We start from the raw sequence: 251,988 nt of genomic DNA, 5'->3' as shown, positions 1-251,988 counted from the left end.
CGTGGACCCTTGCAGTGGTGGTCCACGCGACCCGAGCCGCGCTGCGCGGAGCACAGCGAGAGCGGCCCCCGGGCGGCCACGGCTCCTGGTCGCCGGCCACGGCTCCTGGTCGCCGGCCACGGCTCCTGGTCGCCGGCCACGGCTCCTGGTCGCCCGCCACGGCTCCTGGTCGCCGGCCACGGCTCCTGGTCGCCCGCCACGGCTCCTGGTCGCCGGCCACGGCTCCTGGTCGCCGGCCACGGCTCCTGGTCGCCCGCCACGGCTCCTGGTCGCCGGCCACGGCTCCTGGTCGCCCGCCACGGCTCCTGGTCGCCGGCCACGCTTCTCCAGACAGGCGGGGCCTCGCGTGCGCCGCCCGCCGCATCACACGCAGTGGGGCGCCCCAGTCGCGGGCCTGCCCGGCGGGGACCCCTGGGTGGGCGGGAGCTCCCCGCGGCCTCGCGGGGCCCTGCGCGTGGACGCTTCTGCGCGCCCCTGGTGACAGCCTCTGCTGAGCCCCCGGGCGGACTCGGCGTTCTCGGGGCGCCCCCGCGCCGCCCCCCCGCGAGGGTTGCGCGCGAGAAAGGGCAGCGTCTGCGGGGACTCGGCGGAAACGTGGGTCGTTGGCGCCTCCCCCGCTGTGGGCCTGGAATGAGCTGCTTGTCCCGAAGCCTACAGACAGGTGATTCTGCGGTTGTCACCAAAAACGCCTGAAAACAAAACACAACTTCCTGCAAAAAGCTGAAGAGAGGTTCCTGGAGATGATCCCGTCTCACCCTGTTTTCAGGCAAAAGGAAATGATGTTTTCACAGTAAATCATTTAACCTCGGCCACTGGCCAGCGACCAGCCGCCCGCCACGAAGCCGAGGCCCGGAGAGCTGGTCACCCCCTGCTCCTGGCTCGGCTCTGTGAGAAAACCGCGTTGGAGGATAGAAACTGGCCAGAAAGCTAAAAGTTGTGCTTCATCTACTTTTATTGCAAAGTTATTTTGTGAGACGAGCAAATCATTTTTCAGTTTAGGAAGTGAAAAATCCAGACGACAATCACTTTCCTCATCTCCAAAATGCACACGTTTTATTCCAGACTCTTATTAACACCCTTCAAGGATTTCTAAAGTAAATGGTCATATTCACCGCCCCGAGGGGGGGCAGAGAGTGGGGCTCAGCCCTTCCACGGGACCCAGAGGCAGCGCAAGCCCCGCCCACCCCCTGCAGCCCACCGTGGCCCCCTCAGAGTGCAGGGGTGTAAACCCGCCTGCAGCCATCGCTGGGAGGCTGGAGACCGTCTGGAGCCTGCTGCAGCCACACTATGTGCTGGTGCCGGCCCTGGCAGCTGAGGGTGGGACTGAGACGTGTGGGGCTGCTGAGAGCACCTCGCCCACAGCAGGGCCCACGCGGGCACCCCCAGTTCTCTCAGGACCTGTGGCTGCGTCGTGGACTCTGTTGTATTCTAAGTTTGGGGCCGTTTCAGCAATGTAGCGGCGCTTTGCAAGGGCGGGCTCTGTCTCAAGACGCCCTCTCTCTGCTCGCCGGCGAGAAGCCCCTCGTCTGTGCAAGCTCCACTCTGGGTTCGGGCAACTTGGTCCCATGTTCAGGCCCCTCTGGCTCCACGACCCTTGCCATCCACGCGCCATCTGCAGCGCTGGCCTCCAGCCAAGCCAGCAGCCGCTCAGCCGGCCCCACCGCCCCACACTCCGTGGCAGGACCCCTCAGCTGCATGGCCTGCGGTGTCTGGCCAGCCTCAGAGGCCCAGGCTGGCCTCCCTCAGCAAGAGCCTTCAGAGCAGGTCCCCAGTGAGGATGCACGTGTCAGGCGCCCTCCACCGGCTGCAGAGGGGTCACATTCACCCGGCAGGCAACACCCCCTCCTGGCTCAGTCGCTTTGGGGGCAGCAGGCTCTCTCTCCTGCACAGGGCAGGGGTTCCCATGAGGACGACACCCATTAACCTGCGTGGGCAGACGTGCAGCCACCGGCCTTGTCGCTCCAGCGGCAGCCAGCCCGGGCCTGGGACAGCACCGTGGCCTCAAGCTCTGCCTTCACCTGGTTGAGGCTGCCACAGTCGCTCAGCGTGCAGGGCCGTTTCGGGACATGGGGGCCCCGCGGCCTCGCTTCTCGCTCTGCTTCTCCCACTTTGACCCCCTGCAGCCACGTGGCCACCTTCACCCCCATCTCATAGGACCTCCTAGATAATGGCTGTAGTTTCTCCTCCGTCTGCTGCACCTGGCACTTTGATGGGTCAAGAGGGCATGTTTCTGGACCTCAGGAGCCAGCCTCTGTGGCCTCAGAGGGTGCCCCCCTCCCAGCCTGTGCGGGACGAGGACACCAGCCTCTCTCGGGATCAGGCAGGGCCTGGTGGCCATGGGGTCGGCTGAGCTTCCTCTGGATCACCGTGCGCTCTCCAGATCAGCCGAGGCCCTTTGGTGCCCTTGTCCTGGGGGCCCACGGGAGCAGCACTGGCTGTCCCTCTAGGACTGGCCTTGGCCTTCACCACCTGGCCAATGCCAGGCACTCATGCCTGGCCCCTACCCGTCTCCTGCCAGCCTGCCCCACCGCGAGCTCCCCATCTCCAGCTTTTGGCCTCAAGCGAGACATGTGGTTCCTCCTCCTCCTGGGCGCTGGCCTTTGCAGAGCTGAGAACCGACCCGGTCTCAGCGTTGCCGTGTCTGGGGACACGGTGGCCCAGGGGAGGCAGGGCAGGTGGGCACACAGCGCTGAATGGTCAACTTTGTCCTTGATGGGTGTGGTTCATGGTCCCCAAGAATCACCATGGCAATGTCAGAGACCACTGCCACAGATGGCCACTGCTGGCCTGACCACAGGCAGAGTCCATGTCTCAGAGGCTGTGGGAGGGTGGGTCTTGGTCAGCAGAGGCGCCCAGTGGGGGCCAGGCCGCCCGCTCCACTGCCCGGCATCTCCGTCCCTCTGCCTCTGGGTCTGGTTGGGCGCTGAGCCAGAGCTGGCACTGCGGTGAGTAGGGGGGCAGGTGTCCTCCCAACCCGTCCTTGTTTCCTTTAGTTAAATACCCAAAATGGAATCGCTGGACCTAGTTTTAATATCAGTGTCTCCAATGGCATCCATGACTGTTCCCAGGACGCGTCATACATGTGCCCCAGGCCCCGCCCGGGGCTTGCTCGGCGCCCAGCTCTCTGTTCTGAGTTCATGTGGTACACGAGCTTTTCCCAGTTTTGACTCTTATTTGAACCCTGATGATTAGCAGGCTTGTGAAGGACAGTCCCATATGTGGGGCTTGGTAATTATAATCTCCTCCATATTTTGAAATGCACTTGGCTTTGAGAAATTGATATCTTTTGTGGCAATGTCTATATACAAATGGCAAGAATATTCAGATGAAAAATGAAAAATGGATTCAATCATTCAGATGCTTCCAAATGTTTGGCATATGTAGAAATTCCATTGGAATGACTGGCTCAATTTGTCACAAAGCATTTTTGCAGAGTTGACCCTGAGAATGTGCTTGTAATTACCTGCATGTATCCCTGAGAACATGGGTGAAATTTAACTTGAAGTGAATCTTAAATGTGTTAAGGATGTTTGTTATTTAAAGACTCTGTGGTTAATTTATTTTTAAAGCAAATAAGCACTTCATAGGAAGACTTGCTCTCTCCATTTCTCTAAGTCCTGATTCCACTGTGTACACGAGGCAGCGCTCCCGAGGGCAATGCCCCACCTCTGGCCCCTGCAGAAAAGTGGGTCTTTAAGGCATTTGTGTGTGTTTTGGGGTCATTGTGATTGTTCCTGCACAGCGGCCATTGTGACATCAGCACCTGCCGCTGCGCACACATTTGCAGGGGGCACTGATGCCATGTTCACCTGGGGTCTCTGCATTTCCAGACTTCTCCGCCCCAGAGCTGATGCCAGCTGAGGTTGAGGTTTGTGAAAGTGCATAGATGTTTGCTGAGAGTCTTTTTGTCACTTAAGCCCGACGTGCCATCACTATCATCATCACCGTCACCTTCCGCAGACGCTGCGGGTCAGGACCGGCTGCCGTCTCTGCACTTTTTGCTTACACCGCCCTCTTCAGAGCACGTCACTCCAGCCAGAGCTGCCGCACCACAAACACAGGCGAGGCTCTCGCCCCCTTTAATGTTCCCGGAGGACTCGGAGGTTGTCCTGATCTGAGACTCTGTTCCTATTACTCCGTGTTGACCCCCAGCCGCTGGCAAGGCTGTTCAGGACCTGGCTCCGAGGCCCTGGGCTGGCACTGGGGTTTGGGGAGCACAGCCCGACACCCCAGGACAGAGTCTGAGCTGCGAGTGAGTTAAGATCACTGAGTGGTCCTCCTGCACTAAAATTAGGAGCCCTGATCTACATGGTGATTTTACATAATTTCTGGCTATGAGAGAGATTCAGCCCCCTGCACCCTCCCTCTGTCCAACACCAGACATGGTTCTCTCTCAGCTGCTGCTTTTTCATTGGCTCCACTGCAAATTGCACCACCCCCCATCTCACGTGTTGCAGGTAAACTCTCCTGGCCATTCAGGTTCCCGCACCTCTGCACCTGCCTGGGCCGTCATGGTGGCGGCTCATGTCTGTCCAACCACGGATCAGCTGAGTCGCGCTCTGGCTGTGGCTGACGCAGACACTGAGAGCAACGACTTAGTGACAGGTTGAGTTATAAGAAGCAACGCTCAGGGCCTCCCCTGGTGCTGCAGCGGTTGAGCGCTAGGCTGTGAAGCTGCCCACAGCCTCTGCAGCACCAGTTCCATCCCTGGCCGCTGGCGAGGTTCAATCCCACATGGTGCACAGACCTCTCCTGCTGCACCCGCTGCTCCCCTCAGCAGTGTATTTTGTCAGTCTGCCTGTTCTGTTCCCCGCTCTGGCTCTGGTGAATTCTCTCACCCTCCAGTGCTTCTGACTGTACCCAGTGCTTGTATAAATAAATAAAAAAAAAAGAAGCAACACTCAAAGGTTGTAAACACACACACTCGTACAGAGATTGTGCACACTTCGCACACACATGCCTATCATGCACACGCATGCAGGCAGGCGGTCAGGGCGGCCTCTGGGCTGAGTTAGCCACAGGGCAAGGCTGGGTACAGCTGCTCTTCCCTGCTGGATGTCTACCCCAGGCCCAGGTGGCTGCTTTGGGCTGAGGGTTCTGAGTTTCCTCCTCCGGCAGAGACCCCACCTCTGCTCAGGCAGCGCCTGGTGTGTTGCCAGATCTTTCTTTCTGGCCGGGGGCTTGCAGGGGACTCAGCGTCCGGTCCCCACCTCTGTGTGTGGCCATGGCGACGGGCAGCCAGCACATCTCTCCAGCTTCGGGGCTGGTGCGGGCGGCGCAGGTCTGGTCCTTACCCACCGCCTGAGGCCCCGGGTGTCGAAGTGAAAGTGAGGCTCAGACCAGGACGGTGCACACGCCCTCCCCATTCACAGCCCCTGGAGGCCTCCACTCCTGGCCAGCGCCCCCAACCCCTGTCCGCTTTGAGCAAAACGACATCTAGTGAAAACAGGCCATTCTGCCTACTCCAGCACTGGCTGGGTTTTCCCGCAGTGCTGTGATGAAAGGCTGGGTGCTGGGCTGCGGTGGCTCAGGCCCTGAGGCGCGGCACTGGGAACCACAGAGGCAAAGGTCAGGCCGGGGCCTGAGGGCAGGACACTCACCAGACGACGGGCCTTGTCCCACTTGACCTACGCAAGGAAGAGTTCTCTGTCTGGTCACGTCACTGCCGGGGCCTCCCGGTCACTGTGGCCCCACTGGCCACTGCACAGCCTCCCATGGGCCAGCCACCGAAGGGTCAGGCTTCCCACATGGGCACTGCCTCAACAACCTCCCCTACCTCCCACAGAGCCAGCCTGTTGCAGGCCTCGTGCCGGCCACATCTGTGCATGAGTTTGGGAGCCCCGTGGCCTGGCCAGGCTGGGACGGCCCTGCTGCTGCTGCTCCAGCTGCTCTGCTGGACACCACACACTCAGCCAGCTTCTCTGCTGAGTCACAGCTGGATGCTGAGCCCTGTGTGACTCTCCCCTGCCGGGCCCAGAGCGCTTGGCCACTGCAGTGACCTCCAGCCCCCTGCCCAGTTTCCTATGCTGACCGGCCAAGCAGGTATAAGCCAAGCAGCCTCATGGCACACCTGGCACCTGACTGGGTGGCAGTGTTCTTGGGAGGACTTGCGGAAGGAGCATGAGGAGGAGGGAGCACCAGGGTCCATGGGCCAAGGCCCAGGGCCACAATGGCCAGTCACCCAGGACGGCTGAGGCCACCCACTGGACCTCAGCGTGTACAGGTGGGGGAGTGGACTGTCCAGACTGTCCAGGAACCTTGGTGCCTGCCAGCGATGAAGCTGACCTGCCCGTCCAAGGTTTCCATGACTCCCGACGCTGCGGCCGGAGCCACGTCCCCAGGAGCTGGGAGGCCGCTCTGGTGCCTGGGACTCCCTGCGTTGCCATGGAAACCCCTCTGCTAATTCTTCCTTCCTCTTAAATGAAACTTTAATTAGCATTAGATTTTAGTCTTTCTGCTGAACATGGGCTTGGATCTGGGGATGTTATAGCCAGCAGGTCCTCTGCTTTGTGTGGCATGAGCTTCCGCAGCTGTCTTCACACGGGCAGTCACTCGCTGCCAGGGTCGGGCCGGCCCCACAAGCAGGTGCCCATGGGTGCATGACCCCGCTGACCTGCATTTGGTTAACGGACACTAGTAACTCGAAGACGTTTCACTGTGCAGGAAACAGCGTCTGTTCTCAGGGGGCCTCAGTCAGGGCCACATCCCCCAGAGCTTCCCATAGTGCCCGGCACGCTATCCCCACATGGGCCAGCTCTCTCTGCCTGTCTGTGTCGCCGTCTCTGTCTGTGTCTCTATCTCTCTCTGTCTCTCTGACACTTTAAAGGCCGTCAAATGCTTCTACACAGATCGCAGCTCACTTACGCTGCCCGTGGCGCCCCAGGATGAGTGTCCCAGTGCAGTGACGGGCTCTGGGTGGATGCTGGCATGCAGGGGTACTGCCCATTTCATTGAATGTGTCCTCCCCGGGCGAGGCTTTCCGTCACTGGAGACTGAGACGCTCCTAAATGAGTCCATAGAAAGTCCCAAACAATAACGTGGAAACAGCATGGACCCGCCTCCCCCACCGCAAGCTGGCAGACCCGGGACTGACCAGCAAGCCGGCTCCTGGCCAGCACCCTGTCAGTCAGGAGGAGGCATCCCTGCGAGCAGAACGCCAGGACTCATGCCCTCGGCAGGGCTCGCTCTCCCCAGACGCAGGGCGTGGACTCGCCGTTGCCACTGCTGGCCTTGGCGCCACACAGGCACGTAGGCCCTGCCGTGACCAGAGCCTCAGCAGGTGCCCCGTGGAGGGCGGGGCCGAGAGAAAACCCTGACCCCGAGCAGCTGACCCCAGGGCGGCTGGTTCTACCCATTCTGGTGCCCATGCCCGGCTCCCGGGTAAGCTGGGGGTGGGGGGCTCCAGCCCTGCCCTGTCTCAGTCCACCCTGTCTCGGCCAGGCTGGGTCTCAGCCACGGACCTCACCTTAGTGGGGCCTGGGGAATCTGCTTGCCGTTAGCTGAAAGGTGGACACGCTCAGCTCCCCCAGCCCCATGGGTGTGAGCCTGGGCTGCCGGCGTCACAAGCCTGCTTGTGAGAGTCAGGGCGCTGTCCCAGCCACGCGCTGGTGATGTTGGCGCCACACGTGGGAATCTCCAGGCTCCTTCAGCGGCGGGTGCTCGGTGCTTCCCTGGAGGCCTCTCTGCGTGCTGGGGCCTGCGGGGCCCCAGGGCTTGGTGGGTAGGCCTTGCCTGCTGCTGAGGCTCGTGGCAGCGCCCCACCCTTGGCTGCCCACCCTGTTGCCCTGGATGGGCAGGGTGCTGTGGGCCGGACCGGGTCCTGTGCTGGGAGTGAGAGTCCTGGGCGTGGACTCGGGAACTAGGTGTGGTTGGGCAAATGCCAGCTCACGGTGTAGGGCGAAGTGTTTCCCATCTGTCCTGCTGCCCACAGGCACATGCGTCCATCCAGCTGACAGCTGCTGCACCCTAAATGTGAGGAGGAAAAGGAGGAAGGGGGAGCTCGGGGCTGGGGGGACAGGGGCAGAACCTGGCGGGACGCAGCCTCTCCAGCCCACCCCCAAGCCCTGCACTGAGGCTGCTTGCTTCGTGCTGCCCGCTGGCTGGCCACGGTCCCCACGCTGCCGGGGACCCGCCGCTGAAGGAGCCTGGAGATTCCCACGTGTGGCGCCAACATCACCAGCGCGTGGCTGGGACAGCGCCCTGACTCTCACAAGCAGGCTTGTGACGCCGGCAGCCCAGGCTCACACCCATGGGGCTGGGGGAGCTGAGCGTGTCCACCTTTCAGCTAACGGCAAGCAGATTCTCCACGAGTGTGCGCGCCCCACGCCTCTGCGCCCCTCGTTCCCAGGGGGCCTCGAACCGGAACTTCACAGACCCCCAGAGTGCGAGCACAGCTCAGCCCCTGGCTCGCGGCCCAGCGCCGCCCGCTCTCAGGAGTGGGGGATGGACAGTCGGCGGGGCCGGGCAGGGGGAGACTGCTGCTCACCCCCGCCCCTCCAAGGCGCAGCTCGACATTTCCAGATGTTCCGAGTTTCATGGTTTGGAGACTCAGGACCTCGAAGCCAGAGCTCTAATTTCTCATGCCCCTGGGACGTCTCCCGCCGGGCCTGGAAGGGGCTCTCGCGGGCCAGGCCGGACCCAGCCGTGGTGAGGGGGGGCGCCGCAGGCCATGTAGCAGACCCAGGAGGACATTGATCCTTGGGAGTTTGAGCTCTCGTGACTCAAGGCTAACCAGATTGTTTGTTTTTATTCAATTTCCCAGGTTTTATATAGAGTTCCCATAAATAAAAATCGTGCTTTGAGAATGTGAGGGCATGAAAACAGAGCGTAGCCAACAGCAACACCTCGCGGCCCAGCCTGGTGTGTGACGAGGGCCCTGGTCTTATTTGGGAAAGTGATGGCGGCTCCCAAATGCTACTTAACTGGAAATTTCATTTTTTTTAGTGCCTGAAGTTGAAAAATATTTGTGTGCAAAATCTTGCCCTTCACCATAGTCCGCGGGGGGCTCGGGCAGGCACCTGGCGCAACCCGGCCGGTCCGGCAGCAGCAGGCAGGTGTCAGGGCTGGGCCGGGCCAGGGCCACCCCAGCCTGGCCTGTGGACGCGGTGCTGTCCGGAGCCTGTCCCGCTCGGCCCCAGCGACTCGGGGCAGGAATCTCACTGACGGCTCCGTGGATGCGGCTTCCTAGCACCGCTCGCGTCTGCTGGGGTGCAGCCTCCCATACCCCACAAGCACCCATGAGGGTGCGTATCCGCGCCCCGGAAACAGCGAGGCCCAGCAAGACGCCCTGCGATGAGGCTGGCCCTCAAGTGGACGTGTCCTCCCTCTATCAGCCCTGGAGCTGGGCGCGGCAGCCAGGAGGACGGGAGGCAGCGCTTGTGGCCACGGGGCGCCGGGAGCCCCTTTGGGGAGGGGCAAGCCAGGCAGGGGTGCCCGGGGCCCCCTCGCTGCGCCCCCCGCTGCGGGCCCAGCCAGTCGCGGGTCTGTGCCTGCAGCACCCGCCGGGGAGGCAGTGAAGGCGCCTGTGAGAATTAGCTGTTGCGGGAACTACCATAAATGCTCCATGTGGTTAGTCATAAAGCTCGAGCAAATGTGGCCCCTCACGCCGAAGTGAAGGCTCTGATGTGGGGGCTTGCAGAGACGGCGAGTGTGCCGCGCTGAATCAGACGCGCGAGCGAAACCGCCCGCGTGGAGGAGTGGTCGCCTTCCTTGGCCAGAGAGGGGCTTGGGGAAAGCGTCCAGCAGAGGAACTGCGGGTCTAAGCAGAGGCTGGGCCGGCGGCTTCCGAACAGCAGCCTGGGGGCAGCTACTCTGCGGCCAGCGGCCTCGAAGGTCAGCAGCTGAACTGATGGCCGCTTTGCCAGACTCTGAGCTCTGGGTCAGCTGGGGCCTGGGGCTGCTCTGTGGTGGCCGCTCGTGGCCAGTCTGTGCCAGCTGGGGTGGCTGGTTATCGACTGGAGAGCTTTTGCCTGGCTTTTCACCTGTCGCGACACCTTAACCTCAGCAGCCCAGTGACCAGGGTCCAAGAAGCCCGCCCGGCTGCGTCAGCGACTGAGCTGGAGGTTAAGGAGCCAGACACCCCCATTCAGTGCAGGCCCTGGGGGCTCAGCACCGTGCCAGGGAGACACTCAGGTGCTGATGTGGGTGTGACAAATAGCCTCGGACACACCCAAGATTGAAGGAAGGAAAGGGCAGATGGACAAATCCAAAGTCATACTTGGAAATTTTTAGCTCCCCTTTCTTGGTAACTCATACAAAAACTGGACAACAAACCGATGAGGAAATGGGAAATCTGAACAGACTCCACTGAAAAGCTGGACGCCACGGCTGGAGAGCCCTGCGCTGCCCGGGGTGCGGGGCCACTCCCCTGGAGGGGTATGCTGGGGCACTCTTGGGTGGTTGCCAGGGCCACTCACGGGGGCCTCCTCAGGGCAGGGCACGTTTGCCCACAGCCTGACACAAAACATGACAAACACCCCAGAAGGAGGCCCGTGAGCCGGGCTTCCCAAGGAACGCAGCGCAAAGGAGAGTGAAAGGGTGACGAAGCCCCCCAGGCAGGACACGGTCCAGAAACACAAGACTGATTTAACGTTTGAAACCTGTAAATACAGACCAGCAGGTTAACAAAATAAAGAGGAAAAGTCAAAAGATTATGTTCACCTGCCTAAGCCCTCAGTCATGGTGAAAGCACTTAGTAAATTCAAACATAATGTGAAAAAGAACCGTCTCAGTCTGATAGAGAGCCTTGACAAAGAACTCACCGCTCACTTAAAGGTGACCATGGGAGGGTCCCCCAAATCAGGAACAGGAGCAGGTGCCTATCCCGCCTACCTGCTTCGGTGCTGCATGGCACCTGGGCCTGCCCTGGGGGAGAGGCCCCGCCGGGGACAGGAGAGGACGGTCCCCACGCCCACACGGCCACTGTGTGCACAGAGAATCCTCGGGAGCAGAAAATACCACTGGAAAAAAATGAATGAATTTAGCAAGGCTGTAAGATAGAAAGAAGCATAAAAGCTAATCGTGTTTACTGGCCACGAGCAAATATAAAATAAGGAAACTTTATAACAGAATGAAGAAGGAATATAAAATATTCAGGAGCATATTTTATAAAAATGTGCAAAAATTGCACAGTGAAATTAAAGACCTAAGGAAATGAGAAGACATACTACTTTCATTAATTTAGAGACTCAATTGCATTAATAATTCAAATCCTCACAAATTGACTTTCAGATTCTACACAGCCCCAACCAACATGCTGTTTCCACATGCTGACAGGTTTTCTGCAGTGTGTACGGAAAACACATGGAGCTGGAATAGCCGGAGACTTTTGATAAGAAAACATGAAGACGGGGCCACCCCACCGGGGACCAGGCAAGCAGAGGCCTGTGGAGGCTGGACACGTGGGACAGAGGACTTGTAACGGCTTCGTCGTGGATGACCTGAGCACAAGTGCCCTCTCGGTGCAGACATTCTGCTGAAGGCCTGCAGAGACAGCCCCTAACACAGGCCTGGGGCAGGAGCCAAGTCCCTGCACTACAGTCACACCCGGCACCACAGCCCAGGTGTGGGGACGCTGGCCTCCATGCTGGCAGGGGGTGCCCGAAGGTGATCCCCACAACCTGTCCACAAAAGGCTGCACAGCTGGCTCGCAAACCCCAAGCCCACACTGGGGAAGCGGGTGCTCGGCTGGTGGCGCTGCAGGAGTGCACGCAGAGTCGGGGAGCTTGTGCTGCAGCCAGGGAAGCAACAGGGTCCTCGGCGGCCAACCCCACGGCCACCCCCACAATGGCGGCACTGTCTGGATTGCTCGCCTCGCCTGTGGAGGCTGGTCCATGGCCCCAGGACAACTCTTCCCGGAACCATGGCAGCTGCTCCATGGCAGGGGGGTGCGGGCAGTGGGCATCAGTGGGCAGCCCCAGTGACCTGGGCCGCAGGGGGGGAGCAGCAGTCTCTCGAGGACCAGGGCCTCCTGCCAGCCTCCACCAGGGCAGCCGGAGCTAGGTCATTTGTCACAGGAGGGAGCCCGCGCTCCTGGCTCTGGCTGGATCAAAACCACAGAGACAAGCACATGGTCAGGGCTGGGGTGGACTGGAGGAGAGAGGGCCCTGGGGGAGAGTGCAGGAGGTGGGGACCGCCCTGGAACGAGGCCTCTGGGGGCAGGGTGGGGTCTCTGGGGTCACCTTGCTCTCCACCCAAATTTGTGGTGAACCTAAAACTGCTCTAAAAATATTTAAAAATCTGCCTCCAAGATCCGTGGCTTTGACACTATGGAAACCTCAAAACAACAAAGTAGCAAGGAGAAAACCCTTAAACACACCCGTGTATGTTGTGCACAAACGCATGGACGCACCTGACTGGCCCTCGCCAGCGTGCACTCTCCCAAGCAGACAGAACCGAGTTCTCAGGTGCCAAGGGAAAATCCTCCAGGCTCAGGTCGAGTCCTGTGATCCCAGGGCGGAGTGAGACCCGCCGCCACCCCTCCAGCCCCGCCAGCCACCTGCCCGCCCCTCGGCCAGCCTCCCTGCACTGGGGCGCCCTGCGCCTGCCTGCCTGCGCCCCTCCGGCTGAGGGAGGCAGAGGGGCAGGAGATTGGGGAGCAGGGAGACCCAGGGGATGGATGACATGGGGGGTGCGGTCCTTGGGGACACCCCTGCATCTGGCTGAGCAGGGCACGGCGGGCTGGGCAGGCAGGGCCCCCCTCCAGTGTGCGCAGGTAGATGCGCCAGCACCTGCCCACTCAGGTGTGCCCTCACCTCTGGCCCTTCCTGCTGAGGTGGGCTCTTGTGAACTCATTCACAATTTGCAGCTAAGTGCCCTTGTCTGCGTTTTCAATTTTAATGAAGAAAGAAAAGGTTTGAATAGTCCCTGAAGAGTGAAAACCAGAAAGGACAATCAGAGGCTAAAAATAACTCGAACAAATTTAAAAATATAATTGCTTTGGATACACAATCTGCAGCTCTCAGCTGGCCGGGCAGGCCCTACTGGCTCTGGCTGGCTCCTGCCCGGCCTCCCCCGGAGCCGGGTGGGGCTCAGGCCTCTCCTGGGTCCGAGGGGCAGAGCTGGCACCCCGAGGGCCACCGGACTGGCCTGCTCTGAGCCTCCTTGTCGGTAGAGCTCCATCCTGACTCAGGCGGGTCCCGCGGTACTGCCTGGGGTAGCCTGAGCACCCTGAGCACTCTTTGGCAGAATCTCCCCGGGCCTCATGGGTAGGGATGAGGGGTGGGGTGGCGGCTCCCCAGCCTACAGGCCCTCCTGGCAGGGTTCTGAACAGTCCCCTCGCTCTCCCATCACCCAGTTCTCTTTCTGAGGCTGGACTTACCGGTTCCTCCTTCAGTGGAAGGTCTGAGCCACCGCCACAGCCGGGCCGCAAGGGCCTGGCCAGAGGGGAGCTTGGGGCGTGGCCGCCAGGCTGCCTGCCCGGCAGTCACCAAGAGGGGCTAAGTTCACAGCTGCCAAGAGAGGAAGGCCCTGAATGGGGCCCTCGCAGCACAGAGCAGGGCCTGGCTCTGCCTGGAGTGACCCATGGGGCTCTGGCCTGGCTGGCAGGTGGTAGCTGCCACTGTCCAACTATGAAAGGACAGCAGTAGTCACAGCGCGGAGACTCTGCGGAGGACAGACGCCTCATCTGACGCTCTGCAGCGAGGAGGGCCAGGTGAGGGCAGTCATGGGCAGGGCGGCATGGGAAGCACAGGTGTTACTGATAGAACAACCCCTGGGTGATGAAGAGGTGCGATTTGGCCAGACTGCAGGAAAGCTGGAGAGCATCTTTTGGAAGCTAAAGCTAAAAAATGAAATTGTGGAAAATAAGAAAAGAAATCGGGAACTTAGAAAGATGGGTCCTGGAGGCCTACGTTGGTCACTGAGCTGGATTCCCATGAGGGCCTGGGGCCTGGGGCGGGGGGAGGCGGAGATCACCGAAAAGGCTGGGACTTTGCAGAGCTAAGGGGTAGGCTCCGGAGGGGCGGCCATCTCTCCACCTCTCTGGTCTCTGTGCCTGTCAGCCCAGCGTGTGGCTCCTGGCGCGGCTGCCACTTCCGGGCTAAATGTCTTCCCAGGTGTCTGACTCTTTTGGGCACTGTCATAAAGGGTCCTGGGTCCCCCAGGTCTGGCTCCGCATTTGAGGGGCTGCCCCTGTGAGGGGTGTTCCCGGGTCTGCCGCACCATGGTGCCTGCCGTCCCGTCTCTTCCTGTCCATCCCCGGGCCCGTGCTGGATGCTGTGCGGACACCTGTTTGCCCTTTATATTGGGGAAAGTTTGCGGTCTTTCACGATTTCAGTATGACGGTGGCTGTGGGGTCCTCCACGGCCCTTCACGCCAAAGTCCCCCCACTAGCTCCTGACCGTCTGTCCTGAGGGTACTGGCATCTGTCTGCTGAGATGATGTTTCCTTTGTTCTGGCAAAGGCCGTGGCACATGCTGAGCTGCCCTTGCCCTCCTGGGACAACCTGCTTTGCACCTCCTTCAGGTGTGGACCCTTCATCCACTGCTGAATTCTGATCTGGGGAGCCCTGGGAGCTCAGCCAGTGGCGCGGGCAGACCCCACGCCAGAGTAGGTGCTGCCAGCGGGCACCTGGTGTGCGCGCCACACAGACGGGGGCCAGGCATGCCCCGCAGGTGTCGGTCTGGCCGGCCAGCATGGCCACATGTCCAGACCCAGGCGAGGCGCCTGCCCCCTCCAACCTCAAGGCGGACGTGTGGGCTTGAAACGCTGAGTTAGTGCAGCTCAGAGTCGCTGTCCTTGTTACCAGGGGAATTGTGGTCAGTCAGCTGCAAAATACTCCCTCTGGCCCGCCACGTCTCCTCATGCTGCCACCGGGCAAGCGCGGGGCTCCTGGCCCTGCTTCTCTGAGCTGCCCCAGCGATCGGCCAGGTCATCTTCCTTGTTACTTGCGTGCTTCTCTTTTCCCCCTTTAGAACGTTTTATTTGTTTATTTATTTAAATTTCTCACTGACATACCTGTTTTGTTTCTGGTTTCCATGCAGACTCTGACCCTGCAGCTATATCTTGGTCAATAATTGATATCATTCTTGGAATAGTTTTATATTTCCAATATGTTTTTTTAACAGCTGTGGTCGTGCATGAGCTTGTGTCTACTTCCTTGAAGTCACGCCTCTTCTCTCCTGCTTCTGAAGATAGTCATGGCAAAATGCTCATTTCACATTTAACAAGTGTTTCTTCCAAGAAAAGATGAAAATCCAGACAGCTTAAATGTCCTTTCATTTCAGATGATTTTTTTGTAACCTAGAAGGGCTCAGGGCAACTCACCTGGGGCCCACAGCATTGGATGGGTCACTCAGGCCATAGAGCAAGGTGCCCGAGGTGGCTCAGGCCATAGAGCAAGGTGCCCGAGGTGGCTCAGGCCACAGAGCAAGGTGCCTGAGGTCGTGCGGCCAGGGGTGCTGAGCCATGTCCCCGTCACAGGGAGCACTGCATCCAGAACACAGCGGCCCCAGGGCTACTCGACATTTGTGGCCCATCAATACTTTAGTCATTGTAACAAGCATCATCTGAGCCCTGATCAATGAGACTCCAATCTTAATGAGCTGTGGAGACGGGCTACAAATAGAACGAGGGCGGTCCTCTCCCGGAGAGAGATGGGGTCAGAGATGGGAGCTTGCCTCTCGGCTCCAGAGATGATGAATCTGAAGACATCTGGAAACTTCCAGGCTTTGCGGGGCTGCCCTGGATCAGAGGCAGGAGGAGTGCCCGTGCAGACCCCGCACAGCAGCCGCAGGCCCAGGCCCTCTTCACTTGGGCACTCATCACGAAGCAGAAAACCCAAGGCCACGGTGACTGGGGCCAGGGCCCTTCCTGGCAGGGGAAATCGGCGGTGGCGGTTGAGGGCAGGCACAAGCCTGATGAGGGCGTTGCTGCTTCTCTGCCCAGTTCTCAGGGTTCCAGCCTCGAGGTCATGGCTAGGCTGCCAGACACCTGCTCTGTCAGAAGATGGTGTGTCGGCTTCGGGCAGCTTCTGGCTGCCCTTTGGAGGGGCCCTCCCAGCACCACACCCGCTGATGCCCACTCGCAGCCTCTGGCCTAGGCGCCAAGGTACACCCACAGAGGAGGAGGGACGGGTGTCCTGACGCTGGCCGAGGGCCGTGTCGGGAGAGCTATCTCCACCGCTGGCATCTTCCTGGCCAGGTACACGCCACCTTTTCTCTGTCTGCCGTGTCCTGCCGATTCTCCTTGGTCTTTGTGAGTGGCCCTGGCCAAGGCACGAACGCAGGGGAGCTCCGGGGCTGGCCAGGCCTGTGGGGTCTGATGGACAGTGGCGCAGGCGCAAAGCCACCAGACTGGGTCACTTCAGCGCAAGAGTTAACTTGGTGAATCCAGGGTAGAAACATGACTTTTTTTTTTTTTTTAATAGAGGCATGTTTTATTTATTTATTTATTTATTGTTTGTTTTTGTTTATACGTCCAGGGTCTGGCCTGCGGAAGGGTCACTCTGACTCAGGGCGTGGCTGCCCAGGGCTGGCCACACCCTGGCCGGCCTCTGCCTCGCAGCAGCACCCACCTGTGGGGCACGGACTCAGGCATCGCTTTGGGCAGGCGTTTGAGGGGGCGAGTGGGATCCGAATGGGGGCAAGTGAGGCATGTGACCCGTTGCCAGAGGGATGGAGCAGCTGTCTGCCCACAGCCTGGGGGCAGGGCCGCCCCACATGGAGGGAGTTTGGGGGGTCCTCAGAGCCTGCCCTGTGCCTGGAGACACTGCGATGGAAGAGGGCGGGACCCCACAGCAGAAACAGGAGTAGGACCTGTGTGTTCTCCAGAGCACGGTGGCCTGACTGTGCAGTCACGGGCAGGGCAGGGAGGGTACCTGGCCAAAGACCACCCCCACCCCTGTGTAGGCCTGAGGCTTCAACAAAACCCTCTGTTGCAGGGGCCCACCCTCACTCCACCGGCCCTCACCCTTCAGGAAGTGGGAAGGGGGCTCGGCCCTGCCCCCTGGGAGAAGGGGTGCAGCACTGGGGTCGCCCCTTGGGAGAAGGGGCGCAGCGCGGGGGTCTCACCCCCCACCCCAGAAGGGGTGCGGCACGGGGTCTTGGCCCCCCACGAGAAGGGGCGGGTGCTGGCCCTCCTGCCTGGCGTGGCTGCAGCGCTGGGTTCCCGGACCCGCAGCCGTAAGTGCCCTGGAGGAAAGGCAATTACTGCCCTAATAGAGGCTCCAGGAAACACGCTGCTTCCCTCTGGCTGATGGAGGACGGAGGAAGCCGCGGGCCGGGGCTGCTCTTGAGCAAAATCCCCAAGCCCCAGCCCCAGGGGGCCTGCGTGTGATGAGAGGTAGAAAGGAGAGCCAGGCCGGGCCTCTGGGCCTAGCTGGCCTGCGGGGAGGGGCGGCCCCCGCAGCGGCCGGAGCCCTTCCTGTTCCCGGGCCTCTCCTCTCTCCTCCAGTCAGCCCTGACCTCAGAGCATGTTCAGGAAGGCGTCCCAGCCAGAGCACTTTCCTGTGTGGGGTCTTGTCTGGAGGCCCCAGCCCAGGCACAGCAGCTCTGTGGGGGCCTGGCCTCTCCAGCCCCCTTCCCTGGTGGTCCCGCTGCTCTGTGGGGGCCTCGGTGGGTGCAGGTCCCGGCTCCGCCTGCTGAGCTGAGTGGCCCCTTCCCGGCACAGCACCCAGGTGGCTGCCAGGGCTGGGCTGGGCCTCCCTTCTGGTTCTGTGAGGCTCACAAGTATTGTCCCCAAGTTCCGATTTAGCTCATTGTCTCCGAGGTGGGGACCCCAAAAGCCCAAGCCCTGGCCCCCTCTCCCGCGCCCTCATTCAAGCTCACCACGCGGTGCTTCCGCGGCCACCTCCTCCCAACAGCAATTTTGAAACCACTGATTCCACGGAGGCGGGACCGACGCTGTCACTTTGCCAGAGTCCTCGGTTCCTTATAAACGCGGGGCTCGGGGTGGACGCGGCTCCCTGTCGTGAGCATGTCATTTCTGACTTTGTAGTCAGATGACTTAAGCTTTATCTCCTCAACCTTGAGGCAACTGCTCGCAGTTCTTCCAACCTGCAGTGAAAAGCAAAAGGGGGAAGCCCCGCCTCTGGCTGTCGGCTCGCGAGCCCGCGCCAGGCACAGGCCTCGCCCTGGCGGCACCGGCAGGGAGGCCCTCGCGGGCCGGCCGCGGCGCTGAGCCCGCCCTGCGGGAGGGCGGACCCGGCCAGTCGCCCGCAGAGGCCCGTGGCCGGCCGGCCGTGCGCGGAGCGCGGGAAGAGCCGTCTCGGCGGGTCTCGGCCGCGTCCGCACGTCGGCTCCGAGCACCCCGAGGCCACGGCTGCTCAGTCCGGGGGGGAGGAAGGGCCGGAATTTCCCCCTCTCCCTCCACTTCCCGAGGGTGTTCGGTTCTGTTCGGCTCGTCTTCGCCTCCCGCGGGGCCTGGGTTCGGGGGTGTGGGCCCACCCTGCGGGAACCTCTGGGCGTCGGACGTTGCTTCTCTGCCGACTCTCCTGCCCGGCGCGCGCCTGAGGAGGCTCCCCGGGCGGGGCGGGGCGCACAGGCCCGGCGGGCGGGGCCCACGGCGGCGCGCCCCGCGTCCCGCAGAGCCCCGGCCGGGGACCCCGGAGTCCGCGTGTTCGACCCCTCCCGCCAGGCCCCGCCGCCCCGCCCCGTGCGCCCCGTGCGAGGAGGCCCGCCCGGCAGCTCGCGCCCTCGGGGGCCCGGGGGGCGCAGGGGCCTCCGCGGCCGCAGAGACCCGAGGGCCGGCCGCGCCGTCAGGCGCCCGCGGAGGCTCGCTGGGGCTGCATGAGGGGGCGCGGGCTGTGGGGAGCCCGCCGCGTGCAGGGAGCCCGGGGCTTCGGGCCTGAGCGCGGGGCGGCCCGGCAAGGGCGGCGAGGGCGGGGCGGCCGCCACCTCAGAGCGGCCCCGCCCTTTTATGCGGACGTCCTGGATCGCGGATGGGCCAATCAGATGCAAGCTCTGAGCTGATTGGTGCCAAATGGCCCAATCAGCCACAGGGTTGACAAATGGCCCAATCAGACGTGTGGGCGGGGACCCTGCGGAGGATATAAGCGGGGTCCCGCGCTGAGGACGGGCGGGCGGGGCCCCGGAGGTTGGGCCCCGGAGGTGGGGCCCCGGAGGTTGGGGGCCCCGGGGTTGGGGGCCCGGGAGACGAGCCGACACCCACCGTGCGGGCGTCCCGGCCCGCGTGGCGTCAGCGACCCCGGAGGCGGCCGGAGCCCCGCGACGCCCGCCGCCCGCCGGGAGGGGACCGGCGGCCGCCCCGCGGCCCTGCAGTCGGGGCGGCGCGGGCGTCCCCGGCCGGGCGCTGTCGCCGGCGCGGGCCCCGCGGGTGCTGGCCCTGGCGGGTGCTGGGCTTCGGCCTCCCGGAGCCTCCCGGCGGCCGCGTCACTCAGCCGGGCGCGTGGGCGGCCGCTCTGGCCCGGCCCGGCCCTCTGCCCCGGCCGCCCCGCTGCCCCAGGCCCTGTCCCGGGGCGGCCCCCGCCCCCTCCGCCCGGCGTCAGCAGAAGGTGCGGCCCTGCCGCGCGGATGCCGAGCACACGGCGGCCGCGCCGGGGAGCTGCGGCATCGCAGCCGGCCCACGTCGGGGCCTCGCCCCCGCCCCCCGCGGCGAGCGGGCTTGGGGTGAGCCTGGCGCCGGCGCTCCCGCCAGCTCCCGGTGGGCGCCCGGTCCCGCCCCGGGGCCGCCCCGCTTAGCGCCCAGGGCAGCGCAGGGCCGGGCCGCACCGGGAGCTCCGGGCGGTGTCCGCGGGGAGGGACCCCGTGGCCGGGGAGGGGCTGCCGCGAGAGGCGGCGCGCAGGAGCGACCCAGCCAGGAGGCCGACGGCCCTGCGGCTGCCGGCGCCCGCGCGTCCCCGCCGCGCTGTCCAGGGAGGGCGGACGCCGCGAGGCGCAGCCCGCGTGACCTCGGGCCCGGCCACCCCACAGCGCAGCGCGCTGGGTGCGGAGCCGGGGACAGGCCAGCGGGCGCTGCAGGCCCGTGGCCCGAGCCAGCGGGGCCCGGTGCTCCGCTGTTGTAGGCTCTGAGCGAGGCTCTGGGGCCAGACCGGTGAGGGGCCCAGCCACCTCTCCCGCCACACTCCCTGCAGCCCTGCTGGCTCAGCCACACAGATGTTTGCATCTGGACGGGACTTTGCAGGCCCCACGTCCCGGTTGGGTGCTCAGGACCGTCCCCTCTCGTGGCGGGCTGCCGCAGGGTTCTGCTGCCCAGCAGGCTGAGCCGGGTGCACCAGGCTGCTCGTGCTCCTGTTTCATCCGGGCAGACAGTGCAGGCCTGTGTGGCTGGGAAAGTTGTGTCAGTCATGAATTTGAAGGACAAAACTGAGCTTGGAAAATGTTAAATGCAGATTTTGCAAAAATCAAAACCTACTCACTGATGAAGTGCCACGTTGTCATGATCACAAGCTTTGGATGGAGCGCAGCTGCGTCTCAGCCTCGCTGCCGGCGCTGCCACTCGTGTAATGGACAGCAATCGCATTATATGTTGGACCCGATTGCTTCCAAAGGAAATAGTTTTCTAATTATTGAAGCCATCTTTTGATGCTACTGGAAATTAAATCTTTTCAATTTCTTGTAAATGAGAGTTTTTTAAAAATAGAATTCTTGCTGAGTTTATGGAATCTTGCTTCCCCCCCGCCCCCCCCCCCCCCGTGACATGCTTTTTTTAAAATTTCTTTTTAAATCCCCTTAGTTTTGAAGAGGGGGCAGGGCATTTATTGTGGGGTGACCCAGCTGGTGAAGGAGGCTCTGGCTTGGTGGGGGTGGGCAGGCTTGTCGAACGTCTTGATTTGGGATCACTCTCGATTCAGGAGGCTGGACGTCCTGACCACGTGAAGGAGACTCAGGTCTGGCATCAGGCGCCACCACTCCCCTGGAGCTGGCCCCACGTCACCTCCTGCGTTTCTCCCAGGGAACAGGCTCACCTAACATTCTCATCTGCCCCGAACGTCTGGTCGATTCCCCCAACAAAACCGGCCTCCAATGGTCAGTCCTCTGTAAAAGGGCAGCGTTTCCTCATTTAGGTGAAGTGCCAGCTCCCTCCAGAGACCCTCCACCTGGCCAGCTCCCCTCACCTGCCTGGTAGCATGGCCACATGGCAGCAGCGTTCTTAGCGTGAGCGAATGCACCAATCTCACGTTTATTTCCTTTCTGCCATATTCTTTAAGTTTAGAGGATTTTTCAAGCTGATTAATATGAAGAAAGGCAGTTCCTTCCGCGTCTGTTTCGGTCTTGCTTCGCCCTCAGCTCTTCAGGCCTCGGCTCCCGTCCCCAGGGTGCTACGAGGTGCAAAGCTAAATTGGCTTGCCTGCTGCATCCTTTATAATCCCTGTAACCAATCTGCAAAGCTTTCCTCAATTTCTCAGGAAGAGCAACTGGAGGCTGACACTGGAAGCTACCACGTGTGCTTTTCCAGTTTTATCTGAGAAGAGTCAGCTCTGTGTGGTCCCTGTGTGTGGTGTCTGTGTGTGTGTGTGTGTGTGCGTGTGCACGCGCGCTGTGAGGGCTGTCTGTGTGTGGGTATGTCCCAGTCCCCTGTGCCCCGCCCTCGGCTTCACAGGCACCTGAGTCCACTGCCCCTGCAATTTGCAGTCCTTGTGTTACTGTTTTCTACCTTTTTGATTTTGAACAGGTTGCTTTTACCTCTCTGACTTCAGACCGGTGTTTGTAAATGAGTATACAAGCATCACCAGATCCTCTTTGGTGAGGAATGAAAACTCTCTTACTGCGCCTAAGGCCTGGAGTGATGCCCCATAAACACCCCCTTGCTCTTCTTTGTAAAAGCCCAACATGCCCCTTGGGCCCCACTGCTTGCTGGAGCATCTGGGGGGAGGAGGGGCTGGCCGGGGCTCCAGGCCATCAGCTCTGCTTCCTTACACCGTGTTCGTGGACACAGGACATTCACAGCAGTCGACACCTCACTCCAGGGACCCGGAGGGGGGGGCTCCCCAGTGCTCCCTAAGTGGGGAGGTCTGCAGGGCCTCCCGCCACACTCACGGCCTGGCCGGACACACGCAGTCCCCAGGCTGGGCTTGTGCGTCTGCAGGGCCAGGCAGCGAGTGGGCCGTGCCAGCTCCAGCTGGAAAGATGCGCTGTGGTAAGCTCGAGGCCATGGGTCAGTCACCTCAGCCAGCCCTGGAGATTCCCCCCGGAGGGGCCGCTCCCCCCAGGCCCCTGACCAGGCGGCCCCACCACACGCGGCCTTGCCAGGCACACAGGAGCCCTTAGCCAGAAGCGTGCAGACTGGCCCAGCTGTGCTGACTGGCCTGGAAGCCGGCCTGGCTCCCCAGCTCTGGAAGAAGCCGCAGAAAAGGGGGTGCTAAGTCCTCTCACTGGGTTTGGTCCCAGAGAGGAGAGGGCCATGCCCCCTTTTCCAGGAGCCAGCAATATCTTGAGGGAAGATGGGACCAGCACACATGCCGCCCGACAGCACAGCCACAGGCCCCCCGCATCCGCCTCACACCCCTGTCCTATGCCGCATGAGCGGGCTTGAAGAGCAGAGCTGAAGCTGCCAGGCCCCCTCGGAGGGTGTGCCTGCAGCCAGAGGCACTCAGGCCGCAGCCCCTGGGTCCAGGCAGAGACGCCAGGGACGGGCAGCTTTCCTGCAGGGTGGCTCCCGCTCAGCACAGCCGGGGCCAGGACCACCCGTAGCCCAGGAGACCTGTTCCAGCTGACAGGGTGCCTGGTGGCCGTGGGCAGGGGCAACGTCTCCCTCCCGTGCCCCAAGCTGTGCTCTGTGGGAATCGGTCTCTTTTCCAGCCCTGAAAGTCATTTGTTCCCTGACTTCACGTTGTGACCATGCCCCACGCTGAGGGGCACCCTGGCTGCAGGTGCCCCTCCACGCAGAGGCCAGCATCTCCCCACCACTGTCTCATCTTTTCTGCGGGGCGTGGGAGCAGCACGCCCCTCAGCGAGGGCGGGGAGACCCTGCAGGAGCAGGGAACATGCGGCGGGAGGGTACGTGGTCCACGCGAGCCACCTTGCCTGAGCACCACCAACTAGGGGAAAGAAAGGACGTCGGGGCCAAAGCAGAGTGACCGTCAGGTAAGCTTGGCGGAGGGGCAGCCAGCAGCGCACAGAGCTGGCCATGGAGGGTCAGCCCGGGCCACAATCTACGAAGCGGGTGGGTCTGAGTCAACAGGAAGCTGGGGGACGCCGAGGGGCCCAAGGACGGACGTCAGCAGAGGCCTCGCTTCCCCACCTGCCCCCGCCTTCGAGGGGCGCCGCCCGCAGAAAGGAACATCTTGTCTCCCGGCCGCGTCCATCTCTGTGGAGTGCGGCCCAGGGCCAGCCTCAGCACAGGCCGGATGAGCTATAGGAGTAATGAGTTCTAGGAAAAACAACACTCAACATTCGAGCCGGTGTTTTGGTTTTGATTGGTGCAATTTTTGTCCTTTTCTTCAGAGGACTGCGGAGGAAGGCGAGCGTGTCACAGCTGTTTGTTCCCCGGCCGCGTGCTCGCCATGCAGAGCAGCCCCGCGCCCCCGCCGGAGCACCTGCCTGCAGTGACGTCTGTGACTGGGCACACGCGCGGGGTGGCGGGCCCCGAGGGAGGACTGGGGGCTTTACACCCCCTGACCCAGACCTGTGGCCAGCAGGAACCGGTGGAACTGTGGGCCTGGGGCCTCACCCCACCCAGGGGCCGTGGCTCTCATCGCCACAGAGGGCAGGGCCCAGACGGGCCCCAGATGGACCTCAGGGGACCCGGGGGGAGGCACCAATGTGAAGAGACTGGCCCCTGTGACTCAGGAGCCACCGCGGGTTCCTGTTCCTCACCTGGAATTATTCCTAAGGACCCGAGATGATGGAAACATCACATGAAAATTATGAGACTTCTGAAACCTCAAGACACACAACAATCTTTATGAACGAAGTGACATGAGCTAATCTGAGAGCGATGCCAATAAGTGTGGCATTTGTGCAGTTCCCGGGTGGCTACAGGCCTGCTCACCCTGACAGATACTCCTGCTGCCCCTCCTCAGGTCTCCGCACTGGCGCCAGAGCCTGGACACCACCTCGCTTGGAAACAGGGCTCTGCTGGTGTGCTCAGGCCAAGATGACGCCATCAGGGTGTCCTAACATCGGGGCTGGTGTCCTTGTGAGGAGGAGACCCAAAGGTGGGCATGGCCCGAGGAGCACCAGGCCTGGGGGGCAGGCGCGGCCTCCAGAGGGCTCTGACCCAGGTAACCCAAGCCAGGGCCCGGCATAGCCTCCTTGTTTTCAGTCACAGAGTCAGCAGGAGGCGACTCGGGCTGGCTGTCCTGAGTGGGGTGGAGGAGGCCACCTTCTTCATCTTGGAATAAAGGCATGCAGCAGGCAGGGCGCCGGCGCGATGGCTGCCACCACAGCCACCTCAGGGAGCTAACGTGCCAATGATCAAGAAAACACATCAGAAAGAAAGTACCTGCACATCATTCAATTTGTAATTTTATTTTATTGTTTAAAACTAACTGTGCCCAATATATGTTTCATTTCATATGTTGATGGTAGATATTAAAATTATTGTGAACTTGCTGCAAAACAAGTTGGAAACAACACTCAAAACCCTTGACAGTTCACCACTGAACTTGGAAATTATACCTTCAGGAAATACACCTTCCAGAAATAATCAGAGTAGAAAATAAAGGACAAAACTACAACACGTAGGTGGATATCAGATCAACATTTAAAAACCTAATTTTGTTGCAATGAAGAAAAAACATTAAAAATGCTGCCATTTACAATCGCAAATTGGGAATGAATTTTTCATTTTACTTATGGAAAAAAATTTAAGATCTTACTAAAATTAGTAAAGATCTAAAACAACAATGAAACACCACATCACGTTCATGGGAACAGCCCTGCCACACGTGCACAGACGGCCTCCCCGGCGGAGGAGCCAGCCCTGCCAGCAGCGGTCGCCCCGAGAGCCGGGGAGGGAAGCCCTTGGGGAAAGGGCCCCTGGATCCCTACCATCCGGGCAGGCGCTCATGCTGGCCCTGAAAGTAAAATATGAATTATATTTCGCACCATTCCATAAAATAGATCTGAATAAAGCATAACTACAAATATAACCCTTGACGTTTTTGAAATAAGACGTTTTATGACTCAGGTCGAGAAGTGCACTTCAACAGCAGCGCTGGAACTAGAACAACTGGCGAGCTGAGCTGCATCACCGTTAGGAACCTCGGACCCAGAAGCGCACGAAGGAGACGAGAATGCCAGCAGAGGCGGACCAGCCGCCGCGCGCACTAGACTCGTGTCTTGAACACGCAGAGACCGCCACAGAGGGGATGAAGGACACAGACCACGGAACAGCACATGAGAGGGTGGAGGGGACGCTGGCGAGGAGGCGCAGGGGCAGCACTGGGGTGCAAGGGGGCACTGCAGTGCAGAGGGAGCAGGGGGCGCAGATCAAGTCTTCACACTTGCCGCAGGCAGGGAAGGGGCGTGTCCAGCCATGTCCGCGGGCGCAGGGAACCAGCCCTGTGAGTTCACGGGCAAAGAGGTGCACAATGAAACAGGCTAACTTGACGTCTACATGCATTATTAAAACTTGATAGCAACCTAAGTATTATTTAGAATTTCCATTAACAAAAACCTTTTTTTGGGAAGGAGTGTTTTTTTTTTTAAAGATTTATTTATTTTTATACAAGAACCAGGGTACAGGCCAGAGGCGCGGGAGGGTGAGAGGATTCACCAGAGCCAGAGCGGGGAGCAGAACAGGCAGACGGACGAAATACACTGCTGAGGGGAGCGGCGGGCGAGACAGGAGAGGTCTGCTGCGCCATGTGGGATTCTCGCTGGCTGGCCAGGATCGAACTCGTGCTGCAGAGGCTGCGGACAGCCTCACAGCGCTGTGCTCAACCGCCTGCACCACCAGGGAGGCCTGGAGTGTTTTATTTTTTGACATTTAAAATTCCATCACAAAGTGATCAGACAAACCAACTGCTTTTTGTTGGTTCGATTTTTTTCCAAAATTGTGTGCAGTGTGGGGCCTGCCGGCCCCAGCCCAGGGTTTGCCCGCAACACAGATCTCAGGGTGGTGCAGCCTGCAGGGTTCTCCCAGGAAAGGGTCTGGAAGTTACAAGTCACCGACTCCTGTCGTCTGTGCTCGGAGTGAAGCAGGTGCGAGGGACACACACTTGTATGCACTTGACAGAGCTGCTCTTCCTGACTCCCTGCCAACACAGTTCGCAGCCTAGTTCATTCATTTCACCTGCTTTCTTGCTTTTTGGCTTTGTTTGTATCACTGACCTTGGCTTTTCAGGGACAGTCTTTCCCTGCACCTGAGAAGGCTTTCGCCCTGACAGGCCAAAGTGGGCTCCCAAGGCCTCCTGGTGCCTCCAGGGCCTCCAGTCTGGGCCTACTGGGCCCCCGCACGGCCCCGCAGCCACCCGCAGCAGCCGAGGTGACTCATCTTTGATAGGAAGTGCGACTCTATTATGTGTCTCCTTTGACAATAATGTGATTTCTGCTCTGTAATTTCCTCCCCTTGTTATTCTTTCAGACCACTTAGTAGTTCATATTGGTAATTAGCAAATTCTTGTTACTTACTGCTAATTTTAAACATTCCATCTATTTTTGTAAGGCCATTTTTCGGTAAATAAGGAATCACATTTCATCTAAGTGTGGACCATCTCCCCTGCCTTTTCAGACCCCCCCATCCCCCACCTGTCACGCCTACCCCCACCCCCACCCCCATTCTGGCAAACCCTGACTTCCTGCCCCAGGTCCTGAGGCTCTCGTGTCCCTGTGGCCTGGGGACTCTGGGAGGGGTGAGGGCGGCCCCATCCCGCGCAGGGGCCTGACCGTCAGTCTCGTGGGAGGCGACCCCCCCCCCCCGCCCCTTGCTTGTCCGTGGCGGGCAGGCCTTCCCCAGGTTTTCACACATCTGTCCTTCCTGCATGGATGCCCTCCCTGGACACACAGGGACTCAGCACAGGCGTGCTCGTGTCACAGACCCCTCCCTCTCCCTCTGTGGGCAGCACGTCCCAGGACCTGAGGGGCCACAACAGAGGCCATCTAGATGGTGGCCAGGTGGCGGCTGTGCAGGGGTGCCTGCCAGCGGCAGGTGCAGGTGCGGGAGCAACCCACGGACCCCCCTTGCTGCGGGTGCACCCCGGCTGCACCCGTGCATCAACTGGGACGTGGGCTGGCCAGGAACCCTCGCAGACCCTGCCCAACTGTGCAAGGAGGCCCGGGTGGCGCTGAGGACGGGCCCTCGCCAGCAAGCTCCATCCCCCTGCAACAAAGAAACGTGTCTTAAACGTCTTTCCTCAAGACTGTAAATACTCAGGATTTTGGTTTCAGCACCTACATAAGCAGTGGAAACAGAGATACAGGGCAGGGTGCCTGGCAGGGCAGGGCTGTGGAGGCGGCTGGGCAGCTCAGTCTTCTCCCTGTGACACTGACACCATGGGCTCGAGGCTGCACAGGGGGTAGCTGAGGCCTGCGGAACCCATGGGCACCCCTGCACCTTCTGATCCCGGCCTGCGGCCAGCGCCCAAAGTGGAGAGGCCCCGGAAGGCCCCATGTGGCTGTGCGCCTGGACAGCTGAGGAGCCTGTACCCCCAGACACCCTGGCTCCCCATCCTGAGGGCCGCGCCCTTCCTGCCCAGGCCCTGGCCATTGGGGCGGCTCCCGTTTCCTTGGCTCAGACCCCGGGTGTGGCTGGGCTGGCCCTGCGGAGCCCCGTGACCCGCTGCCCGCCATGCCCTGGAGCCCCGTGTCAGCCACACTTGCCCCCGCAGTGGCGGATGCCCCATCCTCCAGTGGCACAGGGAAACTGCGCGGAAACCAGGCTGGTGCTCGGGGTCTTTCGGGGCTCCCCGGGCCGGCTCCGGGGCTGCTGGCACTGGCCGCCAGCGCGGGACGTCTGAGCGCTGCTGCCGCCACAGAGCGCTTCTGCACGCAGGCTGGCCCTCACGCTTCCACAGATGCGGGGGCAGCCACTCTACAGCCGCTCCGGGCACAGGGGGGCATGGGGGCACAAAGGTATGGGGGTGTTCAGGGGTATGTGGGGGTACAGGGGTATAAGGATTCAGGGGGTATGGGATATATGGACATACAGGGTTATGGGGTATATGGAGGTCCAGGGCCATGTGGGAGTCCAGGGGCGCATGGAGGTCCAGGGGCACATGAGGGGGCCCGGGGGCCCTGGAGATGCAGGAGCCTCAGGGGTTCAGGAGCCTTCAAAGCAGCAGGGCAGCGTGTCTGCTGGCCAGGCCCTGTGCAGCGCGCCAATGCCATCAGAGCAGCTAACGCGGGGCTGCTGTGCACCCCAAGAAGACGGGTCCTTCGAGTCAGGCAGAGGCTGGTGACCTGACCCAGGGCCCTGGTCAGGGCAGGCGGGCGGATCCAGGCAGCAGGCACCCCAGAGTGGAGTGGCGGAGCCCACACTGCCTCCCTAGCCTTGGCCCCAGGGCCGGGCCCCCCATGTCAGAGCTGCAGAGTCAAGGTGGAGTCTGACTCTGAGACGGTCACTCCCTTCTGTCGCGGCGCAGCGCTGACCAGGACAAACTGTCCAATGCCCCACATCACCCGCTGCCGCCGGGGCGGGTCCCGTGGCTGGCCCTGTGGACGTGTCCTGGGCCTTCCTCCGCTAAAGCCACCCAGCTGAGGAGGGGCTCTGCAGGCAGCCTCGGCAGGGGCAGGTGGGGTGCAGGGCAGGCTGGGCGTGCCCACTGGGCATAGGCCCTCCGGATGAGTCTTGCCGGAGCCAGTTCCTCACAGGTGGGGCGGCGGCCAGAGCCCAGATGCTGCAGAAGAGACGCCCCGGGTGCAGCCCCACTGACCCGCACGCGTGTGTGCCCGTCGTCACCCTGGGGTCACCGCCGTTTCCAAAGGAGGAGGTTGATTTATTGGTGGATAGGATTTTTTTTTTTAAGATTTATTTATTTATACAAGCACTAGGTATAGTCAGAAGCGCGGGAGGGTGAGGGAATTCACCAGAGCCAGAGCGGGGAGCAGAGCAGGCAGAAGGACCGAGGTACACTGCTGAGGGGAGCAGCGGGCGGCAGGAGAGGTCTGCGCGCCATGCGGGAGGGACCCTTACCCGGCGGCCGGGGATCGAACCGGCGCTGCAGAGGCTGCGGGCAGCTTCGCAGACCAGCGTTCAACGGCTGCACCACCGGGGAGGCCGGATAGGAATTTTTTAACATAATTTTGACTTGGCCCAAATCCATGGCTACCCAAGGGGGAACGTTCACCCGACGAAGGCCTCGGGCTTCACAGACCCGGGCAGCCAGTGGGGGTCCCGCGGGGCCTGGCTCCTGCCTGGCTCCTGCCCACCCTGTCCCTCCTGGCCCCACACATCAGAGCTGGCACCAAAACCAGGAGGTGCCAGGAGTCTGTCACTTTCATCTGATTAAAACTGTCTGTGGCTGCGGCCACACAGCAGGCCGGCGCGTGGGAGGTCTCGGGCCCTCACGGTCCTATGGGCCAGTGGCGTTTATCTCTGGCAAGTAGAGGTCGTGCCTTCACGTTGGGCAGCCCTACCCACCGGCACCCTCCTGGGAGGAGTCAGGGTCTGCAGCCCTCCCTCCTTCCCTGGCAGCCCAGCCTTTGCTCATATTGCCCTCAGTGGACGGGGGACACACCAGTGCCCACAACCGGGGGGCTTGCTCAAGGGGCCCAGTGACCCTGAAATCCTGGGACTCACTGCAGCTGTAGAGGCTGGGCTCTGATGCGGGTATTTCAGGTTCACCTGTTTTAAAGACCCTGAGTGCAGCCGCCCCCTGCCTCATCCTCCCTGCCTGGCCATGTCCCAGCCTCTCCCGCCCGGGTCTCCACGGCCTGCAGCCCTGTCCCTCCTGCGGGAGCCAGGCCCAGCGCGTGGCCTGGAGCTTTCTTCAGCTCACAGGAGAGTGGGCTCGGCTGATGCACTGCATGGACACGGGGCCAGCTGAACTGGCCAGCCACTCCGCTTCTTGGCCCACTGGTTTTGTCCTGTTATTTTCCCCATAGAACATGGTGGCGATGTCTGGTGTTTAAGACACCATTTACTTAGTTCTGCTTATTCCGATGTTAAGATTGACTTTAATGGGAAATTTAACAATAACAATGTCCAAAAATTACTACTCATGTATTTAAGGACCTACAGGACGAATGCCTACATGCTCAGTGACTTCTTAAAACTAGCTAAGTGAGATGTCACCTGAGTTTTAGCAGTTTTACAGCGACCTGCTGATCTGGGTCTGGATCCGTGTTTTCATCTACGAATTCACTCCCTTCCTGTCTCACTTGGAAGCTCTTCCTGTGAGTGGAGTTCGAGCATCCACACTCCCAGCACTGACCTTGGGCAGAGGCTTGTGCAGCGCTGGGGCCTAAGAGGCCTGGCCAGCAGATGTGCCCTCCGAGCTCAGGTGCATGTGGGAGGCTGGGGGGCTGGAATCCAAGCCCCTCCTCCCCCATGGCATCACGCATTGCCATTCACGTTGGATGGCATGTGTCCACTTGTTTCTAGTTTCATGGGGTAAAAGCTTCTTCGATTCCAACATTTTAATGAATGAATGATTTTTTTTACAAGCCAAAGCTGTCAGCACCCAATACTTTCTCCAAAATGTGTTCAAGTCACTTCCAAAGGCTGTAAAGGTGATAATGAAAGCCCTGGTTTATGGTCTCAAAGAGGCGCCCTCCTGTGCCGGCCCTCACAGCACAGTGACCCCACAGCAGCACCCATAGCTCCCAGTCCTGGGCCCAGGACGGGCGACTCACCAAACGGACAGAAACCTGCACTTGTCCCAAGAAGAGCTGGCGATTTTAGAGGACAAGCAGGAACACCTCCTAGTGAGAATGACAGATGAAGAGGGGAAAAGCAGAAAAGCCTCTGCCCAGCAGTAGCCCCTCAGAGGACAATAAAACCCAAAACTGTGACTTGTGCAGAAAGACACTCAGGAAGCTGGGCCTGGGGGCGGGCCTGGGGGCGCCCCGCTCCCGGCAGCTGTGGGGGAGGGAGACCCATCGTGGCCTCACTGTCATGAGCCTTGTGGAGAGGATTTTCTTCAACCTGCAGGGCACTGAGCACACAGGCCTGGGCAGCAGCTGCACCCTCAAGGGGCAGTCTATGCACTCATGGGGTGGCCTGGCCCCTCACGTGGGGGTTGGGCCCACCCCTCATGAGGAGGTTTCTGTGTTTGGGTGCTGTGGAGAGGTGCTGGGGCCGCACCAGGGGGGCAGGTCCACACCTGTCTGTGTTATGAGTTCGCCTGCCTGTGCATTCTCCAAGTCTGAGGCGTAACTGAGCTGCTAGTTCTCATCTTACCGGTCACTTCCTTCCCTATCGGTGAACCCTGTGGAGAGTCCATCTTGAAAGAACACAAGCCTAAACCACAGTGATACTGTCAGCCTTGCTCCTACCGTTCTCAGTAAATCAGTTCAGGAATTCATGTTTCTGTTGCTGGTGCCCTCGGCCATGAGGATGGAGACTCCCACTGTGTTGACCGGGGCTCCAGGACAGACACGCCACCCACATCTGCTCCCCAAGTGTAAACAGCACATGGACCAGACGCTGGAAGGTTGGGTTGCTGCTGCCGAGCACCCCTCTCCCACTGCTGTACCCCACCCAGCTGATGGGGACCTCAGGCCCATGCGGAGCCCTGGTCCGGGCCTCCCAGGGGCAGCACCCCCATAACAGGCATCCCATGTTATCTGCCCAAGCCCAGGGCAGGGGTTAGAAGAAGCAACTAATCCCGAGACGGTAAGGGTGTGGGAGGCTGTGGTCAGGGGACGACCCTGCTGGATGACAGTGCCCAGACAAGCTCCTGCTGCCTAATGGTCAGGATGGCTTGTGGGGCATGGCTAGTGGACGTCAGCAGGCAGGGGCAGAAGGGAGAGCCCCTCTGCCCAGGCTGAAAGGTGGGCTTTGGAGCCAGCATCACAACCCGCTGGCGCTGGCCCCCCCCTCCTCCCCTCCCTCCCCCCTCTCCCCTACTCCCCTCCCGCCCCAACAGAAGACAGGAGGTGATGCGGTCCAGCCAGTCTATGTGGGTTCTCTCGCGTGGAAAGAGCCACCCCAGCGCCCTGAAGTGACAGTGGGGCGCCCTGGTGGCTGATGTCAGGGAAGGGAGGGCGGGACACGGAAGTGCCAGGGGCTGAGGGGCCTCGGGCTACCCAAGCCCCCTCTGCCTGACCCCTGTGAGGAGCTGGTGGGCGGCAGCTCGCCCGCTGAATCCGGTGACCCCCTCAGCTGTAGCTTGGAGGGAGGTGAAGCAGGGCAAGGGGGGGCGGCCCCAAACAGGCTCCCAGACCTGGAGCGACTGACCACGGACAGGCCCTGCGGCAGACCCAGGGCTGGAGCCAAGCGAGGGAATAACCCAGATGATGGGGGGGCAGTGGGGGAGCCAGGACAGGGGGGTGCACTCACTTCTGGCAGCTGTGGGGTTGGTGTGGCCCTCGCAGCGGCCCTGCCAGCTGCACCTGGAGTCCCCGCCAAGGGCCAGGCCCCCACGGCCTGGGCTCGAACCCCCACCCCCACCCCAGTGCGCAGCAGGGTCTCGGCGGGTGCTGGGAGAGGGGACTGGAGCACACTCGCCACCCCTCGCCCCGGCCTGGCCAGGAGGCCTGGGGCCTGCGGTCTGGAAATCCAGTTTCCAGGGAAGCGCACACAGGTCTCGTTCCCTCAGAACTGCTCCAACAGCAACGGGTCTCCTGGGCACGCGGGAGGACCACCCGTGAGCACCGAGCAGCCGGGAGCTTCCCGGCCTCGCTGCAGGGTCCCTGGGCTGCCCAGCCGTGCCCCCCTCGGGCGCAAACTGGCCAGGTGTGTGGCCCTGAGGCCCCTGGGCTGCCGACTCATGTCCCCCCCAAGGCGCAAACTGGCCAGGTGTGTGGCCGTAGCTGAGCTGTCCCAGATCTCGGGGTCGCCCATGTGGACCCCTGCCGGGTCTCAGCTCCTTCCAGCGGGAGGGGGCGGAGGGCAGCCCGGGAGCGGAAAGACCGGCTCTGGGTCCAGCCATGTGCTTTACCGCATGGTCAGCTCATGGATCAGTGAAAGATTAACCAGGCAACTGCTTTTAATTTGAAAGTTATCCCTTCCACGACAGCCACACAGTATCTGGAATATCAACAGCAACTGCACAAGGTTGACGATTTTGCAGACATTTTGAAGCCTGAGGCCGTTGGCTCAGAGCTGCTGAGGAAACCCCACGGAGCAGGAAATGCTGCGTCCAGCAGTCATTTCCCAAGACCACCTGTGGAACTGTTTCTGGGGGAATGTCACCTCCAGTAGGATTTTTTGCAGGACCGAAAAGACTAGCTCTGAATCCATCTGAGTTCTGTCCAGAGGGGCAGCTGATGGCACTTCCAGCTCAGCGGAGTTGCAGTCGCACCTCCCAAGACCTCCCAGGCACGTGTCCTCTGTCCTTGCCTCCCGCAGGGGCTGGTGGTCACCCACGTGGTGACCAGGTCAGCCGGCACTGACAGGGCCCCTCCTCAGTCACTGCTGGGCTTCTGCAGAACCAGAACACACCGTCCTTGAGTCGTCTGGCCGGGCTGGGCCCGGCTGGTCGAATGGCCCGTCGCCAAGGCCGGGGAGGACCTGCCGGCCACCAGGACTCCGCTCCCTGCCACCTTTGTGTGGTCCTCCTAGGACTTTAAACCAGCTTGCCTGTCCTGGCATGCCCCGTAACGCTGCCTCCTGTCGGAAGGTCACTACGACTGTCCCCAAAAGTAAGACACGAGACTCAGTGCCTCAGCTACCATGAGCTAAAGCGTCGGCCCCCAGAGTAAGCAACATAAATTTAGTGTAGGAAAACTGTTTCATGGAGAAAGGGGGTGCAGCTGGACTGATAGCCAGCACAGCGCTTGTGGCCAGGGGCCCTTACCCTGTCCAGGGCAGAGCCCTCCCGGAATAGTTTTCTTGCTTAATATATAAAGTGTGCTCTTCGAAAGATTTAAGACTTGCATGAAACTTTAGGAACATTAATCAAGAAAAAACAGGAATCATCTACATTTTCATATTAAATTTGTAATAATCATTTGTTTATAATAATTGAATATGAAAATGTAAATCTAATAAACAATGTTCTAGGAAACAATAGCTCACCCAAATTGATTCAAGAAGAAATAGAAAACGGACTAGACTTGTGTCCACCCAGTAAATGGAATTAGTCCATGGCAAAAATCTAGTTTGAAAAAGGAGAACTGGCAGGAATGGGCTTTGTTAGACTCGGGGAACAGGCTGACACTAACTTCACAATCTCGTGTGGTAGTGACTCTGCTCAGGCTGCTGCGTGGGCTCCGGGGCACAGCACCGCGCCCCACCTCCTGAGACAGCGTCCCCCGCCCCGCCAGTCCCCTAGCACAGCCATACACCGAAGCCTTTCTGGATTCTCCAAGTCACACCCCTTCGTCCCATCCCCAGCTCACCTGGACAGTTACTCCCTCATTTTTCCTGGACCATGTTTACCCTGTTTTCCTGCTGGGTTAGTTACACTCCTAGTTTCATCACCACTATTCTCACGCCCTCATCCACCTGGGTTAGTAACAACCACTCTTTCCTTCCCTTTTGCTGGGTCACATCTGGCCCATGGGTTTGGGCCGAGGCCTCTTGGACCCCGTCTGTTAGGTGGGCTGTTCTCAACAGCCCATTTTCTGCGGCGCTCCAGTGGCACCTGCCTTCCCTGCCCCAAGGTGCACACGCACAGGTGAGCCCTGGGCCAGCACGATGGGCTGGACGTTGTAGCAGGGGAGGCAACTCAAGGTTTGTCTAGTCAGTGCCAACATGAGGCATTTTCATTTGCAAGACGTGAAATATGTGATGAAAGACAGATGCTTTTTTCCCTTTGAGAGACTATTAGTCTGTGATTTCATCAAGTAACTCAAAGCAATATTCTTTATATGTTATAACTCAATTAGGTATGAGGTCACTCTAATAACTAAACCAGCTCATGCTTCTTCATCATTCTCCAAATGTTGCCATGATGAGATTGCAGCTGGGCTTCCTTGCCTGGATGGGACAGTCCTGGGGTCTCCGTGATGAGCGTCCAGGCGGACCCTCTTGCTCGCCTGCACCACAGGAGCCGCCAGAGGAGACTCAGCGTGGAGGGAGCCACAGGAGCCTGTCTACTCAGCTGGAGAGCTGAGCGAGTGCACCCTGAGTCTCACCTTTCCTTCCAGGCAGCCAGCGTCCAGAGGGCCATCAGGGCTTGAATGTTAGCTCTGGGCCATCTCCAGCCTCTGGGTCCCCGCGAAGTCCCCACCGCCCCCCACACGGGATTAACTGAGGCCAGGAGAGCGCGGTCTCCACCACACCAAGTTGGGGTCTGGTGTGCATTTAGCATGATTTCAGCACGCCCCAAGCACATTCATAGCTGTTGTCTAACCCTGAGCAAAAACAAAACAGCGTCATGGAGCAGTGTGTGTGTGTGTGTGCGTGTACGGGAGAGAAAGTATATGTGAGCGTGTGCGCGAGTGTGTGCATGAGTGTGAGGTGTGCATGTGTATAGTGTTCCGGGTGTGTATATGTATGTGGTTCACTGGAAATCGCCATGACAGCAGGACAGAGAACCGAGCAGCCCCTCAAGGTGGTGAGGCACCTGCTGCTGCCTCTGAGGCCCGGGTGCCGCTCCCCAGCCCGCTGCAGGCTGCCGGCCCCCCACGGCCTCCCCGCCCCTCTGCGCAGGCAGCTCTCCCCAGCTGCGCACCCGGGGCCTGGCCGGGCCCTGCTGCCAAGGCCGGAGCCGAGCTGCCCCAGCGGCAGGGGCTGGGCAGTGAGGGGCCTTCCCCCCGCTGACCGCGAGGCCACTCGGCGGCTCCTCCCAGCCCAGCAACCTCCCTTCCCAAGCACTTCCTGGCTCGCGGACTGGGCGGATCAGGTGCGAGCTGTGAGCTGATTGGTGCTAAATGGTCCAATCAACCACAGGATTGAAATTGGCCCAATCAGACTTGTGGGCGGGGCATCCTGAAGAGAATATAAGGTCCCCCCCCACCCCCCCCCCACCGCATCATTCCTCCTGGGGGAGAGGAGGGGCGCGCCCGGGCTCTGGGGAAGCAGGAAGCTCTGGGAAGCAGGAAGCGGGGTCAAGCGGCCGCCTTCTGAGGCGGGAGCCGGGGACCCTGCGGGGCGGGGCCTCGTCCTGCCTCAGACGTCGCCTGCCGGGAGCCCGAGGCCGGCGGCCTGGTGCCCGGAGCGGCCGGTGCGGCGTCGCGCGGCCTCCCCCGGCAGCCGTGACGCGGGCGTCCCCGACCCGCCTCGGGGCCCGGAGGCGGCCGTCGCGACTGGCCAAGCCGGCTGGACTCCGGGGCCCACGTGGCCGTCAGCGACGCTCCCGGAGGCGGCCCGGCGAGGCCCCGCGAGCGTCCGCCCCGCCCGGGAGGGGGACCCGGCGGCCGCCCGGGGCGGGCCCTGCAGTCGGGGGGCGGCGGGCGGGGCTGTCCCCGGCCTGGCCGCTGTCGCCGGCTGTCCCCGGGGCCTGGCCACGGGCGCGGGCGGGTGCTGAGCTGCGCGGGTGGTGAGGCACCTGCTGCCGCTGCTTTGGCGTGTGGCCTCTCCGCGGGCGCCCGCCCCCAAGCAGGCCTGTCTCGCCGCTCCCCGCGGCCGAGTCCTCACCGCGCGTCCACCGGCCCCTCCAGGCGGGTCCCTCTGCCCGGGCGGGGGCGCCCACGGCTCCCCTCACAGAGCGTCTGAGGCCAGCGGTGCTGACCGCGCGGCGGACTGAGCTCCCGCCAGCCGGGCGCGGGCGGCGGCCGGGCCCATCGTGCCGCGCACAGGCAGCCCGGGCCGCGCGGCGGCGAGGCGGTGCGTGGACGCGCGGCCTGGGCGAGGGGCGTCGCCCGGGCCCCCTGGGCGCCCCGCCCGGGGCCCTCGCCCGCAAGCGCAAGCGGCGGGTGCAGCGACTGGGCGCGCACGGACCGCAGTGGGCGTGAGCCGCCCGGAGGACAAGCGGGGCCGGCCAGGCTGCCCACCCGGGTCAGCGGTCCTGGCGGGAGTCCAGGCTGGCGGCCGCTCCCGCTGCCCCAGCCCCGGCGCCTTCCAGGGGGCCTCGCCAGGCCGGTGGGGAGGGGTCCGGAGCCCACACTGGCGAGCGTCCCCGTGTGCGCAGCCGAGCCGCGGCTCCGCGAAGTCCAGAGCGGGAGGCCCGGGCGGTGACTCCCAGAGCGCCCGGCCAGCGCGGGACTGCAGCGCCCCGCTCTCCCGGAGCTGGTTCCTGCTCCAAGAGCGGTTAAACTCGCGGGGGAGCTTCTGGCCCAGGACAGGGAGGGCGTCACCTCCCCCAGGCCCTCACGCCTGAGCCCCTCATGCCCCTCGCCCACCCCCTCAGCCCCGGGACCCTCACGCCCGCGGCTCCTCGCGCCCGCGTCTCCTCACGCCCGCGGCTCCTCACGCCCGCGGCTCCTCACGCCCGGGGCTCCTCACGCCCGCGGCTCCTCACATCCGCGTCTCCTCACGCCCGGGGCTCCTCACGCCCGCGTCTCCTCACGCCCGCGTCTCCTCACGCCCGCGGCTCCTCACGCCCGCGTCTCCTCACGCCCGGGGCTCCTCACGCCCGCGTCTCCTCACGCCCGGGGCTCCTCACGCCCGCGTCTCCTCACGCCCGGGGCTCCTCACGCCCGCGTCTCCTCACGCCCGCGGCTCCTCACGCCCGCGGCTCCTCACGCCCGCGCTCCTCACGCCCGGGGCTCCTCACGCCCGCGTCTCCTCACGCCCAGGGCTCCTCACGCCCGCGTCTCCTCACGCCCGCGTCTCCTCACACCCGCGGCTCCTCACGCCCGCGTCTCCTCACGCCCGCGTCTCCTCACGCCCGCATCTCCTCACGCCCGCGTCTCCTCACGCCCGGGGCTCCTCACATCCGCATCTCTTCACGCCCGGGGCTCCTCACGCCCGCGGCTCCTCACATCCGCATCTCTTCACGCCCGGGGCTCCTCACGCCCGCGTCTCCTCACGCCCGTGTCTCCTCAAGCCCGGGGCTCCTCACGCCCGCGGCTCCTCACGCCCGTGTCTCCTCAAGCCCGGGGCTCCTCACGCCCGCGGCTCCTCACGCCCGGGCTCCCCGCGGCTCCTCACGTCCGCGTCTCCTCACGCCCAGGGCTCCTCACGCCCGCGGCTCCTCACGCCCGCGGCTCCTCACATCCGCGTCTCCTCACGCCCGGGGCTCCTCACGCCCGGGGCTCCTCACGCCCGCGTCTCCTCACGCCCAAGTCTCCTCACGCCCAAGTCTCCTCACGCCCAAGTCTCCTCACGCCCGGGGCTCCTCACGCCCGCGTCTCCTCACGCCCGCGTCTCCTCAAGCCCGGGGCTCCTCACGCCCGCGGCTCCTCACGCCCGGGGCTCCTCACGCCCGCGGCTCCTCACGCCCGCGGCTCCTCACGCCCGCGGCTCCTCACATTCGCGTCTCCTCACGCCCATACCTCCTCACGCCCGGGGCTCCTCACTCCCGCGTCTCCTCACGCCCGCGGCTCCTCACATCCGCGTCTCCTCACGCCCATACCTCCTCACGCCTGGGGCTCCTCACGCCCGCGGCTCCTCACGCCCCGCGGCTCCTCACGCCCGCGGCTCCTCACATCCGCGTCTCCTCACGCCCGCGGCTCCTCACGCCCGAGCCCATCGTGGCCCCACCACTTCCGCCCCCGCCCGTCACACCCGGGCGCTCCCGCCCGCCAGCCGTGACCTGCGTCCCGCCCCGTCCTGCCCGCCTCCCGAGCCGTGCGCGGGTCCAGAGGGCACGGGTCGCTCCGCCCGCGGCGGCCTTCTCGGAGCACGCTTCGGCCTGAGCATTTGCGCGGTGAAGTCCCTGGAAAACGCCGGGGAGGCGTCCTGGCTGGGCCGGGTCCGGGCCCCAGGGGGGTTGGCAGGGGTGGGGGGTGGGGGGGTGGGGGGTGGGTGGGGGGTGGGGGGGTGGGGGGCGGGCGGGGCTTGGGGAGCCCAGACTTCGGCGCCGCAGCGGTGCCCACGGGTGGCGCCCAGAAGCGGAGCGGCCTCCGGGAAGAGCCCTGAGGAAACCCGGTTGTTGGTCTGGGGAGGCCGGTGGGAAGGAAGGGCCCCTGCCCGCCTGCCCGCCTCCCCCTTCCCCGCCCCCAGGCCCGCGCGGCGGCTCCGCTCGGATCCCTCAGGCCCGACCCTCCCGGCGGGTGCTGGGCAGGCGGCGCAGGGGCCCTCGGGCAGGTGAGGCCCCGCAGAAGCAGCGTCTTGGCACAAGAGCCCCAAACACGAAGCCCAGGATTCCTCGTGAACTGTGAGCCCCCCGGGAGACCCGCCCCAGCAAGAAGGGCCCCGCTCCCTGCCTGAGGCTCCATGCGACGGCCTGTCTTGTGCTTTAATGGGACGTTTTCCTCACAGGCTTTCTTCTGGGTTTTTTTCTTTGAAAATAGAAAATAGAAAAATAGCCAAACATGTGGCCACCAAATGCCCAGAGTCTCTGGGAAGGTTTGCAGGGCGGCCGTGCTGCCTGTCAGCCAGGGCCCCCTCCTGGCGGAGCTCCAGAGCCTGCCCCCCCAGAGCCTGGAGCCCCGCTCTGCTGCCCACCCTCCTGGAGCCCCAGGGCCTGGGCGCCCCTGCCCTGCCCGAGCCTGGAGAGGGTGCCCATTTGCTCTTTCACAGAGTCTTTGGCGCATGCACGCCCCCCCAGACTGCTCAGGGGCCAGTCAAGGTTGCCCGTGATCCCCACTCCTCCAGGCTCCATGTCAAAGCCCACGGTGGGACGTCGGTGCCGTCGTCGCCACACAAGCCGGGCTCCGGCCTCGCCAAGTCCACAAGCATCGGCGCACAACTCGCGACCCAGCCTTTCCTGCCACCACGTGACCCCAGGACAGTGAGGGCGCCATGGCCAAGAGCAGGCAGTCTAAACAGCCAGCTGGTTTTCAGTAATCTCCACTGGCTAGACTTAATCTTGTTCTCTCAAAGTATTTTGGTTACTATATTTTGAGCAGAAAGTGAGTTTGAAAAAAATCTACAAGTTAAAACCAGATGTGCTGGTGTGGGGCATGAGGAAGGGGGGGGGGCTGAGAAACAGACTCTGTGCTCCGCGTCTCCAGGGAGGAGGCAGCCTCGGGCCACTGGACATGGGCATGTTTGCAAGTGCCTTTGCTCTGTGGTTCCCACGTTGTCTGAAATTGATGGCTGGCGAGGAGAGATTGGTGACAGGACTGAATAACAGAGCAGCAGCCCTGGGGCATGGGCCACGGGCCTTCAGAACAAGGTGACGGGGTCTTGCCAGCAGCTCCACACCACGTCCCCACGCTGCCCCTTTGGACGGCACAGGCTGTCCGCAGCAACTGGACTGATGACACTCTTGACAAGAACCCAGGTGCTTGGGATCATTCTTGATGGCTCCCCAAGCATTTGCCTGGGGGTTCTGGAAGCTTCTCTGATCTGGCTGAATAGTGACAGCCTGCAACTCATATCTTGAATGTATTAATATTTATGAGTAAGTCATTTCCGGTCTTGGCAGCCCAGGTGTTGTGTGCCATACCCGGGGTGCCCTGTTCATGGGTGTTCGGCTGGGCATGGCCTGCCTGGAGGTGGCTCATCGCATGCCAGACAGTCATGGAGCAGAGCCAGGTCACCCATGCGCCTGTGTCTGCCATGCCCATCCTCCAGAGCGGGGTCAGCTCCTTCTCGCTGAGCACATGGATACAGAAATCTGCTGGGTCGTGGCCCCAATCCTGATCCTCAGCTGGCCGCACGGGTGAGGCTCTCCAGGAGCCAAGTGCGAGGGGAGTGGCCAGAGCCCGGGGCCCTGGACACTCCGGCGATGGGTCTCGCTTGGAAGAGGGAACAGCTGGGGTCAGTCAGTGATTAAAATAAACTAACAAGCACAGAATCACAAGGAGAGACGTTTGCCACGCAGACACGGGCGCCACAGGGGAGGCTGGGCTGCAGGTCCCAGAGGCTGACCCTCGCTGCTGCTCCCACCTCATGGTCTTGCTTCTCTCCTGCATCAGAACTTCCACCAGACTCCTGGGCTTGACGGCAGAACGTGACGATGTGGGACAAAGGAGGGGGCAGAGGTCAGAGCCTCAGCTGCCAGCCACACTGATCTGCCACCTCTACTCCCCAAGTGTCCGTGAGGGGCCTCTGACCTGGAGGCACCTGGCTGATGTTCCGCTGCGGGGCTGGAGAAGAGAGGTGTTACAAAGAGGCTTTGTGCATCCAGTTCTTCCTTCCTCACGTCAGGGGTTTGCCTCGACGTCTGAAAGACCCCAGCCCAGATTTCCTCATCCCCCAGAGAGAGAATGCTGATTTCAGCACCCTGCCCTCTAGGGACGAAGCAGCTTGGGCCCTTCTGTGTGCACATTTATGTGTTACGCTCCTAGAGGCAATTTTGAAGGTTATAGAATTAAAGTGTAGCAGTAGCACAATGTGGAAGCAAGGGTGTGTGTGTGAGAGCCCCATCTGTCATCTCAGCACGCCATGAGGCCAAATTTATCGTTTACTTTCTGAAGTCTAATAATCACCAAATGTTCAACCAGACCCCCTGGCTAGCTCCTTGCAGCACATACATGTAAATGCAGCTCGAGAGAGAAAGACGAAGGCTTTTCACTATCATGACAAAATCGGTCCCGCAGGCTTTGTTTTCCAGAAAGATCACTCTGAGATATTACACGATTCACTTTCTCCAAGATTCAGAATCTACAGCAAACAAGCACCTGTGGGTGTGTACATGCAGACACACACATGCGCGCGCATACACACACACACACACACACAGGCTGGAGGGAAGTAGGGTGCTGGCAGACAGTTTCTCCTGCAGATTTAACCCAACCAGTATCATCTGGTACCTGATGAATCCAATGTAAATCAGTCTGCTAGACAGTTGTGATGCCTCTTATTTGTTGCCATTTAAATTTTCTTAATTAATAAACTTTTTTAGAGCACCTTTTGCTACAAAAAAAATGGAGCAGAGAGCAATGCCAGCCCACCCAGGCCTCCCTCCCTGCCCACAGCCCCATACTCCAGGACTGACCATTACTGCTGACATGTTTTTATTAACTGAAGTCATAGTTTGTATTAGGTTGCTCTCTCAGTGTTATGGGTTTCATGCCCATCACCACAACACCACACAGCGCAATTTCATGCCCCAGAAGCCCCGTCTGCCCGCCCCCCTCTCTCCCCTGCCTCCCTCCCAGCTTGAGTACAGGGTTGCACATGCTGCTTCTTCCCATGTGGCAGCCCTTCAGGCCCTGGATCCATCGGTTGTGTTTGTCTGGGAAATTCTTGCTCCTTCACTTTTGAGGGTGATTTTGCAGGATACAAAATTCCTGGCTGGTGGTGTTTTCTTTCTTTCAACACTTTAAATACCGTACCCCATTCTCTTCTTGCTTGCTGAGCTGGTGACGGGAGCTACTGTTCTTCTCTAAACAAAGTGGATTCTTTTCTCTGACTGCTTTCAAGAGTTTTCCTTGTCTTTGATTTTCTGAAGTTTGAACATGATGCGATCAGGTGCAGGTATTTTTGTTCTTACCCTGTTTGGTATTCCTATGAGGTCCCATCATAAATTCTGGAAAATTCTCAGCCTAACATTATCACTCACTTCAAATTATTTTTGTTCCTTTCTCTTCTTCTTCCCCTCCTCCTCCTGCTATTCCCATGAGATCATTGTGATTGTCTGACAGTTCTTGGACATTCTGTTCTTTCATTTCTCATTCCATTTTAGCCTGAGACATTCCTGCTGCTGTGTCTTCAAGCTCACTTGTCTTTAGTGCCGTGTCCTGTCAGCTGAGTCCACTGATGACGTTCTTCATTTCTGTGACAGTGATTCTGACTCGCGTTTCCTTTTGATTTTTAGACTCTCCTATCTCTGCTTACATCACCCATATTTTCTTGCATGCTGTTGCTTTTTTCCAAGAGTCCTTGGCATATGAATCATAATTGTTTTAAATTCATAATCTGGGGGGAGAGGAAAAGAATTAAATCAAATAAATCCCCGGTCTGATGATTTCAAAATCTGTCAGCCCTGAGTCTTTTCTGATGCTTGATTTGTTCCTTTACATGGCTATTGGCCTCACAGCGCATCCCGCAATTTCTTGTGGAAAGGCAGCTGTGGGCTCCTGGATCAGAGTGATGGGGGTGGGGCCTGGGGTACAAGGCTGGAATGTCCACCTGGCCAGCGGCTGAGCTGTGCTTCCTGTTTGCCGTGAGTCGCTAGATCTTCTCCAGGTCCTTGTTTTTGTCTCTGTTGCTGTCTTTGGACCTAGAGTCTGAGATGTGCTTCTCTGCAGGTGCACCCCCTTGCATTAAAGGGGCCCTGGTAAGGTGGGGGCAGTTCCTGCACCCTTACAGCCATGTGGGAAGGCTGCAGCCACCTTGGGTGTCCCCCGTCCTCCCCGCTTGGTTCTGGAGGTTCCCTGGTCAAACCATCCCCTGATCAGCAGGACCGAGCTCTGGGCATCTTCACAGCCTGTGCCCCTGCCCCCCTGCCAGGACAGGAGCAGTTTCCTCCGGGCCTCACACCAGAGCTGGGTGGAGCTCCAGGAGGTAAAGTTCAAGAGAATAAGGGTCCCCCCACCACCACCCAGCCGGCCCCAGGTCTGCCCCTGGAGTGTTCCCAGAACATCGCCTGAGCCTGACCCAGCTCTGCTGCCACCTGGGCTTCTGGGCCTTCACCCCTGTTGGGGAGCTGCTTCTGTTCGCCTGCTCAGGGAGGGTGCACCAGGCAGCAACCAAGGCACAGAGGAGAGGAAGGGAGGAGGGCCATTGCAATAATTCATGACCAGTTGGGTTAAAACTACTCGCTTTCATGTCAATCATGATGGTCAATTTTATGTGTCAGCTGACTGGTCTTGGGGTACCCGACAAGATGCTGGTGTGTGCGAGTCTGGAGGGGCCCTAGAGTAAAGCGGTCTCCAGCAGGGCACCCACTCTTTCTCCTGGAGGCCTGGTTAGGACAGAAGGAGGAGGAATCATTCTCTGCCTGATGCCTAGTGGTCTTCATGTGAGGACTGGGGTCTCCTCTGGCTTGGCTCCAAGCCAGCTCCCTGTCACATGGTCCAGGCCACCTTATGGGTCCATGTCATGATTTCATGTCCTGTCACTAGGCACGTCCATCGTGACACTGAATCTGCAACAACAGACGCTTGAGCACAGACAAGTGAGTCTTCTGGGGCAGATGCCGTGATTCCTAGGTTTCTGAGTCCTCTTCCTCCTTGCTCTTCAGCCACATTTTTGCTCATTTATATACTTTGCACGGGTGCTGCGGGCATCCAGGTGTGTGGCCCAGCAGTTAACGAGGCATAGCATTTGCACTCCAGTGCTGTCCCAGCGCAGCCACTGAGTCCTGAGCAGGGGTCGCTCGCCTGCCCCCATCTCTGAAAGAGCACCATCTGTCACCCAGGACAGGCTTCTACAGCTCAGATTTCCCTTTTTATATACAAAGTATTAATAGATTCCAAAACTTTCATGAACTTAAAACTATGAGAAGTGCAGTGTTCACTCTCAGCCTGTAAGTGTCTGGTAAACTGGGTTTGCCTCCCAGCGTTTGGCTTGTTAATGAGCAGGATGAGTTTTCCAGCCTTAATGTAAATTCATCCAAACACCAAGGCCGCTACTGGGCAGCGTCCCCACGCTCGCCTGCGTCAGCACAGGGGAGGGCGCGCGGACAGCTGCATGTCTGACTCGGCTGCTGTTCCTCGGCGCCGCTTCTGGGCCCAGGAGCTCAATCAAAGGCTCTAAATAGAGACCTGACGAACTGGGACTTCCTGCATCAAGTGATTTTGTTTAAAGTTGTTTTGCTTCTACCCCGCCTTCTTAATCAAGTGGAAACTGTGGGTATTTTGGGTGATTGATGTGGACATGTGAATATGAATAGACCAAAATCTCTCAGTTCCCGCGATTTCGTGCAGACCAGCATGGCTATCACCATGGCACTGCAACGGGGCCACTTGCTTGGCAGAACCAAGTGCCCCCCATCCCACGAGGACCCCCAGGTCAGCGTGTCCAGAGGCCTGATGGTCCTGTTGGACAAAGCGTTTCTGGTGAGTGAGACTGTCAAAGAATTGCAATTCTCTTAAACACGATCAACTTCTGGCATTAGACACTTCCTTAACAAAAATCTTCTGAAATGATTGGGCTCATTTTCTTACTTTAGGAAAGACTGTTTTGACCAAAGTTGGAGTGTTTCTGAGCACCTGCCGTTCCAGTCACTGACATACACGGTGCGTCCTGCTGGCCAGGCAAGTCCTCCGCGGGCTCCCGGTCCCGCGCAGCTCCCGCGCCGCAGACGGTCTCGCTGGCTAGAGGAAGAGCAGCCCCTCTGCTCTCGGCCCCACTGTATTTAGGGCCCGTGGGGTCGATGGACTCACAGGAGGCCTTCACTTGACCACGTCACATTTTGAATACTACATTTTTATGCAAACACAAGGCCTTTCTGCACCCAAACGCAGTTTTACGGAACATAAAAACGCCTGCTTTCCTGGTCTGCCTGAAAGTTTGCTGATACTGCTTCACGGGAAATAAGTTCGGCATTTACTAAATGTAAGCGTCGTTTAGTTACAGACATTTAATCCAACGAAAATGAACGAGAGTAAGAACGAAGGGAAATGCGTGGGAGGAACCGGCCCCGGAGCGCGACGGCCGAGACGCGCCGGGCGGCCCAGGCCTCGGCGCCTGCGCTGGGCTGTGCGGGCCGCGGGGCGCGGAGCCGGCGGGCTGGAGGCGCCGCCACCCCGGGCTGCTCCTCAGCGAGCTGAGCGCCGCGGAGCCGCCGCCCGCCAGCCGGACCTCCGCGGACACGGCCGTGGCCACGCGCGGCCTCCGCCCCGGGCGCCTCCCGCACGGCCAGACCCTCGCGAGCCAGAGGGACCCCGCGCCGGAGCCCACGGCCCTTTGCTCGCCGAGGCCCCCGCGCCTCACGCTCGCGCCCCGCGCCCGACTCTCCCCTGGCCCCACGGCCCGGACCCTGGACGGCGCCCCCGGGCCCTGGACGGCGCCCCCACGGGCGCGGGGCCTCCCAGCCAGCCGGCCGCGGACGCCGGTCCTGACTCGCGCGGCGGGAGGCGCTGCCCGGGGTCCGCCTCCTGTCCAGCGCGGCCTCTTCTGCCCAGCAGGCGCGACACGGCGCTGACCCTCCTAGCAGAGTGACCGAGCGCGAGACCCCCCACCTGCCACGGGGGCTGCAGAGACCCTGCAGCCGCTGCCAGGGGGGCTGCAGAGACGGGGGCTGCAGAGACGGGGGCTCAGAGACGGGGGGGCTGCCGGGACGGGGGGCCTGCAGAGACGGGGGGCTGCCACGGGGGGGCTGCAGAGACGGGGGGCTGCAGAGACGGGGGCTGCAGAGACGGGGGCTGCGGGACGGGGGGGCTGCAGGACGGGGGGCTGCAGAGACGGGGGCTGCAGAGATGGGGCTGCAGAGACGGGGGTGCAGAGACGGGGGGCTGCGGGACGGGGGGGCTGCAGAGACGGGGGCTGCAGAGACGGGAACTGCAGAGATGGGGGGGCTGCAGAGATGGGGGCTGCAGAGATGGGGGCCTGCAGAGACGGGGGCTGCAGAGATGGGGGGCTGCAGAGACGGGGGGCTGCCGGACGGGGGGCTGCAGAGACGGGGGGCTGCAGAGACGGGGGCTGCAGAGACGGGGGGCTGCGGAGATGGGGGCTGCGGAGACAGGGGAATGCAGGTGCCTCCAACGCAGCGGGGTTCTCGGGGTACAGCGTCTCTCAGGGGAACTCGCGACCAACCTCGGGGAACAACCCGTGGCCCCGCCAGGGGCAGCAGAAACGACCCCGCGCAGCGCCCAGGGCCCGCGCCGCCCCCACGACGCCCGCAGGACCCGCGCCCGAGGGGCGCCCCCCCTCGCGCGCCGAGGACCGCAGCCCCGCGCGGCGGCCGCTCTCCCCCGGGCAGCAGCGCCCGGCTGCTGGGCAGGCCCCACGCGGGCGCCTTCCCGCCCCGCCCACGGCGCCGGCCTCCGGGACAGGCGCGTCCACGCGGGCGCCGGGCAGGGCAGCGGCCACCCCCGTCCGGAGACGCGGCGCTGCGGAGCCCTTTATATAACCGCGGCCGCCCGGGCCGTGCAATGGACCAATCACGTGCGAGCGATGAGCTGATTGGTACTAAATGGCCCAATCAGCCACAGGATTGAAAAATGGTCCAATCAGACGCGTGGGCGGGGCCCCTGAGCGCGGGCATTAGCCGGGGCCGGGGGCGCCGCGAGCCAGACCCGGCCGCCGCCGCAGGGAGAAGCGGGGCCCTGCGGGAAGCGGGGAAGAAGCGCCCAGGGCCCCCGGGGGGGGAGGAGCGGAGCCTTGCAGGGGCCGGGCCTCGTCCCGCTGGGCCGGGCTCCCCAAGCCTCTCCCGGCCCCAGACGGGGCCCGCACGCCCGGCCCGGCGCCCCAAGGAGCTGCCGTCCAGCCTCCCCGGGGGCCGTGGCGCTGGCATCGCCATCGGCCAGTGCGGGGCAGAGCCCTGGCGGCCGAGGCGGCCGTCGCTGCTGACGCCCCGGGTGAGGCGGCCCCGGCGAGGCCGCGTGCGCTCCTCCCCGTCCGCAAGATGGGCCCGCGCGGCCGCCCCAGCCGCGTCCCCTGCAGTCGGGGTGAGGCCCGCGGGCGGCGGCTGTCCCCGTGGCCTGGCCGCTGTCGCCGGCGCAGGCCCGCCCGTGGGTGCTGTGCGGCCGCGGCCCTCGGGTGGGTGTCGGGCCTTTTGGCAGCTCTTGTCTCGGAGCCCGGCGGGTGGGCGGCGGGTCCTCCCATCTGGCGCCGGCCCTGTTGCCCCCTCCCCCGGCTCCAGGTGTGTTCTGCCCTGAGGGGAGCTGACCATCCCCACGCTTATTCTCCCTGCTGCGACCAGCTTATCGGCAGCCCCCAAATTCTTGCATTATTAAGTGGGCTTGGCCCATTAGCCTTTGGGTGGCATCTTAGTCACGGCACCCGGAGCAGGCAGGGTACCCACAGGCGGGCGCAGGCCCCAGGCCACCCGGCTGGAGCTCACGGTGGCCACGCCTCTTCCCAGTGTCAGCTCCGACCCGCTGGACCAGGCGTATCCGGGGCTGCACCCTGGGCAGGACCACCTGCAGCAGCACCAACTCTGCTGACTGCCGCCTGCCCGCACCCCACGACAGTCGGGGTTTCCACAGGGAGACCTTAGGCTGCAGAGGGGCTGCCGGGGGTGCAGAGTCGGGTCTTCTCAGCCACTAACTAGAGTGCAAAAGTCAAAATCCTGTTCATCTTCAAAGGAGGCCCGAAGAGCCCACATCCTTCCACGGAGAGAATGAAAATTCCCGGTGGAGCTTAAGGAGGGTGGAGGGAGGGACCCGGGAGCGTGCGGTCGGCCTGCAGAGGAGGCGGCCCAGGGTCCCCAGCCTCTTCTCGAGCTGGGCAGGCAGGTCGCTGCCCCCCTCCTCAGCATGGCTGTGTCCACTCTCGGTCCCAGGCTGGCTGTGCCGGGTCTCCAGGCTCCTCCCACTGCGGCTCCCACACTTTGCACCTTCCCCCCCCCCGGCGTGGGGACCTGGGAGTGTGGCTGTGCTGCCTGAGTGCTGAAGGGAAGGGGGCTGCCCTGGAGGCCTCGAGTGCCTACCTGCCCACGCAGGGGGCAGCAGGCCTCAGGCCCAGGGCAATGTTTGATATCGGCCAAACAATGTTTGATATCGGCCTGGAAATAGCAGAGACAGCAAGAGAGCCGGGAAACTGAGTCCCGCATGCTAGGGTCTCAGAGGACTCAAGGAAAGAACACAGCAACAGCGCCTGCACCCCAACTCTGGTGTGGGCGCCTGGCCCTAGTGTTGGGGCCCCTGCTGAGCAGCTTCCCTGTAGCCCTGGCCCTGCCCACACTTCCCTGAGGGGAGGCAGCTGCTGTGAAGGGGTCACCAGCACTGCCAGCGACACTGGACCACACGTCACCCTGCCTGCCCACTCCCACCCAGCCGTGACCCAGTGCCCACCTCAGGGTCTTGGCAGGTACCCTGGGGGGCAGTGGCCCTGCTGGGTGTCCACCTGGCCTGCTATATCCCAGCAGGTGGAGGCAGGTGGGCAGGGGTGCCAGTGGCGCACGGAGGCGCGCATTGCTTCCTGTCATCCATTTAGTGGACGTCCACTTGCCATGGGCTGGGCCACCTTTCCTGGAAGCATCGGCCAGGCCGGAGAGCTCCCGAGGAGGAGGCGGAAACGCTCTCTGCTGGGAAGAGGTCCAGAACAGCGTTTTCTGGAAACAACCCGCCCTTGCTCCTATTTTTGAAGCAGACACAGCTCTTCAGAGAGACCAGTGCTGAGGGTCGGAGTGAGTGGGTGGCCCTGGGGGCTCCGACATATCCTCTCCCGCTCCTTCCCCCTTCTCCCCTGCCCCTCCTGGATTCAGGAAAGCAGAGGAGTAAGCTCAGACCCTTGGCGAGGAGGACGCCCTCCACACCTGGGCCAAGCAAAGTGTCCCGGCGGGCTTGCTTTGAGACCTGCCCCCCATGTCCCACCGCTGGGGACAGTGGGCGGGGCTGTCAGCACCGAGGCCCTGCAGGTGGGCTTGGCCCAGCACCGGGAGGCCGTGAGGTCTCGCCCACCGAGAGGCCGTGGGGTCTCGCCCCTGGACACTTGGGCACCCTCTCCACTGCATTTGCCTTGATGCTGCCGCACACACAGCACCCGCGGGGAAACTCTTGTGATGCTCAGGAAAGGCGTGACACACTAAAAAGCCATCGACTGCACCGCGCCAGGAGACAGTGCTCATCTAAGACACAGGAGACGGGTGTGTGCACTGCCGCCCAGTTAGCACAAGGGATGGCTGAGAGACCTGCGAGGGAGGAAGGAGGCAGGGGGGAGGGGAGGGGACGCCTGGTGGGGGAGGGACGTGTCCAGGCCTTTGTCTCCTGGGCCTTGCTGTCCCTGAGTCCTGATAGTCCTGGCGGCCTGTGCACCGCCTGCTCGCCGCAGCTCTGAGCAGACCCTCCTCACTCTCACCCCAGGGTGCCTCCTTCTGCAGGATGGGTCTCTGCCTGGCAGGCGCCTGGCCAAGGCTAGGCCAGGTACCTGATGGCAGCTCCCACCCTCGGATGGATGGCGTGGGCAGTGGCCAGTCTTAATCAGCCCCACTTGCTCCAAAGAACAGATGCGTAAAACACTAATATGTCAACCATTTCAAGACAGTTAAATAGAACTTTTGGGGGCAGATAATCAGCAACATCCAGCACTTGGTGGTGGCATGCTGGGGTTTGCCTCCCCAGACCCCTCACCCACTGTGGATGTGAGCCGCGGCCCCAGTTTTGGGGGCCAGAAATGTGGGCTTCTATGCTGGAGCCTCAAGAGCCCCCCTCAGTGGGCATGCTGTTGGGTTGCACCCCCAACCCACCGTTCCCTGGGCTCCCAGTGGCCCCAGTACCTGGCTGACATGTCTGCTGTGTCTGGCCCAACTATGCTCCCCAGAAGATCCTGAGCACTAGGGTCAAGTAAGCAGGCGGCGTGTGGACGGGCCAGCCCCCTGTCCGGTGGCTCCCAGGCACCCTCAGTGGGGGAGCAGCCCCGGGCTCATGCCCCACGCACTCACCCAGCACACGGCCACACCAGCACACACCCTCAACTGACAAGACATATGCATGTACTAGTTACATGAAGAAAAAAACAGTCTGGCCTGCTCTGAGTGACCGGTGACATGCAGGATGGGGCGGAGACCCAGGGCCCTGGGAGAGGACACGCCCTGACCCATCCCGACGCGTGCAGGAGCCCTATGCACCGTCACACAAGATGCCCCTTCATGTTTCCTGAGATCACCAAGGGCACCATCTTACGTGGCTCGGATTTTCTCCAGAATCACACGGCCCTCGGGACGGTGACTTAGAGGAGACACGGCCTCTTCACCGTGTGCCTGCTGGGCTCCCCCAGGTGGGCCCCCCCCCAGGCTCTGCTTGCAGCATGTTCAGAGGAATGAATTATTTATACAGCTGGTTGCTGAAAATGAAACACCCTTCAGAATTCAAACTGGAAAATGTGGCTCTGAAGAGCAAGAGGGAGTCATGCCCGGTGCAATCATCCTCTCTCCAGAGACCATGGCCCCGCGTGTCCGGGTTATTACGCTGGAAAGACAGGGCTCCCAGGCCGGCATCACACACCCAGACACGCTCTCAACTGACCAGGCCACATCAAGCTCCTTGGGTTAAAAAGTACAGCCGCAGAGGGACTGGGGGTGGGGGGCGGGAGGGCGAGCACAGGGGACTGAGGTGAGGGTGCAGGGGGCACTGGGGAAGGAAATTCTATGGGGGCGGGAGCAAACATTGTTTACAAGTGAACAATGATGTAAAATATATATAAATTTTAAAAATCTTTAGTCCCGTTTTAACTTGAAAAGTTCATTTCCCCACGTTAATCTCATTACATGGGCTGCCTTTGAAAACAGACTCTTAAGCTAAGAAACAAATCAGCTTATTTGCCAAGTTCCTGGGGTAGCATCTTGCCACGCAGGCTCCTGCGCCTGATCTCCAGCCCCGGGCACCTGCTCGCCCATGCCCACCCGGCAAGTTGCCAGGGCCCAGGCCCGCGGCTCACGGCCCCGCGGTCACCCCCCTGCCGCCCCGGGCCGGCCACGCGGCCCGCACCAGCGCTCGTCCCTCCTGCTCCGAGAGGTCACGGCTGGGCCTGGCCGCTCCCTGCCTGGCCAGCCCGGGCAGGGCGAGCGCGCAGGGGCTCCTGAGGGAGAGGGGCTCCCGGGCCGCCCTGGCGGAGTCTGGAGGAGCCCAGCGCCCGCCCCAGGGGAGTGCGCCCGGCTGCTCCCGCCCGGAGGGCCCGAGGCCAGGTCTCCGGAGGGGCCTGCGGGGCGAGCGCTGCGGCCTCTGCCGTCTGGGAGGCACAGCACGAAGCAGGGCCGGGGCGGCAGCCAGAGAACCCCGAGAGGCTGCGCCCCTCGCCCGGGGAGGCGGCACGAGGGGTGCCTGGGGGCCATGACCGCGGGCACCCGCCGACCCCGTGACCCGCCCCCAGGCCTGCCCGGCGCCCGCGGTTGCCCCCAGGGTTGCGGGGCCTCCGCTCGGCTCTGCGGGTCGGGAGCAGCGCCCCGCGCAGGTCGCCCCAGCCCTGGCGGGGGGGGGGGCGGGGGGGGCGCGTTCTCCGGCCCCCAGGCCCGCCCCGCCCGCGCCCCCCCCCCCCGCCCGCCCGCGGGAAGCTGCGCCCTCCGGCCCGGCGGCGCTGCTGGACTTTAAAGGCGGAACCGGGCGGGACGAGGAGCGACCCCGCGCCGGACCCTGGACGCGCCCGCCCGGGGCCCCGCTCACCTCCGGCCCGGAGCAGGACACGCCCCGGCCAGGGCGCGACGGCCCGGGAGACGCAGGCGCCGAGGCCCGGCCGGGTGGACGCTCGGGCTGTGCCTCGGCCCGGGACGCGGCGCGCTGAGGCGCCCACCTCGCCTGTGCCCACCTCGCCTGTGCCCACCGACGCGGCCTCAGCCCCGGTGCCCGCTGAGCCGGCAGCCCGGCCTCCCCTCCGGCCCCTGCTGCCCACGTGGCCCTCGGGCCCCCACGCGCCCGCCTGCAGGGCGGGGAGCTCGCAGGGCCTCGGGCGTCCGCCCACCAGGGCAGGCGTCCTGGGCACGTGCGAGGAGTGGGGTATCACTTCAGGTTCCTTTGTTCACGCCCCCACAGGTGGACGCCGACCCCTCTGTGAGGCCCTTTGCCTTCCGGAGCTGCTCAGACTCCAGGGCGCGGGGCCCCAGGCTGCCCCACGCAGCGCCTGCCCCCCTCCGCCTCCGTGCCTGTGTGCAGGTGCGTCCACCGCAGTCAAGGCGCTTTCGCCACAAAACCAGTCTCAGGTGGAGCCTGAGGGAGGCAGACCCCGTGCAGGGAGAGGGGAGCGTGGAAGAGCGGGGCCCCCAGTGCCGGGCAGTGGGGGCGCCTGGCCGCTGGGTAGACTGTGGGCTCTCAGACGCTTCAGGCAAGAAATGACATTTAAATAATCTGGGAGAAGCAGCCGTGTTGCCCCCCGGCCACAGCTGAGTGCAACAGGCAGAGCCACTCAAGGCTGAGACAAAGGCTGGGGCTGCGCCGGGCGCCACGGTGGGCGCGTTTCATTTCTGCCCTTATCAAGGGCCTGACTCATGCCTGCGAGCAGCTCGGGCATGGCCACAGAAAAGCAGCCTTTCCTGACCCTGGATGCCCAGGGCCGGCCCCACATGGCCACCACTGAGTCACCGCAGCCCTGCCGGCCGGGCTGCTCTCGGGAGGGGTGCGGGGGCACAGGCCTGCGGCCCTCTCCTGAGCGGAGCCTGGGCGGGCGCTGAGCGTGCCCTGAGTGTGCCCCTCACCAATATTGCATTAAGACGCAATTTCCCGCTTTTGCTTGGAGCCGACAGTGAGTCAGCGGTCGATTCCCCGCCTGCCCGCCCCTGCCGGTTCCTCCAGGCCCTGGGAGAACCTCACTCCAGCACTGGCAGGAACCTGTGAGCTCTGAGATGTTCTTTTCTAAAATAAGGCTGTTTCCTTCCTTCAAATGCTTGACCTTGACCTGCAAAGTCTCTGCTGAGAACCTGTGGCAAAGCACAGGTGACCATAGGGGGCTGGGCATCACTTTGGGAGCGGCGGGAAGGTGGCCCCCCTCAGGGATCTGGCTCGAGCGTTCTGGCCCCGTGGCCTCAGCCTGTGGGGGCGTGTCTGTTGCCCTCAATGCCCCCGACCTCAGCCCGCGCCGCCCCGGACGCACGAGTCCAAACCCAGCACAGCAGGGAAATAGGAATGGTTTGTTCAGGGAGATAAACCTGCCACGGCAGCCGCACCCCCAAGTCTGCCTGTGATTCCAGCCCCTGGACTTGGAGGGTGAGCCCGCCCCGTGGCCCTGGGGGGGTCTCTGGCTCCTCTCAGTGGGTGCTGGCTCTCCCCTGCGCCGCTGATGGGGAGCACCTCGGGAATGGAAGTGATTTCAGAAGCGGCATCACCAGCGGGGTGAGCTTCCGCCTTCCCACAGGACTGCCGTGTCTGCCTGTGTAACCCCCAGAGCGGCACCGCTCACACCGGGTCTCCATGGTCGGGTCAGCCCAGCACGATGCTGGGATGGCTGCTGGGGATACACATGGAGCCCAGGAGAAGACAGGCCAGCGGTGCCCACACAGCTGGACACGCGCCTGCGTTGGGTCCAACACACAGCTGGACACGCGCCTGCGTCCAACACAGCACCACACCCGGGGCCGGAGCTGACACCACTGCTCGCAGGCGCGGATTCATGTCACCCACACCCGCGAGCAGCCGGGCACGTCCAGTGGCAGGAGGGTGAGTGCACGTGATCCGCGCAGCCGCCAGGGACACGCGGAAGGTGCCCGGGGGTGCAGGGGGAGCAGGGGGACATGCGGAGGGTGCCCGAAAGGCCACAGCGTGACGGGCTCGCCGGCTGTTGGGCAAGGCTGGGGTGGCGCCGTCAGAGACCGCGGTTCCCAGGAGGGCGCAGTGAGAGATGGGCACGGGGCGGCCAGGGCATCCGTCTACACCGCAGGCGGCTCTGCTGGTGCAGCTCTGGGTCTGGGGCCCATGGCGGGGTCTCCTGGCCCCGAGTCACCTGCTCCGAGAGCCTCGGCCCAGACGGCGGCCGCTGCCAGAACAGGAGGGGACCCGGAGCCCCATCTTGAAAGGCGGTCTCAGTTCTTCTCACGGGTGGGGGGTGTGAGGGGAACCTCGGAGGCGGAATCGTGTGTGTCCCCCCCAACCCCCCATGTCTGCAGCTCTCGGCACTGCCCGCTCTCGGGGCTTCCTGGCCAGGAAGGCTTCGGGGTCATGGCATCCCAGTGAGCACAGGCGTCCTGGCCGAGCCTGGACCCCGAGTCTAGACAACAGGGGGCCAAGACAAGGCACCCACGTCTGGCAGAAGCAGATTCCATCCTGGGGTCTCCGTCCTCCTGCAGCTGTGGGTGCCGCTCTGGGGTCTTCTTGACTGTTCCTTCATGTTGACATCTGAAAACTGGCCCCGCCTCAGCACACACGAGCTTTTGAGCCTGTTTTTTTTTTTTTTTTTTAAAGATTGATTTGTGCATCCAAGAGCCGGGGTACAGGCCAGAGGTGTGGGGGTGAGAGGACTCCCCAGAGACAGAGTGGGGAGCAGAGCAGGCGGATCTACTGAAATCCACTGCTGAGGGGAGCAGCGGGGAGACAGGAGAGGTCTGCTGTGCCCTGTGGGTAGCTCCCTGGCTGGGGATCGAACTCATGCAGCAGAGGCTGCGGACAGCTTTATAGCGTGGTGCTTAACCCCTTGCGCCAGCAGGGAGGCCCCTGTTTGTCACTTTCGCGTTTATCCTGACCTCTCTGCTGACCGGCGCGGTGGCCACGTGGGTGGTCTCAGCCACGAGCTCCCTCCTCTCCACAGCTCGGGCGGCCCCAGCCCTCAGCGCCTGGGCGGGCTGTGTCCACCCAAGGCAAGAACCACATCACGGCCGGCCCGGCCTCCTCACAAGGATGCAAGGGCCCAGCTGCAGATGGGCCGACTCCACCCGCCCCAATTCTTTCTTTTTCCAATTTCTTTATTGTGACAAAGGACACATGACAAGATCTACTATTTTGATCATTTTTAGGCACGTACTTCAGTCGGTGAGAAGGTAATTGGTGCAGCCACTATGGAAAACAGAATGGAAGCTTCTCAAACACCTAAAAATAGGCCGCCATATGCTCCCGCAAGCCTGCTCCGGGCGCTCATCCGGGAGTGGGGCGCGGCCTCCGGGGCTGTGACCCGCGCTCGTGCCGGCGTCCTCGCAGCAGCGAAACGGGGGCCGCCTCGGGGAGGGTGTGAAGGTGCAACGGGGGTTCCGGGGGGAGGGGAGGTGCCAGGTTCCGGGGCCCCCCAGGGAGGGTGAGCTGAGCAGGGAGAGAAGCTGGAGAGGAGCCTGAGGAGGGAGGAGGAGGGGCGGGGCAGGAGGACCTGGAGGACGGGGAGCAGAGGCGCGTGGACGGGTGCGCTGGGCCGTGGCTCCTGGCCTGGCTGGGACAGACGCCGTGAGCCCGGGGGAGGGGACGGCGGCAGCGTTGATCCTGGTTTTGCTCCTTTTGTCCCAGAGGCGCCGCTGGCCCTTCTGCCCCTTTCCTATGGGTCCCCCAGGAGGGGCCTTTGACTGGGGCAGTTCTCGGGGCTCAGAGGCTCTGCTTTGGGCCACCCCGTTTGGCTGGATGTTTCGCCATGAGGGGACGGGCGGCTGCGGGTGCTGGTGTGGAGACCGCCCCTCCTCCGCATCGGCACTGACTGTCGAAGGTCCTTTCCACTCAGGGTCTCACGCCGGACAGGAAGCCTTGTCTTGAGCAACGACGGCAGACCCACTTAGGGGGGGCAGGGCTGGGGATTCTGGGGTGCCCCTCCCCTGCCCTGCCACAAAGGAAGTGCGGCCTATGTGCCCACCACACACGCGCACACCGGCTGTCACTCATGGGGAGCCGCCCGGCAGACCCCACCACCCTCCCAGGGGCAACTCTGGGCAGGTGGAGCAGGCAGGGTCAGGCAGCAGCCTCGGGGCCCCTGGTCTGTGCCGTCCTTGGGCTCCAGACGCCCGCACGTCCTGTGAGCCGCCCGGCAGAGGGTCCGAGGGCCCCAGCTGCAGACTCTCTCGCCAGGGGGCGTCTCCAGGGTCCCCAGAAGCCTGTCAACACACATGCGTGCTGTCCAGTGACAGGTCCTCACCTCCAGTGTCTGAGGGCCCTGCCCCAGGGTCCCAGCTGGGCCCCAATCCAGGCCCTACGTGAGACTAGCCGCGTGGATCTCAGGAATCACGGACCAGGGACAGGCTTCACAGCGGGAGGAGCCCGGAGACGGGGGAGCCCGGGGATGGGGGAGCCACCAAAGACTTCCGGCAGGACGGTTAAGCTCGCACTGGCCGCACAGTGAAGAGCTGTCTGCGCAGGGCCTAGGCTCGGGGGTCTGGCTCCGGGGCCTCCTCTCAGGTGCGAGTCTGGGCTGCCCCGCCCATGCCAGCCGCTGGTCTCCGGGCTCCCTCCGTGGGTGCCGGCCACCCCCTGCTCGTCAGGCTCACTAAGCGCGTGGCTGGCCCCGGCACGAACCCCGCGGCCCCAGGCCCCTGCCCCCGCGGTGGTGGGCCTGAGCGCCCCCGGAGCAGATGCGGGGCCCAGGGCCTGGGCCACACGTCCCTCTGTTCATCCCGGGGGGCAGGCCATGCTCCGGCGCTGGCCTCCTCTCAGCTGATTTTCCTTGTTTCAGACAAAACCAACCGGGCGCCTGGGAAGTGCATCATGGCACCGAGCAACGTCATGTAACGAGATAAGTCTCGGGTCAGTTTGACTCATTTATCCAGAAGTGAGTCAGCTGTCTGCAAAGGTCAGACGCACCCCGGGGACGGAGGGCGCAGCTGACAGGCCAGGGGACACGCGGCGTCCCTGCTCCTGCCCATCCTGACTCCCTGGGTCTGCATTAGGGGCTCCCAGCCAGTCACCCACACGGAGCTGCAGGAAGGAGCCTCTGGGCTGCAGCTCCTGCGGGGGGGGGGGGGGGGTCATGCCCTGAGGAGCCAAAACCCAAACTTCCCCTGCCCTTCCCCCTGGAGTGGTCACACAGCTGCCCCATGGCCCCTCTCTGTGGAAGCCCCCCGCACCCCCGAGTCCCCCAGGGAAGCTGTGCAGGGCAGGGCCTGCCCAGGACATAGCCAGGGGGACTGTGTGCTTTCTGGGGCCCAGGGCCCCTACTGAGAACCCAGCTGAGAACAGGCTTCCTCGGGCTCACTGCTGACCCACAGGAGCACGAGGGGCTGCTGGTCGCTGGGGGCCCTGAGGCCCAAGAGCCGCCCTTCCTCAGGTGCCACAGTGGTGCGCACTGGGGGGACAGGAGCTGGGGGGTGGGGTGCGCCGTGGTGGTGGAGGGCAGGAGCTGAGGGCAGGGGCAGCTGGCTGATGCTTGCTGGGGGTGCACCAGGGAGGCGGGGGTGCAAGGCAGAGGGTGGGGGGCAGTCTGGGCGTGCACGCATGCGGTGAAGGGCAGGCAGGACAGACGGCAGCTGGGCGCTCCAGACCACCTCTGCTGGGGGCCGCAGGGGCGAGTGTCCACCACAGTGTTCGCCGGCCTGGGCTCCAAGGGTTCAGGCAGCAAATCCCACGTGAGCTGTGGATGATTCGTTTTAGTTGTTTATTTTCATTTCTGCTGGTGTCTTTACATCGGCTCTGGAGCACAGGAGATGGAACGGTATGTGTGCAAAGGCATGAGAACAGTGGAAAAATTCAGTTTTCCCGGAATGCTGGTGAGTTCATTGAATTTAGTCACTTACCAGCTAAATATGAAGGTGTGTGGGCCATTGGGGAGACTGGACGGGCCGTCAGAGGCCGGTGCCGAGGGTGGGCGGCTCGTGAGCCCTGGCGGGAGGCAGAGCCCTGGCTGAGGAGCCGCCCTTCCCCCCAGGCCCAGGCACTCCGTCCTGCCCAGATGTCCTGCCCCCATGTGCTCCGTGGGGTGCGAGGCTCCAGGACGCACCGTCCACTCTGAGCTCCCAACCCCACCCCCCAAACTTTCCTTCCAGAAACTGCTTTGTTTGCTCCATGATTCTCACACCTCGACCCGCAGCCTAGACCCAAGCTCCTCTCACACCCACGCCGGCCACCCGACCCTCTGAGGGGGGTGCACCCCTGCCCAGGGCTGAGGCCCCACAGCCTGACCCTGCACTGGCCTGAGTCGCCTCCCCAGTCCGGGCACCTCACTCTCCAGTGCTGGGTCCCAGTTCTCCAGGAACTAGGAAGAAAGGAGGGTGCCCCAGGTCTCGCTGTCCTCCCTCCACCCCTATCTCTGCTGCCCTCCGTCCTGGGCCTCGGCCGCTGCAGCTGCTCCACTCTAGCCCCTGCAGGGGTTCGGGGCTCTTGTCCCCAGGGTGCCCCCGCAAAGGGCAACCCTGCGCTCTCTGGCCCGTCTTGCCACCCACAGGCCACTTCACCGTGGGACCCAGGTCACAGGTCCTGGCGAGACCCCGTCTGCCCTCCACGTTCTTAGTCCCCAGGGGCTGAGTCGGCTCCACGGACATCGTCCAGGACAGGTGCCAGGCAGGGATAGGCACTGGCTGCGGCAGCCGCAGTCCCCTGCCTCCCCTGGCCCTCCCCTGGGTGCAAACTTTGTCTCACCCAGGAACCGGCCTGTCCCTGATCTCGCTGGGATAAGAGAGTGTCGTTTCTTTGGCTTTCAGCCCGAACGGCCCCGAGGGGGCATCCTGTCCTATTCTTGGCGCCCCTGTGGGGCCGGGAGCTTCATTCTGCCAGGGAGAGGAGTCGGCCAGAGGGCACGGGGCCTGGGGGGGGCGACGTTCCTGGAGGGGCGTCTTGTGAAACCTCAGGTTTTTAAATTCGCCCATTTGTATTAACGGCACTTGACGCTTCCACATAAAGAGCAGCCCCGCCCAGAACGGCCCCGCTCCTCACCCCGCCGTGAGCGAAGGGCGTGCGGAGCAGCCGGGCGGGCAGGTGGAGGAAACACCGCGGTGAGCGTCTGGATTATTAACGAGCAATGCAGGCTCCATTCCCGGCGCTCACATCCCAATGAAAGGTCACCTGCCGGCCCCGCGGCTCGTCATGGCTCAAGGAAAGGCCTGGAGCCCCCGGGCAGAGCCCCCAGATCTGGGGTGCGGAGCGGCCGCGGCGGCAGGAGGGCACCGGGCAGGCTCTCCGCGCCGAGCAGCCGGGCACAGGGGCGTCCCGGAGGCCTCGGCGGCTTTTCCAGGCCTTTACTGCCCCCCCGCCCGCGAATCTCACTCTCCCTGGGCCCGGCGCTGACCCGTCCGTCCGGCGGCCACCCACAGGAACGCCGCCGCCGCGCGCGCGAGCGCTCTCCGCTCCCGCCCTGGACACGCGTCTGCGCTCCGCGCTCGCCGGCGCGCGCCCTCCGCGAACGGGGGCGAGCTCCGGGGCACCCCCGCGCCGTCCCAGGGCCGGCAGCCCCCGCAGGCGCAGCGAGGGCGCCCCAAGGCCCTCCCGGGCGGAGCCGGCCGCCAAGAGTCCCGGCCGCCTTGGCCAGCTCCTCGGTCGTCGGTTGCCGCAACAGCACCCGCCGTTCTGAGCGGACAGGGCGCCGCGACCCCGACTCCCCGTGACTCCGGACGGGCGGGACGCCAGGTCACGCCAGCCACGTCAGCCTCTCCAGACCACGCCGGTCACGCCAGGTCACGTTAGTCACGTCAGCTACGCCAGTCACGTCAACTACGCCAGGTCACGCCAGTCACGTCAGCTACAACAGTCATGCCAGGTCACGCCAGTCACGCCAGGCCACGCCAGCCACGTCAGCCACGCCAGGTCACGCCAGGTCACGCCAGGTCACGCCAGTCACGTCAGGTCACGCCAGCCACGGCAGGTCATGCCAGTCACGTAAGCTACGCCAGGTCACATCAGGTCACGCCAGTCACGTCACTATGCCAGGTCACGTCAGGTCACGTCAACTACGCCAGGTCACGCCAGTCCACGCCAGACACGTCAACTACGCGCCAGGTCACGTCAGTCATGTCAGGTCACGCCAGTCACGTCAGGTCACGTCAGCTACGCCAGGTCACGCCATCCAGTCAGGTCACTCCAGTCACGTCACTACGCCAGGTCACGTCAGGTCTCGTCCACTACGCCAGGTCACGCCAGTCCACGCCAGTCACGTCAACTACGCGCCAGGTCACGTCAGTCACGTCAGGTCACGCCAGTCACGTGCCAGGTCACGCCAGCCACGTCAGGTACGCCAGATCACGCCAGGTCACGTCAGTCACGCCAGGTCACGTCAGCCACATGAGCTACGCCTGGTCACGCCAGGCCATGCCAGCCACACCAACCACGCCAGCCACACCAACCTCGCCAGGTCACGCCAGGTCACGCCAGATCACGCCAGGTCACACCAGTCACGTCACTACGCCAGGTCACGCCAGATCACGCCAGTCACGTAAGCTACGCCAGTCACGTTAACTACGCGCCAGGTCACATCAGTCACGTCAGGTCACGCTAGTCACGTCAACTATGCCAAGTCACGTCAGCTACGCCAGGTCACACCAGTCCAGCCAGGTCACGCCAGTCACGTCAGTTACGCCAGGTCCGCCAGATCACGCCAGTCACGTAAGCTATGCTAGTCACGTCAACTACGCGCCAGGTCACGTCAGTCACGTCAACTACGCGCCAGGTCACGTCAGTCACGTCAGGTCACGCCAGGTCACGCCAGTCACGCTAGGTCACGCCAGGCCACGCCAGCCACACCGACCACGCCAGTCACGCCAGGTCACGTCGGCCACAACAGGCCTGCGCACTTTCAATGCCCGGGAGACACGTCAGCTGAGACGCCATGAGGCCCTGTCATGGATGGGTGCTGCGGCCACTCCCGGGAGCTGAGGGCCCCACCCACTGAGGATGTGTGAAGCCCCGCCCCAAGGGAGCCCCGCCCCGCGCAGCAGGAAACCCCGCCCCGCCGGAGCCCCGCCCCACGCCGCAGGAAGCCCCGCCCCACCAGAGCCCCGCCCTGCGCCGCAGGAATCCCCGCCCCTCCGGGAGCCCCGCCCGCCCCTTCGGAAGCCCCGCCCCACGCCACATGAAGCCCCGCCCCGCGCCGCAGGAAGCCCGCCCCCCGGAGCCCCGCCCCCTGCGGATCCGCACAGGTGAGGGCGGAAACTCGGGTTGGTCTGGACTGAGGCGGCCCGGGGGCTCCGCCCGGTCGCTTTGTGAGTTCAGAGGGTGTGCGCGGCGTGTGACAGACGGAGACACACAGAGACAGACAGAGGGACACAGAGACAGACACAGAGACAGACGGAGAGACACAGAGACAGAGACAGACACAGGGACAGACGGAGAGACACAGAGACAGACACAGAGACAGACGGAGAGACACAGAGACAGACACAGATGGAGAGACACAGACATACGGAGAGACAGAGACAGCAGGAGAGACACAGAGACAGACGGAGAGACACAGGAAAGGAACAGATTTAAGAGGAAAGTGCTTGAGGCAGTTTGACAAGGGACAGAATTTTGAATTTTAGCAGTTTGCGAGCTTTGAGCCATGAAGAGCACCCTTGGGGTGACTCCGCCACCGCCTGGCAACCAGGGCCTCCTGCTCCCGGACGGTGCAGCCAGCGGAGCTCCTGGGTCAGCTCTCCCAGGCCCTGGGGCAGCCGGGTGCCCCACCTGCCCTGTGGGTTGGCGCTTGCTCACCTGCCCTGGTGGCCGCCACGTCCTGCGTTTTCCAGCCAGTGAGCATCCCGGTCGCCGGCTCCCTGGTCCCTGCAGGCCGCCTCCTCTCCACCCACCACGGCCCCCCGGGAGCTAGCAGAAGCCACCTTGCCACGAGTCCTTCACAGCTTCTCGTTCACATGAACGTTTAAATAACACGAAGCCCTGGGGAAACCTGCCAGGCTCTCCTTAGAGCCACAGAGCCTGTGTCGCTCGTGGGCCGGTGGGGCTCCCAGGGTCCCCCATGGTGGGAGGGGTGTGGCCAGCGCTCCCGGCTTTTCTGGACAAGCAGCAGGGCCTTCCAACAGCGGGGGCTCCTCGTTGAGTCTTCGGGGCTTGCACTCATGTCTGGGCTGAGAGGGCGGCCCTGGGGATGGGGCAGTGCTGCGGGGTGCTGGCGGCCCGTCCGGCCCCCACAGGTGAGCTCTGCAGCCGTCTGCAATGGCTGGTCCTTTCGGTCTCCCAGGGGTCATTGGGGGCTCAGGGGGGATTTCTCCAGCTCTGTTAGGAAACTGTAGCCTTGTTCTTTAGCTTGACGGCAGTTTTCATCAAATCAATACCTTTACACCGTCTGACCCATCCAGACGTCACCATAAGTGCTCATGGTGTCGATGTAACAGTGGGTGGCCATGGTGGCCTCAGGGAGATGCATCCCACCCACTGCAGAGACCGGACTGGCCACAGCCCCACATGGCTCCTCACCCACGCCCAAACTCTGAGGCCTTGCCCATGTCCTGCAGGCCTCATGGGCGACAGCCCCGCGGGCGCCCCGGCCAGCGCAGGTCCCGGGTGAGCATGTCGAGGTGACCCAGGTGGGGCCTCCGCTGACTGAGGCTGGGGCCAGGTCCACTGCACCCAGGACAGGAGCAAGGCCCCAAGTGACCAAGAAGGACTGCCACGAAGCTGGGTGCTAGACCCGGCTATGGACGCTGCACGCCAGTGGCCCGCAGGCGAGGGCGCCTCGGAGGGCCAGTGCAGCCCGGGTTCCTTGCCGTCACTGTGGCCCTGCCGTGCCGGGAGGGCCTCTCTGTGAACACAGCGTCTCAGCCTGCTCTGGAGCATGTGCTCGCTCGCATGTTGGAAGCGAGACTTTGCACTGTGGGTGAAAAGGTGCTTGTGTCACGAAGTTAGGGACGCAGAGGCAGGCCTTCTCCCCCACCCCCACGGTGCCGGGCCCTGCTGGCTTGTGGCTGAAGCACGTCAGGGGAGCGTGGGAAGCAGGTGAGACCCCTGACGGGAGACGGGCGTCTTGGGGGCAGCCTCGGAGGGATCTCAGGTGCTGGAGAGGGTGCTGGCAGCCCAGGCCCAGTGGCCAATTCTCTGTGGGCCCTGTGCCATGTGGGCTGCGGTGGCGGATGGAGGCAGGCCTGGCCGCCCTGTCCACGTCCACACATGACCAGGCTGGGCCCAGGCGGCATCCCTGGGGGCAGCCCTCGTGCCCATCTGCTGGGCAGACGCCTCGGGAGGGCGGGGCCGGCTGGGCTGCATGACCGTGACAGGAGCCGGCCTGTGTCGGTCCCAGCAGGAGGCGGGAAGCTGGGGCTTGTCACGCCTGAGACCTTGGGCGACTGCCAGGCCCATGGGCTTTGCCCAGGCGGGGGCGGGACACCTGGCGGGATGGGGCAGTGAGACAGGTGGAGCCAGGAAGGCAGAGACCCTGTTCTGGCCCGCGGCCGCCGGGGGGTGGCAGGAGCCCCGGATGCTCTCTAGTGCTCAGAGCTGGCTGCTGGGCTCCCAGGGGAGGGGGTCCCACGGAAAAGGAAGGCAAAGGCCAGGAAGCAGCTGCCTCCGAGGCCACCCAGCAAGGGGACGGCAGCAGGGAGGAGGGACAGGCAGGTCTCGGGGCAAGGGTTGCGGATGTGGCAGCTGCCGAGGAACCAGTCGAGTGAGGGGACGGGCCGGGCCGAGTCCTGGGAGATGGCTCGGCAGGCAGGCCCCGCGGTGGGAGGGCAAGCCGGGGCTCAGTGCTCGCTCTGCCAAGGGCCTCTTCTCCCCAGTCTCACAGGCTGCCCTGAGTCCCAGAAAACGCAGCTCTGGTTCTCCCTCCCGGGAGCTGAGCCAGCAGCGCCCCCCATCCCCCGCTCTCCCGAGGGCCCCCAGGGTGACGCGGGAGCGAGAGGGTGGGTGCAGCCCGCCAGCCTCACTGCAGCCCCTGGCCACGAGACCGTGATGGCCGGGGCTTGAGTGTCGTGTATCGGTCGCCATATGTCTGCAAGCAGGGTGTGGGGGGCGCGTGGGGGGCAGGTGGGCAGATAATCACAAGAAGAGATGTGTGGTTGGAGAGCAGCTCTCAGCTGACGGGCTCTGAAGCCCTTCGCCATGACCGACACGCGGCCATGAGCCCAGCATCATCCAGGGCTGCTCGCTGCGCCCCCTCCTCGGGGTGCAGCCTGGCTCCACCACCGGCGCCTTTGCCGAGAATGAACCCGAGCCAGTGGGGGCCAGACCGTGCCCCTGCCCTGAGCAGCCGGGGCCCCTGGGACCAGGCGGCTGGGCCGGGTCGGTCAGCTCCACACACCTCACCCGGGAGCGTCCGGGCCGTGGCCGCAGCGCTCGCTTGGGCTCGAAGCGCCGCGCAGAGGGCCTTGAGGGCCTTTCCTGCTGTGGCGGACCCGGGCTGCGCTGGTGGAGGGGGAGCGGCTGGCCTGCGCCCCAGGGAGCTGGTGGACACGCGGTGACAGCGTCTGCAGAGACGGCGCGTTCGTTGGTTTCTCAGAACAATCGTTCTTTATCTCTGCGAAGACGCCTCTGCAAGCCCGGGTCAGTCTCACGAAAGAGTCAGGGCTGCCTGCCAATTCCGCCCTTAGAAATTCCAGAACAAATTCAGTTGAAGCGTTTGGGGTGTTGTCCGCAGGAACGCGCGGGAGTGGAACCCCCGTGGGGTACGCGAGCATCACTGACCTCGGGTCCTGCGGCGCGGATCTGGCAAACGCCTGTTTACAAAGCCGGGTCGGAGCCGGCGGGGTGAGGCTGCAGCAAATGGGCTGCGAGGAGCGGGCTGGACCTGCCCCGCCCTGCTGCCCCGGTGGCGACACTTCCAGGGCGGCCGAGAGGGTCCCGGCCCCGCCGCAGGCCCCAGGACCAGGCCGCGCCGGCCACCGCTCGTCCGCCCGCCGCCGTCGCGTGGGGCCGCGGGCGGCTCAGGGCAGCTCCGGGCCGTGCTCAGGGCCTCACGCTCCCGCGGAGGCCGCCGGGGGCCTCCCCTCTGCGGACACTCGCCGCCCCGCCGGGGGCTCGCCCGGGCGGGCCAGAGCGGGCAGCGCGGGGGACACGCTCCAGGGGTGGCGCCGCCCGCTGGGCCGAGGGCAGGGTCCCGGCCGCGTGCCCCCCCCCCCCCCCGGCCTGCGCGCGCCCCGGCGCCCCTCGGGCTGCGGGTCCAGAGCGCGCGGCCGGCGGCAGCGGCGGGTCCCCGGCGGCCCAGGCGCTGCTCTGGCGCCCCCTGGCGGCGGCCGCGCGCAGGCCGGACCGCTCTGCCGCCGCAGCGGCCTCGGGGCCGCCGTCCAGGTCGCGGACAGCGCCGGGGGCGCCGGCCCTCGAGCTCGCGGCTCTCTGCAGGCGCCGCCCCTCCTGTGCCGTGGCCGAGGGCAGGCCCCTGGCAGGCGGGGCCACAGCCTGACTCGAGGTCCTGCTTCCCAGGAAAGGGGTCTCGTGTCCTTGTCACCGCCCTGAGCACGCCTGCAAGGTCCTCCTGCCAGGGAGAGTGGGTGGCCATCGCCCACCCCACAGCAAGGCCACCACCCTGAGCACCCACCTCACGTGGGCGGGGGCACCCTCAGCACCCACAGACACAGCGGCCCGACCAGCACCCTCCCGGGGTCGCTGTGGCGGGGTCTCCTCAGCCCCGCTGGGGACAGCCGGGCCTGACTCGCTTAGTGGATCAGACAAGCGCTGTGCCCTGCCTCGGGAAACAGCCCCCACAACGTGGCTGCCCAGCAGAAGCACCGCGTTGCAGTGTGGACTTGATGGCACCCTGACGAACACTTGATTGAAAATGGATTTTCAGAGATAAAAGAGGGACAGTGAATTGACATGTTCTGTGTCCCCAGCCCACCCCAGTGATGCACAATAGAACAGAGGCAGGCAGCCCCGAGGGGGCCAGCAGGGCATGGGGGGCTGTGCTGCCACCCCCCGTTCTCCGCAGCAAGACCAGGCCCCAGGGCCGCCTGATGCTGGGCAGGACCAGCTCTGACACCCGGGCCCACCAGGAGGGCCAGACAGGCACAGGGACCCGCCTCGCAGCCAACACTTTTGAAGCCGAACACTACCGCGGGTCCTGAACCGGTCATGTTCAGAAAAGAACAGTGGGGACGGCCAGATGGACACTGGAGCAGACCGGCCACTCCGAGTTCTGCTCATGCTCCACCCAGGAGTTGGACGTTGGAGGGCAGGCGTTCCCAGGTTACAGCAAATTCGCCAGGGGCTACAGCTCCCTTCTGAAGCGAATGCCGGGATTCAGGAAACTGTTTCTGCAACTGTCTATGAAAACATTACACATACCTGGTTTCAAAACTTGTCAAAGTGCTACCTTTTTAGCTGCTAAATATACTTTCTCGTGAACCAGTTTTTCTTTTTGAAATCTAAACAATGTATTTTTCTTCGGGAAAATCACCTTGTTAAAATTCAGACAAGGAACTATCTTCTCGAACCAAAGTGCGGAGTCAGAGGCCCCCTCTGCTGAACGACCTGAAGGTGCAGGCCTCTTGCAGCCACCCCTCTGGCAGGGGCACGCAGGGGCACGCACTGCTTGGCAACAGCCCACTGACCGGATGCGGCCACGGGTCAGGCTGCGGGACGTGCACTGCAGACACAAGGCAACCCAGGAGGGTGCGAGGGCTCTGGGTCTGTCACAACCTCACTGGCGGTTTCCACGCGTGCCTCTGTGGTCTGAGGGCAAATTCACAGGACCACAGGATGCAAACCCCTTCCTCGGAGCCCCAGGTGTGGCCTGCATCACCTGCAGCCTCCCTGACTGCCGTGGCCTCAACTCTGTCCCACGGGGAGCCAGGGGCGTGCAGGGGGGCCCACGGACCTGGGGGGCCTGGCCTGGCCTCTGGCAGCCCCACACAAGTGGGGCTAGGTCACCCTGGTTGGGACCGTCCCCCACTGTGGGCCGTTTGGCAGCAGCTGGGTCCTACCTGCAGGGACAACCCCATCACCACTGTGCAGGCCGGAGGACACACCTGACTGGTGGGGCCGTCACTTGCCCCAGCGCCGCACGAAGGGTGCTTGGGAACCGGCACTGCCGCGGGACAAGCGGGCACACGGGAGACTGAGCACCGGGCGTTTATTACCCGTTGGCCTAAAGGCCCCGCCCTTGCCAGGGCACGCACACTGCGGAGGGATGTACGGGGACCACCCGGGGGCCCGTGACACTGGACCCGCCCAGGGGGGTGGGGAGGTAGCCACGCCACAGGTCACTCTTCTTTCCTCCTGCTGCGCCCCTCTCTCCTCTTCGCCTGTAAGCGCTTCAGGTCAGCCATGACCGCCAGTGTCTTATGCACCCACATGACCTGGAACAAGAGCAGCAGGCGCGGTGAGGGGGCAAGGGCTTGCGGGGAGGGAGCCGTGCACGACGAAGGCCGGGGAGGGTGCCGGGGGCTGGGCACGCACCACGATGGCCAGGGGTTGAGCAGTAGTGGCGCCGAGAACACGGTGGAGATGAACATGCCCCTGGAATCGAAGTACTGGTACTTGGAAAACAACCTGTAGGAGAGAAAACCAGGGTCCACCAGCTGATATCTCAGAGCCCTCCCCATACTGGCTGGCCATGCTAATGGTCCGGGGCCTGCCAAGGTCTCCCATCAGCCTGTGTTCCTGGGTGTGGCCCGGGAGAGACCTGGGGTAGTAGGAATGCACGGACCCTGGCGCATGCACTTCTGGCTCCCGCGGACACTGACCATGGACAAGTGGCCCTGCAGGTCTGCCCAGGTGGGCCCGGGTCACTCCAGGGGCATGGGGAGGCCCATGCTCAGCCCCACTCACAGGGCCCTAGGGCAATGGCCTCATGGGGCTGGCTCAGGGACAGTGAGTCCACGTAAGGGACAACTGCACCAGCGACACACGGCAGGGCCCACCCTATCGCCAGGTTCCTTATACCTCCAGTTCATGGCCGCCACCTCGTTGATGTACTCAGCACAATAGACCAGGATCACTGGGAGAGACAGAGACTGTTAGAAATCAGGTGACTGGCCCGCGGTCTTTCTAGAATAAAACTGCACTGTGTTTACCCGGGAACGCTGATACAAATATGGTGGACGGGCTCCCGAGAGCATCGCTGGATCAGCGCCCTCCAGCGCCCCAGGGGCCCAAGCAGCCCCGGGCTGCAGGCTGTCCGCAGCACTGTGGCCTTCAGCCTCTCCTCCCTCTGCACTGCCCAGGCCCCTGCACGTGGCTGTCCGGCCGTGGAGGCGCCTGGGCTGGCAGGTAAGGAGTGGCCACAGGCTGGGGGCATCAGCACATCCTCAGCGCACACAGTAAGGGCAGCCCCTGCCAGCGGGCAGCCTCCTGGTCTCCTCGCTGCACACACGTGCCACTGCAGGCCACAGCTCCCCGCCAGCGTGGCCTTTCCCAACCTCCCCAGGGGCTCCGAATCCTAAGCCCGGCCGTGGAAGGACCGGTTCTGCACAGCATCCTCTCCCGTCTGCACTCCCGCCAGGCCTCAGAGGAAAGCAACTTGTCTGTGAAGCTCCTTCCTGGGTCACAGCAGGGCCCAAGGTGCACCCAGATCGGTACCCCAGCCACTCTCATCGGTACCCCAGCCACTCTCGTCATAGCTGCCAAGTGTGGGAGGTGGGCAGGAAAGTGAAGGCAGCACGGGGGCCGGAAGGCAGGCGGGCTCACAGACACGTCTACTGCCGAGGGCGCCTGGTTGCAGAGGGGGCACTCCACTCACCAAGACACAGGAAGTGCCCGACCTGCAGTTTATACCTCTGGGAGGAGAGCCAGGTGAGTAGCAGGCAGAGCAGGTGGAAGGCAGCCAGTCCCAAGAGCCACGGCTCAGTCCAGTCCGTCTGCTGCAGGACACAAGATGCAGGTCAGGACCCACGCTTCAGCCCACACGATTCCTACCTTCCAGGCCAGGGGTTGAGACCCTGCACCACTGAGGCTTCCAAGTGGGTGCGGGGCATAGGCCCCTCCCTATGACATGCCCCGGCGCTGCAGGGGCTAAGTAAGACCTTGAGAGCTCTGCTTACACACACAGGGTGCTGCAGACGCGCCTCCTGAGCCCTGCCCAGGGCGATGAGAAGTCAGGCCCCTCTGCGGTTACTCCAGAGTCCCCCAGAAGTGAGGTGAGAACCTGTTTCCAGCTCTCTCTCTCTCTTTTAAGATTTTATTTTTATTTATTCATTTATTTATTTTTGTGTAGAAGAGCTGGGTGCAGCTCTTTGCATAGAAGGCCAAAGGGGCCTTGGGGGAGGGGGTGGGAGGACCCCTTGGGGGGTGGGGGGAGGACTCCCCAGAGAGAGCAGGGAGCAGAACAGGTGGATCGGCTGAAACCCACTGCTGAGGGGAGCAGCGGGGAGACAGGGAGGTCTGCTGCGCCCTGTGGGCAGCTCCCTGGCCGGAGATGGACTCGGTCCGCAGCGGTGAGAGCCTGAGACTCAAGCCCTGGGCCACCAGGGGGCCGTTTCCAGCTCTTTAGGGTGGAACTTGTGGCCTTGGAAATCTGAGTGACCTCAACCTGCAAGAACTGACTTCCCCGAGTTTCCGCCCGACCCCCACACGGTGCTGTACTCGCTACCTTATGGCCGCACACCTGCGCCCCAAGCGCTGACCCCCCTTGCACACACCCCAGCCAATCTCCCCACCGGCGACCCCATGCCTAGACCCCGCCCTGCCCTGCCCGGCAGGACTCGAGTGTCCACCCCGCTGGGTACAGGCCCCGGCCTGGGGGGGGCTGCAGCCGGCCACCCCGCCCACCCTCAGGCGCGCGCGGCGCAGCCGGCCCGTCCTCGGCCCCGCCCGCTTCCTCGGCCGCGCCCGCAGCCCCGCCCCGCCCCCGGGCTTCCGCGTCCCCGGCGCCCCGCCCCCCGGGCTTCCGCGTCCCCGGCGCCCCGCCCCCCGGGCTTCCGCGTCCCGGCGCCCCGCCCCCCGCCCCGGGCTTCCGCGTCCCGACGCCCCGCCCCCGGGCTTCCGCGTCCCCGACGCCCCGCCCCCCGGCTTCCGCGTCCCGACGCCCCGCCCCCGCCCCGGCCCCGGGCTTCCGCGTCCCCGGCGCCCGCCCCGCCCCGGGCTTCCGCGTCCTCGGCGCCCCGCCCCGCCTGCCCCGGGCTTCCGCGTCCCCGGCGCCCCGCCCCCCGCCCCGCCCCCGGGCTTCCGCGTCCTCTCGGCGCCCCGCCCCGCCCCGCCCCCGGGCTTCCGCGTCCTCTCGGCGCCCCGCCCCGCCCCCGGGCTTCCGCGTCCCCGGCGGGGCGGCAGCGCTGTGGGTTTTGCGCGCGCGTCGCCGCGGCCGAGTCGGCGGCCCCGCGGCAGTTACCGTGATCACGGCGGGGATGCTGACGGGGAAGGAGCGGGCCGAGAAGGCGGACGGCATCTTCCCGCAGGACCCGCCCCGCCGCCGGCTGCCTCGCCGCGCCCCAGGCCTCTCGCGCGGCCGCTGCTCTCGCGAGACCCGCCCCTTCTCGCGAGGCGCCGCCGCCGGCGGCGCGACGTCACCGCCAGGGGCCGCCCGCGCCCGCTCCTCGCGTCGGGCAGGCCGCGGGGCGCTGCAGGGCTGGGCGGGCGGGCGCTCGCGGGGCCCGCGCTGTGGGACGGGGACGTGGCCTTCCCGATCGTGGGCGTGTTCCGGTCGCTTCCCTCGGCTGAGCGCGGCGTCTGCCGCGCGTTGCCCCAGGTCACGGGCACAGCGCCCACGCCCGCGCGCCGAGACCGCGCGGGGCGCCCCTTCCCGTGGCCGTGCCGCCCACACTCGCCTCACCGGCGTGTTTCGAGTCCTTGACCCTGGTCCTTTGTCCCGCGCCCCTGCGCGTCCGAGGTTACCTCGCGCGCCCGTCCCCGCGGGCCCTGGCGGCCTTTCCCGCAGCCCATCACGTCTGCGCTCGCGGTGGAATCCCGATGGTTTGTGTCAAACAGTGTGTCCCGTGCGTCTTAAAATACCTACGCAGACGCGAGCTGGGGTGCAGGCCAGAGGGCTGCGAGGACTCCCCAGAGAAGTGAGGGGCCAGGCAGGCTGACTGAAGCACACCGCTGAGGGACAGCGGGGGGCAGGAGGGTCTCCTGCGCCCTGTGGGCAGCTCCCCGGCGGGGATCGGGCTCTGCAGCTGCGGCTGCGGCCAGCCTCGTGGTTGAGACTGACCCCTGCGCCCCCAGGGAGGCCCTGCTTTCTGCTCTGTTCGCGAACTTGCTTTCCACTGAGGAGGGTAAGCGGATCTGGGGTTTTGAAATAGGGGCAATCGGATGGATCCGCCGCCCACCTGCCCGGGCTCTGAGACAAGAGCTGCCAAAAGGCCCGACACCCACCCGAGGGCCGCGGCCGCACAGCACCCACGGGAGGGCCTGCGCCGGCGACAGAGGCCAGGCCGGGGACAGCCGCCGCCCGCCGACTGCAGGGCCCGGCCCGGGGCGGCCGCCGGGTCCCCCTCCCGGGCGGGGGCGGGCGCTCGCGGGGCCTCGCCAAGCCGCCTCCGCGGGGAGCGTCGCTGACGGCTGCCGCGGGCCCCGAGGCGGGTCGGGGACGCCCGTGTCACGGCTGCAGGGAGAGGCCGCGCGACGCCGCACCGGCCGCTCCAGGGCGCCAGGCTGGGCCTCTGGCTCCCCTGAGGTGACTTCTGAGGCAGAACGAGGCCCCGCCCCGCAGAGTCCTTGGCCGCCTCCCCTCCTCCGGCGGCAGCTGTCCGGCGCGGCGCTCCCTCTCTCTTAAGAGGCTGGACCCGTCCGCTGCTTTTCAAGGGCCGGTGTCCTCTCTGCCTTTGGCACCTTCCGCCCTGGCTTATATCCTCCCTCAGGGTGCCCGCCCCCACGTCTGATTGGACCACTTTTCAATCCTGTGGCTGATTGGACCGTTTACCCATCAGCCCATAGCTCCTGATTGGTCCATTCCACAATCCAGGAAGTGCGCCTCACATAAAAGGGCTCTGAGGAGCCACTGCCACCACTGACTTGTGGGAGGCGGGTCCTGGTAACAAAAGTCTGATTGGGCCATTTAGCACCAATCAGCTCATGGCTCACAGCTGATTGGTCCACGCCATGATCCAGGAAGTCCACAGTTGCCTAAAAGGGCTCTGAGGCGCAACTGCCACCACTGATAAAAAGGCTTATGGTGGAGGCCCAGGGAGAGAGAACAGCACTGCTGTTCATCTAGTTTAAATCTGCTCTGGCATCAATGAGCACATCAATTTGGAATTCTGACGGACATTAGGATTGGATCTGCCCTGGTGCCAGGCCCAACTTTCTAATTGGTTACCATGTTCCATGTTGAAAATCTAAAACACATTGACCCGAATTTTTAAAGTTTCTTTGTATTTGGCATTTTCATTTTTAAATCTCACAGAAGTGAAGGGTCAGAAATTTGAGTTTGAGGTGTAATGTGAGAGGGGTGATAACGTGAGGCCCAGAGCAGGTGAGCAAGAGGGGAGCCCTCAAGATGGGACTCCTCTCACCCACCGCCTACCTCACCCCCATCTCCTGCCCGAATCAGGAAACCCCTCTGGGGCCGCCGTTAGGAAGCAATGCTCTTGAAGGCCACTCCCCACCCCCACCCCCAGTCTTCAGCAGCCCAAGGTGCAGGGGTGGGCTCCTTCATGGTTGGGGAGACACCCCAGGCTTGGCCCCAGCTCCCCAGCTCCCCACGGCTGCAGACGGCCTTTGGCCTCCCTCCCCTTCAGAAATGCCTCCCACAGCCTGTTCCTCCTGTGAGTCTGATGTGTCCACCGTCGCCTATAAGTAAGGCCTGTTGGGTCAGGGTCACCCTACTGCCGTGTGGCCTCCACTAATTTCATCTTCTAACACCCCACTCCCAAATAAAGGCACTTTCTGAGGTCTGGGACCTGGACTTCAGAAGGTGGACTCTCTATCACTTATGTGTGAACCCCATGACTGCAGGAGCTTTGATGCATCTGTCCTCTGTAGTGGATGCTGGGCAGGCACTGATGAGTCAGTGGACGCAGGAAGGATGGCTTCCTGTTGAACGAGTGGCAGAACAGGCTTCAGCTCCGCTAGTCCCAGGGCTTCAGCACCAGGGACAGCGCCCGCCCTGCCCGCAGCCCTGCAGGGCCCCCTCCCACCTGCCCTCTGCTGAGGCACAGGCCCTGGTCTAGGCAACAAGCAGCCCTGGATGCCTCCCCAGGATGCTCTGCCTATGCGATTCTGATTTTCTCTGGGGAAAGTTCTGACCTCATTTCCAGCTTCACCTTCAGGGCAGTAGATGTGGCTCCGTCATTTAAAAATTAAGATCATTTTCCATGCAGAAAATCTGAATTCTCTTAAATTTTCCTTGTCATAGTTTTTAGCTGAGGTCTTCCCTGCCTCCCTGCTGCATTTCACCTCTTCCTCACATGGATAGACGGGATTGGGAAGGTAAGAGAAAATGCAAGTGTTTGTGTTGATTTCACTTGTTTCCACAGGAAAACCACACTTTTCCTTTCTCCCCTGGGCTCAAGGTGTGACTTGGACTGAATGAGAACCCTCCCACACACACCCCCACCCAGTGTCCATTGAGCCGGCTCCCCCAGGACGGAGCCACATCTACTGCCCTGGAGTGGGCAACGGAGCGTGGCCGGGACAGGATGTCTGCCCTCTAGTGGGCACTGGAGCATGGGCGGGACAGGACGTCCGCCCTGGAGTGGGCGCTGGAGCATGGCTGGGCTGGGTGGCTGGGCCAGGGCAAGGCTGAGGCTCACATTGGAGGAGGTGGCCGCAGAGGTGCTCCATCCCGCCAGCTCCTGGAGGCTGAGGAGAGAAGGTGGGTCACCCACTTCTGACTGCGTTTCCCAAGGGGAGCCGGGCTGAAGGCTGTCCAGGGTGCTGGGGCAGCGTGGCCAGCACACTGGCCTGGTGGTGCCCTCCCAGCAAGGACAGACATGACATGGTCACAGGGCCCTGCCCGGTGGCCACTGCTGAGCCTCTGTCCCCCTCACAGCTGAGTAGCCCTGAGTAGCTGAGATGAGAGGGGGCGGCACGGGCAGAGTCTGCTGTGTCAGCTCTAACTCAGGGCTGTTTTGTGAGCAGAGAAAATAACTGGTTGACAAACCGCCACACGCAGGGGGAGCTTCACTTCCCACAGGCGCAAGTCGCATTCCCACCATCCTCTCCGTGGGCCTGTTATGGGACTGGGTTTATTTCCGACCCTGTGTTGATGAATGGAGGTGGCAGTGCCGGACCAGCTGGGGGCCATGACGCCAGCGGGAGGGCCTGCCATCCAGTAGCCGGCCTAGGAGCCATGGGAGGTGCAGGGGTCTGGGGTGGCGCACTCCTTGGCCTGGAGGCACTCCTTGGCAGCTGGGGGCACGTCCCCATATGGGGCCGCCTGATGCTGCCCTCTGTCCCCCAGGATGCGGGTGCCGGTGGCCCTGGCGATCGTGCTGGCTGTCGCCGGAGTCCTCAGCTGCTTCTCGTCCTCCTGGACAGGTCGGGGCCTCCACTGGGGTAAGTGGCCTCGTGTCTTGTCCACGCACAGCGAGCCTGTGGCCACCACAGCAGGGGCAAGCCCCACGGGTGTGTTCTGTTACCATTTACAAGAAAAGGATAATTCTTGAGTTCAGAGGGTGAAAATACAACTCTCTCTGGAAAGAACTGAACTTTCTCTGCTCACACACTACAACATTCTGATTTCACTTGCTCATATTTATGAAGGCAAATTTTAGGGAGAACGTTTGCTTCGTCTTTTACTACAAAACCATTTCATGGTAACTTCTGTGATGTGTTTTCTGGAGTTGGGGTCACAGATTCAGGTGAGAAAGTCACATACGCATGTTGGAGTGATGGTGCACTGCTCCTGTGCTGGTAAGATAGCACTCCGACATCCCGGGCTTTACTGAAGCCGAAGTGGACACCTCCCGGGGTCACGGCCTCCCAGGGTCACACTGGGGTGGGAGCAGGCAGGAGTGTGAGCAGACAGGACCCCCACAGTGACCGTGGGGAGCCCCGTCGTCCTGAGGACATGCCAGAGGGGCCCAACATCCCCACAAACTCCTAGCCCTGACCAAACACGCTCGCTCCCACTGGCCCATGAGCTGCACTGCCCTGGAGCCTGGTGCAGGACACTACTTCCCTCCCCCTCTGGCAAGTGGAGACACCGGGAGAGTGTGCAGGTGGCACAAGTGACACGATTTAAAGCCGGTTGGGCCGGGCCTGGTCACTCACAGATGCGGCACCTGTCTGCATAGGCAGGAGCCAGTCACTCCACCCAAGAAGGTCAGCAGCCTGTAGGGCCACTCTCCCCTCCCCTGTGACCACAGGAGGTGACCTCCCAGAGGGCACCCCCAGGGCTCGGGTGGTGGCAGGGCCTCTGGGCTAGAGGCTGGGTGGCTGACACTCTGGAAGTCAGTTTGCAGACCTGAAGGAGGGGCTGGTTTGAAAGCACCAGGGTCCCTGGCCTCTGCACTGGCTTGTGGCTGCCCCCCCATCCCCCCACAGCCACCTGGGGGCATTTGCAGATAAGGACAGAGGAGCCAGGCTGAGGGGGGGGGCACGCCATAGGGGGTCCTGGCCTCCTCGGAGGCTGGGGGAGCAGCCGAGGGGGTGGAGGTGGCGGCTGGCCCAGGCCCCACAGCCACCTGCACAGCCCATGAGCCTCTCCACGTGGGCTGCGCCGACAGCACAGAGTGGCTGGACGCCGCGGCAGCCTGTGTCCACTTCGTTCTGCAGGGAGCACAGACGAATCGCAGGTGGCCCGCATCGTGGAGGAGAGCAGGCTGCTTGTGGACAGTGCCATCCACAGGACCATGCAGAGGTAGGGGCAGTGGACTCTGGGGCGGGTGGGGAGGCTCCGGTCTCGTCTCTGAGACGCGCCTCAGGCCATCTCTGCTGGGGCCACATGGGCCTCCAGCAGGCTAAGCAAGAAGGTCATCAAAGGTCACACCTGGCAGTTCCTGCGCTCTGCGTGGACAGAATCTGCACATCTCCTGGTCAGCCCCAGGGTCATCTCGGGCCTATACCCACCCTGCCCCACCAGGCACCACTGGCCGCCCCGGGTCTGTAAGCACTTGCCGCAGCAGCCGGAAGACACACCTTACTCCTCTTCCCGCCACAGGAACATCCAGAGAAGGGCGGTCACATCTCCGTCCCAGCTCCTGGCCTTCGCCAAGAGCCCTGAGCCCGCAAGCTGGGCTGCCTCCCGCGTGGCAGAGATCATGCAGGCGGCGCTGCAGGCCCTGAGGGGGCGCATCCCCCGGGGCTGGGGCAGCCCGGGGCCCCCACAGGTGAGCTCCCTCCCCCCCCCCCCGCCCCACAGCCCTGCGGGGACAGAATCTACCCCTCCCGCTGGCCCGGAGGACGGGGGCAGCCTTCTACTCTGCCTGTTTTCTTTAAAGTTTTCAAATATGTCTGCTGTGCTGCTTTCATGGGGGCTGCGGGGCTCTACAACGCCGTGTGTCTGAGGGGCTCAGGCTCACACCCCTCCAGGCCAGCACCCTCCACGCAGCCCGGCCCGTGCTCCCCACCCACCACCTCCAGGCCCAGCTCCGCAGTCAGATTGCAGGCTTGTCTGGCCTGGTCTGCGTGTCCCTGTTGCCCCCGCTCGGCCCTGAGGGAGGCCACAGGCCCTGCCCCCTCCCCTGCCCACACCGGCCTCTCGCCCGCTCCAGCCAGGAGGAGACCTCACCTTCTCCCAAAAATAAATAGTCACAGAGTTTTGTTACTCTGGGAAATAGCTGTTCCTCTGCGCTTCAAAACCAGCTCGCCCCGGCGCAGCCTTTGGGTACAGTGACAGAGACGCAGCCCCAGCGCCTGGCTGACCTCTGGGCATCACCCACAAACGCAGACGGGGCCACGCACAGCCCCCACCGCTCACCGAGGTGTCGCCACCACCCTCGGGGCCTCGCTCAAGTTGGGCGTGAGGGGTGTGGGCCCAGGGCGGGCTGCAGCGGAGAGCCAGGGCGAGGCCGGCAGGCACCAGGGGTCTGCACTGCGGTGGGCCCAGGGATGCCCTCTCAGGCGAGCTGCCTAGTGTGGCGCCTCAAGACCCCGGCCTCCGAGCCCTCCGCTCGGTGCACTACCTTGATTCCAGTTACACAGCCTGAGAAAGACAGACTGGGCTGGGCCAGAGTGGTGGGTGTGCGGGCCTGAATGCACACCACCGCTTCACACAACCGGAGACGCGTCAGAAGTGAGTTTTCTTTCAGAGCCTGTGGCCACGCCACCAAAACGTGTCTGAGGATGGGTCCCGGGTCTGCTGGGGCCAGGCTCAGTGCCATGGCCTGGGCCCTGGGGGCGGTAGCACTTGGGGCCAGGCCAAGAGGCCAAATTAAGAGCCGTCCCCTAGGATGTTTCCTGTTCTTGGCAGCAGCACAGCCCGAGGGCACGTTCAGGCATCAGGAAGGCAGTGTGGCCGGTGACCCACCCCGTCCCCAGCACAGATCAGTGGCCCTTTGGGAGCCTGCTGTGTGCAGAAAGGCCGGGGCCACTGCTGTCCCTCGGGGCTGCCCGCACAGGTAGCTGGGTGTGGCCCTGCGGGCCTGAGCAAAACATTGCCCACCCGCCCGCCCAGCAGTGTCCGGCTACTCGCTCGCAGCTTTGAGATGTAAGGGCCATCTCAGGGCAGAAATGTCGCCCTGCTGAGAGACAAGAGCATCCTGCTGTGGCTGCTGAGCAGGGAGTGAGCCCCTCTTCCCAGCAGGGAGGAGCTGGCAGTCAGGAGAAAGAGGGCCTCTTCAGGAGGACGTGTCCCAGCCAGACCACTGGCCGCTGGCTCTGGCAGCCTGGCCTGGCCTGGCCTGGCCGCTGCACGTGTGACTGACGGCCCAAGCCGTGGCCTGGGGCCCCCAGCCCTCCCCGCAACCCTCGGGCGCAAGATCACAAAGCAAAACTGAGGCTAGCTACACACCCTGGAGCTCCGGACATGGGAGCTGGGCTTCCAGAAGCTTCCAGAAGGCAGAGCTTCTTGCCGCCAGCTCACACTGTGAGAAGCAAAGTAACAGTGTGTGGTTTGGGCTTTTTCCAGACACTTGGTCAGAAGATATGCTGACCATGATCGCAAATCTGTCAGGGTGCCTGCCGTACATGCGCCCCCCAAAATGCCCAGACACCTGCCTGGCAGACAAGTACCGGCTGATCACAGGGGCCTGCAACAACAGGTGAGGACCAGCCCCACCCAACCCTGGGCTCCCCACCCCTACACCCTTCTGGCGGGGAGATGGGGGGATCCCACCCCTGGTGGCCTAACTCCGTCACCTGCCTGATACCCTGGGCCCGTGTCCAGTCAGGAGCACAGGGTCTCTCTGCACATGGGCATTCCATCTCCTTCCGCTTTGCCCCAGGCAAGCTCCCGCGTGGACGCCCCTGAGCCTCCCAAGCGCCTGCTTCTCTGAGGGGCCTCTCCCCTGGGTCTGCAGCCCAGCCCCACAACCCCTGGCCTCTCACTCTGGCCCCAGGTTTTAGTGACAGGTCAGGACTAGGCCAGCACCTGCCTCTCTCCCAAGCAGGGATGCACTTCACGGAAGCACCCCACTGAGGCTGACTGGTGTCGCAGCCACGGCTCTGGGCTGAGCCTGACCGCCAGCCCTCCATCCTCTCAGCCCAGAGGGGTGGGCGGGGAGGGGTGGGGCCACACGGGACAGACACACCCTCAACGGGACCCAGGTGCGGGTCATCTGCAAGGACAGGGAGAAGGTGGGTCAGCCTCATGGTGTGCAGGGCGGCCCGCCATGGCCCCAAATGGCAGCTCTGGTCCCTGAGATTCCACACTGAGCCCCTTTCTTGGGGAGGCACAATCTTCCTATGTGACCTCAAGCTTGTCCTATGTGACCCCAAAACGTGCCAATGTGTAGTTTGAAACACTGGAAGAGCAGAGAAGCATTTTGATCTCTAAACTCCCCACTGACCCACTGGGGCTCTCCTGCCTGGGCCAGAAACCTGGTGGCTTCAGGTCAGGCCTGTGGGTGGGGGGAGGGCAGGGAGGGGCCTGGAGTGGGGGCGACAGGGTCACGGGAAATCAGGGCTGTCCCCTGACCACAGCTCGCCTGGGGGTCAGCAGGTTGGCCATTTCCCAAGAGCCGGCCGCCCACAGACAGGCAGCCGCAGAGCAGGCAGGCCAGGGGGGCTGGGCGCAGCGCGGGCTCCCACCCTCCAGGGTCAGCGGCCACCCTGGGCCCTTGAAGGAGTGGAGACCCCGCGCCCTGCCTGCGCAGCTGGTGCAGCTGCCGCGGGCTTGGTGGTGTCCGGAGCCGGGGGCAGTGGAAGGCAGGCCCACGAGGCTGGAGGGCCACAGGCCACAGGAGGCCTCTGGGCACCGCAGGCTGCGCGCCCCGCGGGAGACCCCACCCTAAGCGAGGCCGAGGGAGCCCCGCGTGCAGCCCGCCCCTCCTCCCGCCTCACGCGGCGCTCCTCCCGCCCAGAGCCCACCCCAGGTGGGGAGCCGCCAACACCGCCCTGGCCAGGTGGCTTCCTCCCGCCTACGAGGACGCCGTCGGCGAGCCCCGAGGCTGGAACCCCGGCTTCCTGCACAACGGCTTCCCGCTGCCCCCGGTCAGCACCTCGCAGCGCAGCCACTGGAGTTGGGCCCTGTGCCGACGCAGCCGGCCCCGGCGGGCACTGGCCCCGGCTCAGAGGCCTCGGTCCCACCCTCGGGGCTGATTCTGTCCCCTGGGGGAGGCTGCGCCCCTGGACCCGGGTACCACCCCCTGGGCCTTGGCCCCGCCCCTGAGCCCGGCCCCGCCCCGAGCCCGCCCCCCCGCCCGAGCCCCCGCCCGCCCCGAGCCCGCCCCGCCCCAGCCCGGCCCCGCCCCCGAGCCCGCCCCCGAGCCCCCCGCCCCCTCCGCCATGGCCTACCTGGTACTAAACTGATGTTTTCTGAGTGTCTCCATTTAGTTCACACTGTAGCTCTGAAAAATCACCTTCAGCATCCCTTACAGCTGAGGAGGCTGAGTTGCGGGCCAAGGCACCCGGTCACTGCGCCCCGGTCGGCGGTGGGCCCCCGCTGCCTCCGGGGCGCCCGCCCGCCCGCCCGCCCGCGCCCGCCGCAAGCCGCGCTGCTCTCCCCGCAGGTCCGCCGCGTGAGCCGGGAGCTCGTCCAGGTCCCCAACGAGGCGGTGACCGAGGACGGCCAGTACGCCGACCTGCTGACCGCGTGGGGCCAGTACATCAGCCACGACGTCGCCTTCACGCCGCAGAGCGCCAGCGCCGCGGCCTTCGGGGGCGGGCCCGGCTGCCGGCGCACCTGCGCCCACAGGAGCCCCTGCTTCCCCATCCAGGTGGGCGGCCGGCTGCCGGCGCACCTGCGCCCACGGGAGCCCCTGCTTCCCCATCCAGGCGGGCGGCCGGCTGCCGGCGCACCTGCGCCCACGGGAGCCCCTGCTTCCCCATCCAGGCGGGCGGCCGGCTGCCGGCGCACCTGCGCCCACGGGAGCCCCTGCTTCCCCATCCAGGCGGGCGGCCCGGCTGCCGGCGCACCTGCGCCCACGGGAGCCCCTGCTTCCCCATCCAGGCGGGCGGCCGGCTGCCGGCGCACCTGCGCCCACGGGAGCCCCTGCTTCCCATCCAGGCGGGCGGCCGGCTGCCGGCGCACCTGCGCCCACGGGAGCCCCTGCTTCCCCATCCAGGCGGGCGGCCGGCTGCCGGCGCACCTGCGCCCACGGGAGCCCCTGCTTCCCCATCCAGGAGGGCGGCTGGACGCCGGCCACCGACCCAGCGGGCCGTGCCCGGGCCCTGCCGGCAGCCCTGGCTCGCACGTGCGCGGCGTCCCGGGGGCTGGGGCGCGCCGGGGTGGGGGGGGGGTGCTGGGGCCGCGCTGGGGAGGCCTGGGGGCCTCGCGCCTCCCCACGCCAGTCCAGCGCCCGTGGAGCCGCCGCCCAGCCCGGCTCGTGCTCGGAGCCCCCAGGTCGCCGGCTCCGCGGCCCCGTCCCGTCCGCGCAAACTGAGGCCCGAAACACTCTGAGGCCGACTGCTCCGCGCGCAGGCTGGGGGGCGGGTGGGGGTGGGGGGCGTCCCCAGAGCCCCGAGACTCCGCGCTCGCGGCTCCATGGGCGCGGCCCTCACCCTGCAGGGGACGTGACTCCTTCTCTTTAGAAGAGGAAGAACACGAAAAGCTGGTCAGCGCCGCTGCCCCCCAGGGGGTCCCCTAACAGCGCAGCAGCATTTTCCTTGCCTCCAAAGGTTTTTTTCTGATTTTAAAGTAAATTAGGCACTTTGTGAGCCTACCCATTTTTTATCTTTCATATGTATTTATTTTTGTTTTTATGTTTCTTTTTCACATGACTGCTCGGCCGGGCCCTCCTGCACAGCGGCCAGCGCCTCCCTTCATCCAGTTTGACGTAAAACGGTGGCTCTTCTCATTCCGTGGCTGGCCAGCCGTTTCAGCCTTCTTTTCTAATTTAAATAACACTTTTCACAAATCAGTGGGGCCCAGTTCTGGGCCCCCCACTTCCATCACCCACCTATTTCTCTGTCCTGGGATGAAAACTCTAGATCCAAGGCCCAGGCGGCAGGCTGCTCCGCTGCCCGTTGGGGTCACCTGGCATCACTGTGCTTCTCCGACATAACTTACAAAGGAGGAGTAAAGTGATGGAATTTATTCAGGTAAACCCTAAGCTGAATGTAAGCGTTTCAAAAAGGAAAAGTACTAGTTGTTTCTAACTGGAATCGCATTTAATGGATACACATGCATTCATTTGAAGAGAACTGACCTTTTTTTTTTTTTTTTCCAGATTTTCCTGTGTTTTTTTAGTGATGTTTTATAATTTCTTCTGTAGCTCATATAATCTTTTTTGCTAAATTTATACAGGTAATCTTGTTAAAGTTGTTGCTGTTGTAAAAGGAATTTTTCTCTATTGCCATTTTGGCTACTTCACTAGGGAAGAAAGAAAAAACCGGGGCGGGGGGGCTTATGCACTTTTCCAGGATTGTGAAGATTCTTTGCCAGTAATTTTATTAATTTTCCAGGATTTGTAGCTATTTGTAGGCATCTAACTTATCAGGTACAAGAGATGATTATATGACTCTAAAATTTGACTTTCTCTTCTAATAATTTTACCAGTTCTTGTTTTAGTTTCTGGCCCTTCGTCTAACCAAAGTTTTTTCAATTCTGTAGGTAGTGTTAAGTGATAATGGTGGGTGTGACCCCCATTTCGTGGAGCGGGGCTTATCACATCCCGCGGAGTGTTTGCGGCCCCCTGTTCCAATGCTGGCGCCTGGGGATGGCCGAGAGTGCGTGGCGTCCTCCGTGTCAGGCGCCGACACAGCGTGTGACCGCGTGGGGAGGGTCCTCCAGCCTGCGGGGTCCCTGCGACCTCGCCTGCCACCCCTTCCCTGCGGGCTGTGCCCCCACCCTCAGGTCTCTGAGCTCTCAGGCGATGTCCAGAAGAACCCACTGCCCGGCGGGCATGCCAGCACCGCCCCTGCCCCGCGGCCCTCTTGGCCACCACCCCTGGCACAGCCTCCTCTGCCTGCCAGAGGCCGGGCGCCCTTCTCAAGCAGGTCTCCAGAGTGTGGGCAGTGGCTGCTCTCCTGTCCCACTGGCCCCGCCACCCCCACATTTGTTTCGAGTCAATCTCCTTTGTCCAGGCTTGTGAAATGTAGGTTGGTGGGTTCCCTTCCATCACATCTTTCCTCTTTAGTGATTTTTGTCTTGCCTTTTTAAAATTTGTTTTCTTTTGGCTTATTTCATTGTCCTTTCACTGAATCCGGAAGCTCCCTACTTTGCTCCTTTTCTCTGTCTCATGAAAGTGATTTAGAGACTGGATTTTCAGAGGAAAGCCTTTGCTGCTTAGACTTTGCTGAATGCAAGATAATCTTCCCCTGATTTCCGAAAAGCGGCTGGGGCCAGCATGGTTCTGCCTGGTCCATTCAGTGCCTGTGGCCGCCCCCTTGGCGCGCCCCTCCCGACTGGCTGAGGGCCAGCGTCCAGGCCCCAGGGACACACGGCCCCAGCCTGTTCACTGGACCTGTCCAGCTGCAGCGCCCTCCCCCCTGCAGCTGCAGGCCACTGGCCGGCCGGTGTGCAGGGCCAGGTGTGGGCTGTGATTGGGGACCCGCCCGCCCACCTGTGTCTCCTCCTGCCCCACTGGAGCCTCCCCAGCGGCCCCTCTTGCTCGGGGGCTCCTCTATTCTCCAGGCCCACAGAGGTGCCTGGAGCAGGCAGCTGCTCACTCTCAGGATGCATCAGCTTGGGGCTCCCCTGAGGCCCCTCTCTGGGTCTCTGCAGCCCTGACGGGAGGCTCTGGGTGGGGCCACGTGTGCCCCTGCACTCGCCTGGTCCCTCTCCAGCACCTGCAGGTGTAGCCCAACCAGGGATTGGGGCTGTCATGCGGGAGGCCCTGGGGGAGCTGACTGAGCCACAGCCAGGACCTCACCTGGAGGGTGAAGCCCAGGCCCCCCAGCCCCCGCCCCTCCTGCTCTTGAGGGAGCCCTGTGTCTCCAGAGAGAGGGGGTCAGCTCTTCCAAAGTCAGAGGCTGCCAGACAGTGGGGGGTCCAGGGGAGGCAGGAGGGGGGACTTTGCAAGTCCAGGAGCCACAGGGGCAGGGGTCTGCCTCTGGCCAGCAGGTGACCCATGGGGGAGGGTGGCCCAGACTAGCCCAGAGAGGACTGGGCAGCAGACACTGGTGCTCAGGCGATGGGGAGCCTAGAGCTCCTAGTGTCTCTCAACAGGGCGTCCAGAACCTTCTAACGGCCATCTCCCTTCTGCAGCTCCCCAGCAACGCCTCTCCCGGCGGGGGTCCGGGGTGTCTGCCCTTCTACCGCTCTGCCGCCTGCCTGCGTACGCGGGAGCCAAGGCGCCTTGCTGGGCAACCTGTCCCGGGCGAGCCCGCGCCAGCAGATGAACGGCCTGACCTCCTTCCTGGACGCGTCCACCGTGTACGGCAGCTCGCCGGCCTCCGAGGAGCGGCTGCGGGACTGGACGAGCGCCGCGGGGCTGCTCCGGGTCAACGCGCACCACCAGGACGCCGGCCGCGCTTACCTGCCCTTCGCGCCGCCCGGCGCGCCCGCCGCCTGCGCGCCCCCGCCCGGCGCCCCCGCGGGGGCCCGCGGCCCCTGCTTCCTGGCGGGGGACGGCCGCGCCACCGAGGTCCCGTCGCTGGCCGCGCTGCACACGCTCTGGCTGCGCGAGCACAACCGCCTGGCCGCGGCGCTCAAGGCCCTCAACGCGCACTGGAGCGCGGACACCACCTACCAGGAGGCGCGCAAGCTCGTGGGCGCCCTGCACCAGGTGCGCGTGCCGCGCGGGGCTGGGCGTGCGGATGCCCCGGGCCCACGGGCCTGGGCCCACCGGAGCTGACCTGCAGCCGCTGAGCCCTGGTCCTGGCTCCTGGGTCCCAGCGACTGCTCCCACCCCCGGGCTGGGGTGACTTTCCCCAGAGCCCCCACTTCCCCAGCCCAACAGCAGGCCCAGGCCACTGTGGGCTCCACAGGCCGGCCAGTCCTCAAGCTGCCTCCCAGATGGGTCGGCTGCCATGCTGGTGAGTCCATGTTTTGGAGCCAAGGAGAGCCCCAGACCTCCTGCATGATGTTCTAGAGCGAGCGGGTTCAGCAGACCGGAAGGGGTCTGGCCGCGCCCGAGGACTTGGGGCACCGGGTGGTGGCTGGTGCTTCTGTGGCGCTGCATCCGGTGGGGTTGGGCGAGCTCTTCCATCTGGAGACGTGCTGCTCCCTCACTGCTGGGGCACACTAGCTGGCCCTGGGCAGCCGCTGCCCTCCACCCTCCGTCGCCCTTTAGTCCCCGTGTCCACATTGGCTCGGGAGCCCCGAGGGTGGCTGTCCCAGGCAGGCTCTTGTCCCGACCTCCGTGGCCAACCCCAGCGCCAGGCTCCAGCCAGCTCAGCAGCCCTGGGTCCCCAGGGCGGGTCCCCCTCTGTGCTGGTGGGGGGCCCCCAGGGCAGGTGCTTCTTGCACCGAGGCAGGCCCAAGGGCTCACGTGTCTTCTCCACCCTCCAGATCATCACTCTGCGGGACTATATCCCCAAAATCCTGGGCCCTGAGGCCTTTGGGCAGCACGTGGGCCGCTACCAGGGGTACGACCCCACCGTGGACCCCACCGTGTCCAACGTGTTCTCCACTGCCGCCTTCCGCTTTGGCCATGCCACGGTCCACCCATTGGTCAGGAGGCTGGACGCCCGCTTCCAGGAGCACCCCGACCTGCCGGGGCTGCCTCTGCGCGATGCCTTCTTCAGCCCTTGGAGGCTCATCGCGGAAGGTGTGTGGGCAGCAGTGGTGGGCGGCCTTGGCTCTGGGTGGAGCTGCCCCTCCTCTCTCCCTCCCCCCGCCCTGCCTTTGGCGCCCATGGGGTGGACACCTTTGGGAAATAAATGCACCCGAACCCTTTCAAGGCGAAATGGCTCCTCAGGTGGGCATGGGGCAGGTCTCTGCAGCTTGGCACAGGCCCCTGCCAGAGCAGAGGCAGCACCCCCCCTCACACACACACACGGCTCATGCCCCCATCACTTCTGTGCCCCCCACCTCTGTCTGGACACGCTAGAGCCTCAGAAGGTGGCCTCTCCAGGAGTCATGTAATTGGTGGGCTGCTCCATGAAACGGGGCTGAGAAGCAGCTTGGTCTGCTTACAGGGGGGCTGGGGCTGGCCTGGGGGTGGGGCATCCCTGGCTGGCCACTGCCTCCTGAGCTGAGCCGTCTTACTTTTCCTGTTCTCAACCTCGGGCTTGGCAAACCTTTCTTTGTGGCATTTCTGCTGCTGGAAAGGGGACAGGGGCGCACCTGTGTGTCCCCAGCAGCCCCCAAGCCTGGTGGCCTGGAGCCAGCCCCTCGGAGTCCGACTGGCCACTCTGGGAGCCAGGAACCATGGGCAGGAGCTGAGGGGCTGCTCCAGCCTGCCCCCTGATTCCCCAGGAGGACTGGACCCCCTGGTGCGGGGCCTTCTCGCCAGGCCCGCCAAGCGGCAGCTGCAGGACCAGCTGGTGAGCGAGGAGCTGACCGAGCACCTCTTCGTGCTGCCCGGCCCGGACACCTTGGACCTGGCATCCCTCAACCTCCAGAGGGGCCGGGACCATGGCCTGCCAGGTGGGCTGACCTCAGCCCCTCCTGAAACGTGCCGGGGCCTTTGCTCCCCAGAGCGTGTGCCCAGCCTCGGCCTGGGCCAGAGCAGCCGCCCCTTTTCTCCCTCCCTGAGCTCCGGCCCCTGCCCATATCCCCCTGACATTCCGTCCCTCCCTTCCCCCGCAGCAGGAGCCAGTGAGCAAGCTTCCCCCCAGCCCAGGGCGCCAGGCCCCTCCTTCCCCCTGGCCCTCCAGACTCCGGGCTGGGGTCTCCCCCACTCTGCAGCACAGCTGGTCCTCTCTGCAGTGGACACAGCACCCCTCAGCTCAGCTCTCGGTTCAGTTCATACCTGGAGTTTTGACTCCCCTGAACACGAGGGCGTCCTTTCAGTGAATATTCCCAGAAGTAGCGTCCAGACCCCACACCCCAGACCCCCAGAAACCACGCTCCAGAACGCCAGACCCCCGGGCCCCACACCCCATGCTACGGGCCCCGGGGGGTCAGTGAATCCGGCGGCTGTGCTCTCAGACGCTGGGTCTTGTCTGTGATGTGACTGAGTGGGGACAACTCTGTGAAGTTGAAACTCCCCTGGCCAACATGGGGGCCCGGGGCGCCCCCCGCCTGGGCGGCCCCTCCCTGCTGGGCTACAGGGCCCCGGGGCTGGGTTGGTGGGGCTGGGCAGCCGCGGGGCCCACAGTGGGGGTGCTGGCCTCCAATGATGCAGGCAAGAGGAAAGACGCGGAGGGCTCTTCCAGTTTAACTGTCCCAACAGGCTTGCCAGGAGAGCCCCTAGAAATATCCACTGTCAAGGCCTCCCCCCCGCTCCCCCCCCGCTGAGGCCATGTCCCTGCCTGAGGGGGAAGGAGCACCTGTTGGGGGGAGCCCCCGACCAAGAGGGGGGCCACAGGGAGGCCCACAGCAGGGAGCTGGGACAGTGCAGGAGCCAGGCTGGTACCGCTCGGGAGGACAGGCCGACAAGGCTCAAGGGCCAGGCGTGAGGAGCCCCAGCCGGTGGGGAGGGGAGAAGCCACTGGCCAGGCGGGTAGGACGCTTTCATGCCCTTCTCCATGTGCACGCATGCGTGTGTGGGGGTATCCCTCTGCTTGCCTCATGCATGGCGGCATGACAGGGCCCCAGCTGGACGCAGTGTCTCTGAGCAAGCTCACGATGAGGCCCCAGTCTGCAGGGAGCAGGCTGAGCTCCAGGGGCAGGGGGTGGCCGATCGCACTGGCCCTCGCTGGACTGTCCCCGGGGATGGTGGCCGGGACCAGGCCATCAGACCGCGAAGGTGCCTGTCCCGCAGGGTACAACGCGTGGAGGGAGTTCTGCGGCCTGCCCAGACTGCGGAGCCTGGCCGCCCTGCAGGCCGCCATGGGCAGCGGACGCATGGCTGCCCGCATGCTCGCCCTGTATGGGGACCCTGACAACGTGGACGTATGGCTGGGCGGCCTGGCCGAGCGTGCCCTCCCCGGAGCCCGGACGGGGCCCCTGTTTGCCTGCATCATTGGAAGGCAGATGAAGGCACTGAGGGACGGGGACCGGTAGGTGGCTAGCACCCCCACTGTGGGCCCCGCGGCTGCCCGGCCCCACCACACCCAGCCCCGGGGCCCTGTGGCCCAGCAGTTGGTTCTTCTCACCACAGTCTCTGCAGCTGCGACGTGGCGGCTTCCAGTCACTCGCACAACAGGCAGAGCAGCCAGACGCACCCACTCACGGGGGGCTGAGGCCCAGCCAAGCCGCACCAAGTGGGGCTCCTGGCCATGCTGCAGGGTGTGGGCCGGAGGGCTCCCCAGCAGCCAGGCTCCTGGACCCTGAGCCAACGGTGACATGTGATGCCTTAGGCTGGGGACCAGATGGCCCTGGGGCTGCCCCTCAGTGGCTGATCCCAGATACCAACTCCCCCAGACACCAGCAGCCCCCCTGACACCAGCAGCCCCCAGACACCAGCAGTACCCCCTGACACTGACAGCCCCCCAGACACTGGCAGCCCTCCAGACACTGGCAGCCCCCCCAGACACCGGCCCCTCCCACCCCGCAGTCGCCCTGGCTAACAAGACAGGGCGGGGCGGGGGCTACGATCTCCTGGGAGGCGTTCGCCCTCCTGGGACAGCACCCATGGCCACCCCAGGGTGGGACACACCAGGGGTCCTGTGCTGTCCCGCCTACGGCCAGGAGCAGCAGTGGGAGCCCAGTCCCTCCTGCTCAGGCCTGGTGACACCGCCCACCGCGGGGTCTGGGCACCGGGCCTGGAGGGACGCCTGGGCCTGCAGAGGGCAGCGGGCCTGACCCGGCTGCCCACAGGTTTTGGTGGGAGAAGGACGGCGTGTTCACGGAGGCCCAGAGGCGGGCTCTGCGGCGCTACTCCCTGTCCAGGCTCATCTGCGACAACACGGGGCTGCCCCACGTGCCCGTGGACGCCTTCCGTGTCGGGCGGTTCCCCGAGGACTTCACGCCCTGTGAGCGCATCCCAGGCCTGGACCTAGAGGCCTGGAAGGAGGCCCTGCCTGCAGGTACCGCAGTTTCCTGCCCGGGCCCACCCCGGGTGCCGAGAGGAGGGGCGTAGGGCGCTGACCGCACCTGGCCTTCGCCCCTGCAGAGGACGCCTGTGGCCTCCCCGGTGGCGTGGACGATGGGGACATCATGCTCTGCCAGGAGCAGGGCCAGCGGGCGCTGGTGTGCTCCTGCCGCCCCGGCTTTGAGCTGCAGAGCCCCGAGCAGGTGGCCTGCACCCCCCACGGATGGGCGCCCCAGTGCCCCGTGTGCAAAGGTCAGTCACTGCACTTGCTTAAATGGCTGCCCCCACGTCCTCAACCCCCCCATGTCCTCACATCCCCCCACTGGCCCACCCCCCCACCCCACCCCACCGCCGGCCGCCCGCTCTCTGCAGACGGGGACCAGTGCAGAGATGCAGCCTGCGTGCCCCGCCCCCCGTCGGTGCGCTGCCCGAACATCCAGGGCGGCTTCCGCTGCATGTGCTCGGACCCCAGCGCACCGGGCGAGGACGGGAGGACCTGTGTGGGTGAGCCGGGCCGGACGCTGGGGTGAGGGCCATGGGCAAGGGCGCAGGCCTCTGCTGCCCCCTCTCACGCCCCAACTGCCCAGTCTGCGTGCACATGCAGCTCGGGCTGGGAGGGGCCAGGGCCGCAGCCCGCTGACTGCTGCTCTCTGCTCCAGACTCCAGGCGGCTCCCCAAGGCGGCCCTGGTCTCCCTGGTGCTGGGCACCCTGCTGGTCTGCGGCCTGGCGGCTGCCACCTGGATAACCCTCTGCAGGCGGTGAGTGCCCTGCCCTCTGCCCCCACCCCGCTGCCTGGACTTCGGGCTGCCCTGCCCGCACCCAAGGCTGGTCGCATGCGCTTCCTTTCTCTGAAGAGGTTATTCGCACCCAAAGCCAAGGTCTCCAGAGCTGCCCCATCAGGGAGCTCCCTGTGTTGCCTGCTGAGTGGAGGGCAGGAGGTGCTGGGCGGGGGTCAGCGGGCGCGGAGCAGCCCTGGGTCCTGCGCTTGGCACCAGGGAGGCTGCTCAGAGGGCATCTCAGAGAGGAGGGCATCACCCACTCCTCACCCTCCCTCAGGGCAGACTGGGCGGGCGACCCTCGTGGGCTGGGAGGATGGAGGGAGGCCTGACTCTGCCAGGATGGCTGCCCCGCGGGGCCCGCCCCACACCCCACAACGGCTCTGTCTGTGCAGTGTCCCCACTGGAGTGCTGGGCAGGGCGCCCAGCCCGCAGCTCCCTACGGGGTCCAGCGCCAGCCTGCGGCTCGCTCTGTGAGGGCAGCTCACCCATCCCAGTCCCGACCCGTGTGGGGCTGGTCTCGGGCCACGAGCGTGCGCTCTGCACGCGGACCTGCCAGCCTCCCGACGGCCTGCAGTGGCCTCCGTGCCCGCGAGGAGGAGCAGGGCGCCGGCCTGGGGCCCAGCTGGCAGCTGCGGCAGGCGGTGGGCAGGGCCCTGTCCAGAGGGCCTCCTCACGCGGCTCCTTGAACCCACAGGCGCTCTGATGGAGCAGCCGCACTGCTGGCCTTGGAGACCGGGGGACAGGCGCTGACCCTGGGGGGTGCAGACGACGCCAAGAGGGCCGAGCCGCCCACCGGGGGTCCCGTCCAGAGCCCCCGGCAGGCAGGTGTGTCCCTCCTCCTCGCCGCCCCGCGGCACTTGGTGTGCAGCTGAGCCTGAGGGGGGTGGGAGGGTGGGGGGGGATTGGGAGGGGCTGGGAGGTGGAGCACAGCAGGGCCTGGAGGGCAGGGGTTGTGGGGGGCTGGGGCGGCAGGGGCAGGGAAACACCTTGCCTTTGGCAGTCACGTCCTGGCGTCTTCCTGCTCCTTCCCCCACGAATGGTGTTTATGGGGCTGACGACCCAGGTCTGCCCACCTGGCGGAAAGCACAGAAGAGTGGACAGGAAGGTGCAGCCAGGCCCCCTGTGGAGGGGCTCAGAGCCGGGGCAGCCCCCGGGCCCGGCCCCTCTGCGCGCAGCTGAAGACCGAGGGGCAGTAGCGGGAGGCATGAAGAAAATGTCAGCCTTCACGATGAGATTAAAAAGCACGGGAGGCTGCAGGGGGTGTAGCGCCAGCAGGAAGGCGCAGAGCAGGGTCTCCGCGATCCCAGCAGATGGTTAAAGGAGGGTCCTGGAGCCTTTGGTGGCTTTTCAGGCTTTTCTTGCCATTTTACCAGGTACCCGGCAGGCAGGGGGCTGGGGGCCGGGGCTGGCGGGCTCCCAGTCCCCAGGGAGTCTTCCTGTCTCTGGGTTCTCCGGCGTCTCTCATGTCTCCTTCTCTCCCCTGCTTCTCTTTCCTTCTGCTGTTGTCTCTTCTGGCTCCGTTCTCTGCCCTTTCGCTTGTTCCTGGTTCTTGGTTCCGTGGCGCCGCCCTTGTAAGCCCCGTCTCAGCCCAGGTGCGCCCACCAACGCATGCCCACACCCCGCTCCAGGGGCCGCCCTCAGGCCCGCGTGCAGGACCGCAGGGATCCCTCATCAGTGCTGATGGCGGGAGGGCGGGGAAGCCTGATACTTTTTCACTTACCCTACATTTGCTCTCCGGCATCTCTCGTGGCCTCGTTCTCTCTCTCCTGCTCTGCTGGCACCCCTGTGATGCCGCCCTTATAAAACCAGTCTCAGCCCAGGTGCGCCCACCTACACATGCCCACACCCCACTCCAGGTCTCGCCGTCAGGCTTGCGTGCAGGACCGCAGGGATCCACCATCGATCCTGCTGGCAGGAGGGCGGGAAAGCCTGACACTCATTTACCCCACAGGGGAGGAGCCCTCCATCTAGACTCGGCACGCCTAGCCCCGGTGTGTGACACTGGGCCCTTCTCTGCCCTGGGCCTTGATGTTTGATGTCCCACTGCTCAGAGCTGCCGGGCCGTCCTGGGGCCCTGGGTGGAGGTGGGTGTTGGGGAGCAGGGCAGGGAAGCCTGGCCAGGGTCCCATCAGCGCTTTCTGTCCTGCAGGACCAGCCTGAGGGTCTCCAGCCCCACTCTGCTCCGGCGTCCCCGCTGGCATTCCCAGCCGCCTCAGGCCGCTGCCATCCTGTCCCCGGAAGGCTGCCCAGACACGGGGGGCGGGAGCCCACGGATCACAGTGTCCCACCCACCAGGACCCTGTGCATGCGCTCCAGCAAGTCCTCAGCCTGAGACTTTAACAAATAAAGGCCCAGCTGTGTCCCTTCTTGTCTCTGATGGCCGCCACTGGCTGAGCCAGAAGACGCGGTCAGCTCCCGGAGCCTGGTGCCAGCGCCACCGGGGCCGGGTCAGCACCCCACCTACCGCGAGAGTTCAGGGCCTCAGGGCGGTGGAGGCGGGAGAGCAGGCTCGTGCGGGCGTGCACACTGGCTGAGCGCGTGTGCCGGCAGGACGCTTGGAGAACTGGCCATCGACCTGTGGCCAGGGGCGCCTGGGCAGGCGGGGTCCATGGATGCGCATTCCTGCTCCCTGGGCACAGCCCAGCCCGCAGGGACCTCCCAGGACAGCCCCTCAGCCTGACGTGCCTTTAAGCGACCGTGGAGGGAGACAGCAAAGGACAGGCCTCCAGGGCAGCCAGCTTTGGCCGCGCTGGCCAGCAGTTGGACGGTGGCTGGCTGGCCCTGGTGCCTGCCAGCACCTCAAGGATCTGCCCCCAGGGGGCGCTAGTGCTGCAGGGAACAGGCAGGCCTGCAGACCACCCCACAGGAGAACGGCTCCCTTGGATTTTCTCCCAATTCCGGTTTCCCTTGGATCTTCCTCCGGGGGTGGGGGGAGGGAGGAGCGGGCTGGCCAGGTCCAGCTCGGGACAGGATCTCGGCCATCAGGAGCTGACCGGGCGGCTTATTTCTCCTCCCCCTCCCAACCCCCAGCCTGCAGCAGGAGCAGGACAGCAGTGCATCTCGGGGGCCCGCTGGCTCCCACCCCGATGGTGACCCACGTTGTGTGCAAGGCTCCTTCCTGAAGAGATTTGGCTTGGATGGAGTGGGGGGCTGTCATGCCAGTGGGCTCCCCAAGCCTGGCCTCGCCCGCCTGTGGGTTAAGGGCTGAGGTGGATCCCGGGTGTGTGTGGACAAGTCTGGACCCTCTGGCTCCCTCCTGTGCGGGCTGAGCCCGCAGCCCGCCCTGCACCAGCTGCCCCTGCCCACACCAGAGGGCAAACCCTCTTCCCAGGACCACACTGCCTGGCGGCCACCCCAGGGCCAACCACAGGTGCGTCCCTGGAGGCCAGGGCATCGGCCGCCTGTGTGTGTCTTGCCTGTGGCACCTCCTGGAGCTGGGGTTGCTTCCTGTCTCCTTCCTCTGCCCTCCCTGGTCCTCTTCTTGGGTCCACACCCAAGAAAGAAGAGGGCTCCCCGTTCCCGCCCGGCCTCAGCCCTGCCCTCTGCATGTGGTGAGACCCTTGCCCTGGAGTATTTTGGGGTGCCGCCAGTCACTCAGTCACCCCGCTGCCCAACAGGACACTCTGCCCCAGGTCCAAAGCCCTTTCTAGCAGCCTCGGCACTCGGTTTCGGGGGAGGGGCCTGCACCCGCGGGCTCCGGTGCAGCCAGCTCAGCCCTGACGGTCCGTGTTGGGAGTCTCTGGACACGGTGACCCCTCATGCCCTGGTCCCTTCCTGTGCCCCACCCTGGTGCTGCCCTGAGCTGCACCATGAGGAGGTCCACAGACGGGGTTTTGACAGAGGCAGCGTGAGCAAAGACGGTTGGGCTCGTCAGTTCTGCTCTCAACTGTGAGAAGGGCCGGCACAGAGCAGGCCTCTCAGCTCCTGCTCCCAGAACATGCCACGTGCGGGCATCTGGGGCCGGGAGGGGCTGCACGGTGCAGCTGGGAGAGAGCCTGCCCCAGCACTGCAGTGGGCGATGTGGAGCACTGGGAGCATTTGGAAGGCCAAGGTGAGGGCAAACTCCCCCAGGCCAGCGTTGGAGGAGGCTCCAGGTGGAACCTTTCTGATCACTGGTCACTTCTTGCTGAGTCTGAGTCCTCTTTGGGGTCAGCTGCCCCTCCATGGGCCTGAAGCTACTCAATAGTCAGCAAGAGATTTTAGTTACAATGGTGGAGGTGGTGATGGTGGAGGTGGTGATGGTGTTGGAGGTGGAGATGGTGATTTAACAACCACCACAGCCTCCCGGGCTCTGATGCTCCTTGCCCGGGCCCAGGGAGCCACATTCTGGCAGTTCCGGGGCCCTGTCCGTCTTCGTGTGGCAGAAGCCTGGCAGTGGAGGACAAGCTTCTCCCCTCCCCCTGCAGCAGCAGGCTCGGACGGCAGGGACCCGTGCTGGGAAGAGTCTTCTCGGGCCGTCATGTGAAAGTTTTGCGTGGGCGGCTTGAACCGCTTCCCTCCAACCCAAGCTGGAAAAATACTTTTCTTTGGCCTTGGCCAACAGCGATGTGCAGCCTCCCTCGGCCGTGGTCCCCTGTGGGGAGCTTCCAGATGTGCCGGAGCCTCCGCCAGAAACACGTGCCTTCTGCCGGGCTGGGGCCGCGGAAACAGGGCCGCAGGGGACACCCGCCCACGCCGGCTTCTCCAGAAGAAAAGGGAGTGGGGGCCACTGGCCCAGAAGGGCTGGCGTGGACGTCAGAGGAAGCCCCTCAGGGACCTCGGCCCACCCGTTCCGCCAGGCGTCGGCAGGCACAGGCCACCCCTGTGCCGTCTCCTGCATCTGGCGCCTCCAGCTGGGGCAGCCACGGTGGGTCCTGGCAGAGGCCATGGTCAGAGGTGCCCACCAGCGTGGGGGAGAGACCCACTTGCTTGGGGCAGTCTGGAGCCAGCCACCCCCTGCACCCCCCCACCCTCTGTGCCGATTCTACGTCTGGGCCTGAAACAGCTGGTCTCTAGGTCTCGGTGACCCAGGCCATCCTCACAGTGCCGCCCAGTCAGGATGCCGGCCCAGGACTGGCGCTGCCTGCGCAGCAAAGACCCTCCCCACTCCAACCCGCGCTCTGGGTGGGTTCTCTGCTGGCAGTGGCCAGCACAGGCTGAGGTGTGGGCTGGGACCTGGGGCCTCCAGCAGACACGTCTCCTCTGAATGACAGGAGCTGAGAATGACCCCTGCTGACCTGTGGCCTCGCCTAGCCAGCAGGCACGGATGGCAGAGGGGGCATGCTGGAGTCCTGCTGTGCAGAGGCCACGCATTTGACATCCTCACAACGCACGTGACAGACACGCTGCCAGGAGGACAAGACAGACGGGTCAGGGGACACGGGGCACCACAGGGCTCACGGGCCACAGGTGTAAACACTGACTCCCAATGCAAGGCTCAGTTTTCTGTTTGTAGGTTTAAACAAGGATAGAGATAATCCCGTAACTAAGCTATGCTTCCATGGCGTGGCCTGGTCAGGAGGTCATGAGGCCTCCCGGAGGACGGCAAGCGGGTGGGGCAGGGAGTCTGGACGGCGGCCAGAAGCTGCTCTCTGAACGGAGGCACAGGGCAGGGCCCGGCGGGGCAGGGCCAGGTGGGGAGGCAGGGCCTGGGGTCAGGCTGGGCTGGGCCAGGCCTGGAGCGCGGTGGGGTGCGCTGGGCTGCTTGGCCTAGATGTCCACTCTCCCTGCGGTCACCTTGCTTATGGCCAGCAGCCCTTGCGAGGGAGGCGATTTTACCCGGTGAGAGGGCCACGCACTCCATCAGAGAAGAGATGCTTGCCCGCATACGCATCCCTGGCCAGTGGCCAGTTGTGAGGAGCGCTGGACAGGCAGTGGGCAGGGGGCCTGCAGCTGCCGTGGCAGGAAGAGAAGGGTTGCCCACAGCACAGAGACGCCCCGGCTGGGCGCTGTGCACCCAGGGAGGGAGGGTGGACGCATGGGAGACGTGGGCACCCGGGGGGGGGAGTGGGCACAGGCCAGGAAGGTGTGTGGGAGACTAGGGCGTTCAGTCCACAGGAAGGTGGCCGGCCGAGTGCCAGGATCTGAAAAGTTCCTTCCGGCAGGTGCTCAGTGTCTTGTAAACACCCGGAGCCCCACAATCAAGATGTCCTGGGTCATCAGGACCCAATGGCCTTTGCCCAGGGGCGTGTGGAACAAGATGAAGCCAGCACAGCGCCTTCTTTCCTGTTTGTGCAGCAGCATCCGGCCGGGCATTGTTTGTCGGGGATAATTAAGGACGGCGGGGGGGGGGGGTGTTCTGAGCCTGACCTCCCCGAAGGCGGCCAGATGTGTGAGTGACCACAGCAGGACACCGAGCCAGGGGCCTGCCGGGCCTGTTCCTGGCCGGGCCATGATGGATGGCCTAGGGAGCCATTTTCAGCTGGTCCTGTTTCAGCTGGGGCCAGCCCTGGTGGGGGTCCTGCATGGGAGGGACGCGGGGAGCAGCTGCAGAGCCAGGCAGACTGCCAGCCAGCTAACGTGTGGCCTCAGAGGGAGCCCCGCCCACCCAAGCGTGAGCCTTGGCTGCCAGTCAGCGCCTGGTGTCAGCAGTGGGCGGGGGTGCCGGGGTATGTGAGAGAGGGGGGTGGGAAGCACATCCCCAATGTCCAACACGTTCGTGGCACACTTGGGGAGTTCACTGGTCACTCACGTGATCTTCTGGGGACGTGACCCTGATGGAGGACAAGAATAGAAAAAAAAACGAAAAGCAGGCGCCACAAGACCAGAAACCCGGCTCACACAAGAAGGCAGGGGTGGAAGGGATTAGCACAGCCATCGATACGGCTACGGACACCGAGGTCCTTAGGCGCAGACGACACAGTTGCGGAAACTAGCATCCTTAGCGCGGACGCCTGGATCACAAAGCATAACACCCAAGCAGGTATCGGGGGCGCATCCAAGGGAAAGACATGGAGATGGAGCCCATCCTGGAATCTCTGGTCCCTTCAGATTCTGCAGAGTTTTCCAAACTCAGCAACCAACTGAGGCTCACAAGGAGTGACCCCTCCCAAACAGGAGACTCTATCAGTGCAGTCTCTGCCCTGGCTCGGGGCAGCCGTCCTTCCACCCACCTGTGCCTATGCAGGTGCCTCTTTTCACCCACTCTCTTCTCCGCAGGGCGGCAGCCTCCTCCCTGCCTGTGAGCTGCACCTGCCGGGACTTCTCCTCACTGCCCCTCAGGGCCACCCGCCTGTGACCATGCAGGCCTCTCTCAGCAAACCTGTCCCTTCGGGGCAGCTCTTCCTGCCCGCTGGTGTCTATGCAAGTGTCCTTTACTCTTCTGGCCCTGTCCCTAATAAACCTGCCCTTTAAATATAACCAACGTCTCTGTCTCGTGGAGAAACTCGCCTGGGAACTCGCTGGTGCCGCTGAAACGGGAGCTCTGGTGACACCATCCCCAGAGTGAACCTGAGGACCCCACTCTCCAAACCCACAGACTCCAAAAACCACAACCCCCCAGAGCAGAGGCCGTGTGCTGGCCCAGGCCCCGCACAGGACCTGGGGTGAGCGCTGTGACAAGAGCACGGGTGTGTGGTGCGCGGCCCTTGCGCCTCCTACAGCTGCGGGAAACCGCACATCAGGCGCTCGGTCCCTGCCTCCAGCCACAGCGTTTGTTTGGGGCAGCTGCAGCACAGCCCCATGCTCCCTGGCCTCCGGGGAGGGCAGATGCCCACGCCACTTCCGGCCGGAGCCTGGCTAGAGGGACTCCCACCCCCCAGTGCAGTCCCCCTTGGTCCTTCCAAGGTCAGGGGCTTGTGAGCGGCTGTGGGGCCATCTCAGGTCACTGGCGGGGGTGGGGGGCCGCACACGGGCGGTGGGGCGCATGCAGACAGGTGGGGTCTGCTCAAGGTACAGGGCAGCACCGCTTGTCGGCTTGGAGTGGCGGGAGCTGCCCAGGCTCCGTCCACACCCACCCGCCAGGAGGGGGAGCACCTCCAGGAAGCAGACACCACGGGGGACGCAACAAGGCAGCCAGCCCCGCTGGAGACCTTCCTGAGGGCCCATTTTAATTCTCTCAGTTTGGTTAGGTAGGGCCAGATACCCCCAGGCCCCAGGCGGCTCTCCTCTCCCAGCCCCCAGCGGCACCCATGCGGGGTGGCCGCGGGCTGCGTAAAGCAGATCACGGAGGCCGCTCTGCATCTGAGGACATGCCCACGTAGTGACCTGCAAGGCAGGGATGTCCTGATGACAGCTCTGGTGGCGCACTGACATGCGCGCAAGCGCTGCTGTGGCAACAGTGAGAAGAGTGACCTCTGGGCTGTGGCCCACCACGCCCTGCCGACCCTCCCCCAGAAGCCAGATCCTCGGCCAGGGCCTGTGCCTCCTTCCTAGTCCCAGGTCCTGCAGGGCGGGGTACGCCCCCCAACCCGCAGTCCCAGCCCCCAAGGCGGCCACTTCCCAGCTCCGGAGGGTCATCCCCTGACCACACCAGCGCAAAGTCCATGTGTCCAGGAGTCGGGGCGGCCGGTTCGTCCAGACCCACATCTGTGGCCTGAACCTTTATGTCCAGGAGACACTTCTTAGACCTCGGATTCTACTTTATACTTCGGGTAAAATGGCAGGTTTTGGTCAACTGGGAAAACAGGGGGTGAGGTATGACCGTCCTGCAGGCCTTGCAGCGGACGCTGCCCTCGCCATCACACACCTGGTCACGGCAGGGTTTCAGGACCTCGCACCAGAGGGCAAGCAAGGGCGCGGCTGTGGCCTGGCCACGCACAGCCCCAAGCTGCAGGAGCCCGCGCGGACCCCTGAGGCCAGAGCCTAGGGCGGCAGCAGAAGGTCTGAGCTCGGCCCCAAGAAGGCGGGAGGGTGCGGGGCGGGGCCTGGCACGGGTCGGGCGCGGGGCAGGGCGGGAGGCGGGCCTAACCCTAACCCCAGCAGATGCCTGCCCGGCCGGACCCACCCACCCCAGGCCCTGCTCCTGGGCACGCTCCCCCATGGGGAACGCGGCGAAGCAATGGAGGAGCAGGTGTGGCTTAACTGTGCGATTTAATAGAAGCACCAGTTTTTCATTAGAAAATTAAATAAACCTGAGAAATCTAACGTGAGTTAGGACACGTGTCTGCCCACCCCACCCCACCCCCGCGCAGTCTTGCCCGGCCCCACGGCAGCCCCCACGGCTCCGGCCAGGCCAGAGGGCCAGTTCGTGGTGGTTCCTTGTCCCACTCCGGTGCGGCCTCCCACTCCGGTCCTGGACGGCGGGACCGACGGGCCAGCAGCTCCTGGCGCCTAGGGCTGCTGCTCGGAACTGGACGGCAAGCAGACCGGGCAGCACTCTCCCTCCAGCCTCACAGGTGTTGGGCAGTCCGCCGGCCGGCAGGCCTCCACGAAGCAGGTGATGTGCCCGTCCTGGGGGCAGCGCAGCGGTCAGGCTGGGGGACGGCGCCCCGTGCCCACCGCCTCGGCCGGATTTGTGACACAGGAGTGGGGTTAGGCTGGAGTGGGGTCTGGGGCTCCGGGCTCCACTGTCCTTTTCCCTGGTCCCCTCGCTCTGTGACCCCAGGACCTCAGGCACCTGCCCGCCTTGCCTTGACCCTGGGGCCCCAAATGAGGAAGATGGGCTCCGGAGCAGCTGGAGGAGACGATGACCCTGCTTGGCTGGGTCCTTCCCAAGCCAGACCAGCACAAGAGACACTGGGGTCCCTCCCTGTGCCTAGGCCAGGGGCAGAGCCCGCCCCACACTGCAGGAAGCTCTCCATAGTGGCCGGTCCTCCCTCTTCCTCACCTTCTACCCTGAGCTTCCCACCTGGCGGGGGTGCAGCTGGACCCCAGCCACTGGCCCACTTCTCCCCCAACACTCCTCCCTGGCGGGTACAAATGCCCTGGGGCTGACGGGGTGGGGGGTTGTGGATGATTTCAGTTGGTTTCTCGGGGAGACCACGCAAGCAGGAGCCTGGGGGGCATGGGAGTGGGGAGTTGGGTGGGGCTTGGGTCCAGTGGGGAGCTGGGGTGGGTGCAGGGCACAGCTGGGCGTGGCCAGTGGAGAAGAGGGTGTGGCCTGTGGCTGGGCATGGCCAGTGGCCAGGGGCGTGGCCAGTGGCTGGGGTGGGCTGAACTCACGTGGCACTCGCAGGCAGTGCACGCGTCCTTCTTCCACGAGGAGCCCTCGGCGTGGGGCTCGCCATCTGCATCGGCACACTCAGAAGTGCTGAGCCGGGACTCGAGCTTCTTGATCTGCATCCGGGGAGACATGCCAGGTCAGCGCAGAGGAGCCGCTGGCTGAGCGCAGCCAGCTGTCCCTCCCCGCACCCAAGGGGCCGCCCTCCACACCCTCCCAGGAGCACGGCCTGAGGCTGGAGCTTCCCCGCGGCCCTTTGTCCGTTCCCAGCTGGATCTTGGCGAGGACTCCAGGCAGCATCCTGGGCCGAGCAGCCCTGGGCCCCCTCACCGCACGGCTGCAGCCTGAGCATCCCGTCCCGACACCCGGGAGCAGCTCGTGAGGCCCCGAAAAGCAGGGGCACCAGGTGGACGAGGGCGCCCGTGGAAGCGGGACAGGGGTGCCAGGGAAGCCGAGGGGGAGCCCTGGCAGGGCACCTGTCTTCTCAGGTCCGTGATGGTCTTCTGCATCTCCAGAACGAACTCCTTGAAGTCGCTGGTCCCTGGGGCCTTCAGGTGCTCGAGGGCGGGGTCCGTGGCATTGCTGGGGCGCTCGCGGTGCTTCCCCATGTGGCTGCGGGAGCAGAAGGGTGCTCAGCCCTCAGGGGCCGGGGGCAGCAGGCTGGACTGTGGAGCCAGAGGGCCCGCCTCTCCACGCCCCAGATGCCCTACCTGCTCGCGCGTGGGCCCCGCTGGTCCCCGGCTCCCTCGATCGGCCTGTCGTCCTGGTAGCTGACGTCCAGAGACCGTCTGCCTCGGAAGTGGTATGAGAAGGCGTTGAACTGCCCCCGGGTCCTGCAGTCTGACAACGGAGCATGAAGAGCTGAGTCAGGGCAGGCGGAGGAGCCCCCAACAGCAGCGCAGCCCGGCAGGTCCTCAGGGTGCCCCATGATGCTCTGCGGCGCTGCCTGCCTTCCCTCTACATGCCAGCGGGCCCTGGACCCGGCGCCCTGGCCTTCTCCCTACTACCCTGCCTTGCAGCCCCCTTCGGGGCCTCCCGTCCCCCTCCCCGGGACAGCTGCCCTCAGGGTGCCTTCCTGGACTCTGCACTGGGTCCCTGACGCGTCCTCAGGCCCCGTGTCTGCCCAGAAGTCAAGGAGCCCACCTCCTGGCCGTGGGGCCCCCTGGGTCACCCCACCGCAGGAGACACCATTCCTGCGACAGGCCACAATCTGGCGTCTCGCAGGCCTGAGAGGAAGCCCACAGAGGAGAGATCACAGAGTGGACGGAAGGGCTGGGTCAAGACCTAAAGGCCACTTGGCTGCAGGATAGCCCCCAGACATCCCGACTCGGCTCCCAGCCGTGTACACCAGCCGGGGGTGGGGGGGGCAGACCGGAGTGGTTTCTCCAGCGGCTCCTGGGGATCCAGTGGCGCCCACGGCTCTCCTACCCGTCCGCAGCCAGCCCCTGGCCGCACCTTGGCCACCAGCGCTTCACTGGCTCCACCGCCCCACCTCAGGTGTGCAGGGTGGGGCAGACAGCAGCCCCGTGGAGAGAGCAGGCACTGGACTCTGCTGTCTGGCAGGCTGTGCCCTCGGGCAGTGACGTGGTGCGTGGCTAGAGGGCCGGGCCATTTGTCCAGGGGGCTGTGACCCGCGCCGCCTGGGCGGCAAAGGGGGGGCCACCCCCGCAGCAAGCCTCTCTGTGTCGTGGGCAGGATGGAACCCCAGCGGGCTCTGGCCCCAGCGTGTGGGCACCCAGGGTCACCCCAGTGCCTCCAGCCATTGACCCTGCAGGGAGCTCCCAGGCGCTGGTCATGGGCAACCCTGACGGCTAGTGGGGAATGGTGGCCAGGAGCCTGGCCGAGCAGGTGGGACCCACCATTCTCGGGGTGGAACAGGAGATAATGGGATGCCTGGAGGGGAGGCCGTGCGGCCGCGACTCAGCATCCCCACATGGTCCTGGACGGCCTAGGCGCCCCACGCACGCAGGGACCCACCGAGGGGAAGACACGGCCTGCGCCCAGCAGGCGGGCGGGCAGAGCAGCAGACGCCTGGGTGCGCACAGGGAGGGGCTGAGGGCGGGGCTGTGGCCCGCTGGCCTGGGCTGGAGCAGAACAGCACCACGTGCCGCGCATCAAGTGCCATCCTGGGCGCACACGGGTGTACATGGGTGCACACGCTCTCATGTGTGCTGTGGATGGCAGATCGTCACCGCCGGGAGGCTCAGCGAAGTGCCGGGTGGCCAGTAGCGCAGCAGCGCCCCCCTGCAGGCCCCTCAGGAGTGTGCGCCCAGCCCTGCTGTGTTCCCCAAACACCCCAGCTCCCTGGAGAAGCCAGATTCACAGTTTGAGGGGAGGAGCAGGAGCCACATCCGCCCAGGAGCCCCGTCGGGCCATGCTGGCCTCAGACTCAGGTTGAAACAATGTCTGCTCTGGGGGGGGGGCTGGGCTCTGGGGGTGATACGCAGTTAAGAGGGGAGACCCTGCACCCTGAGTCACAGCCTGTGCTGTAAACCACCGTCACCGCAACAAAAATGTAACGCAATACAAAATGTTTGCTTTAAATACCTCACATTTTAAAACTGAAAAATAGCGACAGGTTTTTGGGCCTGTCAAACCTCAGCTCTTCTGTTATTTCAGATGTGACTTTTAGGCTAAAATAAAAATATAGCGAGAGCTGTACACCCATTTTTACGCCTCAACTTAGGGCGACCTCTGCTGCTCTGAGGGGATGTGGAAATCGCTTTATGAGACTCGATTCCCCACCAGTGCATGGCAGAGGGGCGGTGGGGAGACACCAGGCTGTGAGTGGAGGACAGGAGGCCTGGCCCACCCTCCTGGCTGCTGGAAGCCTGGCAGCCCCCCGCCCGCGGCGAGGCTTAGTCTCTGGGATGAAGGACGCGCGATCCACAAGGGTTCCCTGAGGCGCTTTCCTATGAACATGGGAATCAGACTTGCTGCAACCCTTGGGGACCAGAGTCTGGGCTGAGGAAACTAGGGAATGCCCTTTAAAGGTGCAGCAGAAACGACACGCGTTTCCAGCAGGTGTGGCAATGGGAATGCAAGCTGGTGGAAAAATTGGGTCTGGAGGCTCAGGAGGGCGTGGTGGGGGGTGTCCGGACAAAGGGGAGGTAGGTCCAGAGTCGGACCCACAGAAGCAGCTCTTAAAGCACCTGAGCCATCGGCCCGGGTCCAGCCCCTGCTGGTGAGACAGCTGGTTCAGCTGCCCCCAGCAAGGCCCGCACCCGGCCAGGCAGCTTCCACAAGGCTGCGGAGGTGGGGCGAGCCCTGCTGTGCCCCTCTCTGCCTCCCCGGCCACGTGGCCCCTTCTCATGACCACAGAGCAGGTGTGCTGAGGCCTGAACACCCCAGCCCCACCGCCCAGCGGTTCCCATCAGAGCTCAAATAAAAACAGGGTGACAAGCAATTTAGAAGCTCAGCTGCCTACGAAGGGATTTCAGGACAGCAGCCACGAGAGCAGGCGACCAGGCACCTGCAGAGACCATCCCCCCGCCGAGCCAGGCACCCACAGAGATACCCCCACCCCGTCCGGGGAGGCAGCTGCTGCACCTGCCTCTGGTTCTGTTTGTTAAAACAGACATTAAAAACCAGGACCGGGACTCCCTGGTGGCGCAAGGGGTTACGCACAGCGCTGTGAAGCTGTCTCTAGCCGCTGCGGCCCGAGTTCAATTCCCGGCCAGGGAGGTACCCACAGGGCGTGGCGCACCTCTCCTGTCTCCCCGCTGCTCCCCTCAGCAGTGGATTTCAGTGGCTCTGCCTGTTCTGTTTCTGGTGAGTCCTCTCACCCCCACACCTCTGGTCTGCGCCCCAGTTCTGGTATGCATAAATAAATAAATCTTAAAAATAAATAAATAAAATCAGGATCTCAGATTTTAAAGACCAAGTCTGATGCTTGGTGCCCACCGGCGGGGAGGCTCACAGGCAGTCCCAGCACTCAAGTGGACACGGGCTGAGTCGCAAAGAGAAGCTGGGAGCGTCTTGTGACAGTTCCGACTCCTGCCCTTTACTGAGTGCTCCAGTAGGCACGAGACTGCACAGCGCACGGGTCGCAGGGTCCCAGGGCCCTCACGATCAAGGCCTGAACATCCTGAAGTTCTGAGGTACCTTAATATGCCATGATTTAGCAACCCCTCAGAGCTATTCTGCTTCCATTCTCCCTTTACCAAGACACCTTCAAGTGCTTTAGCGTTTACCAAATCTGGCAGTGAGCCAGGAGGGCAAAGCCCAGTGAGGGGGGCCGAGCGGGGGCCGAGGGCGGGGAGGGGGCCGAGCGGCACCTGGCGCGGGGCGCACCTTCACAGCAGTCCTGCCACACCCGCAGGTCCACACGGGGGATCTCATCGCAGCTGCTGTAGCCGTGGGGGAACTCGGCCACGCGGAAGACGTCGCGCTGCACCCGCGTGATGTTGTCCGAGTTGTCGCACAGGATGCGGGCCAGGGACGCCTGCCGGATCTGCGTCAGCTGGGCCGGGGAGAAGACCCCTGGGTTCTCATACCACAGCCTGCCACAGAGTGGAGAGAGAGAGGGGGTGGCTTCAGAGGCCTAAGCCCGGGCCCTGGTACCATGGTGTGGGGGATCCCTGCTGCCCCAGTTTGGGGGTGACTGCTGACCCGGTCTGGGGGCCCCACTGCCGTGGTCTGAGGCCTGCCAAGGGGCTCCGACACTGGGCTGCGGCGGGGCGGCCTGGTCATGGCTGGTCCAGTACCTCAGGCCAGAAGGAAGGTCCCACTAAGCTAAGCACCCTGAGAGGGTCCAGCTGCTCCACCGCCTCGGGCTGACTGCTCCGCTTGGAGGCAGAACGCACCCTCAAACCCTCCCATCAGGCAGGGGTCAGAGCTGACAGCACCGACAGCAGGTGGCTCAGCCAGGACATCCTGGGGCCCTGGGGACTCTGGGGACCAGGCTGTTTTCAAGCAACTGTGGACACACAGCCCCCACTGCTCCTGCCCCTCAAGTGCCCAGGGCCAGCTCAATGACAGCTCCTTTCCCGGTACCTCCAGCTCACCTGTCCCCCGGCGCCCCCAGCTCTCCTGTCCCCCCCGCGCCCCCAGGTCACCTGCCCTCCGATGTCCCAGCCCTCCCTCACCTGCCCCGCCCCCCCCCAGCAGCCCCAACGCTTATGAGCGCACCTGCCCCTCTGTGGCCCCCTGACGCCCGCACTCCTGTGCTCGCCGGTCCCCAGGGCCCTGGGCTCACCTGTCCCCGTCGCGCAGACGCCTGAACTGGGTGCTCAGCAGACACATCAAGGTGGGCCCCAGGCGGCTGCCGGGAACCAGATCTTCCACGATGAGGGCGGGGAACAAGTCGATGTTCAGGGGGGAGCCGTACAGCCTGCGTGAGACAGGCCGCATCACGGGGCGCCCGTGGGCATGCGGGGTGCGTCACCCCGCACGGTCTAGACTCTCACTGCGGAGATGGCCCGGCGTTGTTTAAAGTGCCTGTTCATTGTTTTAGGGATGTTTTCCTGACTTTGTGTACACGCACGTGCACAAAACACGCACCCACCTGGTGACTCTGAGTCCAGCCGGGTGGGGGCTGCAGGGGGAGCCGCAAAGGTTGCATGGCCCCGGGGAAGAGGGGAGCAGAGGGGGGCAGGGGCTCAAGCCTTGGCCTGGAGCTACCTTCTGCCAGCGCCACTTCCCAGCTGGGCCCCCACACCCAGCCTCCCGCACACCCCGCCCGCCCATGCGCCAGGGCCCTCGTCTCGCCCTGCCCGCCCCCACTCACCGCCTCAGTTTCTCCCGGATCTCGGGGTCCTTGATCTCGTTCTTGAGGTCTTCAAAGGAGTGGGCAGTGGACAGGTTGCAATAGACGCGGAAGTCGTGGTAGGGCGGGATGCCGTGGTCCCGGCCGCGCTGGATGTTGATGGCCGCCAGGTCTAGGGCCACGGCGTGCGCCATGGAGAAGAGGCGCTCGGTCAGCTCGGTGTTGAGCAGCTGCGAGGGCACCCGCATCTTGCCCGCCACGCCGAATAGGCCACGCAGCAGCGGGTCGATGCCACCCTCGCCCACCAGGCGGAAGGGTGAGAAGAAGGCCTTGTGCAGCGGCACGTGGCCCTGCGGGATGGGCCGGAAGTTCTCGTCCAGCCGCTGCAGCACGGGGTTGATGAGTGTGTGGCCGAAGCGGAAGGCGGCCGTGGCGAAGGCATTGAAGATGCCGGCGTTCACGCCGGGCTGGTAACCACGGTAGGCGCCCAGCATGCGCATGCCCGCCTCGCCCAGCACCTTGGGCAGCCAGTGTGTGTAGGTGATGTGCTGCATCTGGGCGCCCACCACCTTGCGGGCCTCATGGTACAACGTGTCGCCATCCCAGTGGGGGTTCAGCGCCAGCAGCTCGGCCGCCACGCGGTTGTGCTCGCGGAACCACAGCGTGTGCATGCTGGTGAGCGCCAGCTGCTCGTTGGCCCGGTGGTCACCGGCCAGGAAGCAGGGGATGGGGCTCTCATTCTCGTCCCGCATGCACTCGGTGGGCGGCCCCGCAGCGAAGGGCAGCAGTGGCTTGCCGGACCGCTGCACGACGCCCTGGCGCAGCAGCCCGCGCTGGCCGGCCAGGTCCCGCAGCAGGCGGGCCTCGTGCTCCGAGCTACCATACACATTGGAGGCGTCGATGTAGGAGGTGAGCTGGTTGATCTGCTCGCGGGGCAGCACAGCATTCATGAGCAGTGAGGTCATGCCGCTGCCACACACAGGACTGGAGCGCACGAAGAACATGCAGCGGGCGCCGCCCCGCACGCGTGGGTCATTGGGTGGGATGGCCAGTGAGAAGCAGGGCGGCTCGTTGCCGCACACGGAGCTGCAGTGCTGGCCGTCAGAGAAGCGGGCCTGGCTCAGGGCAGCCACCGTGGAGTCCAGGTCGTGGTCCAGGAACTGGCCCCACTGCATCAGCATGTGTGTGAACTGGGCGTCGGGGGTCACGGCCTCGGTGCCAATGAGCGCAGTGGAGACCAGGCGCGGCATGGGCAGCGGGTGCCCATGGTAGCGCCGCTCGGGGCTGACGCCGCGCGGCGTGTTGAAGCCGTTCTCGTACACGGCGGTGAGCAGACGCTCGAAGGCGGTGAGCGAGGCGCCCCACATAGGGTGCTGCAGGTTGTTGCAGGTGCCGTCGTGCGTGCGGTACTTCTGGTGGAAGCACATGTCTGAGCAGTTGTTGACACGCCGGTGGGCCGTGCAGCCTGACAGGTTGGCGATCAGGCCTATGTACTGCGGGGACACCAGGTCGTTGTAGTGGTAGCCTGCAAGACAGGGCGTGGCTGGGACGGGCTGGGGCTTCTCAGGGGCTGGGGTGAGCGGGGTCCCTTGACCCATCTGCCTCATCTCCAGTCCCCACGCCCAGCGCCGACCACAGAGGCTGGCGGCAGCTCCTCCGAGACTGGGGTCTGCACACCGGCCTCTTGCGGCCCCGGGACCCCCCCCCCGCCGCCACACCATCCGGGGGCACAGGGGAGAGTGGGCGCTCGGGCGGGACAGCTGGAGCAGGGGCGGCCACTCAGCCCCCCACCACGACCTCCCGCCTGCCTCTGCTCCTCACACCCAGGATCTGAGAGCAAGACTCAATGACAACTGCGTCCTGACGGGAGACGCTCGAGCCAGAAAACAGACCAGATGCTGAAACCCGGCGGGGGCTCATCCTGCACCTGGCAGCCACGCCAGGTGTGTGTGCACAGGTGTGTGCCGTGTGCAACACCTTGAATAAAGAGCCCTGTGGGGCCTCCCTGGTGATGCAAGGGGTTGAGCACAGCACTGTGTAGCTACCCACAGGGCGCAGCAGACCTCTCCTGTCTCCCCGCTGCTCCCCTCAGCAGTGGATTTCAGTGGATCCACCTGTTCTGCTCCCCACTCTGTCTCTGGGGAGTCCTCTCACCCCCCACACCTCTGACCTGCACGCCAACTCTTGTATGCATAAATAAATATTTCAAAAAATTAAAAATAAAGAGCCCTGTTAAGAAGGAGCTTTCACACAGTCAGCAGGACCCCCACTGTGCACCTAGTACCCCCAGGGCCAGCCTGCACCCTGGGAGTCCCAGCCGGCATAGCAGGGCAGGGCCACCCACACCCAACAGCGCCCCTGCACGGATGCTCGCTGCTTCCCAGATGGGGCCCCCACGACCTCCCCCTGGGGGCACAGAGCAGGGCCACCGCCCACAGGGAGTGGCAGCATCAGGGAACAGGGTGGCCCTGCCCCACTGGGCCCCCAGGTGATGGCAGGTACTGACCGGTTCCGTTCAGGTCCACCATGAGGCCATGCCGCACGTGCTCCTGGATCAGCTGCAGCGTCCTCTCAAAGATCTCGCCGGCACGTGCCTGCTCCACGGTGTAGGGGTCCCGCGGGTACCGGAACAGGGCCAAGAGGTCATTGGGGCTGCGTGGCCGGCTGCGGGGGCACAAGGGGGCAGCGCTGAGCACGGGCACCCCCCCGAGGGCGTGGTCACGCATCAGGCGCTGCTGCTACTGAATCCGGGCGGGCAGTACTGTACCTGGCTCCTCCGTGCGGCAGGCAACACGCAAGCGAGAGCAAAGACACTAAACACAGACGGTTAGTCAGCCCCGGACACCGTCGCGTCAGCGGGGACTTGAGACCGGGCAGGGTACCGCTGCCGAGCCGCGCGGCAACAAGCGCAGGCCCGCATGTGAGCAGCCACACGCCGCGGGCGGGGAGCCTCCTCACCACCCCAGGAAACTGGACCCGGTTGTCAGGGATTTTAGTTAAAGGTTTTCTTCAGCCGCGCTGGGTCAAGACTACGAGACGGGGGCTCGCCCAGGTGGGTCCCCTCACCTTACCTGTCAAACAGGTGCGAGCGGGTCGAGTTGATAGCTCTGTCCACAGTCGCGATGGCCTCCACGATGGACGTGGCCACAAAGGGGTCCCCGTTCCGACTGACATCAGGGACTAGGAGACAAGGAGCCCCGGTCACCCTCAGGGCCCAGGAGCAGGGACACAGGTGGGGCCGGCAGACCCTGCCCACGCTGCTGCTGCCTTGAGCCGGCGCTTCAGACCCGCGCCAGATCTGCAGGAAGCTGGTCTCAGCGGCTTCAGCCTGGGAATCAGCCATGCGTTTGTTTGGAGGCCCCTGACACCCCAAGAGGAGCAGGAAACGCTGACGTTGTCCTGGCCGAGGACGGCCCCGAGGCCCGGGCAGCAGCCGCCTGCGGACAGAGCTGCAGGGCCTCACGCCCAGGCCTTGCTACAGTTGCCCTCGGATGCCCAGGACCATCATGCCTACCCGCGGCCTGACCCTCCGCTGTCTGCACGTGTGAGGCTCACACACCCTCGTGTGCAGGCTCCCAGTACAAGGTACCCTTGTGCACACTCACTTGCGCAGTGATGCACACGCACGCATGCACCCTCACCCGTGCCCCGGAGCCTCTGTCCCCCTCCTAGGGCCCCTCTGACCCGCATGCCACGCCCCAAGCACACGCTACGGCCACGTCGAGTGGCCTCACCCTTCCCAGCCTGTGAGCTCCCGACGCAGCTCAGCCGGGCCACCAGCATCACCGGTCACCCCCCAAGGGCAGGGAACGGCTTCCTCTTCAACACTGATCTTTCCGTGGGCCTGACACTGCAGTGGCCTCAGTGGGGGACCCCCTCGGCCTGGGCCCCTGCCCCCACCAGGGACACACATGCCATAGCTCAGACACGGCCGGAGTGGCCAGCGGTGCCAGCCTCGTGATTTGTGCCACAGAGGTGGCAAATGACGCCGCTGTTCACAAGACTTCACGATGCCCAGATTTCATCACCATCAACGCTCTAAGTTAGATTTACTTTGCTCTAAGCAGCAGCCGCAGGAAACGTATCTGTGTACGTTAAAAAACAAACGAGAGCCTCTAATCCGGCCAAGTGGCTACTTCAGGGCTGAGGCTGCGGGCTGGACGCGACTCCCAGCCTCACACACAACTCATCACGCTGCAGCAGCGCTACTCCTCAAGCATGGAATCAAGTATCGAGCAGGCAGCGTGCTCACGCCCCAGGGCCGGTCATCAGCACGTGCGTGGTGCCGGCTGTGGCCAGGTGGCGCCCGAGTGCCAGGCTCACGAGGGCCCCGGGGTCACCGGCTGGGCAGGCAGACTGGGCGGGAAGGCCAGAGGTGGCATCCCGCATGACGCCTAGGCGGGGCTGCGGGCTGGGCACGGAGTTGGGGTGCGGGTCGTGCCCGGGAGACGGGGGCAGCCTCGGGTCTACCGCAGAGGGGCATGCCAAGGGCAGGGGCTCCAGGCTGGTGCAGGCAGTGCAGGGCCGTCGGCAGGCCTGGGACTGCTGAGGTGGGGGACGGCTTGCCGGGGAGGGCTTGGACGTTCAACCGCAGCCAGGCCTGAGCACCCCAGAACACATGGGCGGAGAGCACAGCTGGGCAGACCGTGCAGCAACGGCCATGCCTCCCACAGCGGCCAAATCACAGCTAGGGGGTCGAATGGGGGACCCCAAAGCAGCCAGCGATCGCCGGCGGAGGGCGCCCCCAGAGAGAACAACACGCAGGTGCGTCCTAGGAACATGAGGCGGCAGCGCAGGCTGAGCGTCTTTGCAAGGGCCCTGCCTCCGCGCCCGGTGCCCCCCACCCCACCCCGGGCTCTCTGGCCTGCAGGCCCTGCTGCTGCCCTGGGCGGGCAGCTCCGGCAGCTCACCGTTCACACTGAGGACCACGCTGACCGCCGCCTGCCCGATGGTGCTCCGGGCCACGCACTCGTAGCGGCCGGCATCCGCCGTCCCCACGTCATTGATGGTCAGAAACCCCTCGGGGCTGACGTGAAACTTCCCGCTTTCTGTCACCTGGACCCCGTCCTGGAGCAAAACAGAGAGAAGTGCAGGGGGAGCCCCACTGTGTGCAGAATGGGGTGTGGGGGGGCACACTGAGCAGTGGACGCCAGGCCCAGCAGAGGCCTGGGCGGCTGGAGCCACGGCAGGCAGGCCGGCAGCGTGGCTCCTTGGCCGGGCGGGGGCGAGCTGGGCTGTGCGCAGGCTCCTCCTGGCCCCTGCCGCGTGGCCACCCGGCCAGCAGCCGCCCGCAGGGAAGAGCGTGGCAGAGGCCAAGCAGGGCCTGCTCCGGGACCATCCTGTGTGTCCACATCCCCTTTGTCAGCACAGCCCAAGACCGCCGGGACCCGCCGGCTGTTGCTGGCTGCGACAGGACACCGCAGCACCACCGCGTACCTTGTTCCAGGTGATGGCCGGCTCAGGCTCGCCCTGTGCGCTGCAGGGCAGCTGCGTGTTGGAGCCCACCTCCACCGTCACGTCGCTCGGGGTGCTGGTGAACACCGGGGTGACTGGAAGGCAGGAGTGCGGCCCGTCAACGTGGGGCCCCGCAAGCCCGGAGCTGCGCCAGAGCTCAGAGCAGGGAGCCCCGTCTGGGCAGCCCCAGGGCCCGGGGCCCTTGGGCACGGTCAGCCAGGGACCCCCATGGGGTACACGGGGCAAGGGAGCAGGGACACTGCCCCCCGGGCTCCGCCATCCACAGCCTGATGCACCGGCAGCCCTGCGAACCCATCGGCGCAGGGGCCGGCACCCGGGCCCGGCTCAGGGCCAGCACGCCAGTCAGCACGCCGGATGGACGAGCCTTCCTCTCGCCACCCTCAGCGCTCGCCCTCCCCGCTGGGCCGGGAGGGTCAGGGGCCATGGGGCGCTTTGTCAGAGCCGCCAGGAAAGCCGCGGCAGAAGCTTCAGCAGCCAGGCTGCTCGGGCACGTCGGCCAGAGCAGAGCAGGCTCAGCGCTGCCAACAGTAAGTGACATCACGTACGGGGGGCCGAGGAGCTGCACTGCCAACACATGGGATGTGGACACAGGTGGGCACCGACTGGCATGGACTGGCACAGACTGGTATGTCCTGGCACAGGTGGGCACTGACTAACATAGGTGGGCACCGACGGGCATAGGTGGGCACAGAAGGCATCAACTGGCACAGCCTGGCACAGATAGGCATGGAGTGGCACGGGTAGGCACAGACTGGCACAGCCTAGCAATGACTGGCATGGACTGACAAAGCTTGGCATGGACGGCTCAGATGGGCACAACCTAGGATGGCCTGGCACAGCCCAGCACAGACTGGCATGGCACAGCCTGCGTGGACTGGCAGATGGGCATGGACTGGCACCACCTGGCATGGCCTGGCAGAGTGGCACAGAGTGGCACTGCCTGGCATGGACTGGCACAGGTAGGCACAACCTTGTATGGCCTAGCACAGCCCAGCACAGACTGGCACACTTGGGCACAGGTGGACATGGAGTGGTACAGGTGGGCACAGCCTGTATGTCATGGCACAGCCTGCATGTACTGGCAGATGGGTACACTCTGGCATGGAGTGGTATGGCCTGGCAATACTGGCACTGCCTGGCACAGGTGGCACCTACTGACACAGCCTGGCATGGACTGGCACAGGTGGGCATAGCCTGGCACATGTGGGCACAACCTAGTATGGCCTGGCGAGCCTGGCACTGAGTGGCACAGGCTGGCTCAACCTGGCACAGAAGGCACATGTGGCCTTAGGTGGGCACAGAGTGGCACAGGTGGGCACACTGCCACAGACTGGCACACATGGGCACAGGTGGCACATACTAGCACAGGTGGGCACAGACAGCACCGGTGAACAGTCCCAGCCCAGGAAGCAAGCAGGGCACACGGGGGTCGTGGGACGCAGAAGCCTGTCCTGGATCGGCCAGGCCAGGAAGGGCCAGCATAGCTCACCCGCCGCCCCCTGCCGCCCCCTGCTGCCCCGCGGGCCGCCAGTCCCCACCTCTGGGCTGCACCGTCAGGTGGGCCACGACCCTCTGGGAGCCGATGATATTGACGGCCTGGCACTCGTATTGGCCCTGGTCGTGCAGACGGACGTCCGAGATCCGCAGCGTCCCGGACGACAGCACCAGGTGGCGTCTGTCCACGGAGAGCTGGCTCCCTGCAAGGCGGCCCATTAAGGCTGGGCAGCGCTGCCCTCGGCCAGCAAACACTCGTCACAGGGACGCCCTCGATGCCATCCTGCTCAATGGCCTGCAGCCACCCCGGCCCCTCCTCTAGCTGGTGTCTGGGGAGCAGCGTCCTGGATGGGACGGCGGGCTGGGCTCCGACCTGGAGTGCAGGTAGCCATCTCGATGCCCCATCCCTCAGGCCTTGCCCAGAGTTTCTGAGCTTTCGGAAGTGCCCAGTGCTTGGGTGGGGGCCCCCTGGGACGCGTTTGTGCCCTGCTGGGCATTGCCGCCTCCAGGTGGCCTGTGGTGGCCACCGCCTGCCCGGGCCTGCCCTCCTGCAGCCTCGCCCAGGCCTGGCCCTGACAGCCCTGAGTCCCCATGGCGGCGAGCCTGGCCTCTCACCTCCTTTGGTCCAGGCGATGACCGGCTGTGGGTAGCCCTTGGCCTCACATTGGAAGTCAACCGTCTGCCCCTCGATGACAACTCTGTCCTGGGGGGTCACGGTGAACTGAGGAAGTGCTTTGAGAGAGAAACAGGAGCCGCTGAAGACAGCGCTGGGAGCCATGCAGCCGGGGTCGACGAGAGCCGGCCGGGCAGGGACGGGCGAGACTCGCACTCCAGGGCCAGCATGGCCAGGCCTGGTGGCCTCACCTTGCACGATGATGAGGGCGGAGGCCTGCACCCGGTCCACGCTGTTGGTGGCGAAGCAGGTGTACTCGCCGCTGTCCTCCTGCACCACCTCCTGGATGTACAGCCCACCAGACGGTGTGATACTGACCCGCGGGTCCTCGGGCAGCGGTGTGCGGTCACCCCTCGTCCAGCTGATGTGCGGCGGGGGGTGGCCGGTGGCGCTGCACTCCAGTGTGACGCTCTCCCCCACCAGCACTTCCGTGTTCTGGGGCTGGATCACAAAGGCTGGCCGAGCTGCGCCGGAGCAGGTGGGTGAGCCCCAGCCCATCTGGTGGGGCCTCCTGCCCGCACACCCTCACACACACTCACACACACACACACACTCTCTCTTTCTCTCTCTCTCTCTCTCTCTCTCTCCAGGGCCTCCTACCCGCACACTCTCACACCCTCTAGGGCTTCCTGCCCGCACACCCTCACACACACTCCAGGGCCTCCTGCCCGCACACCCTCACACACACTCACACATACACACACACACACACACACACTCTCTCTCTCTCTCTCTCTCTCTCTCTCCAGGGCCTCCTACCCGCACACCCTCACACCCTCTAGGGCTTCCTGCCCGCATACCGTCACACACACTCCAGGGCCTCCTGCCCACACACCCTCACACTTTCTAGGGCCTCCTGCTCTCACATCCTCACACACACGCACGCACATACACACTTCCAGGGGCCACCTGCCCACAAACCGTCACACACACACCCTCCAGGAGCCTCCTGCCCACACACCCTCACACACACCCTCCAGGGGCCTCCTGCCCACACACCCTCACACACACCCTCCAGGGGCCTCCTGCCCGCACACCCTCACACACACACCCCCTCCAGGGGCTTCCTGCCTGCACACCCTCACACACACCCTCCAGGGGCTTCCTGCCCATACACCCTCACACACACACACCCTCCAGGGGCTTCCTGCCTGCACACGCTCACATACACACTACCCATAGGGTCCTTCCAAGGACAGAGGCCCATGGGGCTCGGGATAAAGCCAAACGGGCCTGTGATGGCCAATACCCCAGAGTCACACAGCTGATGCCTCCTGTGGACAGCGGATTCTGAGCCGCATCAAAGAAGGAAAACCCTCGAGGGGTGACGAGAGAGAAGTGACCAGCGAGAGGCCACGGCCGCCATCTGCTGGGCGGAAGAGGGAAAAATGCCGAGTGATTCGGGACGGAGGGAACGAAACGGGGTATGTGGGAGAGGAAGACTCAGAGACCCCGCCACGTCTCTGTGCCTGCTGAGCTCAAGCCTGGTAGTCAGCACGTCACGGCCGCTCATGGGAGACCGGGTGGGGGGGTGTCTTGGGCCGTGCGGTCAGAGAGCAATGTAGGCCGCACCCCGGGGCTTTCACCCGCTCCCTGGGAGACACTGAAGCGTGGGGCCACCCACGGGGTCTGGACAAAAACCGCGCTGGGCGGAAGGGAAGCAGGGTGGTGGGCAGAGGCCCGCAGCCAGCCCTGCCCGCCCCGCCCAAGTGTCCGGCTGAGAGGGGAGGGTCAGTCTCATTTTAGGCCTCATTTGGCACAGGTGAGGCTGAAGGAAATCGAGAGCAGAGCCGACAGCCCCGGGGGGTGGGGATGCAGGCCGCTGGGAGGCCGAGACAGGGCGGTCAGCTTTATGGTGGGAGGGGTGCCCGTGGCAGGAGAGGAGGCGCCGTCTACTAGGGGGCGGGCAGGCGATGGCACACGGGGGCCTGCGGACGAGCCACAGCACCTAGGACCGCCACTGGGGAGTAAGCATAGGTGCACCTTGCGAGACAGGCCACAACTGCAAGAATGGTTACTCCAAAACCAGGCCAAAACCACAAAAAGCAGGATAAACAGCCCTAAATAAGTCCGAGGCCTCTCGTGCAAGTGGCGGCTAACTAGGACAAGGGAATGAACTTACTCTACAGTACACAGGAAGCCTCAGAGCAAAATGGCAGAAAACAAGGAGCACCGGCTGAGTCTGCCAAGCCCAGGGCGGGAGCGCTGGCAGCCAGAGCAGTGTTAACTACCGAGAAGGGAATTCGCGAGCGTTGCGGGCTGGGTGCCCTGGCGAGGGCTGTGAAGGCCAAAGCTGCCTGACCCAAAGTACCTGAGGGTCACTTCCTGCATCTTGGCCTCCCTGGCCGCATTCTTGGCCATGCACGGCAGGTGTGCAGCCAGCGGGGCCAGCCCGCGGGGAGGGCCGAGTGCGTGCAAGGAGGCTCAGCCCCGCTGCTGCAGAACGAGGGCCACAGGCAGGGGAAGCCGACCCCGTGTCCAGATGCTGTCCCTGGGTCCTGTGGCCGCACCAAGCCCCAGCCTGGCCCTCCTGGATCCATGGTCCCCAGCAGGGAGAGCCACCAGCTCATGGGACAGAGGTCTGGGCCCCAGAGGGTAGGATTCCAACTGCTTGCCCACAAGGGCTGCGGCAGGGCCTGTGCCCTGGGGCAACCAGCCGAGGCTCGGTGCAGCCTGTGCCTCCTGCTTGGCCCGGACGTGTGGTCGCTCCAGAGACAGAGCCGACAGTGCCCGGGCAGGGATAAGCCGGCACCCTGCGCCCATCCACACAGCCAGGGGCCGGGGGAGATGCTAAGGGAGGGTGGGGCCCTGGGGCGGTGCCGGGCCCCCCCCCAGGAAAGTGCGGGGCACCCCGGCGCAGAGCGGGCTCCATAGCTTCTGGCTGGGAGGACGTGTCCTATGGATGCAGGATCCGGATCCCCCCCATAGAGCCCCTGGCAGGCCAGACCGCATCCCCACATAGCCGGCAGCTGCTGAGCAGACCGGCCCTCTGGACACTGAGTGCCCAGCATGCCCGCCGGGACTGCCTCTCTGGGTGTCCATCCTGGGTGAGCGGCTGACCGTGCCAGCGCCTGGCCAGGAAACAGCACGATTCTGGCAGCGCAGGCCGCCGGCTCTGGGCCTGCCCAGGGGACCTGGAGGGGGCGGGGGAGGAGCGCAGGGAGACACTGGCCACCTACCTGGGGACCCAAAGTACCTGAGGGTCACTTCCTGCGTCTTGGCCTCCCCGGCCGCGTTCTTGGCCATGCACTGGTACACGCCCTGGTCAGTCTCCCGCGTGTTCTGGATCATCAGGGTGCCATCGCCCAGCAGGTTGAGGCGTGAGTCCGAGCGCATGCTCAGCTCATTGCTGCGGGGACAGTGTGTGCTGGTCACCGGCTGGCCCGCCCTCCCTGGCACCCCAACCCCCGCGTCCGCGGAGGGCTGGGGCCGCACCCACCCGGGCAGGCGCTCAGCTCCACGCCGGCTGTGCGGGTTTTAAAGTCCCATCCTGATTCCAAGGGGAAAATGAACAGTGGAAAATATTCCAAGGAAACATATTCCACTGATTTTGGCAAATTAACTCCAGATAATGGGGGAGAAACGCATCTCCCCAGCGACACCGCCCCCACACTGCTGGCGCTAAAGGCCAGGGAGGCCCCTGGGGGTGAGGCCGGCCCGCTGGGACCTGGCACGGTGTGGGGGAAATGGGTGCAGTGTGGGCCCGCGGGGGCAGGGGGGCGAGATAGGGGGTGGGGACAGGCGCAGGGGAGTGGCGCAGGCAAGGGACGCAGGGCCAAGCGCACTCACTTGTTCCGGAGCCAGATGATCTCAGGCTTGGGGTTGCCCTCGGCCCTGCAGGTGAAGAACACGGTGTTTCCCAAGGTGACGTCTGCGTCCTGGGGCTCCGAGGTGATCCGGGGTCTTTCTGTGCCAGCAAGAGAAGGAAAAGTTCTGGGTCTCAGGCTTCGAGCAAAGCAAAGACCCAAACCAAACCCTGGGCCCAGGAAAAATCCGCGCAAGCCTGGCCCGAGGAAGCCAGGCCCCGGGGCACCTCCTGGAACCCAGCAGCTGGCTGCCGCTGACGAGGCTGGCCTGGCCGTCCACCCAGGAGGAGGGGCGGGTCAGCAGAACAGTGACCCTAGCTCTGGCCTCCCTGACAGCAGCACCCCTGTGTCCCCGTCCTGGGTCAGGGAGGGCCTCCCAGCCTGGGTCCATCCCCTGCTGCCTTTCGCTAGCAGCTTCATCCGCACAACCACGGGTGCTGTCCAGGTGTGCGTATCCACAGGGGCCGGAGCACTCCAGGTGACCAGTGAGCCCTGGGGACAGCCAGGTCACTGTCCAAAAACTCTGATCACGAGGACCTAGTCACTAATTGGACCTCTGAGGAGTGGAACAGAAAGGGCCATATCCACAGGAGCCCCGCCCTGCCGGCCCCGCCCCCACGGGAGGGTTTCAGCCCCCGAAACAGAGGGGCTTGGGGGCCGGGAGAGGTGGGGGTCCTGCTTTCAGGGACCCTGAAGCCCAGCAGCAGCTTCCTAGACGCTCCAGGGCTAACGGTGTGGCCGGGGCGCCCACTCACCACAGTCCAGCTCTTCGGGGGTAATGGTGGCCACGGAGCGGCCCTGGATGCGGCGGGGGTGCTCGCAGGTGGCGGCGGCCTGCGCGTTCCCGACTGCGCGTAGGCCTTGAGCAGGTCGGCCAGCCACAGGATCTCGCAATCGCAGCGGAGCGCGTTGGAGTCCAGGCGCCTGCGGGGCAACCAGTGAGAAGCCGGCCAGGGCGTAGGGGGCCAGGGCGTAGGGGGCCCGGGGGTGGGACGGCTGGGGTGGGGCGCCGGGGTGGGACCCCAGTAGGAGGGGCCCCCAAGGAAGCTCTAATGTGGGTCTGCTCCACACCCCGGGGTGCAGGTGGGCGGGCCCTCTGTACCCCTCACGCGACCCGGGGAGACTCACAATCTTTTCATCGACTCCAAGTGACTGAACGTCCCGGGGGCCAAGTGTGTGATCCGGTTGTTATGCAGGAACCTGGGGGAGCACAATGGGCCTTGGAGACTCTGGGGCCCCAAACGGGCCACGCCACCCGCATGGCCACTGCTCCACGCGTCTCCGCGCCGTGGTCTGAGCACAAGGTGACGGAGCAGCAAAGTGCTGGATTCGGCCTCCTTCTGCCCCATGTCCACAGTAAGAGGAGACCCCTCTGTGCTGAGCGGCTGCCCTGGGGGGAAGGGGGTACCCTTGGAGGGGGACAAAGAGGGAGGGGAGGGGCACCCTGGGGTGGGAGGCAGGGGCTGGCGCCCCACTGGGGGCAGGCGGGGCCACTTACAGCCTCTCCAGCTTAGGCAGGTGCTGGAAGGACTCGGGATCCAAGGTCTCTATCTGGTTGAAGTGCAGGTACCTAGAGAATTTCAAACAGAGGAAAAGCAACACAAGCTGGACCCGGCCACTGCCCACGTGCCCAGGCTCCTGGCAATGTGTCTCTACGTCACTTCAACATGTATGGAGAGAGCCGGAGTCTCCTCCCTCATGGAGGAAACACAGGTGCGCAAGAGGTGGCACTGGCGAGTGGTGGTGCCAGCGGCGAGGGCCACACCCACCCGTCTCCTCACACTGGGAGACCCACGTGGGCCTTCCCTGAGACACGGGGCCTGGCCAGGCACACATGTCGGCACCGGACCCCCAGCCACTGCCCTTTGATGTGTGCAGCTGGGGACCCACAGGGGGCCGGGACATGGTCTGGGTGCCCTGGGTGCTGTGCAGCCCCAGACTTCCTGCCCTCCCGGTTAGGGGTCGCCTTCCTTCCTGTCTTCACTCGTTGCGGCTCAACTTTCCTCTCGTCTTCCCAATTGCTGCGTCCCTCCCTTCGGAAACCAGCGTTTGCCCTTTGAGCCGAGCTCAGTCACCTTCCAGCCGGCCGCCCCGACAGCCCCCGCGTCAGGTCCTGGAGGACGCTGGGGACGAGAGCTTGCCCAGGCCCGGCTTGGGGGCACCAGGGCCCCCCCAGGAACCCACACGGGACTCACTGTCCACTCAGAGACTCGCACTGGCTCCCAGACGCCAAGAGTCTGCTGCCCCGGCCAGTGCGGCCCCGGGGCGCCAGGAGACCGGCCTCAACAACTCAGCAGGTGAGTGGAGCAGGGCCAGCGGATACCACGCAGCGATGCCGAGGACAGGGGCACAGTGCCAAGACCGCGGGCCCCCAAAGGCCACCACAGAGCAGATTGCAGACAGACACGCAGGGCCAGGCGGGCCGTGCAACTCCGAGACCCATGGGTGGGCAGGGAGAGGGGCGTGGCCCCACTCGGAGGCCCTCGCTGGACACTGCAGTGCTGCAGGGTACACGGGGTGGCGGGACTGGGCCCTGAGCCTGAGATCTGGCCGCCTGCAGTACCTCCACCCTCCTTAGGGCAGACGGAGGCCAGGAAGGTCCCCTCATCCAGTGTGGCACCCTGGTACTGGTGTGTTTGTGGGCGTTCAGGGGCCCCCATCCTGAGCTCGGGGTGCTCCAGGCCAGCCCACCCAGGCGCCCCTCCTGACCCCATGTCAGCGTCTGCAGGCGCCAACTGAGCCCTGCCCAGCCCACAGGCCAGCACCACCAGGGCTCAGCTGCCAGAGGGTGGGGCACTGTCCCCACTGCCACCACCCACATTCACAGAGCTGCGGCCCGAAGCCCCTCGCCTGGCCGGGACCCGCTCACCGTGGGGCAGCGCCGGAGATGCCAGGCCCATCAGGCTCAGCCTCCTCCTCCCTGCACACACCCCGTGCCCGCTGCAGCTGGCCCCATGCTGCTCACACCCCATGACCACGAGTGGGGCACTCCGCTCGCCGCCCCTTCACGAGTGCAGGACGCCAGTGCTCCCTCCTCCTGCAGGCTCTCAGGCCCTGGGCATCCAAGGGACCCTCAGACTGCACCTATGGCCTGCCCAGGGCCGCCCTCCTTGGCCATGGCCACGCCGCCCCCAGCTCTGCCCGCCTCTGTGGGCAGGTCCCAGCCAGTGGCAGTACGGGGCCTGGGCAGCTGCAGCAGGGGGCCCGGGGCCCTACCTGAGGGAACCGCTGGCTCCTCCGTGAAAGGAGGAACAAGCCAGGGAAACCCTCTTCCGGGGAATCCTGCTTAAGACGGACGCGCCGACCTCAGCGGAGGACGTAGCGGGAACCACGTCTCATGATGCCTGGAAATGCGTGAGGAGGCCGCATTCCCTCCAAGTACGGATGTCAGTGTGGAGAGAGCACTCTGGGGGCACGGGGGTTCTGGCGGGCAGCCCGGCCCATCGGCCCCCCAGGCCCAGCCCAGGCCTGCGAGCTTGCGTCCCCCGGCAGGCCGAGGCTCCTGGTCTGTGCGTGGCAAGGGTGGGGCGGCCGGAGCCCAGGCGGCCGAGCCCCCATGCACACCCGGCGCCCGCAGCTCGCGCACCATGCATGCCCGGCGGCCGCGGAGGCGGAGCGGCCAAGACCCCGAGGCAGAGAGCAGAGAAGGGCACTTACAGTTGTTCTAGGGAGGCAAGTCCCTTAAACGCTTGCCTGTCAACTGACTGGATCTCATTCTTGTACAAATAGCTGAAAACAAGAAACAGGGGGTTAGTGCACGAGCAACACGGAGAGAACAGCCAACGTGCGGTGGCTCTGACCTCACGCGCCTGGCACGGGCCACTGCCCAGACGCCCCGCCGGTCGCGTGCGCCAGCGTCTGCCCGAGCAGGAGGAAACAGCCCTCTCCCCAGCAAGTGCTGGCGGCAGGCAGGGCTGCAAGGACACACTCAGGGCCGGGGTGGGGCCGTGGCGGGTGGGGTACGCCTGGGGGCCGCCCTCAGAACCCCGCTCCTACGTTTCAGATGACAATTTCAAAGGAAATTACGTGAAAATTACATGAAATGCCAGTTTCAGTGTCCACAGCTGGTTGGGTGGCACTCGGCCACGGCCAGCACCGGTGGGCTCTGCAGCAGCTGGGCCTGGGCGCGGCTCTGGATCAGGGGCTTCCAGCCCAGATGGGAGACATGGGGACGGGCGGCGCCCTGATTGCAGCCAGCACTCACGCCCCGCAGCTCCCGCCAAACGCACCCTGTCCATGGCGCTGCACGAGGGAGCTGGGTCCCTGCCCCCTCCCCATTGCTCCCCCTCCCTGCAGGCGGGTTTCTGTGCCCTCCTGGGGGCCCAGCTGCCCAAGATGAGCCAGAAGAGACGTCCTCAGCGGAGCCTCCCCGCGTCAGTGACCCGGCCGCCCACTCGCCGCCTGGCTGTCTCGGAGGAGCCGGATGAAGCTCTCCCTGCAGGGCACAGAGCGCCCAGGGGCCGTCAGGCGCCTGCAGCCCAGAGGACGTGGCCAGAGGGGGCTGCGCAGCGGGTGCCCACTGACTGCACCAGCAGGCCCTTATCTTGGAAGCCTGAGCAGCAGCGGGCCAGCACAGGCTCTGTGCAGGGAGGTCCGTGCGGCCACAGCCCCGCCCCGGGCCCGGACTGGGAGACCCGCGCCCTAGCGCCTGAGGCACCGCAGGGACGGCCTCTGCTGCCAGGACAGGAGCCTGGACCGCGCCGAGCTGGCCGTCGGAGCACACGCTCCGGCCAGCACAGGAGTCAGGGCATCGTCAGGAGCGCCCAGCCGAGGCTCAGCAGGGGCAGCTGCGTCACCGCAGCTCCGGCCGGCCCGCGGCTGGGGCGAGCGCAAGGCTCCGCGTGGGAGTGGGGTGTCTGGGGGGCCGCATCAGTGGCTGGGGCCAGGGCGCCGCCGCGACCCACGTCCTCCCAGCTGCCGCCCACCCCCAGGCAGCAGGATGGGCTTTGGCGGAGGAGGCAGCCAACTTGGACTCTCGCAGCCTGACCCAGCAGAGACCCCCCCCTAGGAGCACCCAAAGCCCTCCCTGCCAGCCGTGTGCTGAGTCACGGGTAAGTCGCCCCTCAGCCACCGAGCCTGCCCCCAGGCCCCGCTCCGGAACGCGCGGACTCCAGGAAAAAGAGGAAAGGAACAGCAGCCCAAAGGGTATGTGGACGACCCGCGTCTCATTTCCAAAATGAGCGATGACAGAATCAGCGCTCAGCCACGCGGAAATCGCGGAGAAGTTACGGTCACGCCTCGAATGTCTCCACTGGGGAGACGGAGCTTCGTAACCGGGTTGAAGTCACTGCGGTGAGAAGCTCGGGCCCGACATCGGCTGTCACGGGAGCCTTGACATCAGCCCCAGCACGGCGGCGGGGATGGGGCAGAGAGGGGTCCAGGCGACGCGACCCCTACCCCTTGGGGTCCCGGCCTCGGGCGGGCGAGCTGAGCGCCGGACACCCCGCAGCACGGCCGTTTCCTAAGCTGCAGAGCTGACTTCAACAAGCAGGGGTTTGAACGGCGACGGCCCCACCGAAAACCATTTTTAAAGGTAAGAAAATCACACGCACATGCGCGCGGGAGACGGGGTCAGCAGCCAGGCGCCCACACGCCCCTCCGGGCTCGGACGTCTGCTGCGCCGGCCAGCTCCCAGCCTCCTCACTCACCCTGGGAAAGCGAACGGCCACTGGGGAACTCAGGGCGTGGTCGGGGCCAGCCAGACAACATGAGCTTTGGGGTGCAAGGCGGGTCGTGAACTTACAGGTATTTCAGGTTCTCTAAGTCCTCGAAGGCCCCGCTGGGTATGCTCTTGATCTGGTTGTTGTTGAGAAGCCTGCGGGCGAAGGTCCAGGCGGTGAGCTAGGGGGCAAGACTGCGGCCCTAGTGGGGGCGCCATAGGCCTCACAGCTGGTTCTGGGTTTGTGCCCAAGGGGGTCTCCCCACCCCACAGTGCTATCCTGGGGGTGCCGGGGAAGCCGCAGGCCCGAGTCCAGCAGAGGCCAGCGCAGGCACCAGGACACTCGCAGCCTAACAGAAGGGACAGGCTGGGTGCCCGGGAAGCAGAGGGCCACGTGGCTGCTGGCTGGCCTGACCCGAGGGGTGAGGGGTCAGGGGCTAAGCCAGCAGCTAGGACACTCCTGATGGACCTGCCCGCCCAGCCAGGCCCTGGCCACAGGCCGCACCCTCGGGCTGGGCCCCGCCCACGATGTGCTCTCTGCGCTGCCCTCAACGACCGACTCACAGCGTGTTCAGGCTCCTCAGCTTCTGGAAGGCCCCGGGATGGAGCTCTCGGATCCTGTTGAAGCGAAGATCCCTGCAGAGAAGAAGGCACAGGTCAGCCGGCCAGGCGGGGACAAGCCAGGGAGCAGGCGGGGGGTGGGGCAGACGGATGGATGACGCACAGACAGACGGTCAACAGGACACGGAGACAGACACAGAGACCCCCGCGACGGTGCAAGTGTGTGTGTCTGCATGTGCACGTGTCCGTGTGTCTGTGTGTGTCTGCACATGCGCGAGTGTGTGTCACACGCTAACGGTTTCCTGGAGTGCTTGGGAAATGCGTCATTTGTTTTGTTATGTCTATCTGTGTTTTCACATTTTTCTTGCGTGCACATGTACGACTGGCATAAAAACTATTTTTAATGCTGTAAAACAAAAACAGGGAGGCTGGCGTAAGGCTGTGGGGGCAGCGGCTGTTCCGGCCGGCCGACTCCCGCAGCTGTGCTTCTGGCCGCGCCCACACAGGGCCCCCAGGCAGAGGTGGATTTCCAAAGACCTTGCAGGCGGCCCTGCGGGCCCCCCGCCTGGAGACCCAGGAAGGCAGGTCGGGCAGGCGCGGCACAGGCGGGCAGGCCGCAGGGCCGTCCAGGCCGGGCGTCAGAAGTGCCAATTCCCAGTTTCCAGGAACCGACCGTCCAACCAGCAGTAAGGGCCCCTCCTCCCTCCCCCCAATCCCCCACGCACCCTTTCTCCCCAGGGTCACCAGGACCCTGTGATACCAGTCGCGCTGGGACGGCTCCTGACCTGCCACTGCAGACGCCTGCCCAGCCGCCCGTGGAGGGCGCCCCGACAGCCCGCCAGGACACTCCAACCTCCTCGTGGCCACAGCGGGTGTTTCCGCGTAACCGGGGCCCGTGGCCCAGGCACATGCCGCCAACTCGGTGGACGGCTAGTGTGAGCGGGGCGGGGTGCCGAGCCAGGGGGAGGCTGGGGGGCACAGCACCCAGGGGGGAGCAGGCTGCTGCTGCCGTCACATCCCCTTCTGGGCACCTGGACGACACTCGCCAGGCCCCTGCAGCCAGGTGGAGTGTGGGACCAGCATCCACCCAGCAATGACCTGTGCAGCGGCCGGAGCAAAGAGCTTGGTGGGCAGGGCTGGACGCAGGGCAGCTCGCAGCGTGGCCAGAGCTGAGGGGCGAGGAAGACACCCATAGTCCCCTCTACTGGCCGGGCCCTGTGCCAGGCCGGACCCGACACCCTGGCAGCCCTGGCCCGAGCTGGGCGATGCCCCCCATCGGGGTGCGTGGCTGTCAGCACCTCACTCTCGTCTTGCTACTTTCACCACACTTTGTTGACAAGAACCTAAAGAACGTCTTAAAATGACCGAAAGAAGGAGTAGATGCTTGGACAAGTAGGAAGAGAGACCAGACCTGCTCCCCCAGGAAGCTGCTGGAGTCCAGAGACAACTGTTTACAAAATACGCGGCCAGGCAGCAGCCTGAGACCAGAGGACGCTGGGGTCTGCGGACTCGACGGCCCTAAGGCACCAGGGAAAAGAGAATCCTGGCTGCGGGCACTCGGCCTGGCCATGCTCAGACTGACCACGCTCAGACTGGCCACACCAGCCTGGTCACCGCCCATGGGCAGCAGGCCAGCAGAGGAAATGAAATGCGAAGGGGAGGAAGGGGAGCAGGCGCAGAGCAGAAACCCACAGTGCAGAGGGCAATGGAGGGGAAGTCATGGACGTGGGGGGCAGTGTCGACAGGGACGGGCCAGCCAGCCAACCCTACAGGCAGGCTGAGGACACGCACCTCAGTGCCAGCGACACAGGGGGTTGGGCCACACAGACCCGAGGCTGAGAGCGGGGCGGTGCTCAGGGAGCACCCCCAGCTGCCTTGGCGGTCGCAGCACCAACAAAGGGGACACAGGCCCAGGCCAGCCAGGCGCCTGACCAGGAAGCACCACCAACCGCACGGAGAACTCGAGCCATACCCGCCCACCCTCCAGAGCCCAGCGGCGAGTGCTCCTCCATCCCGCCCAGCACCCAGACCACAGCACAGGGAGCAGGCCCGGGAGCCCTCTGGACACAGGCCCTCACCTGCACGGGGGCCAGCAGGAGGGAGGACACCAGGGAGGGAGGACCACCAGGAGCATCGCCAGGGAGGGGGGACCTCCAGGAGCCTCACCAGGGAGGGGGACCTCCAGGAGCATCACCGGGGAAGGGGGACCTCCAGGAGCATCACCAGGGAGGGGGGACCTCCAGGAGCATCACCGGGAAGGGGGACCTCCAGGAGCCTCACCAGGGAGGGGGATGTCCAGGAGCATCACCAGGGAGGGGGACCTCCAGGAGCCTCACCAGGGAGGGGGACGTCCAGGAGCATCACCAGGGAGGGGGACCTCCAGGAGCATCACCAGGGAGGGGGACCTCCAGGAGCATCACCAGGGAGGACCGCCAGGGAGGAGATCACAGGGGAGGGTCATACCCTGAGGGTGGAGGTGGTGTCACGGGGTGGGCAAATTGTCGGCTTTACCAAAGCGGACGTGTTACGTGCAAGCATCTTTTCAAGGCCAGCCGTGTCTCGAGAAGGTTTTTCTCGTAAGTGGAAATTCCTGGGACAAAGGTCAGCGGGGAGAGCTTGTGCGCTGAGGGCTGCTCAGACGGCACTGCTGGACTCAGGCCCAGCTCTTCAGGTGGACGCAAACAGGCAGTGACTCAGCAGGCCCACGCTTGGCGGCGGGTGAGGGGGGGTTGCTGCTGGGGATCCTGAGCCCTCAGAGCAGAACAAGATGCCCCCGTCCGGGGCCAGGCCAGGCAGGAGGGGCTTATCCTCAGCCGGGCGAGGTCCTCTGGGGCCCCTGCACCCTTTCTCTGGGTGCCAAGGAGGCGGGGGTGGGCAGCAGCCCTGGGCAGTGGGGCTGACCGTGTCTGTCCCGAGGGGTGGGGCTCCAGAGTGGCTGAACCCCAGACCGTCCTCACCAGAAGGTCCTGTGGCGGCCACCGTTTGATGGAGGCCCCCTCAGCACAACTCCCAGAGCACACGCCGCCGCCGAGAGGCCCTCCCTGCTCCCCTCCTGCTCGACAGGGAGCTGCAGCCACCACCCAGCAGGAAAACTGAGTCAGGGCGTGGCATCAGACCACGAGGCGCTTGGGCCTGGTCAGAGCCGGCAGGAGGGAGCCACTCTCTGGGGGGGGGGGGCGGGCTGCAGGGGCCAGCGCCCAATCCCAGAGGTTGGCTGAGTCCTTGGCCAGTCTAGCTGCCAGGAGCCCTCACCATCCCTGCAGAAGGAGGCTGCGGGGAAAGGGGGTGCCGCTGGGCCCCTCTGAGGGCTTTGGGGGAAGCTGTGAGTGAGCGGGAGGCTGTGGTGGGCAGTGGTGCCCAGGAAGCCTGGAAGCTGTGACCTGACACTGGCCCTGCCGTTTCAGGGTGCCCAGTGGGGTGGTGGGGCACAGGAAGGGGGTCTGGCCCATCAGCCCAGTGCCGGGGCAGGCGCGCTCCACGGGCTCGAATGCCCAGACCGCAGAGGCACCCAGGACAGGACGAGCCGTCCACGGGGCACCGGAGCCTGGGCCGGTCCACACTCAGGGCAGGGGAGGGGGACGGCTGTCGGCGGCTAGGCCTGCCCCTCGGAGTGAGCAGGGCCTCGGAGACACACTGCCCCTCCCCCCAGGCCACGTGACCTGGGCTCCAGGGCCGGACCAACGTGGAGTGGCCGGACTGCGGCCGCCAAGTCCACACCCTGAGGTGGGGCCACAGGGAAGGGGGCTGGGAGGGAAGGGGCGTGGGGGCAGCGCGAAGGCTCAGGGGCAAACCCAGAACGGCCCCTCTCCAACTGCAGGCTCAGGTCAGGGCCTGAAGGTCACAGAGGCCTGAAGGTCACACGAGCCCGTCAGAGGCGCGGGCGCTGGGAGGCGCTGGGAGGTGCTGGCGGGAGTGGAGTGCACCCTGATGCCCGGGACCCGCGCCCAGGCCAGGCGTGGCAGCACCAGGCTCTGCTGCAGAGGCCGCCTCGGATGGGCTGGGGCCTCGCCCGCCCCCTACCCCAGGGCTCGTGTGGGTGGGGGGCTGCGTGCCCAGCGTCCCTGGATCTGGGGGAGGCTCGGGAAACCAAGCGCTGAGGTGTCGGTTGGCTGCTGACCTTGGGGTCAGGTCCTCATGCCTGTGTGTCCCCAACTTCTACCAAACACTTCCCTTTAAAAATCAGAAAACAGCGGGACAAGAGCGCCGAGGCCTGGAGCAAAGCCAAAAGCGAGAGGCAGCCGCACGCGGGTTCATGAAGTGACTTCATCTCCCGAGCAGCCCCAGCAGCCGCGCCCCGGCCTTCAGGGGCGGGGGACCCCAGCGGCCGCTGGCCTGAGGGCCGCCGGCGTGTCCCCCCTTTCTCCCGTGCTGCCCACCAGCCCCTCCGGCTGCCAAGGCCCCAGGGAAGGGCCTGGGGCTTGCGAGGGCCGCGGCCCGGGGGGCGCAGGCGCTGGTCCGCGCGGAGTCGGCGTCGGCGGTGGCCCGCGGCGTCCACCTGCCCTCGCCCCTCGCCCCGGCCAGCAGGGCCCCGCAGACGCGTCCTCCCGGGCCGCGGGCCCTCCTGGCACCGGCAGAGGCGCCTCCTGCTCGGGGTCGCGCCCCACGCAGGCCCCGCACCCAGACGCCGGCGGCCTCAGGGGCCACGAGGAACGCGGGGACCCCGTCCGGAGGCCCCGGCTCTGCTGACGGGGTCCCTGGCCCGGGGCGGGCGCAGGGGCGGGGCGGGCCCCGCGCGCCCCGACGCCCGCCCGGGGGGGTCGCGCCGCGCTTTGTCTCGGCCGCCGCCCACTTCCTGCGCGGCCGCCGGCCACGGCCACGGCGCCGGCCAAGGGGGTGAAGCTCCTGGGGCGTCCCGGAGCGCCCGCGCGCGCAGGGGCCGGGCCGCCCGAGCCTCGGGTGCCCCGGCCGGAGGAGCGCGCGCCCCGCGCCGGGCTGGGGCGCAGAGGCGGGGAGGCCCGGGGGCGCCGCTAGGCCGCGGCCGCGCCGCCCCGAAGTGGAGACCCGCGCCAGAGCCCGCCCGCAGGCCCGCCCCGGCGGAGAGGGCCGGCAGCCGCGCGCCCCCGACGCCCCCGCGGCTGCTGGACGCGGGCCCCGGGGGGCCGCGGGGGGCGGGGGAGGGGGAGGGCGGGGCGCGCCGCAGGGGCAGCCCCAGGGCGCGCGGGGCTCCCGCCGCTCCCGACGTCCCGGCCGGGCCGAACAAAGGCGGCTCGAGGCGGCGCAGCGCGCGGTCCGCCCCCGCCCGGCGAGGACAAAGGGCCCGCGCGCGGCCCGGCCCGCCCCGCCCGGCCCCGGCCCCCCGCGCCCCGGCCCCCCGGCCCGGCCCCGCCGCCCCGCCCCCCGCGCCCCCGGCCGGCCGGCCCGCGCTCACAGGATGGACGTGGGCGGCGCCACGGCGGGCACGGCCTCCAGCAGCAGATGCATGCAGCGCACCGTCGTGCGGAAGCACAGGCAGCGGCTCGGGCAGCCGGGGCCCGCGCGCGGGGTCGCCGCGGCCAGCGCCCCCCACGCGCAGCACAGCGCGAGCGCCAGCAGCCCGCGGGCCGGGCGGGCCGGGCGGGCGGGGCGCGCGGCCATGGCCGGGCGGCGGCGGACGAGCGGGCGGCGCGTCCCTGGCGGCTCCCGACTGCGCGGCCCGCGGCCCGGCCGGCCCAGCTGTGCGCGGGGGGCGGGGCGGGCGCCAGCTGTGCACATGCGCGCGGCCCCGCCCCGCGGCCCTCGCGGCGGGCGCCCCAGGCGCCGGGGAGGGGAGGCGGGCGCCGGCTCCGCCCGCGGGCCGGGGGTCTGGGCGCCCGCCCGGCCCGCCGCGGTGTGACGGGCTCGCGGGCCGTGAAACGCTTCGGGCCGCCGCCGGCCCGCGCAGCTCTGGGCGCGACCGACCGTGGAGCGGGACGCCCGCCCGAACCCCGAGGCCTGCCGGCCCCCCGCCCGCAGGGTCTGCCGGCCCCGCCCTGCCGTGAGCCCCAAGGAGGCCTCGCCCGCCCCTCGCCCGGCGGCGGGACTCGCCAGAGCCAGCTGTGAAGCCGGAGGGGCGCCCTGGGCACGAGGAGACCAGGCGCCAGGACGCGCCCCCTGGGGTTCCCTCCTGAGGCGCGAAGGCAGGAGCCCGCTGGTCCTCACTGCCCGCGTTTCATGGCGGCCCCAGTCCTGTTTGTCGCCCCAGGTGACCACTGAGTGCCAGCTTCAGACACAGCCCCGTCTGTCCAGACCCTCGCGTGTCCACCGTGTGTCCAGGCATGTGCAGAGCGGGCACCTGGAGGGGCCCAGGGCGGCTCCACCGGGGTGCCAGGCCCTTGCCTTGCCAGGGCAGCCCGCACGCACCCCGCACCTCTCGAGGGTCAGCCCCCACAGCCGGGCCTGCTCGGAGACCGCCACAGCCCAGGTGGCCACGTGGAGCCCGCAGAGCCCCCGGGGCCACCGCTCCCCCTCACGGCCCACACCCGGCAGTGCCCCGCAGAGCCCCAAACAGCCCTCTGCCCGAGCACCCTCTTCCTCTTGGAATCGCACATGCGAGTCTCCACACGGCACCACCCACGTGGGCAGGACGGCTGCTGGAAACTGGCCCGTCCTCACCCCAAACCTCCTGTGATTCAGGCCTTTTGATCCTCGCTCCCATCAACCCTGGCCGGGCTGCCCCAGCCCTTCCTCCGGGGACCCCAGCGAGGGCCACCTCTCGCCCAGCACCTGCCACCTCCCGTCCAGCACCTGCCACCGCCACCCCAGAGGGGCGCCCTGAGCGTCGGACACTGCTCTTCAGACCCTGGGGTTCCATTGCAGCCGCTCAGCACACGTGGGGTGGTGCCGGGCACAGCAGAGTCCAGCAAAGGGTTGGTCACTGAGTCCAGCGGAGGGATGGCTGCCCCAAGATGCACCTCACCCCTCAGCTTAAGGGCAAAGGTGAAACCGAGCCTCTCCTGAGAGGGTCACCCCCTCCAGACAAGGGCACCTGCTCCTGCTGCCACCCCCGCGTGCACCGCGCTCTGGAGGCCCTGAAGCCCAGCCTGGTGAGTCCTCGCTGGCCGCGCCCTCGGATGACAGAGTCCAGATTCCTGCTGCCGGCCTGCGGGGCAGCCTCTCCCGGGGATTCCCCTCATCTAACCACTTGCCCAGACCCTCCCTCTGTCCCGCCAACCCCCTGCAGCGGGACTGTGCTGGCCGGTGTCCTGCACCCGCCTGCTCACCGCACAAAGGGCTTGCAGGTCAGTGAACGCTGGGTGGCCTCGGCCATCCTCCGGGGCTCTCCCGCCCGGCCTTCTCAGAGACCGCCACTGCCCAGGTGGCCACGTGGAACCCACAGAGTTCCACGGGGAACCCTCACTGCCCACGCCTGGCAGTGCCCCCGCGGAGCCCCAAACAGGCCTCTGCCCGAGAGTCCTCTTCCTTCCCGGGCTCCACCCCCGCGGCTGCTGGCCTCCGGCACAGGCCTCTGCTTTCCTCTCGCATGCTGTGGAGGCTGCTCGGGTTCCGTCCGTGTCTCAGGTCTCAGCTGTCCTTCCACCATGCCCGCGCCCGGCCCCAGGAGGCCACTTCCTGCCCGCGCTCGCTGGGGCCGGTTCCGCCCCCTTCCGCCGCCTGTTGGTCGCCATTTTGTTCTTAGAGTCTACGAGTTTGTTGGTTTTATTTCTTTATCTTCCGCGTCTGAGTGAAACACGGAGGGTCCCTCTCTGGTATCTCCCGCAGCAGAACCTCTCCAGGTCAGGCATGCTGTGGCTGGAGGGACCCGCTGCCCCCGGCGTCGGCACACACCGCACCCCCCTCCACGCCGAAGGGGTCTCGGCCAAGGGCTACACCCCACACGCCAAGCCTGGCCCTGAGCGGGGCCCCCAGAGGGAGTGGGGGACGCACGGGGTGGTGGTTCTGCTGGGAGGGCACCTGGAGGAGACCGGCGGGGGGCAGGCGAGGAGGCAGCGGCAATGACACCTGGAAGGGGCATAGGGGAGGGGGCCGCGTCTGGTCGTTGGGCGGCCACTTCCTGGAGGCAGGACCCGCCTCCCCCGTCCTGCAGAGCTGTAGGGTAAAGAAAATATCAGGCTTTTCTGCCCTCCCGCCATCAGGATAGATGACGGATCCTTGTCCTGAATGCATGCCTGATGGCGGCACCTGGAGTAGGGTGTGGGCATAGGTAGATGGGATTCAGCTGAGCTAAGACTGTGCTTTTAAGGGCGGCGTCACGGGGACGCCAGCAGCAGCAGTAGAAGCTGAGAAAGAAGCCGAAGAGAAGCAAAGCAGCAGTAGCACAGAACGTCAGAGAGCCCAGATAAAGTGAGGACTTGCTGGGGGCTGGGAGGCCTGCCAGCCTCCCAGCCCCCAGCCAGCACCCCTGCCTGCCATATGCCTGGTGAACCCCAATAAAAAACCTGCAAAACCACTGAGGACTCTGACTCCTCCTTTACCCGGTCTGCATGGGATCAGAAAACCTGCACTGTGGCCAGTCCTGCCCTTACAAGAGCCAAGCCAGCAGGCGCCTAGATCTGTGGCCACCTTTCGGGCCTCAGTGGCCCACTTTGGCCAGCCCCGTTGGGTCGGGCATTGCCCGAAGGGGAGGGATGATTTGGGGAATTTTGTTGGGAAACTATCATTAGAAGCTCGGCTCCCTCTCTCTGCACGCCCAGTCTGGCAGAGCCTTCACCCCGCGTCTACCTCGCTGTGTTCATGGTGGCTGAGCCCCTCAGAGTGCGCGCCCCTGAGCAGGTCGGGCCAGCCCCGGGCCATGCACTAAGGCTTTTGCAGGTGACATGACTCGTTCTTTTCACAGCCGAGTGGTACTCTACTGTGTGCACCCCACTCCACCACCAGCACCACGGCCTCTCGGGCTGCCCCAGCTGGGCTACATGAACTGTGTGTGCAGATATTACGTTTCTGGTCCCCAGAAGACCCAACGGAGGGGTCAGCATCCTTGTTTTGCAGATGAAAACATGAGCAAATGCTTAGAAGTTTCAAGTAACTTGCCCAAAGACTTGTAGCTAGTGGGGGGGGGGTGTGTGGGAGAAATGAAAACCTGTGGGGAGTGCTCTCCGTGTGCTAGGCGGCCGCGGGCCTGGGCCTCAGCCTCTGGGGTCTGCCTCGTGGGCTGCCACCCCGCAGGAGACTCTCTGGGGCCCAGGCGCCCTGTGCTTGGGGCTCTGCCCCTGAGCTCAAAGGTTCAGGGCTTAGGCCGCAGACCACGCTGGATCCTGGGGCCAGCTTCTCCCCCACTGCTGTGCCTACTCCCCAGGGGCCCCCGGCCATCAGTGCCCTGCTTTGGGGACCCGGCTGAAAAATGGACTGTCCTGAGAGCTCGCGAGCTCCCCGAGGTTGCCCAGCGGAGTCCACCCTGCGGCACCTCCTTGGCTCAGCGGCTCTGCCTGCCCTTCAGCCCTCACTTGCCGCCAGCCCCGGGGAAGGGGTGGCAGCCCCTCAGCCCTGCAGCCAGAGACCCTCTCCCTCTTCTGGGCCTCAGTTTCCAGTTCCCAACACGAGGGGGCCGGCCCCACTCAAGATGGCTGGGTGAGTGAGGGTGTGGGGCGCCCCACGCCAACTGGTGGACGTGTGAAACGTAAGCCTGGCTGCGCCTGCCGCCCCCACTAGCAGCAAGAGAGCGGCGGCCCTGGCACACCTGCCGCCCGCCAGCAGACTCGGCCCTACCATGGGGAAGCGGCCTCGGCTGGGAGCCACACAGGCTTTGACCAGCGTTGGCCTGGGGCGCTGCAGCCTAGGGCGCTGCAGGGCCTTCTCCAGAGGCATGAGGTGGCAGCTGCCAGCCTCCCACAGCGCCGGCGTCTCTGGGTCCAGACGGCTCAGAGCTGCCTCTGCAGTGGAGAGGGGCCTGGGCAGACCTCGGGGCTGCGGAGGAAGAGGCCCCAGTGCCAGCAGCTGTCGGCCTGCCCGTGCGAGCAAACCCAGACTCGTCTTCAATGAGACTCCACACAGGACGCGCCAGGCCGCTCCGGTGGGATCCCCGCGGGGCCCGTGGAGGGCTGCCTGCACCCCGAGACATTCCCAATGAGCAGGGAAGCTCCATAGGCCATTCCTAGACAATGAGTCAGTCCCTGGAGTCTGGCTGCATCTGGGTAGCCTCAGGCACAGCTCATCCTGAGCCCTCCCGGACAGCGGCAGGGCCCTCAGCCCCCCTGGAGCGAAGACTGGGCAGCTAGGCAGCACTGGGCAGGACAGGGCCCTCCGGGTACCGTTCCTGGGGTGGCTGCAGCAGAGCCATGACCAGGTGGCCTAAAGCCAGGAGCCACCCTCGGGTTCCGGACTGAGTCTGAGACTGCCTTGCGGGCTTCTTGGGGGCCAGCAGGACTGCCCGGCCATCTCCCGCCAGGGCCGTGGGCCTGCCAGTCCTCAGCTCGCTGCCCGCGCGGGCCTTCCTCCTCACAAGGCCAGGCTGGCCCAGACCCATCCCTGGACTGCCCCTGCCCCGCCAGGGACGTGCCTTGGCCCTTGGCCCAAGCAGGCTGTCCTGAGCTGGTGGGCACAGAGGCCTCGGCAGGACCTGCTCGCGCTGCAGGGAGAGGGGCTGCCTAAAGGCTGCCCCTGGCCAGTGCCTGTGTGGCAGGCTGGAACCAAAGCTCATCCCAGCCTCCATCGGGTCCGGTCTGGCTGCAGTTTCTCCGCGTGAACGTGGGATCCTAGACTCCGAGGCCTCTCACCCACTGAGCCCTGGGCCTGAGCCTGTGGCCAGCGAGAGGAGCAGTGTGGAGTTCCTCACTCTGGGCCTGTCCCTTGGGTGCTGGCCGGCTTGTTTACCGCAGGCATCTCAGCTCAGCCCGGGCGGCTTCCAGGATAGCTTCAAGGGCCCTCGCTGGGCGGTGAGTGCTGGGGTGCGGGGACAGCTCCAGCCAGCGGCCACTCCATGGTGCAGGCGCAGCCGCGCCCTGGCACGCAGACCCACCCGCTCAGGCTGCGCAGCTGGCACCAGCGCCGCTCGGCTTCCGAGGCTTCCCAGCCGGGCTCTCAGCCACGGACCTGTGGCCGGCAGGGCCTGGGGCTCGGCCCCCGCCGCCTTCAAGCTACCCTGCAGACCGGGCTTCGGGGCCACGTCCTCAGCAGGCTCCGGGCTGAGGTCAGAGTCCCGTCCACGTGTCACCCTGCACCAGGCGGGCGCACCCCAGCACACCCCAGACCGCCGCGGCCAGTCCCAGCTCCCAGTGGCAGCCCTGCCCTGCCATGTCTCCAGCCTAAGAGACCTCAGGGAAGGGGCACACGCGGGCCAGGGCCCTCTGCGCCGTCTCCTAAAGACCCGCCCCAGCGTGCTGGCACCCTCCACCCTGGCACCCTCCGTCCCCAGCTCACAGCCCACGGGGCCCTGCCACGGCAGACAAACTCCCTCCACCTGTTCGTCCTGGCCAGAGCTCCGGGCTCAGACCCACCTTCTGGCTCAGACCCACCCTCTGGATTCAGACTCACCCTCTGAGGCCTCCTTCCGGGTCCTCGCCCGCCCCCCAGCACCTGACCTGGGTCACATCCGAACACGGGAGCCGGGGACCACTCCTGCTGGACATTTGGGGACAGGGAGGGCGAGACCGAAGGAGATCAAGCAGTGGGCTGCACCCAGGACCCCAGGAAACGCCCCCACCCCACCTGCAGGTGGCGATAACGCCGAAGGAGACAGGGAGCATGCAGGGGCAGGAGTTGCCTGTCTCTGGACCGCAAGGAGGTTCCCTAGACTGACAAGCAGAACTGCCCCCAAGCGCTCACCCCTCCAGGCTGGGGAGGGCGGGCGGAGGGCAGGGTGGGTCCTGCAGCCTCTGCTGGGCTCTGCTGCTCGCAGGGCTGGCAGTGGGGGGTGGATGAGGGGCCCCCCAGGCCCAGCCAGCACTGGGTGATTAACCACCCGGTTCCCTTGACTTGAAACTCTCCTTTGAGCTGAGTCCTGCCCAGGAGCACCTGCGGGTCGTGGGACGAGACGCTGGAGACGCGGGATGTCCAGGCCATGGTGGGGGCCGAGGCGGCCACAGACTCGCACTTGAGGAGGCCGGGGCGCCCATGGCTGCGGCTGACCGTGCTTCGCTCGCTGGAAAAGGCCGGTCTGAGACATCGGGGGTTTTGGGCAAGATCCCCCTTCTCTCAGAAGGTGGCTTTGAGGCACCCCTGGTTCCATCCCCGCTCCCGCCCAGGGGCTCGGCCTCTGAGGCAGCTTGTCCACTCCTGGGGCCGCCCCAGAGCACAGTGAAAAGGGCGCTCTTGGGACCTGCTGCTCCCCCCATTCCCCGCAGGCCTGGGCAGAGCCCCCAGGTCCCCTCAGCCGTCTCACCCAGGACCCTGCCGCCTGGGCCTCTCCCAGGGCCGCTCATTCTGTCTCTAAATCAGCTTTGCTTCTGCTTCTGCTAAAGACGTGAATTCTTACACCGCATAGGAATGGAGGAACACCTAAGTCCAGGGTCAACCCGACAACACCCCCTAAAGGACTCTGCCACCCACTAAAGGACTCTGAGCTTCCGCCCACACAGCTGGGGGAAGCTCGTCTCCCTGGAGGCTCCGCATTCCTCCCTGCTGGAGTCAGCCCAGGAATGCCCCAGAGGAATGAGGAGCCTGGCGTGGGGGAGGGCAGGTGGAGGGTGTTGGAGGGCCTGGGGGCTGGACCAGGGCTGGCGGGGGTTGGGAGCCTGAGGACTGCAGACGCCCCAGTTCTCTCCAGCTGGCTGACCACCCCCCCCCATGCCCCTGGGTCTGTGATGCTCTGATGGGAGCCGGGGCCTGGGGTTCCCTCTGAGCAGCAGCACCAGAGCTCCCCTCTCGGGCGCGGGAGACAAGATATTTGCACAGACGCAGGCGGGCAAGGGCCACATTCCTAAGAGCACAGGTTATCAGGAAGGGGAGAGGCACCCCGCAGAAAGACAGCTGCTCGCTGGGGCGGGGCTGCCTGGACAGTGAAGTTCTTGGGGAAGGAACTGCTGTCTGTCTGTCCTTATCTACTACCAATGGCTTCCTTCCAGGGTGTGACTGGGTTGATTGGTGAGGACAGGGCGTCTCCCCAGGCCATCTCCACATCCACCTCTGGCCCAGACACTCGTGCAGCCTCTGCCCTCGCTCCGGCAGCTGCCCTAATCCAAGGGCTTGGTCCACAGCAGACTGTGCCCCTCTTTTCTGCCCTGCCTCTGGCCTCTGGTCTGTGATGCCTCCTTCCCACGTGTTCTCCTCTTAGCCTCCATCACCCCCTTCCCCCACACACACCCCTCAACCATATTGGGTTCAAAATCTTCTGGGGAGTAGAGGAGGGACGGGAGGGGAGGTTCGTCTCCTTCCGTGTGCAGCCTCGCCTGGGTAGGCTGTGGCGTCCCTGCTGCGGGCCTGGGTGGGGTCTCCCGCCGCAGCCCCAGCTAACTCCTGCCGCTGGCTCAAGAAATGTAACGGGGTCCCCAGGAAAAGGGGAGGTGCCAGGTTCCCGCGCCCCCCCCCCCAAAGAGTGAGCTGAGCAGGGAGAGAAGCTGGAGAGGAGCCTGAGGAGGGAGGAGGAGGAGCGGGGCAGGAGGACCTGGAGGATGGAGAGCAGAGACGCGTGGACAGGTGCGCTGGGTCCTGGGTCCTGGCCTGGCTGGGACAGACGCGGTGAGCCCCGGGGGAGGGGACAGCAACAGCTTTTATCTTGATTTTGATTTAGCTCTTTCCTCCCAGACTTGTCTGCTTCTGACCCTTTCCTGCGGGTCCCCGCCGGAAGGGGCTCTGGGCCGTGGCAGCTCTCGGGCCTTGCTCTGGGCCGAGCCTGTTTGGCTGGATATTTACTCACGAGGACATGGGACTGTGGGTGCCGGGCTTGGAAACTATTGTCTTGCCTGTGCCGCACAGCTCGCGGTCTGTTCAGGTGTAGGGTCAGCCTCCCGAGTGTCCTCATCGGGGACTAGTGGTCAGTAGCCTCCGAAGGGGCAGGGCCTTGAAGTGCTCCTCAGAGCCCGAGTCCAGGGCAACAGGCAGGGTCCTGTGCCGCGCACCAGACCGCCGGGGTGGGCTGCGGGACACGCTCCCCCCGCCCCTGGGTTCTCCTGCTCTCAGGCTGAGGACGGAGCCACTGTTTCTCCCGCAGCTGCTTCCCAGACAGTTTTGAGAAACCCACATTGGCCCAGTTTTCAAGAGCAGATCTATGTTTTTAACAAGGCTCAGCAACGCCAGGAGGACCAGACTTTTTGAGTTAACTGAAGCCGCAGTGGGGCCCGAGACACCTGGCCACGGCCTGCCGCCTGGCCGGGCTGGACGCTTCAGTGCTTTTTTGCAGGTGGACATGGGAGGTTTGGTTCTGGCGGGTCAGAGCTTATCTTACCTTTACAGCAAGCCCTGGGGCTCAGTCATCAGGCCTGGTAGGGCTCTCTGCGCAGCCCCTCTGCAGCCCCACCTCTGCCATGCTGATGGGGAACACCGGCCTCGGTTCCCTCGGCCAATGAAAGGAAGCAGAGTTTGAGGAGAGGGAAAGTAGTTTAATTTGTTGACAAACTGAGGAAAGCAGCGGACTCGCAACCCAAAGACTCCGCCTGCTCCTGGGCAGAGGGCAGGGGTGCTCACATAAAGGAGTAGAACCACAGGGAGAAGACGCTGGTCGGCCTGACCCCCGGATGCGGGCAACAGAGATCCAGGTGGCTCCTGCCTGCTTTGCCAACACCTGACGGTCACCTTCCTGGGAATGCTTAACCCCTATCCTGTCCTCCTGGGGCCCTTGGTCACTAGGCCCCGCAAGAAGACAAGCCTGTCGCAGGCAGTAGGTAGGGATGCTGTCTAATGGGGCAGGACGAGGGACCGTCCCATCTCACTGCACCCTGCGCCTTAGACGTGTGGCAAGATTTTGGGCCTCAGTGGCCCCGCTTTGGACCAGCCCTGGCTCGCTGGGCATTTACCCACGAGGGAACAGGCGACTTTGGGTGCTTCCTGGGAAACGAGTCTTCCTCTCTGTTGACTCTGACTAACAGGCCTTCCTAGTCAAGGTTTTACGCGCTGAGTATGTTTTGTCTTGATGTGGCAAATGGCATTTTGAGCAGGCAGGTTTGGGGGTCCTGGGGCACCCCCCAGTCTGCCTACATCGGCCTCCAGCCCTGGCCCTGGGGCCTCCTGCCGTGGAAGGCGGCGTCCTCTGGCAGGAGGGCTGCCTGCCGGCTGGGCTGTCCCTGTGCGGCCCGGGAAGGAGGTGTTAGGGGGAAAAGGATGTCCCAAAGCTAATTCCATACAGGCTTTGTGGACTCCACCCCCACCCCAGGTCAAAGCCAAAGACACTGGGAACTCCAAATCCCATCCCCACGAGGGACGTCTGAGCGAGGCCGGGCCGGCGCGTGTGGTCGATGGGCCGTGGTATCGAGGGCACCTGAGTCACTTCCCTGGACTCGGGCACTGTCTTTGGTGCTGGGTCAGCGCGGGCTGGGTCTGCACGGGCGCCCCAACCGCGGGGCCCTGCTCGCCGGCGCAGGAGTGTGTCTCAGCCAGGCCCGGGGCAGGCGCTGGACCCGGGCAGCGGGCGGGCGGGCGGCGAGGAGTGGGCGGGCGGCCACAGAGCCCACAGGCGCCAGGAGGCGCCGAGGTGGCCGGGGCCGGGGCCAGGTGCCCGGCCCGCCCGCGGGAAGCGGCAGGCGGCGGCCTCGGCCCCGGCGCGGGGACCGGGACAGGCACTGCCCGCTGCGGCCCGGCCGGGCCGGCCTCCACCCTCGGCCTGGCCCTGGGGAGCACGAGGGCGGCGGGGCTTGGACCCCGATGCAGCTGGGATGGGGCTGCGGGCCCCGGTCTCCACAGGGTCCTGCTCAGCGGGCGGCGCCGGCCGTGGTCCCTGGGGAGGGGGTGGGGGGCGGGGCGGTGCCGGAGCCGGGGCGGGCGCACGGTGGCCCCTCGGCGGGGGCGGGGAAGGCTCTGGGGCGCAGCTCCGCAGCTAGGGGGCCCCCCGCCCCGTCTTCTGTGCCTGGGAGATGCTGTCTCCATCCCGGGAGAGGCGGGAGCAGGGCGGGCTGGGGCGCTCCTGGGGCACAGCTGAGCCCATGGCTTCCGACGTGATGGCCCGGCCCTGCTCCGGAATGTCTGCTCTTCCCGCCCCTGCCCGCCGGGAAGGCGCCCTTGCCAGTGGCCGGGGGTCCGGCCTGCGCTCGGCCTGACCTCCTCGGGCTGGTGGTGTGCCTGGGGCGAAACCGTCAGCCCCCCTTGGGGGGCATTTACTCTTTATGGGGGTCCCCTGCCACTCGTGGAGCGGGCAGCCAGGAGACCACCCCGCCCAGGGCCCTCGTGAGGCCTGCACGCCAGGCGCCCGGGCCTCACGCAGCTGGAGGTGAGGCCGTGGGACGGGCCAGGCAGCCGGGCCCCCTGGCATGGCACGATGGGGGTTCAAGGGCCAGAGGGTCGGCGGAAACAGAGGGGGGGTGGCTTGTTCGCCGGCAGGGCTTGGCAGGTGTCTGCCCGCCTGGAGCTGGGCAGCGGGGTACCCCGCAGTGCCCTGGTGGGTCCCCGGAGGGGGCAGGAGGCAGGGTTCATCCCAGGGCAGCACGGGGGACACCAGCCCCATGGCGGCTGAGGCTCGAGGGAAGACCAGTCGGGCAGAGCTCCATCGTGCTACAAATGTGGCAACACCTTTTTATTTCGAGTAAGATGTGTTAACATCCAGCATGACAAAATTTGTACAAAGTTCACAATTTAAAAATGAAGTATCACTGCAACTCGTGATTCCACACATTTATAGCAAAATTAAAGTGTCAACAAACCCATGCCGTGTAGTACAAAAATAAATCAGACTTCAGTCCCACGGAGAGCACAATAAATATTTATACAAAATTCTGTCTTCATAAATGATTACTTAAATTAACTTAGAAATGAATATGAACAATAAGTTATAATAAATAACTCTGATGACTCACGAGAATTCCATATGAAAGTCAGCATTCTAACACGTGACACTGGTGATCCCTATAGAATAGTCACAGATAACTGGATTGGATATTAGGTACCAACGTTAGGTGAGCAGCAGATTTGTGCTTAAAACCCCTTTCCATTGTACATAGGGACCCAAGACCGAGACTAGCTATACTCTACGAAAGCATTACTATATTGGCAAGGAAGCTGGGGCGCTGCGGCCTCCGCGGGCGGGACGACAGCGGCGGACAGAGGAGGGGCCGCGGCCGCCGGCCGCCTCCGGCGCGCCTGGGAGTCCCGGGGCGGCCGCGAGGGTTTGTACAGTGCGCTAAAGTGCCGCCGGACGGACGTCTATTGTACATATGTATATACCGAGGTCGAGTATTGTATCAGAGTAGTTGCGGTGAGATCCCTGGAATCTCCCTCAGCGACATCAGCGGGTCGGCCCGGGGCCGCTCGCCTCCCAGGGTCCCGGCGAGCGGTCCCGGGATTGCACTCTCCGACGGAGCCACAGGACAGCGTAAGTGCAAATAGTCGGCTGGCACGTTGTGGGGACAATGACCCTGTAAGTCCTGTTCTGCTAAAAATATTTTTTTTAATTTTTACAAAACCCATCCTTTTTCATAACAAAATTTTAAAGTACGTCTGTACTTCCTGCATAACATCAAGACATGGCAGGGAGCGGCGCCGTCGCGTGCGGGGCGGCCCGGGGGGCACAGCGCGGTCCTTGGGGCGCACGTCCGGAGTCGCAGCCCGCCGGGGCTGGCCGAGTGTGGAGCAAAGAAAGTGCTGAAGTAGCTTTAGTTATTCTTAAAATCTGATTGCATTCGTTCTTAGATAGGTCAGGACAGACTGAACAAGGAGGCCGCGCGGGCGCTGTGGGGCCTGCGGAGCCGGGCGGAGCCCCCGGAGCTGCCTTCCGCCCGCTCCTCCGCGGACAGCCGTCGTGCCGCCATCAGGGGCCACTTGCCTTCATCCCCGGAGTAAAATCGTGACAACAACGACTATGCCAACAGTGATTTCTGAAGGTGGAAAGGGGAAATAAATACTCTTAAATTATCTTTGAGCTTAAATTAAAACACACAGACTCCGTTCCACGAGCCACACTGCCCGGACAGTTCGAGGACGCAGGGCTGGGGAGGCAGGAGAGGCTGCTCCAAAGTCCACTGAGCACGGAGGACGGGGGCTGCCTCCGCGGGCAAGTGTCCGCGGGTCCCAGAGCACGGAGGACGCGGGCCGCCTCTGCGGGCCTGTCTCTGCGGGTGCCAGAGCTGCGCCGCACTCAGGAGTTAGCTTAAAAGTGCTGTGTGAGCTGCTGAGAGTCTTCCGCCAAGTTCCCATGGCTTGATGTTGTCTTACAACAAATCACTTATCTCATTTCTTACAGTTAATCCATATGCCATTTCCTTGGAATGCAAAAACACTCATTTATTGCCCCCACCATCCACCATCCTCCTAAAACAAACAAACAAAAACAGCACATAATATTTCCAAGCATTGTTCAAAAATAAAGCATTTTTTGCAACCAATTCTCGCTATGAAACAATATGCACACAAACGCACCCCCGAGCCCCCTGCCGGGGCGCAGCAGCCGCGCCACGGCCATTCAAAGCTGTTGTGTTTTTTTGTCCATTTCAGTTCAAAATACTAAGACATGTAATCACTAAAGCATTTAAAAGGATGTACACTCTACGTGTTTTGACCAGCTGGCCTCCCCCGGAACACGGTCTCTACCCCAAGGCACGGCACCAGCAGCCAGAACTTCGCGGCGTCTGTGTCAGCTTATAGGAAACGTACAAAATGTGAGTGTGTCCAAACTACCCTGCAGGTATGCTATCTTTAAAGCAAGACACGAATCATTGTGAAGTCTTGGGAGCATAACACTGTTTCAAACAGAAATAAATATATAACACTCTGTAAGTGGCAGCAGCAGGGGACAAGAGGCGTCCTTGTTAAGCAAGATCCAGCACTAGCAGCTGTTCAGACCTGAATTCCTCTCACAGCCTGCTTTATATTTTCCAGTAGAGCTTTATTTTCTGGGCTCTGATAACGATCTTGATTTGTATACATGTCCGTCAAAGTAGTCACGTATGCATCAAAATTTTGTTCATTGATTGGATCCTACGAGATATTAAATAGTAGTTCATACACAACTTTAATTTTCTTAATAGGATATTCACATCAGCATAAAACAGCAGCAGCGCGCAGAGCCCCATCTGGGGCCGTCACTCCATGCAGAGCGGACGCGACCTTGGGCCCGCGCAGCGGCCCCATGGGGTTCGGGTTATGCTATGGTTCGGGGCAGTAACCGCCAACGTCCAAATGCTGGACGCCAGGCCAGGGTCGCGGACAGAGCCGGGCCGCCCGGGGCCGAGGCGCCACTCTCCTGCCCTCGCCACTTACCATGTGTGGGAGCTGGATGCTGGCGAGGCTGCGGGTCAGGGACTGGCTCAGGCTGGCTCAGCCACTTACCATGTGCGGGAGCTGGATGTTGGCGAGGCTGTGGATGAGGGACTGGCTCAGGCTGGCCAGCTCGTGCAGGAGAGACTCATTCTGCTGCTCGATGACCTTGTTCTCCTCTTCTATCGTCTTCAGGTTGCTCTCCATCGTGGTGATCTGGAACACATGGGCCAGTGCGGCAGGTGACGCGGGCGTCCTGGGAGCTGGGCCCTGGGGAGCATCCTTGGAGCCCGGGACCTCGGAGGGGGGGACTTTTCATGCAAACAAGGAACATGTTTGCCTAAACAAAAAGGCTTCAAAGTTAAGAATCTGTCATTTTCAGATGATAGGAAAAGAGATGTGGTCTAAATGCCCAATGAACGTGACTTGCTACGGAAAATGGCGAGCCCTGCCATTCCCGACGCCGACCGGCCCAGGGTGCAGGGCGTGCAGTGAGGGGAGTCGGCGGCCGGGACGCGGCGAGTTCACCCACAGGCGGACGCAGAGAAAGGAAACAGGGAGGACAGAGCTGACCTGAGCGAACCCTAGCAAGCTGACTGCAAGGAGGCTCCTGGAGGGGTGAGGCGTGGGCGGAGGGGACCATGGGGCGGCCATGGGCGGTGTGGGGAGGGCCGTGGGTGGGAGGCGGCAGGACAGGTGGTGACCCTGAGGAGCAGCGACCCTGTGTCTTGAATCACACAGGGTGCGAACCATTTTGCCTCAATAAACAGCACAAGAAAAACAGAAACAAGAAAAAACTGTCATTTTGAGGATTGGTTTTCCTGTCCTGCCCCTGCACTTGGCACATTGCTGCTGGGCGACCAAGCTTGTCCTCCTGAGGGGGAGGCGCCGGAGGTGGGTCCGGCTTCTATGCTCTGTTGAGGTCTCTGGGGGCCACCAACCTGGGGAGGGATGCCCCGGAGACGGGCTCGCGGGCGACCTGGTGCCAGCCGACACCGCGGCTCTCACTGGGCACAGCGCTCTGCCCACTGGCTGCTGAGAGGGACATGCGCTGCATTCCCATGGGCTCTGCGGGGAGCGGCCTCCAGCCCTGCTCTCCTCATCTCAGGGCGCAGAGGAAAGAGGCTGAGCCTGTGGTTCCATTGTGGCCCCACATCTGGGCCCAGGCCTTAGCCCCAACACCCCACTCACCAGATGGTCCAGCGTGGCCTCAGCCGGCCAGTGGACGCAGTGCTGACACCAGTCAGGGGCCTCAAGGACACCCAGCCCTGGCAGCTTGCACCAGACCTGGGCGGTCATCCCGGCCAGCCTGGGCAGGGTCTCTGGCTCCGCCGCCAGAGCGAGAAGCTGGCCTGGACTCCGCTCAGCGCTCCCTGTGAGTCGGGGAGCTCGGGGTCCCTGGGTTACAGAAACTGTGTGCCCTGCCTGTGGAGACCCCCAGCTCACAGTGGGGCTGCCGCTGAGTTTCTGGGGCTTCTGACCCAATGGCCCCAGGCAAAGGGGGCGCGGCGGTGGCAGGAGGCAGTGGGGGAGCACTGGGTGCCCTCCCGGCACCCCAGTGGCGCATCAGGTGATTTCAGCCTCATTCCTGAGGCTGCCCCGCCCGTCAAACTGCCAGAGACCCCGAGACCCCTGCTCTGCGTTCCCGGTCAGGGCAGGGCCCGCCTGCACACAGCCACCGCGGCCGCGGCTGAGGACCTGCTTCCAGGACAGCCGGGCCTTCACAGAGGTGGTGGGGTGGTGGGGCTCCCCCACCTGCGGGCAGTCGCGAGGCTGCGTGGTGGCTTGTCAGAGGCCGGACCCCCGTGCTCAGAACGTGGCGGCTGCCGGGCGCTGACTCCGGCCCAGGGGCCCGCAGCCTCCGTGCCAGGTGAGCGCGTCCCCTCCCCATCAGACCTAGCCGGAAGCGCGTCCCCTCCCCATCAGACCAGGGCGCCCCAAGACAGCACTTGGCTCACCTGGGACCCTTCCCCCACCGCCCGCCCCTCCCGGCCCGACCTGGGAAGCTTCTCCTCGGACCATCCTCCACCCACCAGGCCCTGGGCCCCTCTCGGACCTCAGGCAGCCGAGCCTTGTCACTGCCACACCCCTGCCTGGCTCTGTTTTGGAGTGCTCTTTCTGGACTCTGATGCCAAGTGCCCCTCTGGGTGATGCCCTTCTTAGGGCGAGGTCCTGAGCCGTCTGTTGTGTGAACTGTGTCCAGGGGGCGAGAGCCCTCCTCTCTGGTCAGCGTCTGGGGGTGGGACTGTCTGGGCACCTCCGGCAGGACAGTGTGAGCTGGTCAGTCCAGCGGGTTGGGGATGGCAGGGACTGGCCTTGGGGGCAGGGCCCAGGCAGCCGGGCTCCCTGCCAGCAGGCTCTTCTGCTGCGCTCTCCTGAGCTGGGGAACTGTCCAAACGCCCCCACTGGGGGACCTGCCCCAGGCTCAAAGCCCAGTCCTGGATCTGAAGGTCAATGGGGGGTGAAGAGGGGGAACCAGGCTTTCCAGTCAGACCCCTGGGAGGAGGAGGGGCGTCTCCCTACATTTATCTCCCCACCCCATGCTCCACCTACCCAGAACTGCCCTGCAGCTGGTTTAAGGTGTGGGGCTCACAGAATCTGGGGGGAGGGGGACTCTCAGGTAAAAACAAGATTCCTCAGAGAAGTAGCTGTAGCTCAGAAACACCGACTGGTGACATTAAGAATCTGTGTCACTCTTCACCATCCGACCATTTCAGGGGAGACCACTGGCCTCTGTTCTCGGGTTTCCAGGCTCTGCATCTGGCACAGGGAGTCCCCACCTGCCTCAGTTTCCCCAGTTGTGGAACAAGAGGTCTGGGCTGGGCTGGTCCTTCACAGCGTCGACGAAGCAGCAGACTCCACTTGGACATTGGAGGCGCAGTGGGCCGGACGCCAGCAGATAGGGCAAAACCAGGGCACTGAGCCCTGGGATTCTGCTGGGCCCGGTCACCCCAAGAACAACATTAGGCAAGTGGACGTTTGCCCTTTTGTGGCTGCTGTGGACAAGCCTCCATCCCGTTGCCTCCCCAAGAGATGAGATAGGGTGGGTGCCATGCGGGCCCTCCCCAAGATGGCCCCTCCCCGCGGCATCCTGCCTGCCTGCCTGCCTCCAGAGCAAAGGCATGTGCCCTGAGGCAGTGGCACCCTTGGGGCTGGGGCAGGCTCACTGGAGGGGCTGGGCTGCACAGGTGGGAGGAAGGAGGCTTTCCCAAGGCGTCCACCCAGCTGATGCGCCTCCCAGGCCTGGCGCCCAGGGCCGGTGCCCCAGAGCGGATGCGCAGAGCCTGGGCCTGGCTCCAGCTCAGCTGGAGTCTTTCCTGACCTGTTGGGTGGAAGGTGGCCTAGTCTGTAGAAATACCCCGAACCCCTAAAGTGACTATGCCGACGTCCTGGTAAACTGCTGCACGAGAGGGAATACTGACCCCTGGTGACCAAGCACTGGACCCACACAGGAGGACGGGAGAGGGGTGGGGCGGCTGGCAGCTCTGGCCCAGAGGTGGGCTGAGGGGCCAGAGCTCTGGGTGTCCTGCGGGTGGCTCCCACGGCGGGAGCCGGCCGTGCCTGCCTGACAGGTGAGGAGTCTCGTGTCCCCGGGCGTCTGGGACTGGCCAGGGCAGCAGGATGGTCCCAACCCTGAGGTCTCCCCCTCCCAAGCACTCACGTGGGGGGCAGGCAAGCCTGTCGGCCAGTCAAAGGGATTTGGGGATTTGCGGGCCGTTTCTCCCAGAACAGAACTGGGGTCTGGGTGTGGCGGGTGCTGCGGAGTCCTTGGGCCAAGACCCCAGCGGCCCATGGCCAGAGGAGCACAGGCTTGGGCGAGTGTGGGGACAGTCCTGCCCTTGCCAGAGGCCCGGGAAGAGGGTGCAGCACTTGGGTCAGCCTGGGCGCCCCACGCAGGGTGCCAGGGGCAGCGGCCTGTGGAGGTGGACATGAGGCTTCGCCCGCTCCATTACCCCTGCAGGGCCACAGCCCTGGGGCTCCCTGGAGGAGGAGCCGACCAGGAGGGTGGGGCAGGGCTGTGTCCACCGCACACCTCGCAGCCGGAGTGTCCAGTGGGGGGCGGCCAGCAGGTGCTCGGCGCCCCCTCTGGAACCTACAGGGGCCACCAGGCTCCCCCGGGGCCTGGCCCAGCCCCGTGTGTGTCCGTGGACCGGCCCGGCCTGCGTCTGGGGGGCTGAGCGGGAGGCGCCGGGTGCTGCCCCAGCGTCCCCGACAGGAGGGCAGAGGCGGGGCGGGGAGACCCGAACTCCGGAGAAGGGGCCAGCGGGGCGGGAGTGCGGCACCAGGAGGTCGGGGCGTGGGGGGGGGGGCGGGTCAGGGAGCTCCAGAGCCGGGTGCCTGGGACAGGAACCGGCCCCTGGGACCAGGCGCGGGGCGTGGGTGGGGGGGATGGGGGGTTGGCCGCGGCGGGGGGCCGTGGGAGGGGCGCGGCCCGTTACCTGGGTGCGCAGCTTGATCATGTCGGCCTCCATCTGCGAGTTGGACTCGTTCAGCTCCTTGATCTCCTCGTCCAGCTGCTTGATCTCCTCGTCATTCTCGATGCCTGCGGACAGAAGCCGGTGGGCGCGGGGCTCCCCCTGCCGCGTCGGTGTTTGCCTCGGGCCTGGGGCGCTGCCCCCCAGTTTGAGTCCACTTCCCGCTCCCGGGGCTCCCCGCGGGAGGCCGGGCCACGGTGGTCAGCCCTGGCTGGGGCCTGGAGAGGGCAGCTTCCACGTGGACCCTGGGGCCCGTGGTCACCGCCAGCCCCCTCTGCCCCGGATGCTCCTGTCCTCCCACTTGGGGGAACAGCCAGGCTCCGGGCAGCCTCTAGGGCCCCCTCCCCTCGGAAGCCTAGATTTTGGGAGGAAACCACAGCTCCCGACAGCCCCCACGCGGTGACCCTGAGGGCCGTCCACCTAGTGACAGGAGGAGGACAGGTGTGACCCCCCTTGGGCAGTGGCTGAGAGCTTTCTGGACACACACAGACCAGCAAAAGCACCCCCTCATTTTGAATGAGGGAAAGTGAGCTGGCACCAGATTTCCCAGTTGTCCTGCATGGCAGGAGTGGGTACCCAGCCTGCCCCCCAGCCAGCCCCGCCTGTCCCCCTCAACCAACCCCCTCCATCCTCTGCCCCCCCAGCCCGGCAGTCTCCCCACCAGCCCCCGCCTCCCCCAAGCAAGCCCCCGTCAGCCCCTGCCTGCTCCCACCTGAGCATGAGTCCCTCTCAGGCACAGAAACCTCTGGTATGAGCTTCTGCCTCACCCTGCCCCCCACAACACACCCCGTGTGGGCGCCCACACGCCAGGTGACGACCAGGAGCCAGAGGATGGCAGTATGACCTGGCCAGTCAGCCAACCTCCAGGATGCTGCTCCCGAATCTCCCTTTTTATCAGCTGCACCCCAAAGGTAAGTCAAAGAGGATAAAAGGATGGCCAAGAACAGTCTCAGGATGGGCCCTCATCCATCCCCTTTCCCCATGACCTGGCACTCAAGGTGAGCGTTTGCACTTGGGGGTCACACTCAGTGCACGGGCCCTCGACCGGGGCGATGCCAGGACTTCCCTGCGCGAGCCCCACCAGCCCCCAGAGGAGAAGGTCCAGTACAGAGCATCCGGCTTGTCCAGCGTCTGCCCGAGTCCCTAGGCCAGTCGGCAGGGGCTCGCACGCGCCCGGGGCCGGGCTGCTGGGGCCTGACAGAGAAGGTCTGTGGAGATTTCCCAGCAAGTCCATCCCGTGCAGCTCATTTCCGTTTGGACCCGCTTAAGGCTTCTTTCCCAGGGCTTCGTGCTGAGTCACTCCTCTGGCCCCACGGCCTAAGGTCTGGCTGCCTCTGAGGGCTTTTCCATCTGTGTCCAGATTTAGCCTCCTGTCGAAGTTGCTGTGCTCCCCCTAACATGACTGGGGTTCCCCAGAGGTCGTACCCGAGGCCGCTCAGGCCACCTGGGAGTGGGGGTCCCGTGTGCCTGCCTGCTCTCAGCCACGGGCCCACAGCGTGTGGGGTGGGGGGGGGCGGAGACAGGACCCTGGGGGCAGAGAAGAGGATGGCGGCTTTTGCTAGCCAGAGCCCTGGAGCCCCCAGATGGTCTGGAGGCCCTGGAGCCTCTGCCAGATTCTGTAGCCGAGCTTGATGGGACGGCAAGGAGGTTCCCAGAGGAGCGTGGGGAGGTCTTGGCAGCTACTTCTCGGGCTCATGTGTTTTGGAGTGTGTCCCACGGTCTCTGTTCCCATCAGGGGTCGTGGAGAGGCCTGACCCAGCAGGGCAGGCCCTGCAGCCGCCCGCCAGTCCACTCGGCACTGACGCCCCCAGGCCCCAGGTCTGGGTGCGGGACCTGGTTGCGAGACAGGAAACCGCCTCCTGCTGTCTTGTGGGGGGGGGGGGATGGTTTGGGGTGGGGTGTGGGGGAGCCCTCTTCTTAATCCTGGCAACACTGGTCCCTCAGGGCAAAAGGCCTCCCTGAGGGGCTCGTGGCAGCCCCCATCCAGGGCTGAGGGCAAAGGTCACGTGGCTCCAGGGAGCCTCGGCTCATCTCAATTCTGCTGACCAGACTGGGCTGGGCCCACGGAGCCCCAGGCAGCCAGAGCACTCTTGGGGTGTTGGGCTCCCGCAGGAACCTCAGCATTTGCCACAGAAAAGTACAGTGAGTCTGAATAGTCGCTGAGTGTATATGTGTGTGCGCCTGTGGAAAGTTGTGCGTTGTAGAACGACTTAACCATACTTCCACCAAAACCCTGGATCGTGACACCGGTTTATGAAACGCAGGAGAGATGTCCGTTATATAAATGAGCTGGGAAACCCCCTCACCACCAAAGCGAGCGCCCCAATCCACCTCTGACTCAAGTCAGTGTCATTTTAAACCCAATAAAAACACGAGCCTGTGCCCCAAGGCGGCCTCGCAGCTCCAAGATTTGCCTCAGCAGGAGGAGGGCAGGAGACTCAGGGTTAGTCTGCAGGAGCCAGGTGCCACACCTGTGCTGTCCGGCCCCGGCCCTGGCCCTCCTGGCCCGGTCCACCCTCTGCAGCCACCAGGTGTGGGCCCTATCCCTGCACCCCTGTCTCCTGCAAGTCCGGGGCGGGGGACTCCGAAGCTGGGGCAATAGAGGCTGAAATGCGGGCAGGGGAAGAGCTGGCAGGGGACAGAGGGAGTTGAGGCTGGGATTGGACAGTCCTGGGAACCCTCTAATCCCCGCAGGGAGGGGCTGGAGATGAACTTCCTTGAGGCCAGAGCTGTCCCCAGGGAGAACCCGCCTTCAGAGAGGGGCGCTCCAGGTCAGCAGCGCCCGCTGCCAGAGTGAGCGGGACTTGGGAACCGGCCCACAGAGGGGCCTGCAGGGAAGACGCCTGACCCCAAGGTCCCCCACCCCGGCACAGCCTCGGAGGCTGAGAGACTGCTCCTCCGGCCAGGCCAGCCATGTGGCTTCCTGCTCGCGCCTCTGCGCTGGGACCGCCTCGGCCCCCCAAGCATCTGGCCTGGCCCACTGTCCCCTCTCTGAGTTGGCCTTTCCTTCTGGGTGAGGGGACACGGCAGCGCCCACTCCTCGGGCAGCTGGGACAGCAAAGGGGTGGGGCTTCCCGCAGGCGCCCAGACCCCTGTTCCATCCCAGCAGAGAGGACCAGATGGGCATTTCCTTCTCTCCGGAGGCTGGTCAGGCCTCAGGCACGGGCTAGGGGGCCAGCGGGTGGCGCCGCAGAGAAGGTGCTCTGGGAAGGGGGGAGGCCAGGTGGGCAGAGGACGTGCAGGGAGCCTGGAGCTTGGGGAGAGCCGGCAGCTTCCTCTGCATTGAGCAAAACACATGAGCCCGAGAAGTAGCCACCAAGACCTCCCCACGCTCCTCTGGGAACCTCCTTGCCGTCCCATCAAGCTCGGCTACAGGAGAGGGGAGGGGAGAGATAGAGAGAGGAGGGGAGAGGAGGCCCCCCACAAGTGCCCCACTGGCGTGAGCGGGGCAGCCCAGGCACACGGTCCTAGCCCAGGACATGGGTGTGGCCCGACTGTTCCCAGAAACCAGTGGGCCACGCGGTAGGGAGGCACAAGTGTTGGGGCAAGCGTCACGTGACCCACCGCGGCCCTGATGGGAAGCTGCCCCGCGCCCCAAGGGCAGGGGCAGGACCCCCTCCAGGTCTGGGCTAGGCAGTGCCAGCAGGAGGACTCCGCTCTGCGATGCTGGGTGTTGGTTCCCTCGAGAGACGCGGATGGGGGCTCCCCAAAGCCTCAGCTCCACTGTTCTGGGGGTTCACAGCCCCCCTCCCGCCCCTGAGATGGGAGGCGGGACCCCAGCGTGGAAGCTAGACCCGTGCGCCGAGTTGCGCAAAGCACTCGGCTGCTAGTTTTGGGGTGTTATTGTGGTGCCTTGGCCAACGCTGACTCCGCGGCCAAACCCTCCCTAGGGGGATCGAGGACTGCCGGGCCCCGGCCCCCGCCCGCCTGAGGTGTGCGGTGCTGAGACTCCCACGTCACGCGTCTGCTCACTGCCGGCACCGAGTCCCACCTGAGTCCCACCTGGGGCCGCGGCAGGGCCTCTCCCAGCCTCCGACCACCAGCCCCAGCCCTGCCCAGGCCGCCCCGGCCCGGCTGACAGCCCCAGCCCAGCGCCGGGCAGCCAAGAGGAAGGGCCGTGCGCCCCGGGGACAGCGGTGGGCGGACAGCAGGGCCCTGGCGGCTGAGGGGCGTTGCTGGGCGCGGCTTCTGGGGACCTCCTGCGCCCCGGCCCAGGGCGGTGCACGTGGGGAGGGCGGTGAGAACACTGCCCGAGAGCTGCGGGGCGCCGGGGCAGGGCTCTGCCGCTGTGCAAGGAGGGGCCTAGGCCCAGGTGGGCCTTCCGGGCTGGGGGTCGGCAGGTGGACCGGGCCATGGGGGGCCGCACCTGCCCGTCAGGGCGGGGCCTAGGGATGGGGCGTGGCCTGAGGAAGGGGTGGGGCCTGGGGACGGGGCAGGGACTAGGGATGGGGTGGAGCCTAGGGATGGGGCAGGGCCGGGGATGGGGCGGGGCCTAGGGGCTGGGTGGGGCCTGGAGATGGGGTGGGGCCTGGGGACGGGGCAGGGAATGGGGATGGGGCGGGGCCTGGGGACGGGGCAGGGCCTAGGGGCTGGGTGGGGCCTGGGGCTGGGCGGGGCCTGGGGATGGGGTGGAGCCTAGGGATGGGGCGGGGCCTGGGATGGGGCGGGGGCCTGGGGACGGGGCAGGGCCTGGGGTGGGGCGGGGCAGGAATGCGGATGGGGCGGGGCAGGGCCTAGGGATGGGGTGGAGCCTAGGGATGGGCGGGGCCTGGGGATGGGGCAGGGCCTAGGAATGGGGTGGAGCCTAGGGATGGGCGGGGCCTGGGGATGGGGCAGGGCCTAGGGATGGGGTGGAGCCTAGGGATGGGCGGGGCCTGGGGCGGGGCGGGGCCGGTGGGCCTTACCATCGCTGGCCCGCTGCCTGATGGTCAGCATCTGCTCTCCTGACAGCTTCGCCTTCTTCATGGCGGACGTGGCTCGCGGGCATCCTGACAAGCTGCGGGCGAGAGTCGGAACAGGGGTTTAGCAGGGGAGGGAGCCCAGGGCGCGCGCAGCTGGCCCTACGGCGGCCGGCGAGGGCCCCTGCGCCCAGGTGGGCCAGCGCCTGGGGTTCTGGGGCCGCCGCCGCGGGGGTCTGTGGAGACAGCTGGGCTGCCGGGGTTCAAGGCAGAAACTCGCTATTTGTGTCATCATGTTATGGAGAGCGAGGGGTGTACAAGGGGTGGAAGTGGACACTGCTTTGGACACACGGGCGTAAAGAGCAAGGAGTGGGCTCCCGGCCCCGCCTTCCTGGCAGGCAGCCAAGTCCAGGCTGCCCTGACCAGCCGGGAGCTCGCCAGGGGTGGCTTCATGCTGTCCGAGTGACCCAGCTCTCTGGGCTGCTGTGCCCTTTGGGCTGACGGCCAGCCTGGTACCCGTCCTGTCACCCTCTTCCTGCCCCCTGAAACCTCACTCTGTCCATTAATGTCCCCATGCGATGCTGTGTTGTCCTACTGTCCCCATGTTAGTGTCCACTTGTCCTGCCCTCCTGCCATGCTGCCCCGACAGGCCTCCTCCTCTGCCCGTGGCTGAACGGTGTCCCCTGCCCAGGGCCCTGAGGTGGCCTCTGGGCCTTTCTGGCTGCTGTAGATGAGGCTGCATCATCTGAAGGTGTCAGTAAGTGTGTTCTAGTTCCTCAAGGGTGGGGTTGGGGGCCGAGCGACTGCAGCCTTCACAGGGTGCTCCCTATCATCTGGGCGTGCGACCTCAGGTCTCCCCTGTGAGCCTCAGGAGGAAGTGAGTGGCACTTACAGAATACAGGTGACCTAGATTTTTAGGGTCATTTTCAGAAATCCCCCGTTGGGGCAAACCACCAGAGGTTGGGCCATGCCACAGACGTCACCTCCTCTCTTCACTGCCCAGGCCCCCAGCACAGGAGGGGAGAGACCCCGGCTCACCTGTCTCTACGTTAGCACTTACAGCCATGTAGATTCTCCACACTTGTTACTCAATTTGGCCCTGCTCACCTTTTTGCTGTTAAAGGCTGTTCCTCCAGTCTTGAACCCAGAGGGGTGGGGGAATGTTACCCTGTGCCTAGACACTGTGTCTTTAACTGACCTGGATGATGGGAATGTTGCATAGGTGAGCTAGCACAGGTGTTACACAGGTGAGCTTGCCCAGGTGACTGCACAGGTGTTACTCAGGTGAGCTTGCACAGAAAAACTTACACAGATAAGCTTACAAAGCTATCTGTTGCACAGATGAGCTTGTACAGGTAAACTTGCACTGGTAAGTGTTGCATAGGTGAGCTTGCACAGGTGGATTTGCACAGGTAAACACTGCACAGGTACACTTATACAGGTGAGCATGCACATGTAAACTTGCACAGGTGTGCTTGCACAGGTGAGTGTTGCACAGGTGAGCTTGCACAGGGAAGCAGATCTTCATGGACCTGGCAAGCCCCTCTCCTGCATCAACATCCGGAGGGCTGTCCTATCTGCCAGAGCAGCCACTGTTGGCTTTGCTTCCTGGGACTTAGGATTTAGGACAGGGCCCCCAGGGGTGTGCACGGGGAACACAAGGGTGTCCCTGAACCCGACCTGCTCCCATCTCCGTAACAGGGTGTTGTGTCCCTTCTCAGTTCAAGACCGCAAACATTCTGCAGTCCCCAAATGTTCTGTGTCAAAGAGCGTGTCCTGGGCCACAGAGAGCAGGTGTCTCTGAGCGGGGCTCCTGGGTCTCCACAAGGTAGCACCCTGAGGGCGGGAAGGCAGGGGGGTTCCCCATTAGTTGTGAGCTGGGGCTGAGCAGGGAGCAGCAGGCTTGGCAATTGCAGCCATCCTCTTGCTTGTACCCCTCGATCCATCAGCCTGGTGACCGGCTGCCCCTAACCCATCCCCCATGCCCTCCTGGGTGTCGGGTGGTCACAGGCACAGACAGGTGTGGGTTTGCACATGTAGGTGCTACACAGGTGAGCTCACACAGGGACAGAGTCGGGAAGCTCCGGGTCACGGTGGGCACTGGCTGTGGCTGCCCAAGCGAGGGCTCCTATGCACATCCTGCCCAGGTGGACCCTGCTGGGGGCGCGGCGGGGTGGCCGCGCTGCTCCTGCCCAGGCAGCCCAGGGGCCTCACTGCAGCCCCCGCCGCTTCCACGGCTCCTTCTGTTTCCTTCCTCAAAAGCCTCGCCACTGGCTTCTCCGTCTTCTAAATGCTGTCATTTTCTCTTCTCATGTCTTTATGATTTCAAGGTGAACCCCTTGTCTTCCCAGTCTTAGCTCCTAACTGAACTTTCCATTTTACTGACCGATTTGAAGTCATCTTGTTTCTTGTTTTCTGCACATTTCTAGCCCATGAACATGAGGAGTCACAACTCTTTCTATTTCTGCTGATGACACCTTCGTGTTTTAAAAAATGTGCTTCTTCTTCCAGACTGTGTCTCCCAAACCCTGTCCTCTGCTGGCTCTCTGTGTCGGGGTGCCGTGGACGCTGCGCCGAGCCAGCCCTCCAGTGCCAGGTGTCAGGGCCGGATCCCCGGGGCTGGGCTGCGTGGAGGGCTCTAGAGGTGCCCCTTCATCTGCAGCTCTGGCCCCGGGGGCGGTGCCCTCCTGTGTCGGCTGCCAGCCCGGCCCCTGGGTGGCTCCTCCCCGGGGGTGCGTGGGGCACCTGGGAGCTGAGCCGCTGATGAAGCCCCTCACGCAGCCTGTCCCCCCTTGGGGGCACCCCAGGGGCATATGGAGGCTCTCCCCCTCCCTCCTCCACCTGCGCCCTGCTCCCCAAGAGGGTCCTTTCAGCAGCTGTTTGGAGGTGCATGTGGTTTCTGTCTGGTGTTCCTATGAGGCCCCGTGGCTGGGGACATGTTTCTCTCCTCTGCTGCGGGGCCTGGCACAGCTTCAGCAGCCGAGAGCCTGCTCCTCCGGCCAGGCCTCCTGCTCGGCTCCTGGGCCTCCCGCAGTCTCCGCCTCTGCACTGGGACCACCTCAGCCCCACAGTCTCCAGCCTGGCCCACTGTCCCCTCTCTGAGTTGACCTTTCCTTCCGGGCGAAGGAACATGGCGGTGCCCACTCCTCAGGCAGCTGGGACAGCAAAGGCGTCCCGTGGGGCTTCCTGCAGGTGCCCCAACCCCTGCTCCATCTGGTAGAGAGGACCAGAAGGACCATGGACCCCACCCCCTTTTCAGGGCAGGATGAGCCCCAGCAGAAGGCCCACTTCTGAGTGTCTAATCAGGCTTGTAGGTGGGGTCCCTGAGAGAGGATGTAAGGCAGGGCAGGCGCCAGCCTGAGGCATTCTGCTCCCCAGCCGTGGGACGTCACAGACCCCTGCAGACCCCAGGCCTCTGTAGACTCTGTAGACCACACAGCCTGTCTGCAGAGACCTGGTCCCAGGCCCGGCCCTGGCCCAGCCTCTGACATCACAGCCACAAGCGCTGTAGGCCTTGGCCTGGTGCCTCAAAGAGCTGCTGTGCCATTGGTTCACACCAACAGCTCACAAAGAACTGATGCCCTAGTGTATAACATGGCCTCCTAGTGATGGGTGGTAACAGGCACTGCTCACCAGTGCTGACCACCACTGCAGGTGGATAGCAGTGCTGAGAGCTGTCTACTGCTTCTGGTCATCTAGCATGCCCTCCTGTGCTGTTGCCTCCGGTGCTGTCCCGGCCTACACACTTGCTGTGGCCTATTGTGATGTCACCTGTGAGTGCCTCCAGTTGTCACTGAGGGGCTCTGCTGACCTGTGTGCTACCAGCACCAGGCCCTTGTTGCAGGACAGCGCCACCTTGTAAGACAGCCTTTGGGGCTCTGATCCCTCTGTGCTGTCTGGGTGAGCTGTGGCCACTGGGGCCTTAGAAACTCTTCCTTTTACCCCAGCCTCCTCTTCATTGACACCCCTGCTGCTGCCCCCAGCCTGAATGGTCTCAAGTTGTTCATGTGGGTGACAGCCCCGACAGTGCCTGTCCCCGACACTGTCCTTCAGTGCTGTGTTGTGCCCTGTTTTGTTTCTTCTTGTGTTGCTAGTGAATAAGGTGTTTTCACATGCTGGGGTGTGCAGAAGCCACCCTGGGCCTGGCCCTTCCAGGCCTCCCACTGCCACAGCAGCACTGGCAGGAGGGGTGGACTTAAGAGTAGGAGGGGCAGAGGTCTCCCTGGGAAGGGCACATGTCCAGGGCCAAGGGTCCAGGAGGAGCAATCCCGAGAGCTGTCTGCAGCCTGTGACGCTGCTGGGCCCTGACACTGGAATCTGGAGGACAGGACAACTTGACCCTTCTTCTGTGTCCTCTGTCCACATGGCCTCTGGTCAGAGTGGCCCAGTATTCACCTGAAAGGGAGGGGAAGGGCCCTGCTGCCATAGTGGGCATCTTCAGTGCGGGCCCTGGCAGGGATGTTCTGGCAGGAGGGCGGCTGGGTCGACCCCGTGTCCCCTCCCTTCTGCCTGTCACCTGAGCAGCAGCTGGACATCTGAGGGCACAGGACACTGAGCAGCTGGCAGAATGCCTCTGTCCAGCCTCCATCCAGCTCTGTCCAGCCTCCGTTCTGCTTAAGTCTGTTACCGGAACCCACCGCCTCAGTGGGGCCAGCGGCAGAAGCAGTGGTTCTTGTAACTCGCGGCTCCACCACAAGTCAGTGGTGGCAGTTGCGCCTCAGAGCCCTTTTAGGCAACTGTGGACTTCCTGGTTCATGGCGTGGACCAATCAGCTGTGAGCCATGAGCTGATTGGTGCTAAATGGCCCAATCAGACTTTTGTTACCAGGACCCGCCTCTCACAAGTCAGTGGTGGCAGTTGCGCCTCAGAGCCCTTTTATGTGAGGCGCACTTCCTGGATTGTGGAATGGACCAATCAGGAGCTATGGGCTGATGGGTAAACGGTCCAATCAGCCACAGGATTGAAAAGTGGTCCAATCGGACGTGTGGGCGGGCACCCTGAGGGAGGATATAAGCGGGGGTAGGCGGCCCTGAGGAGAGGCGATGCCAGCCCGCAAGGAAGAGACGCTGCGGCTCCGGAGCGAGGACGGAGAAGGGCGGGAAGACTCTGCTTCTGGCTCGAAGAGAGGAGCGCCGCGCCGGCAGCCGCCCCGGAGGAGGGGGGGGGGTGGCCAAGGACCCTGCGGGGCGGGGCCGCGTCCTCTCTGGCGTCGCCTGCTTGCCGGGAGCCCGAGGCCGGCCTGGCGCCCGGGAGCGGCCGGTGCGGCGTCGCGCGGCCTCCCCCGGCAGCCGTGACGCGGGCGTCCCCGACCCGCCTCGGGCCCGGCGGTGCCGTCAGCGACGCTCCCCGGAGGCGGCCCGGCGAGCCCCGCGAGCGCCGCCCCCGCCCGGGAGGGGGACCCGGCGGCCGCCCCCGGCGGGCCCTGCAGTCGGGGGGGCGGCGGGCGGGGCTGTCCCCGGCCGGGCCGCTGGCGCTGGCGCTGGCGCCGGCGCCCCCCGCGGGTGCTGTGCGGCGCGGCCCTCGGCGGGTGCTGGGCTTCCCGGGGGCCTCTGGCCGCGGCCCGGGGGGCGGGTCCCGGGAGGGGCCTGCAGGCCCAGAGGCCAGGGGATGCACGGGTCCTGGAGGAGCCAGGGGACCAGCCCTGGCGACGCGCAGCCCTTCCTTGCCGGCAGTGCCCCGAGTCGTGGCGCCGTCCTTGGGGCCGGTCTCCTCAGCGCCTGCGCGGCGCCTGCGCTCGGCTGACGTGCGCGCCCACAGCTGGGCCAGGGAGGCAGGCGCGGGTCTCGCCCTGCTCCGCTGTGCACGCCCAGCGCCTGGTGCTCCTGGCCCTGGCTGTCAGCGGCTCCTTTGTGGCGGAGCCCCTTCCCGGCCGGTCCAGCTGACCCCCGGGGCTGGCATGGCAGTGCCACAGGGCCGTCAGCCTGTCCTCCAGACGGGGGTGGGACGGCCTGTCCACTCTCCGAGGAGGCGCTGAGCAAGCCAGGCTCCCGGAAAGGGCTGCCGGGGAGCTGGGCTGCGCTGGGTGTGGGCGCGGCCACGGAGGCGCCTGTGAAGTTGGCCTTGGCCAAGCTCTCTGAGGGCGGTGGGCTCACTGAGCCATGCTCTGCTTGCCCGAGCGGGGGTAGAATCCGTGAACCTCAGCTTTGGGGGTGCTTCCGTCTCCCTTGGGGTGAGTAGGGTGCAGGCGGCAGCAGGGTTGTGGGTGGCAATTCTGTCTCCTGCCCTGCCCCGGGGGTGGGGGGGGTGGGCGGTGGATTTGCTTCCACTTCTCCTGCCCACCCCAGCTCCCAAGAGGCCTGGGGACCTCACGCCTGCCCCTTCCCACCTGGGACGTGTCAGCCTCTCGTGAGGTCGCAGGTCCTGTGCTGTGCCAGGGGCACTCGACCCTCCCCACCTAATGGGCCTGGAGCCCCTCTGGAGCAAGAGTGGGGTGCCCGGGCACGGAAGGCCCGGGGCTGCCCTGCCAGCTCAGGAGGTAAATGCGTGGGGACTCAGGGCAGCACAGCGGGCAGCACGGAGCCAGCCGGTGCTCAGTGCCAGGGTCAGTAAGGTTCAGGACATGCCTGGGCGTGTGGCCCCGTCTGTGGCCCAGATGCCTGAAGCCTGGGCAGGCGGGACGAGCTCGTGCTTTCCAGACTGACGCGGGTCATGGCCGGAGCATGGCCCCTGTGTCGCTTCTCGACCCACAGGAGGGACCTGAGCTGCCAGACGGGCTGGCAGGGCCCCGCCGGCATCCGCAGCCACTCACCTGCGGTGTGTGAGGAAGCTGCCGCTGACGTGGCCCGAGCCGTCGCAGCCCGGCGTGGGGCAGGACATGCCCTCCGTCTTGACCGACTTCCAGGAGAACTGCGATCCGTTGAGGTAGCCGTCCTTTTGCCTCTTGGCGGCCAGTGGGCACCCTGACGCGCTGCGGTGCGACGCGTACTTGCCCGTGATGTGGCCCTGGCCGTCGCAGCCGGGGACCGGGCACCTGCGGGCAGAGGGGACTCGCTTTAGTGGGCAGCCGCCATGTCCCTGAGGCCACGAGGACGAGCCATGTTCACCCAACCGTGCGGAGGACCAGAGGCAAGGGCCACGCCGGGTGGGGCGGGGCGGGCGCCTGGTGTGCCCCTCGCTGGCTCCCCCAGGCCTGCAGCTCGGGCCGTTTCAAAGACCCCACTTCGGGCAGGGTCACAGCTCCGGCCACGTCGACGGGACGGGCAGGACTCGGGAAAACGCCTTCACGGGGTGCCGCGCTCCCCTCAGGAGGCCGACATGCCAGCTAAGCGGCACGGCCTGTGCGGCCCAGTGGGGCCCAGCGGGGCATGTCTGGCAGGGCCCTGGGGTGGCTGGGCGCGTGGCGGCTCGGCCCTGCTGTGTGCGCGGGCGGGGAGCAGTGGCCCAGGCACCCCCAGCCCAGGGCCACGCGGGCTGCGCACCCTCCGCCCCTGCCCCTGCCCGGACGCCCGGGTCTGGGCCGCCGCGTTCACGTTTATGTGCCGTGGACTCTGCGCTGCCTGTTTGTTCCGAGGCTGTTTCACGACGTAGTTTACATTGTACTGTCGTGAGTTTTTTTCTCCAAAGATATTGAGATGGGATTTCAGCCGCCGGCTTCTCTGGGCAGCAGAGGCTGAGGCCCGGCCCAGGGGGCCGGTGGGGGGAGGAGGCGGCCGGCGGGGGGAGGAGGCGCTCTCCAGCCTGGGCGCCGGGCAGCGCGGCTCAAGCTGAGGACGCGGGCAGCGAGACTTCCCTGTGCGGGGCCCTCCGGCACTGGAGTCGAGACCCCCGCTTGGGTGCCACTGGCCGTCCCTGCGTGGCCCAGGACCCGGCTCACATGCCCCCGCCCCCCACCGGCTCTGGCGGAAGCAAGAGCTGACGGCTGGACCAGACCACCAGGCTGCCGGAGCCCGCCCCGCTGCCCCGCAGGCCCGCACCTGATGGGCTCTTGGTCTTCTTTGTCCTCCTTGCTCTGGGCAACCCGGATACCGCTTTTCTTCGCCCTCGGGCAGCCTGAAAGGCTAAAGCAGAAACACACTTCAGAGACCCGGCCCCGTGCCGTCCTCAACTCCTTGCGGTGCAGCCACGAGGCTCCCAGAGCAGCCTGTGCTCGTGCCAGAAGCGGCTCCTCCCGAACGGGCCCTCGGTCCTCCCCCGAGCCTCTGGGCACACCGCAGCCTCCCCAGGGGGCAGGGCGCCCCCACTGAGAGCTGGCAGGTGTCAGGGGGCACAGAACCGGGGCTGCTGCCCAGAGCTTGCCGCACAGGGCCTGTGGGGGAGCACGTCCTCCTGCTCCTGTCTCCAGGCTCTGGGGGGCCAGGCTCTCCTTGCCTCCCATGGGGACATGCCAGCGGCCCCACCCTCAGGGTCCAGGCCCAGCCCTGCAGCACAGCCTCCTCCGGCTGGGAGCAAATGGGAGAACTGTGCCTGCCACCAGCTAAGCTGCAGGAATCATGGGGCCCCTGGACAGTGCGACGGCACCATCAGCACTTCACACCTCACTTCTGTGTGAAACAAAGGAACGACGCACACGGCGTGCTCCCCACCCCAGCACAGTGCATCCCTGCAGAGCCCCGGGCCAGGGAGCGACTGGCCGCCAGGTCAGGACACGTGGAGTGCAGGGAGGCAGCAGCTGAGTCGTATCAGCGGCTGTACCGTATCTGTTCTGTCTGCACCTGCCCTGCGCCTGCGCCTGTGTATGTCTCTTTCCCACTAGATGCTCTTTTCCTTCGAGGTCAGGAACCCTGGCTCGCACTGGCCCTTAGCTGCTGCACACGGGATGTGGTCACTAAGTGCTGAACTGAGCTCCCCAGCATTCCAGGCTGCGTCCCCGCGCTGTCCAGCGGTGGGCTGTGTCCCAGTCAGAAGCTGCGAGGTCGTGGCTGCCCTTGAGCGGGGCTCACTGTCCAGACGCACATTTCTTTGGCTTCTCAGATTGGAAACCAGCACTTTTAGAACTGACTTCTTTAGAGGGGCGGGGCTGGGGTGTCCAGTGGGCAGCTGGAGTGGATGGCACAGGAGGGAGGCGCTGGGCTCTCGGCTGCAGGGGTGGCGGGGCCAGAGGCAAGCTCTGCCATTGTGGCATGTCCGGGCGGAGACGCGTGGGGCTGACCTGTGGCTGTGCTGGGCAGTGTAGCCTGTGGGTCCTGCCTGTGATGTCCAGAGTATGTTGAAGCCAAGCAGATTTGGCTCCTGGACCTTCTGCGGCGGTTCTGGATACCAACACTGCCCGCTACACAGCAGAGCAAGCCCCCATAGAAGGGGCGCAGCAGGTGGGCTGTCCCAGGGCCTCAGGCAGGCAGGGTAGATGGCCTTGGGTGGGTCAGTGAGGTCACCCACGGTCAGTGCTCACGTGGTTCTGGGTCCAGGGCCAGTGCCTTGTGAGTTGCCTTTTGTCATTAGCATTCTGGAGCCTTGGGGTGCAGCTGCTCCTTGTGGGGATGGTGAGGGGCACAGCGCTCGGTGAGGGACTGGGCAGAACACCCCACAGCCATCAGGCCCTGAGGAGCCTTCAGGGACGCGTACGAAGCAGCATCCAGCCTCAAGTCACACAGGCCGGCTATGCCGACAGGGCGGGCACTCCCAGCCCAGCGGGACCCTCGGGGCCCCTTGTGTGGAGGTCGTGATGAGACGTGGTGAGGGGGCCCACTCAATGTGCCCGAGGTGACCAGGCTGGGGTCTGCTCCCGGCACGTCAAAGGTGCAGGCTGCTTTAAGGCGCGCGCAACGACGCCCTAGGAACTGGCTCTCCTCTGCCTTTTCCTGGCCGAGGAGGCAGCCCCAGCCCCTCTTCACACCCAGCAGGCTCGTGGGTGCAGGTTTACCAGCGGGTGTGAGCTCCCCGTGGAGAAACTCGCCTCCACCCTCAGAGTGGAGAATGACCCGCCGCCGCCCCCGGTGTCCGGCTCCCTGACGGGGGAACACCCTGGACGCCCTCAGCGGAGCACGGGCACCGCGCAGGCCTCTGTGCAGGCTGTGGGTGGTCACCCTTACCGCCCTCTGTCCTTTGTCATGTGTCCATCTGTCCAGCCTCAGAAGAAACCAGAAGGGTGGGGGGCATCCCTGCACCCTCGCGCGACAGAGTGGGCTGACATGGAGCTCCAGCTACCCTCTGAGCTGACCCAGCACTCAGATGAGGGGTGAGTGGCCAACGGCCAGGACCCAGGAGAGAGCCAGACGCGTCGGGAGTCATTGCCGGGGGTGGGGCACTCAAGGGGACAGGGTCCCTCGGCCACCACCGCTCTGCATGGTCCTCGTGCCCCACAAGGCTGCCTGGGGCTCTGGCACCCCTGAGGAGAGCCTGAAGAGCCACTGCCCTGTGGGGCTTGGGGTGTGGCCACATGGTGGCCCCCGCACCCGAGTGCCCGTGCACTGACTGACCCCAGAGCAATGGCCTGCTGAGGTCTGCTGAGCAGGTGGGCTCTGCTGGGCTGAGGACGGGGGACCCTGGCTGGGGAGACCCTGGTTGGGGGATCCCTGGCTGGGGGGGACCCTGGCGGGGGGTCTGCGGAGGGCAGGTCTTAATCTGCACCAGCTCTTACATCTGCCACCCAGAGCTGCCTCCGTCCACGTGCACGCCCCTGGGGCTGGCTCCAGGGCCCCTCGTGGCCGCTTCCACTCAAACCAACATTGCTCACAGCTTCCACTGCGCTGGGAGAAAAGTTCACTGAACAATGTTCAGACTAAATGACTCAATTTCCATGGTGCCAAATTCCACCCCCCAAAGGCCAGCAGAAAGACAGGCGCGGGCCCGGTGAGGGAGGGGCACGCAGCGCCCCTTCGGGCCAGGACTGAGCTGGGCGCAGCCACCGAGGCTGCTATTTCTCCTCCAGGACAGCATCGCCCGAGCCCGCTGCTCCTCATGTCTCACTGGGTGTTGGGCTTCCAGTTTTATTTATTGCACACTGCAAGCCCGGCCCTGGCAGGGCTCCAGGAGGCAGGGCTCCTGCACCTTCATACACGGGCTCTGAAGCCCGGAGGTCCAGCTCAGAGGCACAGAGTAGCCACCATGGTGGGGCCTCGGGGGCCACCCCTGCACCTGCCCCCTACCCGCCTGCCTGCCTAGTCAGTGCTTCTGTGGACAGTGGGACCCTGGGGCAGGGGGAGAAAGCGGAGCCCCACATACCTGCGGTGAGAAGCATAGTTGCCAGTGATGTGTCCAGAGCCGTCACAGCCGGGGGTGGGGCACCTGAAATTACAAATGCAAATCAGGCGATTTACTCGAAAGAAATAAGATCACGGAACAGCGAACTTTCTCGTTCACCCAAAAAGCGCTCTGTCCTTGCGGCCAACCCCTCAGGGAGAGGCGGAAGCCCTCACCCTTCACCACCACGCACGCCGGCCACCCGGGGCCTCTCTGGACAGTCTCACAGGCGTGACCACGTAGGACATGGGCTCCGGATGTCTTTGGGTGCCACCACTTCCTCCACGGCGTGCCCCAGCAGCCCCATGCCTTCCCTAACCGCAGGGTTGAGCACAGCCCAGATCCCTGGGCCTGCCCTGGACAATGTTTGACTGGGCTTGGGGAGAGACAGGCCCCAGGCCTGTGGCACTCGGACGGGGCAGCAGGGTCTTTGCAGCCCGGTGGGCCCTGCCCGTGGGAACGGAGCTTCCAGACCCCACCCCAGGTAGCTGTGCTTTGCCCTGAATCCTTGTCGCTCTGAAAGGACTCCAAAGACACGAGGGTGGCCCAACCACGCCCAGGCCCAGGCCTTGTCCTGGTCCCTGCCTGTGAGGTGTCCTGCTGTTCAGGGGGTGCTGTCGCTTCAAATGCCCGCTGCATTCACACCCACCGGCAACGAAAAATTATGGACAAAAATAATTCTTTCTTTCCTTCAGCCTTGTAATGCCGTGGCCCGGTCAGCACCACTCCCTTGCCAGCCGCCGCCCACCTCCCCCACCCCCCAGCACCCAGCATACGTGTAAGTCCAGGTGTAACACCGAGGGACAGGCCTCTGAGCTCCTCCCTCAGGGTGCCCCGGCCTGCAATGGCCAGCAATGGACTTGGCAGACTCGCGGCCCCTCCGTGCCTGCCAGGGAGCGCGGCACCCCTGGCCAAGCTGGCCTATCTTGCAGAGCTGATGCCACTCCTAAGTGGCCTGTCCAGGCCCCACCCAGCCCACACCTCAAGGGCTGGCCTCCGCGCAGACCTCCGCTTTGAGATGTTCAGGAGTCAGTGATCAGACTCAGCCTTGCTTCCTGTTCACAAAACCCCTAAATCTGGGCCTCCCTGGGGGCTCAGGGATCTCAGTGCTACCAGTCTCAGTGCTACCAAGCTATCTGCAGCCACTGCGGCCTGAGTCCGATCCCTGGCCAGGGAGCTGACCCATAGGGCACAGCAGACCTCTCCTGTCTCCTGGCTGCTCCCCTCAGCAGTGTGTTTCAGTGGACCCGCCTGCTCTGCTCCCCACTCTGTCTCTGGGGAGTCTTCTCACCCCCTGCACCTCTGGCCTGCACCCCAGTTCTCTATGCATAAATAAATAAAATAAATCTTTTAAAAAATACCTAAATCTTCCTAATTTAAACATTAAGTGCAAATTTATTTTAAATGTATTTGTTCTCAAGGGTAGACATGCACGTCTTATTTTTGATGGGAGTGGGGAGAGGTTGGCATATTCTGTTAAAATTTATGGCGAGGCATTATAGCCAAAATAATACAAGTGGAAAGCAAATTTAAACATTATTTAAAAAGTTGGTGTCTTCAGAGTCTCATGAGTCTCACTCACAACCACATCACCTGACAGAAAATGAGGTGTATTTATCACCATGAAAACAGACCAAAAAGGTATGGTTTGGCTCATTGTCAGAGCTTTCTTTGTGTTGAGAATGAAAAAAAATCCTCAGAAAGAGGCCTTTCGTCCTTAAAAGGTTTTAATTCTCATGGTGTCAAACAAGGCAGACAGGGTGATGGCAGGACCCCCACGCACGCCTGGGCTGGGGGCTGAGGCCCAGCCGCCCCTCTGGCCGGAGTGGGGGCATGCCAGGGACCCAGCCCCGCTGTGGGTTCTCCTGGGGCCCTCGCCCAAGCTCCCACTTGTCACCGGGACCAGCAGCCCTGGGGGAGCCTCCGGCCACGTCAGGCCACCCAGAGGGGCCCCGGCCCTCCTCCTCCCTACAGCTCGAGGTGTTACTCTCCTCTTACGTTCAGTTCTTTAAGATTTTTTAAACTCTTAGCTTTACATCTGGATTTCCAAGCGTTAAGAAATCCCGACATTCTCAAGCAACGTTTTCTGCAGTCGGTGAATGGGGATGTGCTCATCCACCCGGCTGGGGGCGCCTGCTTCTCAGCCCGTCGCAGCTGGGGGCGTCCTCTCCATGAGGGGCGGCCGGCGGGAAGTGGAGGCCTTGTGGGAGGCCCTGGCCACAGCGTGTGGTCACAGCGTGGGCTGGAGACGGACAGAGTGACTGCGTTTCCATGGAAACTGCCAGAAGGTAGGCCAGGTGGGGAGCTGGGGGTGCCCAGCCACATCCTCCAGAGCCGGCACCACCCTCAGCTGGCACGGCCTGCACTGGGGCTGAGCCGGGGGCCCTGCCCCACAGAGTCAACCGCTTACTTTAAAAGATTCCCCAGGCACGGCTCTCCCGTGCTGTGTCGCCGACCCCCTGGGCTGGCTCCCAGGCTGCCCTGGCCGGGACTCAGCGGCTAGATAGGCTGGAGACCGCCTCTGACCACGTGGCAGTGACATGGCTGGCCTGGCTGCGAGGGCGCAGGGAGCTGCGCCTTCCGTGCCCCTACCCCGACTGAGCCAGGCGCGGGCAGTGAGCACAGGCGCGGAGATGCACGGTTCCCTCACCACTTTTAAGAGAAACCATGGACGTGTAAGGCCAGGCCTGGCCACAGCTGCAAGCGTGTCTGTAGACTGGAGTGACCCGCGGGTGTGCCCTCACCCAGGACCGCAGCCAAGACGCCCCTTCCTGCCTGAGGAGATGCGGCTCTGAGGACACCCCCTCTGCCTCGTCGTATGGATGGGAGATGAGACTCACAGGGGCAGGCGGGGGACACGGCCGCCTCTGCCGGCCAGCCTCCTCCTGGGACGCACCTCCTGCCCAGCTTCTGGCCGTGCTGCACCACGCGGAGCAGCTGGGGCTCCGAGGCTCCTCTCCTGTCTGCCACAGCGAAGACACTCGCTGCTCACGTCGGCGCTCGGTGCCGGGCCTGGGGTGGCTCCCACTTGTCTGGCGCCCCCTCCGCCCACTCCCGGCCTCCAGGCCGTGTCTGCACACCTTGGTGACCCGCGGGCTGGCGCGGCAGCCCCGGCGGAGGCCTCGCTGTCAGAGCTGCACATACAGAGCTCGCCCTCCTCTTGGCTCCAAGCACTGTTCTTTTAAAATTAGCCCCAAAACAAACATGTAAATGAAAAGACTGTGAAAGCCCCATAACATGACTTTCAAGGCTGCCTCTGTGCTGCCCAGGCACGCGTGGGAGAAGCAGGCCTGAGCTGCAGGCTGGGGTCGGGCGGGGGCGCGTGGGGGCGGCAGGTCCCTGGGGGGCTCGCCCTGCAGCTCCTCCCCAAGCATGTCCGCCAGGTGTGCGAGCCCGGCCCGGAGGCTCCCCTGCGGGGCTTGGGCCCTCCGCCCCCTCCCAGTGGACTCCCCCCGGGCCCTCAGGGTTGGTGGCCAGCAGCCCTGGGGCAGGACAGCACAGAGCTGCGGCCGGCCTGGCCCAGCTGCTTCCGGGGTCGCGGGGCGCCCGGGGCCTGGCCTGCGCACGCAGGGGCCTGCCACTCGGGCCTCAGCTGTCGGGCCAAGCAGCCTGGAGCGGGGAGCCTGGCCGGCCTGGCCGCCCACTGAGCGGCGCTGCCGAGGCCCCCGGGAACGCCGAGGGGCTCCTGCCCAGTGCGGCCAACGTACCTACGCGTCCTGACGTCCCACTCTAGCGGGCGCGTCCGGGCTGCTGCCGGAGCACATGCACGTCCAGCAGCAGAGCCGCGGCCTAGCAAAGGCTGGGGAGCGGAGCCAGGTTTGGAATTGGACTCGAGGACCCATGCAAAAAAAAAAATACAAAGGTGACTGGTGTAGCTGGCCGCGGCAACGAGACCACCCCTGACCGCCTGTCTGCCGCAGCGCCCGCCCCCCGAGCGGCTCCCGGAGGGAGGCTGGGGGCTTACTCACCTTCAGCGGGTTACACTGAGTCTAAGGTTCGTCTATCCACCCAGCCCCAGGACGGGGCGGGACGGGTGCTCGCCTCCCGGGCCAGGCCCAGGGCAGTGCCGCTGTGATGGAGAGTGGCCGGCCCGGCCGGCCTTCCCGCGGTCAGGGCGCCCACTTGGGCCGCCGGGGAGGGGCCTGCGGGGCTCTGCTGTACACGGTCCTGCTCTCAGCACCGGACCCCGCGGCACGGGCACAGGTGCTTGTACCCCACTCCGTGTGGCCGCCAGAAAGCGGGGCATGTGGAGGACATGGTCAAGCCCTGTAGACATGCACTGGAAGGGGCCAGGGGACTGGCCGCGCCTGGAAAGACCCGACACCAGGCCCTCCCGTAGCCCCGGACCCCGAGGAGCTGTGCACGGGAGAGCAGGTGGACATGGGACCGTGTGGCCATGGGGCACGAGATTCTGCTCCCCTGCCCACAGGCAGCTCAGATTGAAGGAGGCCACGGCTCCCAGGGCCACTGCGTTCCTGAGGGGACAGGCTGCGGAGGCCGGAGGACTGGGGCCTGACGTTCTCGGCCTTGCCTTGCCCATCCGGCCCGAGTCTTCTGTCCACCAGGCTGTGGGCTGGTCCCTGGGCGTGTCTCCAGGAGAGATGCAGTGACCGCAGCCCCCTGCGCCTGCCAGGCCCGGGCCGCTCGCCCACCTCTGTCCCAGAGCCCCTGGGCCCTGCTCTGTGGCACCGGCCTTGCACCCCCGCTGCCCCTTCTACTCGGCTCCCCTCTCAGGAGAGGAGCGAGTCTGGGGCTCGCCTCTTCCCGGGACCTCTGCCTTCCCCTGGCCTCATCCTGCTTTTCAGTCCAATCTGCAAATGACAGTCTCTTTGCTTTGCAAAAGTATTTAGAAATAGAGCAACAGTCAGGCCTCCGTCATCACAGGAAGCGGCGGCTGCTGTGAAAGCCGCACCAGCACCGCCGAGCGCTGACCGGGGCCCTCCATGGATGCCTATGCCCATCGTCCTGCAGGCCCTGCTGGAGCCTGCGCCTGGGGTCCACCGCTTGCCACCCTTCCTCCTCGGACCAGTGGACATCTAGGTGTCCAGTCAGGTGGGGGAGCCTGAGGGGTGTGGAAAAGTGGGGTGAAGCCACAGCCTACAGTTCCTAAAAGCCCCAAGGGTCAGAGTGTCCCTCCAGTGGGAGTGGAGTCGGACACCAGGTCGCAGAGGCTGGCCACAGGGGTTCCAAGGAGGAGGTGGCCCTGGAGCCCCAGGACAAGCCCCAGGACTGGGCTCAAGACCAGGGTGCCCATCCAGCAGAGGCATGGGCCACATCCAGGCTGTCCTGGGGGGGGGGGAACCTTATCCCCTCTGTAGCCTCTCAGGGCGGAATCTGTGAGCGTGTCCTCGAGGCCCCTGTGGCCCTCCCGTAGCCCCAGACCCTGAGGAGCTGAGCATGGCCTGCCCTCGCCCGCCAGCCACGCCATGGCCACAGGACACAGGCAGAGGGCACTGGGAGCAGCACGTGGCGCGGGCTGGGTGGAGAGAGGCCAAGGAGAGCCACGCGCAAGCAGCCAGACAACCAACTCTTCAGCCTCAGGCTGCCTCGCCCGCGGGGCCCCAAGGGAGCCGCCGGCTGGTCCTGCCTGCACCCTGCTCTCCTCGCGGCTGTGGCCACATGCAGACCAGGTGGGCAGGGACCCCGGCCTCACCACTCGAGGGCACGGTCAAGCCCTGCAGACATGCACTGGAAGGGGCCAGGGGACTGGCCGCGCCTGGAAAGACCCGACAGGCTCTTCTGAGAAGCAGGGATGCTGTGTCCAGGTGCCTAGCGTGCCCCTCCCCACGGTCGCCAAGCACAGCGCCGCATGCCCGAGACCCGCTCCACACCGGGGCTCAAGGGAAGCCGGGTGACCCTGAGAAGCCTGGGGTCACAAGAAGCCTGGGGTCACAAGCCTGGGGTCACAGAAGGCTCTCAAGACTGAAGCCCCGGTGCTGTCCACACCTGGGACAGCCCAGAGGGCCTGGGAGGCCTGGCAGCCCCAGCCCATCTCAGGCAGGACACTGGAGGCTGTGGACACTCACGTTCGTACAGACTGGACTGACAGACTCGCGCTCGGCCCGAGTAGGTTCTGCTCTCCTGGCGCTGCGCGAGGGCCCAGCCGTGACCAGGGCCACCCTCTGGGAGGTGGATGGACGCCCTGCCAGGGCCGCTGGTGGGGTGGGGCTCCGTGGGACGTGACAGGGCCCCCCGAGCTCGGACAGTCATAGCCCTGACTCGGACCGTCCCCACCCAGCTGGGCCCGTGTCCCTCCACGCGAGGCCCAGAGCGCCCTGGGGGCCTGCTGGGAGCAGAGGGCGACGGCAACCTCAGGTCTTGGAGAGCGCTAGGGGGTCACAGAGACCCCACGTTTCCTGGAGGGAGTGGCCTTCCGTAGCCATCACAGGGGGGACGGGGTCTCGGGGGGAACTGGCTTTCTCTGGGTGGAGCGGGGGGCTCAGGTGGACGGTGTCTTGGGGGAAGCAGGGCTGTGAGGTGGACGGGGCTGGGGACAGAGGCAAGCGGAGGCGCAGGAGGGAGACGTGTCCTTTGAGGGTGAGGACAGAGACCTAAGCAGGGAAGATCCTGAGAATGGGGCCGTGAGGGACCCCGGGAGAGCGGCTCCTGGGGCTCCTGAGCTGCCCAGAGGTGAGGGGGACCCCAGGTCAGACCCCGACCCTGACGCTGAGGTGTGGGCACTGACCGGAGCGGGCAGCCCAGCACCTGCACCCTTCCCGGGGCGGCCCCTGAGCACACCTGCTCAGCCCAGCCCGGTTCCCGCCTCCCCCTCCCGTGGGGCGTCGGAGGCCAGGGTGACCTGGCAGAAGCTTGAGGGGCTACGGGCTGGGGGGGCAGCCCCAGGAGGCTGGGACACACCCATCTGCTCAGGGGAGCAGCTTCCGGTGAGATGAGAAAAGCACGTGGACCCCAGGCTCTGGGCTCAGGCGGGAAAGCCACGTTGGGAAGCAATTCAGGGGAGCAGAGATGACTTTCTCGGAAAGGAAAGAAGAGAAAGCAGGGAAGATGCCCGCACTGGGCGGCCCCTGGGGGACAGAGGCCCCGCGCCCACCCAGGCCGGGAGGAGGCCCTTTGGGGCTCCCCAGCATCTGCACCCCCAGCACAGCAGGCACAAGGGGATCCCCAGCCTCCCTGGTGGGCCCACTGGTTGCTTGAGGGGGCAGCAGAGGGTGCCCTGGGGGTGGGGCGGGTGGGGTACAGGGGTGTGGCATGAGGGACATGGCAGGGGGCGGGGCTCAGGCAAACCTGGAGACCAGAGCAGGCCCCGGGGTCACCTGCACAGGGCGGCCCTGGTAGCAGCCTCAGCCCGCGGGGCCCAGAGTGCCCAGTCACGCAGCGCCGGGTCAGCATGGGGGCGGGGAGGGGGCGCGGGGAGGGCGGGGGTTGTCTGCTTGCCCAGACACAGCCGGAGACGCCAGCTAGCAAAGCAGTGACCCGCCCGTGGCACCCCCTGACCCGGCGGGCCTGCAGGCCTGCGGAGCCGGCCCTCCTGTGTCGCCACCTGAGCACAACATGGCACAGGCGGGGGTGGGGGCCCACGTGGTCCACAGCGGGCCTCCTGGAGGCCTGGGGACGGGGCCGATGGGAACGGGGCAGGGGCGGGATGGGCACGGGAGAGGACTGGGCACGCGGGGCAGCCGGGCGCTGGCGGAGCACAGGCAGGAGGGGTGGGGAGGGTGTGGGGGGACGGGGCCCAGAAGCCCCGGCCTCACACAGGGGGTGCGCAGCCCCAGGCACACCCTGGCTTTCACACTAACTCCCCAGGCTGAGGAGGAGGGGCTCGTCACCCCATTCTAGTGAGAAAAAGACGGAGAAGCCAGCGGCTCGTCCGGCTCAGGCAGCAAAGCGAACAGGCCGCCGGGTGTGCTCCTGGCGCAGGGTGGCCCTGCCCGCTGCATCCGGTGGGGACGCTCGCCTCGGCCAGGCCCCTCTGCTGTCCCGCGGGTGGCCCGGAGCACTGGCCTCAGGATGCTCAGGAAGGGGCGAGCGGAGCGGGTCCCGAAACGCCCCTCGTGAGCGCAGCGCGCCGCCCGCCAGGAGGGTGAGCGGGCCACGGAGGTGAGGACAGAGACGCGGAGAGGAGGCGCCGCATGGCGGAACCGGCTGCCTGGGCAGAGAGACGAGCTCGCCTGTGCCAACAGCTCACAGAGCCGGAGCCCCTTGGGCACCAGGCGCAGCCCCAGGCCACGTCAGAGGGGTCAGTGTCCGGAGCAGACGGGAGGTAAAGACACGGGGGTGGGGCGCCCAGGGTGGCGTCTCCGTCCATTTCACGTTCTACATGGGCCCCCGAAATCAACAGCAAGCACCACGCCAGGAAGGAGCAAGCCCCCAAAGAGGAGACCCCCTCAGGGTGACCTCTGATAGACCCCGGCGTGGTCACTTCCGCGGGGCAGCGGCCTCCTGCCCGGCTGCCCGGGACCTGTGGCCTTGCCGGGGCTGCTCTCACTGCCCCCTCCGCAGAGGCAGCTTCCCCAAGGCGCCCGCCTGTGGGTCTCTCTCAGCACACCCGTCCCCTCGGGGCAGCTCCCGCCGCTGATGTCCACCAGAGTCCTTTATTCTTTCCTCTCCTTTGTAATACCTGCCCTTCTGGACACAGCCAGCATCTCTGTGTCGTGGAGAAACTTGCCTGGGAACTGCCGGTGCCGCTGAAAGGGAAGCTCTGGGGACACTTTTCCCAGAGTGAACCCCAGGACCGCCTCTCTGCACCCAACAGCTCCAAACCCGACCCCATCGGGAAGTCCACAGCTCTGTCCCTCCTCGCGGGCCGGGGCAGCGCTGGGCCTGCTGCTCGGGCCTGTGCCCGGCTCCATGCACAGCCTGTGGCCACAGGGTTCCCAGGGTCGCAGCCACACAGCCTGTGCGGGACTGGCTGCGGGGCTTGGTGGGAACCCCCGAACCTCACCATACCCCGCTCCTTCCGGGGGTTTTGCTGCTCGGGACAGGGATGATCCACCTTCTCCTCCGCTACAAAGGTGGGGCTGCTTGAGAAGCCGCCCGCCCTGGCCCTCCTGCCCTCGCCTCTGCCCTGGAGCCTCCTGCGGGCCGTCCGCAGCCTCCTGGCAAGCGCCGGACACACAGAAGGACAGTGTGGCGGAACCATGGTCGACAGGAACTGGGTGCCCTCATTATATCACGTCTCTCCGGGCTCTGGAGCCCTCGCTGTTGCCGACACGCGTAACACAACCTCAGAAGGGGCCATTACTCAGGGAGTTGAAGCCAGTAGCTGGCGTGTCCACACAGCTCCACGCCCGGAGGCCACCTACCCAGCCCCTCAGGGAGTCATGCAGAGCCCCAGCTGAGGCCTCCCAGAGGGCCGGTGCTCTGGCCCAAGCTGCCGCCCCCACGGGCAGGAGAACCAAAGCAGGCGTCAGGGCAGCTTGGATACCACAAGACAGAGGCCAGAAAGAGCAAAGTGCGCCAGCTGGGGAGATGGTCAAGGTGTGGGGAGGGGGACGGGATTCGCTCTGTGGACTAAGGGCCTGGGGATGCTGCACTTGACGGCTATAAAGCTGATGCGCAAGCCTGGCAGACGTACTTTAAATTGTGCCACGCTAGACGAGAGACAAGACGTGTCGGGAAAACGGACGCTTTTATCTCTGAAACACTTTGCCCTTGTGTGCCAGAGCTGTAACACAAGGGGCTTTGGTCCTCGCGCTCTGTCCAGTGTCCCCACCCCACTGCCCAGGCCTGCTGCCCCTCCGCCCAGTGCCCCAGATCCCTCGGCCCCGCGGTCCCGACGCGACAGCCGACATTGACGGTGAGCTGGGACGGGTCATGGGCAGGAGGACCCCGGCGGTCCCCAAGCCACGTCCTGCAGCCCAGGCCCACTGCCCGCGGCCTCAGTGTTTCAGGCCAGGTGAATTTCCAACATCACACAAAAAACCCAAAACTGGTAAAATGCCGGGGTCTCTGAGGAATCCTCCCAAATGCCATCAAAATATTCTGACTAGATTTTAAAAAGAATTTTTAAAAGAAAACAAGTAACAGGTTGCAATGAAACATCAAACAAAATTTAAGTTATTTTTACTAAAAACTGGCTCAGCCACACTCCAGGGAGGAACAGCAGATGCAGCTGGAGGTAGGACCCCAGGACACAGAGACGCCCAGGCCCAGACAGAGGGGCCCCCAGGGGCCTGATGGCTCCCAAGCACTCGGCGCCAGCTCAACAGGCGATCGGCCCCACCGTCTCCCTGCGGACGTGCTCAGAGGGTTGGCTAAGCAGCGGCCTGGGTGCCGGCGGGAGGCAGGGGTAAAGCTCAGCTAGCAGCCCTGGGGGGCACTGAGGGGCAGAGTCGCCCCCATGCAGCCTGTAGCCCAGAGCAGGACACAGCAACCCACACAGGCATACCCTACCTCTCCCCTCATCATGCTCACACCACCTCTGTCCTCTCCCCTCATGTGAGCACACTGCCTCTCCCCTTGCACGTGTGCACACGATGTCCGATGCCCCGCATGATGTGGAAGGTACTGTCTTGACTGTCTGGCTGGGTGTCCGGGCCTCTCTGGCCCCACCCCAGCTCTGTGGCAAGCTCCCCTGCTCCCCATGCTCTGACAGGGCTCCCTGACTCGCTGGTATTGCTGGTGCTGGTGCCTCTCCTTCTGGAGGGTGGATGTCCGGCTGCCTCTGTACCCACACACAATGGGGAGAGTGGGAACAGGCAGCAGACATGGCTTCCAGAACAGCACTCAGAGCCCTGCAGTCTGGCGAGCCCTTGGGCCTGACCTCTGCTGCTGCTCTGGTGCTTTCTGGCCTCCTGCATCCCGTGAGCCTGCGTGGGCGGCTCCTGCCTCCTGGCACTCCTGACGCAGGGCTGGGGGCTCGGTGTGTCCACTGTAGGCGGGACATGGAGGGGCCCCTGTGCCCGGGCTTCCTTACCAGGGAGGACCCTGGACATTTGCTGCCATTCACTGAGGCTCAGCTAAAAAGACTTGTGGCGCCGGTTCTGAAAGACATGCTAGATGCCGTCACCCGCGGGGTGTGTGCCCACCCTGTGCGGACCCGTGCTGGGGGGAGCGCCAGGCCAGTGCTGGGGGGAGTCGGCCCGTGCTGGGGGGAGCCGGCCAGTGCTGGGGAGACCCTGGACCTGTGCTGGGGGAGCTGGCCTGTGCTGGGGTGGGGGGTGCTGGGATGTTGAAGCCACCTAGTTCACTAAGATGGAAGCTGCAGGACATCCCCCTCCAGGGAGGCGCCATGACCCACACGTCAGCAAAGGCTCTGGGGCTGGACGTGAGGAGGAGACGGGGCGTCTACTAGAGAAAAGAAGGAAGTTTCTTTCCTCACTTTCTGAATTTATCTGAGTTTAGACTTGTTTAAGCCCACTGAGTCATTCACAGCCCTGGGCCGCACACGGCCGCCCTATGGGCGGGCTCTCAAGTGGTCCTGGTGGCCGCGGTGTCTCCTCTGCGCCCCTTTGGGGGCAGCTCAGCCCGGTGCTACCTGGCCGGGCAGCTCTGGAGTGGCAGGTCGGAGGCCTATGGCCTCCCCTGGCCTGTGGGAGACCAGCTGATGAAAAATGCCACTTTGAACCCGGGATCGTGAGGGGCCAAGTGGTGAGGTGTCCACGCCCGGAGGTAACAGGTGGGGACAGTCACACCTGAGGACAGTATCTCAGGATGCACGCGCTCCACAGAGCAGGCCAGGGTTGGGGGTGGGAGGCTCAGGACCGTGGCCGAGCACAGTGGCCGGCAAGTGTGCAGACGCGGCCACCGGCCACTGAGCCCTGTGTGGGCATGGGCTGGCCAGGACTGCACCAGTGCAGAAGCCTGGATGTGGTGACTCAGGTCCTGCAGGAGAGACTGTGAGCCCCAGAGGCCCCGATGGGCCCGTGAGCCCCGCAGGCCACGTAGACAGGACGCGGATCCTCCGACCGCTCTGCCACGGGCGGTGTAGGCAATGACTGGGAGACTGGTCGCAATGGCCTCTCTCCCGGGCTCTCACACAACCCCTCAGAGTCTCCTGATCAAGAAGAGAATGATTGTCTCTCCTGAAATTGCCTGGAAAAATTGTCCTCCACAATCCTTGGCGATAATTTCCCTAAGGGGACACCCACTTTATTTCCAATCCTGCTCGCCTGGCTCTGGGGACCTTCAATCTGCAGTCACAGGCTGGGCCACCTGGGCCTCTGGCCAGCGTTCCACCCACAAGCCGCCTGGCCAGGGCCTGGCTCGGGAACCAACTGCGAGTCCAATGAGGCTGAGGCTATTTCTCAGAATCACCCCAGAGGCACAGAGGTGGGGTGAAAGGGGCCAGGGTCACCAATAATTAGAGGAGGTCACAGTCAACAGGGTGTGATGTGCGAGTAAGCCTGAGGCAGCTCAGCAGGTTTGGAGAAAGACACCCGCCCCAAACAGCAGGTGGCACACAGGCACACGCGTGTGCACCGGCACAACCAGCACACACGCGCCCAAACCGCCGGGCCAGGGCAAAGCACACCCTGTGCCACCCCCGCGTGTGGGCCAGGCCCGCGCCGGCCTCGGTCGCAGGAGCCACCTCTGCACAGACGCGGAGCAGCGACCACCGCGGGTGGGGACGCCCCCCCCAGGGCCCCCAGGGTGGGCCCGCGGGGCTCAGCAGGGGAGAGAAGCTTCTCGACCCGGAAAGATGCAGCCTCTTGGGAGGGTAGCTTGGCCTGAGCCCAGCATCCAGTTCCTTGATTTAAGTTTAATTTAAATACATGCAGAAAAGTCAAGGAAAAAAAGCCTGTGGCACACGCTTTACGATCCCTCTATGCTTAAGTCAAAGAAACCTACAATGGATGCCTAGAAAGTGCAGAACAAGGCCAACGCTCCGGGGCCCAGGACCCAGGGAGGTCCGAGCCGGCAGGACGCCGAGGGCGCGGGGTGCCAGGAGCCGGGGAGGGCGGCGGCTGCGGCCTCTCCCTGCGGCGGCGCCCGCGGCAGTGCCCTTTTATGGAACAGGGTACTTCCTGGATCGTGGAGTGGACCAATCAAATGCAAGCTATGAGCTGATTGGTGCTAAATGGCCCATTCAGCCACAGGATTGAAAATGGTCCAATCAGACTTGTGGGCGGGGCTCCCTGAGGCTATAAGCCAGGGCCACGGCGCTGAGGCAGCGAGACAGACGAGACAGACGGCGGCCCCTGAACGGGCGACGGGAAGAGACGACGGCCCGGGAGGAGGAGGAAGAGACGCTCCCGGCAGCCCGGCCCCACCCGGGGGGGGGGAGACACTGAGCCCCTGCGGGGCGGGGGGGGGGGGACGCTGAGCCCCTGCGGGGCGGGGCCGCGTCCTGCCTGGCGCCCGGGAGCGGCGGTGCGCGGCGTCGCGCGGCCTCCCCCGGCAGCCGTGACGCGGGCGGCCCCCGACCCGCCTCGGGGCCCGGAGGCGGCCGTCGCGACTGGCCGAGCCGGCCGGACTCCGGGGCCCACGTGGCCGTCAGCGACGCCCCGGAGGCGGCCCGGCGAGGCCCCGCGAGCGCCCGCCCCGCCCGGGAGGGGGACCCGGCGGCCGCCCCGGGCGGGCCCTGCAGTCGGGGGTGGGGGTGGGGGGTGGGGGGCGGCGGGCGGGGCTGTCCCCGGCCGGGCTGCTGTCGCCGGCGCAGGCGCCTCCGTTTTGGTTTTGGGCCCTGTGGCAGCTCTTGTCTCAGCACAGGCAGGTGGGCGGCCGAGCCATCCTCCTGCCCCGACTGCCCCGTTTGACGGGAGCGAGGCCTGCCTGGCCCACCTCACACTTGCCGGCCTCTGAGTGGCTCACACTGGCAGGTGGCGGAGAAGACGGCGGGACTAGGGGCGCAAGTGCCTGAAGGGTGTGGACACAGGCCGGTGTGAGGGGCCGGCCAGGCCGAGGCCTGACACAGAAGCCAGAACTGCCTGGCCTGGGAGGACTCCCAGCTGACAGCCGGGCCAACAACTCAGCATGGGGCAGGGAGCCCCAGCGGGTCAGCCCAGGGGGCACAGCGCACTCAGGCAAGGGCCTCCCGGGGTCCTGCCCAGGTCCCCTGGACCCGAGTGGCCTCCTGCTCTGAACCACCAGGCTGTTCTCTCCTCCAAGGATGAGCAAGCGCCCACAAAGCAAGAGCCGGAGGCCATGGTGTCCACTCACACATCGGCTTTAATGCATCACTTACACCTTTATACGGACACACCTGGCCCCTGGGGCGGCCGCACTTGCTGCGGGACAGGAGCCAAGCGGAAGTGTAAGGTCTGAGGAGTGAAGACGCAGAGTTTTCTGGCAAAACTCGTTGTCTGTGGTCAGGATATCCTGGAAATGACCAGCCATCAGCATTTGGTGTTAGCGGTGACAAGAGGAACTTTTCCAGAAAATCCTAAGAGAAAAGTTTTGAGGTAATTGGGACCCACTTTCTGAAATGGCCATGAAGATGCGGAGACCCCGTGTCTCCGTGATCAGCTAAGAGGCTGCTTCCATGGAAACTGACCAAAACTTTAGGAAAAGAAAAACCGCATGCCCAGAGCCCGCAGGGCAACGGCACACACACGGGCTGTGCCAGCCGGGGTGGACCCTGGGGGTCAATCTGGCCCCGTGAGGAACAGCGGCCCAGGGCTGAGGCAGGGCCTCAGGGAGCTGTAGCCCACGTCCCGTGCCTTGGAGGACATAGCATCAGGGGAACCAGCCACTTGGATACTAGACGGGCGATAGTTACTTGAAGCCCTTAGTTTTGAAGATGTGTGAATAGAAACAGCAGACTTCAGAAAACCTGTCCAGTCCAGATTTCCTGAGAGGCCACTGAATTGGGACCCGCTAGTCACAAAGATAAGTGTGGAAAAAAGTGTGGCCTTTAGAGCAGCTGAGGCCAAGGCATGGCCTCTGGAAGACGAGGGCTCCCTCCTGGAGGGCGGGAGGCACCGGCACTGTCCTCCCCTTGGATGCAGGGCGGGCCTCCTGGGTGCCGAAGGCGAGGCCAGGGCAGTGCCTTCCAGGAAGGGCCGAGAGGAAGAAAGGCCACTGGAGAGGGAGCAGGTAGCTGGGAGCGCCAGTGGGGGCCAAACCCCAGATGACGGGGCACAAACCCCCTGCCACTGGAAGCTACTCGGGGGTCTTGGGACCCCAGCCAGTTAGTGACAAAGGCAGATGCAAAGGCTATTTCCTTGTTTACAGCTGGCCTGCCGGAGCGGGAGGCGCGCCAGACCAGCAGAGTATTCCTCATCAAGAGACGCGGATGGTGGCGTCAGGGGCGCTGGTTAAGGTCCGAGCGGGCGATCGCCCGGCGCGAGGGGCTGAGCTAGCAGTGGCTGGAGCAAAGCGGGCGGAGGCGTTCTCACTAATCCTGTCCGTGCGGAGGCGCTGCGACTGCGGCCACAGCGCCGGCACGTGAGGGCCCCTCCGGGTGCTTACACTCCACGAAGAAACGCCAAGGGTCCCGAGACGGGGGCTAGCCGAGGAGGCCAGTGGGCATGAGCAGGTGATCTATGGCCCTAGGGCCTTGGGCAGGGACCCTGCAAAAAATGACACGTGTGAAACGGGGCCCTGGGGCGGCGGCCTGCCTGGTCAACGGGGGTGGGCCAGGCTGCAGAGGGAGCAGATGGAGTGGATGTGCGCCCTGGGTCCGGCCCTTCCCTGACACAGCCTCTGACACGGCCTCGCCACGCACGGGCCGAGCGCAGGTATGTGGGACTCTCTCCGTCAGGCCGCAGAGCTCTCCCAGCGCCTGCCCGATGGCCCGAGCATCGGGGTGCCTGAGCCTGCACGTTCACTGAAGCCTCGCCTGCTCGCGCAGAGCCCGGGACTCAACGTGGCCGTCACGCCCGCACAACGGGGAAGGTGCTTGGCGCTGAGGCAGGGGCTCAGACATCTGCTCAAGCCAGAACAGCTCCTGGCAGGGCAGCCGGGCCACGAGTGTCCTGAAGACCAGGTGCTGTGACTCCCTCAGGAGCTACTGTGCACGGCGGGCTCTGCGGCCAGCACCATTTAAATGCCCAAGAGAAGCGCTGGCTTCTGAAAGTACCTCTGCCTCTCTAAATTACAGTCGCTCCCTAAGAGTTTGAGTGACTCTGTAAGAAATGGCCCCGCACGAGTATCCCCGGAGAGAAGACACTCTCGCGTGAGAAACTGCAGGCCAGAGCCAGGGGCGCGGTGTGGCTGCGAGCCCCCGCGAGCCCCCGGCGCCGACATGCACGGGCCACATCTCTCTCCAATGACACATCCTTCCCGGTAAAGCACTAAATAAATCGATCTTTGAAAAAGAATGATTTTTGTGAAATCTTACTTGAGTTCTTGGGAGCTCGTGGCCAGCATACTCCGGATGCTTTTGTCAGCCAGAGGGCAGCCAGACAGACTGTAAGACAGCCAGAGAGTGGGTGAGCAGGCCCCCCCGGCACCTCCCGGACAGACACGACAACACTGAGGTCAGTCGGATGCAGAGGCGATGGGGGTGCTGTATACTGGCTCTTTGTCTGGCCAAGTCTGTGGACGTGCGCGTGGAGGGCGTCTGCCACAGACAACTTGTTTTTAAAGAGCAGGATCGGGAATATCCGGCTTCTTTGGTTTAAATATGCGAATCGGCAGTTGGTTGGAAAGCAAAAGGCATTATACAGCACACAGGAGCATGCGGGTCGCGGGGCTGGGACACAGGCCGACAGCGGTCTGACAGCATTGTTGAGGTAAGCTGAAAACAATAAATCGAGAAGACAGATCCACCATGAGGGATGAAGTCACACCTTCTATGGGAGGCGTAATTACCAGTCACATGACCACCGCCATCACACCTGGGTGTTGGACATCTGCCACCAGACAAAAACAGAAACAGCCAGAACAGTGAGTAGGTTTGAAAAAGAGACTTTAAAAGTTTCATTGTTTCCAGTTTAGCCGCAATGTCTGCAGGGGTTCAGCGCCCTGGAGAGAAGCCGCAGGATGCAGGGGTTGGTGAGGAGGGTGCCCACGCCACCAGCCAGCGCCAGGCGAGCGGCCCGCGCCCGCCCGACCCGCCGCGGCTGGAGACGCCGCCGCTGTGCACGGCACATGCTCGGGTGGCAGGCGAGTCCAGGCCGCGCTCAGAGCTAAGCCAGAGGAGGGCCCATGAAGAGCGGTGGCCGGGCAGCTGGCCGCATGCTTACGTTATCAGGTCCTTCTTGCCCTCCTTGCACTGCGGGTACTTGGGCTTGGGGCTCGGGATGGTCACCTCCCCGGGATACCGTCTTTCTTCCAGAGCTTCCTGGAAAGGGTCCAGGTCTTCTGGCTGCAGGCAAAACACGGCTTCAGGGCCACCCGGCCACCCGCATGTGGCTCGGGCCCCCCGGCCCCCCAGCACGCGGCCCCGGATGCCTCCCTGGACACGGACCTGGACGAGCACCTCTGGCCTTCCCACCTCTCCCAAAAGACCGGCCCTCTGCAGCCGTGACCCGCTTTTCCCTGACGAGACCCCCCTTTCTACGGTGGGCTTTCCCTTCTTGCCAGCCGCTCTAGGACGCTCGGACGTCGGCCGGGGAATGGCACTGCCCTCACAGGGGCGCGTGCCTGCCCGGCCGCTGGGGGCCACCCTGAGGCCCCTCCTTGCCCGCCACCGGCGCCTGCTCCATGCCGGACCCACACTTTCCTGCCGGGTCGCACACGGCACCAGGCCCAACTCACAGTGGGGCTTTCACCTTCTGCTGGTACGTGCGTTACACACGTGTGCCTTTCAGCCCCCAGGCGGGGAAGACCAACCTCGTGCTTTTAGATCATCCTTATGCAACTGCCTTTTTTATAGAAAGCATCTACTTTTGGTAAATGGGTCCAATTGCAGTAACACAGAAGCTCCTGTAGGTGGCAGTGCTCGGCAAGCCTGCTTCCCCAGGGCGCCCGCTTCCCCTCGGGGTGACAGACAGGCCATAGGGTGGAAACGCTTTTGTCGATTCATGAGGGTTTAATTTTAATAAAAATAAATTCAGAGATTCGGCTACCATGCCTTATTTGGTAATAGCGACTTAAAACTGTAAAAGAGAAAAAATTCTTTGGAATTTAGCTTGCCACTGAGGCTGCAGTCCCGTCACAACGCCTGGATGCTTATATCAATTTGAAGAATAAAGAAAATAGGCCTTAAGATGTAATGGCCTTATAAACAGGCGCCTTCCCTGCCAGTCCCTGCAAAGAGCTGCCTACCACCCCCGTTTCTGTAAGGTGCTGCGGCTTTGATGGCGATCTCCCCGTTTAGGCATAAAGAATTTCCGTTTTCCGATAGAGAAGACGTCATAATTTTCATACTTCAATGCTGGAGAAAAAGTCCAATAAAGAATAAGTTTCTTCATTTCTTTTCTTAGCCTGAAGGATGTTTAAATTATTCTAGTAACTTGAACCTAAACATTGTAACTACTTCAAAGCACTTGGGTGTAGTGTCCTGGGGCCAGGATGACGGCGACTGCCCGGGCGGTCAGTTCCAGGCTGGCATGGCGGGCTTCTCTGCGGGCAGACACGCTTTGTGTCCAAGAGCTGACCAGCAGCCAGCAAGTCACTAGCCACTTAGCTACTCACGCCTCCCACTGTAATTCTCCACCCGCACGCAAACCCCTGAGCTCTGCCAGTGTTCCCCAGAAACGCGACCGGTGTGCCGTTTCTACTTTTTCTTAGAGAAACCGTTTGTGACAAAACACACTTGTTAGGAAACGAAGCTCAGCCTCTAAGGGGAAGAATCTGTCGTCTCACTGAAATGGCTGCCGGTCACAGCGCCTGCCCAGGAGGGCGGGCTCCAGGGCCACCAGCCAGGGAGGGCTGCCAGGACAGGCACGTCCCCGGGGCTGCCCAGCAGGCGGACCCCACTGCAGCTCTGAGACACGGGCCAGCGCGCGGGACGTACGGCCATCTCTTTGGCGTCGTCCTCGTCCACGCGCCGTGGCTTCATCTTGGTGTAGTCCACGGGCAGGTCCCAGCAGTCCCCCTCGCTCAGCTGGAAGCAGCGACTGTTCATGGCTGCCTGCTGCTGGGGTGACATGGGCTCCAGAGGGGTCAGCACGGGGCAGCAGCCCTCACGCGGCCGCTGTTTGTTCATGCTGAGGTCCAGGGTCCCGTTCTCGTCCACTTCCATGTCTGGGTTCTGTGGACAGACAGACACAGTGACCCGCAGCTCCCTCCCCGCCCCGGGCGGCAGTCGGGGTGGGGTCCTCACCGCCCTCCATTGACACAGATCCCCCCAGTGGGCGGTGGTCCCTCTGCACAGCGCCGCCCTCCCCTGCTCAGCTGCAAAACCAGGGGCAGGTGCCGCCACCATCTCTGTCCATCAATCACCTGTCCTCCGTCCACCTGTCCTCCGCACTCGCCTCTCGCCTGTCCAGAACTGCTTTTCTCCTGACTACATCTCTACTCTAGAAATAAACCTGCCCAGAAGAAAATGAAACCAGTGCCCGATTTCAGTTCTATCCCAGCGCAGAAGGCTCCTCCAAGATCAGAAATACGTGTGCACAGAAAACACGCACAGGCACCGGCTGCACCTAGTGGGTGAGCCCTGACGCTCGCACTTCAAGACCCCTCTGGCAGGAAGGGGGGCTAGGACAGGCTCTCAAGCACAAACCCCTGGGACAGCGCGCTCCCACCCAGGAGGGGCCATGCTCGGCTGCCTGGAGGCACAGGGGCTTGTTTCTTTAAAAGATGTTTTGAAACACACCAAGAGCTCAGCCTGGCCTTTGGGGGTGGGGGGAGCAGGGGTGCCTGGAGGGCAGGGAGGGGGCGGCCAGCCCCTCATAATCCCTCCCTCGCCCTGAGTCACACTCTGGAGCAAAAATGTGATTTTCCAGCTGGCATGACGCTGCTCCAACCAACACCCCGCAGCCGAGCTGAGGACGAGGCGGAGGGAGCCCGGGCGACACTGCCCGTGGGGCGTCCAGAGCCTCGGTCTGCCTGGACCCGCGTCAGGGTCCTCGCCCCCGCGGAAGCGCCCACGCTGGGTCCACCTCGGTACGCCGAGGTGATTCTCAGGCTGAGCGTAGTTAGGAAAATGGAGCGGACGCTGGAGGGACTGGTCTCCTTTCTGGGCCACAGGCCCCTCCCTGTGAGCCCCCATCTCAGCGACCTGGTCACCATGGAAACCGCGTGCCCCTGACACTTCCCCAAATTCTGGCATAAAAATATGAATAGAAAAAAAGCGACTGCAAGACACGAAACGCTGACGTGACAACAACCCAGAACAGCCGTGTCAGTGCTGGGCCAAGGGCGGGCGGCTGGGCAGGGGCCTGGCCCGGCCCGCAGACCCTCGTAGTCAGGAGAGGAGGGCTGCCCGCTCTGGCCCCGCCTCCCCGCTCTGGCCCCTGGCTGCGCCACCTAGGGCTGGGGAGGCCGGCAGCCACGGGCGAAGGCCGGAACTTGCAGCCCTGAGCCGCGCGGGTCTCAGCCATGCAGCCCACGGCTGAGGCGTCACCACGGGAGGGGCGGCGAGGCACAGTGCAGCAGGGCGAGCGCCTCGCTGTGACAAGATGACGCGTGTGCAAACAGATCAAAACAACCAGCTGCCTTGACAAGCCCAGGGCTGCTGGTCACCCCTTGGTGCCCTTGATGCTTGTGGGCTAGGAGGGCGTCTGTGCCGGCCGGATCCTCACTGTCCTGCACCTGCATGGTGGCCTGTGGGCATGGCCAGGGCCTCCTGAACCAGACCCAGCCCTCGTGGGGTAAACGCACGTCCCCCCTTTACCTTCCTGCTCAAGGCTGTGGGTGTACAGCCATGGTTCCAGACCGTAAGAGGAGGCCGGGGTACTAGCCCCGCCGAGTGGCCTGGCTCCCAGACCGCCCTTGGCCCCTGCCCCGCCCCCCCAACGGGCCCCGTACCCGGGCAGCACACAGGTCCTGCGGCTTGGTGGACAGGTTCTGCGGCATCTCACGGCAGCGTGTGGACAGGTTGAGGATGGCCGTGGCCGCCATGTGGGCAGCCTCCACGTCATGTGTGTAGTCGAAGCTGCTCTTGCTGCAGGTGCTGCTGGCGCTGCTGCCGCCGCCGCCGCCCAGGGTGCTGCTGCTGCTGGGCGCGTAGCTGCTGGCGCTGCTGCTGCTGGGGCTGGCGTTCTTGCAGTACCGCTTCGCTGGGGGGACAGGGGGTGACTCGGCCGCTGTCCTGGGGCCGTGCGCCAGCCCCAGCCCCAGCCCGCGCCCTCCGGCCCAGGGCCGCTGCCCGCCCTGTGCTGCTACCCAGCCAGGCACAGAGGCGACCCTAGGGACAGCCCCGTCTCGCGGCCCAGACGCTGGTCGCTCCCGCCCTCAGGAGCGCCCAGGGCCGGAGACGCCCCAGGTCCTGAACCACCGGGGGCCACGCCTCTTGTGTTCCATCCTGGGGCGCACCCAAGAAAGCAGCCAGGACACCCCTTCTGGCAGACAAGCCCCAGCAGTCCTGGCCGCAGAGGCCCTGCAGGTAGGGGAGATGGCGGAGCCGTGCACCTGACGGCCAGGTGCCTGCAGCCCGTCCACGCCCCATCGGGACATCTGTGGTCTCCTGCAGGAGCACCCACTGGACACCCCTGGACACAAGCGTTGCCCAGGCCATGCGGGCTCGTGCTCACAGGCGCCCTCCCACCGCTACCCGGGCTGGGAGCCGAGCCTGCAGAGGGGGCAGGCGCACCCGGAGGCCATGCACCCCGAGCACCCACATGTTCCGGCCCTGGCCCGGGCAGTGCACCTGGGTGCCCTCACCTTCCCAGGTGCTCAGCCCACCAGAGACAGTGGGGTGGCCAGTCTGCTCACGGGTCCTGGGCCTGCTGGCCCCGCCAGCTGTGGTAACTCTGGGGGTTACTGTGGGTCCCCAGTCGTGGATGAGTCTGGGGTCACTGCACCCCCACCCCATGCTTCCCCCCAAGGGCAGAAGGCAGTGCACCCCACAGGCCAGTGCGCCGGTCCCCGTGGGCGCCCCGGGAGGTACCCATGCCCCTCAGTCAGATACAAGCAAACAAGAGCCACACCCCGATCTTCACCGCAAGCGGGGCTCCCCACACAAGGCCGCACCCCACACCCAGCACCTGGGCAGCACCCCGAGAGCAGGGCCTCACAGCGGGACCCAGCCCGGCACCCACGCGGGCCCCGGGAGCGAGGCCACGCTCTCCTCCCCTCGCGGCCAAGGCCCGGCCTGCCCAGGGCGCCCTGCCCATCCCACGGCTCTCCGCGGGGCGGTGGCTGGGATGGAGCCGCGGGTTCCACACCAACAAGAAAATGAGTTTTGTTTGGAAATGAGTGAATTTCAGTTTCTACAGGAGAGGAGGGGATGCCCGTGCCCCCACCACAGCCCCCGGCAGGTGGCCAGGACATCGCTCGGGCCTTCTGCCCTTTTCCTGAAACGCTGACACCTGGTCGGGGTGAAATAAGCGTCTCTGCGTCGGCGCGGGAAGGAGCCCTGGCCCTGCCTGGCAGCTGCGGCTTGGCTGGCTCCTGCTTGGAACAGGCCCACCCAGCTCTGCGTCTGCGCGGCTCTGACCCGGCCGTCCCGGTGCGCAGCACTGATGCCCCACCTCGGGGGCTGCTCCACCGCGCGGCGGCAGCAGGGACGGAGCGCGCTTTCTTCACTTGTGCAAACTCCTCCCTGCCCCTACCCACGCCCCTGCACATGGGGACACCGTGTCTCTTGGGGGCGCGCACGGGCCGCCAGTGCCCACTCCCGCTGCAGGTCACTCCCCGAATTGGCCATCAGCCCCAGCTTGCGCTCCTTGCCCCACGCTGGCCTCCTGTATGCAAGCACCGCCCCACGGCAGATGACTCCCCGCAGAGGGAGCCCCAAGGAAATCAGGCAGAGGGAACAGGCCATGGAGACCCGCGCCGGAGGCACCCCAGGCCCCAGCCCAGGCCTTGGCTCAGGCCCTGCTGGGCCAGCACTGACCTCTGCTGGGGGGCAGCGCCCTCTGGGCTGGCTGGAGTGAACTGTGGACAAAGAACCCCCAACAGGACACAGGGGCTCCCTCCTAGCTCCCGTGTGCTGAGTGGATGGAGTGTCTGCGGCCCCTGACTGCTGGAGGGAGCTGGGTAGGCCCGGCGGTCAGCAAGACTCAGGAGGGCACGGGCAGTGAAGGGCCGGGGAGGTGGGGAGCCCTGAGCTCGGAGAACTGGAAGGGAGCCCCGGAGAGGGTCCAGCTGGTGGAGGGCCGCCCAAGCAGGCGGCAAGGCCCTGAGTACAGGCGCCCCAGTCATTGGGATCTGAGTTCACATCATTTTCGTGTCGCAAACCCCGGCTTTTCTTTTCTTTCTTCCCTAGTTACTTAAATGGGTGAAGGCCGTTTGCCCAGGCCGCAGCACTCCCCGGTGGGCCTGAAGAGCTGGGAGGGAAAGCCCGCCTTGCCTGTCCTCGTCCCCCAGCTTCTGGGCCCCTGAGTTCACTCTCGCCCTGGGCGCACCTCAGTCTTGCTCTCTGGTCGGCTGAGAAGCCAGCCCCAGGCGCCCCACAGAGCCTCCAGGAGTATTCTCATGCTCCTCTGGTCCCCTCAGACCTGAGAGCTTGGTGGGGGAAGGCCCATCCCCACGAGCCCCCAGGGAGCCGACAAGGGCAGCTGGTGCGCCCACTCTCAGCCGTGCGCGGAAAAGCCACAGCACCCCAAGAGGGTGACTTCAGCCCCGTGGGGTCCCCGGCCCCTGCAGTTCCCTCTGTTCTTAGGCCAGAGGCCAGCCCAGCCCCAGGCCAGGCAGGTGCGGGCGGCCAGGGCCGTCTCAGCAACGCCGCCGCCCGTGGCCTTTCCGAAGAGGCTTCCTGGCTGTGACCCTTCATTTCAAGCGAAGCGATGGAAAGGTAACAGACCTGAAGTCGGGAAGTTATTACCACAAAATAAGCCAGCAAGCAAGGGTAACTGCTCTCTGTTACCCCCACAACCGCCCCTGACCCCTTCGCACCTTGGCCCTAAATATCCAGGGCCGACACGCGCAGAGGCCACCGGCATGGCAGGCCTGGTGCCAGCCAACAGCAGGCTCCGCGCCACACGAGGCCATGGTTACAGAGCAAGGGACGCCTGGCACAGCCTAGGAAGGTGTGCAAATTCATGTCACCTTATCAAAAGATGCTGAAATTCCCCAAGCATGTAAGTGAAATTTTTGTGTGTTGAGATTTCAATTAAATATTTTTTACAGAGTGGAGCTTGAAGATCTTTAAGAACCTGTCTCCTCACCTGCCTCTGCCGGAGATCACCAAGGCGAGACCATTAAACCCTCCGAGTGCACCCATGTCCCAGTCAGTAACATCTGCCGACTAAGAGCCCCAGAACTTAGAGGAGCAGCTTAGGTGAGCGGCACCTAAGGACACAGCCCTCGCTGGGCATCATTCATCATCAGACCGGGGTGCAGGGGCCCACCCCAGGGGTGCGGGGAGCACGCACCCCCAGTGCAGGGAGGGCTCAGCCCCGGGGTGCAGGGAGAGCTCAACGAGTGCACAGATCTGCCCTTCTCCCAGGGGCCGTCCTAGGGCTTAGTGGGTGCCCAGGCCCAGTACACGGCCTGGGACGGGGGTCCTGAGTGTGGGTCACCACCAGACAGCAGGCCCAGGGCTCAGCTCTGGGGAGAAGCGGGTAGGGCCCCCCCGATGCGGCCGGGGTCCCCAGGGGCACCTGGGCTGCGACGTGCCGCCCCCTTCAGATCCGCACCAGGGCTGTGCTGGGCATGCAAGATGGTGCCCCCAGGGAATGACTCGGGGTGTCCCGGCTCCCACAGGGGCCTCCTTTCTCTGTGTCTCCCCATTCACGCAAAAGGTTGGGAACCCCAAGTGGGGGGGTGGCCCTGCCTCCACCGTGGGCGGAACACCCTGGAATGGGAGGGCCGGGTACCCCCGCCCGCGTGAGCCCCGCGCCCACCCGCGCGGGAACCAGACACAAGACAAGAGCATTCACGGCAGACGAGCGAGGCACGTAGAAGCGTGTGCACCTCCTACCATCGTATCCTTTGGGGGCTATGTCCCTGCTCTGCACCTTGGGGGCTATGGCCCGCTTGCCGTACGTGTGGCTCTCGAAACTGTTGTATTCAAACGAGGTCTTGGAGTATTTCTCGAGCTCCTTGGCCAGGTTGGAGCGGGGTGTGGCGGTGGGCACGCTGTTTCTGTAGCCGTAGTGCGGGATCTCCAGCTGCTTTACAAAGCACATGGGCCTGTGAGCGAAGAAGAGAGGCCCAGCTGCTTCGCTACGTGGAAGCACCGCGGGGCCCGCACCCCGCACGGACACCGTCCAGACGGGCCCGTCCAGACACGCCGCCGGCAAGGGAGACAGAACATAAACGCTTTTGAGTGTTTTCTTTTGGGCGTGGGTGGACGGCCGGGGCACGAGGATGGCCCTGCTCACTGCCTTCCCAGGGCCACGCCGTCCCAGGGAAGGGAACGGACGAGAAACAGCCCCCAAAACCAGAAGAGACAAAAGAAACGCCTGCAGGAACACAGGCTGAGACGGATGAAGCAAGAGTCTATATACTCGGACAAGAACTGGGGTGTGGAGCGGATGGTTCTAGCAAACACCACAGGGACGTCCCCTCCTACTGCCCTTCCTCTGCACCTGGGAGCTCAGATGGGGACGATTCCGTCCAGCTGTGTCCTAGCTGGTTCTGTGTCCACCCCTCACCTAGCCCGCAGGCATCTGTCCACTCAGCAGGCCATGGTGGCCCCCCTTGCCCGCACCCCCAGGAGGCCTTGGCAAGGACAGCAGGTGGCTGCGTCACTGGACTCTCTGGCCCGGCTGCTGCTTCACCCCACAGCAGCAGAGACTTCACTTGGGGCACGTGATGCAGCCGCGTGGGAGCTGGCCCTCGTCAGGCAGGGTGCAAGCTCTGTCAGTGCCTGAGTTCTGGGGAGCAGAGGCCGCGGACTGGGAGGGTTGCTTCACGAAGTGGGGAGGTGGCGTGGGAAGCGCTCTGCGGTGGGCGCCTAGGAAGGGGAGCAGCGGGGTCGGGGGGCGGGCAGCAGCTGCCTGGAGCGTGGGCGCCACATCAAGGCCAGAGGCTGGGTCAGGGTCAGCCCCTGCCTGGGTCAGGATTAGCCGGAGCAGCGCAGGCTGGAGGGCGGGGGAAGCTGAGGGCAAAGGGAGGCTGGACCCGAGGCCAAGGCCAGGTCCCTCAAGGGGCTGAGAACCGGACAGGTGGGGGCGCTTCAGCCTCAGCGCTTGCCAGGCAGCCAAGCAGAGGCCTTGACCAGTCAGGCTGCAGGTCCAGCGTCTGCCCTCCTCCTCTCGGGGCTGGGTGCGGGGGAGCAAGAGCACAGGGAGCGGGGCCGGGAGAGGGCCTCATCCAGACAGCCTGAGGCGGTGGACAGGGGCCCCTCCCGGCCATGCCCCATGCCCGCGCGGGCGCCGGAGGTGACGTGTCAGCACAGCAGGGCCGTGTTGCCTGATGTCTGCCTGCCGCCCGCGCGGGGGCCCGAGGCCACGGGGACAGGTCGGCTGCGTCCCCTCAGCGCTGCCGCGATAGCCAGAAACGGGCCGCCACTGGCCCCGGGCAGGGCTGGGCCGGGAAGAGGGGGCTGCCCACAGCGCGGATGCCCTTCAGCCTGCGCTCCACAGAGCAGGAGGACGTCGCGGACATGAGGTGCCGTAAAGGGAAAGATGAGGACAAGCCTTGGACGTCGCCTTGCGGGCAGCTCCTCAGCTAGTGGGCGCCTGCGCGGCTGAGGCTGACGCTGGGGGGTCGGGGGGGCTCACGTTCCGGCCCCGCCCAGACGGACTAGTGTCTGCGCTGGGGCCCGGTGGGGGGCTCTAGGGGCCGGGCCGTGTGGGCGAGGGCAGCCGAGGCCCCGGTGGGGGGGCCTGAAACTCCATGGGAAGATCTGGGGCGCCGGCTGCTGGGGCCTCTCTGAGTGGGGGCGTCACGCGTGCCCTTGTGTCCTCCTCTCGGGAGGGCAAAGGGAGTTTCGCTGGTGAGACCTGTGGGAGCGGCGGAATCATCCACAGCGGGACCCAGAGAGGTTTGTATCATTTGCCCCGTCGTGTTTTCCACGTGATTTACCGCAAACAGAGCACTTAACAAGGCCCGTACGCTGTGCGGGCGTGTGCGCGTGGCGGGTTGGGTGTGCGCGGGCGCTGTCGGGCACACGGCACCCGTGGCCGGTGGCTGGAGTCCGCACACGCGCGCGGCTCCCTGGGTCTGCCCGGGGGTCCGTCGCCGTGGAGACGCCTGGCGCTCACACGCAGGGACGGAGGCGGCCAGGGTGGCAGCCAGGAGAGGGCGGCCGGGGGCGGATGAGGCCGCCGGCCCCTCCTTGGAGGCTGCTGGGCAGGTGAGAGGCTGTCGGGTGCCTCTTGCTCCCCCCACCCCCTGCTAAACGCCTGAAACGCAGGGCGGGGGCGGCGCTGGCTGGGTGTTCCCCGGCCAGCGGGACGCGGCAGGACGCCGGTCAGCCTCCTGGGCTGGGCTGCCGGGCCAGCCTCGCCTCCTCCCGGGTCGGGACACGGGGGCAGCAGCTTGAGGCCTCTGCATTTCCCAGGCACCCAGCCGCCTCCTGCAGGTTAGGGCGCAACTACCCTGGGCTTGACTTTCATCTAGCATTTGGAGAACCAGGAGCCCTCAGGCGAGAAAGAAAAGCAGAAACAACAAGGTCCACGTCTCTCGTTTGGGAGCTCGCAGTGGGTGGAGGAGGTGCCCGCCCCAGGCCCCCGGCCCCTAGACCCAGGCAGGCCTGACCAGGAGCCCCCGGGGACCCCAACCCCCGGCTCCGCCCGTGGCGGCGCCTGTGGTACCTGAGCACGCGGTCCGAGGCCTGCTGGGACTTGGGCACGTCGCAGCTCTGGTGCTTCTCCTGGGCCTTCGCCAGTTTCTCAGCTGCAGCGATAGGACACCCAGACAGGCTGCAAGGACAGGGAGGCTGTCGTTCCTCCCGCGGCTCTGAGGTGCCCGACGCATCACACACTCGCGCCCCCGCCCCCAGCAAGGCCTCCGGGTGCCCCCGAGCAGGTGGGGCTGTCCTGGGGGGGCTGGGGGCAGCGGGTCTCTGCGGGTGTCCTCTGGGCCGTGCTGACGGCCACCAGGAGACGAGCTGGTGGCAGCTTCGGATGAGGGGGACAGGCGCACCTCTGGGGACAGGAATTGTGGGGGGACATTCCGAACAGCAGCTCCGACGGACACCAGGTGTCTGGGGCCTTGTGGGCCGCCAGGCGGTGGGTCTCGCGCCCTGACGCCTCCAGGGAGAGAAGCGGAAGAGGGAGCGGGGCATCCCTGTGCTGACTGACAGGAAGAGGCTCTGGAGGCAAACGGCTAGGGGGCAGCAGTCGGCCCCAGGGGCTTCAGGGCGTTCATGGCGCCATCCCTGTGCCCAGCATGTGGCGTGGATGCCCAAGGTGTGTCCCAAGGGGGCAGCCATGGGGCATGGGCGGAGGGCAGACGCCCGCCTTGCCAGCAGCCTTCGGCCTGCAGATCAAGCTCCCTGCGCCCCCCCGGGGCAAAGCGCCATTGGCCACGACTGACCCGAGGCGGTGGCCGAGGCCAGAGTGAAGCTGCCCTGCTGGGCTGTGACAGCTCGCAGGCTGAGGCGGGAGCTGCAGCCGAGCGAGGGTTAACAGGACACGCCTGGCCACGCAGCTGAGTGCGTGTGGCAGGGGCAGCAGGAGGGACATGGGGGACGGGCCCTCGGGGGTGCTGCTGGTGCCATGTCAGTCCACACTGGGGCCTGGTTCTGCAGCAGCCCTGTCCAGTCGCCCGCCCCTGGCCTGCTGTGCGGACCTGCCCTGCGCGGCCTGCAGGGCTGCCCCACACCTGAGGCCACGGGCCCCTGGGGCTGCAGATGGCCACGGTTGCCTTCCACAGCAGCCTCTGAGGGCACCTTGGGCCCCGCAGCCTGCAAGGATGCTGCCCACAGGAGGCTCCCTCGCCAGCCCCAGGACCCCAAGGCCGCCGGCCGCGCTCACCTGCGGTGCGAGTTCCTGTTGCTGTTCACGTGCCCTCGCCCTGTGCAGCCGGGGGTGGGACACTTGAGGACGTTTTCATGCATGGCGAGGACTTGACAAGGAGAGCAGAGAAACAGCGGGTTACAGCGCGGCAGCGCCAGGCAGCGTGTCCACACAGGCTGGGTGCTCACAGCGGACAGCCCCGACACTGGCGATGGGCATGGCGTGGACACGCGTGGGGGACGAGGGCACCTCGCCTGGCCCTAGCTGGCCGCCACGTGGGCGAATGGACGGGGGCCGGGCCTCAGTGAAACCCCGCACTGGAGCCCTGGGGCACCCCTACAGACAGCAGGGAGCCCTGGTCTGAAACACCTGCTTCTGGCCGGAGCTGGGGCGGGAGGTTGGTGAGCAGTGAGAGACCCTAGCCTCGGTTCAGGTGAACTCAGTGAGCTCCGGGTTTTCATCGAGAAGCTGCTGCTTTGTGGGCCCTGGCGGTGCTCAGCCGGCCTCGGGGCTGGCCTCTGGGGGGAGCCGGCCGCCTGGCATCTGTCCTGACCTGGAAGCGCCTCGCCCTGGCGAGTACAAGGCGGGGGGCCAGCCGGGCTCCCCATGCCTGAAAGCAGAGCCTGCACCAGCTCGTCCGGGGCGCCCTGTCCACTTCTCCCTCCTCCAGCACGGCTGGCGGGGGCCACCGAAACCCGGTCTGAGCGGGGCTGTCCTTCCTGCACGCCGCCATCTCCTCACTGCCCACTCCCCAAAGCAGGCCCACGCGGTCCCTTCCCAGGGACGGCCTGCGTGAGCTCAGGGCAGCCCAGGAGGCCTCCGGCCCTGGCCCCAGGCTGGGCTTCCCTCACGAGGCCTCTCCTGTGCTGGGCCCTGGCCCCTTCCCCTGGGAGGGCGCCCTGGGGACTCTGCTGGGTCCCTCTCACTGCTGTGCTCTGTGGCTCTGGCGCGGGGGGGGCAAATGGGGTGTAGGTCACTTTACTGGGTTTGACTGGGGGCGAGACGAGGGGGAACCTGCCCAGAGATTGCTCAGAAGTGAAAAAGAAAAGCAGGCATGCCCTGCAGGGGGGGCCCCCCGTTGCTGTGCCCTGTGGGGGGCCATTGCTATGCCCTTGGGGCTGTGACAGAGGGTTTCTGCAGGAGAGCGGGTGGGGGGCCCTCCATGTGCGCTCCGGCCTCTGTGGCTGAGCCTGAGCCGCAGGGTGTGGCACTGGGAGCAGCAGTGGGCGTGGGAGGGAGGATGTTGTGCTGCGGGGTGAGAACGCAGGCTCTAAAGGAAACCACACGAAGAAGCTTGTCCTGAAACGCGGCGCCTGTGCCTGATGCTGTGGCCGGGACACGGAGCGCGGCGGGCAGGTCCCGGCAGGACGGCCGGGCTTGGGGTTCAGGCAGGTGTGGCCTGAAACCTCCTCCTGGGACGTGCTGAGGCGAGATGACACCTGCTCAGGTGAGTTCAAACAGCGTGAGCCACCCCTCCCGGCACGAGCTACCCCGGGGCCTGCGTGGCCTGGGAGCGCAGGGCCGGCGCGGCGGGGCAGGGAGCGGGGGCGGCCTCGGCCGGAAGCGGACATGCTGCCCTCATGTAACACACGGCGGAGACGCCTCCGGCCTGCACCTGCGGGACAGCCCGCCCTGACCTCGGCGCCGCCTGACGTGGCAGCCGCCGTGACGGCTCTGGCAAGTGCCCCCTGACGGCTGCCGTTGCCTTTCCTGAGCCGGCCACCGCCGGCCCGTCCCGCAGGGGCCTCCCAAGAGCCCGTCCTAACGGACGTCCTGGGGTCCTGTCGCGTGCCTGTCCACCTGTCCTGCCTCGGGGCTTCCCAGCAGGGAGCCGGGGCGCAAGCACTCCTGCCTGGGCGCGCAGGGCGGGCGGCATGGGGCGCCGAGAGGGAGCAGCGCGGAGGCGGCGCTGAGCTGCTCGCGCGGGTTGACAGCGCGTCTCGGCCTGACTGGCCCAAGGGGTGGGCGGGGCCTGAGCCTGTTTCACCTCCGTGTCAGGTCTGCCGTGTGGGACTGTGGGGCCGCTGGACACGAGACAGACGTCACGAGCACAGTGGGGGAGGCGGGGCTGGGCATGGAGTCGGGTCGTGGGGCCAGGCCCCAGGGCTGCTGGCCAGCAGGTGGCACGGAAGGGCCGCCCCGGGCGTTGGCCAGCTGCCTGCCGCGAGGCGAGGGCACAGCCGGGCGGGAGGGCGGGCAGCCCCTCGGCCCGGGGCTCGCCAGCGAGGGCGCACGAGCCGTAGATGGAAATGACAGAGGTGGGAGGGTGATGAGACAGGGCACAGGTGCGCCGGCGGCACGCACTTACTTTCTGGAGGGACCCTATCTTTGTGCGGGCATCCGGACAGGCTGCGGTGATGCGGGTACAGGCCAGTCACGTGCCCGGTTCCATCGCACCCCGGGGTTGGGCACTTGCTCTCTTTCTTTTCTGTTCTCGAGGGATCTAAAAGCGACAACAGGTGTCAAGAGAACGCACTTTACCAGCGAAGTCAAGGTGCCCCCAACGCTCTGAAGACCTCGCGGGCCGGGCGTCACCCTGGGCGGGTCTTTGGTTTTGGGTGATTTTTGGACCTCGAACAGCATAATCACAAATCATCCAATATTTTGCTTTCTAGACTAACGACACAAAAAGACTGTCCCTTAACGTGTGTTACATGACAAGCCACTCAGAGAAACCCACGCGAGCCGTGAGGAGACAGTGGCCTTCTTGGAGACAGGGCCAGCGCTCAGTGGGGCTGGCGCTGCCCCATGCACCCACCCAGCGCGTTCCGACAAGCCGAGCTCTCAGAAGGCCCCGTAAGCAATGACCCCGTGGGGGAGCCCCCGGCGGCGGCGGTGGCGATGCCTCAGAAGCGCTGCGGCACCAGGCGGCCCCTTCCCTGCGCGCGGCCAGAGCAGGCTGCTGGGCGCATGCACACGGGCGGGCGTGGGGGGGCCGGTGTCAGCGGCCGCAGCAAGGCAGCGCCTGGAGGGCAGGGCGGCGGGCAGATGCCAGAGGCCAGGGGCGCGGGGGGCACTGACAAAGCCACCTCCATGCCCGGAACCGACCGCAGCCCCACGTGCAGAGAATGACTCAGGACAGAAGATTAAGCTCAGGCCAAAGGCACCGAGTGTGGGAAGAACCGGCGACGGCAACGGAAACGACGGCTGGCGGGGGAAGCCCCGGCCTCACTCCTGCGCCGCCGCCGGGACAGCCCTGAGGCGCGAACACGCGTCTCGCTCTCGCCGCAAGATTCACTTTCTCTCAGGATAAATTAATGTTCCAGGCGTTTGAGTTGTGACATGCGAAGGCCCCTCGGAGCCGCTGCCGGGCCCACAAGAGGCAGGAGCCGGGGCGTGGACCTGGTGCCCCCTGAGTGCCCGCGCAGCCTCGGGCCAGTGCCCGCCCTGGTTGGCCGGGGCCGCACACCAGGCTGCTTGGCTCGCCGACAACCCCCGCGAGGTCGCCTGGTCCAGCTGCGAGCTCTCCCTGCGGGGCTGCCCGCCGCGTGGCCGTGGCTGCACGTGAGCCGAGGGACCCACGTGGCGAGGCCGCGACAGGGTAAATGTGCGGTTTCAAGGGAAAACCCATTGTTTAAAACGGTGGCAAGAGACGCAGCCCTCGCGGGCAGGGACCTCGGGCTCTGCCGTGCCAGCGGGTTGGCTCTCGCTGGCTCTTGGGGGCCCCGGCCGGCACACGGTCCCGCGCGCAGTGCGGCTATTGCCCTTTGAGGACGGCAGGCTGTGTGCGGGCGGGAGGAAGGCCCCTGGACAGCCTCGTCATCATGGAGACGTCCTCCCTTACCCCTCAGGTGCTTTTGGGGCTGGGACACCACATCCTCTGCTGGGGGCAGCCCTGGGGCCAGTCGCTCTTGCCCTGGGGACCCAGCACCTCTTTGCCCCCTGGGGTCCTTACTGGGTTTTATTTATTTGGTTTTGGATAAAACTACACTTTAGAAAGAAACTTGGGGGCATGTGGCACAAGCTGGCAGGAAACAGACTTTGACAGGGGGATGACCTGGCACTGGGGCGGGCAGGCTCACTGGAAGGCTCACCTCGGCGCTGGCGCCTACCCCCGTCCATCCGGGGACATGGGCAGTGCGGCCTCCATTTCTCACAAAACGAGAAAGCAAGACAGAAGCGACAGCAGGATAAAAAGTCGAAATCTCCAGAAAACGCCCAGGTTGAAAAGCAGCTCGGCCGAGGCCGCCTGACTAAAGGCCGCCTGCCTGCCACGCCGGGGAGCCCGCAGTGGCTTGGGCACACTCCCGAGCACACGCAGTGTGTGGGCATCCCGCCCTGTCCAGCTGCGCCATGCAGGAGGGCCGCGCGTGCCTCCCTGGGGTTCATTCCCCTCTGAGTCACGGACACCCCTGGAGACGGAGGGGGGTGGCAGGGGACCCAGCACTTGTGCGGGCTGGCCTGGGGTCCCCTGGCACGGGAGGGAGCCCACCATGGCCCCACCTGGGCCTCCACGTCCAGGCGCCCCCGCCCTGCCGGGCCTGGGCCTCCGGCCGAGTTCGCCCTGGACTGGGCCCCGCGCGGCTGCGACAGGACACACCCCCGCGTCCTGAGGACAGAGAGTACCAGGTGAGCAAACCCAGGACTCGGGAGGAGCAGGGGGAATGTGGGCCACAGGCCCCGTTAGCAACACCCAGGGGTGCGGCGGCCCCAGCGCTGTCCACAATGGCTTCCTCCTCGGAGCAGGCCCCGACTGAGGCGCCGAGGAGCGACCCCGGCTAAGGGACACGGGCCCCTCTCGACGGCAGCTGCTCCTCGCCGCCCTCTGCGCTGCCCCGCCCACCCGCTAGCTGGCTTGGGTGTTTCTACAGGCGTCTGGTCAGCAGCGTCCTCCGGTGACCCTGCTCAGGTTGTGACCCCGGGCAGCCGACGCCCAGCCCCGTCTGCGCGCTCCTGCCCCGCGGCACCAGCCCTGCCGCAGCCTCTCCGTCCCGCCCAGGGGCAGGCTGCGCCACGCACGCCCTCGCTCAGGGGCCCCAGAGGCCGCGCCAGCGTCCCGGCGTCCACTCGCAGGACCAGGTGCCGGGACGGAGCCGCCTGCGGCCACTGCGTGCCCTGGCGCCCGCGCCTCCCATAGGCACACGCGTTACCTTTACCATAGTATGGCTTTCGGGCGTGGCTGTCGCCGGGCTTGGGCTTCCTGTCCTCCCCGGGCAGCGCGCGCGGGGACTGCTCCTCGTAGGGCCGCGCCGGGTCCCGCCGGCCCGCCTCCAGCGCCATCTTCTCCCTCATGGCCTTGGCGCGCTCCGTCTCCAAGGCGATGGCTTTCTCCAGGAGGGTCAGGTTCCCCTTGGTCATGTCAAACACCTCCTCGGACCGGTCCGAGGTCACGGAGGTGGTGTCGTCGTCCCGGTCCGGGAAGCCGTCGTCCTTGGCGCAGCCGGAGAACGTCCGGGCCCTGGGGCTCAGCTGCTCCTCCAGCCGCATGAGGTTTGCCATGTCGGAGTAGCTCCGGTCGGGCGTGCGGCCCGGGCACTCGTCCTCCGGTCGGCCGTGCGGGCGCAGGCCCGGCCCCTGCGGCTGCCCGCGCTCCTGCGGGCTGCCCTCGCTCAGCTTGCGGGCCAGGTCGAAGCACTGGTTGCGCAGACACTCCAGGCTGCTGAGGCACACCTCCTCGTCGCTCTCCTCCACCGCCGCCTCCGCCAGCCCGTTGCTCCCGGGCCTACCCAGCACCACGTAGCCCAGGCCCCGGCCGTCCTGCGGGGCCAGGGACTCGGCGTAGCCCCGCTCGCCCACGCCCTCCGACAGCACCACGCCGTGGCCCTGCGCCAGCAGCTTCAGCGAGTCCACGGTCTCCCGCACCACGTCGCTGTCCAGGTCCAGGCTCAGCTCGGCCTTGCGGCCCAGCGGCTCATTCTTGTCGCTGTCATCCTCCAGGCTGTGGGAGGTGCTGCTGTTCATCTCCGACTCGGTCCTGGCCCGGAAGGCCGCGTCCTCCGCGATCTTGCCGAGGTTCAGCAGCGACTTGGCCACCAGCTCATCGTAGTTGTCGTACTCCTCCTCCTCGTGGCGGTCCTTCTCCACCGCCTGCGCCAGCCGGGCGCTGTGGCCGTTCACGTGGGGGTCTTCTGCAAGGAAAATAGAAGAGAGGACAAGAAAGGAGAGAAAAGAAAACGTGGCTAGAACGCGGGTCCGCTCGCGAGCCCTGGGCGGGCCAGGGCTGAGGCCGGCTCCAGGGGGGCGCAGCTGCCGGTCTGTCCCGCCCGTCGCCCTGGGGGAGCCCCAAGAGACGCTGCTAAAACAGCAACTGCCCGTTGGCTCTGGCTTTCCCATGAATTTGCTCTCCGCACCAGCTCCCACACTGGCAGCCCAGACACTGCCCCGGGCAGCCACCCCTAGACTCGCACTGGGCACGCACAGGTCCACAGCCAGGCTCACAAGCAAAGCTCAGGTCAAGGGCAGCCTGTGGCCGCCCAGGTGGCCCAGTCAGAGCCCACGCTCGGGGCAGCGTATTTGGATCCGGGCCCAGAGACCACTGATCGTATGTCGTAGGGGAGCCCAGGGCGCTCTACTGAAGGGTTGGGGGTGAACCTGGTAGTGGGTCCTGGGCGTGCCTCCCGCAGGCTGGGGACAGGTGCAAAGGGCTGCAGGGTGCAGGAGCTGGGCACGCGCCAGGGTGGGACCGTGTGTCTGAGCTCATGGCCGGCCTCTAAAGAAAACCAGCAAAGCGGAGACCACGTGGGAACAGCCGGAGCCACCTGTTTCGTCTGAAACATCCTGTTGCACACTACGGGGCCCTGGGCCTGGGCTTGCCCCAGGCAGGATCCCCACAAGAAGGGTGGCGCCCATCTTGGCCCTCAGCAGTCCCATCCGGCCCGTGGGCCACGTCCCACCCTTAGCTTCTGTGATCAAAGCCCGTGAACCCTCCTCTAGATGAGGCGTGCTGACGAGCAGGGAGGATCTGCCTGGCACGGTCTGGGACCCAGGCTGTCTCCGCAGAAGGGCCTTCTGTGGCTGCAGAGGCCTGGTCATCGTGGGCCAAGGACAGAAGCGCCCCCACCCATAGCCCAGCCAGAGCCTGCAAGGCTGGTCGCTGTGTCTCGGGGCCCAGGCATGGCCAAGGCCATTTCCCTCCATGACGCCATGTGTCCTAGGGTCAGGCCCAGGGCCAGGTTGCAGCCAGAGAGGTGGTGGCGGAGCAGGGTACGCAGCCCAAGTCCCAAGGCCGAGTCGCCGTCCCTGGGGAGGGGAATGGAGCCAGCCACGTCCTCACAAGCTGCCCCACAGGGAGCTAGGACGAGGAATGGGCGCCATGGCCCCGGCTCGCTGGGCAGCACAGCAGGCACTTGCACTCGGCCCATGCGGTGGGGGCGCGGCTGCCCGCCATGTGGCACTGGCCGTGGCTGGCCTCGGGAGCAGGGGACGGGCTGGCACCGGCTGTTTGTGGAGAAGTCCTGACGGTGTGTGGGCATCTGGCCAGGCAGCCCCCTGCAGTGGTTCTGTCTGGGTCCCTAGGCCTGCGGGACTGTGACTGAGGTGGCCACGGAAGGGGCCCTGCTACTGGAGCCAGCCCCTCGGCCGCGGGAGCAGCAGCAGGGGGGCCGGCATCTCCCGTGGCTCCACCAGGTCCGTTGTGGCTGTCGGGCCGCAGAGCCCTTTTATGCAACCCCTATTTCCTGGATCGCGGCATGGACCAATCAGGTGCGAGCTATGAGCGGATTGGTGTGAAATGATCCAACCAGCCACAGGATGGAAAAATGGTCCAATCAGACTTGTGGGCGGGGCCCCCTGAGAGAGAATATAAGCCAGGATCAGCGGGAGCCGAGAGACAAACCCTGAGGGAAGAAGCAAGAAGGCGAAGGCTCTGCTCCAGGCCTCGGAGGAAGGAGAAGAGGAAAAGCAGGCGCCCCCCGAGGAGGGGAGGCAGCGAAGGACTCTGCGGGGCGGGGCCGCGTCCTGTCTGGTGTCGCCTGAAGGGAGCCCCGAGGCCCGGCCTGGCATCGCGCGGCCTCTACCCAGCAGCCGTGACGCGGGCGTCCCCGACCCTCAGGGCCCGGCGGCGGCCGTCGCGACTGGCCCGGACGACCAGACTCCGGGGCCCGGCGGCGCCGTCAGCGATGCCCCCCCTGGCGCAGCCCCGGAGAGGCCCCGTGAGTGTCCGCCCCCGCCCGGGAGGGGGACCCGGCGGCCGCCCTGGGCCAGGTCCCCTGCAGTCGGGGAGGCGGCCGGCGGCGGCTGTCCCCGGCCTGGCCTCTGTCGCCGGCGCAGGCCCCTCCCGTGGGTGCTGTGCGGCCGCGGCCCTCGGGGTAGGTTTTGGGCTCTTTGGCAGCTCTTGTCTCAGAGCCTCGGCGCGTGGGCGGCGTTCTGGCCGTCGGTGAGTTCTGTCCTACCACGCCGCCTCGTGCCCGATCACCTGTTTCACCCATTTCAGGCCCAGCGAGAATCCCAGTAGGCAGGTAAAGACCCGGGCTGGGCGCTCCGGGAGCCAGAGCTGCCAGGTTGGCTTTGCAGACTACTCTTCGCTCCTGGTTTGCACTTCCTCTGGGGAAGCCGCGTGACAGATGAGAAGGGTCCGCCCGACACGGCCCTGGGTGGACGCGCAGAGCGGGTGACTGGCCTGTCACACCATGTGCAAGCGCAACATGAGGAATTTCGGAGGGCAGAACCCCAGGACGGGAGTGACCCCGCCATGGTGCCAGGCGGGTGTCCCGCGTTCCTGCGCTGCTGGCCAGGCTGCTCCTGCTGCTCCACGCCAACAGCTCAGCCGCCCTCCCCCGCCACATAGACAAGCTGAGGCCTGGCCCGGCCCATCCCGCCCGAGGACCGACACGGCTCCAGCTGCGTGACCGCAGTGAGGAGATGGACAGTCGAGGGCAGGGGCCCGGGGCCCTTGCGTACACTGGCGCCTGCCTGACTTCAGATCTTTCTTCCCGGGGCTCTGGACTCTGCAGCTGAACCTGAGGGCAGGTCACTGAGGAGGAGGTGGCCAGCCGGCCTCTGCCACCCTCTGGGTCCTCGGGAGACCCCTTCCCGCAGCATCTCCCGCCCCTGCGACGCCTCGCCTGTCAGTGGCTGTAGCCGATCCTCAGGGCGTCCCCTCCACGACCAGCCCTCGGCCCTGTGAAGCTTCAGGGGCCATGAAGGATTCAACAGTGTCCCAGGACAGCATGGCTCTGCCCATGTGGACATGGTGCTGGGCATGATGCCTGCCTGCGCCCCCAGCAGCCCCGCACTGCCCCCTGAAAGGCCGGTTGTCCAGCCATGGACGCATAGCTGCTGCTCCTCGGGCCCTGTGTTGCCGGTTGGTCTGCTCTTTGGTCCGGAGCTGATGCCCCTCCGCCCAGAGTGGGCTGGGGTTGCAGGGCCAGTCCAGGCCCCAGAGCCTCCCCACATTTCCCAGTTCCCAAGCGTGAGCGTGCACGCACAGCCTGCAGCTTTTGCCCGGTTCCCGCTGTCGGGACCAGAGGGGCCCGAGGGGCCGCGGCTCTGGGCCTGAAGGTCATACTGCAGACCGAGCTTGCCAAGACTTGCATCGCCAGGCTCCTCCCCCAAACCACAGAGGCAGGGCTGGGGGGACACCGGCTCAGCCCAGCCGGCAAAGTGTGGGGCTCCTTGGGGGCAGCTTGGATGATGGCCTGCAGCGGAGCCCCCTGTCCACTCAGTCACTGCCACTGACCTAAGGGAGGGGCGTCCACATTCACGGGCGCCCAGGGTCCCAGGCGTGGCTCTGTCGCTGGGAACAGCAAGGAGCCCAGACAAACGAGGAGGCCTCACCTGCAAGCAGGGCTCGCCCTATTGTGGGTGGAGGCTTGGGCACTGCATGCCGGGCCCAAAACAGCGCTCTGGTGGGTGTGGGAGAGATTAATTTTTAAGGTGCTGAAGATTCAGACTTGTGTCCCCCGACCGCAGAGCTGCAGGGCCAAGGCCTGGCCTCTGGACAAGCTGCCGCTTCCCTGTGGTCTCTGCACGCACTGCCGCCAGCGGCCCGCTCGGATTTCCACAGCCTGTCTGCCTATCAGCTCACCTCCCTTACAGGGGCCGCCCTGAGAGAGACTCGGGGGTCGCGGCACACAGAAGCTTGCCTGGGGGCTTGGGGAGCTCGTAGCCCTGTCTGACGGACGCCCCAGCCTGGAGGCTGCAGGTGGTCAGCCCCTCCAGAACCTGGGGCAGCGCACCACCTGCTTAGAGAAAAGGCACCCAGAACGTGGGCAGCCAAAGAACAACCCGGGGAGGACCGTTCCTGCTAAAAAGGTCCAGCACCTCCCTGGGAAACGTCTGGCAGGTGCCTGGGTGCAGAGCCCAGGCAGCTGCTGACTGAGTCCTTGCCGCGCGTCATCCGCTGCCTCTTCAACAGTCATGCACGGGTCCCATCAAGTCACCCAAGGCTCCCCTGAACATGGACCTGGGCTAGAATAGGGAGGCCCCACACATGGTCCAGCCGATGCGAAGGCCGGTGAGCGCTGCCAGCCCCACTGTGCGGAGGGCAAGGAGCCCCAGAGATGGAGCTCCAGGCCACGTGTGGGCGCATGGCTCCCCGACCCCAGGACAGGCTGCAGCACTGTCCCGACAGCGCATGGTCTCAGCGGCTGGCGACAGACACGCGCGTGCACGGTCGGCATTTGGAGGTTCATCCGTCAGAGGACGAGGCCTGAAAACACGCCTCGATGTGGTGGGCGTTTCACCTGCATTTCTCAAATCACAAGGCTCTGACGAGACACTCATCACGACGTCTGCCAGCAGGAAATCCACACCCGAACGTTTCCAAACACGGACACCAGAGCATTTTATTTAACAAGTGCGCTGAGACCCCCACGATGGATTTTGCAAGTGAAATTCTCTGTCAACAGATCCCTGAAAAGCTTAGGGAAGGTCAACTGAATGATAAACACAATTTTGAATAATCAGCCATGAGCTTCCTGTCACTTGACATGGGGCACACAGACCTTCCTGTTGAAAGCAGCAGGGTGGCAGGAAGCACGTGGGTGCCGCAGCGAGAGCCACCGGGGAGCCGCGCACCTGCCGGAGCCCCCAGGCCTGTCCCACTCTCTGCCACACCCACTGCAAGTGCTTTCCCCACAGTGCGCTGGCCCCTAGTAACTGCGTCGCCAGGGGCCCTGGGTCCTAAGCACCCACCCGCGGCCCTTCCAGGGCATTGCCAACTTAGGGATGTGGAGCTGCAGTGCCTGAGTCCCTGGGCCCCCGGTCTGTGCCTCCCCAGTCGACAACGCCACGGCAGGAAGAGGCGCCTGGCGGCCAGCACTTGGATTCTGAAGGGTGTGGGCACTGGACGTGGGCAGGCAGCAGGGGCGTCCGTGGGAACCTAAGGGAATTATTTCCACGGGACCTGACACTGCATAACAGCTGAGGACCATTTCATGAAATCCGGTTCCTTGGTGCAAACTGCCGTGTCTCTGAAGAAAGGACACGGAAGAAGCCAACACCCCCGGTTGGCAACCCTGTGCCTTCTGCCCCCTGCGCCCACTGCCCCCTGAGCCCGCCTCCCCCGCCACCCCTACGCCCACCACCCCACCTCCAGAACTCGGGCCCCCAAGACTCCAAGCGAGAGGAGAGGAGGCGTTTCCTGGAGACCATGGGGCCACGTGGCGCATCCACCGCCCCAGGAGCCACTTCCACGGCAGGATGGGCTTGAAGCCAGGTGGGAGCCTGAGGCTCACAGAACGGGCTCCAGGACCGCGCCGCCCGCGGTGCGTCTCCTGAAGCAGCTGCCCGCGGCGGCTGCGCAGGGGTCTGCTGCCGCCTGCACGGGGGGCCTGCCCCCAACCACACCGCGGGGTCCTCCCCCCGCGGCCACACCCGCGCTGCACGCGCCTCCCCCTCCCGTGGCTGCTCCCGAGAAGATGCGTGGCTAGGCCAGCGCCTCATCGCCTCCGGGAGCTGCAGGGGCGCACCCCGAGGCGTGGCCTCCGCCACAGGACCCCCCCCCGTGCCCCCGGCGCCGCAGGACCCCCCCCCGTGCCCCGGGCACCGCAGGACCCCCCCCCCGTGCCCCTGGGCGCCGCAGGACCCCCGTGCCCCCGGGCGCCGCAGGACCCCCCCCCGTGCCCCCGGGCGCCGCAGGACCCCCCGTGCCCCGGGCACCGCAGGACCCCCCCCGTGCCCCCGGCGCCGCAGGACCCCCGTGCCCCCGGGCGCCGCAGGAACACCCCCCCCCGTGCCCCCGGGCGCCGCAGACCCCCGTGCCCCCGGGCGCCGCAGGGACCCGTGCCCCCGGCGCCGCAGGACCCCCGTGCCCCCGGGCGCCGCAGGACCCCCCGTGCCCCCGGCGCCGCAGGACCCCCGCCCCCGGGCGCCGCAGGACCCCCCCCCCCGCCCCGGGGGCCGCGGCCGTTACCGTTGTCTTCGTCCTCGTCCTCCTCGTCCTCCTCGTCCTCCTCGTCGTCCTCCTCGTCCTCCTCCTCCCCGTCGTCCACGTCCTCCTCCTCCTCCTCCTCCTCCTCTCCTCCTCCTCCTCCTCGTCCTCCCGCTCTGCCTCCTCGTCCTCCTCGTCCCGGGGCTCGTCCTCGTCCTCGGAGAACTCGCCTCCTCGTCCTCCGCTCGCCCGCGTCCGCGGAGCCCTCGCTCTCGCAGCACTCGTCCACCGAGGAGCTGTCCGCCTTGGCTGCGAACGCCCTGCGCTTGGGCGCGGGCCCCTGGGGCTGCTTGTCCTGGCTCTTCCTCTTCTTCGCCAGGGGGCAGCCGTAGACACTGGGGGAGACAGGCGGGTCACGTCTGTGCCGGGGTGCGGCGCCCGGGGCCCAGGGTCCTCCTGCCGCCGCCCCAGGCAGAGCAGCCGCTTGCACTGGGAACCTGCAGAAGCCCCAGCAACGCGGCCCCCGTCGCTGCGCGCACAGCGCGGGCCCAGGACTGCCTATGTGGCGCCCCAGGCACGGGCAGCAGCCACCGGTCCCCGCAGATGCACCCTGCCTCCCCGCCTGTGCCCAGAGGACCCCAAGGCTGCCCCGCCCTGCACACAGGCCCGTGCAGCGGCCCCAAGGGTGAGCTGATGGCGGGGGCGACACCTGCCGTGCAGCATGAGCCCCGTGTTCTCAGCAGGGGTCACTCAACGCTGCCAAGATGGCCGGGACTCGGAGCCCTCAGCAGCCAAGGCCTGCGCTGCTGGCAAGGTCTCTGCTCCAGGCTGGCCCCGCCCCGTGCTGCAGGCCCAGGGCATGGCTGGGACCCGGGTGGCTTGGCACGCGCCCCCATGGCTGGGGAACCCATCTTTGGGCCCATGGCAGGGCCCAGCTCCCCTGGGAGGAGCTTCAGACAAAGGGCTCCACTTCCCCTGGAAGGCAAGGGGGCAGGGTAACGGGGCTCTCCCAGGAGGGTGCCCCAGGAACCCTTCGCCATGTGGCTGTGGCTGGGGCACACCAGCGGCACCAGCCCATTGTGCTCGCTGATGGGTGAAGGGATGCGGGGCAGACGCAAGACAGGGACGCCGCTGTTCCAGCACGTTTCGAGTGAAACAGAATTTGCAAGACACGAACGTCAGAAAGAGCATAACGGGTCCCAGGAGAGAACTGGAAGTGGGAAGCCCGGGGCGCAGCGAAGGAGGCAGCGGCTTGGGCGGGGGAGCTGCAGCCAGGAGGGCTGAGTGCGAGGACGCCGCCGTGGGACGTGGTGGGGACACGGGCCTCTGGGGAGGCAAGGGCTGGCCGTGCCACTGTCACCTGTGTCACCCGGGGGCACCAGGGCCCGTGCTGGGGTGAGCGCCAGGCTGCCGGGTGGCAGGTCAGCGGCATGGGAGATCCTGCGGGCCATGTCGGCCTTGCCTGCCAAATGTGAGCCCGAGAGCCACTGGCCCGTGGGGACGCCGCTTCCGGGGGCCGGCTGTGGAGCACGCGGCACTCGGCCATGACCCCCAGTGTCTCCCCTGCAGCCACGGGACACTCCTCCGCACCGGCCCGGCAGCTCGCAGACTCAGAACCACAACCACGTGACACTGCGCAGATGGGCCCCGGGGACGCTCCCCTGCCGGCCAGCGGGACAGGAGGACGTCCAGGCAGAGGCCCAGGTGCAGGTGCACAGGGGGCTCGGCAGGGGGCCCTGGGGCCTCCGGCTCCCCCCCCAGCCCTCTCTGGGCACCCCTGTGCTCAGCTGGCCCACTCAGCTGGGAGGGGGTACGCTGTGACGGAGCCTGAGTCATTCTTGGAAAGGAGAAAGGCGCTGGCTAAACAGCTAATCGCTTCTTCCAGATTTTTCTGGCAAAGGTCTTGACAAAGATTTATCAACCCTGTAACAAGTTGTCCCTTTACAAGTGAGAAAGCCCCTTAGAATAAGCGGGACAGCTCCAGAAACGCGTCCGCATCACGGCGAACAGGCCCGCCCTCAGCTCTGCTGGGGGACGGCAGGAGCCGCCCGAGGCACAGGGGAGAGCCAGGATCACCCGCGGACCGGCCCAGGAAGAGGCGGGTCGGCGTGGGGCCGAGTGAAACCGAAAGAGAATCACATCCGCAAAACCAATTTTTTAAAAAATAGCAAAATGCATTAAAATCAAAGAAAACAGGGAGCCAAGGTCGGCGCAGTGACTGCCGCAGGGGCGTGAGGCAGAGCCCCCCCTCCAGGCTCTGACCCCATTTCCGGGCCCCTGTCCCCCTTCTGCCGCAGTCAGTCATCAATTTGCCTGATTCATGAAGAGCCTCTGGCCGTGCTGGCCCCCGGAGTCCAGCCCTTCGGCCCCTCGGGCTCATGGCCTCGCTCTGTGACCTGAGGGGCTCCGAGGCGCCAGGCAGGGGCGGCCTTCGCAGGGAAGGAGCCGGTGTGACGGGTGGGGGTGCAGGGCCGTGCCCGAGGAGTGTCCCCACCCCCGGGGACTCTGGGATGGGGACGCCGCTGTTCCAGCACGTTTTTAGTGAAACGTGCATCGCACAGGCACCGGCCCAGGGGCGGGGCAGGGCAGCAGCAGTGCCCACACCTCAGCTCTGCCCTGCCCCTCCCTCCCCCGGTGGCGGTCCTGACCGGCCAGCTGCACGTGAGGCTGCCACCCTGCCCGCGCCTCATGGCCCCGTGCCACCCTGGGCCTTCAGCTGGTCCCCGCTGTGCAGTGGAGGGTGCCGGGGCCGCCCGGCTCCTGGGGGGGCCCTTCCCTCGGATCAACAAGCCTCTGAGGGCGGAGGGGGTGGGCGGAAGGGCCAGGAGAGCGCGGGGACGCGCCCACTCGCTCCTGCAGCTGCCAACAGCCAGAAAGCCGCGGCGGCCCCGTGTAGCCTGAGGCGGAGCCAGGCTGTACCCATCCCGCCGGTTGGGCAGGGGCAGCCACGCGCCCGCGCCGCTGCAATTTTCACCCACAGCCTTCCTAACTGAAACCAGCTTTGCAGTTAAATGTGGAAAATGGTGTAACTCCCTCAAGCGCGGCTCGAGAACGCAACTGTGTTCAGGGCATTTGCCGTTTCCACCTCCGTGGAGCAGAGGTGGGCACCTCGGGCTGGTCCGCTGCCCCAGCCTGCCCGAGCTCCCGGCTGCCTCTCCCAGGCCTCCAGGGGAGCCCCGCCCCAAGGCGCCCACTCAGCCACGGCCTTGCCCCGCAGCCAGCGCCCTCAGCTCCAGAACGAGCTCGAGCTCAGGACACGACGAGGGGGCGAGAGGAAGACGGGCCGCAGGTGCACACGAGGCGGGCGAGAGGGTGCAGGCGCCACGAGGGGCTTCGCCTGTAAAGTGCCAAGGCCGACGGAGATTTTCCAAATTGGGGAGAGTTGACACCCACTAGCAACACCCACCCTGACCGGGGCGCACGGGGTGCGGGCACCGAGGCCGAACTTTAGGTCAAAAACCCGTCAGGAGCTGCGCCTCGCACAGGACAGCTCGGAAAGTGAAGGGTCAGAGCGAACGGGGCACCGGGGCTCAGAAGGAGGGCAGGGGCCCCAGAGCAGATCTGGGACGCCTCCAGCTGGGGGGCCCTCGGAATCCGCCTCGCTTCTGTCTTCACCCCCATCTCTGTCTCCGTCTGCCTCTCCGTCTCCCCACCTGTCTTATTGGAGCCTCACACAAAATCGCGGTCCAGAAAAAGTGAGTCTAGTTAGTTCCACACGTCCCGGTGTCTGTGTAACTGCTACAAGGGAGGCTAAGTTTGAAATGCCTCTGCTTGCTTAGTATTACTCTGTAACAGGGTGAAATAAATTTTGATAATTTCCATTTCCAGTTTCTACGTAGGAAATCAGAGAAACGAAGGTCCACGAATCGGCCCCGCTTGCACGCCGAGCCTCGCGGCCACACCTTCCACACTCAAAGCCCCGCCTCGGGCCAGACGCTGCTTCGCGCCCGAGGGGACTGCGGCGGGAGGGCGCAGGGACGCGGTCTCTTACTCAAGTGCTCTGAAGCGGGTTTTTGCAGGAGCCTCCGGCTTTGGCGCCTCCGTGCTCCCCTGACGACGTGGCCAGGGCGGAGCCTGCGGGCCGAGGCCCAGGCCAACACGACGGGGCCTCGGGTCCGAAGGTCCCACCCACCCTTGAAGGGTCGGCCCCCAAGTCTGCCCGGGAGCCCCCTGGAGCCTCCAGCAACAGCCGCTGAGGCCTGCTGCCTGGGCGGGGCGCGCCACGGGGCTCAGTGGGGGGCGGCTGCACAGGGAGGCCGACAAGGCTCTTGTCCTCACACGGAGGGAACCGAGGTCCGGGAAAGGCGCGTGCTTTGTCCAAAGCGCGAGGGCTCTCCGGGACGGCTGGGAGGCCGGGCTTGCTCTCTGTTCGTCTTCGTCCACAAAACCACGTCCTGGCCCAGTCAGCCGCTGTGAGTGAAACACGGGAGTTCTAGGAGCCACGTGCTGCGGGACTCGGCGAACGTGATGTTTCTTCAGAGACTCCGCCGGGAAGCCCCCCAGCGTGGGCGCCCATGGACGCTGCCCAACGTCTGGCCAGCAGCTCGAGGGACAGGGGCGCGCGGCTCACGTCAGCCTCACGCCTCCGGGAGAAGCCGGCAGCCCCGGTTCCGCAGAGCTGGTTCTGAGCAGGGGTGCTGCGGTCGCCCCGTCAGTGGCTGCGGGACAGCCGGGTGGGGACAGCCCCGGGGCTCGTCACCCCCAGCAGAGCGGGCTGGGAAGTGGCCCCAGGGCCCCGTGAAGCCTTTGCAGCCAAGCCGAGTCCTTCCTTCGGCCCCACATGGTGACGTCACCGCGCTGGGCTGGGGGGAATCAGGGCCTCTCCTGCCTCGCCGACTTGTTTTCCATCAAAGACGCAAATAAAGCAGTTTCTTAAACGTACGGATTATGGGTTTGCAGATACGCGCCTGGAAGGTCACGCACACCCTGTAGGCACTCGCGCAAGCGGCCTTCTCCCACGACGCGGCTTGCGTGCAGCAACGACACAACCCACGGAACGGCCTCAACCACAGAAGCGCTCCCAGGAAGCTGCTCACCGGGGCCCCCGCCTGCCGCGCCGCCTGCTACCCCTCGATTCCGCGCAGGACGACCAACACAGCCGCGGGTTTCCCCGTGCGTGCATGCAGGCCACGGAGGGGGGCGCCCAGCGCCTGGCCGGCCCTGACCGGTGGGCAGCCCCGGGCCCGCGACCGTCTGCCCAGGAGCGATCTGCACAGCCGAGTCTGTGGGGTGAGCTGAAAGCCCGCGAATGTCGGGGCCCTCCCTGTCTCCCCACGCAGGGCCCCCGGAGGACACGGGTGCCTCCCTGTCTGGGGCAGCCCCCAGAGGCCAGTCTGAAGGCCCTGCACGCTGGCCCCGAGACGCTGCTCCCAGCCCAGCCACCAGCTCCCCACGCGCCTCCCCTCAGCTCTGGGCCCCGCTGCCCATCCCCGGCCTGCAGCTGCCTGCCCGGCCCACGCCCCAGAAGGGTCAGGAAGGTCACGCTGGGGAGCCCCTACAGCGACTCGAGCGAGGGAGGGGGGCCGCTGGGAGCACCGGGAAGGGGTCTGGCTCGTCGGCTCGTGCACCCCACTAGCCCCTCAAACCCTTAGAAGGGCTGGTGCTTGGCGCCCTCACGAGAGACGGAGCAGAGGCTCGGTCCCCACGGCCCCCACGGCCCAGCTCCGCAGGAGCCGCTTCGGGCCCAGCACCGGCGCGGACTCACCTTCTGTGCCTCGCGTATTTGCCGCTGACGTGGCCGCTGCCATCGCAGCCGGGCGTGGGGCAGCTGCAACAGGAGACAGCGCGTTGGGGAGACCGAGGCAGCAGAGGGTGGGAGGGGGAGACCGAGGTGGGGGAGGGACATGGGGTGGGGAGACCGAGGCAGCAGAGGGGCGGGGGGGGCAGACAGAAGTGGGAACCACGAGCGGGAGGGGGGCGGCCGGGGCCGCGGGGCCTCCCGCACCCACTGGACGTCTGGCGGCTGCTGGGGCCCGGCCGCCGCGCACTGACCTGAACAGCTCCTGCGCGGCCGGCTCCACGGGCACTGCGGGGAGAGGGCAGTGAGACCGGGCCCCAGCCGGGGCCCCGCACACCCGGCGCAGCGCCCCGGAGGGGCCCGGACCCCACGCGCGCACGTACCTCGGACCCCTTTGGAGCGAGTGCGGTGACGCTTCTCCTCGGCATCCACCTCCATCTGAGGACAGAGCGGCGGGCGTCAGCGGGCGGGGCCTGGCCATGGGGGGCTGCATTCTGGGGGGGCTGCGCCTTGGAAGTCTCAGGCCTCTGCCCGGACAGACGGGAGCCCGTGAGTGGCAACCTCCTAGGGGCCCCCAGGGGACCTGGCAGAACAGGCTGGCGCGAGTGAGCGGCACTCCACACCAGGACACACCAGGAGTGCCCGGCTTGGCAATTTCCTGTCACGTGTGTGTGTGTGTTTATGCGCACGCATGTGCGTGTGTCTGACTTTACTGCAGACGTGGGAGCTTGCATGACAATAAATGTCCCCTCACAGACAGACACGTGTGAACTAGTCACTAGTGTCCAAGACGTGAAAATCCACATCAAGTGAGTTGCTGAGTCTGCAAGGACATGAACACCTGAGCTCACAGAGGGGACCCAGAGCCGCCGGGCTGATGGGATGGACGGCAAGTACCCGGCCACACAGCAGCCTTTCGGCCTGCCGGGAGGGGATGCACACCCACACGCCACACACACACACACACACACACCACATACCCCACACACCACACACACCACACCACACACACCACACCCCACACACCCCACACACACCACACCACACACCACACACCGCACCACACCACACACACCACATACACACACCACACACCACACCACACACACCACATACACACACACCACACACACCCACACACCACACACACACACCACACACCACACCACACCACACTCACCACACCACACACACCACACCACACCACACACCACACACATACACCACACACACCACATACCCCACACACCACACACACCACACACCACACCACACACATACCACACACACCACAACCCACACACCGCACCACACCACACACACCACACACACCACGTACACACACCACACACCACACCACACACCACACCACACACACACACACACCCACACCACACCACACCACCACACACCACACACACACCACACCACACCACACCACACCACACACCACACACACACACCACACACACCACACATCACGCACCACACCACACCACACCACACACACCACACCACACACCACACCACACCATACCACACACCACACCACACACCACATACCACACCACACACACCACACACCACTCACACACAACCACACACAACACACACAACACACACACCCCAACACACACACCCCCAACACACAACACACCCACCACACACACCACAACACACACACCACACACCACGCATACAGGAAAAAGCCACCAAGCTCGCGTGAAGGTGAAGACAACACAGAAATATATAAAATCACAAACACTTAAGTTTGCAAAAGCGTCAAGTATAAAGCCACTTCTCACATCCGTTGCATGTTATCTGTGTCCAGGCGCACGTCGTGTGCGGTTTACGTCACGCACACACGGAGCACAGACGTGCACTCGCCTCTGTCACACGGGGCGCTGGTTTGCGGTGGTGAGCAAGGGTCTGGGTCCCCTGGGACCTGAGGGCAGCTGGGGGCCAGCCGAGGGGGCAGCTGCCCATCTGAGGCCTGACCCCTGGGGACAGTCGCCGTCCACCGGGGGAGACTGCTCGGCGAGCCTGCTGCTGGTGCGCCGCTGCCAGGGCTGTGCTGTGGGGGCAGGCGCCCGGAGGCCTCCGCGGCCGCCATTGCCCCAACCAGCCCCGCCTGCTCCTGCCCTTGGCCGGGACGGCGCCAGAACACTGAGCGCCCCCTGAGCTCCTAGCTGCCACTTCGCCCAGCGAGGCCGTGGGGGAGACCACGCCACGGGTGGTGCCGTGGGCACAAGGAAGCTACCCTGGGCCGCTGTGGTCGGAGGTGGGCGTCCTGGATGCCTGCAGCCCCACGGCCTGTCCCCACAGCTGTGTCGACGGGCAGACGGTATGGAAGACACAGGAACCCCAGATTCCTCGTGCGCAGCAGCCGGCCCCCAAAACACGTGATGCTGCCGTGGCAGGTTCAAGAGCCAACATCGTCCCCCAGCAGGTGGCCCCCGTACAACGCTCTAGATGCATGGACAGGGCTGTCCGATCAAAGGGGAGGCCCCCATGGGGCACCCCAGAGGACAAGGGCCGGCACAGTGGGTTCCTGGGCAGCGCCCCATGGAGGAGGGACATGCTGGGGTACATGCAGGGGACAGAGCTCCATCGTTGGGAGGCGGGGAGCCCGGTGGGCTGGGGAGGCCGGGCCCTGCGGGGAAGATGGCCTGCACCCCCGGATGCCAGGCAGGGGTCCCGCTGGTCCCAGGGAGTCAGGCGGCACTGCCCCAGCAGCAGGATGTCCCCAAGCCTGTCTGCAGGAGCGCGTGGCCAAGCTCAGAGGCAGCGGGGCTGGCCTGGTGCGCCACCTCGGGCTGCACCGGGACCTCGGCGTGTGGCCACTGTCCTCTGAGGACTGGGCCGTCGGCTCCCCAACCCCGTCCTCATCCACTGGGGACACACCGCTGACCGACAGGCCCTGCGCGGGCAGGGGAGGGGGCAGGTGGACAGAGCAGAGCCGTGGGAGGCTGGAGGATAGCCTGGACAGCGTCGCGCAACCTGAGCCGGAGGAGGGGCTGGGCTGGCCAGGACCGCCGGCCAGAGGGTGTCGTCCATGCCCCCTGCAGGGAGCGTGGGTGGGGGCGAGGGGTCCAGACCCAGTCCTGCTGCGCACCTGGAAGTCCCACCCACACAGACGGGCCACGGGGAGAGGCGAGCGCTGCCCTGGCCGGCCGGGACGGGCGGAAGGTGGAGAGGGACTGCCCAGGCCCAGAGCGACGACGGGACCCCCAGGCGGAGAGGGGCCAGTGCGGGGAGGACGAAGGCCCCGTCCCTGTGCCGGACGCCAGGACGGGCCCATCTCCCCTCAGGGCGGGAGGACAAGGCGCCGGCGGGAGGCGGCGGGGAGGTGGGGCTCTACCTCGCAGGAAGGCTTCTCTCCCAGGAAGGGCGGCAGCGTGGCTCCGGGGCAGGACACAGGCGAGTCGAGGTCCTCTCTGGGGGCCGGCGCTGTCCTCCCAGCTCGCGACCGTGGCCGAGTCACTTCCTTCCTCTGTGCCGCGACGTCTCCATCTGCAAAGCGGGGCAGCGTGAGGCCCTGGCGGCTGCGCACACGGTGGCGAGGCTGCCCTCCTCGCGCCGCCGCCCCTGCTCCGGGACAGACGTCCTCGCTCCGGTCCGTCCGGCTACCCGAGCACGAGCGCGCAGCCCGGGCCTCCCAGGAAGGCCCCCAGCTCGCCAGGCTTCCCGCCTGGGGCCACCCCTGCCGCTGAATGGGCCCCGCAGCCCGGACCCCCGCTGCCCGAGAAGGCCTGGCGCCGGGTCCCCTGGCCCAGTCCCCCTCCTGGGCCCGGTGCCTGCCGGGAGCTGGTCACGGGGCCGCTCGCCGCGCAGCCTTGATTCAGAGCCGCGGCCAGCGGGTGGGCCAGCACAGCCGCGGCACACGCGCTTTGCTTCTGGAAACGCGGCCTTTCAATTGCAGCAAAGCCTGAAGAAGGGTGGCAAGGTCAGGCCCGCTGACTAGGTGGGGGACCCCAAGGCCCGGCCCACGCCCCGCCAAGGCCCCGCCAGGCGTCGCTCCCCGCCTCCGCTCCACAGTGGAATCGTCTCCTCCCAACGCTGCTGCTCCGGGGTGGCACCAATCGCTCTCCCGGCTCTGTCCCGAGGGCCTGCCCGAGGAGGCTGCTGTCTCCGCCCCACCCCCCAAGCAGTTCTGACAGGGTCAGGGGCTGGCACATCCCCCAGCGTCCTGGGCGCGGCTTTGGGAAAACGCACAGCTCTTGGGGCCTCGAAGGTTCTCTGGTGTCTGCTAAGGGGCGCGGCAGGAGAGGGCATTCGGGCTCTGACACGGCAGGGGCACCAGTGGCCCCCAGGCCATGGGCCTAGCGGCTGGTGGCCGCCACTCCCCGCCATTCCAGGCAGAGAGTAGAGCGTGGCCCCCAGAGGTGCCCGCTGCAGCCCACGGACTCAGCCCTCCTCTCTGCTCCTCCAGTGGCCCCGGCGTCGGGCAGGAGGCGGCTCTGCACACGGTCAGCCCTCACCAGCGGGGCGTGCGACTCCCGGCCTCCCCCGAGGGGCAGCCCCGGAGCCCGCTGCTTCCTGAGCCAACTCGCAGGGCGCCCAGACTCAGACTCGCACCCCCACCCCCGGGCCCAGGGCGGGTAGGAGCGGGGAGCAGGCGGGTCCCCTGCAGACAATGCAGGTGTGGGGGGCACTCCGGACCCTGCAGGCCGTGGGCGCGGTATGCCCCCTGCAGAGGCCGTGGACCCTGACCGGACCTCAGAGCACAGGCAAGCTGGGTTCCACCAAAGCAAACCCCTGGGAGATGGGTGGACCGTCCGCCCGCCGAAGGGAGGCCCCATGCATCGCCTGACGCAGGCAGGTACTCAGAGAGTTGGCAGCCACAGCTCCACCACCAGCCCCTGGACCAGGCAGAGACTCGCGTGGTCAGAGAAGCCATGAATGGCCCAGAGGCTCTCGAGGGGCCTGAGGCCTGGCCGCTGGGTGTGCAGGTCAGAGCACCACGAGATGGCTCTGACCGGCGGCCCAGATGGGGCTGCGCATGACAGCCAGGGACAGACAGAGACGCATGGTCACCCCAAGGGCGCGCCAGCCCTGGACGCACCACTGCAAAGGGGACGCAGGGAAGGACGGTGCCTGGGGCCTGGCAATCAGGGCTGCCTGGGGTGACAGGAGGCAGCGTCCGGCCAGGTCAGGGCTGCAGGTGACGGCCACGCCGCTGTGCAGGGGCCCGAGCTGCCAGCTTGAAGAGCGCGGAGGCGGCAGATTTCCATTTGCATTTTGCCATAATTTTAAATCGCTCAGGAGTGAGACGGCCCGACCCCACGTCCCGCAGGAGCAGGGACCAGCACAAAGGGCAGGCGAAGAGCAGGCCGCCTGCGAGGCCGTCCCTGCGCTGGGTGTCGCCAGGGGTGAGGGGCGGGCCAGGGCGGGGGGCGGTGTGGGGGTTCGGTCCGCAGGAGGCGCAGGCCCAGGCGACATGAGCCTGCTCGTCAGGACGAAGGGGCTGTTCCCGGTCAGATGGAGATGCCCTTCCTGGCCAGCCCTGTCCCCCTCAGGGGAGGGCCGGACGTGTGAGCAGGTGGGCCTTACCTCGGGCAGCTCTAGAGGCCGTGCGGCCGGGCCCAGAGCCTCCTGGCCGATGTCAGTGACCGGAGGGGCGGACGCTGGACTGCGCTCAGGGGCTACATCTTCCCCTCTTCCGCCAGCTGCGGTCACTCTGGAGAAGGACAAGAGACGGAGAAATGAAGGTGGTGCTGAGGACGCTCAGCCTGGGGCAGCAGGGGCGTGGACACAGCGGGCAGCGGGCCACCAGCACCCACCTGGCGCGGCGGCCCCATAAGTCCTTTCAGAAAAACACCACGAGAACCGACTCAGATCAGCATCTGTGACGCAGAACCCACAGGGGAATGAGCCGCCCAGGGCGCCGTGCAAGTCCTGGATCTTGGCTGCGCTGGGCGCAGGGGCCAGCGGGAGACAGCAGGGATGGCGGGGATGGCGGGGGGCGGCGGGGACAGCAGGGAGTGGCAGGAGATGGTGGGGCGGCCCAGTGCAGCGAGGCCACAGGGACCGTCACTAGTTCCAGACCAAAGCGAGCAGCTCCTGCAGCCGCCTCTGCCTCCCGCGGCCCCGGCCACACAGCTGCACGGAGCTGGGCCCTGGGCCTGGTCACGGCTGCAGGACGGCGCCTCCGACATGGCCACGGTGGCAGCTGATGGGCGACGACGTTCTACGGCGGTTTGTGAAAACGCGAGGGTCACCACGTGAGGAGCACCGAGCAGCAACCTGAGCGGGCGGGTCCCGCAGGAAACAGGCGCGGCACGAAACCATTCCCCGGGCTGTCCATGAAGGGCTGGCGGGGCCAGGGCCCCCACTGCCCACCCACTCGGGCGAAGGACACCCCTGAGGTGGGCGTCAGTCAATGCGTCTGGCCTGGCAGTCACCGTCCCAGGAGGGCGTCCTGCCCTCGCGTCCCCGTGGGCTCCGCAGCTGGCTGGGCACTTGCCAGCGGCCGCAGGTGCTGCCCAGGCCCCTCCTAACATAAGGAGGACCTGGGGGACATGCGGCCAGGGCCAACCAGGACCTGGGTTTTGTGCACATCTAGCCCCAGGCGACATCACGGCGTGGATGGCCAAGCGCCCCCGCTCTGCCCCGCGCCCCCGCTCAGTGCTCGGTGCCTCACACGCGCTGGGGGTTGCTGGGCCTGCCCCTGCCGGTTCTGCGGGGCTGGGTGCCTGGGGCTGGAGGCTGTGCTGCGCCCGCCCTGCTGCCAGTCAGGCTGAAAGGCCTCAGGTGACCATCAGCCGCAGGACAGCCCCAAATGTGGCCAGGGCCAGCAGCTCAGAAAGGACTCCAGCGTCACAGCCGTCACAGATTGAAGAAACACCTCAAAGTCCCTGCGCAAGAGACCCCGTGAGCGCGGCTGTCTTCTCTGGGCGCCGCTGACTGAGAATCCCTCGCCAGCCCACCCCGCCGCCTGCCCCCGCTGCGACTCAGGGCACTTGGGGAAGTGCTCCAGCCCCAGGGGCCTGGCTGGCCGGACCCCATGCCCCGAGTCCCCCTCGCCGCTCGGCTTGGCCAGGGCCGCACCCGCCCCGCGCACACCGTAGCCCCGCGACCCCGGAGCCCCACGCACCCCAGAGCCCCACACACCCCAGAGCCCCGCTTCTGCAGCAGCGTGAGGGCCGGTTCCACGCCCACCTCCACGAGATCCGCCGGGTTCAGCGCGGCGAGTCCAGGGCGGAGGCCGCCAGGTGGCGCGCGTGCGGCCGGCCCGGAGCAGGTCCCGCTGCGCCCCAGGTCTGCCCACGCCCGCTTCCCCGAGCCCTCGACGCGGAGGAGCTTGCGGCCTCTGCTGCCCCTGCCCTGAGCTGCTGGCCGAGGGGAGCCCGCTCCACGGGCTGCCCGAGCCCCTCCGGCCCCCAGGGCGCGCAGGCCACACTGGCCCTGCTGCTTGTGGCCTCCTTCCCCCGGCCGCGCCCGCCCCGCCCTGGGCCCTCGGTGCCCTCGGAGCTGAGCTGGAGGGCGCAGGCCACACTCGCAGGACCTGGACGCCGCGGGGTGCCCCGCCCACCCAGGGCCTGTGCAGAAGGAAGGCGGGTCCGGCTCTTGCCTGGAGCTGCAGAGAGGACCTGGTGGACGCCATAGGCGAGGCCGGGCGCCGCCTGCGGGTATCTGACTCTCAGCGCAGTGCCCGGAGTGCGGCGTGGGGGACAGGGCTGCGGGGCCGAGGCTGTCCCACTCACCAGCCTGGGCTGTGCGCCCGCCGCCTGCACCCTCTCCGGCTGGGGGCCCCGTGGGGCCGGCCAAGCTCGTCCACACCCACTCCAGACAGCAGGTGGGGCTGGGCCGCTCCTGTTCTGGCCCCGGCGCACCCCCTCGAGTCAGCCGTCAGCCCCAACCAGGAAGTCAGTCCCGGCCAGTTTGTAAACACGGATTTCTCTCTGAAAACTGCCTGGCTGGTGGCCTCGGTGGCACGTGGAGATGTTTGGATGCTCAGTGACCACGCGCGGCCCCTCCTTCCACGGGGATACCTGACTCCATGCCGGAGACGCCAACCCCAGGCCGCACTCAGAGGCCAGACGCAAAAATACTCCGCTGCACTGCCCGTGGCCGCGTAGGGCCGCGATGTGAGACAGACCAGGCCGCGCGCAGTAGGCGCTGCAACTGGTGCCCTCGCTGGGACGGCCTCCTCACCTCCAGGGGAGCGAGGGTTCACACAGTGGCCCCCCAGACCGAATCGAGCCTGCAGTGGGCCACAGAGAGTGAGCAGCAGCAGCAGCCGTGACCTGTGGCTGGTTCCTAACACCACGGAGGCTGCGGCAGAGGGTCCGGGGCGGCGGGCGGGTTGCTCCCCAGGCACCTGCGCGAGCCAGAGCTGCCTGGGCCGTGACGTCGCCACCTGCCGCCCTCTCCTCACTCGGAACAGACGCAGGCAGAGCCGTGAGGGGGCAGCAGCGGCACCTGCAGCCGCAGCGAGGACCTAGCTGCCCTGGCCCCGTGCAGCCTGAGTCCCGAGGACCTGCGCCCACCAGGCTGTAAACCGGCATGGGTGCCCACACCGCCACCTGCCCGGGGCCGCGTGGCCCTGGCTCGCAGATGGAAAGGGGGTCCCATCTGGGGCAGGGATGGCTCCTGCCCGCTGGTGCTCCCAGGCCCCCAAGAGGCGCCTGCGCTGCCCCAGAGCCTAGCAGGGCGAGCCCCCGGTCGCTAAGGGAAGCGCAGACCCGTCAGCATGAGCCGCGGCCTGGAGTGGGAGGTCCGGGGCCTCAGCACCCCCCGCGGGCCAGGAAGCCGGACACGAGGCCGGAGGGCCTCACCCACCTGCTGCAGGAGGTACCTGAGCGCTGGGCCGCGCGGGCAGCCTCGCCGGCTGGGTCCTCGGTCCCGAGTCGCCGCCGCTGAATCACCAGCTCTGCTCCCGGCACGTTCCCTACAGGACACAAGAGAGACCTGTAAGGTGAGGACTCGGGAGCAGGCCCTGGGCCCGCACAAGCCGAGGCTGAGCGCATCTGCCCCGCGGAGGGGCTGCCTGGCTCGCGGGAGGACCCGGCATCTGGCGCCAAGGTCACCGGCTCTGAGACCCAAGGATCGTGACGCTTTTAAGTTCATCTAAGTTTGCAGGTGAAACCAGGGACCTCACAACCGGCTGAGCAATTACCAGCCAGTCGAGAGGCGCCGGGTCTGGAGCTCCCCACGCGATGGGGTGCAGCAGAATGAGGGGGACGGGCGGGGTGCACGGGGGGGGGACGGGCGGGGCCAATGTCGGCTCAATTTGATTTCCACAGACCAACACGAGAGTAATTACCTTCATTAATGTAAATTTAGAGTTTATTTATTAGCTTCCTTGCGAGGCCTTCCGTATACTGTTTCCGCCTCAGGAGCGATGACTGACTGCGGTAATTAGGAAAGAAAGGACCCGGATGATTTCCAACATTTCCTTTAAGAGTTTATTTCATTTAAAGGAAGATGAATCTGCAGGCGGGAGTGGCGAGCGGCGGGCGCCGAAGCTCTGCCCTCTGGAGCCGCCCCAAGTACAGGGCTCCTCAAATCCGGTGGTGGCAGCGGTGGGTGGGGTGGGGGGTCTCCAGGCTGCAGCGCCCGTAAATCCTCCACAAGACCCGAGGCGGGTTCCCTCCGGGAAAGGCACCCGCTGGTGCTGGGGTGGGAGAGTGCAGGTCCCTGGGCGCGGCCTCCGAGCCAACCTGCAACCTAACTCGTTACACTGTTTTCCCCAGTAAGCATTTGCCCAGACAGCCAGCCAGGGCGGGGTCTTTGGAGCCCTGGACGTGGGCCTAGACAGGCATTGAAATCACCCCGAAAAAGCAGGGCAAGCCGGAGGAGGCTGGCGAGGCGTGTCTGCGTCCCGGGGTGCCCGTCGCCCGTGCGGTGACTCTGCAACACCCCCACAGCAAGCGGCTGCCTGCAAGGATGCGCCTGCAGTTTGCCGCAGCCCAAGTCCGCAGAGGACGTGCCGTTTGGGGCATCACAAACGCCCGGTCCCTCAGGAGTCCGCACGTGCAGGCGCCACACGGGGAGCCCCGCGGCCCCTCGTCCTTACTAACGCGGTCCAGGAACGGAGCTCTCCCGGGACAAGGCAGACGCGCCCAACGCCCCCCAGTCAGATGCAGCAGCCGTGGGCCTGTGGGCTGGGCCGCAGCACTGGGGCCCCCACCAGGGGCGTGGGAGGGGGCACCCCTGGTGGGCACAGGTGGAGGGCAGGCGGCGCCCTTGCACAGGCAGACCCGGGTGCCTGGAGGCCGCGGAGGGCGGCGCAGGAGACAATTTAAAATGCGCACTTGAGCATGAGGCCCGGGTCCTGGCGCCCACCCAGCACACCCCCTCGCACCCGCGCGGGCCTCTGCGGCTCAGAGCGCACGGCTGAGCGCCTGGGTGGGAACCGGGCACACGCTCCCGGGCGAGCAGCGGGGCGGCCCCTCAGTGCTACGGGGGCACCACCAGGTGTTGGCGGGGACGAGAGCACGCAGAGCCGGGGCGCGAGGGCGAGCCCGCAGCCGTGACCACGCCTGTTGGCAGGGGTGCACTGGCAGGGGTGCGCATGCAGGGGTGCGCTGGCAGGGGTGCGCATGCAGGGGTGCGCATGCAGGGATGCGCTGGCAGGGGTGCGCTGGCAGGGGTGCGCAGGCAGGGGTGTGCTGGCAGGGGTGCGCAGGCAGGGGTGTGCAGGCAGGGGTGCGTTGGCAGGGGTGCTGTAGCAGGGGTGTGCAGGCAGGGGTGCGGTGGCAGGGGTGCGCTGGGAGACGTGTAGGGCACGTGTAGGCTAAGTCCAAACCAAAGGCTCCCCAACTTTCTCAGGGGAAAGAGCAGGATCTTGAGATAAAGGAGTTTCACTTTTCCCTTAACTGCTTCCTATTTCCTTGTCACAGCGAATCCATAAAACATTTACAGAACAGAACAAACTGCAAAAGGCAGGACGCCGGCTTCCCACGCTCCCTGTTCTGAAACCCCCTCCACCGCCACAGGGAGTAGCAGTGACCGGCCCTCGGCCAGCCCGGCCCTGGATCTGCTGACCGTTGGACAGCGAGAAACGGGCTACGAGGAAGTCGCATTTTGGCCCAGTGAGCTCACCCCAGCTCATTAAGAATTCTCCCAGATCGAGCAAAATGATAGAGGAAAGCGATTAAAAAAGGAGGCAATGAAGCAACGGTCGGCCGGCACCGTGAGGGGTGGGGCTGGACCCGCCCCAGCAACCGAACTGCAGCCACGGAGCCAGCCGGGGCTTACCGCGGCCCCTCAGGTCCCGGGCCCCCGCGGCCATCGTGGGGTGCAGCCCTCCCCACCCCCCAGCCTCCGGTCTGGCAAGGCAGGCGCTTTGTCCTTGGAGCAGGGAGCAGAGGTCTCCTTCACCCCTTCCTTCTCCCGGCGCCTCAAGTCCGGGGACGGCATGACCTGCCGGGGGGGACGGCGGCCCCGCCCCGGCCAGGCCCCAGGCCAGCCCGCCCCGCCCAGCACATGGCCTCCGGGGCATCCAGGAATCTGTCCACTGGATGTTGTCCTGACCCAGGCCTCATCCTGGCGCGGGTGCAGGCTGCTCGTGGGGGGACAGCGCAGTGGCACCGGGGTGGGCGCTGACATCACTGCTCCGGGGGCTGGGGCGTCTGTCTATCTCCGTGCCGCCAGGGCCTGGAGACACATCCTGAGTGGATGGGAGTGCACCACGGTAGGCTCTGAGCCTGCTGGCATCACAGGAGGTGGTGATGACCCCAGTGTCCGGCTGGCACCTGTCTCTCGGGACAAGGATGCCACCCAGGAGGACCAGCAGGCACCGGAGGGCCGAGGGGGCCGGGAGCACGAGTTGGTGGGGTTGCTGCGCGCGCACATGTGCACACACCCACACCCCACCCTGGGGCGTCCCGGAGGGCAGTTGGTCTCCCAAGTAGGGCTGCTGGAGCGGAGGGGCGAAGGTGGGCCTCGGTGCCAACGCCCTCGCGGCTGGAGCTGCTTGCCGAGGTCACCGACTCACGGCTGTCAGGCTTCTCCATTTAGTTTTGCAAAGTGCACACTGGAGGAAGCCACTGGAATCAGAGCAAGCCTGTCAAGCGGAGAGGCAAGCTGTCCACGGGTGGCTTCCCACGGCGACCCCCAGCACCGTCACGTCTCGGCGTCTACAATCAGCAGGAGCCAGTCAGCGGGGGCAGGGCCAGAAGTGCAGCCCGCCCACCTCCTGTCCCTGTGGGCGCGTCCACAGAAACAACATGACTCCCCCCGCGGTCCTCGGGCCAGAGTGGGGGGACGCGCCCAGAGCAGCTCACCCTGAGGGCGGGCTGGCAGGCTGCACGGGCTGAGTTCTGGGCTGGGCCCTGGCCCGCAGTCTGTGGTGGCACAGCTGCCCTCAGCCCACGTGGCCGGGCAGGCGGGGCGGGGGTGGGGAGCAGCCCGAGGAGCCCCGGGCAGCTCCGGGCACCAGCGTCGCCGAGGCCTCTGCAGTCACAGCCACGGGCACACGCCCTCGGCCCCCTTCCCTCCGCTGAGAGAAGGACACGGCTGCCATCTGCCCATCTGTGTCTTCGTGGTGTTTTTAAAGCTCATTTGTACAATAAAACCCATCCTGGTGAAAGTGTGACCCATCCGTGTGACAGTGAAAGCAGAGAGACGACAAGCAGCACGTCCTGTCCCTGGGGGGTGCCTCTCTGGGGAAGGCGGGGTTGGGCCGGCCTGTGGGGAGGAGGGCTGGGGCCACGGGTGACGGAGCAGTGCCAGGGGACAGGCGCGGGGCGACGTGCGGAAGCCGAGGCGGGCGGCGGGCCCCTGGGAGACGCAGCCTGCTCCTCCCGGCCCCCGTCCTGGCACCACTTCCCGGCTCTGAGCTGCAAGGCCGAGGTCAGACGCCCCTTTAGAGCAACACGACCGTGCATCGTGGGGTCAGGGCTGTTGCCAGCACCGGGCACCCGGCGGGCAGTTAGGCTGTGCAGCCCCAAGGGTTGCTGGCTCTGGAGCACCCCACCTGCCTTTCGACAGAGGGTCCAGATATGGCCCCGACCGCGTGGGCCCGGGAGCTATCCTGAGGCCCCAGCCTTTCCAGGGACAGACGGAGGGGAAGCGGGCGGCCAGGGTCCAGACCCAGGTGGGGCAGCCTGATGCCGGCCGCAGCCCCGCCCACAAGCCCAAGCCCACGCTGAGCGCGCCTGGTGGGACCAGGTTGGGACGGTACAGCGGACAGGCTGCCCAGGCGAGCGAGACCCGCAGGCGAGCCCACGGAGCAGCCCGTCCCGCCGCCGCCACCCGTCGGGCCCGGAGACTGACGTGGCGCTGACAGTGGGTCCTCCCAGCCGGCCCCGCCACGGCCGCCCAGCCGGGGACAGCCGGGGATAGGTGTCCAGGAGCGGAGTGGCATGCTCGGGGGAGAAGTAGCTGCCATGAAGGACGGGCAAGAGCTGCGGGAGGCGTTTGGGGCCCCGGCTCCATCAGTCCCCGCACCACACGCCTGCGCCCCCAACCGAGGGCGCCCCACGCGAGACTACCGGCAGTTTGGGTTTCACCCCTCAAATGCGACCTAAATGCATTTCAGGACATGTCCCCACGTGGTCCCCAAACACATCATCAGTCACACACACAGACACACACGGACACGCACAAACACGCACACACACACACACACAGGTTCTGCAGTGTCCACACCAAATCAGCAAAACTGCAGTGCTCACCAGCGTGTGCGAGTCCCACCATCTTGAATAAAACTTTTGCACCCGAAATAAAGTCTATTCACGGGCAAGCGTCATCCTAGTCTCTACCTCCGGCAAACACCCGCGGCCTGCCTGACAGCTGGACCCGCTGCCCTCGCCTCCCGGCTGCCCACACAGCGGGGTCGTCTGACGAGCCTGCACGCTGCTGGACGTGGGGCGCCGTGAACCACAGGCCGGGCCGCCAGGCCCAAGTGTGGAGTGGGGACCCTGGACGGGCGTCGCTGCCCCAGGAGCTACGCGTGTTTCAGTGGGGGACAGGCCCCCCGACCTCCCAGACACGGGAATCTGCTCTGGACTGAAAAGCTCGAGATGAAGGCTAGACCATTGTGCGATGATCCGCTGTAAGAATCACAGGGAGCTGCGCGGTCCAAGCAGAGTCCGGGCGCCGCAGGTGGTGACCGCCGCCGACTCCGGCCTCGCCTCCCGCCCTCAGGTGCCTGAACTCCTGACAGAGTCTCAAAACACACACGAGACCAGGGCTCTAAAACAGCGGTAGCGCGGGGCCAGCAGGCCCACGGGGGCTGGACGTCAGCAGGGGCCAGCAGGCCCACGGGGGCTGGACGTCAGCAGGGGCCAGCAGGCCCACGGGGGCTGGACGTCAGCAGGGGCCAGCAGGCCCACTGGGGCTGGAGGTCGGCGTGGGCCCAGGCAAGGGCTCAAGGAAGGACTAGTTTCAGGGACTTGCGGCGAGGCCCCTGGGGCTGCTGAGCTGAGGCATCTCTGCGGGTAAAGCGGCCACGGCCCCCCGTTGTGCTCCGGGGCGGGGTGCCGTCCACACAGTGACTTCAGTAAGGAGTCACTCTGGCCCCCAGACCATTATCCTGATTGTTTTTGCCATTCTGTTGTTAGTAAATCTTCCCCCCATAACCCGAGAGTAATCGTCTAGTGCAGGCGTGTTTAGTTATCAGCCGTGTTACATGTTCCTTTAGAACACGCCAGAAGCTCTGATGCCAACAGCCTTTTCGTCACATCAACCCGCCGTGCATGGGGCGGGGAGGGGGAGAGGCTGGGAGGGCTCTGGGCTCGTGGGGGGCGGGCATCAGGAGGAGGAGCGCTGCTCCCCGCCTGCCTGTGGGGGCCCGGGGGCATGTGCCAGGCTCCCCTCCTCTCCAGCCCCTCACCCAGGGCCGGGCTGCTGCTTGAAGATGGACCCAGGAGACGGAGCCGCCCGCGCCACGTCCTCTAACTGGTGCAGGGCCCGGGCTGTCCGACTGGGGATCTGGAAAGTGCCTCTTCCAGGGAAAGGCTTCAGCGCCGGCGCCGCCTCGGCTCCCGGCCCTGGCTCAGAACAGCTCCCGCGGCCGGGCTGACAGCCCACTTACATGGCCCGTGGGCAGGACAGGCCCTGGGCCCGCTGTCAAGGCCTGCAAGGGTGCCCAGGCAGAGGCCCGCTCAGCACGCTTCTCTGTCTGAGAGACTCGTGGACTCCAGAGGGGCCCCGGGGCCTGAGTGCCCGAACCGGCCACTCTCGGAGCCGCCCCTGGTCACCAGTGGCACCTGCAATCAGAGACACGTCAGGCCTGGGGCAGCCGACGCCACCAGAGCGCGGCCACGCTTGAGAGGCACGGGGACTGCTCTGACGAGGAGTAAACGCCACGATGGAAACGCTGCGGCGTGACGCTGAATTCCAGGAGAGAAATAAAAACAATATTAAAAACCCAAGGCTTAGACATACACCAAGACGCGCGGCGTCGGGAGCGCATGTGTGGGGCCCGAGGTCGCCAGGACAGAGCTTGCAGGTGAATGTGCGGAGACAAGTGTCTGAAGCCTCCAGACGAGCGTGGGACACGGGGCTCACCGGAGCCCCCCGTAGTGCACTGAGAATCAGGAGGGGCACAAAAGGGATGTTCGATGATCAAGGTTAAAAATTATCCACAAGTAACGAAATTCATCAACCGCCAGTCAAGACGCACCCAAATCCAGAAAGGGAACGGGGAGGAGGTCACACCTGAGGCGTCCTAGCGACCCTGACGGAAAGCAGGCGCCAGGGGAACCCCAAACCGTGCGCCGTGGGCAGAGCACAGGCTGGGCCCAGGGACCCGCGCGGCCCTGGCCACACTCATGTCCAGTGTCCCCGAGCCCTCGTGGACAGGCCCTGGGCCGGGAAGGGGACGGGGTGTCTCCGCAGAAGGGGCCTGTCGTCAGCCGACCCCTTTGGAGGAGACTCGCCGGGATGCGGCGTCGGGAAAACGCCCCGACCCCGCGGGAGACCCGGAGAGGCCGAGGCCGGTGGGGCCCAGGCCGGGGTCGCCGCTCGAAGCCCGGGGTCGACCCCCCGCGCCGCCCAGGCCCAGCGGTGACCCCCGCAGACCCCAGCTGGGCTCCAGCAGCCCGCGGACCCGCGCCGAGAGCGGCCGCTTCCGCAGGTCGTGCCGTGCAGGCCCCCCCTTTCAGGCCCCCTTCCAGGCCCCCCTTTCCAGGCCCCCCTTTCCAGGCCCCCCCTTTCCAGGCCCCCCCTTTCCAGGCCCCCCCTTTCCAGGCCCCCTTTCCAGGCCCCCCTTTCCAGGCCCCCCCTTTCCAGGCCCCCCTTTCCAGGCCCCCCCTTTCCAGGCCCCCCTTTCCAGGCCCCCCTTCCAGGCCCCCCTTTCCAGGCGTCTGGGCGACAGTCGCTCTCGCACGGGGCCTGTCCCGCCGTCCTGCTCCGGGCCGCCTTCCCCGCAGGCGTAGGCGCAGCTCGCGGCCCGAGCAGCCCGGGCGCAGGGGGCGCAGGGGGCGCAGGGGGCGCAGGGGGCGCAGGGGGCGCAGGGGCCGCCAGGGGTTCCTGCCGCTGCCCTGCGGTTCGGGCTGCCGCTGGGGCTCCCGTGGGGCGCCTCGGCCCTGCACCGGGAGGGACGCGTACCCCTTCCCTTCTCCTCTCGCTGCTGAGCCCCGCAGCGCCCCCGAGAGCGACCCCGCGCCCTGCCCGAGAGTCAAAAGCCGGGCTGGAGGGGACGCCCGCCTGGCCTGGCCCCGCCCCCGCCCCCCCGCCCCACTCCGACCAGGCCCCGCCCACCCCACCCGGCCCGCCCCCGCCAGGCCCCGCCCCTCGCCGACCAGGCCCCGCCCACTTGGGCTAGGCCCCGCCCAGCGCCCGGCCCCGCCCCGCGCGCCCCTGGATCAAAGCCCCTCGAGGCGCCAGCCGCGCCCCCTGCCCGCTGCGCCTCGCGGCCGCCCGGTGCCCGCGCCCGTCGTGCACCGCTCCCGGAGGCCGCCCCGAGCCCCGGGGTGAGCGGAGCCGCGGGTCCGGGTGCAGGGGCAGGGCAGGGGCCCTCGTCCGCGAGGCCCGCCGTCGGCCGTGGAGACGGCGCTGCCAGGGCCGGGCCTGGCCGCCCGCGGGCGCGCGCCGACCCCAACCCCGCGGCCGCGCGTCCCGCGGCTCGTGTCCGCGTCCGGCTCCGGGCGGCGGTCGGTAGACCGGGGCCCCGCGTGGCCAGGCGGTCGCCCACCCGCCGCCGCCGCCCCAGCTGAGCCGCCGCCGCCCGCAGCCGCCGCGCGTGCCCGCGCCCTCCCTGCGCGAGCCCGGCCTCTTCTCCCACAGCCCTGGGCCCCGGGCACGGCACCGCGGCCGCGGCCCGCTGGGTCACCCGCACCGCCTTCGCTCTGTCCCGAGCCTGTGGGAGCGCAGGGTTGGGGTGCTGGCCCGCCTGCAGGTGCCCTGGGCACTCCTGGGGGGTGCTGCCCGCAGGCCAGGTGCACCTCACCCCTCACAGGCGCGGGGTGGGGGCTCAGGAAGTCCCAGCCCCACAGCCAGAACCACGAGTCACAGACCGTGTCACTGAGACGCTCCTGACCGCGCAAAGCCAGCCCACAAGGACCAAGCTCTTGCCAAGCGCTGCTTCCCAGAGCAAAGCGTGAGACATCTCCAGGAATGGAAATACAGCCACGGCGCGGAAAGGCGCACCTCGCAGTGTCTAGGATTTCATTAAAAGTTACCAGTCACGAAAAGAAGCAGGAGGATAACACGTGATCACGTCAAGCTGATCGGAAAGTCCAGAGAAGCTAGAATTTCAGAGAAGGACAAAAAACTGTACTCCACGTACCCCACAAGTGACGTGGGGACAAGATTAAGAGACACCCTGAATCACGCATCTCACATAAAAGCTGTAACATCCAAGATGGGAAACATGCCCAGCGGGGGTGAGCACCAGGCTGGGGCGGGAGAACCAAACACCAGCGGTTTAAGAAGTGGCAGCAGAAGCCGAGCAGAATGGGACACGTAGAAAAAATAACTCAAAAAAATACACCCGACAGCAGTGCCTGGAATAACCTCCAGGACCCGCCCGCAGGGGCACGAGCCATGAGGGCCGCCGTGGGTGCCCGTGGGTCTGGCACCCCGCTGTGCACGCTGCCCCTCCAGCACCTGCGGAAAGGAGACAGGGCCAAAAAAGATCAAAAGACTTAAAATTGCCTACATTTGTGAAAACTTGGAATCCACAGATCCCCCAAAACATCAGCAAAGCCTGAGCAACAGACTGGTGTGTTCCAGCCAGAGATAAAGAGGACATCCCAAAGCAGAGGGGCACCGGGCGTTTCACGGTCGGGGAGCAAAGACAAGGACCCGCTTTACACGCTGTCTGCAGAGTGGGGAGACAGTGCTGCCACTAGGGTGCCCCTGACCTAGACTCACTGACCCTGGGTATGTATGTGGGGGGGGAATAGCCTTCAGAAGTGAAGGCAAAATAAAGACTTTTCAGACTCACACAGTGCGGTGGTCAGCAGCAGAGAATTGTCCAAGCTGTCTTCAAGCAGGAGGAGCTGGAGACGGACACGGAGGACAACGTGTGCATAAAGACACTGTTTTTCTCTCTTCTTAAGTCCCTAAAACTAAATGACAGTTTAAACAAGAATAATGTGGCATGTCATTCATGACATATGTAAAACTACACATAGCAGCAAAAGTCAAGGCGAAAGAAGTGGAGTAACCAGTGTCAATCCACACCCTAATGTCAGGTGTGTAACAGCACTGACCGTCAACTAAGAAAGATTATTATTTTATAAACCCAAAGCAACAACTAAAATAACAATGACGGTAAAAGAGTTCTAGTTCATCAGCCAACCAGAGAGATAAATTAGAACTATAGATACTCAATCTAAAACCAGGCAAAAATCAGGAAAAGGGAACACAGAAGATTTAAATGGAAAATCTACTGTAAAATCATAGACTTATATCGAATTATGTTAATACATTAAGTGTAAATTGTCAGAATGTTATAATAAAAAGGCAGATGTTGTTGAATTAAATTAAAAAGCAGGCCCTGACTACATGTCGCCTTCAGGAACATACCTGATAAATAAAGACAACAGAGGCTAAAAAGGAAGGATGAAACGGATACGCCACGTCAACACTAATCAGGAGAAAGCGGGAGAACTACCTTAACCACAGAAGAGTTTTCAGTGCAAGGAATGTCACCAGAGATGAAGTTCTTTTCATATAATGACAAATTACTAAAGAAGACAACAATCTTGAACACACACGGAACTAACAACTGAGCTTTAAGACCCATGAAGCAAGAACTGAAGAACCGCAAGGGAAAACGGACAGGCCCCCAGTGACCTCGACACCCTCTCTCAGCAGGCCCCGGGCAGGCGGCTGACCCGCGGGGCTGCAGAGCCGGCAGCCCCAGGCCGACGTGGCTTCCAGAGCCTCCGCCCACAGCAGAGCGCGTGCGCACTTCAAGGGCCCGGAGCCAGAGTCGAGGCAGACGAGGTGTGTCCTCTGACTAGATGTTGAAAGCAGGACTTTCCTAATAAACTGCCCAGGAGTTTGGAAATGAAGTAGCATAGTTCCAGCTCCTCAGTGGGTCAAAGAAGGAAGAAAAAGGGAAAGTAAAAAACAAAAACAAAAACAAAAGAAAACACAGGCCGCAGCACCTCGACTTGCTGGTTGGCCAGCGCGGTGTGTTGGGGGACACTGGCGGCGCTCGGGGGCGTGAGCAGAGGACAAAGACCGACGGCTTCAGCTCCCACCTCACGGAGCAAATGACAGTCTGTGGAAATTACAAAGACCTGAGCAGAAGCCAATGAAACAGAAAGCAAAAAAGTAGAAAAAAGTGGTGAAAAAGAAAGCTCGTTTGATTCGGCGCGCCTGAGAGCCTTCGATTTGGCGGGGAGGGGGTCCAGCGAGAGGGGAGCTCCGTGCAGAGCACCCGCCACTGGAAACGGGGCCACTCGCCGGCGACCTCGGCCAACAAATCACAGAAATAGAAAAACTGTCCTTAAAGGCCCCAAGCATAACGTTCACGCGGCGAGAAACAGGCGTGCCAGGGGCCCGGGTCCGTGGAGGAAGAGAAGCTGCGTGAGAATCTCCCCGCAAGGGAAGCCACAGGCCGGCCGCTCCGCTGCCGATCGCATCAAACGCGGCGAGAGGAGGACTCAGAGCAGCAGCCGCAGCCTCCCGGGAAATGCAAGGCCGGCTGCTCCCCATGGTCCTCCTGAGAAATGTTACAAACGGGAGGCAAAATATTTGAGAGAAGCGAAACGAAAGAGCAGCGCGATCACAAACACGGGGGCAACACTTCCACGCACGTTTTCAACATAGATAACCTGCGGCAGAACAAATGTGACGTTTCAACCACGTGGGGTGAAATCACTTCATCTATCGTCTGAAAATGAACCAAGGTAAAGGGCAGCCTCTGCAGCGCGGGTTCGATCCCAGCCAGCGAGAATCCCACAGGGCAAGCAGACCTCTCCTGTCTCCCCGTTGCTCCCCTCAGCAGTGGATTTCATCAGTCTGCCTGTTCTGCTCCCCACTCTGTCTCTGGTGAATCCTCTCACCCTCCCGCGCCTCTGGCCTGTACCCCGGTTCTTGTATAAAAATAAATAAATAAAATCTCCAGAAATGAAGAAAAAAAACACTACTTCTTAAGCCAACAGACACAGACGATCCTGTAACAACATCCAGCAGCAATTTCTGATCAAAACATTTAGCAAAGTGCAAATGAAAGGGGATTTCACCTCCTCCACAAAACTTACAGCTGAGTGTACCCCAAAACAAGGAACAATTCAGTGTTGATTCACTTCTAGTCGGCACGATCCTGGATATTTTGGACAGTGCAATAGGAAAGAAAAAGAAATAAAAGACATAGAGGTTGACAAAGCAAAATGTCTGCATTTGTAGATGACATACGCTCCAGTGTGATTTGATGACCCCACAAGAGAAAGCGCCCCTGGAACACATGCGGCGCCTGAGCGGGCTGCTGAGTGCCAACGCTGTGCTTGAAAGCGGTGTTAATTCTCCTCCCAGAATCTCTCAGAAGTGGAAATACTGTGGATGCACGTCCGCATCAGCGCCTCGGGGATGACCCCTGTGCTGAGAACTAGAAACTAGAAGGTCTGGGGTGGACAGGGGGTGGGAAGGGCAGCCGTCCCCCAAGACCTGGCCCCCACCTGAGGGTCCCTCCCGACGCCTGGAGCTGCCACTGCAGCAAACCCACCGGCGCCTGAGGCCACTGCCTGAAGAATCACGCGGCTGACCACCCGTGGGACACGGCCCAGGCCCCGCTAGCAAAGCCACTCGCCACAGGCCAGAGCTGGAGAGTGGGCGCTGCCCCATGGCGGCCTGCTTCAGCACGGTGACCGGCACCGCGTGGCCGAGACAGTTGCCTGAGGTCAGAGCCGCCAGCGGAGGCAGGACAGTCCCCTCAGCACACAGGACCAGGGCGGCGGACATCGTGGCACAAAGTGCGCGGCTCCGTGATCGCTTAGGCCGAGGCCCCGGCGCCCACGCAGAGACACGGCTGAGTCCACGGTGCGTTCTCAGGTGACACAGTGTCCGGCGCGCGATCCGTGCAAGGACATATTATTAATGTGGATTTCATCAAAATTTAAAAAGTGTCCTCAGAGGCGCGGCAGCCAGTGCCCCCCACGGAAAGGACGCGGGTGCTCCCAGCAGGGTCTGCAGCCAGGAGAGAGCCAGGGCCAGGCCAGGAGGCGGGGAGGAGCCCAGCAGGGCACGCAGGGCCGTGGGCGGGAGAGGGGGCGGCGCCGGCACCCCGGAGCTGGACCACCCCAGAGCAGTGACTATGCCGGCCCCGCAGCCAGGCGCCCACCGGAGAAACAGGCGCTGCCCTGGCTGCGAGGTGGCCCCGCGGGGCACGGTGGGGGCCCCCGTCCACACCTGAGCCCCCTCAACACGCGGGACCCTGGGCCCGCAGCACCAGGGGGAGAGGTGGGGGCCCATCTTCGGCGTTGGGGGTGGGGAGACCCCGGGAATCCTGACCTCAGCGCCGGTGGCAGATCCGGAGTTTTGGGGCGAGGGCAGGCCGGGAAGGAGTTTGGGGTGAGGCCAAGTCACCATCGCCACAGGGACAGGCCGAGTGCACGTGTCAGGGCCCCAGAATCACACCCTGCGATGTGGGGTTGTGTCATGTCAGTTACACCCCAGTTCTCGGGACAAGAGCGGCCCAGCCCCCACCCCCTTGCGCGGCCTCCTGGACAACCTCGGGCCGAGGGGCCGGGTCACGCAGAGCAGCTGAAGGCACCACCAGGCCGCGGGGACAACAGGCCCGGCCGGGTGGCGTGTGAGGCCGCGGCCCTGGGGCAGCTCCGGGCAGCGGGGCAGGAGGGGGGCTGGGGAGGTCTGGAGCTGAACTTGTGGAGCCCCCTCATGCCGGGGGGGCCTCGCCCTCCTCCCCGGGAGCCTGAGCCCAGGGCCGGACCCAGTGAGGGGATATGGGGCGCAGGGGCCGCGGAGTGGGGGGGCTATGCCTGGTGGGCAGAGCACAGAGGACTGGAGGGGCCGGGGAGGCAGACCTGACACCCTCAACGCAGCAGCACGAGGAGCGGGGTACAAAGGAAGCCTCAGGTCAAAGCAAGCAGCCTGCAGCCCCAGCGGGCGGGAGACCCCAGAGTGGGGGCCCCATGTCCTCCCCCACCTGCTTCCTTCCCGTGCCCTGTCCCTGGCGGCTCTGCCGTTCCTCGCATGCACGACCGCCTGGCTTTGGGCATTCCCTGGAGCCTCTGGCCAAGGAGGCAGATGGGACCAGCCCCAGGTCGCAGATGGGGGTGCAGCCGCGGGGAGCTTGATGGCCCTGTTGGGCTGAGCTGTGTGTCCTCCCGGCACCGAGGGAATGCAGGTCAGGCCCACAGCGAGTGGCAGAACGCTGCTTCCCGCAGAGGGAGGCCCTCCCAGAGCCGGCGACAGCGGGGTGACCAGGCCCGGGGGCCCAGGACAAGCACCGGGAAGGGCCAGCAGAGCAACCATGGTGCTGAGTGGGAATGCGAGCGGGCCCGGGGATGGGCCCCTGGTGGCGTTGACCCCGCAGCTCCCATGGCGGCCCTGGCCCCAGCCTTGACCCCCGGCCGCCCCTGGCAGGCCAGACCCAGCTCTCTGCGGTGCGCAGAGCGGGGCCTCGGGACAAGATGGCCGGGCCAGGCTCAGAGCCTGCAGCGCTCTGCCGGCTCCCCGTGCGCCCTCCTGGACGGCAGCAGCAGCCATCCGGCCAGCCCTGGCCCCGACCCAGGGCCACAGCCCAGCGGGCCTCAGGGCTACGCCGGCCGAGAACCATGGTGCACGGGCCTGTGCTGGGCGGCTGCCGGCTGCACACAGCAACGCCACATGAAACGCCTACTGTGTGCACGCGTGTGTAACACGCACCTTCACGCCGTGTGCGACTGCACGTGACCACACAGTCCAAGCGGCTGCCGCAGTGCTGGTTTCACCGCGCTTGTCAGTGTGTGCTGCAGCTGCTGCCCAGAGCCCACCGGTCCCGGCTCAACGCCCAGCTGGTCAGCGCCCGCTGGATCCCCGTTTCTTCGTGAATCACGGGCGAACAGGAGTGGGCAAGACCGTAATGTTGGCCCCGACCCATCAAGTCCCAGAGCCGAGCTCTCCCAGAGGAGGCCGCGGCCGAGCACCGGGGTGGGGGTGCGAGGTGTCCCCCACATGTCCTGCCACTCGCTTTGGTGCCTGTACCGGAGACCTCACAGGCCAGAGTCTTCACAGGGCTGGATTCACGACAACTGCAAGGTCAAGGCCCCAAGCCTGTTTGCGTCAGCCTTCCGATGGGAGAGACACTCCCGCCCGCAGGAGCCGGACCCCATTGAGCCAGCTCCTGCTGGGTCAGGGCCATGGCCATGGGGGCACCCCAGCCCGTGGGGAACTTGGCTGCCCGGGGTCGTGGCCAGTGGCGCTATGACCCCATGGGGGGCCCGTGGGCATGGGGGCTATGACCCCTGGGGGGCACATGGACAGGGCAGGGCATTGTGACCCCTGGGGGGCCGGGGGCAGAGAACTGTGACCCCTGGGGGCCGGGGGCAGGGGGCTGTGACCCCTGGGGGGCCGGGGCAGGGGACTGTGACCCCTGGGGGGCCGGGGGCAGGGGGCTGTGACCCCTGGGGGCCGGGGGCAGGGGGCTGTGACCCCTGTGACCCCTGGGGGTCGTGCTTCCTGACGGCTTGTGCGGCACGGAAGCGTCACCACAACACGACTCCTGAAAGGGACACTCAGGCGCGGGCCGGTGGCTAAAGGGGGCAGGGCGGGCCACAGAGCGGTCCCAGGGACGTCCCATCAACCCGCCGGGACCTGGATGTGCCCGGTGGCTCTGCAGGCCGGCCCTGCAGCGGGCCCGCAGGCCACCCAGTGCCAGGACGGAGGATTCACGCCGTCCCGTGGCGGCTCCCACTGGGCAGTGACTGAGCAGCCGCACCCGCCTGTGCTGCCCCCACCGCCGGAGGCCCGGGCAGGGGGTGCCGAGCTCCCCCGGTAGCGCAGGCACCAGGCGGGGCCTGTCGTCCGGCCTCAGCCCTGGGGTCAGAACCCGCTTCCCACACAGCGCCCAGTCTCCTCGCCCAGCCTCCCAGGCCGTGTGATCGTGCGGCCAGGAGGGGCCTCACGACGTGCCCCCGCCCGCGGCTGAGCCACAGGCACGGCGGGGCGTGGGGGTCTCTGCGTTTTGAGGGTCCCCAACATTACAGACTTTCTCCTTCCATATCTTCTCATTCTACATATACGGCGTGCACCGTGCGCCTTTATCAAATGCTTTTAGAATGGAAAAATTAAAGAACCACTTTAACCCTCTACACGAGCGCCTGGAGAGGCTTTTCCAGAAGGCACCGCAGCTCCCGCCGGGACTGGCCTGGGCCGACGGGTCTCCATCTCCGCCTCTCCTACAGGGGCCGCAGGACGGGCGGGGATTTGCCCGCTCGGAAGCTCTGGGTCCCCACACTGAGGACCGGGCTCCGCATGGCGGCCGCCCCCCAGGGCCCCTCGGCCTCCGTGGCGCGCGCAGACCCGCCTGCCGCGGGCGAGCCCCTCGCCGGCACCCGCTCTCCGTGGGGCGGAGCAGGCGAGCTGTCTGACCCGCTGCGCACGGAAGCCGCTTTGCACACTCGGTGCCCACAGTGTTATTCACGCACAACAGCTGCCGCCGCCTCGCCCTGCACGCACCCGGGGCCTCAGGGCACCTTCCGACCGCTGAGCTGCCCAGTCAAGGGCCACGCGCCGTGACACCCAGTCGACCTGCCGCGTCCCCCTCTGAGGAGGCTGCGCCCCTTGTCCCCCCGCCAGCAGGGCCTTCTTTCCACCTGCGGCTCTGTGTGGTGAGAACACGCCAGCGGCTGCCCCGCCCCGTCCAGGGCGCAGTGCAGACTGCCCGCCCCGCCCCCCACAGCCACTGCCCAGTCCCAGTCCCTCTGCCCTCGCCCCACCTGTGTTGTCCCACTGGCCCCCAGCCGTGCAGACACCCCTTCCCCACCCTGTCCGCCCAGAGACACGTCCCCCAGTCAGTGGGCCAGGCAGGGGCTGAGGATCTGGGGCCAGGGACACCCCTCCGCAGCCGTGTCCCTTCACACGAGGGACTCTCCTGGTCCCGCTGGAGCGTGGTCTCCCACTAGGGCCTGTAGGCCTGTGGGGAGCTGTCCCCACATCCAGGTCCCGGCGGGTTGATGGGACGTCCCTGGGACCGCTCTGTGGCCCGCCCTGCCCCCTTCAGCCACCAGCCCGAGCCTGAGTGTCCCTTTCAGAAATCGTGCTGTGCTGAGGGGCGGCCTGACTGCCCAGGTCTTCCCAGAGGGGGGCCCTGCTCCATCTAGGCTGCGGCTCTGCGCTGAGCTCAGCTCCCCTGTCCTTGCCCAGGGCGCTGGCAGGACCCTCAGGGTCTGACCCCTCTGCTGAGCGCCCTATTTCTAGAAATGAGCAGCCGTTGCGGGAGCAGCCCAGGGACCCGGAGGTGGGCCCAGGCACCCGCCCCTGCCCGTGGTGCAATGTGCCCCAGCTGTCCCCCAGGGCTGTCACGGCTCTGATGTCCAGCGGGGTTGCGTGAGGCCGGTGCTCAAGTGAGACTCGGTGGCTGAGCTCCGGCTGGGGGGGGCCAGGACGCTTCTGGGGACCTCCTCCCCCCCAGCGGGGAGCCGCGAGGCGACAGGTGACCATGGCAGCGGCTATGACCCGAGGCAGAGCTTGGAGAACCCGCCACCAAGCTGATGCCCGGCCCTGGCTCACCGGGAGGAGGCGCCAGGCCCCCTGGAGCCCGCCCGACCCTGCCCCCACGCCGGGCTGCTTGCATGTCGTCATGGGCTCGGTGGCGGGAAAAGCACCTACATGACCCCCTGGGAGCCGGGCTCTGCCTTCTGACGCAAAGGGGCCTCCTGGGGGGGCGTCTCCCACCCCTGAGACCCCTGCACAGATCCAGGCCAAGCGTCCACCCACCCCCGGGAAGGAGAAGTGACCTCTCCAAAGGCCCGGCCCGGCGGGCTCCCGGGACCCGGCACAGGCCCCCTCCCGCCCAGGAGAGCGCCCCCCTTTCACCTCCGGTGCTTCCCGACGGGCACTGGGGCCCGGGGGAGGGAGGGGCCCAGGGGCGCAGAGAAGGGAGGCCCCGCCCCCCCCCACCCAACATCCGTGGGCTCGCTCCTCCGCCTCCACCCCCCGCATCCTCCGTCTCCCCACTGCCCGCCCACCGGCCGGCCGGCCACCTTCCCGTCCCTCTCGGTCTCGCCCTCTGTCCACGGACGCTCATTCCCGGCTCGTCGCAGGTGGTGGGTCTTCACCCAAAATGTCCAAGACTTTCGTGGAAAGAGCAACACGAAACTGAAGCGACGGGGTTTCGTCTCGACGCCGCCGCCTGGGGAAGGCAGGAGGAAGCCGCAGGGCGGTCACGCGGGGCGCGGCGGGCGGGAGGGGGGGGTGGGGCCGCCGCCCCGCAGGGCTTGCCCCTTCCCTTCCTGGGACACGACAGGCGGCCCCGGCTTGGGCGCGCGCTGGTCTCCTCCGTCCACGCGGCCTCCCGCTCCGTCCCTTCCGTGGGCCCACGCCCGCTGTCAGCCGCAGCCTGGCCGCCCTCCTCCCGAGCTGCGCGTGGCCTCGGCGCTTCTGGGGTGGAGGCTCCGCGCCGGGCGCCGGCCAGCGTCCCCAGGGAGCCACACCTACTCCCCGCGCCTCTGCCCTCTGGCCGCCCGTGTGATCTCGCCCGCCCTCTGCCACCTCCTGACGGGCCGGTGGGCGTCCCTCAGTGCCCAGCGCCGCCCACCCACGCTGGCCTCAGAGGCCGGCTAACCCCCCCACCGCCCAGCGCACTGGCCGCCGTCTCCTGCCCGCTGGGCCTGGGACAGGCGCTCCCGCTGGACAAGCTGCCCGGCCCCGCCCCGCCCCTCTGCACAGGATGGGCACATGGGGCGGTCGGGCACCCGCCTGGTCGCTGAGAGTGCCCGCTACACGCGGTGGGCAGCAGAGCTCCCGTCCCCTCTGTGTCCTCCCCATCACGGCGGACACCAGGCTGCGCCCTCCTGGCCGAGCACGCAGAAGGTCCGGCCCACTCTGGGGTGCAGACGCGGCCCGCCTCCAGGGAGGGGCTGCTGTTGGGCAAGGAGGTGCCGCCCACGTCACCCTGGGGCCAGCCTGGGCACCGCATCTGGTTCCTACCTGCGCCCCCAGAAGACGAGGCTGGGGACAGCTGGGCCCCAGGACGGCCAGTGCCCCCGTGGCCACTGCCCTCCTGGGGTGTGGAGTGACGCAGCGAGGACCAGTGTCCCTGGGCAGGACATGGCCTCTGTCCTTATGCTCCTCAGACGTGTCCTTCCAAGGAGAGCGGCGGTGGGTGCAGGGCAGGTGCGGGCGCTGGGGGCTGCCCAGAGGGGCCTCTGAGCCTCCATCTGGGGTGCCGGGGGTGCTGGTCAGGCCCCATGGCCAAGCCCCCGCGGCCTCAGGGTGTGGCCATGTTGGGTGGGTGCGAGGTCCCGCAGGTTCGGCTGCGGGGAGAGCGCCTGCCCCGGAGGCGGGGGCAGGAGCCTGTGTCCTGCGTGGGCACGGCAGCGGGCGCACACCCCCGAGCTTCCAGGCCACGAGAACGCGGTCTGGTGTGTGCCATGGCGGGCCAGGGGCCAGGGGGCCGGACGCCCCGGCAAGCGACCTGGGCCTGGAGTTAGGGGATGCAGGCGTGGACCGCGGGGCGTCCAGAGAGGCGGCGGGGGCAGGAGCGGGGGGCGGGGGACGGCCAGCGTCAGCCTCTCACCTACCCGGATCCCCCGAGCTCAGTCCCAGTGCCCTGGCGGGCAGTGCCGGCCCCAGCCCAGTCCCCCACACCGCGCTCTCGCTGCTGGCCAGCAGGGACGTCCCCAGCCCTGGGTCTGGAGGAGGGACTGGTGGGTCCAGGCCGCAGACCAGCCGGAGACCCTGCGGCCGCAAGGGCCCAGCGAAGTCGCGGGGAAGCCGCATCCACAGCCTCCAAGGCCGCCGCTGGGTCAGCGGAGCGCAGGGGCGTGCCCGGGCGCGGGGGGCAGGGCCTGGGCCCCGCCCGGAGCCACCACCCACTGCACCGTTCCGGCGGGCACGGCTCAGCAGTGCCGGGAGCGCGGTGGGACGCGGGCGGGTAGATGCGGGGTGACACCCCGTATTTGTGCGGCCGGAGAGGCCAGGCCTGGGGGCAGAGCAGGCCAATGGCCCGGAGCCCCTGGGTGCTTGCTTGCCCAGCAGGGAGGAGCAGTGGCTGGCTGGGGAGGCCGTGCAGTCACTCGGGGTGTGTCATCAGCGGGGTGTCTGCGCAGGGCCCTGCTGCTGGGGGCTGGCCAGGGTCGGGGTGCACAGGGGTGCAGGCGCCTGCAGACCTTGGAGAGGCTGGGGAGTCACGCCAGCGGCCACGGGGAGCCTCTCGTACACCCAAGTCCCAGCTCGTCCTCCTGCAGCCCTGTGTCCTGGGGTAACTCCCTGTGTCCTCGGCTGTTCCCCATGTCTTGGGGTGGCCTCTGTGTCCTGAGGTGACCCCCGTGTCCTGGGGTGGCCCCCATGTCCTGGGGTGACTTAAGTGTTGCAGAAGGGCCAGGACCCGGAGGATGGCGTGACCACAGCTGGGGGGGACACCTGCTGTCCCGGGGACCGGAGTTTCTGTCACTGCGGAGAGTCCCGCTCTGGGGTCCGTGGGGCTCCCGCAGCAGGAGCTCCCAGGCTAGCCTTCCAGGGGCCCCTGGGGCGGGGTGACTGGGAGCTCAGGCGGAGGTCAGGAGGGGCCCGCTGTCCCCAGGGAGCACCCCACTTAGCACCCCTGTCTGGCACCAGGCCGGCTCGTCTCCTCAGCAGCGGGGCCTCCCCGCCTGGCACGGGGTGGAGGTGAGGCGGGTAAGTCAGGAGGCCTCGCAGGACCCCCCATGAGGCACCAGCTCTGAGGTCAGGGCCCTGATGGAGCCCTAAAAACAGCCAAATCCACGCGTGTCTCGGGGGGCCTCTTGTCCCCACAACCCAGACTCAGAGGGGCCCTCATCATGCTCCCGGATATGCTGGGAGACATCGTCATCCACATACGCTGGGCAGAGCAAGACACACACACACCACACACCCACACACACACCACACCCCACACCCCCACACACACACCACACACACACCCCAAATACCCCACACACACACCACACACCCCACACATACACCACACCCCACACACCCCACACACACACCACACCCACAACACACCTTCACACACACAACACACACCACCCCAAATACCAAATACCCCACACACCCCACACACCCCACACATACACCACACCCCACACACCCCACACACCCCGCACACACACCACACCCCCCCCACAGACTTCACACACACAACACACACACACCCCAAATACCCCCCACACACACCACACACCCCACACATACACCACACCCCACACACCCCACACACCCCACACACACACCACACCCCACACACACACACTTCACACACACCACAAACACACACACCCCAAATACCCCCCACACACACCACACACCCCACACATACACCACACCCCACACACCCCACACACCCCACACACACACCACACACACACCACACACACACACCCCATAACCCCACACACCCCACACACATACACCACACACACCACACACACCACACACATACACCACCCCACACACACACACCACACACACACACCCCATATACCCCATATACCACACACACACCACACACACACCACACTGCCCAGGAGTTTCTGGGATCCCGTGGGGTCGCCATCCTCCGTCGCCCACACCCCGTTAGTCCCGAGTCACCAGCCTGTCGGGGTGTCTGGGCTGAGGGTGTGTAAACAGAAGCCCATCTGTCCTGATATCGTGTTACCTGTTGTTTTCTAAACCTCGGCCTGTTAGTCAAAGGACTAAGTTGTGTCTTTGCACGAGAACCAGTCACTCGGGGCCCTGCCCGCTGCACCCAGGAGATCTCGAGGCCCCGCCGCTCGCTGGCGCCCGGTGGGCTGGGCCTGGCCTTTCTGGCTCCCGGCAGATCAGCCACTGTTGATTTTTTTTATTTTTGTGGAATATTTTTTTTATTTGTTTTAGAACGTAGCTGTGCAATGTACTCCCATTTCATTGTATTTTAAAAATATCCAGTCAAAACAGACGGCCCTTCCTAAGGCGCTGACGCACACATTTCTTTGGGCATTTTGTCATTTCCCGGTGACTGTGCTCGCGGTCGTGCAGACGCGTGGAGAGAGGCCGAGGGCAGGTGCAGCCCCGCCAGCAGAAGCAGCCCGGTCGGAGGGAGGCACCGCGCCTGGGGGTGTCGCCAGGGAGCGGGGAGCGCAGCTGCCCCCCCACACCCAGGCTAAGCCTCAAAACGCTGGGCTGGGGCTATCTGCGTAACAGCAGAGCGGGGCAGGGCTTGTTTATGGGGAGGCTGCCGGGAACCGGGTGCTGCCAGACCACGCACATCAGGATAATAGCGTGGGAGTGGCCTGGGCCATTAGCACAGGAGGGGAGCCTGGTGGGGGGTGCTGTGGCGAGCCAGGGGCCTGCTCGGGAGCCCTGCGGGGCCTCCGTGGTTCCTGCCTGCCGCAGCGGGAGAGCCAGCCAGGACACCCTGGCTCCCTGAGCAGGGACCGACACCCAGAGTCACACGGAAGGAAAGACGCTCACGCTGATGGCGCCGGAGACAAGGCGGCTCCCTCGGGGGAGGGGAGTGACTTGAGGCTGAGCAGGGGGCAGGGGGTGGCTCTGCCCCCCCTGAGCTGGCCAAGCCCCTCCAGGAGCTGGGGGGCTGGCGCGTTGGGGGCGAGTGCGGTGAGTGTGAGTGTGCGGCGTATGTGAGTGGTGTGTGTGTGTGTGTGCAGTGTGCTACACGCGTGTGGGCATGTGTGCACGTGAGTGTGGGGGGGTTTTCGCTGTGGATCCCACACTAGACGAGCGTCTGGCTCATGGTGGACACCGAGTGTCTCTGGTGTGAAGAGGAAAGGAGAGCGGGGGCTGGGGGGGTTGGGGACGAAAGAGGAAGTGTTTGGGGGTGAATAAGGAGCAGTGACTCCCGAGTCCCACAGTCCCCGGTCTCTGATTTCCTGTAATTCCGCATAAACTGCACATTCTCCTGCCAAACAGGCCGCTAACCGGACGGGCGGCTCGCGGCACCTGGCCTCTGGGGCCGGCCCTCGGGGACCGTCTCCCGCCCGCCCTCCCCTGCCGCTTGCAGAGTCCACTGTGGGCCCCCCGACTTTATTTCAGAACCGGAGGGTCTGACGGCTGCCCGGCGGCGCCCTTCCCGGCCCCCAGCAGCCCCCGTGTCGATACGCCACGTTTACACAATAAATCTCTTTCAGCCGAGAGAATTAATAGCACAAAGTAAATAAATACAATTATTTTTCTCGAAAGGCAGGAGGAAAGCACCAATGAACGTCCTGATGGCAAAGCCGTGAAAATTAATAACTTGTAAATGGGCATCGCTGCTGCCCCAGGCGAGGGCAGTTAAATTTAATTCTCCCCTAAATGACCAAATGGAACCTCTTTTTTTGGGTTAATTAACCAAATCACTGTTCCCACGAGCCGGGCCTCTTTTGGTGTCTAGGAAGATGTAGCGCTCGCACATTACGGGAGGGAAGACCCGGGCTGGGCCCCTCCCTGCGCCCCGCCCCCAAGGGCACAGGCCCCTCTAGCCCCTGACCTGGTGGGCAGGCCCCTTCCCTGGCCTGGGCCCCGGTCCCCGTGTGGCGCGGAGCGGCTGCTGGGATCCCACACTGGGAGGGCTAGGCCCTCGTGCCCACTGCCCAGACCCCAGCCTTCAGTGCCCGGCGCTGAGTGGGCGGCTGTTGGGCCAGGCCTTGCAGAGAGCTGGCCGCTGCTGGCCGCACGGGAGAGCCATTCCGGTCAGCCCTGTGCCCATGTGCTCTGTGCCCACCCCCTCCCACCAGGCCACCTGCCTCTCGCTGGACAGCCTGCGTGGGACACTCACATGGGGAGACTTCTGGCTGGCGGACAGCAGGGCCGGGCTGTACCCAGATAGCAGGCTCACCCTGGGCAGCAGGTGGATTTGACCCCGGCCCCTCCCAGGCAGGCTGGTGAGCCCGTGTCCTCCTCCTGATGACCGGGGTCGAGACCAGTGTCTGTGCCGCCCACTTGCCCACCAGGGCCCACCCCCGGCCGGGGTCCATGGCCTGTGCGCAGCAGGACCCTCTGTCTCCCTGCCCACCACCTCGGCCGCACACAGCCCCCCTCAGACTCAGGGCCCCCCTCGGGAGTCACTCTACATGAGGATGAGGGCGGAAGGGGAGGCCGTTCCCCCACCCCCGTGTGCGCTCACGAACCAGCCCGCCAGGACAACTGCAGCCCCTCTGCCCGGCCTGGGGGCTGGCAGTGGGGAGAAGGCAGAGCAGCCCGTCTCTGACCCCGGAGCGGAGCCAGGGCCTCCAGTGGGCATTTCTGGAGCACCTGAAACTAGAGGATGGCGGCACGGGTCGCGAAGGGGAAGGAGGCGGAGCCGGGCTTGGGCTCCGTCTCTGCCCAGCAGCAATGGCTGCTACCGGAGGGGAGGACAAAGCCTCTCACCGGGCCACGGATGGTGGGGCGCGCAGCCCTGGGAGTCAGCCCCAGCAGCGGCTCCCACACGGGTGCGAGGCCCCGGTTCTCCCGGGTGTCCCTGGAGATGGCCAGCGCGGGGCGGCGGGGAGGATGCGCCGCAGAGGGGGACCTGGGCGTGGGTCCCCAGGTGGGGCTGGACTGTGGCGCGGACCACAGAGCCCTGCCACAGCCCAGTGGGCTTCCCCGGGCACGAGAGCGGCGCGGCCCCCACCGCCGCCCCACCACCTCTGGGAGTCCCCCCCTGGCCTGGCCAAGTGCCCCCCGCAGCCACAGGCGGGAGCCAGGTGCACCGGTGCCTGCGCACAGAGGGGATCCTGGCTCCCCATCCACGCGTGCGGGACAGGGCTGGGCACTGGTCCCCCCGCCTGCGTCTGCGCCTTTCCTGCGGCTCCGGGCCATTCCCCGCTGGACTCGGGAGCCGCGGCCCCTCAGCGGGAGCTCGCGGCCAGCATGGAGAGCCCCGCGGCTGGGCCACCCCACAGGCCACGGGGGTGCTGGCCCCAGGCCTGGCTGGGAGGTGCCTGCTCGCCCCTTGCAGGCATGGACAGTGTTGCCAGCCAGTTCGAGAACAGGGCGCAGCTGCGGGTCCTGCCGCCATGCGGGGCAGGGGGCGCACAGGGGTGGCGGGGCAAGGAGACGCCCGAGCCTCAGGGGGCAGGGCGGGGGCAGCGCAGGTGAGGCAGGCAGGAAGCTGGGGGATAGCAGCTGCCCAGCCACGGATGCCTGGGGAGCTGGTCTCTGGCAGACAGAGCTAGAGGGAAAGCAGCCAAGCAGGGGGCATCGTGCACCCCGTCGGCGGCCCTGGCACCCAGAGTTGGCCTGCAGGGGACCCACCCCACACGCTCAGGCGGGGCCGGCCCTGCTCAGGGAAGCGAGTCCCCAAGGCCGGGAAGCTGGGGGACCGCGCTCCCCCGGAAGCCTCTGCACATTCTGTGGGGGAAGGGCACCTGCCGGCCCCAGCAGGAGCAGGTGTTGATGACTCCAGTGCGGGGGACACTGGGGCCCCTGGGACACACGGGGCGTCCCCCCAGGGAAAGGAGGGGGTGTCCCCCAGGGGGAGGAGCCGTGCGGTGAGTCCCTAGGGAGGAGCCGCACAGAAGAGGGTACAGGCGGGCGGGCGACACGGGACCTGCACCCCTGCTGGAGGAGGGGAGGCGACCAATGTGATGCACTTGGCCAAAGGCAGAGATGGGGTGACCGGGCACCACCTAGAGATGCCCGCATTGGGGGCGGGTTGGGGCGGCGAGGGGCGTGGGACGGGGTGGCACCAGGGGAGAAGCACAGGGACCTGGGGGAGCGGCCTCAGCCCAGCACCCCGCGGGTCAGGAGCCAGTACTCGCTCTGAGTGTCTTACTTGGAAACTCATTTAGAATTTAGGCTTCTAATTATTGTTAATAAAGGGTGAGATGGGGGAATAGCAGCTGGGAATTCCAAAACGTTAGAAATAGATTTCTGAACACAATGTAGAATTTAAAATGAAGTCATTTTTTAATTTCCCAAAGCCCACATGCATTGGAGTCCCGTACGCAGCTATTCCGGATGGAAGTATTTTCTTTTCTGAACTGAAAATAATTACTCTGTCATTGTTAGCTAGGAGTGAAAGATAACGACGAAAATATGAAAGCAAAACAGAATCTACCTCCCAAGCCCGCAGGTGCAGTTTCCACACTCGAGCGCAGCGCGGCGGGGACGGATCCTAGGGTACGCGCATGTGGGGCGACGGCCCGCTGATGGAGGGGTGACAGAGGCAGGGGACGTGGGGGCACAGGACAGACCACGTAGGTGGATTTTCTACACTCAGACCAACCTCAACGTGTGAGCATCATTTGTGGGGTTCAGAGTCTCCAGACCCTGCTCACAAGCACCCGAACAGGCAGGGCGGGCAGAAAGCACTGTCGAGGGTGGCAGCCAGCGGGGGGCAGGCCCGGAGCCCCCTCAGAGGCCGGTGCTGGGTTCAGGGCTCCCTCCCCTGCTGGCTTCTGCCAGGAGCCAAGCTGCAGGGTTGGGGGTTCAGCCGCTAGGTGTGAGCCTGAGCAAGATGCGATCCAGAGATAAATCGTGGGGAAGAGGGAACAGGCAAAAGGGCCGCTGGACAGCAGCAGGGGCTGCAGTTGCCGGGCTGGCCTGGCCGATCCTGGCGGGGCCCACACGGCCACTTGACCCACCACGGAGGCACCCCAGGGAGGCGGGCACCGGATGTGACCAGCTCAGCCTGCCAGGCCGGGTGCGGGCCCCTGAGGACACCCGCACAGGCTCCCCAAGGTGACGGAGGAAGTTTTGTTTTGAATTACAATCCAGTTATTTCAGGCAAAATACATCTCGTGAGACACAGAAGGCCTGGAGACGCGCGTGTGCGGGGAGCCGCCCCCGTCAGCCGCATCCCCACCGGCACCGCCTCCGCTCACGGCCAGGGGTGACCTGGAGAGGCCGGCGCGTGCCCCTAACTTCTCACCCTGCCAGAGCGAGAGCCCCCCAGCCCCTCCGGGGACACCCACGGCCCTTGCTCCCCCCAGGCCCCAGGGCTGTCCCGCGCCGGCCTGCACATGCTAGGAGCCGCGCACCTGCAGCTCCCCTCCCTGCAGCCCCAGCAGCTCTGACCCAGCTGCGGCGCCACAAGTGATCTTCAGGAAACAGCAGGGAGAGGAGTTTCAGGTGTAAGATGGAGCAGCCGCCTCTGCACGCTTACATGGCATTTTAAACAGGGTTTGTGGAGCCGGCTGATAAGGTCACGGGGTAACAATGGTAGATGCTGCCGGAAGGCGGGGAGGGTTGGCCGCGCCCCTGAGGGCTGTAGGCCTGGCCGGAGGTAAGGAGGGGCCCAGACTCAGGACCCTCCCGGGCAGCCTGGCCCATGGCGGGGGACACAGGGAACCCCCTCCGGCCTGACCACGTCTCCACACGGCCCCAGGCTCCCAGCTGGCCGTGGACACGGGCCAGCCCCCTGCGGCCCCGCCGGCACAGGGCAGAGAGGGGAGGCGGGCCGGGAGGAGACGCCCAGGCAGCCCTGCAGGACGGCTGGTTCCCACACCATCCCTCACGGTCCTGACCGCAGCCTGTACCCGGCGCTGACACATACCGCACTCAGAGACACGCGTGGTGTGGACACAAGTTGGGCTCCTGTCCAGGCGGAAGCTGCGTGCACCTGGGCCCCGTCGTCCTTGAGGGTGTCTCTGTGGGAAAGAGAGGACAGTGCTTGGTGGAGAGGCTGCCCCCGTCCACTGCCCACTGTTTCTGTCCACTGTGTCCCAGACCCACAGCCAGGCTGAGCCCTCACCCCTGCCCCCACCCCTGCACCCCTGCTGTTGAGGTGAAGTCTGTCCTTTGGCAACAGCCAGCCCAGGGTCAGGTGGGGCCACCCCAGGCCCGCCTCCCGCGGAGCCCAGGCTGCGGCGTGAGCTTGGCCGGGCAGAGCTCAGGCAGCCTCAGTAGGCCCCGGCGGCCAGGCTGTGCCCGGTGCCAATGTAGGCAGCACCAGGGCCCAGCAAGGACCTGAGGCCGTCCCTAAGCCATCCAGGCTGACCGGAGAGCAGGCTCGAGAGGCAGAGGGAGGGGCCCGGAGGGCGCTGTGAGGCACCCCGCCTTCCAGGTTACATGGAAGACTGGGTGAGCGCAGAAGAGGAGGGAGCCCCTTTGGAGCCCCGGTCGGCTCTCTCTGGCCACCCCCCCATACCCACTCCAATCGCAGTGGCCCTGGGGGAGGAACAATGGCGCAGGACCCCCACGCAGAGCGACACGCACTCTCGCCCCCCGCCTCGGGGTCTGCGACGCTCCCCACTCGGCCGGCGTGAGGACAGCAGGACAAGGACTTCCCCGCCGGCGGGCCCCATGGCAGCCAGACTGGCCCGGCGCCACGCGGTGACCTCATCCAGCCCTTGGGGACCGGCCACCCTTCCCGCTGGGCGTCATCGCCTGGCGCCCGCCGCTCTCCAGCAGCCACAGCGAGCTCGCCCCGTCAGCCCCGGCCCCGGCTCCTTCGCTCTTATGAGAGGAGGGGGTGTCCCTTGCTCCCTTACTGAGACGTGGACCCACTCTGGAGTTCAGAATCAAACGAAGAATACGTTCGCTTTTAAAAGAGGTCATGCAGGCCTCCCGGGGCACAGGGGTCAGCCTCAGCGCGGTCAAGCTGTCGCCAGCCGCCGCGGCCTGAGTCCATCCCCAGCCAGGGAGTGACCCACAGGGCGCAGCAGACCCCTCCTGTCTCCCCGCTGCTCCCCTCGGCAGTGCTTTCGGTCTGCCTGCCTGTTCTGCTTCCCGCTCTGTCTCTGGTGAATCCTTTCCCCGCACCCCCCATCTCTGGCCTGTACCCCAGTGCTTGCATAAATAAATCTTTAAAAATAAATAAATAAATAAAACAAAATAAAATAAAAACCCGAGGACTGGAGTTAAGACGTGGCGGGAGACTGGCCGGTCCCGGCCGCAGGACGCAGCTCGCCTGTGCGGGGAGGGGCGTGGGCGGCCCCGCGGCCCCTTCGCCAGCCTGGGCCAGTCGCACTTTCCAAAAGCACAAAATTCTATCTAAAAACATCAACCTCTAACGGCTGCAGGTAGAAAGATGACAAAACCCTCAAAGAACAGGTGGCCCCTCGGTCTCAACACCCGGGTGATGGCGGGTGCCCCCAAGGCACCCGGGGCTCCACACCACTCTCCGGCCCGAGTTAAACCAGCTCCGGGAGCGGCGGGCGAGGACCAGCTTCCGCAGGAGCAGCAACGTCGAGGCGGCCGAGCCCGCGACACCAGCCAGCCCTGCGCCTCAGCGTCCACTTGGGGCCCCAACCTGCCGGACAGTGAAGCGGGACAACGCCAGGGCTCGGGTGTCTCGTTTCTGTCTTGTGGCTCGCGGCCCCGCCAGGCCACTCCGGGACCTCCCAACCCCAATATCAGGGCACCGCGCCGAGACCAGGACATGCCCGCTCGGGCTGGCCGGCCCCGAGCAGGTCCCCAGACGACACGGGGCCCTTCAGCCCGCGGCCTCCTGTCCCCGCAACGGCGAGGCGGTGGCTGCTGCTGCGTGCCCGCGGGGCCTGGGTGGACCCCTGTCTGGGCAGGCGGGCCCCGCCGCCAGGGAGCACACTGCCCGCGCCGTCCCTGCTGGGCACCAGGCCACGCCCGCCCCGAGCGCTGCAGCCCAAGGCGGCTCCGTGCCCGTCGCTCAGGCAGCTTCTCCAGCCAGGACCTGCGTGACATGGAGGCGGCGAGCGCGTGACCTCCGGGAACTGGCCCACTGCTTTGTCATCACGCTACGCTGTCTCCGCGTGTGCCCTGCGGGGTGTCGGCTGTGAGGCGTGGACGCAGCAGCCCCGCGTGGCGTGCTGGGGACTGGACGTGCCCGCGGCCTGCTCGGGCTCGCGGTGGAAGGAGGGAGCCCGGCGCCAGGCCCGGGAAGGCGGGAGGGGAGGGCTGGGACTTGCTGTGCCCTTATCAGCGTCCCGAGAAGGCCAGGAAGAAAGGGCAGGTGCAGATCCAATTAGTCGCCTGGAGCCGCAGCCTCCAGGCCCCAGCTCACCTGCGCCAGCCACAAACAGGGCCCCAGGGGCGGGCCCAGGTGGGGCAGACGGGGAGGGGCAGGAAGAAAATTTGCCCCCTGGGGCAGACCCCAGCCGGCTCAGGGGCCCTGCTGGAGCCGTATCTGTGCTCTGATGCACTGGTAGCCCAGCACCACCCCACCTGCAGGGACGCCGCTCACCAGGTGCAGCCGAAGACAGCCGTGCCCGGCCGAGCGCGGAGGGACAGAGCGGGTGTGCCTCTGGCTCCCCCCGCGCTGGGAGCCCTTTCCGGGCTCTTTCTCCTTGGCAGTAAATCAAGCCCGTCTGCAAACCATGTTCCCTGCCTCTGAGTGCCCAGGCCACGTGCCGGCACTGGTGGGCAGATGTCCATGCTCACCAAGGGGTCAGCAGGCACAGGGGCAGGGCAGAGCTGGGCAGGGGCTGGCAAGGCAAGGGCAGGGGGAGGGTGAGGGCGTAAGGCCGTGGACAGTGGACAGGAAGCGGTCAGCACTGGTTGCTGGACGGCTCCTGGCCACTTCCAGCAGGCCCAGGCACAGGCTGGATGAAGTGGAGATGCACAGATGGAGAGACGAAACAGCAGGCTGCGTCCCGCTGGCCAGCTTCAACTTTAAGCAAAAACATCAGGTCAGTGAGAACCTGAGGCCACGAGGGGCCGAGGACATTGAGCAATGCGCGTCCAGTTCAGGTGACGGTGGCCCCTCAACAGGCCGGTGCAGGTGGCTGATCAGGCTCAGAAAGCCCCTGTCATGGAGGGGAGCCCCGAGCTGGCGCTGGCCCAGGGCACAAGCCCGCTGCCCGGTGCGTGCACGCCCACACGGCCGTCCGCAGCCTGTCAGGAATGCCTTCGCTTTACAAAATCCAGGACGAGGCTGGCAAGGACTGCAGGTCCCGCGAATTCTGCAAACTGCCCTGGAAGCCAGGCCTGTTGCCTCCCCAGCCGGCGGCGAATACAGTGGACACACGCCCGCACGCCCTGCGCGAGAGTAGGCCAGACGCCGCCGTCAGACGTGTGAACACAGACGAGGGAGCTACGGCCCTCCAAGGAGGGCTCTCTCCATCCGCAGATGACACCACGTAGCTTAACCATGCTCTGGGGGCCACGAGGTCCCCTCAAGACACTCTGCTCCCACATTCACGGCGGCGCTGCCCACTGTGGGACCAGCTGGACTGCGCAGATGGACGGTGGAAGCTGCCGTGGATGCTGGTGTGGACGGATGGGATGTGGCGCAGCCGCGAGGAAGACGGAACGAGGCCTCCGGGCAGAGCGGAGGGACATGGAGGTGACGCTGCTGCGTGCAGCCAGAGGTGAGCGCCGGGGCAGTACAGGTGGCAGTGCGCTCACCACGGGCAGTGGCAGGACACGAGGCCAGTGCTCAGCTAAAGGGAGAGGGGAAGGGGAGTGGGGGAGGGGGCAGTGGGGGCCGGCACGGTGGTTTGCTGAGGGGCAAAGCGGAACAAAAAATAAACACACTCACGTCATGGCACCCCCGAGGGACGGCGTCTCGGTCCCTCGCGCCTGGGAGCCACGGGTGACGGCCACGGCTCCGCCCTCTGCGCGTCTAGTCCTCTCAGAATCAAGTCAGCTCCGACGCTGTAGCCGAGCATGACGGCACATTACAGGGCCTGCACCGGCAGCTCCCGCACATCGCCTGTGTCTCCGTGTCTGCACCCACACCCCTGCCGCCACCTGTGCCCCCCACGGCGACAGCTCGTCTGTGTCTGTCCATCTCATGGTCTCTGCCCCGATCCTCCGCCCGTCCATGCCGCTGTCTCCGCCTCAGCCTGACCTCAGACCACACCAGCCCTCGACCCGCAGGTTCTAAGCAGGAAGGCGGTGGGTGAGCCCCGGCTAGATGGCAGGGCCCCCAGGTCAGAATGGTTGGGGAGACCTGGCTAGAGGCGCCACTCAGATCTGGGCGCTGCGAGCGCTGGTCTCCGCGTGTGTTCCCGACAGGCACAGGCCAGGAAGAGCGGCCGCAGGGGCTGAGCAGAGTCTGGGGCCAGGCGCGATCAGACGGAGGCCGAGGGGCAGCCGTCGAGACTGAGGCAGCTGAGCCCCAGGCCCCGAGCATGCAGCCCGCGGTGCTTGTCCATCTGGAAGCCGGCGCAGCGAGACCACGAGCCAGGTGGTCCCTCGCTGCCATGCCAGAGGCCCCAGGGCTGCGCCGGCTGCACCAGGAGATCTACCCAGACCAGCCTCGCCAGAAAGACCCAAGGAGGGAGGGGGCGGGGAGGAGGCGGGGCGGGGAGGGGCTTCCTGTCCATGCGGAGGAGCCACAACCCAAACACCCGCGGCCCAGATAGCGGGGGACTCACGTCAGTGCGCAGACCCGAGCTGCTCCGCCTGCAGGGATGTGCAAGCAGCAGAGTGAGCCCGAGAAGCAGCGGTTAAGACCCTGGATCTGGGCCTCCCCGGAGGCGCAGCGGTTGAGCACCACGCTGTGAAGCTGTCCACAGCCTCTGCAGCGCCGGTTCGATCCCGGCCGGCCGGCGAGGGTCCCACATGGCGCGCAGACCTCTCCTGCCTTGCCCGCTGCTCCCCTCAGCAGTGTACTTCGTCAGTCTGCCTGCTCTGCTCCCCGCTCTGGCTCCGGTGAATCCTCTCACCCTCCCGCGCATCTGGCCTGTACCCCGGTTCTTGTGTAAATAAATAAAAATCTTTAAAAAAAAAAAAAGACCCTGGATCTGGACACCAGGGTCCCCGCTCCCGGACACCAGCCCCAGGAGGACACGTGGGAGGCTGCCTGGTCACTGAGTGTCACTGTCCACTTAGACACAGTCATTATTGTAAGAGAAAGGACGGGATTCCCGGAAACAGTCCATTCTGAGGGTGTCTCCCTCTGCTGAAGAAATGACAAAACAGGCACCTGTCCGTCTGTGCCCGGTCTCACAGGGAGGACGGCCGTGCGTGTGTCCGCTCCAGGGACAGGGAAGCCAGAGGAGGACAGAGGAGGCTGGGAGGCTCCGGCAGCGCCAAACAGGAGCCAGCAGGGCCCAAGCCGCACGGAGACCTGGGCTGGCGCTGAGCCCACGCCCTCCCCCCACCCATGGGGGGCCCTGGGGCTTCTCTCCTGGAGGGAAGGCCGTGGTGCCCCCATCCGAGAGAGGCCAGCTGGGCCACACCAGGGAGGGCCGCCCTCTCCAATGCTGGTCAGTTGAAGGCGCCCAACCAGGTGGGGGCAGGGCTCGACGCAGCCAGCGCGGGGACCGCAGCCAGCACCACGCCCGGACAACCCTCGGGAGTGGGCAGCTGAGACCATTGGCCCCGTCTCAGGTTGCTGCCACCAAACGGGGGCAGCTGGAACCACTACCAGCAGGGACACTTCTAGAGCACGGGCAACCATCCAGACCCTGGCCACGGTGGCTGCCTCCATCACATGGGCTCTGCGCCTCCCGGCTCCCCCTCCCAAGGGCGTCTCACCACGAGAAGCTTCTGGAGAAGCTTCTGAGTGGTTCTCCTGCACAGCTCCTAGAGGAAGCACCTTGAAATTTGTATCTGGACTGCCCTCATGATAAGGGACACGTGGGCAGCCGGGATCGGGGCAGAGGCTACAATGGACAGGACAGCTGTGGAGTGACTGGGGCCGTCCCCACCCCCGCATGTGTGGCCCCAGCCCCACCCCGTGAGCCTCGGGGAGGGGCTCTCTTCCACAGGTGGGCCAGGTGGGCCTGTTAATGTTCCCCAGAGACTGGCGTAAAGACTCACACGGTTCAGATGCTGAAACGTCTCCACCCGCCTCCACCCGCAGCCTCTGTGCCTCATGGGGCCGGGGGCATTAGCCCAGAGGGCTGGGATTGCTCCAGAAGACCAAGGCTCTTGCTCCTATCACCTCCTCTTCCCTGCTCCCTTGTGAGCACTCTCCCAGAGGGAGGAAAGCCGGCAAAAGTCAGCACATGCCTGTAAGAGCATGTGAGGGAGGGGAACGGCCCTAAGTGTCAGGAAAGTAAAGCCACTCAGTGAAATCTTTCCCAGGACCGAGGGTGTGACGCTCCCCCTGATTTGTCTTCCAGGAGTTTTATCTAGGTTCGGGGTTTGTATTTAAGTCTTTCATCATTGACTTTGTGCATGGTTTCAGATAAGGGCCACTCCATTCTTGCCTGGGGTCTGTCCAGTTTGCCCAGCACCAGTAATGCAAGGGACTGTCCGCTCCCCATTGTGCATCTTTGTGGAAGATCAGGTGACAGTGTATGGGTGGGGTTTTCCTGACCTGCTATTCTCTCCTACTGGTTTCTAGCCGGTACCACACTATTTCATGTACTGTAGCTTTGTAATATATTTTAAGGTCAGGATAGGTGATGCTTCCAGCTTTGTTCTTTCTCATGATGGTTTGGCTATCTGGGGTATCTGTGGGCCCATCTAAATTTTAGGAATTTTTTTTCTAATTCTGTAAAATGAGATTTTGATAGAGATTGCATTGAATCGTTAGACAAATTTGCATGGTGTGGATGGACGGTTTAACTCTATTAAGCAACAAAAGCAGAAATAGCCAAGTGGGGCTGC

At 65.2% G+C, this 251,988-nt stretch overlaps 4 protein-coding genes across 5 annotated transcripts; 1 reads left to right on the top strand and 3 right to left on the bottom strand.

Moving 5' to 3' along the window:
• Positions 1–67,140: 67,140 nt before the first annotated feature.
• On the bottom strand, positions 67,141–70,476 carry TMEM18 (transmembrane protein 18). Of its 2 annotated transcripts, none has more exons than XM_037527068.2 (5): positions 70,369–70,476; positions 68,785–68,905; positions 67,989–68,043; positions 67,499–67,595; positions 67,141–67,402 (listed from the first exon to the last, which is right to left on the bottom strand). In XM_037527068.2, exons 1-5 carry the CDS (start codon positions 70,423–70,425, stop codon positions 67,307–67,309), a joined length of 426 nt encoding a protein of 141 aa, XP_037382965.1. In that variant the 5' UTR covers positions 70,426–70,476; the 3' UTR covers positions 67,141–67,306. The 2 variants fall into 2 exon arrangements, with proteins under 2 accessions (XP_037382965.1, XP_037382964.1); XM_037527067.2 differs by having other exon boundaries at positions 67,327–67,402; positions 67,503–67,595.
• A 1,186-nt stretch (positions 70,477–71,662) lies between these two features.
• On the top strand, positions 71,663–98,048 carry TPO (thyroid peroxidase). The gene is given in 18 exon segments (XM_037526912.2): positions 71,663–73,406; positions 74,380–74,474; positions 75,696–75,780; positions 76,081–76,229; positions 77,989–78,121; positions 79,382–79,511; positions 80,030–80,236; positions 83,668–83,730; positions 83,732–84,187; positions 84,913–85,171; positions 85,822–85,992; positions 87,272–87,509; positions 88,270–88,478; positions 88,565–88,735; positions 88,856–88,987; positions 89,143–89,242; positions 89,958–90,088; positions 97,903–98,048. Coding segments are annotated over 17 exon segments (2,874 nt in total). The 5' UTR covers positions 71,663–73,406; position 74,380.
• Positions 98,049–98,240: 192 nt separating this feature from the next.
• Positions 98,241–128,290, bottom strand: PXDN (peroxidasin). Its single transcript, XM_037526910.2, is given in 24 exon segments — positions 98,241–98,632; positions 99,344–99,457; positions 99,818–99,953; positions 100,052–100,181; positions 103,635–103,843; positions 104,539–104,673; positions 105,070–106,573; positions 107,555–107,712; positions 108,120–108,228; positions 109,959–110,115; positions 110,485–110,597; positions 112,062–112,220; positions 112,633–112,749; positions 112,882–113,154; positions 115,870–116,039; positions 116,480–116,597; positions 117,252–117,344; positions 117,347–117,420; positions 117,625–117,696; positions 117,995–118,066; positions 120,154–120,225; positions 122,240–122,311; positions 122,720–122,791; positions 128,085–128,290. Coding segments are annotated over 24 exon segments (4,455 nt in total). The 3' UTR covers positions 98,241–98,512.
• A 12,195-nt stretch (positions 128,291–140,485) lies between these two features.
• Positions 140,486–212,444, bottom strand: MYT1L (myelin transcription factor 1 like). The gene is given in 23 exon segments (XM_054701431.1): positions 140,486–140,523; positions 141,974–142,117; positions 146,341–146,444; positions 151,281–151,372; positions 158,023–158,244; positions 159,188–159,271; positions 162,375–162,437; positions 178,576–178,644; positions 179,423–179,544; positions 181,138–181,374; positions 183,096–183,346; positions 187,153–187,364; positions 189,935–190,042; positions 191,099–191,189; positions 193,389–193,523; positions 196,171–197,148; positions 203,373–203,478; positions 203,481–203,568; positions 203,570–203,725; positions 209,035–209,097; positions 209,322–209,355; positions 209,451–209,505; positions 212,429–212,444. Coding segments are annotated over 22 exon segments (3,432 nt in total). The 5' UTR covers positions 212,429–212,444; the 3' UTR covers positions 140,486–140,505.
• Positions 212,445–251,988: the final 39,544 nt, after the last annotated feature.

Source organism: Talpa occidentalis, unplaced genomic scaffold (assembly GCF_014898055.3).
Source record: "Talpa occidentalis isolate TD23 unplaced genomic scaffold, MPIMG_talOcc4v2.1 talOcc4.5, whole genome shotgun sequence".
Classification (NCBI taxonomy): Eukaryota; Metazoa; Chordata; class Mammalia; order Eulipotyphla; family Talpidae; genus Talpa; species Talpa occidentalis.
The sequence above is the reverse complement of the archived record's forward strand: the minus strand, read 5'-3'. Positions and strand labels throughout refer to the sequence as shown.

Coding starts and splice junctions, on each gene's coding strand:
- TMEM18 (XM_037527068.2), bottom strand. CDS start 70,425: ATGCCGTCCGCCTTCTCGGCCCGCTCCTTCCCCGTCAGCATCCCCGCC. Junction 68,044..68,784: donor CGGGCACTTCCTGTGTCTTG/GTGAGTGGAGTG, acceptor TGTCTCTCCCAG/TGATCCTGGTCTATTGTGCT. Junction 67,403..67,498: donor ACCCCTGGCCATCGTGGTGC/GTGCCCAGCCCC, acceptor CTCTTGTTCCAG/GTCATGTGGGTGCATAAGAC.